Source organism: Musca domestica, unplaced genomic scaffold (genome assembly GCF_030504385.1).
Source record: "Musca domestica strain aabys unplaced genomic scaffold, Musca_domestica.polishedcontigs.V.1.1 42, whole genome shotgun sequence".
NCBI classification, from domain to species: Eukaryota; Metazoa; Arthropoda; class Insecta; order Diptera; family Muscidae; genus Musca; species Musca domestica.
The window spans coordinates 3813778-4102135 of NW_026712329.1; the positions used below are offsets into that span (position 1 = coordinate 3813778).

Genomic DNA, 288358 nt, shown 5'->3' on the forward strand with positions numbered 1-288358 from the left:
CGCCTGTCCATGCTAATTTGTAATCACGCTACAGTTCGCAATTATGCACCGATCGTCACGAAATTTAGAATGGTTGTGGGGTTATGGTCAGAATAGAAGCCTATTGTTTTTGGAGATGATCTGAAAAACTGAAAAATTCCCTGATTTTGCAGTTGCTCTACATGTCGCAATTATATACGTAATGTCACGGGATGGGACTAGAGCTTAGGGCTGGGCAGAAGCCTTCCGATTTGGATGGCTTTCGGGTAATATTAAGTGGGTGAAATAGACGATAGCATTTATGTTAAATAAAAGTCAAATTTTCCATTAAACCGCGAATATTTTTAGCCCCCCGAGAAATCACAAATATACGAAAAGGTCAATTCTGGTCAATTCTGTCAATTCGGATATATATAGCAAAATATATACAAAGGAAAGTGATGTTAGGTAGAATGTTTATATCTCAAGATTGGCTGGACCGATTTTGACAAATTTTGACAATTCAGAATGCCTAATTGGCATAAAAGTATTAAATCTAAAAAAAAAATCGCATAAATAGATGCAAAAATTATGTTAATATAGATTTTGTAGTATTTTGTGATTTTTTTTCTTTTTCATATTTTTTATCGTATGCGATTTTTCATTTTAACTTATAATATTGAAGTGTATATTTTGTAATATTTTTTCACCTTACAGCACAGGTTGGAGTTATTATATACGGATTACAATTATCGTCCGATCACCAGGAAAAATTTCACAAGGGTAGGATAACATAGATTTTGCAGTATTTTGTGACATTTTTATAGTATGCGATTTTTTAAATTTTTTCTTTTTGACATTTAATAAAAAAAGTGTACATTTAATATTTTTTCGCCTTACAACGAAGGTAGGGGTTACTACATATACACATTGCAATTATCGTCATGATCTCTAAGAAAATTTTCATAAAGGCAGGGTAAGGCTCAAAAGGGCTAGACCTCTTTTTAAAGATGTCCCCAATATATTTAGGGGCTGCAATGGACCAACCACTAAAAATGTTCCTAATTTTGCAGTCGTTATATAGGTCACAAATATAAACCAAAGGACACGAAATCTCGCTTGAAGTTGGAGTTTAGGACAGCGAGTAGAATGGACCACTTCTTTTTGTGTAAAAAAATACCAACATTTCCATTCTACCGAAACGATGGAAATAATTTACAGGCGAAATCCAAAATATACAAATGGCAAACTTCTGACTTTTTATACCCTCCACCATACTATATAGGGTATACTAACTTTGTCATTCCGTTTCGAAATACTCATGTCAGACCCAACAATGTATACATATTCTTGATCAGCGTGAAATTCTAAGTCGATTTAGCCATATCCGTCTGTCTGTTGTAATCACGCTATCTTTCGAACGAATTGAGATAGAAGGCTAAAATTTTGCACACGTGTTTATTTTTCCAGTAGGTTAAGTTCGTAAATGGGCCATGTAGGTCCACGTTTTTGCACACGTGTTTATTTTTCCAGTAGGTTAAGTTCGTAAATGGGCCATGTAGGTCCACGTTTTCATATAGCCCCCATAAAACGGTACCTCCCAATATTCGGTATTTTGATGATTTTAGCGTCATTATTCATCGGAATTGTTTCAAATTACGTATTTAGAGTTCGTAATGGGAACTACAGTCTGTGACAGAAAATTGCAGGTCCAGGTCTTCGTATAGGTCCCATATATCAGTGCCTCCCTATATTCGGTATTTTGACGAGTTTAGGTACAATACCCACCGAAAATGTTTGAGATATCGTATTTGACGTTAGTAATGGATGCTATAGCCTGTGACAGAAAATTGTCTATGCTGGTCCAGGTCTTCGCACAGCTCCAATTTAACGGTACGATATTTTGATGATTTTAGCTACATTATTCACCGTTTATTTCAAGTTTCGAATTTGAATATGGCAATGGCTAATGGCAAACAATGCCTATGTAGGTCCACGTCGTATAGACCCCAATATAACGGCTATATTCGGTATTTTTAAAATTTTAACAGAATTTTTTAAGGATTTTATTTTTTGAAAAACTCCAAATTCGTTCCAAATGTTGGAGGGTATTCAAAGTTCGGCCCGGCCGAACTTACTGCTTTTTAACTTGTTTATGCTGATTTCGTTGACGAATATAGCCAAATATCGTAGACAAGCAAATCATATAGATGAGTCTTAATTTGGAGATACAGAGGGGTCTCTTGCTTTTAGAGATGATCGCAAATATTTAGGGGTTCAAATGAACCAAAAATAGAAAAAAAATCCTGATCACACAATTGAAACCAATCGACACGGAATTTTGCATGAGAAGAAAGTTAAGGACAGGGAAGAAGTCTAGCATTTTGGATGACCATTGTATTATATTTAGCTGAGTGCAAACGTCCCTGGTCAAAAAGCTAAGGGTAATATTTGGGCAGGGTAATATGTGCTGCATTGGTTAAACATGTGAAATTTATATTATTTTTTTCTATTTATACCTTTAAGAACCGTTCCTAGAAAGATCGGAAAGTTGTTTATTAAAATCTTAGAATGTTTTCGTAGCAGGTTATTTGTTAAATTTTTTAAGTGTCTGGTATCTATTGATTTTGTATGTTTGCAATTTTAATTCTTTATTACAATAGCCAAAATTTTTCTCAAATAGAGGGGCAAAATTCTTAACGGTTTGCAAAATATGATCTTCACAAAATGATTCCTTTGGACATCAAGTTCAAATCAAAGTTCATGGATAGGGAAAAATAAAGAAACACATTTGTCCTCTTTTGGTCTATTATCATAAATTTTGTTAACAATTTTCCTGATGCATTGTGTAGTTTACTCTCACGTAGAACGTGAAATCAGTGTCACATTTTCTTTAAACGAATCACTTAAAAAAGTTCTGTAGCAGGATATAAAGGAATATATTTTTTATATCCTTTAACACTGTATATTGATTGGGCCAAAAATTATGTTACACCTCGAAATATTGGTCACGGACATAGGAAACTATATATGGATCTTCCTATCTCGCCGAGCTGACTCGATCTAGCTACGTATATCTGCCCGTATGTCCATCTGTCCATGTTAGTTTGTAATCACGGTAGAGGTCGTAATTATGGCCTGATCCTCACGAAATTGAAAATAGAGGTGGGATTAGGATTAGAATTGAAGTCTATTATTTTTTGAAGATGATCGCAATATATTTAGGGGTTGAAATGGAACAAAAACTGAAAAATTTCATGCTTTTGCTCTACAGGCTACAATTATAAACAAATAATTATAGCGTTTAGGGCTGGGCAGAAGCCTACAAATTTGGCTTTAGCGAGTAAAATAAACTATAACTTTAACTTATATAACTATAACTATAACTTATGTAAAAATTCACGAAAATTTCCACTAAACCGCAAATATTGTTTATTTCGGCAAAATTACTTTTGACCATTACAATGATGCTGATAGCCAAGATATCGGATATATAGCAAAATGTGTGCAATGTATTTGTAAAAAATAGATCCTAGTTATTCCGCTTAATGGTCAAGAATCGCTGGACTGTTTTTCATAATTCTCATCAATATGGAATGGTATCTTGCCTAAAAAGTATAAAATCTATGAAAATCGCATAAAAATAAACCAATAAAAAGCAAATATTTTTTCCATCTATGTCATTTTTTATTCGCATGCGATTTTTTCAAATTGACTTACAATTTTGAATTTTACATTTTCGAAAGTTATATATCGTCCAATCCTCACGAAATTTTGCATGGGGCTACGGTTAGGGCCAGAATTAAAGCCTATTGTTTCTGAATATGTACATTTAGGGGTTCTAATGGACGAAAGAATTAAATTTTCTGATTTTGCAGTCGCTGTACAGGTCACAATTGGCCGGTTTATTGGCCGTTTGAAGGCCATAATTCGTGCCAAAGGTGACCAATTCGAAAAATCTAAACTTATTCTAAAATTTGATGCTATTTCCAAAATTTTTTGATTTCAATCAAAAAAGTAAAAAAATGTAAAAATTATGGTGTTTAACTTTGTTGCAGTTTTTTATCTCGTCCTGTGTATCCTCCATAGTATAATGGAGGGTATAAAAAGGATGTGAATAGTGATTAAATGCGATTTATAGTCTAAACAAAATTCCTCCACAATTAAATAAAATTATGAAACTGTTTGCATTTCTATATATTATAATCTTTATTTATTCATTATTTTTTTTCATTTAAGAATTACATATGTATGTGTATTGTGTATATAGCAGGCCCAGTAATTATATTCATATAAATATACATCTAAGATAGATAGTCGATATAGATTTCATTTTTTTTTCTTTTTTTTCTTAGTTAAATTTACTTTGGTTTCTCTTTTGGATTATAGGTTTTTTATTTTATTTTGTTCTTTTTGTTGTGTTTTGGTTTTTGTTTTCATCTAATTCCTGAAATATGTCAATAGTTTTGTTCAGTTTGTTGTTGTTGTAGTTGTAAATGTATAGCAAAGTTTATATTCCTTGTTACGTTTTGCCGTATTTACTAAAATAAAAAAAAACTTGAACTCATAGATCGGTGAGAGAGTAGTCAAGGTCGTCTATTAGATGTTACTACCCTACATCTGGCATTGCGGCATAGGGTCTAAGGTGTAGAGTGTGTTGTTTGTTTGTTTGTTGAGTAGTAATAGCAGTAGTGTTAAAATATTTGTCGGTGGGTGTTTTTGTTGTTGTTTTTTTTTATTTAAAGTTTTTGTTTTCGTTTTTGTTTTTTTTAGTTTTAACTTTGGGTTTTTTTTTTAGATAATAGCATTTTATTTTTTTTTTTCTTTCTTTAGAAAATTAATTAATTTAATATTTAATAATATATGAATGCAACGTAACTACTTTTAAGTATGTTAACATATTTTTTGGAATTTTCATTTGATGCAGTGAACACTGTTCTACAGTTAATGAAATTGAATTTTTGATGGATATACGAAGGAATAGAATCAACAAATTCGATAGATTAAATGAGATTTATAGGAGAGATATAATTCTATTTGCTTCAAATTTTGAACATTCCAATATTATTTCAAACTGAGATCAACTTCAAAAAAAAAAATCTACTTTCTTAAACCAGTAAGGAAAGCTCAAAAGTCGGGCGGGGCCGACTATATGATACCCTATACCACAATGTATATTTAGTGGAGCTTTCGCAAAAGAAAGGTTTATATAGGGCATTTCTGAGCTCTATGAGATATCTGGTACACAATATGATTATGGTAGAGCGCATATTCCGAAAGTTGGAGATTAAAAAACCAAATCGGATGAAACATATATATGGAGCTGGGGATATATCTGAACCGATTTTCACCAAGTTTTAAATGTTGTTTCACTAACTTTGGGCTGAAATTTGGTTCACAAGATACATAAAATCGGAGGAATATATATAGGGGAGCTATATCCAAATCTGAACCGATCTTGATAAAATTTGAATCATATATTGCTGGACTGAAACTAATATCTGGTACTAAATATCATTTTTGTGGGGTGTATATTAAGAATGTGAGGGACTTCAACACCAAATCGGATGAAACATATACAGGGTTGCCCATATTCGACGAACCTTTGGGACCTTTGGGTCCATTCCAATCGACGAGGCTTGTCCGCAGGCAACATTCTTTGCGTCAATTGAATTTTGTACGGGAACAAATGCAAATCAATGCGAATAATCCGTTGTAAAGTGGACTGAGCCATGCCCAACTGCTGAGAACGGCGTTTTTGGATGTTCTTAGGGACCTCTCAACACTGGCTCGTACGGCAGCGATATTCTCGGCCGATCGCCTTGGTCGACTTTTATATGGCCTCTTCGGATTAGAAAGAGCCTTACCAGCCGAAAATTTTTCATATAAACGTTTAATGGTGTTCTTTGAAGGCGCACTTCTCACATTTTTTAATGTTTTAAAAGCACTTTGAGTTTTCACAAATGACTTCTTCTGTTGAATATAAATTTCAACTATTTCAGAGCGCTCGCGTGGCGTGTATTGGTTCATGGTAAAAATCTGCTTGGACTGACGCTTCAAACGCGGTATGTCATTAAGCGATGTGACATCTCTGTCCGTCGAATATGGACAACCCTGTCTGTGGGAGCTATAGCTATATCTGAACCTATTTCCACCAAATTTAAAGTACTTATTTCCATATAAAATTCGGTTGGAAGTGTCAAAATCCACACCATTTGGACTGATATTAGCCATAAGAAACCTAAAATCGGATGAGATATATATGACCTAAAATCGGATGAAGATATATATGACAGCTATATCTAAATTTGGACCGATTTTCACCAATTCGTCATTAAGCCAAGCAAATGTTAATTAGCAAATTTCATCTTAATCGAATAATAAATGTGACCTGCATTTTGTTTACAAAAACATGGACAGACGGGCAGACATGTGTAAATCGCCTCAAAATGTGATTCTATGCTGATCATCAACAGAGTTGGAAGCAAATCTCTAGAAAAGTGTTCAAAAATCACCCGAAATTTCGTTTTTGTATATAACCTAAATAAAATCAAGCAACAATTTATGAATATTTTTTTATTTTCAATTATTTTTAGATTTTATCATGGAAAGCTGTTTAATATTTGTTCTGTTCTGTTTTTTAAGGTAGGCTTACAAATAATTTTTGTTTTATTTAATATGTCATTTATGTAGTTTTTGATTAATTTATTTTTAGTTTATTTATTAAACACACGTTTACTTGTTTTATTCTTGTTTATAGATAATAATATTATTCTCTTTCAATTTGTATTGTTATTTTTTATAGTTTTATTTCTTTTTCGCTTTTATAGAAAAAACATCAATATCAAAATTTTATTTTTGTTGTTGTTGTTGTTTTTCAAGTTTATAATATGTAATTTTAAGCGTATTTTTATTACAAAAGTCATTTAGAATTGTTTTGTTTTATCTAATATAGGTATTTATTATTTTTTTCTTTTAATTATTATGTTTTGGTTAATACTGACTTTTTATTATACTCTATATGATTATACGATTTGTATTTATTACATATATGATATATGTATGTAGATACGTTTACGGTTTCCATTTGTTATGGTTTAATTTCATTAACTTCCAATTAAATTAGTAGTAGTAGGGCAACGAAGGAGTATAGAAATGTAGGTATATATGTGTATGTATTTTATTAAGCTCATATGTGTATAGTTTTTAAAATAAATAATTTGAAAAATAATTAAAAATAATTTGCGCAGGAATTTCGAACACCTCCAATCTACGCATAATTCAATATTTTAGATATTAATCAATATAGAATTTTACTGATGTTAATCAGTCTTTTGAATATTTTAAATGCTTATCATTGGCGTCTTGACAAAGTTCTCTATTCTTTCTTGGATCTTTGAGTGTTAGGGAAGACGCAATGTTCAAAATTAATTGAAATACTTCGGTCCAATTATATTAATATTTTAACCAGTAAGGAAAAGTCAAAAGTTGGGAGGGGCCCTACACCACTATGCATATTTAGAAGGGCTCCCGTAACAAAATAAATTATGTCAAGCTGATCATACCACCTATCCACATTTGGCTTTAAAGCAGTTATAGTTTGTTATGGAGGGCATGATATCAATTGTTTATAATACTTATATAAAAAAATATGGGAGCCGAGTTGCACCGAATGAAAACGTACGTCTCGAAATTCACTCCATTTGGGCTGATATTAGCCCTTATTTGCACAATAGGTTGCAATCGGTTGCAGATATATATGGGACCTACATCCAAATCTGAACCAATCTTGATAAAATTTGGCAGAGGTATTTCCGAGCTTTATAAAATATCTTGTACCAAATATCATTGTTTTCGAATGCATTTTACAAATTTGAGGGACTGAAATACCAAATCGGATGAAACATATATATGGGAGCTATAGCTATATCTGAACCGATTTTCTCCGAATTCGATGTACTTGCTTCTAGACTGAATTCGGTCCGATGTACCAAAATTCAGGACTTTTTGACAGATTTTGGCCATTTGGTGCACAATTAACCTGAAATCTGTTGAATATATATATATATATATATATATATATATATATATATGGAACCTATATCCAAATCTGACTTGATCTCGATAAAATTTGGCAAAATTATTTCCGAGCTTTATAAGATACGAATATGAAGGACTTAAACTCCAAATCCGATAAAACATATATGTGAGAAATATATCTATATCTGAACCGATTTACGCCAAATTTGAAGCACTGGTTAATAGGATGAATTCAGTCGTAAGAGCCAAAATTCAGTCCATTTGGGCTGATATTAACCATTTGGTGCACAATAAACCTGATATCGGATAAATATATAAACGGGAACTGTAGCTATATCTGAACCGATCTCGATAAAACTTGACAGAGGCATTTTCGAGCAGTATCTGATGTCCGGTACCAAATATCATTCTTCTGGAGTGCAAATTACGCACCTGAGGGACTTAAAACCCCAAATCAGATGAAACATATACTTGGGAGCGATAAATTCGGTGGCATGTATCAAAATATAGGTCATTTGGACTGATATTGGCCATATGGGACTTGTATCTAAATCTGAACAGATATTGATTAAATTTTGCTGAGTTATTTGGTATCAAATATCCTTCATATTATGCATGTGAAGGATTTAAAACCCTTAAATCTGATGAAATATATATGTGGAGCTATAAATTTGTTTTACTTGCTTCTATGTACCAATGTTCAGGTCAGTTGGACTGATATTGGCCATTTGGTGTACAATTAACCCGAAATCGGTTGAAGATATAAGGGAACTTTATCTAAATCTGATCCGATTATCACCAATTTCAAAAGGGTTCATCCTTGGGCCAAACAAATATTATTTGCAAAATTTCATCTCAATCGTATAATAAATGCGACCTGCATTTTTTTCACAAGAATATATGGACGGACAGACTGACTGACTGACATGCATAAATCGACTCAGAAAGTGTTTCTATGAAGATCCTCAAAAGTAATTATGGGTCTATCTCGCTTCCTTCTCCATGTTACAAACAAATGAACAAATACATAATACCCTTTCCACAATGTGGCGTAGAATATAACTACTTCCTTTTTAGCTTTCTTTCTTTCGAAGAAGGAAAAGAAAATCGGTAAAAAAATTACAATAAAAAAGTGAATTTAAATTTTTTTGTCACATTTTTATCGCATGCGTTTTTTATACCCTCCACCATACTATGGAGGGTATATTAATTTTGTCATTCCGTTTGTAACTCCTCGAAATACTCATGTCAGACCCAACAAAGTATATATATTCTTGATCAGCGTAAAATTCTAAGACGTTTTAGCCATGTCCGTCTGTCTGTCTGTGTGTCTGTCTGTCTGTCTGTCCGTCTGTCTCTCTGTCTGTTGTAATCATGCTATCTTTCGAACAAATTAAGACAGAAGGCTAAAATTTTGCACATATGTATATTTTGCCAGTAGGCAGGTTAAGTTCGTAAATGGGCCATGTAGGTCCATGTTATCATATAGCCCCCATATAACGGTACCTCCCGATATTCGGTATTTTGATGATTTTAACGACATTATTCACCGGAATTGTTTCAAATTTGGCATTTGAAGTTCGTAATAGATACTACAGCCTAAGACAGAAAATTATCTGTGCACGTCCACGTCTTCATATAGCCCCCATACAACGGTACCCCCCGATATTCGGTATTTTGATGATGTTAGCGACATTATTTAACGGAATCGTTTCAAATTTGGTATTTGAAGCATAAAACAGAAAATGGGCCATGTAGGTCCACGTCTTCGTATAGCCCCCATATACCGTACCCCCCGATATTCGGTATTTTGATGATTTTAGCGACATTATTTACTGGGATTGTTTCAAATTCTCATGTGAAAGTCGAAATGAATACTTCAGCCAATGCCAGCAAATTGTCTGTGCAGGTCCAGGTCTTCGTACAGCCCCCATATGACGGTACCCCCCATATTCGGTATTTTGATGATTTTAGCTACATTATAAACAGATTTTTCTTCAAGTTTCGCATTTAAATATTGTAATAACTTATGACAAAACTTGCCTATGAAGGTCCAGGTCGTCGTATAAGCATTCGGTATTTTTAAGATTTTAACAGAATTTTTAACGGATTTTTTTTTTTGGAAACTGCCAAATTTGTACCAAGTGGTGGAGGGTATTAAAAGTTCGGTCCGGCCGAACTTACTGCTTTTTTTACTTGTTTTTAATTTGAATTATAATTTTATACATTTTCTAAAGTTATTCTACACCCTGCAACACTATGTGTTTAGTGTATTTTATGCAGGTTGCAATTTCCGTCCTATCCTCACAAATTCGGCATGGGGCTAGTGTAAACCCTATTATTTTTGAACATGTGCATTTAGGGGTTCAAATCGACCAACAAAATTAAAATTTTCTGATTTTGCAGTCGCTTTACAGGTCACAATTGAAAACCAATTGACACGGAATTTTTCATGAGAAGAGAGTTAAGGACAGGGAAAAAGTCTGCCATTTTGAATGACCATTGGATTATATTTAGCTGTAAAATGGACCACAAATTTTGTGTGTGAAATTATTTGAATACCTAACAACACGACGGATTGCGTAGATATTGGCCAAATTCTTCAGGTCAAAGACCTAAGGGTAATACCTGGGCAGGGCCCTTTGACATTATTTCAAAAACGAAATCTTCCATAAGGGGACTTCGAATATATTGTAGTGTTGTAGAGTATCATGTGGTCGGCTCAACTCGACTATAGTCTTTGCTTACTTGATTTATTTGTTAGAATTAATGTTTCATTTTATGTGCAAGAAAGAACTTCTAGATCACTGCTGTCTACTCCATTATTTTGAAAAACTATCATAGATGGAATGTATGGTCAAATCCGTATGATTAAACATCCTCTAACCAAACAAAACAAATATGTTATGGTTTATTGCAGTGAATAATTACGATATTTGATAACCAATCTTTTCAGTTTAATATTACGTCACAAAGAAAGTGAAAAGCGTTGATTTTTACGAAATATGGAAGATTAAAAATTAATAAAAAATTTAAAATTAAAAAAAATAAGAGAGTTTAAATCTTAAAATTAAATTTGTTTTGGGATATGTTAAAAGTTCTTTGGAAGTTTTATATTGTTTTTTGTTTTAATTTATCTTCATATAGCTACGTACAAAGTATTGTGTTTATCTATATAAGTATCATATATGTATGTATATTGTTTTATCTAAATTCTTCAATATTATTATGGTTTTGAAAAAAAAAAAAAAACAATATTATCGTTATTCGAGTTGTAGTACAAAATAAATGCCTTTTCAACAACATAAATATATATGTATTTATTTCACTATGCTAATTTTTAATTTTTTATAATTATTTATTTAATGCTATATGATTTGTGGAGAGGAATGAAAAGTGACATAGGAGTTTCAACTCAAAAAATATTTGAAATTATTTTTGATTCTAAATACAAATAAGATGCTATTGTTAGGGCTATCAATATTGAAATGTCTTTCTGGGCTTGGTTTTTAATTTTGTCATTAAACTGTTAAAATAAGTGAAATGCCAACAAAGTTTTTTTTTTCGAAAGATGAGGAGAACACTTTACAAATCTCCAATTATTTTCTGAAAATCTCACGTCAGTTAGAACTTAAAATATTTCCAAAATTATTTGCCATGAAACCTCTTTTTGCCGCTTTGATGGGTGAAATGCTTAAAATTTTCTTAAAGAAATAACAACAGCAGCTGATTGTAAGCTATGGAAAATTATTTTTAATTCATGTATTTTTTTTATTTAGGAACACAGTTTTCACTCAATTTTTCCAATAATTATTTATTACTAATTGTTCTACAAGCTAGTATAAAATGGTAAAGAAAAATAACAAAAACAAAATAAGTTCTATAAAATCAATAAAAGAAAATCAAATATATTTATAGGTGTGTGCATGAAAAATATAATTATTTCTTTACCAAAAGCAATGTACGATTTCTTTTTTACCATCAAATTAAAACAAGCTGGATTAAATTGTGGGGTTTTTGGGGTTTTGTGAATATAGGTAGGTAGGTGGTGGTGGTGGTGTATGATTGATGATTAGCAAAATTAACTTTGTCCTGTCGTATTTAAAACCAATGGTATACTTATCTGCAAAGAAAACGATTTGTTAAAGAAAAAAGGAAAAAAAGGGGCAAACGGGTAATTAATTAATGAGAGTAGCATAATTTATCACATTCATAGAATACATATATGTATGTAGTATACAGTCACAAGCAACATATACACTTACACAAAATAAATATTACTTAATGTTCCTAAATACAGCAGGTTTAAAGGTGTGTGGGTTTAAAGAGAATTATCGATATTCAATAAAATTTTCGAGAACCATGAAATTGTTCTGAAAAACAAAACAACAAATTTGCCACGACGAGAACCGATCAGTAAAGAGAAGTAAAACCAGTAAAAAGTCGGACGGGGCCAACAAAATGTATTCTACACCGCTACGCTTATTTAGTAGAGCTCCCATAACAAAAGAATGACTGATATTATCCATTATTTGCACAATAAATATGAATTCGATTAAGGATATGTATGGGAGCTAAATCCAAATTCGAAGCTCCATACGAAATCGAGTACCAAATATCATTGCTGTCGAATGCATTTTACGAATGTGAGGGACGTAAACACCAAATCGTATGAAACATATGTATGGGAGCTATATCTATATCTGAACCAACTTTCACCATATTTGAAGTACTTAACTTCTAAACTGAATTCGATAGGTCGTGCCAAAATTCATGTAATTTGGACTGATATTAGCCATTTGGTGCACAATTAACCCGAAATCGGTTGAAGTTATATATAGGAGTTACATCCAAATTTGAACCGATCTTGATACAATTTGGTAGTGGTATTTCTGGGCTGCATTTGGTATCTGATACTTAACATCATTCTTGTGGGGTGCTAATTACGAATGTGGGGGACTTAAACACCAAATCGGATAAAACCTTTATATGGGAGCTATATCTAAACCGATTTTCATCGGATTCTATGTACTTGCTTCTAGATTGAATTCGCTTGGGTGTGCCACAATTCAGTCATTTGAACATAAATTGGCCATTTGATGCACAATTAACTTACAATCGGGTAATAATAGATATGGGAGGTATATCCAAATCTGAACCGATCTCAATATAATTTGTCAAAAGTTTTTATACCCTACAACACTATGTGTTGGGGGTATTACAAGTTTGATTGGGCCAAAAATTATGTAACACATCGAAATATTGATTTCCCACATAGGAAAGTATATATGGATCTTCCTATCTCGCCGAGCAGAATCGATCTAGGTATGTATGTCCGTCCGTCTGTCCGTCTGCCCATGTTAATTTGTAATCACTCTACAGGTCGCAATTATGGCCCGATCTTCACGAAATTCAGAATGGAGGTGGGGTTAAGGTCAGAATAGAACCTTATTTCTTTTGGAGATTATAGCATAATATTTAGGGGTCGAAATGGACCAAAAACTGAAAAAATTCCTGATTTTGCAGTTGTTCTACAGGTCGCAATTATGGACCTATCGACGAGGAAATTAGCATGGGGCTAGAGCTTAGACAGAAGCCTTCCAATTTTGATGGTCATCGGATAATATTTAGTGGGTGAAATAGACTATAACATTTGTGTTAAATAAAAGTCAAATTTTCCATTAAACCGCGAATATTTTTAGTCCCGGCGAAATCACAAATAGACGAAGAGATCAATTCTGACCGTTACGTAGATGCCGATAGTAAATATATCGGATATATATAGCGAAATATATACAATGTGTATTAACATAGGAAGGGGATGTTAGCTAAAATGCTTATATCTCAAGAATGGTTGGACCGATTTTGACAAATTTTGTCAATTTTGAATGCCCTCCTGGCATAAAAGAATAACATCTAAAAAAATCGCAGAAAAATATGCCAATAATGATGTTAATATAGATTTTGTAGTATTTTGAGACATATTATTTATTTTTTCATATTTTTTATCGCATGCGATTTTTTCAATTTGACTTATAATATTGAGGTGTACATTTTGTAATATTTTTTCACCTTACAACACAGGTTGTGGCTATTATATACAGATTGCAATTATCGTCCGATTATCACGAAAATTTTCTCAAGGGTAGGGTAAGGCGCAAAAGGGCTAGGCCTATTGTTTTCAAAGATTCGCGCAATATATTTAGGGGTTGAAATGGACCAACAACTAAAAATGTTAAGTTTTCACAAATTTAAAGGTCACAAATTTAAACCAAAGGACACGAAATCTCGCAGGAAGTTAGAGTTTAGGACGGCGGGTGGAATGGACCACTATTTTTGTGTGAAAAAATACCAACATTACTTACAGGCGATATATGAAGTACACAAAATGCGAACTTCTGGTTTTTTTATGCTGGTTTCGTTGACGAATATAGCCAAATATCGTAGACAAGCAAATCATATAGATGAGTGTAAATTTGGAATACAGAGAGGACTCTTACTTTTGGAGATGATCGCAAAATATTTAGGGGTTCAAATGAACCAAAAATAAAAAAAATTCCTGATCAAACAATTGAAGCCAATAAACACGCCTGAGAAGAGAGTTAAGGACAGGGAAGACGTCTAGCATTTTGGATGACCATTGGATTATATTTAGCTGTAAAATGGACCACAAGAACCAACAGCACGATGAAGTGCATAAATATTGGGCAAACATTCCTGGTCAAAATGCTAAGGGTAATATGTGGCCAGTGCTCCGTGACATAATTTCAAAAGCGAAATCTTCCAAAATGGATTTTGGACATATGGAAGCTTCTAATATATTGTAGTGTTGTAGGGTATCACATGGTCGGCCCCGCACGACTATAGCCTTTGCTTACTTGTTTTAAGCTGCATTTGATATATTTCCCCGAATATCGTTGTTACGGAGTGCATATTATGGCTGTGGAGAACAAGTATAACAAATCGGATGATCAATATATATTAGGCTTATTCGCGGAAACCATTGACTACAAATAACCCCAAAGAAAACAATCTGAAGGCGTTAAATCGCAATTCTGGTCTCTAAAACACGAAATAACACGCCCGGAAAATGACTGATACAGTAATTGAATCGTTTCTCTGGCACCGTCTTGTTGAAGTCACATGCCCACCACATCCCTTTCTTCAATTCTTGGCAAGAAAAACTGGTTATAAATTCACAATAATGCACTGACTGCATTGACTGTTTGTGCTTGACCTGCCTCCTTTTTATAAAAAAAAGTCTGATGATTGCTCCAGCCCCCCTTGGCTGGTTGAAGGCTCGTTATTATCTGCAGATCACTAATAGACCCAGTTTCAGCTAGTTTATCCATTATTATCTTTACAGTTGACTCTTTTGAAGCATTATTGTGACCTCAAATGGGTCGCAATTTGCGAACTGCAGCCTCAAAAATTTCACAATTTTTGTAAAACAATTTCACGTAGAGAATCATTGTTCGCAGCGCTCCATTTTTACTAAGCTTTTACTAAGAATCGTTCAAAAGTCAAACAAAAATGGACAGACAGGCAGGTCGGGCAGGAGGATGATAGACATCCATAAAACAACTCAGAAAGTGATTCTAGAAGGTTCCTCAAAAATGAGTCTCTCTTCTCCTTTTTATACCCTCCACCATAGTATGAGGGTATATTAAGTTTGTCATTCCGCTTGTAACAACTCGAAATATACATTTTGGACGCGACGAAGTATATATATTCTTTATCAGCATAAAATTCTATGTTGATGTCTGTTCGTCTATCCATCTGTAGAAGTCACTCTAGCTTCCGAACGAAATGAAGTAGGTTGATAAAAATTCACTCAAATGTGTATTATGTCTGCAGGACTTTTAGTATTGAAGGTCCACGTTTTGGTTTACCACCCATATAATGATACCTCCCTTTTTGTGGTATTTTGGTGATTTAAGTGACATTATTCACTGGAAATGTTTCAAATTTGGTATTTGAAATTCTTAATAGATACTACAGCCTATGGCAGAAAATTGTCTGTGCAGGTCCCCGTCTTCGTATAGCCCTAAACATTCGGTATTTTGATAATTTTAGCTACATTATTCACCAATTTTTTTCAAGTTTCGCATTTGAATATTATAATGGCTACATAATTTAACGGCTACATTCGGTATTTTAATATAATTTTTAACGAATTTTATTTTATTTTATTATTATTTTTTTTTTTTTTTTTTAAATTGTCAAATTCGTTCCAAATACTGGAGGACATTCAAAGATCGACCTGGCCAAACTTACATATTTTTTACTTCTTCATGTTACAAAAAATGTACAAAGACATAACACCTAATAGCACAGTGTGGTATTTCAGAACAAAAGTCCTCGCATACCTTGACTGGATTGAAATTTGAAACGGTAGCCTTAAATGTTATCACCCTATAACTCTATAAAAGGAAAATAGGATATAAAAGGAAAAGGATTTTATTTTCCGAGTCAATCCGGAGTCGAAGTCTGATCCATAAAGGATATAATCCGCCACCATAATTCTAGCTATATTTTCCAAGGAAAATGTCCGAGATTTGTATTTGAAGTTCGTAATGGATGGTAATGATCAATGCGGGCCCAAGTTTCAGCATTGCCCCCATATTAACTATAAATTTTTGGTATTTTTACAATATTAACGTGATTTCAATTTTGCACCCAGGCTTGAGATAATTCCAGAGGGTTATGGAATTATCTCAAATATCGACCATTAACTCCTGAAAAACAATATATCGTCTGAATACCGAATCTAGGCAAATAGGATTGCAGGGTAGTAAGCGTGTGGCATGGTCAAAATTAATTGCTGTTTTCTTTGTTAATTCGTTTCTTCTTTATATAAACACACATATGTGCTTCAAACAACAAATAATAGTAAAATGCATGCAAACATATAATACAGTACTGATGAAGGATATATATTCAATAAAGCAATTCTTATGTTGCTGCTGCTGTTACATATGTTAACAGTTATTAGTGTTTAAATGGTATGAGGACATGTAGGTATGATGGATATGTGGTGGTTTGATTTGACGATTATTCCCATTACAACGTTCATCAAATTTCATTATCATTACATTCTTAGATAGATTTTTTGAGGAGATTTCTTCATGCCGACCTGCAGAAGGTGGAGATATTGTTAGAGAGGTAGACATATGTACTTCTATGTCTGGAAATCTGTGCGTTTGATATGAGTACAAATTATTGTTATTCCTGGAATCATACCATAGTGCCATTCCTGTTGTTCCATAATGATAGAGATGGCGTTCATTTTTGTTTGGTTTTCTTTCCACAAAATTGCATTTTGCCATTGATAGAGGTTTTCCTTTTTTGCTTTTCTTTTTCGTTTACATTACTATTACACTAATACTACAAAACATTTATAAACCTTATGTTTCTTTCATATCTGGCGAATCATTTTTCGTATTTTCTTTTTCTTTTGACAAAACATGAAACTTCTTAAAAAAAACAAAACTCTTCAAATAATGCGAACACTTTACACTAACACAGATGAACATCGATTTTAATTGGTTATTTCATGACATACTTCCATATAGTCGGGATCGTGCATAATACCCTTAATCATATCCTTGAGCATGGTGTAACGCGGAAAGATGGGATAGAGTTTTGAACTTCCGTATTCCTCCTAAAAATAAATGGAATAAAATTCATTACTTCACATCGAGGAAAACTATTAACCCAAATGGGAAAGGGTTAGTAAAAAATGTCAATAGATAAATGTACGATGAATAAAATACTTGACTCATTTTTTTTCCTTCATCTCTGTAAACCCCCATTTGTGTATACTGTACTCACCTTCAGTACTCTAATTAAATGTCTAAGGCCTAAATATTTCTTTAGTAATCTATATAAATCATTTATGAGTTGATTATTTTCATGTTCAATTTGTGCGGTGGTCATATCTGAAATTGGAAAAAAAAAATAATATTTTACTCGTTATATAATAGTTTAATAGAATATTAATATAATTATGTTGTCAATAACGCTTCAAACTGTTAACATAGGTATAATGGGTTGTCATTTAAAATAAACTAGCTGGTCCGGTCCCCGTTACCGACCCGAACTTTTAGTCTTTAATGCATGATTTTTAAAGAATAATAAATCATAGATCTGACTCTTGTAAGAGGAACAATTTTCGTTATAAGTAATGACTCCATAGTAATTTCTAAATAGAAATAAACATTCATAGCAAAAATTATAAAAGATAATCACCTACTTTTGAATATTCGTAATTTTTTCATGTTTCTGTCACAATTTCGTTCCGAATGAGTCCCAGTTTGACATTTCAGGGTTTATTTAATATTGGCATACATCCCAAATGGTCGCTGCCTCTGGCCAAAATACAAAAAATGAAAGCCAGATATTTATTGTCGAATATGTACACATAAACTCTTAAGGGATTAAGCTTTTTAGAAAACATAATAATCACGGCTTCATTCTGACGGCCCACTTCGAGAATAGCATAAAAAAGAGAACATGTAGTTAGTTTCTTTATACCATACACCACAAGGTGGTCAGGATATTATGTCTTTGTGCATTTGTTTGTAACAGGCAAAAGGAATCGAGATAGACCCATAGTTCCTTTTGATGATCTGCATAGAATCACATTCTGAGTCGATGTCATAAATGTCATGCATGTCAGTCCGTCCGTCTGTCCGTGTATTTTTGTAAACAAAGTACAGTTCGTATTTATTGCCCTATCCAGATAAAATTTTGCACCATTCTTTTTTTTGGCCCAAGGGCGAACCCTATTGAAATTGGAGGTAATCGGTAAAAATTTAGATATAGCTCCCATATATATCTTCGTCCGATTTGCCTTTTATTGTGCACCAAACGTGTAATATCAGTCCGAATAGTATGGAATTTTGCACGTACGATCAGATTGGACCTGAAAATAAGTATGCCAAATTTGATCGAAATCGGTTCAGATATAGTTATAGCTCCCATATATATTGTTCATCCGATTTGTTATTTTTGTCCTCCGCAGCCGTAATATGCACTCTGTATATAATATTTGGGGTAATATATCAAATACAGCTCAGAAATACATTTGCTTAATTTTATCGAGATCGGTTCAGATTTGGATATAGCTCCCATATATAACTACGTCCGATTTACTTTTGATTGTGCACCAAACATCTTATATTTGCCCAAATTAGATGAAATTTGGCACTTACGACGAATTGAGTCTAGAAGCTAGTATCTCAAATTTGGTGAAGATCGGTTCAGATATAGCTATAGCTCCCATATATACTGTTCATCCGATTTGTCATATTTGTTGCCCACAGCCGTAATATGCACCCCGTAACAACGATATTCAGGGAAATATATCAAATACAGCTCAGAAATATCTTTGCCAAATTTTATCGAGATCGGTTCCGCTTTGGATATAGCTCCCATATATATTTTTATCCGATTTCAAATTAATTGTGCACCAAATGGGCAATACAAATCCGAATTTAAAAGACACAAATGCTTCGGCATATTTTGTCCTTTGAACTTTAAATTATAATTATAATCATAGCGTGTATGATTGAATTCTCTCCCCGCCCGACTTTAAGACTTTCTTTACTGGTTTTTCAGTTGGATCAGGGCAAAAGTGGAGAAAAATAGAACCCAAAAATATTGAAGTGATTTCGCTGCAGTTTTCTCAGTTTTATGGTGAACTTATCTGCGGAAATAACAGAAATTGACAGAGATGTAATTAAGAGGAGTTCAATGTTGTTACAAGCATTGTCTTCTGGGTACAATATTATAGTCGAAAAATTAAAGGCCTTTGCACTGGAAACTGCTAAAGAGTTAACAAATAGATATCCATGTTGCTACAAATAGATAACCATGTTGCTATCTTCGGAGGAGACCGCGGATTATAGAAACAAAGATATAAAAAAAGTTTCGACTAAACATACCCGAAAAAATCTTGTGTTTTACCGAATACCGATCTTATTAACCATCTTCTTCTGAGCTCTGACCCTTTTATAACGGGACAGCGAACGTTGCCAAACAATAAAAAAAATCTTTATTATTAAAACCTGTATTTAATTTACTTGAATAACACTGAAATTTACAAATATCCATTAATAACTTTGATTTAATTTTATATTTAATTGTTATTGTATTTTTTTTGTTTACAAAAAATTTAAAATAATAACATTTGGAATTGATTTGTAGAAAAAATACTTTTTGGAGGTACCTTTACAGGGGGACTGTACTTGAAGGCGGGCCGTTCCAAATAATTTTCAGTAAGATTATTCTTTAACTCTTTAGAACGTAAAATGTCAAATAACAGAACAATATGGTGTGGAAATGTGACAAGAATTGGGCAAATAACTCTTATTCGGGAGGTACGTTGTAAGGGGACCATGCCAAAACATGCACCGACCATATCCATTTTGTCACATTTTTTATTTTTATCCTATCAAGGTTCCATAACCAAAGATTCATATTGACATCTGCACTGAAAGTATTTGTGGCCGCTGTTCCCATACGACCTTGATCACTGTGCAATGTTCTCTTGAGGATTACAAATTCAATAGAATACAAAATTTTCTTTTCTGACGACACATTGGTGAGAAAGTGGACTTGGGGGTACACATAATGTGGGTACTATATTTAAACAAATGCCTATGTGGTCAATTATCTGTAAGACGGTTCTCTACACAAGAGTAGCCTAAATACAATTTTTTAGCCAAATCAATTGTTGAATGTGGTAAAGATCAAGATGGGCCCTACTTAAAAAAAATTAACATTTTATGCGAAGAGATTTTCTACATCATTAGTAAGGGTCAAAAAAATAAAAAAAGTGGCCAAGACACCAAAAAAAGCTTACATCATATGATAGTTATACCACAACGTGATCATTTTTTGCAAGGATGGTTTCTTCTCAAATTACCAACATCTGCCGAAATTAGTATCAAAAATATAGTAAAAATTGAAAATATACTTGAAATAGGGTTGTACCCTTATCCGGAGGTTATGACCCAGATCAAAAGCGACTTGAGGTCCTTTGACAGTGCAGTGGAAGGGTATAAATCATTTTTTTACTAAATGTCCATTTCGCCCTACCATTTTGCACCCTTTATATTCGGTATTTCACTTATTGCAGTCCCACTGAATTTTGAATTTTGAGTTCTCATTGGACGGATTATTGTTATATAAAAGAAGTAGGTACACGTAGATCATTTTGCCTGGATACTATTCCGAAATTTTTCCATTTCATTTTCATATTTACATCTTTCTTCCCCAGGAAATCAATCCATGTAGAGTTTAAATGAAATGGAAGGTCTATGAGGCTGTTTGTAGATCAGTACAAACTTATGCTGCACAAGTATGGGGATATTCGTATTTTGACGAGGTCGATAAGTTGCAGCGTTACTTTTTAAAGAAAATCCTCAAAGTACCAAGTTTTACACCTAACTACGCTCTTATGCTTGAGACCAATGTCGAAAATTGTCACTTATATACACTCAAACTAAATCTAAAGTATATACATCAAGTATTGTACAGATACCAAGAACATCGGTTACCGACAATATTAACCAATATATTGCTAGAAAAAGAAGGATTCTGGGTAGCAAATATTAAAAGTATGGCTCATCGGTTAAACGTTCAATGGCCAAATACCGCAAATGAAGATGAATGGACATTATTTAGCAAATGCATTATTGGTAAAGAAAAAACATATTTATTACAGGAAAACTTGAGGCTAAAACAACAAAGCCAAGATAGAATTTATAAACATTTAGACTATAGAATGGGAGAAATGTACTTTACTGACTCTTTTACTAGCGATCAGATTTCATGGATCTTTAAAGCACGATGTGGACTTATCAATTTGAATGCAACCAGATTTAACACTGAAAATGCAGAACGTAAATGTACGTTATGTAATCTGATTCGTGATGAAACATTGCAGCATTTCATTGGAGAGTGCCCTATCCTGGCAGAATTTAGGACGAGTTTTTTCCAATCCGCAATACTATCCGAAGAAGATGTGATTAACATTCTGGATGGTCGTGAAGCACATTATTGGAGACAGCTGGTCATATATTTAAAAATATGTTTAAATTATAGAGAATTTCTAATATTTGAATACAACTCAGTATAAACATAAATTAACTTGTAATCAGATACGACAGACGGTTTATTAAAAACCATTGTCTATTTAATAAAAAAAGTATATATTATATATATTATTTATATATTATATACATCCTAATAAAAAATAAAATTCCGAAATTTCGTCAAACAATCCTTTAGTTATAAGGGTAATACCTAACATAACTTTCTTTTATATTGTGAAAATAATTTTTTTATTTTGTTCACAAAAATGTACTACTATTTTGAAATTCGATTCCTTAAACTTATTTCGAATTTTTCTCGATTTCCCAAAAAAGTAATTATCCTTTATCTTTGGTGTGATCGCGTTAAATTATTTCGACAACATCTATCATCTTCAATGTTACCCGCCTGGAATTTAAGTTAAATTAAATAAATTGATATTAATATTAGAATTCAAAATTATAAACTACAAATGTACATACGGAAAAAATAAGTCAAAATGGAAACACACTTTGAATATCCTTGGTACGAATTTAGAAAATTTCAAAAAATAGAATCCTTAAAAAAATCTGTTAAAATTAAAAAACCGAATATAGCCGTTATATTGGGGTCTACACGACGTGGGCCTACATAGGCATTGCTTGTCATAAGTCATTACCATATTAAAATTCGAAACTTGAAATAAACGGACCTGGACCAGCATAGACAGTATTCTGTCATAGGGTGTAGCATCCATAACGAACTTCAAATACGACATCTCAAACAATTTCGGTGGGTATTGTACCTAAACTCGTCAAAATACCGAATATAGGAAGGTTCTGGTATATGGGTGCTATACGAAGTCATGGACCTGCATAGACAATTTTCCGTCACAGACTGTAGTTCCCATTACGAACTCTAAATAGGTAATTTGAAACAATTCCGGAGGCTAAAATCATCATAATACCGAATATTGGGAGGTACCGTTATATCGGGGCTATACGAAGACGTGGAACTGCACAGACAATTTTCTGTCTTAGGATGTAGTATCCATTTCGAACTTGAAATCCCTAATTTGAAACAATATCGGGAGGTACCGTTATATGGGCCTATATGAAAACGTAGACCTACATGGCCCATTTACGAAACATTACAAAACCATTAGAAAAGCAGTAACATGACATACATACACGAAGGATTTGTCTTTCGGATTTATTTATTTCATAGCAAATAGCAAGCGTGCAGTAAACTGCAATCTTTTGAAGTTGAGTGGCATTTCTATTGCTATTAGTGAATTTGAGATAGCAACATACTTCGCCGTAATAAGCGTATTTCAAATCAATTGTTGTGTTGTTTTTTAGTGTTAGCCCAAAGCGTTGTGGGTCAATGGTTCTTATTAAAATCATATCCCAATCTGATCCGATTTAAATATAATTTTAAAAAAATTACTTTTAACCCAAATTGTAACCAAATTCCGCCACACATTCTGAATTTCATTGGTACCGGTCATATATATCATGTTTGGTGCATAACATGTATGAAATCGTTACATATTCCAAATTTCTTTGGAATCGAACATACATATCGTGTATGGTGCATAAAATATATGAAATCGGTAAGAAATATATATGAGAGCTATATCCAAATCTGAACCGATTTTAATATAATTTGACAAATGTATATTTGTTTTAATTTCCGCTACACATTCCAAATTTCATTGAAATTAGAGATACATAGCGTGTTTTGTGCATCAAATACAAGAATTCGGTCGAAAATATATATGGGAGCTATATCCAAATCTGAACCGATTTCAATTTAATTTGACAAATTCATTCTGTCTCCCAATTCCGTTACTTATTTTAAATTTCATTACAATTGGAAATACATATCGTGTTTGGTCCACCAAATACATGAAATCGGCCGAAAATGTATGTGGGAGCTATATCCAAATCTACAGCGATTGCAATATAATTTGGGAAATCAATTTTTAAGATAAAATCTATCACACGTTTTAAATTTCATTGAAATTGGGGATACATAGCGCGTTTGGTGCATCAAATGCTTAAAATCGGCCGAAAATATATATGGGAGCTATATCCAAATCTGAACCGATTTTAATATAATTTGACAAATTTATTTTCGGATCAAATCCCGTCACACATTCCAAATTTCATTGGAATCTAACGTTCATATTGTGTTTGAGGCATCAAATAAAGGAAATCGGTCGAAAATATATATGGGAGCTATATCCAAATCTGAACCGATTACAATATAATTTGGCAAACTTATTTTTGTTCCAAATTCCGTTACGTATTCCAAATTTGAAGACTGTATCTTCAACCAATCAATAGATATGTGCATATAAAATCTAAACTTTTGGGAGGTACCTCCGATTCTGATGCTATATCTCCAGTTCCAAGTGGAAATTCAAAAATGTATATAGCCTATGTTACTTTCAGGCGATGTTGCAGTATATATGGAAATTTTCAGGAAAATCTATTCACCGGTTTTCGAGTCCATAAATTACGAACAAACAAACATACAAACATTTCCTCTTTTATAGATAAAGATAGTTCTTTCGAGTCTTTATATATATTCTTTTAAAAAATCAAGACAACTACTCTGTCGCTTATTTAAAAAATCCACGGCAAATGCCCTGTCGGTTCTTAAAAATATTCTTTAAAAAATACGTTTACATCCCTGTCGGTTCTTTAACAATATTCCTTAAAAATTCTCGCGCAAAGGTCTTCTCAATCACAAATTACATAAAATCTGAACGGAGTCAACGATTTACTCCAAACTTTGGGGTACAATTTCTCAACATGACCTAAATACTTTTGGGGTCACATGAAATACACGCTGTACGCCTTTTTGACTCCTAACACTTGTAGGATTTTCTTACTTTCCAATCGTTCCAAGCGTTCACGCTTTTCCGCTGCTTCTTCTGCTAATTTGGCGGAGGTTTTTACACCTTCTCCGGATTTCTGCGTCTTTTCCATAATCGAACAGGCACGCATCACATAGGTGGGTACCGTCTCTTGTTTCTCCTGGCGTGGTATATCGATCAGAGCCCAATATTGCGTTTCCAGTCGAATTACATCCTATGAATAAATACAAAAATATTTAAACGCTGAATGGGAAGTAAACACGACATTCGGTACCTTAATCATTATTTTCAGCATGGGATAACGTTGAAAAATATTACGCTGTGATTTCGAGTCACCATATTTATTCATGAGGGTTATTAAAGCTTGTTTGGCCGTATCGTAAGATTCTTCCAGACGTATGCGTAAATTTCGAAGGCGTTCGTTTGTCTCAATGACTTCCTCGCGGCTCATGCCACCTAAAAAATAGAAGGAACCGAATGAATATTTATTATTTACGGTGAGGGGTGTTTGTTTTTGGACTGATGTGTGTTGGTTTGTGTCTTACTAGGTGCACCTTCATCCTTGACGTCCTGGACGATTCGTCGAACGCTTTGAGTGAATTTGCCAACAAAATTTGTTGTAGCTGCAAAGAAATGAAAAAGTATGAATTATTAATTTTTAGTTGAAATGTTGCTATAGAAATTAAAAGTGATTAATATTATCGGAGATTTTAAATTTTTTATTCAATTAATGTGAAATAAACATTTTGAATTTTTTAAAAAAAATATATTGTTCGAAAGTTGCCTTAGACACTATCGTTTATTGGACAAACGTAGCAGAAATGAGGCAATAGCCGATTGTAAATGGTAATCTGCGATTTGCTAGGAAATATTCTGACTATCAAGAGTCGGAGCATTATGCCGTTAAAAATCGCATCTACGGATTTCCGATTTTAAAGTACAAATTGAACTATGTCGCGCGACAACGAAGCCGCTGAGATTTGAACTCACGTGCGCCCTTTTTTATTTAAAATCACAAGCAAACGCTTAGACAGTTTAACCAACGAGCATTGGTGGTTATTATGAGCTAGCTTCATGTTTTGTCTGCTGGCGCACACAGACCCAAAGTGTGCCACTAGTTTATTTATAGAACTTATTTTTGTTGTTGTTGCTGCTAAATAACACAAATAACACAACACAGCAATCTCTGGCCTAAGCTATTATCTTCTGTTTACCATTAGTAGTGAGAGTTTTTTTTTTGTAGTTTTTGATATTTTATTTAAGAGAATCATGTCTTCTAAGAGAAGATAGGAGAATAGTAAAAACAAATCGAATTTTATAAATAAAAATGACAAACAAATCTTGTGAGTAAAAAATTCGCTTCCAATAAAAAATTAAAACAATATTTGAAGCCTTTCTTATCTTAAATAATTTCTGTCGCAAAAGTTAAAACGCTTACTCTATTTAAATGAGGAAGCAAAACATTAAACCATTATGTTTAAATTATAAACAGCGCTGCTCAAGAACAAGAGCCTTGATTTCAGAAACCATCAAGAAATCAGTGCCAAAATATTATTTTTTTATTGTTAATTAAAAGCGGTCACTTTTGAGCAAACTTTAAATTTTAAAACAATTGAAATGAGTCGTGGAATACAAATAAAAGCAAAATTTAAATTTTCTTTTAAATGTTCTCAGCACACGGTTTTAAGCAGAGCTGTTTTAAATCAGAGCTGTGCAAGAACAAGTATACAATATAGGGTGAGATGAAAAAACTGCAATAAACTTCAGACTGCCGTCATTTTTAAGCCACTCGTCCGACAGTTGTAAAAATTATTTCATTGTTTACAAGCGTCGCAGTGGTCGAAGAATGGCTCGTGATCTGAACATATTACAATATTCCATTCGGCAAATATTGCAAAATGAGCACGGGGTAAAGCCATGGATATTCCAAAAAGTGGAAGAACTTATACCGCAACAGAAAGAAAATAGACTCAAAAGAGCTAGAGTTGCTTCGCTTGGCCAAAGTGGCGAACTGCCGAATTTGCCAGAACTCAAGCGGTGGCCAAGGTGATAGTGTGGGCCGCCATAACAGCCGATGATCGCTCTCCGCTCGTATTAATTGACCGTGGCATCAGAATAAATCCCGAATATTATCGCGAAAATATTCTGGAGGGTGTATTAAAGCCTTGGGCACGCAAACATTTTGGCAGCAGACTTTGGACATTCCATCAGGACTCAGCACCATGGCCCTCAGCTCACGAACCCAAGAATGGTAAAAGAATGAAGTTCGTCGCTTTATTTCCAGCCCACAATGGCCACCAAAATCTTCCGATACCAATCCGTTGGACTATTGCGTTTAGAGTAAAAAAAAAAATACCAAAGTGTCGATCACCTCAAGCAAGAACTTCGCCGGGAATGGGCCAAAATACCGCAGAGCAACATTCGGGCAGCGTGTAACGTCGTGTGAAATCTTCCGATATTAATCCCATTTCCGACATTTTTTGCATTTATTCAATATATTTTAGAAGAAAATGTACAAATTATGGCGTTTGACTTTGTTGCAGTTTTTTATCTCACCTTGTACACATATCTCTCAGACTACACATAAAAAGTGATCCTTACACTAAATTTCAGATTTCAAATTGTTTTCGTGTACTTGCATTAAACATTCCCAAAGCCACCTGTTTATCACAGAGATACCACCCACAGGGAACCCAATATACATTTCAATTTACCATTTCAATTTTCCGGAAATGTAACAAATTTAGTACTATTTAGCAAAGTTCTTACACTTAGAACTAATTTTTAAAGTCACTTCCTTACATTAATTCCATTTCCTATCAATATTTTGTATCTTTCGTATACTGGCTGAACGCATTTCCCAACCGAATTCTTTATCCTTACCATACCCCCCAGTAGAGACCACAATACCAACATTTTGAATTTCCAAATCGGTTCGTTCAACCAATACAATTTTTTTTTTTTAATTGAGTACCATTTGGTACAATTGTTACACTTAGTTTTTCCCAAACTTAACTTCTGTATTAAATGTCACAAAAAATGTCAGTTCATAAAATACCAAAATGTACAAAATATAATGTTTCTAAGTACTTTTGGTACAGCCGTTTCGCCTGGGCGTTGATGAATCAGTCAGTCAATCACTCCATTTTTACTTTTTTATATATAAATATAATCGATTTCCACTAAATTTGATATTATAAATAATTAATTTACTAATTCTATAATCAACATTTAGGCTACTTTAATACTGTTCTGATACGACACAATACCATTGAAACTATTAATGAAACTAAGGTCATAATACTTTGAAATACTTTGAAACTATTTATGAAACTAAGGTTATAATACTTTTGAATTCTGTTGAGTAATTCGATCTGGATGCGGGCACTGACAGATGCTCAGCTGCACCTATTTCTTTTTAAATATATTAAAAACAAAAATTTAATTAAAAAATCGAATCCACAAACAATTTACATTTAAAATTGCATCATTGTGTAGCAATAAATAAACTAATAAATAAATTCACCGGAGTAAATAAAAATCTATTTTTATTTTTTTTTTTCATTAGGAGAAACCCATTTATTATTTTTGTATTTATCTCAACGATAATGATGATGCTGTGGCCAGACACTCCCACTTTTTTCTTTGAATCATTATCTGCAATGGCAGAATCATGCATCAGCATCATTTTCATTTGCATCATTTCAGCAAAACAAAAAAGAAAACATTTAAGTAAAATGATCTCGAACAAAAAAAGGTTATTATTTTAAATTTTTCAATTGCACAGAATTCTTAGGAAGTTAAATACTCCTATGAATAATTTACAATTTTTCTCGGTTATTGTTTAAACAAATGAATGAAATATGAGCGGATATACCCACACGTGGCCCAAATGAAGCACGAGTGTGATTGTGATACACACAATAGATTTTCCCATGAAAAGGTCATACAAATGAAAGCTAAAGCGTAGAATCTTGAGACATGAATGCTAAATAGGTATTAATTAATTTAGTGAGGAATTGTTGTAAAGTCTCTGTGGTACGTAACAATAAACATACGATATTTGTAGTAATAGTCTTACAAAAAATTTTACTAAACAATTCACTATTATTGCTATAATATGCCAGCAAACACAATGTTTATCAAAACCAGTAAAGAAAGTCTAAAAGTCGGACGGGGCAGTGCGTAGGGTACCACACTGCTATGCATATTTAGTAGATATACTTGTTTCTATAAAATGTAGAATATATATTTCTATGCTGTATCTTATAGCTGGAAGCAAATATCGTTGTTAAGAGCATTTTACGGGTCTGAGGGACTTAAATGCAAAATAGGATGAATCATATATACAGGGTGAGATAAAAAAACTGCAACAAAGCCAAACACCATAATTTTTAATTTTTTTTTTAATTTTATTGAATGAAAGCAAACAAATTTCGGTAGTAACATCAAATTTTAGAATAAGTTTAGATTTGTTCGAATTGGTCACCTTTGACACGAATTATGGGCTTCAAACGGCCAATGAAACCGTCACACGCTGCCCGAATATTGTTCTGCGGTATTTTCGCCTATTCCCAGCGAAGCTCTTGCTTGAGGTGATCGAACTTTGGTATTTTTTAGTGCCAACCTTGCTTTCCAAAATACTCCAGACACAATAGTCCAACGGATTGGTATCAGGAGATTTGATGGAGAAAACCAAATTCTGCAGTTCACCACTTTCGGCCAAGCAAAGCAACTCTTTAGCTCTTTGAGTCTATTTTCTTTCTGTTGCGGTGTAATTTTTTGCACTTTTTTGAATTTCAATTGATTTGCCCCGAGCTCATTTTTAAATAATTACCAAATGGAATATTGCGATATGTTCAGCTCACGAGCCATTTTTCGGCCACTGCGACGCGGGTTTCGATCAAGTCGCTTCCTTACTTTTAGAACCATTTCTGCTGATGTTGCTGTTTTCTTCCGTCCACTTCCTTGACGTCGTGCTACACTGCCAATATCACGGTAATGAGCGATGTTACGAGACACAAAATATTTATTCACATTTAAATGCTGGAGTGCTCTAACGATAGCCACTTGTGGTTTTCCTGCCAAATACAAAGAAATCTCACTATCACGCTTGAATTCCACCACAAATAACTTTTTTCTGGAAAATTCTCACCAAAATGCTTTTGTACGCTTGCAAACAATATAATGAGCTATCACTGGAATAATTTTAAAAGCTGTCGGACTAGTGGCTTAGAAATGACAACAGTCTGAAGTTTGTTGCAGTTTTTTCATCTCACGTTTTGATTTCATCCACATTTTCTAACGTAATTGTTCACAATTAGTGATCGTAATGGGTTATATCTCCTGTGGCAGACCATAGTTTATATAAGGTCCCGTTCTTCTATTTAGAGATCTCCTAATTTTGGTATTCAGATTAAATTGTCTCATTTTATGCGAAATAGTTGAAAATTCGGTATATAGAGTTTGTTGTGAGTTCCACATTCTGTGTCAGAGAACTGCTCGAATAGGGCCATTATTTCTTTTATAACTCATTAGGCGGTGCCTCCCATAATTGGGATTTGGTAATTTCAGGGAAATTTTTCAACAAATCATTTTAATTTGTTGTTTTTTACTTTAAAACTTAACTTAACTTTTCGACACTTATATGACTTTTTCAAAAATTGAAGTGGTCCCAATATTTAATCCCGATCCTATTTTTTGCAAAGGGTTTCTTTACCTCACGGTGGAAGGTATTAAAAGTTCGGGCCGGCGTTCACGTTTATGGGTCGGAAAATCAATCAAAAACTATTGCTTAAAATCCGCCATTAAAAAAATATGCTTGATATGAACGACCAAAAAGCGTTGCCTTTAAAAATTTGCGAACATAAGTAGGACAGCCCATTAAAGAAAGTAATGTATGGATCGGATCAGTCCATCAGAAATATAATATAAAAATCTACTATGATGTGCAAGGCAGTCTATAAAAAATGCATGAAATTCACAAATATACGTCGGAAAATTGAACGAAAATATGTGCTTAAATTTCCATGAATATGAATCAGACAGTCCTTCAGTACATCTAAAGTTCGGTCAAAAGTTATTTAAAATAATGGTTCATACTTTTAAAAATTCTCTTAAAAAACCCCTATTATGTAGTTAATTTTTGTCCATTAAGTCTACAAATGAGTAAACAAATATTTTAGCATCCTCTTTTTTTCGTCCGATGGTTTTGAACTCGGAATTTATCTGATAATTACACTATATATTTTTATACCCTACGCCACAAGGTGGTCAGGGTTTTATGTTATTGTGCATTTGCTTGTAACAGGCAAAAGGAAACGAGAGAGACCCATCGTTTCTTTTGATGATCTGCATAGAATCACATTCTGAGTCGATTTATGCATGTCCGTCCGGCCCCGCCCCACTTTAAGACTTTCTTTACTGGTAACAATTTTATTTATTATTTCCTTATCTTTGACCGGTCATTGAGCATTGGATGTTAAAAATTTCTATGAGTCAGGAATTATTAGAAGCATAGATGTGCAAATTCATACATTGCACCGTCTTCAAATGAATATTTAAATAATTACAAAATGCAACAAAGTTCATTTCAATATTTTTGTACGTCATGGGAATTGTATAAATTCTAATGAAGTATTTTTCAATACTTTTATATACATGATGGCACGATGATATCACTTTTTGGGGGAGATTCAATGGACTTTGTTTTGTCCAGTCAGTCATCCAACCAACAACCAACCATACACGTTTGAATAAACAACGTAGTAGCAACATCGTGTGAATTGCTTGGTTTCAACTTCAAAATTTGTCTGTTTTCAAATGTCATTCATTGTGTGTTGGCAACACTCGGGATAAGTAATTTGTCTGACATTAACAAGACGAAGAAATACAATACAAACAAATGCAATTAACAGTGATGGGTAATAAGATGAATGTACCATTGAAGAGAATAATTGTGAAGTAAATAAAATCAATCATGATCGTTATTAAATGCATATTATTGCTTTGGAACGATAAGACTTGGTGCGGGCAAGACTTAGGCGTACGTAGGCGTGTAATAAGGCTAGGTTTTTGGAAATTCGTACTAAAAGGGTACGAAAAGTACTAAAAATTAAATACTTTGTGTTGGACAAAGATAATGAGGTAGAATCTTGAAATTTGGAATGAGAGTGCAGGGTAGATGTACCAAAGGGTTTTTGGGTTCTTGGTTAAGTGGATAAAGATAAAATTCTGAAATTTAATGTTTGGACTACCGATGAATCTGTTTTTGAGATTTGACGGTAGTTTGGAATTGCATACAAGGTCAAGGACTGCTGTCATTTCTAAGCCACTCGTCCGACAGCTCTTAAAAATTTTCCAATGACAGCTCATTATATTGTTTGCAAACGTACAAAAGCATTTTGGTGAGAATTTCCCAGAAAAAAATTATTCGTGATTGAATTCAAGTGTGATTTTGATAGTGTGATTTTTTTATATTTGGCTGGAAAACCACAAGTGGCTATCGTTAGAGCACTCCAGCATTTAAATATGAATAAGTCTTTTGTGTCTCGTACCATCGCTCGTTACCGTGATGCTGCTAACGTAGCCCGACGTCAAGGAAATGAACGGAAGAAAACATCAACATCAGCAAAAACAGTTCGAATCGTAAAGAAGAGACTTGATGGAAACCCGCGTCTCAATGGCCGAATATGACTCGTGAGCTGAACAATATTCCAATTGGCAAATATTGTAAAATGAGCTCAGGGTAAAGCTATTGAAATTTCAAAAAGTGCAAGAACTTACACCCCAACAGAAAGAAAATAGACTTAAAAGAGAAGTTGCTTCGCTTGACCGAAAGTGGTGAACTGCCGAATTTGGTTTTCTCCTATGAGAAAACATTTGTTGTCCAGCAGTTTGTAAACATACAAAATGTTCGTGTTTACTTGCCAAAGAGGTCAACTGAAAATGTGCACCTTCCACCAGAACTCAAGCGCCGACCTCGGTGATGTGGGCCGTCATAACAGCCGATGGTCGCTCTCCGTTCGTATTAATCGACCGTGGCATCAGAATAAATGCCTAATATTATCGCGAAAATATTCTGGAGGGTGTATTAAAGCCTTGGGCACGCAAACATTTTGGCCGCAGACCTTGGACATTCCAACAGGATTCAGCATTATCGCACTCACAACACGCCACCCAAGAATGGTTACAAAATGATGTTCCGCTCCGCTTCATTTCCAGCGAGTATTTTGGAAATCAAGGTTGAAACTAAAAAATACCAAAGTGTCGATCACCTCAAGCAAGCGCTTCGCCGGGAATGGGCCAAAATACCGAAGAGCAACATTCGGGCAGCGTTTGACGGTTTCATAGACCGTTTGAAAGCCACAATTCGTGCCAAAGGTGACTAATTGTTGCAGTTTTTTTTATCACATCCTGTATTTGTTCGAAAAGTACTAAATGGTATTCAATCTGGTATTGGGTGAAGTGATGGAGATGGAATTCTCAAATTTAAAATAGAAATCACTGTTGTTGTCTGTGGTTAAGGTATGGTGGTTAAGGTTTGGAAATATGAAATATCTGAGGTTGAGATTTGGCAGTGGGTTAGGAGATGCGTACTGTAGTTGTTCGAAAAGTTCTAAGTTGAACTATATTTTATATTGAGTGTAGGGTGAAATTTTATGTTGCGACAACTGTTGGTGTCTAGAATTAAGATAGGGAACAGTTTTGAAAATGAGTGCTAAAATTGTACGACAAGTATTAAATGTTACTAACTTGAACGAATATATAGAAGTAGAATCCCAAAATTGTATATCGAGGCCTCTGTCTGCATCTGGTAGTGTGTTTGTAAATGTATACTATTATTGTTCGAAAACTACCAAATTTGATATTTGGTGAAGGGATGGAATTGAAATTCCGAAATGCGATATTAGGGTCTCTGTTGTTATTTGGGATTAAGATATGGAGTTGGGTTTGGAAACGCGTCCTATAATTGAACGAAAAGTACTTGGTGGTACCAAAATAAGTTTTGGAAGAAGGGAGAGGCCAGAAATCCAGAAATTTGATGTGAATGTTACTCGGCGTTAAGAGAAGAAAGTGGTCTGGGGTTAAGAGAAGAAAGTGGTGTTGGAAATGAACACTATGAACGTACGAAATGTGCATAATGCCACAAAATGTGCCGTTGGGTGTTAGGATAGACATGGAATTCTGAAAAATTGGATGTGGGTCCATTGTGCAATGGCTTTGCCTACTCGGTAAACATCAAAATGAAAGATTTTGAAGTCTCATTGTTGAAAAAGAAAAACATTTTCTTATTACATTTTCCGAAATGGAAAAACTTGAATAATATATAAAACTTTGAAAGTCTGAAAATCTGGAGGTTTTTATTGCGTTTGTACTTAAAGCCTTAACCATACACAATAATATTTCACAAATTGTTGGATTTAACATTATGTTATTAGTAAGTACAAAATTGTATCAATATAGGTCCATGTTTTGGTACAGTCCTTATATTAAAATACCCCTTATTTTAGTTATTTCGAAGGTCTTGGTCAGAGTTTATTATTGATTTGGCTGAAACTTTTTAGTTTGGTTTCTTCGGGTTAGAAACCCTTATGATAGATGTTATCTATATGTGTAAAAGAAAGTGATGTTAGTTATTATATATAACTTATAACTCAAGGCTAGGCTGAATTTGAAAATATGTACTTCTTGGCTAAGAGTATAAATAAAATAGGTAGGCAACGGCTATAGTCGTACGGGGCTGACCATGCCCTACAACACCACAATATGTTGGAAGCCCCTTTATGTCCAAATTCAAAGATTCCGGAAAACTTTAAAATGCACAATTCAAAATTTCAAGTCAAATTGAAAAAATGGATACAAAATGTGATAAAAATTGAAAAAATGCGACAAAAAATATTCACCTTTTTATTGGCTTATTTTTACACGATTTTTGTAGATGTTATTGTTTTCTGGCAAGAGACCATTCCGAATTGATGAGCATTTTAAAAAATATGGTTTATTTTACCCGCTAAATAAGGTCCGATGATCATACAAATTGATACGCTTCTGCCCAGTACTAACTCTTACTCCATGCAGAACTTCATATTTTTGCCATTTTATCCCCTAATAATTTTGTGATTATTTCCAAAATTATAGGCTTTTAGTCTGACCCTAACTCTGGCCACATGCAACATTTTATGAGGATCGGGCCATAATTGCAACATGTAGTGTGATCGACACCTCTAGCTGGATCGATTCATCTGGTTGAATCAAACATATAATACTCTCACCAAATATTGTTATTTCGATTGATAACGCGTTAAGCAGCCATCTTATAGTTGTACCATAGACAAATAAATGTATAGACTAAAAAGTTTTAAAATTTACCCCTTCCAACAGATGTCACTACGGTTGATCTTGGGCCAGTAAAGTCACTCAGGGCTAGTGAAGTCACTCGACTTCGAAAACAATTTATTCTTTTTTCTGCTATTTAACCTCTATATATTTATATTTCACGGCATAGTTGGGTAATGTCAGTGTAAACAAAGTCAGTGTTTCGTTTTCAATTGATTAATAATAATAAATCATAAAAATATTCAATATTTTGTATTTTGAGAGAATTGAGTGAGTCTACTGAACCTCTCTCACAGCATGAACGACATCTATTGAATCACTTTTTTCGAAGATAACAGATGATACAACTTTTTAATCTATACCTAATTTGTTTATGGTTGTACCTTTCAATCCAATATATACAATTGTACAATCATATTTAGTGTTCCATCTCTATGGAAACAGATAAAAAGAGAGATGAGAAATGTGGAGAGAAATATTGTCTCTATCCGAAGATCCATCACAAGCAGAGATCCAAGCCCCCACAAAACAACAACATTCATGCAGTCATCTGTATACGAGTATGTATGGATCTGTCTGTAGTGCTCTCGTGTTTGATTTGTTTTGAATGAGTATTCAGCAGACGGAGACACAACTGCGAGAGTATTGAGATACATTTGTGTCGTGGTGAAAATTTTATTTATTTTTATGCTATAACATTGGCAATTTGCAAAACAAATTTTCAGTACGATTCTAAAAGTTACGAAGTTCGTAACAGTGGTTCGAAGAAGGCGGGCGCGTTCGATTATAACATTAGCACGTTGTCGCCGTAAAGCAACAACAAAAAAATCGGATAAATTAAGTGTGGGTAAACAAAACCAGCAAAAGATACCGAAAATAAAAACGCGAGCGTTGTTCAAAATATATTTAACAGAATATAAAAATAACAAAGAGAAAGATCAAAAATAAATAAAAGAAATTTAAGCAAAAAATTAAAAGTTTTCTTTAATATTATACATTTTAAGCTGTTTTAATAAAATTCAATAAATTGTGTGTTCGAATTAAAAAAAAACTTAATTAAACAATTCTTGGTTATTTTTCAGAGAATTCACGGCATTGCAGAAACCAAACGTGTTTTCTTTATTAAAATAATTTCTGTTTATTTATTCTTCTTGTCGTCAGCTTTAACTATTGTTTCCAGATACATAATCAGCGATTTGTTTATACCCAAAACTGTTAATTGTATTTTGAAGGTAAGCCACAATAAGAACTGGAAAATTCATTGTTATTAAACAAAAAGTTTGTTATCGATAAAACAGAAATATATGTATATATAAGTTTTGTTTGTGTAAATAAATAATGAATTTAGTTTGCAGTGTTTTGTTATTATAAAAAAGATGAATAGGTTTTTTTTTATATTTTAACATCACAATGGATTTGAAATTCTGTTAGCACTTGATCCAAAATAATCTCTTTGAACCCAAAGAATTTGATGTCTTGCTAATGACCTTATAATGAATGGTTATAATGAATAATAAAATAGCCGGTCGAAATAATGTCCATATATATTTTATCTCCAAATGTGGTGTGGAATGGAAAAATATTTGAAATGCTGCCACTAAAAATGTAGCAAAAATTAGAAATTTTTATATTAAAAATTAGTTTTTTAGTTAGTTAAGAAATTAGTAAGAAACAAATAAGTTAGTTAAGAAATGTGGGCAGTAATTGGTTGAGGCATAGAATGCTTAGGTATATTTTAAAAAATTTAGGGGAAGAAAAATTAGTGTATTTTCTATCAACTTTAATTTAAAGAGATCAAACTACATGCTCTCCGGCTGGAAAATGTGTCTATGACCGGTTAAAAGGATTTATATCCTTCCATAAATTCTTCCTAAACTTTAAAGATACCTTTTGATACCCTATTGCAGGTCATGATATGAACCATAACCCCCTTATATGGGTACAACCCGATTTCAAGTATATTTTACATTTTAACAATATTTTTCATACTAATTTCGGCATATGTTGGTAATTTGAGAAGAAATCATCCTTGCCTAAAATATGATATGATTTAAGAAATTTTCGGAACTTGGCCACTTTTTATACCCTACACCACAAGGTGGTCAGGGTATTATGTCTTTGTGCATTTGTTTGTAACAGGCAGAAGGAAACGAGATAGACCCATAGTTCCTTTTGATGATCTGCATAGAATCACTTTCTGAGTCGATTTATGCATGTCCGTCTGTCCGTCCGTCCGTCTGTCCGTCCGTCTGTCCGTCCGTCCGTCTGTCCATGTATTTTTGTAAACAAAGTACAGGTCGCATTTATTGCCCGATCCATATGAAATTTTGCAAAGTCCTTTTGTTTGGCCCAAGGACGAACCCTATTGAAATTGGAGATAATCGGTCAAAATTTAGATATAGCTCCCATATATATCTTTGTCCGATTTGCCTTTTATTGTGCACCAAACGTGTAATATCAGCCCGAATTTTATGGAATTTTGCATATACACCCAAATTAGGCCTGAAAATATGTATGTCAAATTTGATCGAAATCGGTTCAGATATAGCTATAGCTCCCATATATACTGTTCATCCGATTTGTTATTTTTGTCCACCGCCGCCGTAATATGCACTATGCAACAACAATATTTGGGGAAATATATCAAATACAGCTCAGAAATACATTTCCTAAATTTTGTCGAGATCGGTTCAGATTTGGATATAGCTCCCATATATAACTTCGTCCGATTTAACTTTTATTGTGCACCAAACGTCTAATATTTGTCCAAATGGGATGGAATTTCTCACTTACGACCGAATTGAGTCTAGAAGCTAGTATGTCAAATTTGGTGAAGATCGGTTCAGATATAGCTATAGCTTCCATATATATTATTCATCCGATTTGTTATATTTGTTACCCACAACCGTAATATGCACTCCGTAACAACGATATTCAGGGAAATATATCAAATAAAGCTCAGAAATATTTTTGCCAAATTTTATCAAGATCGGTTCAGATTTGGATATAGCTCCCATATATATCTTTATCCGATTTCAAATTAATTGTGCACCAAATGGGCAATACAATTCCGAATTTAAAGATACAAATGCTTCGGCATATTTAGTCCTTTGAACTTTAAATTATAATTATAATCATAGCGTGTATGATTGAATTCTCCCATAAAAACTTTTAATTGTTATGTGGAGCTCTACTTAATTAGCAAAGTGGTGTAGGGTATCATAAAGTCGGCCCCGCCCGACTTTAAGACTTTCTTTACTGGTTTCATCTTCGGGCAATGTTTGGCATCTTTGTTTCTAATAATATATTTCATAGTAGAACCCATCTTGGCCTTGACCACTTTCATGAATTGATTTGGCTAAAACCACTTTCCCAACTTATGTGTGGTCAGAAAAGAAAATTTTGTATTCTATTGAATTTGTAGGCCCAAGAGAACATTGGTTGGGAACGTAGATTTGGAATGAACGTCTACATGAAATAAACTCCGAAAAGTCAAACTGGAACTCATTCAGTCGGGATTAGTGGAATAAGATGAAAAAAATACAAATATTAGAAAGCAGCACGGGACCGAACATTTATTTTTATCGTCATTGCATCATACTTTGATAAAATATATGGCCCTTATGGGGTATCCAACGCACAATTTAAATTGCAAAAAAATTATACCATTTTTACGGTAATGGGTGTAAAAGAGTAATTATCTTTGACTATTCTGAAATCATTTTGCCCTTATTATGAGGTGGATAAAACTAAATACCAAGCAGCATCAACGTTGGAAATACAAATTCTAAATTACAGCTAATTTGAAAATGTTTGTAAGCTCTTTACTATTCCAAAAAATTAGCTGAGTTTTCACATGAGGCTATTATACAGGGTGGGATGAAAAAACTATTTCTATTTCCGACATTTTTTGCTTTCATTCCAAAAAAATTAAATATTATGACGTTTGACTTTGTTGCAGTTTTTCCTATCTCACCCTATAGCTATAGGTCCCACATATGCGTTTAATCCGATTTTGTATTTAAGTCCCTCACTCCCATAAAATTCACTCTAAAACAATGATATTTGGTGCTAGCAATCAGAGACCTCTGCTAATGTTTTTAGAGATTTGTTCAGATTTGCAATATGGTCCCCGATTTCACATTTATAGTGCAGCAAAAGTGTAATATCTGCTCCGATAAATGTACTGCTTTGTACGGTCAATGAGCTGGTGGAATCATAAGTCGTTATTTCATTGAAAATGAGGAATGAGTTACCTTGAATATAAATCGATACAGAACCATGATCAATACATTTTTATTGTCAATTCTTCTATGTGCAGATGTAAACGAAATGTGGTTTCAACAGGATGGTGCCACTTGTCATACTGCAGACGAAACAATGGACGTATTGAAAGAATATTTCAACGACTACATTATTTCGAGAAATTGATCACTTGAATATATTTCGTGGGAATACCTGAAGTCATTGGTTTACGTGGATATTCCAGCAACGATTGACGCTTTGGAAACGTGTGCTAAAATACGCCCTCAAATGCTTGAAAATCTGGTCGAAAATTGGACCTCCATAACGACCTTTGTGCAAAATAGTTGTAGTGGAAATTATATTTAAATGTTAAATGACGAGAGATTATTTGATTATTATTAATTTGGCATGTGTGCACATTTTGGTCGGCTCAACCTGTACCTCTAAGAATGTAAGGTTGAAGTTATTTAAATACATATATTGTTCAAAAATTCGCTAATATTGATTAATTGAATCATTCAAGCGATTAAGTTCTATTTATATACATAGATAGATTACGTACATATTATATATCTATATTATGTATATAAATATATAAAATAAAGCTGTTGAATGTGTATATGTAAACAACAATAAAAACACAAAAAATATATTCGAAGAAAAACTTGCCCACTGGATTAAGAGATTTTATGCTTCAGTAAATTTTAACGAATATGTAAATTCATTTGGACATACAATATACATATGGATGTATTATTTGAAAGTTTATATTACATTTCCATATGCCATGTATGTAAATATATGAGCCATGGTTCCGCTGATGGACACACTTTAAAGTAAACAACTATGACCACTTTTAAAGGGTTTAAGTAAATACATTTTATCATTTATTTTAAAGCGGCTACGCTTATGGAGATTCCCAAAATATTTCCTCCAACGTAATTTCACCTTTTCAAAAAATTAAAAAAATATCATGAGTCTTCTTTAAGCCTCATAATCTAATGATATTTTGGAAACACGTTTACCAGATTAAATTTGAATTTTTATATTTATTGAAAACTGGTTTAGTTCGTGTCAAAAATGTATTCTTATGTGCACAGGTTGGAAACAAATATATAAAAAGCTGTTTTTTTTTTTTGCAAATTTGGATATTTTAGAAGAAAGTAAATGGAGCAAAAAACATTGGTCCAGAAAACGCAACACGATACGATACAATACAAAGCGATATGAACTAGGCCTAGATTATATGATGTACATATGGTATTAATGGTAAGATAACACTATGCCACAAAATCTATTGTCTTCCATAATTGAAAAAATAATGAATGTAGAGCTAAAAAAGACACGTGTATCGGCAATCTAAAAGTTTACAGAGCCAAGTAACCCAAAATGGGATGGCAAGTTGCCCCTGCTTATTTGGAAACTTAGGGTAAAGATTTCTTGGAATCCTTGCATTTAACTTACTACTAACTTAAGAGCATTATTTTGACCGAACATTTTAAACCCCAAGCGGAGGGTATATGGAGGGTATATAACGTTCGTCATTCCGTTTGTAACTTAAATTAAAAAATAATTTCCGACACAACAAGGTCAGCGTAAAATTCTAAGACGATTTAACCCTGTCCGTCTGTTGTAATCAAGCTATAGTCAAAATGAACAAAGATAGAAGCTAAAATTTTGCACCGATCTGTCTTTTGTCTGCAGGCAGGTCAAATTCGTAGATGGGCTATGTGGTCCACGATATCCTATAGTCCCCTATATAAAGGTAAACCACCTTACTCGATATTTTGATGACCCATATTTTTTAAGGAAGTCTGAAATTCTACACGAGGGGTTCTTTATGAGTACTTACCCCCTGAAGGAGAATTGCCTATATAGGTCCATGATATCCCACATATAACTGTTCCTCCCGATATTAGGTATTTTGTTGATTTTTGTACACATTTTTTAATGAAATTGTCTAAAATTCTACACAAGGATATCGTATAGCCCCCATACAATGTTACTTCCGATATTCGGAATTTTTCAATGACATTACCCCCTGGAAGAGAATAGGTCCACGATATCATATAGCCCTCATACAACGGTACCTCCCGATATTCGGTATTTTCATGATTTTAGCCACATTTTTGACCAGAATTGTCTGAAAATCCACACGAGGAGTGCCTTCTGAGTATTTTACCCCATGGAGGAGAATTGTATATAGGTTCACGATATCGTGCAGCCCACATATAACGACACCTCCATTTATTCGGTACATGGTTGATTTCAGCGACATTTTTGACCGGAATTGTTTTGAATTTCGTATTTAAAGTTCGTAGTGGGTACTACAACCTATGACGTCTAGGTTGTTCCACGTCTTTATATAGCCCACATATAACAGCACCTTCATTTATTCGGTATTTTGGTGATATTAGTGACACTATTCACCGGAATTGTTTAAAATGTCGTATTAATAGTTCCTAATGGGTATTGCAGCCAAGGACAAAAAATTACTTATGCAGAGCCACGTATGGCCCCATATAACGGTTTTACTTTGAGCGGTATTTTTCGACGGTATTTTTTTGGAAAATTTTCAAGTCCTTTCAAAATTGTGGAGGGCCGGCCGAATTTAAAAATTGTTTTACTTGTTATATTCTACACCATATGTATCAGCGTTAAATTCTAAGCCGAGTAAGCCATGTCCCTGCGTCCGTCTGTTGTAATTGCGCTAGAGTCCAAACGGCATGTAATGAGAAGCTAAAATTTAGCATAGACTTGACTTTTGTTAGCAGTTAGGTCAAGTTCAAAGATCAGCTATATTGATCAACGTTTTCGTATTGGCCCCATATTGGGATTTTAGCCACACTTCCAAGCGGAATAATTTAAACTTCGGTATTTAGAGTTTTTAATGGGTTCTATCTTCTGTGGCAGAGCATAGTCTATTCGGTCCACGTATTATCAGTATTTTAGGAATATGTTAAGTTTTCGAAATTAGAATTATTTTTAAGGGCTATATCTCCGAAAAGTGTTTATTTAAATAAAACGGATTCATACTATTTTTCTCTATCCTTAGAAGTGCAAATAGATTGCATAAACTCGTCATACTAACATAAATTCATTTTTCACAGGAATTTTTTCAAATTATTTTTAATTAGAAAAAATCTGAAAAATCCATTTGTTTAAATTGATTAATTTGCCATGAACCCATAAATATAAACAAAACGATGTTTAATGCTAATTACCTATTTCAAATAAAAACAAAAAATCCCAAAATCGAAAATTTTAAATTCTTAGTCATAAGATGATTATGTTTTTCACAGTACATTGATCATACCGGCTAAAAAGATTGACCTTCCTAAGTATTTTCATATCTTTCCTATTCCACGCATGTGTTTTGTTATACACCGTTCTTTTTTTCGTTTTGTTTATTTCTTATGTGTTCTCTGTTTGTTTGGTGTTTACCTACTGTTTTTGTTTTATTATTTTTACTTTTTGTTTCTTATATTCCTCTTTGGTTTGGCATTTCTTTGATTAAAAAATTGGCACATGTCTGGTCGGTCAAACATCAGCCGACATAAATTTTGTGCTAATCCAACCAAAATTTCGGTATTAGCGTCAGCAGTGACAGAGACGACTGACGATCGAAAAAAAAAACACACACACACACACAAAATCGTATTGGTCATCACATTTTTTTGGTTTAATTCCCACACACACGGAAACATGGTCTATAAATGGTTGTACATAAGAGTGTCTCGTACCCCATATTTAACAAACATGTTTATTTATGACATGATAATGAGATTGTAGAGTCAATGTATTTTGTTTAAATTACTATGGTATAAGACTTTAATCAGGGGTGTGGCGTGGATAAGTCGAATCAGTCCATTCCGCAATAGAATGTATTTCCATATTCCAATCAACTATTTTAAAAGAATTGTAATAAGCTAGTACCATAGACAGTTGAAAATATAGACGAAGGAATACTCTCACTGCTTATCATCGAAAAAAAATATATAGAAGGCATAATAAAAAATAAGTGAAAATTACGTGATGATATCGAAAAATACAAGTGAAAATGATGAAATTTTTTTCGAAATCGAGTAGGTTGACTGCGTAAATCAGAATGTTGACTATGCAAAAGCGTGCTGAGAGCCACCTGCATTTTTATACCCTCCACCATAGTATGGAGGGTATATTAAGTTTGTCATTCCGTTTGTAACACCTCGAAATACACATTTTAGACCCCACAAAGTAATATATATATATATATATATATATATATATATATATATATATATATATATATATATATATTCTGTATTTTGATGATTTTAGTGAATTTATTCACCGGAATTGTTTCAAATTTGGCATTTGAAGTTCGTAATCGATACTACAGTCTAAGACAGAAAATTATCTGTGGAGGTCCACGTCTTCGTATAGCCCCATATAACGGCAGCTCTCGATATTTCGTATTTTGATGATTCAAGCGAATTTATTCATCAGAATTCTTTCAAATTTGGTATTTAAATTTCGTAATGGATACTACAGCCTTAGACAGAAAATCATCTGTGCAGGTCCACGTCTAACGGATCTTATTGTTTTTGAGAATGGCGAGTGCATATTACATACATGGGGGACATAAACAACAAATCGGGTGAAAATATATATGGGAGCGATAGCTATATCTGAGATTTATGTGGTACCTGGCACCAAAAATCATCATGGCGGAGTGCATATTACAAATATGGGAGACTTAAAACCCAAATCGGATGAAACACATCTATAGGAGCTATAGCTAGATCTGAACCATATTTGAAGTTCTTGTTTGTAGGATGAATTGGGTCATATGTGCCGAAATATTACATATTTTGGGGCACAATAAAATTGAAATCGGTGGAAACTATATATGTGGGAGCTGTATCTAAATTTGGACCGATTATCACAAACTTCGTTCTTGGGCCAAAGAATTAATGTATGGAAAATTTTGTTTCAATCGGACAATAAATGCGACCTGCATTTTGTTCATGACGCAAACGCATGAATGTTAGTGATGAGTCAGTATTCAATTTAATTCTCGTAAAGCTAGTACAGCTGTATGGCTCTACCCATGACAATGGTCTGGGGGTAAACCCTGCAAGGACAGAAATTGTACTATTCGTTGTGCACCAAATACTAGTAGTACTAAAAAGGACCTCATTGCACTCTCTTCATGCAGGATGGGACTCATTGTACTCTATTCAGGCAGGATATGAACGAACTTCAGGGTTAGACCTTAAGACGTACACTGGATGTATGTCCCAATGGTCGTACCTTTTCTGAAGTATGGGTACCTCGTCTGGTGGCATGCGTTTAAATCCAGGGCACTCATGTCCAAATTAACCACAGTGCAAGGAGCCGCTTCCTTACTGACAACAAGAGCTCTCAAAAGCACTTCTAAATCTGCATTGAATGTGCGGCCTAACTTCCAGCCACGGAATATTTTAGCTCAACCCCAAGCACCAAAAAATGCGCTGAGAATATGACAAGCTGATTATGACACTCCTCACGTTTTGGTCATGCTCGAATCCTGGACATACCAATTAGTCGGAATATCCAAGGTAAAAACTAATAAATAAGAGACTATGTGTCCACCTTTTTCGAATTGAATTACATTGCCGTTACGATACCTGAAAATTATGCCTTGACTGGTGGTGAATCTCCTTTGGTAGGTCTGGCCAAGATGAATAAAAGCTCCGACTCTGATGTATTCTGCCCTACCCAATAATTATACACTCATATAAACTCAATGACAATTACAGAGTTTTCCAGGCGAATATTCTTGCAATCAAGAAGACTAACGAAATGGTAAGAGAAACCTGCAGTTATGGTAAGAGAAACCAGTGATTATATATGTCAATAGACAAGCGGCCCACACTTGACTGAAAGAATTCGCTCTTTGTAAAACGTGGACTCATTAAGTTTTGTTGGGTTCCAGGACATCGCAATATAGTGGGGAATGAAGTGAATGTAGCTGATGAATTAGCTCCCGAAGGATCTCAGTTCTAATTGATGAGAAAGATAAACCACAAATAAGCTATTATCCCTCATTGAAGAGGCTGAAAGAATATGGAACTTGGAAATGGGTTGCAGAGAATCTTTTGTCATCTGGCCTATAATCTCGAGGAGAACAACAAGCTCCAATCTCTAATTTAGTAGGTCTAGTCTATAAATCGTGGTGGGCATACTGACTGGTCACTACAGTATCATAAATCTGACCTCAAGATGGGACAACAGGGTTCCTGACTTCTCAAGACTACTCTGAATATGTCCCATGTTATCCAACAAGAGTCATATGCTATTTGGAAAGTGAGAGATAGAACAACTTTGCCCAAGGTATTCCCTGGTATGGCATTCCATCCTGCCAACTATAATTCTCTCTATAAATCTTTTCTTCACCTTCTCGCTTCTATATGTATCCTATCCCATTTCTATTTCTTCCTATGATGAACACAATGAACCAAAGGTCGCCGAGTGAACCAGATGTCGAATTTCGAATTCCTTAAACAAAACAAACCATGGCTCCACATCTAAATGATTCCGCCAAATTTCCAATTCTCTTCAATTTAGTTTAAGTAGCTACTTTTCACTCAGAACCACTCTTTTTCAATGTTAAATATGTTTTCAATTTAAAAATTCTCCGAATAAAGGCAACAAAGAATGAACAGCATTTTTAAAGTGTTTTTTTTTTTTTGTTCACATCCACCCATCCGTCCATTCTTTAAAACTGTTGCTTTACTCTTTTCTCTTCATAGCCTTTTTGGGTGTTCATTAATTAGTTATGATTAATGATGGCAATAATGATCTTTTTCGTTTATTAACTGAAATAAATGTTGGGTTCGAAATTTTTGTGCAACAACATATGTGTGCTGGAAACGGAATAATTAACTGTTGGGAGAAATATTTTCCGAAAAAAAGAAATCATAAATAAAAATTTTGAGTGTTCTTTAATATATTTCAAGGTCGAGTATTTAAGAAATAAATTGGAATACATCAACACACACATTAGGGAAGAATTGTCAAATTATTTATTGTCCTAAGAAAATGTTGGATACTCTCAAGCGGTTTTTAAATGATATTCAAGCGGCAACATATGGATGTATGTACGAAATTGAGAAGGGTGGTTCAACACAAACGTTTTAAAAATTGGCCATATGTTGAAATGAGTAATAAATTCCAAAGCACTGATGATCTAAGATTAAAATCCAAAAGTCTTTGAATTTTTGGGTCAAAAATTACAAAATGTTATTGAAAATAATTCAATGTGAAAAGAAAAATATTTTTTTAATAACTAAAATATTGAGAACGAAAAGAGAACATTTTGAAACCAAGATTAAATAGCTAAAAATTAAAACCCAGATGTGCTGAGTTCAATTGAAAATAGTTATTCTTAAATATTTCGTCACTACATTCTTTTTTTTACAAAATGAAGTTCCCTCATCCCTTCTATTGTATAAGCGTGAATATTATTTATATTATTCACTAAATTAATTCCTTTTACTTTTTACTGATTTATCCCACATTTAGATATCAAATTTCGTGCCGACAAACAAACAGCATGAACTTAACGCCCTGCTGTATTGTTTTTTTTATTAATTGACTTTTAATGAATGCCGTAAAAAATTGTCATGAATTGTCATGAATAAATCTTCTTAACAATATCTTTGCTGAAAAAAACCATAAAATTCTAGCAATAATTGCTCATGTCTAAATAATCATGGGTGCAGCTTTTTTTTTTGTATTAAATTGCATTTAATACCGAAACAATTTTAAATGCTAATTTAATTTGGTATTTCTGCAATTATTTTTAAAAATAAATCTTTATTTATTAAACTTCAATTGTGCTGCCAAATAAAAAGTAATTATAAAACGAGTAAAAGCGGCATTAACGAATTTAAATATCCCCTACGAAGTGGATTGTTTAACAAAAAAACCGATTGTTCCAAAATCCATTAACATTTGTGGATCGCTTTAAAAGATCCGTCTCTCTCGCCTATATATACAGAATATTTTTATACCCTCCACCTTGGAAAGGAGGGTATATTAACTTTGTCATTCCGTTTGTAATATCCTTAAATATTCGTCGTAGACCCCATAAAGTATATATATAACGATGTCCGTCTGTCTGTCCGTCTGTTGAAATCACGATACAGCCCACATTATTTGACGTAGAGCGCCAAAATTTAGCAGAGCAATTTGTATTGTGTCTAGGATGGTTGGTATTGAAAATGAGATATATCGATCCACGTTCTGGTATAGTCCCCATATAACGGTACCTTCCGATATTTGGTATTTTGATGATTTATGTCACATTTTTCCATGGATTTGTCTGAAAATTGGTATTTGTAGGTCATAACGGGTCCCTGTGCGTGTGGCAAAACATTACATGTTTAGGTCCACGTTATGGTATAGCCCCCATATAAAGGTACCTCCCGATATTCGATATTTTATTTTTTTTTGCCACATTTTTTCACGGATTTGTCTAAAAATTGATATTTGTTGGTCATAATGGGTTCCAGCTCCGGTGGCGAGACATTGCATGTATGGGTCCATGATTTGGTATAGCCCCATATAACGGTAGCTCCCATTATTCGGTATTTTGATGATTTTTGACACATTTTTTCAAGAATTTCTCTGAAAATTGGTAGTTACAGATCATAATGGGTCCCAGTTCGTGTGGTGAGTCATTGTAATTATAGGTCCACGTTTTGGTATAGCCCCCATATAACGGTACCTCCCGATATTCGGTAATTTGATGATTTTTGCCACATTTCTTCACGGATTTGTCTGAAAATTGGTATTTGTAGGTCATAGTATGTAGGTCCAAGATTGTATGTAGGTCCACGTTTTGGTATAGCCTCCATATAACGGTACCTCCCGATATTCGGCAATTTAATGGTTTTTGCCACTTTTATTCTAATTTTTCCTTTACCCTTAGGTGGAGGGTATTAAAAGTTTGGCCCAGCCGAACTTAATGTTTTTTTACTTGTTTCATTATATTTTTTCGCGGTGATGCAGTCTGCAATTCAACGAGAGTCTTAATTAGAGAGTATTGAATTAACAATTTGGTCTGAAGTCTAAAACCCGGAAATCAATTATTGCCAAACATAAATAAAAATGTGTTTCCTATACTTTTTAATGGTAAATCTAGCTAAAGAGAAAAAAGTGAAATTCATTCTTTACGAACTATTTGGCCTCATTTCCAATATTTCGAAATTCTTTGAATTTTATCATTTTATTTAGATCACAGCAATTATAAACAAATGAAAGGTCGACGAAATCATAAAATTATTTTAAAAGCAAAATAGTTTTCAATGTCAATGACTTAAAAAAAATAATTCAGAGCACGCATAGAATAAATTAACCGAGTTTGCCATGCAATTGCATAATAAAAAATTGATTATATTTTAGCAAAATACAGAATTTTCATTAATTTTTTGCGTTTTTTGTTTATTTTTAAAATTAAAATATGTATAATGTTGCATGTAATTTTTATAATTTTTATTCATTCGGACAAGCAGAGACTCAGGGTTATATTCTATCAAATTTTGAAAACTCAATTATTTTGGTCCAACCTTGAACACAAGGTTGAAAAAAAAAAAACTTTAAGTTAAACGGAACAGAAGGTTAACCCAATATGCTTAATATACATGGTGGATTAATGATGTGTACTTGCATAAACCCAAAAGACACCCTCAGACGAAATGTGTTCTATACATCGTCATTGCATGCCTAAGTGTTCCATACGACATTGGTTTGTTTAAGGTAAAAATTTGCATTTCGAATCGTTTGGAGCTGATATCGGATAACTGGATTTTATCAGTTCACCATATATCTCAAATGACAAAAATGGCCTGTGGGATACTTAAGTATGGCACAGGCAATATGTGTCCTTATTTTGTATCCGTGTATTTTTTTTTTTTTGTATTTTTCATACGAATCATGCAAAAAATAATTTGATAAGTGTAACATTTAGCATTACAAGTAAAGACAACTAATTACCATCTGCATTATAGTAGGCAAATTAGTAGCAGATGATGAAAGCTATATTCTCTACACTTTACCAGTACGCATAATAATAATGACACATTTATATGCAATTTACATTGATAAAATAAGACCCAAGCTCAATCCCACCACAAGGCAAAAAAAAAAAAAAAAGAGTTCGCCCAGGCCTAACTCCACCATTTGGATGGAACTTGAAAATTTTAAAGATGTCGACAAAATCATCAAAATGCTGTTCGAAACATAGTTTGATTACAGACAGACCGCTAAATCGACTTTTACGCTGATCCAGAATATATATACCTTGTAGGGTCTATCATATGTACTTCGAGGAGTTGCAAATGGAATAACATGGCTAATATATCTTCCATAGAATGGTGGAGGGTATAAAAATGGAGTATGTTTTCTAAATATAAAATGACAGACTTTTTTGAGCTTATTAATAGCTCGTTGAGGAAGTTTTGTAAGCACTTACTTTCTATGAAATTTCTACGTTAAAGTAAGGGGTAAGGATACTGTGTTGTAAGTAGTTACTGGGGTCAAAATGTATTTTCATTTCATACTTATTATTTGGAAGTGAGATTGTTTGCGGAATAATATCTGCTATCACACTTAGACTCCTAGCAACCATCCTCAATACCAAATTATGCCGATTTTGGGAATCGCAACTACTTACAAATCGACCTACTAAGCCAATACTTTTAGGTACATAGTGTCTTATAATTTATTGGTCGAAAAAATTAACCCTCAAGAGAGACAGCTTATGTTCAAAAATAGCTAAAAACTCCTCCATAAGTCTCAGAATACATCAAAATTCTGCAAAATTATTCTACAACATACATTTTAGAAGGACGCGCTTTAAAATGTCAAAAACTGGAGCACAGATTTGCTCGTTTTCACTCAGGAATGAAACTTGCTAGCGAGCGGGATTGCTCGAAGATTGCAAGTTTTTTTCGCAGATTACTCTGCACTATTTTGTTTTGTGTGAAAGTGCACCTGAGGGGGAGCATGTTTTAAACAGCCCACTTACGTTTAGGCTTCTGTTTCACTATGAAACATCTTTAGTTTGGTCTATAATTGAACCATGAATCACTCTACAAATGAAAAATGCTTGTAGATAATTGAATTTTATTATCAAAATTCAAGGTGGGATACAATAAAAACTGCAACAAAGTCAAACGCCATAACTTTTAAATATCTTTTTAAATTTTGTTGAATGGAAGCAAAGAATGTCGGAAATAACATCAAAGTTTAGAATAAATTTAGATTATTTCGAATTGGTCACCTATGGCACGAATTATGGCCTTCAAACGGCCAATGAAACCGTTACACGCTGCCGAATGTTGCTCTACGGTATTTTGGCCCATTCCCGGCGAAACGCTTGCCTGAGGTAATCGCCACTATTTAGCGCCAACTTGCTTCCCAAAAAACTCCAGACACAAAATTCCAAAGGATTGGGATCCGGAGATTTTAGTGGCCATTGTGCGCTGGAAATGAAGCGAGGAAACTCATTTTGTAACCATTCTTGGTTGGAATGTCCAAGGTCTGCGGCCAAAATGTTTGCGTGCCCAAGGCTTTAATAAATTCTCCAGAATATTTTCGCGGTAATATTCGGCATTTATTCCATGGCCGGCGCTTGATTTCTGGTGGCCAACCAAATGTGCATATTTTCAGCTGACTACTTTGGCAAGTAAACACGATCATTTTTGTTTGTTTACAAACTGCTGGACAACGAATGTTTTCTCGTTAGAGAAAACCAAATTCGGCAGTTCATCACTTTCGGCAAAGCGAAGCAACCCTTTAGCACTTTTTAGTCTATTTTCTTTCTTTTGCGGCGTAAGTTCTTGCACTTTTTGGAATTTCAATGGCTTTACGCCGAGCTCAGTTTTCAATATTTGCCGCATGGAATATTGCGATATGTTCAGCTCACAAGCCATTTTTCGGCCACTGCTACGCGGTTTTAGATCAAGTCGCTTCTTTACTTTTCGAACCATTTCTGCTGACGTTGCTATTTTCTGCTGCTCTAACGATAGCCACTTTTGGTTTTCCAGTCAGAAGAAATCACACTATCACGCTTGAATTCCATCCCGAAAATATTTTTTCTGGAAATTTCTCAAAAATGCTTTTGTACGCTTGTAAACAATATAATGAGCTGTCGCTGGAATAATTGTAACAGCTCATTATAGCTCAAAGCATCCGGAAAAAGTCACAGTTTGAGGAGGTATATGGGCTGGTGGCATCAGTGGACAGTACTTCTTCAAAGATGCTGCGAATCGTAAAGTAACTGTGAATGGTGAACGCTACCGTGAGATGATATAAAACTTTTTTCAAAAAATGGAAGACTTTGACTTGCGTGACATGTGGTTTCAACAAGACGGTGGCACATGGCACCCGAAATGCGCAAAAATTGACGTATTGAGAGGCGAGTTGTGTGAATCTTATATTTCACGTTCAGGACCGGCCAATTGGCAGCCTAGATCGTGCGATTTAACGCCTTTATTATTATTGCTTAGATTTCTTTTTAATGGTTTATTAGCTAATTCGAATCATTGTTATTGCTTGGAATATTTAGAAATTGTCCTTAAAGTTTTCAAGACAATTTTTTTAATGGAGTTGGAAAATTAAAGAGTAATTTTTATAGCTGGCTTACTCCATATATACGTAGTTTTGTGACTATTATTTTGCAATAATTTTTTTCTCCCTGTACTGTCACATTTTCCTTTGATGTTGGTAGCCAATTGTTTAGCGTATCTGTATGAGTGTGTGTGTTTTTTTTTATTTTTAACAAAATTTGCGTAATACCTTTTATGTCAACAGTTGTTTTAACAATTGTTTAACTACTGCAAAAACAATTTGAACTATACGGGCCAGTATATATTTTCCGTCGTTTTATCTATTGCCCTTATATAGCAAGGGTTCGAAAACAACACGCAGGCATCGAAAGCGGAATGGGTTTACACAAATGTTTAGAACTTGAAGCGACAATATTTGTTATGTCAAGTATATCGCTGGCGTTCGGCGTTTCATGTGAATTACCTCTTTTGTGGCGTCATTGCAAAGTGTCATTCATTGACAAGTTCATTCATTCGAATGAATGTGTAAATTTTTATAAAGGTATCGACGACATTAGAGTACTGCCAATATGTGGCATACGCGTTTGCACATACATATATATGTAGGTACATACGTGTCTGACATAACGACTTTTTTCCGCTATGCTAATTGAACAAGATGTGATAAGTGTTGTTAATCAATTGGAAATTTCGCAAAATATTTCCATATGATTAAATTTCAAAGAACTTATCTAAGTGTAACAGGGCATATTTTTTCAAAATAAATTACGATGTACTTGTTTTTAAAACACGGGGAATTGTATAATGTTTTGAACTAATAAAATATTATAAGAATAAAATATTATAACTGCAACCAACTTCAGACTGCTGTCATTTCTAAGCCACTCATCCGACAGCTGTTAAAATTATTCCAGTGATAGTTCATTATGTTTTTAAAGCATTTTCAGAAATAAAGTTATTCGTGATGGAATTCAAGCGTGATAGTGTGATTTCTTTACGTTTGGCTTGAAAACCACATGTGGCTATCGTTAGAGCACTTCAGCATTTAAATGTGAATAAATAGTTTGTGTCTCGTACCATCGCTCGTTATTGTGATACTAGTGGCGTAGCCCGACGTCAGGGAAGTGGACGGAAGAAAACAGTAACATCAGCAGAAATGGTTCGAAAAGTAAAGAAGCGACTTGATCGAAACCCGCGTCGCAATGGCCAAAAAATGGTTCTTGAGCTGAACATTTCGCAATATTCTATTCGGCAAATAAAGAAAAATGAGCTCGGGGTAACGCCATTGAAATTCCAAAAAGTGCACAAACTTACACCACAACAGAAAGAAAATAGACTCAAAAGAGCTGAAGAGTTGCTTCGCTTGGTCGAAAGTGGTGAACTGCCGAATTTGGTTTTCTACGAGGAGAAAACATTCGTTGTCCAGCACTATAAATGAAATAATCATGTTTACTTACCAAAGAGGTCAGCTGAAAATGTGCACCTTCGATTGGCCACCATAACTCAAGCGCCGACCATGGCGATGGTGTGGGCCGCCATAACAGCCTATGGTCGCTCTCCGCTCGCATTAATAAATGCCGAATATTATGGCGAGAATATTCTGGAGGGTGTATTAGACTCGGACACGCAAACATTTTGGCCGCAGACCTTGGACATTCAAAAGGACTCAGCACCATCGCACTCTGCACGCGCCACCCAATAATGGTTACAAAATAAGGTTTCTCGCTTCATTTCCAGCGCACAATAGCCACCAAAATCTCCGGATACCAATCCGTTGGACTATTGTGTTTGGAGTATTTTGGAAAGCAAGTTTGGCATTACAAATACCAAAGTGTCGATCACCTCAAGCAAGCGCTTCGCCGGGATGGGCCAAAATACAGCAGAGCAACATTCAGGCAGCGTGAGACGGTTTCATTGGCCGTTTGAAGGCCATAATTTGTGCCAAAGGTGACCAATTCGAGCAAATCTAAACTTATTCTAAAATTTAATGCTATTCCCACATTATTTGCTTTCACTCAATAAAATTTAAAAAAATAAAAATTTTGGAGGTTGATTTTGTTGCAGTTTTTTATCTCGCCCTGTATTTCTGGTATAAGTATTAGAAAAAAAATATTGTTTATTTCTTTATATAAAACCAACATTTTCAACATAAGGGTAAGGGTATATAGAAGTGTTCTAATGTTCTCAACCATCTAAAGTCCCCTCCCCCATTTATCCGTTCTGCATAAATTAAGCCAAACAAAGTCCAGGAAAATATTAATTACAACGAAAGTAACAAAAATTCAAAATACAAATATAATTGAAACTTCACATGACCGAGCGAACAATCAACTGTTATGTCGTTATGGTGAAAAAAAAAAACAAACATTAAACACCATCATCGCCTATACGAACGTGTTAGCTGACAGCATTTACGCTGCTGGAGTCATTCCAGTTACTTTGTTCGAGTTCGAACAGCAGTATCCAGTAATTTATAATTTATGGTGATGGGTGTCAAAATGACTGACATGTTTGGTAATTTAATATGGCAAACTTTGTTGTTTTTCTACGCTTGCATGAAAAATTTAATTATTGACAATTATGGCAAGCAAAACAATTGAAAATTAGTTTTGAATCTCTCTCATATGCATATAGTACATGTTGTCATACGAAATGTACATGTACTCATCATGTGTGTGTGGAGAGAAATGGTAATAGCTGAACTAAATTGCCAAAAACAATGTGACGAATGGATTTGGAGTCATGTCATGTGGTTTATGGAAGGCTTGACAAAACCAAATAAATTATTTTGAATATGTTTAGGGGATAAGTTTTCATAGAACTTTAACCATAAAAATTAGTATGAATCATAATTTAAATTACACTATGCCTCAGGGATGCGAAAACCAAGGTAAAACAAGCTAAAAAGTATCAATCGGGTTTGCCGACATATGTATATCCTCAGCCATTGTTCGATTATTTAAATAAATTTTGACTAGTGTTATATTTATTCAAATTGTTGATCCTCTATGGAGTAGATTTCGAAGGAATGTACCAATATTGACCATTTCGCATCGGGCCTAAATAAATATGATATAAATACTGCGACGTGTCAGGCTTGGACTTTATCGACTACTTCCTTCACTTTATTTGAAATTTGTGATAATTTTTAGAAAATGCTCAAATGTGTGTCCACTTTCAGACTTTAAGGGTGCAAATACATAAAGAGCTTGAAGTCATGGCTTGGCATATTAATGCCAAATTATAATGGAAAACGACGGCAGGATTTTAGTGCGGCTCTCTAATTCTTTTGTGAAATGTCACAAAATAGGCCGTGCCATGACTTCAAGCTTCTTATATACTTAGCCCTTAACTAATACACATACAAATATTGATATGGGAAAAATTAGAAGAAAATCGAACATTTATATCCAATTTTATGCATTCCATATTCATCTCAGGTTTCTGGTTAAGAGCAATATTTAGATATAGCAACTTGTAAGAAATCGCCTACTTGTTTCTCAATTAATGACAGATAAAAGTATTGAAACCTATGTGGATGAGGTACCAGGTACGATATATTCTTTCTTCACAGCAGATTTTGTGTTATTACAAATAATGGGCTGCGTGAAATATGAAGAGTTCCGGATGCTTATTTCGGATTTTATGATCCTTTTGGTTATTAAAAACTGTGACCCTTTCTGTGGGGGAGGTACCAGAAGGAATAGTCCGATCTCTACCATCTTTATGACAGATTTTGTATTGATGGAAGTATTGAGATATACCAATTCTTAAATGGAATCGGATGTTAATTTCGCTTTTAATGAGCTTCATGGATATTCAAAACGTTGTCCCCTTGTGGGGGAGGTACCGGAAGGAGTGGACCTATATATTCTATCTTTACAACAGAACTTTTGTTAGTGGAAATAGAGGGATGCGTGAAATATGAAGAGATCCTGATGCGGATTTTATAAATGTTTCGGTTATTCAAAACTGTGGCCCTTTGTGGGGGAGGTACCAGAAGGAATGGTCCGATCTCTTCCGTTTTTATAACAGATCCTGTGTTGATAGAAATATTAAGATGTACCAAGTCTAAATGGAAGCGGATGTTTATTTCGTGTTGTATGAGTTTAATGGTTATTTAAAACCTTTTGTTCGAACTTTTGTGGGGGAGTCACCAGAATGAGTGATATATTCCATCTTAACAGCGGACCTTGAGTTGATAAAACTATTGCGATGTGTAAAATTTGAAGAAAATCGGACTCGTACATCACATTTTATAAAAGTTGTAATTATTATAAATTTTGACCGTTTGTGGGTGAGGTACTTGATGCAGTTGACCGATATTGCCCATTTTCGCAACTGACGTAGTACTGACGTAAATACTAGGATTTCTCTTTTCTGTGCAAAAAATTATTTTCTTTGAAAAATTCGAGCTTTTGTGGACAGGTACCAGAAGGAGTGGTACCATCATACTATGAAGAGTATATTAGCTTTCTCATTCCGTTTGTAACTCCTCGAAATACTCATGTCAGACCCAACAAAGTATATATATTCCTTATCAGCGTAAAATTCTAAGTCGATTTAGCGATGTCCGTCGGTCTGTCTGTCTGTCTGTTGAAGTCAAGCTACCTTTTGAACGAATCGAGATATAATTCTAAAATTTCCGTGTTTTCATATAGCCGGTACCTCTGGATATTCTTTTTTTTTTTGATGATTTTGGCGACATTATTCACCGGAAGTGTTTTAAAATTTGGCATTTTAAGTTCAAAATGGATACTACCGCCTAAGAAAGAAAATTGTCTGTGCAGGTCCATGTCTTCGTATAGCCCCCATATAGCGGTACCTCCCTATATTCGGCATTTTTATGATTTTAGCGTCATTATTCACCGGAGTAGTTTTAAATTACGTATTTAGAGTACGTATTGGGAACTACAGTCTGTGACAGAAAATTGTGTATGTAGGTCCTGGTCTTCTTATAGGCCCCATATATCAGTACCTCCCTACTTTAACGATTTTAGGTACAATACTCACCGAAATTGTTTGAGATGTAGTACTTGAAGTTCGTAATGGATGCTACAGCCTGTTAAAGAAAATTGTCTATGCAGGTCCAGGTCTTCGTATAGCTCCGATATAACTGTACCTTCCTATATACGGGTTTTTGATGCTTTTAGCTACATTATTCACCGTTTATTTCAAGTTTCGAATTTGAATATGGTAAAGGCTTATGACAAACAAAGCCTTTGTAGGTTCACGTCGTAGAGACCCCAATATAACGGCTATATTTGGTATTTTTAAGATTTTAACAGATTTTATTTTTGGAAAATTTCCCAATTCGTTCCAAATGGTGGAGGCTATTAAAAGTTCGGCCCGTTCGAACTTACTGCTTTTTAATTTAACGAGACGAGTATCCGACATACATCAACATCTTTGTTCAGAAGCGAACATGCCCTCTTCCACAATGGATAAACAATTTTAGTAAGCATAACTCTAGGTTGAAAATTTTCCAGATTTCTACAAATATTAAATCTTTATGGTATGTCCCACGGGTATGTACCGAGTGAAGCTTTCTAGCATGTTTCTCTTAAATATTGCCTATTTTTGAGAAAATTCAAGATGGGGATGATTGATTTTTCCCATATTAGAATGCAATTTAAATATTAATATAACAATGTTATAAGATTGCAGCAAATAAGAAACTCCGTTCGGAGTAACTGCACACGGAAATATAACGGACCATCAAAAATGTTTGAAATGTTTCTTCGAAATATTTACATTTAGTCCAGTGACTCAATATGTTAGTGTTTGAGGCAGACAAAAAACTTAATATTTTTGGAATTTGCTATAAATTTTAAATGAAATTAGTAATTATTAGTTTTTTTTAGGTATTTCTAATATGACACCAATATTTTCTTAAAAATCACACAATTGACTCCACCCCCAGTTATTTAAAATCTGTCTGTTAAGAATTCTTCATAATTTAACTTTTCTACTTTTCTTTAGCTACAATTTAAGAATCACGTTATATATGACGAAACATTAAATTGATAACACTAATTACCCGGTAATCCTTCGGATGAAGCATTGTTAACGAATTATCATCAGTACCTTACCTTCCCTGATTTGGTTTGATGAGTTCATAAATATTTAATGATTTGCAGATTATGTTCACACGACGCCAGGAATATTGTTAAGCTTAAGGACTTTATACAAACACGGTGAATTCGTGGCTCGTTTGTGTGGGTGTATGTGTGTGTGTGTGAACAAATGTGTCCCATTGGCACATATGTTGCGGATAGACCGTGAGTACAATGATGCGGCATTTACACAACCAACCAACCAGCCTTTGGAATGGAAATCTCTTACATTGATTAAAAAGAAAGCTGTTTAAATATTTAACAATGACATGGCTAAAGATTAATAATATTAACAATGTAGCAAGATTTCAACATACAATCGAGCTAAGAGTGTTTTTACCGCATGCACGGCGGTTGTGGTGGTTGGGGCAACACCAAAATGAAAGGATGTGGGTTTTGTATGCCTTACATCCGCCTTGATTACACATACCGTGAACCGTAAACATGTAAATATTTACGCCTAAAGATTTACTTGTGTATGTCAACAGTAACTCGCATACAACATGTGTAATTATATATATGTAGGAACGAAGTTCCTTGTTTGCCAGAGGATATTTTCCTCAAACTCAAAAAATTTATTAAAATTAATTTTCGGTTTTAACAATTTGATAGAAAGCTAGTACCTTGTTTTTAAAAATTTAAGATACAAAATATCGAGGTTACTGTTACCAAATAGTGGACTTGCATGCCCCATTTTCCTATTCAAACATAATATGGAAAAATATGTCCACCTAATTCATTTCGTTTGCAAGCTATACATTTTGAACTGAAGGCCAAACAGAGAGGCAGGCATGGCTAAATATACAAAAAAAAAAGGAAAAACTTTCCACAAAAAATTGCCGGCTGATCAGCATAAGGTTTTATGTATTGGTATAGAAAATAGGTCATGTATGTCCACGTTTTGGTATAGCCCCCCATATAACGGTACCCCCCGATATTCGGTATTTTTATGATTTTAGCGACATTATTTACCGGAACTATTTCAAATTTAGTATTTGAAGTTCGTAATGGATACTACAGCCTATGACAGAAAATTGTCTGTGAGAGTCCACGTCTTCGTATAGGCCCCATATACGGTACCTCCAGATATTCGGTATTTTGGTGATTTTAGCGACATTATTAACCGGAATCGTTTCAAATTTGGTGTTTGCAGTTCGTACAGGATAGTACAGCCTAAAACAGAAAATTGTCTGTGCAGGCCCACGTCTTCGTATAGACCCCATATAACGGTACCTCCCTTAATTCGGTATTTTGATGATTTTAACTACATTATTCACCGGAATTGTTTCAAATTTGGTATATGAAGTTCGTAATGGATACTACAGCCTATTACAGGAGATTCGTATAGTCCCCATATAATGGTACCTCCCTATTTTCGGTATTGTGATGATTTTAGCGACATTATTCACCGATTTTTATATATTTTTTTTGTTAAGTTTGAATATAACAAAAGTTACTTATGCAGGTTCATGTCGTCCTATAGACCCTAATATAACAGCTACATTTGGTATTTTTGAAATTTTATTGTTTTTGAGAATTGCCAAATCCGCTCCAAATGGTGGAGGGTATTCAAAGTTCGACCCGGCCGACCTTATAGCCTTTTTACTTGTTTTTGTTTTTAATCTTTTAGATAGTATGCGATTAAATGCCAAAATATACTAAAATCCCTTCATACTTGCTGGCCTGTATGCATGTAGAAATTTTTATATTTTATACTTTTCACTCCTTCAACAGTACTAACCAGTAAAGAAAGAATTAGATGCGCGTGGGCCGAGTTTATGGTACCCTACATCATTTTGCATATTTAGTAGAGCTACACATGACAAATAAAAGTTTTTATGGAGAATTTGTGAGAATTAAATCATACCAACTATGATTAGAGTTATTATTTAAAATCCAAAGGAACTAATATATGAGAGGAATATCCTTCTCCGAATCGATTTCTACCAAATTTGCCGAGGTATTTGTGCCTTTTCAATTCGGACATGTATTATCCAAATCTAAACCGATCTCGATACAATTCGGCAAAAATATTTCTGAGCTGTATTTGTGCATAGTGCATATTACGACTGTGGAAAACACATATAACAGATCGGATGAACTATATATGTGGGAGCTAAAGCTATATCTAAACAGTTTTTTTTACCAAATTTGACATACTTGTTTCTAGACTCAATTGGGTCATAAAAGCCAAATTCCATCCCATATGGATGAACAAATCGGATGAACAGTATATATGGGAGCTATAGCTATATCTGAACCAATTTCGATCAAATTTGGCATACTTATTTTCAGGCCCAATGTGCGAAATTCCATACAATTTGGGCTGATATTACACTTTTCATCTGGATCAGGCAATGAATGCGGTCTGTACTTTGTTTACAAAAATACATGGACAGACGGACGGACAGACATGCATAAATCGACTCAGAATATGATTCTATGCAGATCATCAAAACGAACTATGGGTCTATCTCGTTTGTTTTCACAAAGATATAATATCCTGACCACCCTGTGGTGTAGGTTATAAAAACTAATATTTGCTCACCCCCTTATTATTATTATTAACCACATCCATTATTTAATACCAGTAATATACTTATAATACTTTGCAATTATTTCCCATTTTATAATTATTTTATGATTCATATACCCAATAATATTTAACTTCTTATTACCTAAAATCTTCCGTGCCGATCTTTATAGAAACACCATTCGACACAATACAATTTAAATTGTGAAGGTCATGTTTTTGAGCAATTTAGCTTCATTATTTTTGCCAAACATTAGAAAACTAAACTTGCATTGTATTTAAAAGCTCCATTAGAATTTTAATAGCAATTCTAAAAAAAAAAAAACAAAAACTCTACACAATTATTGTCATATTTCCAAAGCAATTCACAAGAGAAGAGGAAAATTAAGTACTCTAATTACACTAAAAAAAAACAAAACAAAAACTACGAAAATAAAATAAGAAAATTTAGATGACATTAATTAATTATAATAACCTTCATTAAGTTGGCCTGTATACTGTATAAAACGCAGATATGCCTGGCCAGAACAAGTCAACAACGTTAGCGGAACACTTATTAATGATTTGAATTCTAATTGGGTTTTTGAAAAAAAAAAAAAACACGACACAACAACAAGGCAATAAGCAATAAATCCCATTGTAGTTTGTTAACACTGGACGACACAGTGGGGACATTAAATTCCTATTCATATTTATTGCATAATCCGATTGTAAACGGTATGGATGCGTGGAGTAAATGTGTTAGCCGTTTGATCCGCATTTCTCTTAAGTAATATTTGTAAATATTTGTAAACGTGGCAAGATTTTGACAATTTATACCATTTCGGAATGGTATCATGGCAGAAAAGGATACAATTAAAAAAAATCGAATAAAAATACATTTTAAATACATATTTTTAATTTTTCGTAATTTTTAAGTCTTTTTTTTTTTTTTTTGAATTCTGAATGGAGCATAACGATAATTGGCATCTAGCTTTCCAACCCCCAGGACCTACAACGAGTCTCAGCTTGAAAATGCGAACATATTTAAACAAAAATTGCCGACACGGCTGTATGAGGCTCTTAAGCAAAGCGTGGTTGACTTACTTCTTGCCTATGACAAAAATCCGTCCAATGACAATTCAAATACTAAATTCATTGGGACTGCAGTCAGTGAAGTACCAAATATAAAAAGTGGCACTGCAATATGCTGAATGTACAAAATGGTAGAGCGAATTAAAAATTTTCTTAAAAAAGATTCGTATCCCCGAAAATTCCTCCGAAAACTTAAAAATACAATAGCGAGTAATTATTTTTTTGGTTATAGGTTCCCAGGATACCATTTTTTATGGTCCATTATGTATATCCTTAAACATACACAAATGGCCATCTGCTCTATAATTCACAAAGTTTACGATAGAGTTTTAAATTTGACACAGCCTTATGGTTAAAATCATTTCTACAAAATATGTGTTAAGTCGGTCTAGGTTTTGGCATATATGGGGGTATATCCCGGTTTCAAGCATTTATATTATTGCCAAATTTTTCGAACTAATTTCGGCAAATAAATCGATTTAAACCATTAAAAAAGTCTTAAAGTCGGGCGGGCCGTCTTTATGATACCCTACACCACTTTGCTTATTTAGTAGAGCTCCACATAACAATTATAAGTTTTTATGGGAGAATTCAATCATATACGCTATGATTATAATTATAATTTAAAGTTCAAAAGACTAAATATGCCGAAGCATTTGTATCTTTTAAATTCGGATTGTATTGCTTATTTGGTGCACAAATAACTTGAAATCAGATAAAAATATGTATTGGAGCTTTATTCAAATCTGAACCGATCTTGATAAAATTTGGTAAATATATTTCTGAGCTGTATTTGATATATTTCTATGAATATCGTTGTTACGGAGTGCATATTACGGATGTGGGTAACAAATATAACAAATCGGATGAACAATATATATGGGAGCTATAGCTATATCTGAACTGATCTTCACCAAATTTTCGGTCGTAAATGCCAAATTCCATCCCATATTTGCCCAAATTAGACGTTTGGTGCACAATAAAAAGCAAATCGGATGAAGTTATATATGGGAGCTATATCTAAATCTTACCCGATCCCGATAAAATTTAGTAAAGGTATTTCTGAGCTGTATTTGATATATTTCCCCGAATATTGTTGTTACAGAGTACAAAAATAACAAATCGGATGAACAATATATATGAACCGATTTCGATCAAATTTGGCATACTTATTTTCATGCCTAAGTTAGTTGTATGTTCAAAATTCCATACTATTCGTAATTGCCAAATGCCATCCCATTTGGGCAAATATTACACGTTTGGTGCACAATAAAAGACAAATCGGACGAAGATATATATGGTAGCTATATCTAAACTTTTACCGATTGTCTCCAATTTCAATAGGGACTGTGAGCCAAACAAATGATTTGTGTAAAATTTCATTGGATCCGGCAGTAAATGCAACATGTAATTTGTTTACAAAAATACATGGACAGACGGACGGACGGACATGCATAAATTGAATCAGAATGTGATTCTATGAAGATCATCAAAAGGAACTATGGGTCTACCTCATTGCCTTTTGCCTGTTACAAACAAATGCACAAAGACCTAATATCCTGACCACCTTGTGGTGTAGGGTATAAATATGGGGGCCCCCACAAATATTTGAAGGTGTTACAAACGGAATGGCAAATTTAATATTCTGCTCCTTATGGGAAAGTCAATCTGCCTGCAACAATCTGTAACTTTAGGTTAATCTTCCGCTATAGCCCGGAAGCCAAATTTAAATATTGTAAAGACACATTTAACAAGTTACTTGTTGCCACCCTTGAGTGCCGAAAGGACTCTTGATTTTCAAAAAAAATTTCAAAAAAATTTTATTTGGTAACGGCTTAGGGTTAGTAATATTTTCTTGAAATATTCACGAAGCGTTCACTAACATCGTCTACTCTTTTTGAACTTATATGAAATAATATTAGGTTTTCAGAGTATTTTTATTCAAAAAACTAATAAATATACCTGTAATATCGCGCTAAGGAATGTATTCTAGCCCATAACAATCTATGATATTATATTATTAAGATATCAATATTATTACCACTTCTCTCATTAGCTTAAAACATAGTGTTAATCAAAAGGTGATGTCTTCTACAGAGGTCTTTAAACTTTAAAATTATTTATTTTATATTTTTCTTCAACAAAAAGAAACGCCAAAACGAAAATGATATGTAAATAAAAATGTATCGCTAGCGGTTTACAGCAACAACAAAAACACAACCGCAACGTAAATACCATTATAGTAAATTCAACTATTGCAGGGTTAACGGAGGGGGTAAGTGTGTACACGGGGCAGCAACGCAGAGGAAGACAAAAAAAAATAAGAAAAATGGTAATCTGCGCCAAGTAAGGTAAACAAAATAGATAAACATCGAAGTATTAGCTATTCACAGTGTTTAGAATGATCAGAAAATATAAAAAAATAAACTAAAATGAGAGTTGTTTACATGAGGTTCTTTTTGATAAAAACAAAAAAGTAAGTCTATAGTTTAATTCATGGTCACCATTAGGAAAATACACCAAATTCCCAATTTTGGGAATTATAGCAACAATGTTCAACCGTTCAGCCCAGGGCTGCCATTTTTGCCGATTTATCAACATTTTGACGATTTTTCATTCTAAAATTGAGAAATGCCGATTTTTGCCTCAAAAATTACGATATTTTAACGATCGTCGTCGATTTAAAATGTTGTTAAAGTCATTTTATTAATACACCTAAAATATGCCGAAACAAATAAAATATATCTGTCTTTTTTGACGAATATTCTCAATGCTATAAGTAACACCTACAAATTATACCGGAATTCATAATTTACTTAAACCAATGCAGTTACTTTTTAGAAGCGTTTTGAGTAATTTCATAAAGGAGGTTATAAGTGATAATATTCATTTAACTTTGTGGACAATTTCTATACCTTCAGTCATATGGCTAGATAGGGTATATATCATTGGATACGGCCAAATGTGCCTCATCTCTTTGGACCAAATCTGTTTCAGAACATTTTGAGTAGATCTAGCGATGTGCGTCAGTCCGACCGTCCGTCTGTCTGGCTGGCTATGCGCGTGATAACTCTCGAAGGCGGTATCTAGTTTGGTCCAAACTACTATCAAACTTAGATCGTGTTCGCAGATGAGCAATATCGGTCCACTTCTTCTGGTACCTCCCTCACAAAGGATCAAAATTTTGAATATTCATAAAGATCATAAAACACGAAATTAACATCCGATTCCATTCAGACTCGGTACATCTCAATATTTCCATCAACACAAGATCTGTTATAAAGATCGGACCACATCTTCTGGTACCTCCGCCACAAAAAGTAAACATTTTGAATTTCCTTGAACTCAAAACACGCTAAATTAACATCCGATTTTATTCAAACTTGGTGCATCTCAATATTACCATCAACACAAGATATTTTATAAAGATCGTAGAGATCGGACCATTTCTTCTGGTAACTCCCGTACATAGGGTTCAAGACAAAACGAACAATGAAATCAAAATAAGCATCCAACTCTCTTCAAATTTCAAAAATTTTGCTAACGCAAAATCTGTTGTGAATGATATATATCTGCGAACCCCTTCTGGTACCTCACCCACAAAGGGTCATAATTTTCAATACTGTTATCTTTCATAACTTGCGAAACAAGTCAGCGATTCTTTACAACTTGCTATATCTGAATATTTCTCTCAACCAAAAACCTGGGATGAACATGGAATTTGTGATTTCGGCCATACCAATATTTTTATCGGTATTAGATGAAGTATGAAAATGGAATACTTCGGTCGACTATATCTGCTACTTCACGCACATTTCAACATTTTAGAAAATTAACACATATCTCATATCCAGTGAAGGAAGTAACCAATATGGGCCAAAACTGTCACGTCGCAATATTTATATCAGATTTACTTAGGCGCTATACGAAATGGACAATATTGGCCTATTTCCTTCGGAACCTCCATAGAGAGAACAAATTTTTTTAGTCTATTTTTATTGAATGCATAGTTGTGCATATTTATTCTCGGTTTTTAGATGTAATAAACACTTGTATTTTGTTATAAACCAAAAAATATGTTTTAAGTTAATCATATATTCTTTTCCGATTTTCACAAATAAAAATGCCGTTGAACCTGATTTTTTTCTGAAAAATTGACGATTTTTCTTGAAATTTTGTTGGCAGCCCTGGATCAGCCGCAAATAATGGTCTTAGCCGCATTACAAAGGCAATCGGCTGTTTTTGGAATTGTCATGTTCTGCGATGGTGAAAAACTTCCTGAAAAATTGTTTCATTTTAATTAAAGTCCACCACATGTACATTCGAACCACCGGAACTTTTCTATTTTTTTAAATTTATTTATTATACTGTTAACTGTTGTACGGTTACCAAATACTGTGCCGCTTTTAACTTATTGTTAAACCAGTCACAAAACGCCGACATCATCATCGCACACACAATGACCTTGTCAACAATGTGCTTCTCTTTTTTCTGCCGTTTCGCCGAATCGATGTTGTCTATGACAGCCACTGCTTCGTCGTTGGATGTGAATGCGTTAGCCATTTGTTTGTTTGGCAGACAATTTCAACAATTTTTGGCCAGAGAGAAAGAGATATGGTATGCATACGTATGTATGTGTTACTGTGCCTGTTTGTCGTTTATTTATTTAAGAAATGGACTGTGAATGATCTGCCCAGTAAATTTACTTAGAGCCGAGTGTGAGGTGTGGTATAGTGATGCTGTTAGGCATTTTACCAATTTCGGCAAAACGAAACTGTGTAGGCTTTCTTTGTGGAGCAGTTATTTTTTGTAGCTGTTATCTTTTTTGGAAGAAAATGTGCTTCTTGTTTATGGTATTCAAGTCTCGTATGCGTACAGCTCATCACCAGCATTCGTCAGGTTCGGAACGAGTCATTGTTTTTTTTTGGCTATGCAGGAATGTATGTAGATTTTGACGAAAAGGTTGCCACCAAAGTGGTTTTATAAAACAAAATACTACAAAAATAAATAAAACAATGTAGAGGAACAATATCGCCACCCAAGAATATTCAATTGTTGTTGTTGTTGTTTTTCTTATTCATTGATTTGCGAAAGATGTTTTATATTTCATAGCAATATTTTGACAATATTTTTTTCTTATATTTATACGTGCGCAAGGTGTGTTTGAATGCGTAACCGCCAACGCATGAAGTGGGTATAAGTTCATATCTACAAGCCATTAAAGTTAAATTCGCCCGCCTGTCATAATCGAAATTTTGAAATTGTGCCAAGGTATTAAAATATGTACGTTTTTATGATGTCTGCTAGCATTTCACTTTTAGAGATGCTGTTGAATGATTCATTGTCTGAAACATGACGTCTGATGGGTATAAAATTAAATGACATGTATTTACTTTCTTTTTATAGCTGCAATATAATATAAGAAATCAATGAACTTTAAAATTTGCAGTTCTGCAGAATACGTTTTTAGAACAATCGATCTTTCTTTTAAAAGCTGGCATGCAACAAGTATGATTTTGACAACGATACATATTTTTGAGTCAGTATTTTTAAATACACACAAAAATGTATTATTTGCGCCTTTTATTATTTTGTATTTTGGGAGAAATATTTTATAAGATACCAGCAAGTGCCCGCTACTTCGTCATCGAAAAGTCCAGCCTTAAATTTTAGAATCGTTTTTTGTTCATTATTTTTTGAACAAAATTTACAAACAAACTTTATGCATCGTACTAAGTCTTCGGCTGTACTAGTTCGATAACACTTTATTAGTATTCAGGGTTTTCCTTTATCGAAGGGGATAATCGAAAAATGAATACTTTTTTCCACAAAAAGTCTTCAAAATAGTTTGTTTTGAAGTTTACCGAAAAGCACATTAGTTAAACTCCTTCTATCATTTCATAATAACAAATGACACCACCAAATTTAAATTTTAGAAAAAAAAAAACAGTGAACTCAATATTAAATTTCAGGATCTATCCATTTACTCAACGGCGAATTTAGTATAATTTTGTACTTTTCGAACAATAATAGTAGCATTCCCAAATCCAGCCAAACTATATTCCAACAGTTCCTTCCTTACCAAATGACAACAAAATCACAAATCACCAACCTTGCTTTCCAAAATACTCCAGACACAATAGTCCAACGGATTGGTATTCGGAGATTTTGATGGCCATTGTGCAATGAAGCGAGGAACTTCATTTTATAACCATTCTTGGGTGGCGAGTGCTGAGTCCTGTTGGAATATTCAAGGTCTGCGGCCAAAATATTTGCGTGCCCAAGATTTTAATAAACCCTCCAGAATATTTTCGCGATAATTTTGTTTGTTTACAAACTGCTGGACAACGACTTCACCACTTTCGGCCAAGCGAAGCAAGTCTTTAGCTCGAGTTCAATTTTTCATATTTGCCGAATGGAATATTGTGATGTGATGTTTAGCTCACGAGCCATTTTTCGGCCACTGTGACGCGGGCTTCGATCAAGTCGCTTCTTTACTTTTCAAACCTTTTCTATCACTATCACGCTTGAATTCCATCACGAATAACTTTTTTTCTGGAAAATTCTCATCAAAATGCTTTTGTACAATTGTAAAAAATATAATGCACTGTCACTGGAATAATTTTAACAGCTGTTGGACGAGTGGCTTAGAAATGACAGCAGTCAGAAGTTGGTTGCAGTTTTTTCATCTCACATATACACTTTGTTCTTTTCCTACAGTTTAAAAACCAATTTTCAAAATAATCTCTATTAACAGTGGCCTCAATATCAAATTTCAGGATTTCAACTCTTTAATTTCCAAATATTGTACTATTTAGTACAATTATATTATATATATTACGCATATTCAAGATCAGCTCCTTCTCTCAACCACAACTTTATAAACATCCAACAGTGACATCCATATCATTTCAGGATTTCAGGTTTTATTCCTTCACCCAATTTACTACCACTTAGTACTTTTCGAACAATTATAGTACCAAAACCACCTCCATACCACATAATCACAAATACCAACAGTGATATGAATATCACATAACAGGATTTTAGCTCTATTCCTTCATCCAATAACAAATTTAGTACTTTTCGTACAATTATAGTACACATTAGACCACAGACGAAAACATTAACATCTATGTCCAATTTAAGGATTTCTGTTGTACTCCTTAACCCAATTCCAATCTTAGTACCATATTACCACCGCCAAATCTCAAACAAAGACACTATCAGAAACCCAAATATTAAATTTAAGAATTTTATCTTTGTCCCTTCACTCAGTACCAAAAATAGTACCATTCGGCAATTTTCGTATATATGTAGTACGCATTTCCGAAACCACTTTCTTATGAACAGCTACCCTAATACCAAATTTCAGATTTCTATAATTATCTGTTCGCCCAATATAAAATGTTTCTAAAACCAGCTCTTTATAACAAACCTACTACCAACTGGGACCCCAATACAAAATTTCAAGATTCCTCAGTTTTTCCAAAAAATATTATAGTGGTACACGTTTCTGAAATCAGCTCTTTACCACAAACCTACTACCAACAGTGACCCCAATACAAAATTCTGTTCTAAATTTTCAAGATCTGTTCTAAAATTTAGTGCACAGTTACAACACATTTCACCTTACTTACTTGATTCTCACAAGAAAATTGTATAGTTCTACCCGTGAATATATTACCAAATGGTGCCATTTTAGAACTTATCGTAACCATTCGGATTTCCGAAACCCTTTGTTGCATCTTTACTGCACTTTATTTGTTACTCAGATTCCGAATTTCAGAATTCTAGACCAACGCAAAGTATTACATTTTTAGTACATTTTAATACGAATTCTCTATGAAATCCTATTCTAAATGTCTACTTATTCTTTGCAGAAAATGTACATTGGTCTTTTACGCAAAGCTAGACCACTTAATTCGTCAAGATAATGTTGTTACCACCATCTGAGCCAAAATATCAGATAATGTCAGGATTACACAATTTTTTCTAAAAACTATAATTACTTTTTAGTTTCGCCTATGTGTCGAACAAAAATATTACTAACTTTTCAAAAATTCAATCTTAAAATCTAATTATAATATTTTCTTCTTCTCTTGCAGAAAATACAGCGCTTTGATATAACGTTGTTAACAAGTGTAAGTATGAACTCTTATTGACTTATATTAATGTTACAGTAGGTATCTATTTTTAGATTTAATTCAAAGTCAATAATGAACAATGTTGTCATCAATATGGGAAGGTTTACATATATGTAAAGAAGGTCCAACATTTGTTGAAAATAGGGGGATTTTATGTACTAAAATAACCCCAACTATGTGCATATGAGCTATACTAAATTTATTATTAATTCGCTTCATAATCTCAGAATGGTCATGCACATACATATCATATAGAATTTCCATCGATGGTTTAGCTTGTCATAAAAATTCTCCTTTAATATAGCTTTCTTTCATGTTTTTATATCCGGAAGTTTGAACATCTTGCATACTCATATCGCCAAGAAAGTTTAATTTTAGAACAATTTTAACGCTTCGCCAGACAGTTATTTCTTCTCATGTATTAAGAAATTTATTCTCAGCCGCTTCTTTTCATTTCTCATATCTTGGGAGTTATCAATTGTGGTTTTGCGTTGTCGTTGTATTTTGATCTTGTTTCTGTACTTTTTAATGAAATACTCTTTATGGTGATGCCGCCATCCAATCATCAAAGGCCATATCTTAAATATAACAATTGCTCTACTCTTGAGAATCGTATGAAATAACCTTGGGTGCTGTGGGAAATCATTGCACTTGCACTTGTTTAAGTATTTAATTTAAGTTTCCTCGTTTTCATTTAATAATAGAAGGGATAACGATGGTTTTTTGAATTTTTTTTACAAGTCCGAACTATTGTAATGGACCCCCTATCTTTAGGATGAACTTATAATAATAATAATAATGTAATACAAAACACGAATAAAATCGTTTCCCTGTTTTTTGATGTATTTGTTTCATACATAAACCACTTTAACTTTGATATTTGTTAACCGAAAAATAAGAAACAAGCTAAAAAGCAGTAAGTTCGGCCGAGCCGAACTTTGAATACCCTCCACCATTAGAACAAATTTGGAAATTTTCAAAAAATAAAAACAGTTAAAAATTCTGTTAAAATCCTAAAAGTACCGAATATGACCGTTAAATTGGGGTTTATACGACGTGGACCTACATTGCTGTCATAAGCCATTGCCGTTTTCAAATTCGAAACTTGAATAAACGGTGAATAATTTAGCTAAAATCATCAAAACACCGTACATAGGGAGGTACCGTTATATCGGAGCTAAACGAAGACCTGGACTTGCATAAACAATTTTCTGTTATAGCCTGTAGCATCCATTACGAACTTCAAATACGACATCTCTTACAAATTCGGTGAGTATTGTACCTAAAATCGTCAAAATATCGAATATAGGGAGGCAGTTATATGTGGTATAGGCCCCCCACAAAGTCCTGGACCTGCATAGACAATTTTCTGTCATAGGCTGTAGTATCCCTTTTCGACTTCGAATACCAATTCAAAATACCGAATATCGGAAGGTACCGTTATATGGGGGCTATACAGGAACGTGGACCTGCACAGTCAATTTTCTGCCATAGACTGTAGTATCCACTAAGAACTTGAAATACCAAATTTGTATAATGTCGCTTAAATCATCAAAATACCGAATATCGGGAGGTACCGTTATATGGGGGCAATACGAAGACGTGGACCTGCATAGACAATTTTCTGTCGTAGGCTGTAGTATCCCTTTGGGACTTCGAATACCAATTCAAAATACCGAATATGGGGAGGTACCGTTATATGGGGGCTATGCGAAGACATAGATCTGCACAGACAATTTTCTGTCATAGGCTGTAGTATACATTACGAATTCCAAACACCAAATTTGAAATTATTCTGTTGAAAAATGTCGCTAAAATCATGAAAATACCGAATATCGGCGGGTACCGTTATATGGGGGCTATACGAAGATGTGGACCTGCACAGACAGTTTTCTGTCTTAGGCTGTAGTATCCATTACGAACTTCAAATACCAAATTGAAACAAACTCGGTGAATAATGTCGCTAAAACCATCAAAGTACCGAATATAGAGAGGTTCCGTTATATGGGGGACATACGAAGACGTGGACCTGCACAGACAATTTTCTGTCATAGGCTCTAGTATCCATTACGAGCTTCAAATGCGTAATTCGAAACAATTCCGGCAAATAATGTTATCATGTCTGCGGCCAAAATATTTGCGTGCCCAAGGCTTTAATACACCCTCCAGAATATTTTCGCTATAATATTCGGCATTTATTCTGATGCCACGGTCGATTAATATGAGCGGAGAATGACCATCGGCTGTTATGGCCGACCACACCATCACCATGGCCGGCGTAGAAATGACAGCAGTCTGAACATGGTTGCAGTTTTTTTCATCTCCCCTTGTATACATTTGCTCGAACACCGTCTAAAGCTCTCGAAATTGTTATTGTTTACGTTCGAACGAATATGGTTTCATTTTAAAATTTTACTTTTAACACATAAACCCCTCTTCTTATTGTCATTGACGACCTTAAAAGAAATAATAAATAAATAAAAACCAATAAAATGAAATTGAAACACAATTTGTTTATTTACCAATAAATAATGAAAATCATTCAGGTGTAACATGCGCCGCCGATAACTTACAACGGCATGCTACAAAAGATGGTGATATTGTGCCATCAAGCTGAAACACAAAGGAACTGATGGCTCGAATCTAAATTGGAAATAAGTAATGAATCTTTTATGGCTGGCTAATGGTGGTTACTTATGTTGCGACAGAGCCATAACGCAACAGAGTGTTCTCCTTCGTTTTAAAATGTCTCTTCAAAAGTGAAATTTGTTTTTATTTTTCTGCTTCTCGGAATATTCCTCATGCTTTGATGAGGTTCATGATTTTATTATTTACAATTGAATGCCTTTGAGTGCTGTTGAGGTAAATCGCAATAATATTTTATTTCTTTTTTCGTTCGGTTAATAAAGTTCAGTTCTTTTTGATATAAGAAACCAATATAATCATCAATATTTAATATTTCCAAACGATTGAACAAGTCGTTTTGAAGTGAGTGAATTGGAACGAAAGAAATACGTTATTTTTTTATAAAAATAAATATTTTTTTTCATTCCTCTGTGATTTAATTTTATAAATGATTGATTTTAAGTTTATTTCTAAAAAATTGGTATTTTATTTATTTTTAGTATGCGGATTTTCCAAAAAAAGAAGTGTAATGCCTTTACATGATTATTGTAGTTGCAATTTTAAGTGCGCAATATGCTAATAGCACCAGAACATATTCTAATGCTTATTTTAAAAATTACACAGATGTTATTGTAATTAGTTCGTATTTTGCATAGAAATTAGTTCATTACATCTACGAGCAGACACCGAAGCTTTTAAAAATGTAACGAAATTTCAGTAACAAGGGAACTTGTCAAAAATCTGTTTTGTAGCAGTGCAGGAGCTCATTGACACTGCATTACTCCTTTTTGGTATAATTGGTCTAACATAATTACTATGAGGCTACATCCTGCTCCCGATAGCCTTCTGTATGCCAGTGTTGAAGCAAAACTCTATTATGATGTGCAATTATATTTGTAAAGGTAGAATTGCAGACATTTGATGAAATTTTAGATATACCCCTGGTTTAGGAAGTCTGATAGCTCAACATATTCCAGAAATAAATGCAATGGTCATAGAATGGAGCAACACACATTCATTTGGTTTTCTCTCTACACTAGTTCATGTGATTTGATATGTGTGGTGCAAGTATTTTCTCATTTGTGGTCATTCATATGCAAAACGAGCAACCCAAAAAAAGCGTTTCATCAAAATGAAGCAAATTTGCTTGCATATGAATATGGCATTTCCAGAATTGTTATGGCCATTTGTTTTAGTTATGACCATAATGATGTTTGGTTTGCTTACACAATTTTGTTTACATAAATTCGGATTATATTTTGGTATTTGTGGAAATATCGTTAGTTGGTTGGTTATGGTAAATAGTTGGTAGTAGTAGAACTAATATAGCGGTGGCCTATATATGGAAGCAACCTATATAGAAATTTCGTAAAATCTCTAAGCATGGGTCCCAGACCACCTAAGAACACATTTATTATATTAAGTTCGTCATTCCATTTGTGACCTATCGAAATAATAATTTCAGACATAACAAAGTACATATATTGTTGATCAGTATATATTTTCTATATATTCTTGATCAGAATATTTAGCTCTGTCGGTCTGTAGAGTCACGGTAGTGTCAAACGAATAAAGATAGGAAGTTAAAATTTTGCTCCGATCAGTCTTTTGTCTGCAGGCAGGTCAAGTTCGAAGATGGCCAGTATCGGCCCACGATATCGTATGGCCTGCCCTACACCAAATGATGATTGCATTCAAATTTGTCAATGAAATTGCCTGAAAATCCACAAAAGGAGCTCCTTCTGAGTACCCTAGAAGAATATTGTCTATATAGGTGCACGATATCCCATATCCCCCCAATGATTCCTCCCTATATTCGGTATTTTGATGATTTTAACTACATTTTTCAATTGAATTGTCGAAAAATCCATACTAGAAGTTCTTTTAAGCACTTTACCACCTGGAAGAGAAATTTCTATATATATATAGTATAGCCCACATTTCGTTTTGAGTAATGGGAACTACTATGACAGTCTATGACAGAAAATTGTCTATGCAGGTCCATGTCTTCGCATAGACCCAAGTATCAGTACTTTCCTGTATTCGGTATTATGACGATTTTAGTGCAATATTCACCGAAATTGTTGGAAATTTCGTATTTGAAGTTCCTAGTAGGTACTACAGCCGGTGACAGAAAAAATATAACGGTACCTCCCTATATCCGGTATTTTGATGATTTTAGCTACATTATTTACCGGATTCGTACTTGAACATGGCTGGAACAATGGCTTATGACAAAAGTTGCCTATGCAGGTCCATGTCTTCGTATATACCCCAATAGGGTAAGTGTACCAGTAGTCGGCACTTTTAGGATTTTCGCGTTTTTAATCGCTCACCATTCTGAGTGGAACATTTCAATTATTACAAAGTTAATTTATTCAGATTCGAAATTTTGTATAGTTTTTACAATAATAAATAAAGTTTTAATAACTTTTTATTAAATTTCATAAATTTATAGTTTTATTAAAACAATGCTTTTTTGCCAGTAGTCGGCACCACTTGCCAATTGTCGGTATGGCATGTTCCAACAGTCGGCATACCAAATTTTTGTAAGCATAATTAATAATAATAATAAATTAATTCATTAAAATATAATATTTTTGTTTAGTTAAACTGATTCGACGTCTTTATTGTACTTTTCTTAAGAATATGAATTGTTGAGGACCTTCAAATTTAAATTTTATTTTTATTAGAATAAAGCTTCTTTTCTTAGCGAAATTGTACACAAAGATAGCTGACAATATATTTGAAGTAAACAAAATACATTTAGTTATAATAGTTTCACTTATATGGGCTTAAAAATAAAAAGTACCGACTACTGGGACATGCCGAACTTAGGCACACTTACCCTATAAGGTTTATTTATTTATTTATTTTTTTTTTTTTTTTAAATTTCCAAATTCGTTCTAAATGGTGGAGGGTATTCAAAGTTCGGCTCGGCTTTTTTACTTGTTCCTAATTATACTTTGTAATTTTTTTACTTTTGTGTGAAAAATACCAACATTTTCATTCTACCTCGAAATAAAATCAGAATTTTGTCTGAACAAGGTAATGCCAGTTGTGGGGTTCCCCAGGAATCTATTTTGTCACCCCATTTATACAACATTTTTATATACGTTTTGCCCCATATCGACATTGATTCTACAGGGATCCTATATGCTGATGATTCCTTGCTATATGCTCACGGTGAATCGCCACTTACTGCACTTACTAAAGTTAGGCACCATTTAGATAAAGTAAAGACTACATTCGGTACAAATTGATTTAGGTTGAACTGATTGATCTGGAAATTTCAAATTTTTTTTTATTGGGTATCTGCTGGTGGCTTGGATTAATATGAAGAAGTGGGTTTGAAAATGGGTGCAGCAAGCCTACGAAAGGTACTAAATGGTAATAAACTTTGTATTTCGGTAACGGATAGTGCTTGAAATGTGAAATTTGGCATTAGGGTCACTGTTAGTGTTTAGGGCTGAGATTTGGAGTAGATGGTACTAAATTAGGGTCTTTGGGACTTAAAGAAGTGGTTTCGAAAATGTATACTATAATTGTGCGAAAAGTACTGAATAGAATCCTCAAAATTAATATTGAAGTATTTTTTGGTATCTGGAATTGAAATATGGGTTGGTTTTGGGCATTGTACTAAATAGTACTAAATTTGGATTACAGTTAATGTCTAGGATGGAGAGATGTAGATTGTGTTGGATATGCAGATTAGATGTTATCAAATTTGGTTTCCAGTGAAGCGATAGAGCTGAAATTTTAAAATTTGATATTTAGGTCACTTTTTCTAGAGTTTAAAATACAATACAATTGAATGTGGTCCCTGTGTGCAATGGTTTTACTCATATCCTCCTCTATAAACTTCAAAATGAACGATATTTAGGCTTGTGGTGGATAGCATTGTACATCCAACCGATCTCACTGGTATTTGCAGTTTAAAGTAGAAAGCGTTCGAACATTAAATCCAGAAAATGTTATTTACAAATGTTTTCTTTACCTCATGGTGGAGAGTATTTAAAATTCAGCCCCTTCGAATATAACATTTTGTTACTTACTTATTTTTTTAATTTTAGGTAAAAAAATGTCTGTGAATTTCTATTCTGCGTTTCCATACATGTTCTTGGTTCTCATCATAGTGCATTTAATTCAGTATTTTTTTCTTTTGAACAAATATGTTTCAAAATTTCCGTTGGAAAAAAACACATTGCACTATTGAATTATGTGTGGAATTCACTTCATGGATATATGTGTATAAGGTTGGTTCTAATTTATTTCAAAGTTCTATTGAGAAAATTTTTTAAATAATCAATCCGCAAGAAATTTTCTTTTATAAAAATATCATTAATGAAAATCAACGTTAATATGAAAGGACAAAGATCGATGGTTACCATTGCAAAAAATCAATTTCAAATATTATTACTATTATGATGTAGTTTGTAGTTTGTCGACAAAAAGCACATGTTGATTTTAATTTATAATTCTAAATATCGTAGCAAATTGATTTCGGGTTTTTAAGGAGAACATCAACCCATACTAATACATAATAATTCAACCAAAAAATGCAATATTTATCTCCCTTTACATTGCGTTGTTGTTTTATGAAATATGATTTTTTATAGCAAGTCTCCGCAATGTTATAGAATTCTTGCACAAATGAAAACGTACAGATGCTTGCATTCATTTACTTATTTTAAATGCATGGCAGAAATTGAGTTTAATGTTATTTTTTCATTTTGCAAAATATTAAATCCAAAATTCTCCGAAACCTGCAGTTCGCATTCGATTAAAAAGAAAATGTTATCGGTGAAAATAACTATGTTCATATGTTTTTATACCCTCCACCAGACATAGTATTTAGGGAATAATAAGTTTTGCATTCCGTTTGTAACTCATCGAAATAATAATTTTAGACATTAAATAGTACATATATTCTTCATCAGCGTAAAATTCTAAGACGATTTAGCTCTGTCCGTTCGTCCGTCCGGAAGGCTAAAATTGTTCACAAATCAGTCGTTTGTCTGCAGACAGGTCAAGTTCGAAGATGGGCTATATCGGTGCACGATATCGTACTACTCCCATATAACGGTACCCTCCGATATTCAGCATTTTGATGATTGTACTCAAATTTTTCAATGCAATTGTCTGTAAATCCACAAAAGGAGTTCCTACTGAGTATTTTACCCCCTGGAGGAGTATTGTCTATATATAGGTCCACGATATCGTATATCCCCAATTTAACGGTACTTCCCTATATTCGGGTTTTTGATAATTTTACTTATATTTTTCAATTGAATTGTCTATATAGATCCACGATATCGTATGACCCTCCGATATTCGGTATTTTGATGATTGTAGTAAAATTTTTGAATTAAATTGTCCGAAAATCCACAAAAGGAGTTCCTTCTGAGTACTTTACCCCCTGGAAGAGGAATGTCTATATATGTCCTCGATATCGTATAGACTCCATTTAACGGTACCTCCCAAGATCCCGTATTTTTAAGATTTAGCGACATTATTCACCCGAGTTGTTTTATATTTCGTATTTAGAGTTCGTATTGGGAAGTGCAGTCTATGACAGAAAATTTTCTATGCAGGTCCCGGTCATTATATAGGCTCCATACATCGATACCTCCCTATATTCCGTATTTTGATGATTTTTAGAAGATATTTCGATGTTAGATTTTTAGATTTTAGAAAATTTTTCTCTTTTGCGACCATCTTCAAATATAAGAAGTCTCTCTGTATCTCCAAATCTAGATTCATCTATATTATTTGCTTGTCTATGATATTTGGCTACATTCTTCAACGAAATCATTTCGCCTGTAAGTTATTTTCAGCGTTTCGGTAGAATGGAAATGGAACATTTTTAGTTTTTGATCCATCGCATCCAAAAACCGCATGCGATAAAAAAATATGAAAAAAATATCACAAAATCTATGTCAAGAGGGCATTGAGAAAAATGGTCAAAATCGGTCCAGCCATTTCTGAGATATAAGCATTCTAGTTAACATCCCTTTCCTTTGTATATACACATTGTATATATTTCGCTATATATCCGATATATTTACTATCGGCATCAACGTAACAGTCAGAATTGAATTGTTCGTTTATTTGTGATTTTTTGGGATTAAAAATATTTTAATAGAAAATTTGACTTTTATTTAACACAAATACTATGGTCTATTTTACCCACTAAATATTACGCGATGACCTTCAAAATTGGAAGGCTTCTGCCCAGTCCTAAGCTCTAGCCCCATGCTAACTTCCACTTCGATTGGTCTATAACTTTTTGAAATAGTCTTCTGAGGATAATTTTTATAAATACTATCTAAAGATTAAAAACAGAAAACGCAACACAAAAATAAACTAATTTTAATAAAACTAAAACTAATCATAATAGATTGAAGTGTTGTCAACTTCCTTAATTTGTCTTATATTTGTATATTAAATTTGTTTAAAATTTCATATCTATGTTGTATATTAAATTTGTTTAAAATTTCATATCTATGGGAGAGATCATATTAACTTGCTCTTTTGTTAACCGCAATGTTTAATTATCTTCAAATACTTCATTAATAATGAAAGCAATTAATTTGCTTTCATTGGGAATTCCAATAAATCTATTCAATGATGATGTTATCGAGATCCCATAATACTTCCACATACATTAATCAAAATTCTTGATTGCCATCGAATGAATTAACTGTGGTCAGGTTGTAGGTTTTGTGGCTAAGGATATCCTTGTCGCAGAAACAGAAATGAAACATTTCGTCACATTCGAAAAGTTAATTTTAAATTCACTTAATTTCATTGGTCATGGTTGGAGGTAGTAAAATCAATTTAAATTATTGTTCTTTCTTTGAATTTTAAAAATTGTATTGTATATTTGGGTTGCATGAACAAAAAAATGTAATTGTTGAAAATTAAATAATATTTTTTATGCGTTAATAAACCAAATAAATTTTTCATTAGGGGTTTGAGTGCTCGCAAACATTTTGTTTGCTGTCCTTTCTTATGTACAGTGGAAATGTAGTCTTACTTACGATATAGCGGGTGACAAAAATGTACTTACCTAAAATGAAGAGAGAAAGGTGAAAATGTTTTTTATTAGTAAATTCAGTAATAAGAAGGAAAAGGCAACCAAGAATAATATTAAATTAATTTCACAAAAGTTTGTTTTGAAAAATCCCAACTTTCTGAGAGAATTCAAAAAAAGTCATTTTTAAAATACCAAATTTAACAAGTAAGCAAAGGCAATAGTCGTGCGGGGCCGACTATGTAATACCCTACAACACTAAAATATTTTAGAAGCCACCTTATGTCCAAATCCATATTGGAAATATAAATTAGGATTTTGACTAGGGAGATTTGCCCAATATATAGATTGCATAGATAGCACTCCGTCATACTGTTAGTTGTAGTGGTCCATTTTCCATCCAAAATGCTGGAATTTCTACCTTAACTCTCTTCTCAGGGGTGTAGATTGGCTTCAATTGTGTGATCAGAAAAACATTTCTGTTTTTGGTTAATTTGAACCCCTAAATATTTTGTAATCATCTCCCAAAGGAAGAAGCCCCTCTGTATCTCCAAATTTGGACTCATCTATATGATTTGCTTGTCTACGATATTTGGCTATATTCGTCAACGAAATCAGCAGAAAAAAGAAAGGTGTTCGCCTTTTGTGTATTTCGGATATCGCCTGTAAGTAATGCTGGTATTTTTTCACACAAAATTAGTGGTTTATTGCACCCGCTGTCCTGAACTCTAACTTTACGCGAGATTTCGTGTCCTCTGGTTTCTACTTGTTACCTTTATAACGGCTGCAAAATCAGAAAAAAATTTTAGTGTTTGGTCTGACCCACATTTTATACCCATGCAAAATTTCGTAAGGATCGGGCCATAAATGCGATCTGTATATGATATCCTGATATCCTAACAACTTAGTTTTGTTAGCTGTAGAAATATTACCAAATGTTTAATTCAAAATGAAAATATGCTAAAAATATGACAAAATGGAAAAACAATGATAAAATGTTACAAAATAAATATTTTCATCTTTAAAGAGATATTTGTATGCGTTTTTTAGACGTTTTTCCTTTCCTGCCAAGAGGCCATTCTGAATTAATGAGAACTGTCGAAATCAGTTCAGCCGTTCTCGACATATGTGAGATCTTTCAAGCATATCTTCTTTGATAGACATATATATCGCATATATTTGCTATATATTAGATTTTCTGGATCTTAACATCAATGTAAAGATCAGAAGTAACCTTGTCATGGCTTTGAGATTTCGCCGGGATTTAAAATATTCGCGGTTTAATGAAAAATTTTGAATTTTTTCAACAAAAAAGATATGGTCTATTTTACTCGCTAAATATTATCCGATGACCACCCAAACTGGTAGGCTTCTTCCCCGCCCTAAACTCTAGCTACATGCGAAATTCCGTCGATTGGTCTATAATTGTGACCTGTATAGCTACTGCAAAATTCTAAAATTTTTTCAGTAATTGGTCCATTTCAACCACTAAACATTTGGCGATCATCTGCAAAAGAAATAGGGTTCTATTCTGACCCTAGCCCCACCTTCGTGCAAAATTTCGTGAAGATCGGGCCATAATTGCGACCTGTAGAGTGATTACAAATTAACATGGACAGACGGACAGACGGACGGGTTCTATTCTATAGGGTTATATTTCGTGAAGATCGGGCCATAATTGCGACCTGTAGAGTGATTACAAATTAACATGGACAGACGGACGGACGGACATAAATAGCTAGATCGACTCAGCTCGGCGAGATAGGAAGATTCATATATACTTTCCTATGTGGGAAATCACTATATTGTGGTGTTACATAATTTTTGGCCCAATCAAACTTATAATACCCCCAACACATAGTGTTGTAGGGTATAATAAAAATATGTCACAAAATACTACAAAATCTATATTAACATCATTATTGATATATTTTTCTGAGATTTTTTTTTAGATTTTATACTTTCATGTTAAGAGGGCATTCTGAATTGACAAAATTTGTCAAAATCGGTCCTGATATTCTTGAGATATAAGCATTTTAACTAACATCCCCTTCCTTTGTGTATACACATTGTATATATTTCGCTATATATATCCGATATATTTACTATCGGCATCTACGTAACGGTGAGAATTGACCTGTTCACCTATTTGTGATTTCGCCGGGATTAAAAATATACGCGGTTTAATAGAAAATTTGACTTTTATTTAACACAAATATTGTGGCCTATTTCACCCACTAAATATTACCCGATGATCATCAAAATTGGGAGGCTTCTGCCCAGCCCTAAGCTCTAGCCCCATGCTAACTTCCGCTTTGATTGGTCTATAATTGCGACCTGTAGTGCAACTGAAAAATCAAGATTTTTTCAGTTTTTGGTCCATTACAACCCCTAAATATTATGCGACCATCTCCGAAAGAAATAGGGTTATATTCTGACCTTATCCCAATCTCCATTCTAAATTTCTTGAAGATCGGGCCATAATTGCGACCTGTAGAGTGATTACAAATTAACATGGACAGACGGACGGACGGACATACATAGCTAGATCGACTCAGCTCGACAAGCTAGGAAGATCTATATATACTTTCCTATATGGGAAACCAACATTTCGAGGTGTTACATAATTTTTGGCCCAATCAAACTTATAATACCCCCAACACATAGTGTTGTAGGGTATAAAAACATTTTGGCCTAAATAGCAAACGTGTATATTGAATATTTTGATAAGAGATTCTTTTTACTTTCCAAAGATTAATTGACCTAAACATTTTAATTTAGAAATTTCGGAAAAATTCCATTTCAGGATCCTAAAAAGACATCCATATATGAATGATATCTTTGATTAAGCATTTCATTGCAGAAATTTAAAAAAAAGAGTTTCCGTTTTTTAAGATACAAGTTTCGTCCGGTAGGCCGACCATTTGATACCCTACAACACTACAATTTGTGGTAAAATTTCTACAGATCTGAAACGCTTTTGACTAGAATGAAGATTCACCTAAGAAGCATCTCCGTATCTACTACATAATAAAAGCAAATGTTAAACGTAATTTTCTAATTGGAAGAATAGGAGGGTCTATACATAAAATCGTATGTGCAGGACCAATATTTCGAGGTTTTGCATATTTTCAGCCCAATCAAACTTATAATACCACTAACATATAGTGTTTCAGGGTATAAAACTATATTTCCTTTTAGTAGGCCGATATATTTGATTTTACACTTACTCTAACAAAGACCAAGAATGTCGGTTTTAGAATGGGTTAGAGTCGGTCGGTTAGAGAATTGTTATAATTCAATATATTTACCCTTTGTGGAAGAGATCCAAAAAGACTGCGCCAATATTGCTAATTTTTGCGCCTGAGATAATATGCCTTATCTAAATATTTAAGTTTACTATTTTTATACTCTCCGCCTAGCCAAAACGTCTCTCATCGAAATGACGGCTTTAGATCCTATGTCTCTTTGGACCAAATTCGTTTCAGGACATTTAGAGTCGATCTTGGGGTGTCCACGATAAATCTTGAAAGGGGTAGCCGATGGTAATATTATTATCAAACTTAGATCGACATCGGTGATGGGCAATATCGTTCCACACCTTCTGGTAATTCACCCACAAAAGGTCACATTTTCATAGAAAATAATGTACCCCATAAAAAGAAAGGATCATCCAATTTCGTCCAAACTTTGCAAATTCCAATTATTATTACCAGTGCTAGGTCAGGTAAGAAAATGGATAACATACTTATATTACATCAAGTACCTCCTCCACAAAGAGTCACAATTTTGAATACTAATACATCTCATAACTCACAAACAGGTCAGTGTTACTTTTCAAAAGTGATATATCTAAATTTTTCTTTCCACCAAAGATCTGATGTGAATATGGAATTTATCGGCCCACTTCGTCTCCAAAAGTTTAAAATTTGGATTAATGGAATTGGAAAGAAATGTAAGATTTTTCTTTTAATTCTGAATTAGAATACTTCGAGCCACCATATCTAAAAATTATCACATATCTCATATAAATTGAAGGAAGTTTTTGATATATAACAACCTGGTACGTCGCAATATTTATATCAGACTTAGGTCGTATAAGAAATGGAAAAAATTATTCTGTACTTTACAGAATAGAGCCCCTCCTCCATATATGGTCAATATTTTTTTTTATGTCATTTATCTATAAAACCGATGGACACTATTTGCTTGTTTTTTTTTTAACTTTTGTGGGAGAGGTACCAAAAGAAGTGCGGCAATATTGTCCATATCCAAACTCGATCTTAGGTTTTCAAAAATATTATAATGTACCACATTTAGATCGGTTTGGATACTCCCTTCGAGAGTTATCGTGTACACCAGCCGACTAGACCGACGGACGTAGGGACATGACTAAACCGACATCTAATGAAAATATTTTATCTTATATTCGTAATGAAGGCCCATGTCCAACACAGTTGCTACATCAACAACCAAAATTGTAGAATGTGTCTCGGAGACCCTAAGTGTTATTTTTGAAAATGGATGACAAAGATTTTTTTTGGTCGGAGTATAAAGATAATGTCATTAGCCTACCGTCCATGCAAGATTTCAAGAAATAAATTCATGAAGCTTTGAACTTTGCGATTTTTATGCAAAATTTCATATAAATAATGTAGTATTGGGGACCATTATTCATCTTTACTATGAAATAATCTTCAGTTCGTTTATCTCTTAACAAGTGACATTTTACTTTGAATAGCAAAATAAACTCTTTATATTTTAGTTAAAATATCAACAATAACAGACATCTTATGAAAATTTTTCCATGACCGAAAATTGCTTAAAAGTAACTCAAAGAAGTTAACAGTGGAAAACACAATGTACCAATCACTCCATAGCATGGACGTACAGGGTGCCTCCCTCGAATAACTATTTTATTTTAAAAATTTATCTTATTGATAGTTGGCCCACCAGAAATGCTTGTAAAAGCATTTACGTGAACGTCCAGAGTACAAAATTTTCATGTGTCGGCAAAGAAAAAAAGTCTTTGAGTTTCTTTGTCTTGAAGCTGAACGTTTCTTAAATAAATTATTTCTTTATCCATGGTTACAATTAAATACAACTTTTACTTCAAATTCCTCGGCAGTACCAACTTTTTTGTCATTTAAAGACAATACCTTTCTCAGGGCAAGAAAAAAAAAAAGAAACTGGGTATATATGCACAAGACAGTGTTGAAGCTTTGTTTAAAGATAATTGAGAGTGAGGTATAATGGACACGTTTTAATGTTTGTCGTTGGTCGTTATCTAAGTCGTGGTTGTTGTAAGTCTGACTGTTTTGTGGTGGTTGTTGCCGCCTTTAACATTGTTGGCGTTGTCATAGCCATCGTTGGCATTTAAGATCTAACCATTCATAATTGTTTACTGCTTTGCAAAATGTTGCTAAGACCAACAATGGTGGGGCAGCATCAACACCTTCTGCATCCATACTTCATCATCCATCCAGCCAAGCCATCTATCTCGGATGCGATGACAGCAACAAACAATAACCAAGGAATAATGTGGATAACATTTTTTTTTTTGTTATTTCTAATGCCGGTGCCGTCACCAGGATTTGTTGTTGTTATGTTTTCTACTGTCCGCGGTAGTGTTGTTGACAATGACAATACTGCAGCTTCAGGGGCAACAACACAAACAATAATATGCTTAGCATTGTTTGCTGATGCTGCTGTTGTTGCGGTGGCGTTGGTTGCTGATAATAATTTTTAATAAAATAAGCGGAAACCCCATTTCACTCACATGTTATGCATGCATTATTGTCTTCCTGTGTCCGTCACTGTTGCTGGTGACACAGATGTGAATGACGACCAGAAAGTGAATAGAATTATTAATCGTTGCCAGCAAAGATGTTAGATGTAAAGGATGTGTCAGGTTCCACAATTAACACAAAAGATCTGATTTGAATATTAATGTTTGAGTTTTATGGTATGTTTATATATATGAGGGTTAACCCACTGGATTTGGATTTAAATTGTCATACCCATTACTTTTACTTCAAATAAATCCTCTCAAAATAGGTTAACCCTTCTCTTAGCATTTTTTTTTTATTAAAAAAGGTCTTTCGAAAAATGGATAAAATTAGCCTTATTCGACCACAGCCAAAGATTCGGATGAGATTTGTGATTTTAATATTTTTTACGATTTGGTCTAAGTTGGTACGAATATTGTATAATCTTTTTTTATATACCGTAGATGTACAAAATGAAGTGGACGAAATATTCCATAAAAAATTGTATGAATGAAATATGCGTATAACCCGGATAAGCCTGTGAACTTTAAATTTATTTCATCCAAGCAGACTGTATAACTTAAATGAATTCAAAAGTGTTGTTTTTAAAAGGGTTCATTGGAGTTCACTGGTATAGTTTATCTCTTCTCCGGATCTTATTTGGGCAATAATATTCCGATTGACTTAGGTTGGCCACATCTAGTTTCCGTTAGTTTTTTCTCAGTTTTGTAAAATATGTGTATATATCTTTATTTTAATATGGAAGGACCTGAATAATATTTTTTAATAATAAAGATAACAAATGCAAAAGACAGATGGCCACTAAGAAAAATATTATAAAGAAAATATTTTTAATTTCATATTCTTTTGAAAATGTGTCTTAAATCGTGCAAATACCGAATATGGGGAGATACAGTATGGGGACAATACGAAAACCGATATGGCCCATTTTCAAACTTAACCTACCTATTGACAACATATATATCATATCTCACTTCGTTGGAAAGATAGTCTGATATCGCTAAATCTACATAGAATTTTACGCTGATCAAGATCGAGGAGCTGCAAGGTTAATAGTATAGAGGAGAAGGACAATCTCCCATATAAGAGCTCAAAATTTTGAATTAATATAACCCAATGCCTGATTTTTTACCCTACACCGCATAGTGGTAAGGATATTATGACTTGGGCAATTTTTTGTAACATGAAGAAGGAAGCGAGATAGATCCATAGTGACTTCTTCATAGAATCCCTTTCTGAGTCGATTTATGCATGTCAGTCCTTATATACGTCCGTCCGTCCGTCCCTCCGTCAGTCCATGTATTTTTGTGTACGAAATGCAGGTCACATTTATTATCCGACTGAGATAAAATTTTTCACACAATATTTTTTTGGCCCAAGGACGAACTCAATTGAAATTGGTGAGAATCGGTTCAAATTTATGCACCAAATGGCCAATATCAGTCCAAATGACCTGAATTTTGACACATCCGACCAAATTTATTCTAGAAGTAAGTACATCAAACCTGGAGAAAATCGGTTCAGATATAGCTATACCTCAGCATATATGTTTCATCCGATTTGGGATTTTAACTACCTCACATGCGTAATATACACTCCTCAAGAATGATATCTGGCGAAGCGCTTGCTTGATGTGATCGACACCATACTCCAGACACAATAGTCCAACGGATTGGTATCCGGAGATTTTGGTGGCCATTGTGCGCTGGAAATGAATCAGGAATATCATTTTGTAACCATTCTTGGGTGGCGCGTGCTGAGTGCGATGGGGTCTGCCCCATTCCTGTTGGAATGTCCATGGTCTACGGCAAAAATGTTTCCGTAACCAAGGCTTTAATACACCCTCCAGAATATTTTCGCAATAATATTTGGCATTTATTCTGATGCCACGGTCGATTAATACGAGCGGAGAACGACCATCGGCTGTTATGGCGGCACACACCATCACCATAGCCGGGGCTTGAGTTCTGGTGGCCAACCGAAGGGGCACATTTTCAGCTGACCTCTTTGCAAGCAAACACTATATTTTTGTTTGTTTACAAACTGCTGGACAACGAATGTTTTCTCATCAGAGGCAACAAAATTCGGCAGTTCACCACTTTCGGCCAAGCGAAGCAACTCTTTAGCTATTTTGAGTCTATTTTCTTAATGTTGCGGTGTAAGTTCTTTCACTTTTTGGAATTTAAATGGCTTTACCCCGAGCTCATTTTTCAATATTTGCCAAATGGAATATTGCGATGTGTTCAGCTCACGAGCCAGTTTTCGGCCACTGCGATGCGTGTTTCGACCAAGTCGCTTCTTTACTTTTCGAACCATTTCTGCTGATGTTGCTGTTTTCTTCCGTCCACTTCCTTGAGGTTGGGCTATGCTACCAGATCAACGGTAACGAGCGATGGTACGAGACACAAAATATTTATTCTCATTTGAATGCTGGAGTGGTCTAGTGATAGCCACTTGTGGGTTTCCAGCCAAATATAAAGAACTAACACTATCACGCTTGAACTCCATCACGAATAACTTTTTCTCTGGAAAATTCTCACCAAAATGCTTTTGTACCCTTGTAAGAAATATGATAAGCTATCACTGGAATCATTTTAACAGCTGTCGGACGAGTGGCTGAGAAGTTGGTTGCAGTTTTTATACCCTCCACCATACATAGCATGGGTATATTAGGGTATATTAAGTTTGTCATTCCGTTTGTAACTAATCGAAATAACAATTTTAAAACTTACGAAATTTACGAAAATTTAATTTTTTATTGTTTGTATCAAAATCTCCTAATGCATTTTGCCATTCAGACTGTAACCTAAAGCACTTGTCTGCGTCACAACAAAGCGAAATCAACATGACACACCCACCTACAATGCACTCTAATGTGCATTAATAATTTGAAATATCTGATTACTGTCATACAAATAATAAAAGAATGAAGGGAAAAACGATAACAAAGAAAAAGAATGTCCAGTGTTGCCGTATACGTTTAAAGTTTTATAATTTAATGGAAAGTTTATTGGAAAAACTACAGAAAGTCTTAATAAACCAATGAAAATATTACGATTTTTAGAAACTAGATCAAGAAACTAAAAGAATAAATAGGCTTTTTTTTTGCAATTATATCCTAATTCGGGACAAATAACAAATAGAATCACAGTGGATTTCAGGCAATTTGTCAATCTCTGCAGGTTATAGTTAAAATATTAAATGCTTTACCAAAACGAATAATATCATTGTGGCAATACTGCCAACGACAGTAAAACTAAAAATTACGAAAAAAAGAACTTCTGTAGCCACCAACTTTTTTATAGTAATACTCATTGGGGGAAAGACGTTCAGTGGCAAAACAAGAAGCAGAGATACAACACTGCAAGAAAACATTTGAAATCCATTTCTAAACAGCATTCACCAGAATATACTGATTGCAAAGCTAGGTGGGGTGTGGTAGAAATTGCAGCATGAATAAAGTAACGAATTGACACCATAACATCAACAACAGTAACAACAATGCCACCTCCAGATGTCTTGACATCAGCAAAATTTTTCGAAAAAAAAAAAAAGGAATTCCACTTCGATTCCCAGCGGAGGATGTGTGGAAACTAGATTTCTTTTTATGTACAAGCAAGTTAGTTCACTTGACATATGAATGTATCTATTCAACCATCCATCCTCCAACCTTTGCATTCTCAACCCTGCTTGAAACAAGTCACGACAATAATTCAGACATGTTGATATGAATGTTCCTCGACGACACATGTATGTATGTATGTACACTTGTATGCAGTTGTCTTTGTGCAACTGTCTGAGTATATTTGTTCCTTTGTATGATTGCAATAACAAAGTTTTCTTTTGAATTTCTTGAAAGAGTTTATCGAAGTTGGATGTTAGTTAAAAAACATTTTCTGCAAATACTTCGATAGTTGAAAGACTTTGTTCGTTTAGTTTAAACACCCATGTCTAGAGTAAGTATACTTTAAAAAAAAATTTATATTGTTGAAAAAATATTGTCAACCAGCGTTCATGTACAAATATATGTTTTATTTTAGTTGACTGAAACGCACAAACGCAATTGAGAAAGAAGCTTTAATTGGCCTGCGTTTCTATAGGGATATAATTCATTTTTGATTGTACTCACTTGCAAAGAACGCCTAATGATGCGTTCCTGGACCGCATTTGATATCAAAAATATACATATGAACAACTAAAACAGCAGCTAATCTCGGCCGGATCGAACTTTTAGTACCCTCCACCATTTTGAAGGAACTTGAAATTTTTTCAAAAAATTCCGTCGAAAAAAAACCACTCAAAGGAAAACCGTTATATAATGGGGCTGTAGGAAGACGTGGTTCTGCATAATTAATTTTTGTCATCGGCTGTAGTACCCATTGCTAACTTTAAATTCGTAATTTCAAACAATTCCTGTGAATAATGTCGCTAATATCATAAAAATACCGAATAAAGGGAGGTGTCGATCCGGACCCACAGTCGGCTATATGAAGACGTGGACTACATAGACAAATTTTTTTAGATTAAAGTACCCATTACGAGTTTCAAAAATAAGAAATTTGAAGCAATTCCGGTGAATAATGTCCCTAAAATGGGGGCTATACGAAAACATGAGTCTGCAAGCGTAATTTTTTCTAAAAGGCTGTAGTACCCATTACGAACTTTAAATATGAATTTTAAAATATTTTCGGTAAAATGTCGCTAAAACCATATAAATACCGAATATCTGGTGATACCGTCGTATGGGAGATATACGATATCGATATTCTCTTAAAGGGGATAAAGTGCTAAGAATGGAACTCCTTGTGTGGAATTTCAGAAAATTCCATTGAAAAATGTGCTTTGAATCATCAAAATATGAAATAATGGGAGGTACCGTTATATGGGGACCGATATAGCTTGAACTTAATCATTCTGCGTTGACTCTAGCGTGGAATTTTTGATTCCAACAGACGGACAGATGGTCAGAAGGACATGGCTAAATCGTCTTAGAATTTTACGATGATCAAGAATTTATATACTTTGTTAGGTCTAAAATTATTATTTCGATGAGTTACAAACAGAATGATGAACTTAATATACCCTCCATGTTATGTAAGGTGGAGGGTATAAAAAGTGAGTGGAAAAGTGACAACTTTTAGTAATGCATTTTTGATCATACTCTGAAAATGAAAACACAATATGAAAGGTATTGGATTCAATCGGCATACTTTTTGATTTGATCCGCACCCAATTTTGACAGAATAAATTTGGAAGTAAATAGCTTGAATATAGTAATAGTTTGGATATGAAATACCAAATTTTTTAATATTTAAGGGTTACCTTTGCCGCAAGTTTGAATGAAAGTTCATACAATCCGAACTTAACGTTCTTTTACTTCTTTTTACTAAACAGTCTACAATTTTTGCACTAAAATATCTTGAATAACATTAGACTCCCTTGAGCGATTTTTGAATTTTAAAGAATATTTTTCAGTTCCTCTCTTTCAAAGACTTCATTTCCACATTAATTTAAAAAAAGTGGAATTTTTGAAAAATATGTTTTTAAATCATAAATTCTTGACCAGAAAGTCACAACATTTCTTAGAAATGTAATTTTTTTACTTGTTAGTAACGTAGTAGATATAATATATATATAATGACCGAGTTCTATCAAATGTAGTTTTTGCTTGTGCCGAAACCCACTCCATTTGTGGTGCACAATAGACGTGAAATCGGATAAAGATATGTGTGGAAACTATATTCAAATCTGAATGATGTCGATAAAATTTGCAGAGCCATTTCTTAGTTGTATGAGAATATCTGAACCAATTTTCACCCAATTTGAAGAAAATGTTCAAAATCAATATTTTCATCTTTAGAGAGATATTTTTATGCGATTTTTTAGACGTTTTTTGTTTCCTGCCAAGAGGCCATTCTGAATTAATGTGAACTGTCGAAATCAGTTCAGCCGTTCTCGACATATAAGAGATCTTTCAAGCATATATTCTTTGATAGACATATATATCGCACATATTTTGCTATATATTCGATTTGTTGGATGTTAACATCAATGTAAAGGTCAGAAGTAACCTTGTCATGGCTTCGTGATTTCGCCGGGATTTAAAATATTCGCGGTTTAATGAAAAATTTTGAATTTTTTCAACACAAAATATATGGTCTATTTTACCCGCTAAATATTATCCGATGACCACCCAAATTGGTAGGCTTCTTCCCCGCCCTAAACTCTAGCTACATGCGCAATTCCGCGTCGATTGGTCCATAATTGCGACCTGTAGAGCAACTGCAAAATCAGGAATTTTTTCAGTTTTTGGTCCATTTCAACCCCTAAATATTATGCGATCATCTCCAAAAGAAATAGGGTTCTATTCTGACCTTAACCCCACCTACATTCTAAATTTCGTGAAGATCGGGCCATAATTGCGACCTGTAGAGTGATTACAATTTAACATGGACAGACGGACACACGGACGGACGGACATACATAGCTAGATCGACTCAGCTCGGCGAGCTAGGAAGATCCATATATACTTTCCTATATGGGAAACCAATATTTCGAGGTGTTACATAAATTCTGGCCCAATCAAACTTATAATACCCCCAACACATAGTGTTGTAGGGTATAAAAAATAAATAAATAAAATAAATAAATATATTGAAACAATGTATGCAAATCAAGCTGTATTTATTATGGTCTGTCGTTTTATATTTAAGACATTTTGATGTTAATTAAATGATGTCATTTGTCATTGTGCTCTACGGGTGGGTGTGTTTTTAACTGTTATCGCCTATGGTTCTTGATTCCCACTAATTAAATTGGAAATGAATAAAATTGTTTTTGGTGCTTTATGGGTGGTTTGCTCTGTTGTTTAAAAAAATATCATATTTCCATAATTGTCTTGGGAAAAAGATAAAGCCATTTAGCCACTTTTGTAAATTAGTAATTAAAATCCACTTAGGCAGATTTTTTAGACAGTGAAAACACAATAAGTAATGGGTAGGGTAACGCTGACTGAGGAGACTTCGGCAACGAAATGGAGAATGGTAATGCCGCAAAAGTTTCCTTAGTAATTTTTCATCCACCCAAATTATTATATGTGTTTGGATAGACCCTTCCTTTGATACATTTAAAGGAAATAAAAAAATTATAGCACAACGTGTTTAAGTAATACAATACCTGGCAAAGGAAATTTACTGATTATTATTTTTTTTAAATTTTCTTTTCAGACCATTTTTGACTGTCAACATTTGATTATATCATAGTAAGTAAAACTCTTATAAAATAAATATTTATATATATTTTTTTTTAATTGAGACACAACTTTACAGCTTTCTTTTATAAATAAATGCGAACAAGTAATTTTTGTTCAATGTTTCTTTACATGCTATATCTCCTCTACCTTTACTAAACCTGTCACAATTGTCAAGAAAAGTGAATCCTTTCATCTATCAGACCTCGACGTATGAGTGCTCAACACTTGAGTAAGATAATATTACTCATACGCTTATGGGTGTCGAAGTGTCAGGCGTGTTCTTGTTCAGTTATCAAAACAATAATTTCATGTGATTTGTTTGTCTTTTTGTTTACGTTATCCTTTCTTTATTTCTTTCTCTCAAGAAAAAAGAACAGAAGACAAACATAAGCTTATTTTCTCTCTACCTTTCTTCCGATGCAATATTTACGGGCACACTAGCTGTATATTCTTGAATATGTAAAATTACATGCACACACACTATCGGCGTATACATACAATGACGACGACAAACACAAAAAAATGATGACAACAAACAATGGCAGCAAAAGCAGCAGCGTTAAACGGATACAAATGTCAATAACTGTGCTCCGAATGTAAGGACATTGAGATTCAGAGACACATTGTGCGGCTATTTGTGAGAGAATACATAATGGTGCAAACACACAAAAACAACAAAAGCCTGTGTGTGACATTTTGACACATTGACGCATATCGAGCCAATTATGAAACGGCACAAAACGAAGTTGGCAACAAATTAGTCGCAAGTGTCTTTCTTTCTTGCTGAAAGATAGACAGACGGCTAGTGAGCGACAATTCAAAATTTGTCATTTATGTTGCACATTCGAGTTAAGTAGATATGAATGATAACCTCGTTATTGGAAAAAGTGTCCATTAGAAGATGGAATTCAAATGTGGGAATGAATTAAAGTATTAAGTATTTTCTTTATAAATGATTATTATTCCATGTACGCATTTGAAATCGAAAACAGAGAATCTCGGCAGTAGGTTCGGTTCTTATCTTTTAAAACTGTGACATGCTTAAAAGGTGATTTATGGTTACATGATCGACGTTTAAAAAATCTTTATGCCTGTATTCGAAAATAGGAGGACTCCTGTAATCCTTGTAGAAGTATATAATCTCTATTCAAGCTTTGTAGCAAAGACTACTGGACTACAAAATGTTCATAGAAGATGGAAAAATTATTTTAAAAATATTTCCCATATAGCAGTACTTCCTGTTTTCGTTATTTTTATTGTTTCCACCATAATTTCAAACCAGAATATGTGTTTTTGATACTTGTTGTGAGTAGGTAAATACTCTTCGTGTAAAAAAAAATCTAGATTAGGCAACTATTTCATATAGCCATATCATCCAACTCTCATTTTTTCATTCCCAAAGATCAACAAGCTGAATTTAGTTGTGTGTTCTATTCTTTTCGTTTGAAAATTGTTTACAAAATGTCCGAATTCATGTGTGGACCAATTTTATCCATTTTGAGACGAAATGGGTCTTTGAAGATGTATAGAACACAATTTTAAAAGGAAATCTTTTACTATCACTCAGATTTCGTTTATCTATACATATAAAAAGTAGTAAAATAACTGACTGACTGAGAACCAGCGTCCAGACGAAAATGCTAAAGCTAAAATTCTGGAATTTTGGGGGTCAGTCTTGGTAAGGGTAGGTAAAGTAAAAGTATAGTAATTGGGGATTTCTATTTGTAATTGGAATCATTCAAATTGTAATTCCAAAATTCTAGTTGCAATTCGAATTGTTTCGGTTAAAATTCGAGGATTCCAATTGTAATTCGAATTATTTCAGGTGTAATTCGAAAATTCCTGTTGTATTATTTAATTTTTAAATCGAATGATTCAAATTGTAATTCAAATTATTTAATTTGTAATGTGAATGGTGATTCGAATTAATACACTCGTAATTGGAATTTTTCTTACTGTAATTATGATGATTCAATTTGTTATTTCAAATGGTATAATTCGAATTACGTTCATTATTATTATCAATCCGTTTACAATTGGAATTTTACAAGTGGAATTCTCGAATTGCAAATGAAATATTACACAGAGCTAGAAGAAGAAGAAAATTTTGGTTTTTTTATACCCTCCACTATACATAATATGGAGGATTCGTCATTCCGTTTGTAATTTATCGAAATAATAATTTTAGGCCAAACAAAGCATATATATTCTTGATCAGCGCAAAATGCTAAGACGATTTAGCCCTGCCCGTGTAATCAGAAAGCTAAAATTTTGCACAAATCTGTCTTTTGTCTGCAGGTCAAGTTCGAAGATGAATCATATCTGTCCACGATATACGAATAGCCCCCATATAACAGTACCGATATTCGGTATTTTGATATTTTCAGTCACATTTTTTCAATGAAATTGACTGAAATTCTACACCAGGAGTTCTTTGTGAGAACTTTATCCCTTGACAGAGAATTGTCTATATAGGTCCACGATATCATATATCCCCCATACAAAGGTAACCCCCGATATTTGGTATTTTGATGATTTAAGTCACTTTTTTAAACAGAATTGTCTGAAAATCCACGTAAGGAGTTCCTTGGGAGTACTTTATACCCTAAAAGAGAATTATGTATATAGGTCCACGATATCGTATAGCCCCCATATATCGGTTCCCCCCATATCCGGTATTTTGATGACTTTAGATACATTTTCCAACGGAATTGTCTGAAAATTCACACAAAGAGTTCCTTGTGAGTATTTTATCCCCTAGAAGAGAATTGTCTATATAGGTTCACAATATCGTATAGCCACCATATATTCGGTATTTTGATTATTTTAGCCAAATTTTTCTATGAAATTGTTCTTTATGAGTACTTTATCCCCTGACAGAGAATAGTCTTTATAGGTCCACGATCTCCTATAGACCCGTATAACGGTACCCTCCAATATTCGGTATTTTGATGATTTTAGCCAAATTTTTCTATGAAATTGTCTGAAATTGTTCTTTATGAGTACTTTATCCCCTGACAGAGAATAGTCTTTATAGGTCCACGATCTCCTATAGACCCGTATAACGGTACCCTCCGATATTCGGTATTTTGATGATTTTAGCCACATGTTTCAATTAAATTGTCTGAAATTCTACCCAAGGTGTTCTTCGTGACTACTTTACCCCCTGGAACCGTTACTACAGCCTATGACACAAATTACTTATGCAGGACCACGTCTTCGTATAGCCCCCATATAGCGGTTATTTATTTATTTTTTTTTTTTTTTGGATATTTTTTAAGTTTCTTCCTTTTCTTTTTTATTGGTTAAGTTTAATATATTAGTAGTTGTTCTCATCAAAAGTCATCATTTCAAAATGAAAACATAGATTACAGGTTGTTATGAGTATTTTATATAAAGAATATCTTTAATAGTGCTTTAACAGTTTTTAAAAAAATTATATCAAAATATGTCCATACTTTCCCCATATTCGAAAAGTATATGGATAAGAAAAACCTAAAAATATTAAATTTTATTTTCACGTTTTTGTTTTATTTAAACATTGTGGAGATAGCCAACTGATTTTGCAGTGAATGTACTTTGATCTAGTTTTCTGTTTTTCTGTTACTTGAAACTAGGAAGTAGCCTCATCTTCACCAAATTTTGCAGAGAGAGACTCTATCCACTCAAAATACTATTTTGGTTCTATAAAAAATTCGACTAATTAGTCATAACTCGTAATTACTATGCTATATTTGCTATAAGTTTCCGATAACAATAAACGCAGCAACAACATTTCGATAATCATGATGTTATTATGTCAATACTATATATACTGTTAGTCCACATATGTCTATTTTTTTATCAATTGTCAAATTTATTTATTAAAACCAAACCATTTTGTTTATTAAAACTTCATTTTGCTAACAAAAACATTCACCGATTATATTTTTCTTCTTCCTTAGAATGGCATCCTTTCGACAATAACAAACTTCCTACAACTCGTCTTAAATGTTTTTCTTCAATTTACTGGAAATTAAAACTTAAATAGCTTTAAGATTATATAACAAAACTAGCTGGCCCGGTCCGCGTTGCCGGCCCGTAATTTTAGTCTTTAATGCTATTATATCATCCACCTTGGAAAGGAGGGTATATTAACTTTTCATTCCATTTGTAGCATCACTAAATGTTCGTCATAGACCCCATTAAATATGCATATATATTCATAATCAGCATAAAACTGTAAGTCGATTTGTTAGTCTGTATGTCTGTTTGTTTAAATAACGATACAGCCCTAATTTAGCTGAAAAATTTGTATTGTGTATAGGATGGTTGGTATTGAAAATGATCTATCGGTTCATGTTTTGGTATAGTCCTCATATAACGGTATCTCTCGAAATTCGGTATTTTGATGATTTTTGCTATATTGGGTATGTTGATAATCCACACATTTACGCGTATAATTGTTTCAAATTTGGTATTTTAGAAGGTTTGATAAATGACAATCCTTGAAGAATAAAATTGTCCACAGAGGTTCCCGTTTTGGTATGGCCCCATATAACGGCCTCATTCACTTTATGGTTTTTTGATAAGTTAACTGCATTATCCAAATAGTCTTACTGGTATATGAAGTTTAAAGTGGAACACGCTTGAATTTAGATACTTTTATATAAAAATGTTTCCTTTACCCTCAGATGGATGATAGTAATAATTCTGCCCGGCCGAACTTAATTTTTTTACTTGTTTTTAAAGTAATATGAATTATTTGTCATTGAAATTGCGCGTTGGAGACCTCATAATTTCCATATATTTTATCATAGCATAATTCAAAGACGATTAAACAAATGTCCGGTTCCTTAAATCATATGATGGTTATACAAAACGTGATCAGTTTTTGCATGGATGGTTTTTTTCCCAAATTACCAACATTTGCCGAAATTAGTATAAAAATATGAAATATAAAAATGTAAGATATACTTGAAATCGGGTTGTATCCTTATCCGGGGGTTTTGGCCCATATCATGAACTACAAAAGTGATTTAAGGTATCGTGAAAGTTTAGGAAGAATTTCTGAATGAATAGAAATCCTTTTCCCTTTATATTCGATATTTCACTGATTGCAGTCCCAATGAATTTTGCATATTAAGTTCTCATTGGACGGATTATTGTCATATGATAGAAGTAGGTAGGTCCACGTGTTGAAATGAGCCCCATAACGTTTTGTTTTCCATTCCGAAGTTGTATGAATTGTGAAAATCCGTCAAAACGTTCTTGAGTTATAAGCAACTAATAAAAAAATTGAAAAAAATCTTCAACTTGTTCGCTGGTTTTTTACAGCCAATATTTAAAGGTCCTTATGAAGTTTGGTCCTTATTATTATTTTGAAATTTGATTCCATTGAAAAAATATTCTCAGATTTTCCCTATTTTAGAGTTTTTGCAGTGCAATATGCTCTTTTTTGATTTTTTAGCAATTTAGGTTTGACCACGTTAAATTATTTTGACATCATCTATTCCATAATTTTCGTCGCTTTCTACTACCCAAAAAGACTACACATCATATTAGAATTCAAAAAAAAAAAAAAAAAAAAAAAAAAAAAAAAAAAAACACTACAAATGTACATTTCGAAATAGTAAGTCAAAATAAAAAAAAATCATGCAAAATAAAACATTACTATTGTACACTTCAAAAGTCAAAATGAAAATTTTAAAATTTCACATTTTTACGCGATTTTTTTGGATTTTATCCTTTTCTGCCAAAAGATAATTCCGAATTTGTGTAAATCGTTAAAATCAGATCAGCGGTTCTTGAGTTATAAGCGTAGTAACTAAAGATTTTAGATAAATCGTAATAGTGGGCGTAAAAGGAGGCGTAGTCCTCCTTTTACGCCCACTATTACGATTTATCTAAAATCTTTATATTTCCCAAAATAGTGAAGATATTGGTTTGAGAATTATTACACGAGATGCTGTTGCCGCGTTGCCGGCCCGTAGCTTTTGTCTATTATGCATATTTGTCAAAGCATAATTATTCACAGATATGACTGTTATAAGTATTTACGTACTGGTCCATTAATTTTAAATTTTTAGTCAAATGAGCAGTAATTTGGAATTTACTGTATTTTGTACACCTCATAATTGAGTGCTGAATTATTTAAGAATAGCCAAAGTTAATTACTTTTTTTAACCCATTAGCACCTCAGATTGTGCATTAGAGTCCTCATAAGTCCCTCTATCCATGTCGGTCTGTTTGTCCGCCAAAAGGTGGACTTGAGGGGGTTCTATTACATGGAGAAAATTCTAAAATTTGTAGACATGTTGAAATTTTTGTGTAAGATTTTCACCCCCCAAATACACATTTTTAGCCAAACCCTTTGAAATATGGTAAAATCAGGAAGTACCTTTATATGGGCACTACTCAGAAACATCGACCTACATTGAAAACTTTCTTCACCCCTTATAATCCAAGATGACAAATAGAGGCCAAATCAAAAATATAGCAGAGCATCATAGCATGTCAAACTAAAAAAAGTTCACGTGATTTAAATAAGTAAAAATAGTTTTATCCACCTCATAATTGAGGGCAGACTGATTTCAGAATAGTCTAATATAATTACAATTTTACATCCATTACCGTAAGATGGGAACTAATTTTATTTGTTATTTAAATTGTAAATTGGAGACCCTATAAAGTCCATATTTTTCTTCATTGTATAGTTCAATGACGATTCAACAAATATTCGGTCCCGTGCTACTTTCTTATATTTGTAATTTGTTCATGTTTTTACAATTTATTTCATATAGATGTACATCCCAAATCTACTTTCCCAACCAATATTCTCTTGGGGGTTACAAATTCAATAAAATACAAAATTTTCTTTTCTGACCACATATTAGATGTGAAAGTTGACTTGGGTATACTCCAATGTGTGGACTTTACTTAAATAAATTTCTATGTGGCCCTATTCTGAAAATTTCAAATTTTATGCGAAAAGGTTCTCTACCCCCTTAGAAACAAAGATGCCAAATAAGGGCCAAAAAATGAAAAAAGTATATCATGACCTGCAAAAGCGATTTAAGGTATCTTTAATGTTTGGGAAGAATTTCTGGAAGGATATAAATCCTTTTCTTACTAAAAGTTCCATTCGCTCTACTATTTTGCACCATTTATGTCTGGTATTGTCTTTTTCGGTCATTTTTGTTTGTTTAAATGTGTGCGCATCTTTCAGCTGAAGCACGATGTAGGCCCTGGAGTTGAAAGGTAGATGTCAGTTAACATCGTATTTCGCACTTATTTCATTTTTTTTTGGTGAAAATTTATGTATAGTGAAAAATTATTCTTTATTTTGTTCACAAAAAGTCCACAGAATTCAATGTGATAATACAAATTGACAAAAGAAGAATAACAAATTGAAAAAATCTTCAACTTGTTCACTGATTTTTTACAGCAACTGTTTAAAGATGCTTACAAAGTTTGTCAATAGATTGTACTTTTATTTTAAAATTCAATTCCATTGAAAATTTTTTTCGATATTTTCCCGATTTGAGAATTTTTGCAATGAGATCTCCTTTTTGTGATTTTTTAGCGATTTTGAAAAAGTAATTATCTTTTAACTTTGGTGTGAACGCGTTAAATTATTTCGATATCATCTATTCCGTTTCGCCACCATATAATTCGGTACTACACTTCAGTTGTCAAGAAATCAAGTCAATTAAATAAATTGGTATTAATATTCGAATTCAAAAATAAAATATAAAAAACACTACAAATGTACATTAGAAAAAAGTTAGTCAAAATGGAAAAAAATTATGCAAAATAAAACATTACTATTGTACACTTCAAAAGTCAAAATGAAAAATTTAAAATTTTACATTTTTACGCGATTTTTTTGCATTTCATCCTTTTCTGCCAAGAGACAATTCCGAATTTGTGTAAATCGTTAAAATCAGATCAGCGGTTCTTGAGTTATAAGCGTAGTAACTAACACAACTTCCTTATATATATAGATTAGAAGTATGCGTGGTCAGTTCCCTGGCGCCCAAATAAATTCCTAAGTTTGGAGGGAAAGTCAACAGTATCTCGTGTAATAATTTTCAAACCGATATCTTCATTATCTGGCAAATATAAAGATTTTAGATAAATCAAGATAGTGGGCGTAAAAGTAGGCGTGGTCAATATCTTTTTCTTTAAAAACCTAACTTGGGGTATGACGAACGTTTGTACAAAAAGTTATGCAAATCGGTCCAGCCGTTTTCAACTGATTCCGTTACCAACAAACAACAATTGATTTTTATATATATAGATTCACATTTTTTAATATCATAATAACTTTGATGTTAAACAAAAAAAGAACGGTGTAATTATTTTCACCAAATTTTATGTGTTGGTTTATTGTTTTTAATGTCATGCAAAGGTGTCAACTTAATTGGTTTTCAGAAATTTAATTTCGTAAACATTTTCACGTCAAAACAAACAAGCAACCTAAAGTTGTGAAATTCTGATGAAGTTCTCCGCAGGAATAAATTACCTCTTTGCATATTCGTTTTTGTGGTGGTGGTGAAAAAAGTTGCAACGGCAACAACATCAACCCAAAAAAAAAAAAAAAAAAAAACTGAAATAAATGTGTATTTTAATAGCCTGTATAGTTGTAGCAGTTGCCGCCGCTGTTGCTGCCTATGTTGTTGCTGTTGTGTAATTTGTTATTTTCATTTGTGAACACAATGTTGCGGTTTTCAATTCCTGGCATCCTTGCACAACTCATTCGTGTTTCTGTTATTTGATGTTGACTCTTTGTTACATTTTGTAGATAGGTTGATGTGTCGTCAGTCAATTCAAACGTTGACATATTTTCACTGAATTGCAAATGACTCGGGTGTTTTTTGTTTTGTTTCAATTTTATTAAAATTTAAATTTTTATTAAAGAAAACAACACAGATGAAATTATTATTTCATTTGTAGTAATCGAAAAATAAAACTCATCACTCGCTTCAAAATCCGTTCCCCAATATTTGCCACGTTTTTTACTTTGACATTTAACGAACATGTCACCGCATTCTTAGCCATAACCGTTCTGTGGTTTTACCTATGACTGAAAACATTTTACCGTTTTTTGGGATGCAAAACTAATTGTTATGGGCTACTAGATTTAATGTATTTACATCATTCTTACACATACATACATGAAATCTTGTAAGTGTGTGTTTGCATTTAACTGCCATTGGTGTTGGTAAATTGTAAACGGCAAGAATTTCCATTCCATTGCAATTTTGTTGCCGGCTAACGAAGCAGAGGTGTCCACGGCCAAGGGATATTTGGCAAAGAATATATGACAACATTTCTTGCTACTAAATAGGGCAGGAAAAGTACTAAAATTGTACTAAAAATTTAATACTTTGTATTGGACAAAAAAATTTGCTAGAATTCTGAAATTTGGAACGAGTCACTGACAAAGTGTAGGAAAAGTGTACCAACGAGTCTTTAGAAATTCGAACTTTAAAGTTACGAAAAGTTCGAAAATGGTACTAAACTTTTAAAATGGTAACAATTGGTATTACGTGAACGTTTGTAAAATAAGTTTGATATATGAAGGTGGTTTTGGAAATGTCTACTAAGTGTGCGAACTGTATTAAATGGTACTACATTTGCAACAGTTTAGTTTAGGGTGAACGGATAAAGCGAAAATTTTGAAATTGTATACTGGGGTCTCTTTTTGTGGTAGTTTTGAAAATTAAACTAGATTTTGGAAATGTGTACAAAAATTATTAAGTGATACTAAATTTGGTGCTATTTGGTATTGGGTGAAGGAGTAAATGTCCTATCCTTATTATACCCTCCACCATAGTGTGGAGGGTGTATTAAGTTTGTCATTTCGTTTGTAACACCTCGAAATATACATTTTAGACCACACAAAGTATATACACCTAAGTCTGTTTTTACACGGTAGATTGGTTCCAGAAGAAGCCGTGTAAAAAAAACTGTGTAAAAAAGACATTGGTCTTATACAAAAATGGGTGATTTGTTCCTAATCTCTAAAACATATTAAAATTAGTGAAAAACAAGAATTTTTAAGAACAAGAATTCATGAAATCACCGATTGCTTAATTGCAATTTCATTTTTCTTTATAGTTCTTATTGTGGCTTCATTTAAAGCGAACGTTTTACCAAGAGCAGTTGAGCCTTCTCCATTTCGCAGGCGATCTAAAATTTTAATCTTGGTTTCCAAAGAAATTGCCTTCTCTTTTAGTTTTTTATCTGACATTTCCTTTTAGGGATACATAAAATATTTAACAAAATTAAAAAACATAAATAACTGAATAAATACAAAATATTTTTTGGCTTACCTTTTATCTTAATGCGTTAAAATTAAATTTAAATTTAAAAATTTAAGTACATAACATTTCAAATCGTGCTAAATGGAATAAAATCGTCTAAAAAAATTAAAAATATTCAATTTTCAAACCGTGTTATATCAAAACCGTGTACAAAAGGACCGTGTAAAAACAGACTTAGGTGTATATATTCTTGATCAGCATAAGATTATATGTCCATCCGCCAGTCCGTCCGTCTGTGGAAATCACTCTAGCTTCCGAACGAATTGATGTAGATTGATAAAATTTTACTCAAATGTATATTATGTCTGCAGGACTTTTGGTATTAAAATGGGCCATGTAGGTCCACGTTTTGGTATAGCCCCCATATAATGGTACCTCCCGATATTCGGTATTTTGATGATTTTTTAATCTTTTAAGTTTGGTATTTGATGTTTGTAATGGACACTACAGCCTAAGACAGAAAATTGTCTGTGCAGGTACACGTCTTCGTAGAGCCCCCATATTACGGTACCTCCCAACATTCGGTATTTTGATGATTTTAGCGACATTAGTCATCGGAATAGTTTCAATTTTGGTTTGATGTTTCTAATGGATGCTACAGCTTGTGACAGTAGATTTTCTGTGCAGGTCCACGTCTTCGTATAGCCTCCATATAACAGTACCTCCCGATATTCGGTATTTTGATGATTTTAGCGACAATATTCACCGGAATTCTTTAAACTTTGGTATTTGATGTTCGTAATGGATGCTACAGCCTGGACAGTAGATTTTCTGTGCAGGACCACGTTCGTATAGGCCCCATATAACAGTATCTCCCAATATCGGTATTTTGATGATTTTAGCGACATTAGTCACCGGAGTTGTTTTAAATTTGGTATTTAAAGTTCGTAATGGATACTGCAGCCTAAAACAGAAAATTTTCTGTGGAGGTCCATGTATTCGTATAGCCCCCAATATTTGGTATTTTGGTGATATTAGCGATTTTTTTTAAGTTTCGCATTTGAATATTGTAATGGCTTATGACAAAAGTTACCTTTGCAGGTCCATGTCGTCGAATAGATATAACAGCTACATTCGGTATTGTTAAGATTTTGACAGAATTTTTAACAGATTTTATTGTTTTTGAGAATTGCCAAATTCGTTCCAAATGGTGGAGGGTATTCAAAGTTCGGCCCGGCCGAACTTACACCTTTTTTACTTGTTTTAATATAGGTGTCACTTTTGATGTCTGTGGTTAAGTTTTAGAAATGTGTACTATAATTGTACGAGAAGTTCTGAATGGTACTTTATTTGGAATTTGGTGAAAGGATTGGGCTGGAATCCTCAAATTTAATATTTAGATCACTGATGATATCTGTTTTAAAGATTTGTTGATGGTTTGAAAATGCGTCACATATTTGTACGAAAAGTACTAAATGATAATTAATTTGGAATTGGGATCCTGAAATTTGATATAGATGTTACTGTTGGTGTCTGTAACTGAGAAAAGGAACTTGTTTTGGAAATTCGTACTATAATTGTATTAAATGGTACTAAATTTAGCAATAGGTGAAATTACAGATCTAAAATCCTTAATTTTAATATTAAGGTCACTATGGCATCTGAGGTTGAGATGGAGATGAATTGTTCGAAATGAAATGCTGCAAAAATTTGGTATTGGTTAAGTGATAGAGGGGGATTTCTAAAATTTGTTATGGATGTCACTGTTAGTGTCTGCAGTTGAGAGAAAAAGCTGACGTTGGAAATGCAAATTCAAAATAGAGGCCACGGTTGGTGTATAGTTTTGAGAGATGGAGGTATATTTGAGAATGAGTACTATTATTGTTCTAAAAGTACTAAATAGTACTAAATTTGCGTTGAGTGAACGAATGGAGCTTGAATACTGAAATTGAGGTCACTGTTGGTTTCATGGAGTTAGATAAGGTGGTGGCCAAATTTTGTTATGAAAGGCGTTAAAATAATTTTGGACGTGGAACCGTGTGCAAGGCTTTAACTCATATGATCTTCTGTGAGCTTCAAAATGAACGATTTTGAAGAGTTCTTGGTGAAAAAATTGACCATTTTTCGATTAACCTTTTCGATTACGGAATAACTCAAATATGAGTAAAGTGTTATCGAACTGGTGCAGCTGAAAAATTAGTACGATGTATGAAGGCTGTATGGAAAATTTGTCCAAGAAATATGAACAAATTGGAACGAATTTAAAATTTTAAGATCTTCTTTTCGCTGACGAAGTAGCGGGCATTCCCTAGTCGCGCTTTACCTTGGATGTTCGACTCACAGCGAATCTGACCTTTGGGGTTCTTAATAAACTTTCTAGAGTTTTTCATCTTCGAAGGAATTTTCCGCAACCAAATTTTGTTCCACATTGTTACAACACTGTAGTCTACTCCTCCCCCACACAATCAAGAAATTCACCCGATATTGGCATCAAACAAAATTGCATTCTACACTAATCCATCCCATGCCACACCGCTCAATTAAACTCCCACCTTTTTTTTTGGAAACTGAGGAAAATTGTATGACAGTTTATAATCCATTAACTCATAAAAATCGCCTAAAGCATCTCTCTCCATTTTCATCTATGGCTTAGTCGCCGTTCATCAATGAAATGATGAAAATACATGTTTTTGTCGTCCAACGTCATCGTCGTCACCGGCACCGTCATCATCATCTTCATTCTTTCCTAGAAATTCATAGCTTTCTGGACGAAGAACGTTAACTGTATTATTGTGCGCTTTACCGATATTACTCAGAGCACTGGAAGCCACAACAATATAATCCAATGTACCTGTCATCCGTGACACCAAATGAAATTCTTCTTCTCCTGTTAGCTTGTTCTTCATTGATGGCACAGATGAGACCGTAAAAAAAGTAACAGCTATTCGAATGGGGTCTTGTGATGTTATAATTAGAGCGTAGAACTTTCATACTTCTTTAGGTGGGTTAGGGTGGTTTTGAGAACAGATGGTGATGGAAGTTAAATATTTTGTTTTCGTGTTTTTGCCAATGCTTTAAGAGGAAGTTACTGCAAAAGCTTTTGAACTGTTGCTGGGAATTAAAATGTTCTTGTTGGTTAAATTTATATAATAATAAATAGAAACGGATTGGAGCATAAGAAAAGAGAGTTTCTTCCTAAATAATAACACTACGATTCAGTATTCATGCAAAAACCCGCGAAATCGATATGGGCCAATTCTTCAAAGTGCTGAAAATTTTTTACAAGGATTATAGCGAAAACTTGATCTTAATATTTATTATGACATAAAGAGAGTTTCCTCATACTTCATTAAATTCGGAAGCTAGCGTGATTTCCACAGGCAGATATCGCTAAATCGACAAACAGTGAGGCAAGGACAAAAGTCTGGCTACTATGCACATTAAGCAGTCCCACAAACAAGTATATATCTATAAAAGAGGAAAATGTTTATATATTTGTTTTGTTGTTTGTAATTTTTGGACTTGAACAGATTTTCCTGAAAATTTCCAAGTATACTAAAATATCGCTTGAAAGTAGCATAGGCTATATAAATTTTTGAAATTTCACTTGGAGATATGTCATCAGAACCGGAGGAACCTCCCAAAAATTTAGATTTTATATGCACATATCTATTGATAGATTACAGAAACAGTCTCCAAATTTAGAATGCATAACAGAATTTGGAACAAAAATAAATTTGCCAAATTATTTTGAAATCGGTTTAGATTTGGATATACCTTTAATATATATTTTCGGACGATTTCATGTACAGGGTGAGATGAAAAAAACTGCAACCAACTTCAGATTGAAATAAAATTATTCCAGTGGCAGCTCATTATATTGTTTACAAGCGTACAAAACATTTTGGTGAGAATTTTCCAGAAAAAAAGTTATTCGTGATGGAATTCAAGCGTGATAGTGTGATTTATTTATATTTGGCTGGAAAACCACGAGTTGCTCTCGTCAGAGTACTCCTGCATTTAAATGTGAATAAATCTTTTGTGTCATATCCATCCATACCATCGCTCATTACCGTGATACTGGTAGCGTATCCCGACGTCAAGGAAGTGAACGGAAGAAAACAGCAATGTCAGCAGAAATGGTTCCAAAAGCAACGAAGCGACGAAAAATGGCTCGTGAGCTGAACATATCGCAATATTCCATTCGTCAAATATTGAAAAATGAGTTCGGGGTAAAGCCATTGAAATTCCAAAAAGTGCAAGAACTTACACCGCAACAGAAAGAAAATAGACTCAAAAGAGCTAAAGAGTTGCTTCGCTTGGCCGAAAGTGGTGAACTGCCGAATTTGGTTTTCTTCGATGAGAAAACATTCGTTGTCTAGCTGTTTGTAAAGAAAAAAATGAACGTGTTAACTTGCCAAAGAGGTCAGCTGAAAATGTGCACCTTCGGTTGGCCACCAGAACTCAAGCAATGGCCATGGTGATGGTGTGGGCCGCCATAACTGAATATGGTGGCTCTCCGCTCGTATTAATCGACAGAATAAATGCCGAATATTATCGCGAAAATATTTTGGAGGGTGTATTAAAGCCTTGAGCACGCAAACATTTTGGCCGCAGACCCTGAACATTCCAACATGACTCATCACCATCGCACTCAGCACGCGCCACCCAAAAATGGTTATAAAATGAGGTTCCTCGCTTCATTTCCAGGGCTCAATGGCCACCAAAATCTCCAGATATCATCCATTGGACTATTGTTTTTGAAGTATTTTGGAAAGCAAAGTTTTCACAAAAAATACCAAAGTGTCGATTACCTCAAGCAAGCGCTTCGCCGCGAATGGGTCAGAACACCAAGAGAAACATTCGGGCAGCGTGTGACGGTTTCATTGGCCGTTTGAAGGCCATAATTCGTACCAAAGGTGACCAATTCGGACACATCTAAATTTATTCTAAAATTTGATGATATTTCCGACATTTTTTGCTTTCATTCAATACTATTAAAAAAATGTAAAAATTATGGCGTTTGACTTGGTTGCGGTTTTTTTATGTCACCATGTAAAGTTAATACTGCGGCTTTGCTGGACACCAATGTCAAGTCTTTGATACATATGTATGAAACTTGTTGCTACATTTTTTAACCGATTATTACCAATTTTCGAACTTACTTCTAGGCTGAATTCGGACTTATTTGCAAACATATCTTTTATTTGGTCAGGTATTACGCATTTGGGAAGGATAAAATTGAATCGGACTATGATATATTTAGGATATTCACCTAAATCAAAATCAATTACATCATTTTTAATATGGTTCATCCTTGACCGAACAAATGAACTGTGCAATATTTTATTTCAATAGGACGAAAAATGTGACCTATAATTTGATTGCAAAAATATTTATTCAGGTGGACTGACTCATACCTCAGGGAATTCAAAATTCCCATTTAGTTGATAAATTGATAAAAAATAGCCCAAAAACTTTCAATCAGCCGGGAGCTATTTCGAAATAAGAATATAGTTTTACTCAATTAAAATTTATAATTCCAAATTGAACCCTTCCCTTGAAATATGTGCTAAAATACATTTACATATTTACTATTTACTTAAAATCAGTGGTACCAATTCATGGGGCAATATCAAAACGAGGACCGAATTCCCGAACAACGACCAATTTCGTTGAAAAATGTTGGTGATTCTCAATACTGGCGCTTATGTAATCAACTTTTTAGGCTTTCCAATGAGTTGAGACAATTAAAAATCTAAAATGTAAATCTTTAGCGTTTCCTTCTTTGGGAATTTCCGCAAAATCGCAACCTTTCCTTAAATCGGGAGAACATTTATATGGGGAGCTATATGTAAAGTGGATGAAAAAGTCCATTTTCGAAATTGACTTACTGCAAAAGATCGACCGGCTTGTGCTTCGATTCGATTCATTTAAATTCTATAGTGATGACAACATACGGCCGAATGGACATGACTAACCGGCACAGAATTTTGCATTGATCAAACAAGTCGCAAAGTTTAAGTCAATGTTCCGACAGTTATATACCCTCAACATTTAACCAGTTATATCTATCTATTTTGCGGGACTAGACGTATTTATTCCATTGCGCGAACTTTGAAGAGAACTTGATATAATTTTGTGATTACCAAAAATGTCGACTCTTTGTGGGAGAGAAGTGAACTGACATATGGGAGTTATTACTGTTATACACCCCACCATAGTATGGGGATATATTAAGTTTGTCATTCCGTTTGTAACACCTCGAAATATACATTTATGACTTCACAAGGCATATATATTCTTGATCATAAAAAAATTCTATTTCGATTTAACGATATCTGTCCGTCGGTGGAAAACTGTCTATCTTCCGAACGAAATGAAGAAGATTGATTAAATTTTACTCAGATGTGTGTTAGGTCTGTAGAACTGTTGGTATTGAAAATTTGCTATATATAACGCTACCGACTGAATTAAGGTATTTTGTGTGTATATGTAAGTTTAGTCACAATTTTAACCAGAATTTGTCATGTGTTCCCATTATGAAGAAACATCCTTGCAAAGAACTGTACACGTAGGTCCAAGTTTCGAATTCGGTATTTTGATTATTTGTGTCACAGTTTTCATCAAAATTGTTTCGAATGCAGTATTTAGAGTTAGTAATTACGACTAGCTCCTACGACAAAAAAAAATCCAGTGCAGGCCGACACTTTCGAATAACCTCCATATAAAGTTCCTATCAATATTCTGTATTTTGATTATATAAGCCACATTTTTTGACAGAATTATTCTTGGTATCTACAATTCGTAATAGACACTACATCCTATGGCAGATAATATAGAACCCCTCTAATTGTACCTCTATATATAACCTTCATTTTGATGAAGGTTATATATAAATGTTTCAAATTTGGTACTTGGATTTCTTTACCTTACCTTCATCTAACTGTACCTCCAGAAATTCTGCATTTTGATGACTTGTGTCAAACATTTGGCTGAAATTCTTTCAAATTTGGTATAAATTTACGCAAAGTTCACATGTAACTATAACTCCTATATTCGATATTTTGACGACTTGACGAAAGTCTAGAAAGTGCACACTTATTCTTTTGACGGAATTATTTCAATATCTCTTACCATTTTGGAATTATGCCACTTCAGATAAAAACATTTTTTAGAAAATTCGCTGTAATTTCTGTAAGCATACAAATGGATATTGGAAGGCTAGCTCATTTTCTCGTCCATACAACGTAAATGTTTATTTCCTATCGTTACTCTTTGAAAAAGAAAATGTACTTTTTATTAAACATTTGCAGTGATTCCTATAAAAATTCAAATATCGACTATTTTAAAACTGTTTCACATATAAATTATGTAATGTTTGTTTTTTTTAATTTAAATTGTATTATTATGCTTAGCCATTTGTAAATCGTAAATCGATAAAAGACAAATTACACGACAGATAATGTCTGATAATAGATAAATCTTGCATTCTTCAATATCGAAGCACCAACAGCTTTACACACTTTTCCCATTATTTGAGATTAATAAAGATTTAATTTAAAATATGGTCACTTTTATGTCCGTCATAAAATAAAACCAAAATATATAAAAAAGTAGATTTTCATTGGCATTATGTGATGGTGTGGTACTGCATAAATTATATTCTCCCCCGATGCGGATGTGTATGCGTTTTAACCACATTAAATATTAATCATACGCCCCTTTACAGCCGTATACTCGTACCCCATTTTTTTATAAACAAACAAAATCTGCAGTTGTTATGTTGACTGTTTGGCAAAAAATATGTTTGTTTGTTTGTATGTATTTTCAGCTAATGTTTTTCAAAATGTTCTGTGTGTATTTTTTTGAGATTTTATTGGCGTGGATTTTCTTCGTCTTCTTTCGTGCGCGGCACTTTTTTATTACTTGTTTTGTCGTTTAATATTTTTAAGTGAATGGATGGGATGTTTTTGTTTGGTTTATCAACGGCATTCCGCTCTCAAGCCTAAATACACTCTTCTACCATGTGTAAACACTATATTTACAAGCATATTCACCACACACAGGCACACATCGTTATGTAGCGCGTTATGTTGTCGCGGTAATGACGAAAGAAGTACGTTAAATATATACGCATATCTTTGAAGGATATATTCGCACATGTGGATAGGTCTAAGTTTGGTCCTGCAAACATCAGGGCCATAAACATTTATTGAGAATTTATGTTGATGAACCGGTATGTTTGTCATTTGGAATCTGTTTACATAAACTCATGCATCCGCCAACATCTTTAGCCCTCTTATTATGGAAACCCATATGCAAAAGAAAATTTAAAATTTTAAAATAAACATTTGAATTTTCTATGAGATGATGATTTATTTTAATGTTTAGTACATTAAAAGATATATACTTAACAAAAATTTAAACACCAGTAAAGAAAGTCCTAAAGTCGGGCGGGCCGATTTTTTGATACCCTACACCACTTTGCTAATTTAGTTGAGCTCCACATAACGACTAAAAGTTTTTATGGGAGAATTCAATCATACACCCTATGATTATAATTGTAATTTAAAATTCAAAGGACTAAATATGCCGAAGCATTTGTATCTTTTAAATTCGGACTTGTATTGCCCATTTGGTGCAAAATTAATTACGGAGTGCATATTATGGCTGTGGGTAACAATAAATTCTAGACTAAATTCGGTCGTATGTGACAAATTCCATCCCATTTGGACAAATATTAGACGTTTGGTGCACAATAAAACGTAAATCGGACGAAGTTATATATGGGAACTATATCCAAATCTGAACTGACCTCGATAAAATTTAGCAAAGGTATTTCTGAGCTGCATTTGATATATTTCCCCAAACATTGTTGTTACAGAGTGCATATTAAGGCTGCGGAGGACAAAAATAACAAATCGGATGAACAATATATATGGGAGCTATAGCTATATCTGAACAGACGGACGGACGGGCAGACGGACTGACATGCATAAATCAACTCAGAAAGTGATTCTATGCAGATCATCAAAAGGAACTATGGGTCTATCTCATAACCTTTTGCCTGTTACAAACAAATGCATAAAGACATAATACCCTGACCACCTTGTGGTGTAGGGTATAAAAATTAAGAATATAACAATTATAATTTAGGGGGACATTTTTACATCTTCACTTATCAGGTATTGTAGAATTTCACATTTTTGGCAGTAAATTTATCAGTACAACCATTCTACTTACCTAATAATCAAAATTGAATATAGTTATAGCTCCAATGGGTCAAGTTTTCACATGGCGGAGGATATTAAAGGTTAGGTCTACTCAAACTTAACGATTTTTTACTGGTATCAACTAAAAGATTGTCCGACTAGAAAAAAGGAGTATATTCTATATTTAAAACAAGTAAGCAAAGGATACAACACTACAATATGTTGGAAGCCCCCTTATGCTCAAATCTATGTTGGAAGATTTCGCTTTTGAAATGATGACCGGTGGCATATCCCCTATATTTACGCTCTCTGTCGTGTTGATAGGTATTCTAAACAATTTCACACGAAAGTTGTGGTCCATTTTACAGGTCAATATAATCCAATGGTCATCCACACTGCTAGAATTCTTCTCTGCCTTAATTCTCTTCATGCTGAATTCCGTGTCGATTGGTTTTAAATGGTGACTGCAAAGTCAAGATTTTTTTTGTGGTCGATTTGAACCCCTAAATGTACATATTCAAAAACAATAGATACTGACTCTTTGCAAAATTTCGTGAGGATCGCACGATAATTGCGACCTGTATATAAGGGCATTATATACAGGTCGTAATTATCATGTTGTATGGTTAAAAAAAAATACGAAATATAGCATTCAAAATTCTAAGTCAAATTTAAAAAATGGCATGCGACAAATAATATGACAACAATTGAAAAACATTTTACTGGCTTATTTTTACGCTATTGTCTTAGATTTTATCTTTTCTGGCAAAATACCATTCCGAATTGCTGAGAATTGTGAAAAGCAGTTCAGCGGTTCTTGACTTATAAGCAGAAATACCCGATAAATATTGTCGGATGACCCAATTGGTAGGCTTCAGCCCAGCCCTGAACCCTAACTCCATCCACAATTCGCGTCGATTGGTTTGTAATTATGAATTCTAGAGCAACAGCAAAATCACGAATACTATTCTGCTTCACTATGGCACATAGCTCCCATATAATCTGTCAATTTAGGATATTCTCAAGTTTTCAAAATCATGAGGATATAATCATGGAAGTTATACCAATTAGTGGACATCGATCGAACAGTCTTTGCAGAGAGAGAACATATATACCGATAACCCCAATTGACAAATTTCAACAACTTTGGTTGGAAACAATACCATTTTCAATACCAATCAGCCTGCCTGCGCCAAATTTCAGAGCTCTTGATTGAATAGTTTCAACAGACAGAGAAAGAGAGACGGACATCGCTAACTCGTCCTATAATTTTATTCTGATCAGGAATATATATACTTTTGGGGTCTACGATGAACATTTTGAGGTGTTGCAAACGGAATGAAAAAGCTAATATATCCTAAATTGTATTATGGAGGGTAGAAAAACAATAGAAATGTAAAATTCAATATGAAAAGTCAAATTTCATCCAATTCCCTAAGAAGCATCCCCATGTATACTACACAATGAAAGAAAATGTAGAACCTAGATATGAAACCAATATTTGACGAAGAAGATGGTCCTACTACGTCATACACCTAATTCGCTCTATCAGAAGAAAATTCATACTGAGGATTTTATTTTTCAAGTAATGCCATATGGTCCTGGAAACGTTTTACCTTGGCTTTTTACTAAAATGATTTCCTGTATCTCCGATATTTTCGAAAAATTAAAAAAAAAACAAGTAAGTAAAGGCTACAGTCGAGCGGGCCGACCGTTGAATACCCTACAACACTATAATAAATGATACAGTTTATATAGGCCATATACTCGAAAGAATTTCACAAGATATTGTGACAAATAATAAAAGAAAACCATCAGGTTTTGTTCTAATTTTCGAATACTAGAAACTTGAACTAATTTGCTCATTTCCATTTTATAGGTAGATGTTGCACGTAAATGGTCTTCCTAGATCTGGAACCAATATTTCCCAAAAACCTATAATCTCTCAGAAGTGGCAAAAAATTAATATTTATTATTGGTTTTTGACTTAAACGCATCTATGTGAGATACAGACATTTGACTATATTCTTCAACGAAATCAGCCTTAACGAAATAGTCAGAAGTGCGTCTTTTCTGTATTTGTGAATTCTCCAAAAAGATACTGGAATGGATATTTTCGTATTTTGTCTGCAAAAGTTGGCAAACTATTTCACACATTGAATATTTTTGGATGGCCATCCAAAACTATTTGGCTTTTGCAATGTCCGGTAACCCCCATTCAAATGCGATCGGGCGATAATTACGACTTGCTGACAATTTTGCAGTTTTTTTTGTCCATTTCAACCCCTAAATATATGGCGATTATCTCCAAAAAGAGTAGGCTTCTATTCTGACCTTCATCTTATCCCCATGCAAAATTTCATAAGGATCGGGCCATAAATGCGATCTGTATATGATATCCTGATATCCTAACTACTTAGTTTTGTTAGCTGTAGAAATATAACCAAATGTTTAATTCAAAATGAAAATATGCCAAAAATATGACAAAATTGAAAAAATATGAGAAAATATTACAAAATCAATATGTTCATCTTTAGAGAGATATTATTATGCGATTTTTTAGGCGTTTTTTCTTTCCTGCGAAGAGGCCATTCTGAATTAATGAGAACTGTCGAAATCAGTTCAGCCGTTCTCGACATATAAGAGATTTTTCAAGCATATCTTCTTTGATAAACATATATATCGCACATATTTTGCTATATATCCGATTTGATGGATGTTAACATCAATGTAAAGATCAGAAGGAATCTTGTCATGGCTTTTGATTTCGCCGGGATTTAAAATATTCGCGGTTTAATGAAAAATGTTGAATTTGTTCAACACAAAAGATATGGTCTATTTTATCTGCTAAATATTATCCGATGGCCACCCAAATCCGATGACCACCCAAAACTCTAGCTACATGCGCAATTCCGCGTCGATTGGTCTATAATTGCGACCTGTAGAGCAACTGCAAAATCAGGAATTTTTTCAGTTTTTGGTCCATTTCAACCCCTAAATAATATGCGATCATCTCCAAAAGAAATAGGGTTCTATTCTGACCTTAACCCCACCTACATTCTAAATTTCGTGAAGATCGGGCCATAATTGCGACCTGTAGAGTGATTACAAATTAACATGGACGGACGGACAGACGGACGGACGGACATACATAGCTAGATCGACTCAGCTCGGCGAGCTAGGAAGATCCATATATACTTTCCTATATGGGAAACCAATATTTCGAGGTTTTACATAAATTCTGGCCCAATCAAACTTATAATACCCCCAACACATAGTGTTGTGGGGTATAAATATCACAGAAATATATTCAAATTTTTGTTTCTGTCCAGCCGTTCTTGTAAGCGGTCTAACTAGCATCCCATTCATTGATATATAGAATTGTATATATTTTGCTATATATGGATATCATCAATGTAACGGTCAGAAGTGACCATTTCCTGTATTTGTGATTTTGCTAAATCAATTACTAAGTATTTATAGGAAGATCCATACATAAAATCCTCTGTGCAGGACCAACATTTCAAGGTGTTACATAATTTTTGTACCAATCAAACTAAATGTATTACAAACATATTTTTTCTTTATTTTAATTAGAATACACTTCTACGATGTTTTCAGATTTTATCCTTGTAAGCCATTCCGAAGTGGTGGGGATTGTCAAAATCAGTCCAATCGTTCTTGAATTATAACTTGTAACCAAAATCGCTTTTTATATTTACAGACAATATTTTCTTGAAAAGAAGACAAATAGTGTATTCAACTATCAATTCCATTCATTTAACCTCCTCCCTGCTCTGCAAAAGTATCATTTCATTTTCATCCGTCAATGTGTTTGCCACTTTAAGTAATTTAATACTTAAAAAGTGTTCTTCTTATTTCAAAACACTTCAATTTGAATTAATATTAAATAACAACAGATACGGTAAACTTTTATGTGTGAAAGTCCAAACAAATTTACAGCAGATGCAACTCGCAAGTACACTGAGAGAAAGGTGACTTTGGGTGGAAAATGCCATAACATCAATGAACTGCAATACAAAAAACTAAGAAGATTCTAAATTCACTCTAGGCCGATTCCTGAACGGAATGCAAACAATTATAATGAATTCAATTTTTTTCATAATTTTTTTTTTCAGTATATTTACATTTTTGTATATATCTTGTGGCCCCTGCACATTTTCAAGTAGAGCATTTTACAAATATGCTTTGTACAAACTATTTTATCCTCAGCAACAGTTTATGGTTATCGTCCGATCTGCTTTTTAGAGTGGCTTTGTAAAATCAAGGCAATTGTTGTAACGCCAAAGGGGTGAGAAAGAGAGGAAAAAGCCGTTTGTTTGGGGCAATATAACGTACTACCGCCATGCCTCCCGGCACTTAGTTTCATTGTAGCCAAGCGATTTCAACAGGAGGACGAACATGAAAATAAGACAATAAAATGCATGTTCCATCCGTGGAACATAGTGTGTTTTATGGACGCTGCCATAAATTAACAGAAATCCAAATGGAATTGTGTGTTTATAGCAGAGGCAAAGTCTATGCCATAGTACCACGCTATTGCACGATTTAGCCAACACCAACCGAATAAGTTCAATGTGCTAACCATACTTCTTATTAAATGGCTCCAATTAATAGCCTTTGAACATAATTTTATTACAAAGTTACCAACCAAAGCCTAAGCTTTACATGGGAGGATGTTTGAGCGGTAGTGTTGGTTTGCAAAAAACTTTTATGTTAATTTTGAAAAAAGCTACCGAACTTTGAAACGATTTATGTAAGTTTCTTTTTATGCGACTTAGCCAAAAGGGCTGTGGTTTTACTGGCTTCAATGTAAACAAGTCATTAAATTTTATAATAGTGTTAAAAGGGATCAGAGCAAGAGACCAGCGAAAAGCATTACGAGTAAATGTTGAAAAGTGTAATTAAAATTTACCCCCAGAAGAAGTTGTCGAAAGAAAGTTCAATTCAATTGTCTTATAATGAAAACTGTTACTCCAAAATTTCCCATAATTATCGTTGCCAATATTACACGATTGAGAGGTAAACCAGAACACAATGAGACTGCAACGAATACCAAATGGTAATTAAAGTTTGCAATAAAATTGTAAAACACCAAATGTCCAAAATAGAGGGAGGAAGAGGGGAAAAATAGTAAAACTTTCAATTAAATATGTACACATAAAAAATGTGTGTAATCAAATACTTTATTAAACCTCTATTTGAAAGTTAGCTTTAAATATTATTTAAATTAAATTACCGGCTAATTATTTTGAAAAAAACAAAAATAAAAATTGTGCGTTAACAAGTATTTTTATACCCTCCATCATAGTAGTAGTGGAGTAGTTAAGTTTGTCATTCCGTTTGTAACACTTCGAAATATACATTTTAGACCCCTCAAAGTATATATATTCTTGATCAGCATAAAATTCTATGTCAATGTCCGTCCGTCTGTCAGTCTGTGGAAATCACTCTAGCTTCCGAACGAAATGAAGTAGGTTGATAAAATTTTACTCAAATGTGTATAATGTCTGCAAGACTTTTCGTCTTCGTATAGCCCCCACATAACGGTACCCCCGATATTCGGTATTTTGATGATTTTAGCGACATTATTTACCGGAATTGTTTTAAGTTTCGCATTTGAAGTTCGTAATGGATACTACAGCACACAACAGAAAATTATTTGTGCGGGTCCGCGTCTTCGTATAGCCCCCATATGACGGAACCCCCGATATTCGGTATTTTGATTTTTTTAGCGACATTATTTATTGGAATTATTTCACATTTTGTAATTGAAATTCGTAATGGATACTACAGTCTATGCCAGAAAATTGTCTGTTCAGGTTCACGTTTTATAATCCCCATGGTACCTCCCTATATTCGGTATTTTGATGATTTTAGCTACATTATAAACAGATTTTTTTTTCAAGTTCCGCTTTTCAATATTGTAACAGCTTGTGATAAAAGTTGACTATGCAGGTCCACGTCGTCATATAGACCCTAATATACGGATACATTCGATATTTTTAAGATTTTAACAGAATTCTTAACGGATTTTATTTTTTTGAGAATTGCCAAATTTGTACCAAATGGTGGAGGGTATTTAAAGTTCGGCCCGGCCGAACTTACAGCTTTTTAATTGTTTTTATTTAGTTTTGGCCATTCCTAATTTCTTATGCTTCATTCAAACGTCATATTTCATTTTTTGGTGGGATATACCACATAGATAGGGACGATATTCTAAGTTACATACAAACATTAAGATGCGTAGCGTTACAGCAAATGATCATTCCATTGGATTCAAACAGGAGTGGTTAATAATTATACCCTTCAGCATGTACTTGTGTAAGACATTATAATAAAAGGTATATGCATGTATTACTACAACTAACTGGAAACAAAATATATTTTACGAATATCCTCTAAAATGTTCCTTAAAATCTGAAACCCTTTTGACAAAATTGATATAATTGAAATGCTAAAAATTACTTCAAAAATTAAACATTGTTCTTAGATGATAGATTGTTATTGCAAAGGTATTTTAATAGGGAGTCTGAATGTTGCCTTAAACGTCCTGTAATAGAGGGCCTAGTACCGGGTGATATAAAAAAACTGCAGCAAAGTCAAACGCCATAATTTTCAATTTTTTTTAATTTTAATTGAATGAAAGCAAAAAACGTCGGAAAAAGCATCAAATTTTAGATTAAGTTTATATTTGTTCGAATTGTTCACCTTTGGCATGAATTATGGCCTTCAAACGGCCAAGGCAACCGTCACACGCTGCCCGAATGTTGCTCTCTGATATTTTGGCCATTCCAGGCGAAGCGCTGGTTTAAGGTGATCGACACTTTGGTATTTTTTTAGTGCCAACCTTGCCTTCCAAAATACTCTAGACACAATAGTCCAACGGATTGGTATCCGGGGTTTGTGGTGGCCATTGTGCGCTGGAAATGAAGAGAAGAACCTCATTTTGTATCCACTCTCGGGTGGCGCGTGCTGAGTGCGATAGTGCTGAGTCCTATTGGAATACCCAGGGTCTGCGGTCAAAATGTTTGCGTGCCCAAGGCTTTAATTAACCCTACAGAATATTTTCGGGGTAATATTCGGCATGCATTCTGATGCCACTATCGATTAATACGCGTGGAGGGCGACCATCACCATGCCGGCGCTTGAGTTCAGGTAGCCAACCAAAGGGGCACATTTTCAGTTGAACTCTTTGGCAAGTAAACACGATCATTTTGTTTCTTTACGAACAAAATCATAGAAAACCAAATTCGGCTGTTCACCACTTTCAGCCAAGCGAAGCAACGCTTTAGCTCTTTTGAGTCTATTTTCTGTTTTTTTTTTTGTTGCGCTGTAAGTTCTTGCACTTTTTGGAATTTCAGTGGCGTTACCCCGAGCTCATTTTTCAATTTTTGCCAAATGGAATATTGCGATATGTTCAGCTCACGAGCCATTTTTCGGCCATCGCGACGCGTGTTTCTATCAAGTCGCTTCTTTATTTTTCGAACGATTTCTGCTGATGTTGTTGTTTTCCTTCGTCCATTTCCTTGACGTCGGGCTACGCTACTAGTTATGAATGGAATGTTACGAGACACAAAATTTATTCACATTTAAATGCTGGAGTGCTCTAACGATAGCCCCTTGTGGTTTTCCAGCCAAATATAAAGAAATCGAACTATCACGCTTGAATTACATCACGAATAACTCTTTTTCTGGAAAATTCTCACCAAAACGCTATTGTACGCTTGTGAAGAATATAATGAGTTGTCACTGGAATAATTTTAACAGCCTTCGGACGAGTTGCTTTGAAATTGGTTGCAGTTTTTTCGTCTCACCCTGTATGTTTATGTCTAAGAATTGTCTTGGTTTTCCGATTCCGAACAATTTTCCTACACTGTCAGTCCCATAAGCACGACTGACACCCTCCTCAAGACAATATTTTACAATATTGGTTCGTGTGAGCATACAGTGACGTAAATTTCATAAGTGACATTTCATGTTTATTGATTTGGTAGTGATTTGTCTTTCAATATTAAAAGGTTTCCCGATTGAAAGAAAAATTCTATATTTAAGGACTTTTGAGGATATACAAGTTTTCACAAGGCGGAAGATATAAAAAGTACTGCCCATTCATGTCTACAAATAAAACCATGTCTTACTCCTTTCACCATTACACCATGATCCCAATTATAATTTAAACAAGTAAAAAGCAGCAAATTAATTTGAATACCATCCCCTATTTGGAAAGAATTTGAAAAATTTCAAAATACTTGCGGAAACTACCACTTAAAAGAAAACTGTTATATAGAGGCTATACGAAAACGAGAACCTGCTTATGAAAATTTTATCATAGACTGTAGTACCCATTACGAACTTCAAATACCAAATTTGATATAATTCTGGTGAATAATGTCGCACAAATCATAAAAATACAGAATATCAGGAGCTAACGTTATATGCGGGCTATACGTAGACGTGGACCTACATATAAAAATGTTTGTCATAGGCTGTAACTCCCATTATGAACTTCAAATACGAAATTTGAAATCATGAAAATACCGAATATGGTTAGGTACCGTTATATTGGGGATATACGAAGACGTGGACCTTCATACGGAATTTTTTCCATAGGTTGTAGTAACCATTAGGATATCCCAATACGAAATTTGAAACGATTCCGGTGAATAATATTGCCGAAATCGTCATAATACCAAATATCGGGAGCCACCGTTATACGGGGGCTATACGAAGACGTAGATAAAAAAAATGTTTGTCATAGGCCGTAGTACCCATTACGAACTTCAAATAGCAAATTTAAAATAATTCCGGTAAATAATGTCGCTGAAATCATGTAAAACCGAATATGGGGAGGTACCGTAAACTATGTATGTATGCAAAATTTCTCAATTCGTTCGAAAGTTAGCGTGATTACAACAGACAGACTGACATAACTAGATCGTCTTAGAATTTAACACTGATTCAGAATATATATACTTTGTAGAGTCTATTATGAATATTTCGAGGAGTTACAAACTGAATGACAATGTTAATGTACCCTCCATATAGTGGTAGAGGGTATAAAAAAATAACTATTTATAGGTCCTAATAGTTCCATTTGATTATTTCGGAAAACCCCATATGTGTAGAATGTGCAAGTTCAAAATAAATAATGCAACACCCCTTCTTCAAAATCAATAATGCAACACCGTTACGAATTAAAAACAAAAAAAAAAAAACATTTAACTGTAATTTGACATGTGATTGTTGTTATGTTATCAAATAAATGACATACAGACAAATAGCGATTCTATTGCTTCGATAAGATAATAAAACGTTATCCATGGTCGGAAACCAACATGTATGAAGCGCGCATTCAAATGAAAGTTTTATTTGTTTTGTTTCTGATTACACTCAAACATCTGTTGTTTCGGTGGGCCAATGATTCATTGCCCTCTTGAGACAGTGTCATTCATTTATTTCAATTAAGAAAACGTTCGGCCGGTCCGTCGGTCATCTTGACGATGCCTTGGGAATTCCACTTTAGTATTGCATACGATTGCTGTGTGTTGTTGTTGCTGATTTTGTAGGGTAATGTATTTTTGAATGACTTTGGTATAAATCTCTATTTCAGCGATTTTATCGCAGCAAATAAATTTATATTTGCAACAATTAAATAAATTCCTTTAATTTGTTGAAGATGTGTTTAGAGAACGATTGTTGCTATAAATAATTAATATGGAGAGCTGTTGAAAGCTGCTGGCTTTAATTAAATATTAAATTGAAATATATATGGATGCATGGTGACAGTATAAATTATGTGTTGAATTGTTGATTTAGAAATAAAAATTAATAATGGTTTAATTGCTGCTATTAATTTTTTGTACCCCACATCATGAGATGAGGAGCAATTGAAAATTAATTAATATTTAGCTACCAAACATTCAGTTGATATAAATTGGGGTAAACAAAAACGGCGTTAAATAAATATTTTTGTGTTTTGGTATAACAAATAAAATAAAATTCCAAGACTAGAAGATTCTTGCAATTTACCAGAAAATTAAAAAAAAATAATTTTTTAATCGTTCAAAATAATTTTTTTGGCTAATCCATAAAAAAGCAACAAATTGAGTAACACAAAATACCAAAACCATGGCATTGAAAGCGTTTTTTATACCCTACAACACTATGTGTTGGAAATATTATAAGTTTGATTGTGCTAAAAATTATGTTATACCTCGAAATATTGGTCCGGCACATAGGAATGTATATGGGGATCTTCCTATATCGCCGAGCTGAGTCGATCTAGTTATGTATGTCCATCCACCCATCCGTCTGTCCATGTCAATTTGTAATCATTCTACAGGTCGCAATTATGGCCCGATCCTCATAAAATTTAGCATGGATAGGGTCAGATTAGAAGACTATTGTTTTTGGAGATTATCACAAAATATATAAGGGTTGGAATGGACCAAAAATAGAAAATTTTCTTAATTTTGCTCTACAGGTCGCAATTATATACCAATCGACGCGGAATTTAGCACGGGGCTAGAGTTTGGGGCTGGACTGAAGCCTACCATATTGTTTGGTCATCGAACAATATTTAACCTATAAAATAAACAGTTACTTTTATATAAAAAATAAGAAAATTTCCACTAAGCCCCGAATATATTGAATTCCGACGAAATCACAAATCCATGAAATGGTCACTTCTGACCGCTACATTGATGCTGATAGCCAAGATATTGGATATATAGCAATATAGGTACATTAAAGGGTGAGATGAAAAAACTGCAACAAACTTCAGACTGCTGTCATTTCTAAGCCACTTGTCAGCTGTTAAAATTATTCCAGTGACCACTCATTATATTGTTTACAAGCGTGCAAAAGCATTTTGGTGAGAATTTTCCAGAAAAAAGTTATCCGTGATGGAATTCAAGCGTGATTTCTTAATATTAGGGTGGAAAACCACAAGTGGCTATCGGTAGAGCACTCCAGCATTTAAATGTGAATAAATCCTTTGTGTTTCGTACCATCGCCCTTTAACGTGATACTGGTAGCGTAGCCCGACGTCAAGGAAGTGGACGGAAGAAAACAGCAACATCAGCAGAAATGGTTCGAAAAGTGGTAAGCGACTTGATCGAAACCCGCTTCGCAGTGGCAGAAAAATGTCTTGTTAGCTGAACATATCGCACTACTCCATTCGGCAAATATTAAAAAAATGTGCCATTGAAATTCCAAAAAGTGCAAGAGTTAACACCGCAACAGAAAGAAAATAGACTCAAAAGAGCTAAAGAGTTGCTTCGCTTGGCCGAAAGTGATAAACCTCCGAATTTGGTTTTCTCCGATAAGAAAACATTCGTTGTCTAGCAGTTTGTAAATAAACAAAATGATCGTGTTTACTTCCCAAAGAGGTCAGTTGAAAATGTGCACATTCGGTTAGCCACCAGAACTCAAGCTCTGACCATGGTGATGGTGTAGACCGCCATAACAGCCGATGGTCGCTCTCATCATCATCGGCATCAGAATAAATGCCGAATATTATCGCGAAAATGTTCTGGAGGGTGTATTATAGACTTGGGCACGCAAACATTTTGGGCGCAGACCTTGGACATTCCATGAGGGCTCAACACGCGCCACCCAAGAATGGTTACAAAATGAGGTTCGTCGCTTCATTTCCAGCGCGCAATGGCCACCAAAATCTCCGGATACCAATCCGTTGGACTATTGTGTCTGGAGTATTTTGGAAGGCATGGTTGGCAATAAAAAATACCAAAGTATCGATCGCCTCAAGCAAGCGCTTCGTCGGGAATGAACCAAAATACAGCAGAGCAACATTCGGGTAACGTGTGGCGGTTTCATTGGCCGTTTGAAGGCAATAATTCGTGCCAAAGGTGATCAATTCGAGCAAATCTAGTCTTATTCTAAATCGATTTGGGCATAAGAGCCTTCCAAAATATTGTAAGGTACCACATGGCCGGCTTACTTGTTCAATTCTATGGTTGGTTAATATTCAAGGACAGCCTTACTAACCTCCTCCTCTTCTTCACCATTTAATGGAGCCCTCCTCAGACTCAGAATTGTTCCTCGCAAAATATCTTGATTGCAGGTTCAGGATTTTTGGCATGAAGGTGTAATTTTCACTCTATTCATATTTTTACAAATCCAAAGAGGTAAGTTCGGATAACTAAATTAATATACCTTAAAATCGGAGCCGTTCGAAGTCTAGAAACGGATTTCATTCAAAATCAAAAGCCCTTATTCCAATAATGCAATAATTCTAAAACCTTTGTTATAGGCAATAGATTTGTTAAATATGTATCAAAGAATTGATGAACGGTCTCTATTAAATTCTTCTTTGCTTGTCATTACATGGCTGCAACGAATAAACATTTAATATTAATTCTTATCCTCCACTTATTTTTATTACGAGCTATATCATCAAAACTTTGTCAATTACCCACTTCATTGACACAATTTTATCAGTTTCCCATAAAAAGTACTCTTCAATGGGCTTTCAATTATGAATGAAACACAAATATAGAAATCGACTAGATATTTATTTTGATGACTGTTTCTAATTGCTATCACTTGGTATTTATGTTATTTGCTTTAAAATATGACAATGAATTACGAGGACAGCTGATTCATTTCAAGTTCAAGGTTATCAATGTTGTTATTCCATGAAAATAAAATATGATAAGACGTGGGTTATGTCCAATAAGGCATGAGCAAGAGTAATATCCGTTCAACATTTGTCAGGGAAGTAAAAAAGAAAATTAAAAACAAATAAGCAAAGGTAATAGTCGTGCGGCTGACAATGTAATACCCTACAATATTACGATATGTTAGAAGCCCCCTTATGTCCATGTCCATTTTGAAAGGTTTCGCTTTTGATATTATGTCATAGAGCACTACTTAATATGACCCTAAGCTTTTAGATATTTATGCCCAATATTTACCCACTCCGTCATGCTGTTAGTTGTTGTTGTCCATTTTAAAGCTAAGTATAATCCAATGGTCATCCAAAATGCTAGAATTCTCCCCTGTCTTCTCAGTCGTGTCGATTGGCTTCAATTGTGTGATCAGGAAATTTTTTATGTTTTTGGTACATTTGAACCCCTAAATATATTTTGCGATCATCTCCAAAAGCCTCCATATATACAATTTTAGACACGAAATCAGCATAAAAAGCCAGAAATTGTCCTTTTGTGTATTGCATTCTACCCGCTGTGGTAAACTCTAACTTCTGGCGAGATTTCGTGTCCTTTGGTTTCTATTTGTGACCTTTATAACGGCTGCAAAATCAAGAACATTTTTAGTTGTTGGTTCATTTCAACCCCTTAATATAATGCGGATATCTTTGAAAACAATAGCCCTAGCCCTTCTGTGCCTAACCCTACCCTTGTTGAAGTTTTCGTGAGGATCCAACGATAATTGCAATCTGTATATAATAACCCCAACCTGTGTTGTTAGGTGAAAAAAGATTACAAAATATATACTTCAATATTATAAGTCAAATTAAAAAAATCGCATGCGATAAAAATATAAACAAATAAAAAAATGTCACAAGATACTATAAAATCTATATTAACATCATTATTGGCAACTTTTCATGCGATTTTTTATACTTTTATGCCAATGGGCCATTCTGAATTGACAAAATTTGTCAAAATCGTCCCAGCCATTCTTGAGATATAAGGCATTCCAGCTAACATTCCCTTTCTTTGTATATATACATTGTATATATTTCGCTATATATACCCGATATATATGCTATCAGCATCTACGTAACGGTCCGGATTGACCTCTTCGTCTATTTGTGACTTCGCCGGGATTGAAAATATTCGCGGTTTAATGGAATATTTTACTTTTATTTAACATAAATGATATGGTCTATTTCACCCACTAAATATTACGCAATGACAAAAATTGGAAGGCCAGCCCTAAGCTCTAGCCCCATGCTAACATCCGCTTCGATTGAAAATCAGGAAATTTTTCAGTTTTTGGTCCATTTCAACCCCTTAATATTATGCGATCATCTCCAAAAGCAATAGGGTTCTATTCTGGTCCTAGCCCCACCTCCGTGAAGATCGCGAGCGACCAGTAGAGTGATTACAGATTAACATGGACGGACGGATATCCATAGCTAGCTCGACTCAGCTTGGCTAGATAGGAAGATCTATATATATTTTCCTATGTGGAAAACCAATATTTCGAAGTGTTACATAATTTTTGGCCCAATCAAACTCATATACCCCCAACACATAGTGTTGTAGGGTATAATTAGAAAAGCAGGTAATTATCACTTACACATTATATGCGTCCACAGTAAATGAACTTACCGCATATTTATTTAAGTTCAATTGGTACTTTCTTGCTTCCAAAAATCATATTTAAACCCTTACACTTAGAAGATCCCCTTACCAATGAACATTCAATGGCTGGTTAGAAAAAAAAGCGAAAATATATATGTTCTCAATTAAATTAACATCAAATTGTTCACTGAACCGCTTCATTGGAATTTTCCACACACACGCCTTTAAATATGGCCTAGAATATCATTGTTTGTTCTATTGAAAATAGAAAATGTTTTTCCACTGGTTCGATTTTGTTTTTCTTATTTGCAAACATTGCGTTGAAAAATACTGCAATTGTTTTGCAATTTTTCATTGACTCTGTTCACAAAAAAAAGTTTCCATTGAATTTCAAAACACATAAAATCTCTTGAGCCGTGCAATAATATTTGATTCGAAAATATAGCACTCCATTCTTTCTCAGTGAAAGAAAAAAACAGTGCCAAAAAAAAAAAAACAAAACATCCTTTAAAAAGTAAATATTTAAATAAAAAACTTTTTGAGGGGATTTTAATGTTAAGCAAACGTGAATTGTTGCAAAATTCTTGAAAATATGTTTATTCACTCATTCCCCTTAGGGGGAAAACATCTGCAAAAATCGTGTCTAGTATGTCAGTGCAAAACACCAGACAAACATATGTCTGGTGTTTCATTCATTGTTGCGGTATGCGTCAATTCTCAAGAATCTTATCAACATTTTAAGATGTTCTAGCCATTTCGTTTATGACGTAGTCACTTTTTTTGATTTTCCAATGCACGGATATACTACATAGGTGTGTGTCCGTGTAGTTGTGTGCAAATATGTACACACATTGCTCATTAGACTTTGACAGGTTTGATTTGGTACCAGGGTGGCTATGACTTTTCATATTGTACAATTAATTTAAAAAAACACATTCATTGGAATTTCGTTTAAAAAGCCTTCCAATGACTCAATAAAACATCAATTGTTGGTCATAGGCCGAAGAGTAAAGAAGTATTCGGAAAACTTGCTGTGGTATTTAAAGGAACTAGTTAAAGGATATTAAAGTGAAAAAATATTTAAAATAGAATAAATAAATAAATAAATAAATTAAACATAATAGTGACATTATAAAAAGTATTTAAGGTAAATATGATCTTCTGAAAATCATTAAATTGAAATTAGGAAATGCATTTTTAAAAGTAATGGAAAACTATAATTTAGAAAACTTACTAGTATTTCAAGTGAGGAAAGGTAAAACGAGTGAGGAAAAGGATAGTGTCTCGAAGAGACTCAGCTACATTGTCAGAGTGTTTTTTTCTAGTTTGTCCGTCTTAAGTCACTAGAATCATGGACATTTGTTGGCGAAGTAATTGATCCGAGTTTGAAGTAGTGTGTTCTCCATTGAAGGTGCTACATACGTGCCATTCAATTTTAGCCATAAAATATGGCGGTCAAACTGATTTTACCATTTCTGATGCCCAGTTGGTGCAACCAATACCCTCGAACTATATACAACAAAATGAGAACTAAATTGAAAGCAGTATACATTTTCAGGTCTGCTAAAATATTCACTATTGTAATAAGTTCACGCAATTTTATTGTATCGATGGAAGCACCAACTTCCCTCCGTAATGTAAATACAAGTATATGTTGTAATTTCCCATCTACCCCAAACCTAACTAAAATCAGAGGTTATAATTATATTACTGCTGCACCATAAGGGAGACTTAAATCGATATTTTTTGTAAATAGCAATCCTACATAATTAGAACTCGAAATGCCAAAATTTGACAAAATTAAATAGAAATCAGTATGGAAAGCTCAAAAGTCGGGCGGACCGACTATATGATACCCCACACCACTACGCATATTTAGTAGAGCTCTTGTAAAAGAAAGGTTTATATTGGGCATTTCTGAGCTCAATGAGATATCTGGTACAAAATATGATTATGGTAGAGCGCATATTCCGAAAGTTGGAGATTTAAACACCACATCGGATGAAACATATATATGGGAGATTTAGTTATATCTGAAGCAATTTTCACAAAAGTTTAAGTATTAACTTCTTGAATGAATTCGCTTGGAAGTGCAACATTTCATTCACTTTGGGCTGAAATTAGCCATTTGGTGCACAAGAAACCTAAAATCGGACGAATATATATAGGGTAGCTATATCCAAATCTGAACCGATCTTGATAAAATTTGAATCATATATTGCTGGTTGAATCTAATATCTGCTACTAAATATCATTTTTGTGGAGTGTATATTACGAATGTGAGGGACTTAAAAACCAAATCGGATGAAGAAAACTAAAATCGGACGAAGATATATATGGGAGCTATATCAAAATTTGTACCGATTTTACTTGAGCCAAACAAATGTTATTATGCAAATTTCATCTCAATCAAATAATAAATGCGACCTGAATTTTTTTTTTTACAAAAACACATGGACAGTCGGACGGACATGCATAAATCGACTCAAAATGTGATTCTATGCTGATCACCAAAAAGAACTATGGGTCTATCTCGTTTTCTTCTCCATGTTACAAACAAATGCAGAAAGACATAATACCCTTACCACTATGTGGTGTAGGGTATAAACAGTAAAGTGAAAATTATTAATTGTACCCTATAGTGGATACATTTTGAATATAATTTTCATAGAAAAAGTACAAGGTGAGGTAAAAACGGCAACAAAGTCAAACTTCACAATTTTTACATTATCTGTTTAAATATCATTGAATGAAAGCAAAAAATGTCGAAAAAAGCATCAAATTTTATAATAAGTTTAGATTTGTTTGAATTGATCACCTTTGGCACGAATTATGGCCCTCAAACGGCCAATGAAGCCGTCACACGCTGCCCGAATGTTGCTCTTGATGTGATCGACACTTTGGTATTTTTTAGTGCCAACCTTACTTTCTAAAATACTCCAGACACAATAGTCCAACGGATTGGTATCCGGAGATTTTGGTGGCCATTGTACGCTGCAAATGAAGCAATGAACCTCATTTTGTAACCATTCTTTAGAGGCGCTTGCTGAGTGCGATGGTGCTGAGTCCTGTTGGAATGTCGAAGGTCTGCGGCCAAAATGTTTGAGTGACCAAGTCTTTCATTAACCCTCTAGAATATTTTCGCGGTAATATTCGGCATTTATTCTGATGCCACGGTCGATTAATATGAGCGGAGAGCGACCATAGGCTGTTATGGCGGCCCACACCATCACCATGGCCAGCGCTTGAGTTCTAGTGGCCAACCGAAGGTGAACATCTTCAGCTGACCTCTTTGGCAAGTAAACACGATCATTTTGTTTGTTTACAAACTGCTGAACAACGAATGTTTTCTCATCTGAGAAAACCAAATTCGGCAGTTCATAACTGTCGCCCAATCGTAGCAACTCTTTAGCTCTTTTGAGTATATTTTTTCTTTTGCGGTTTTCTTCCTTTTTTCTTTCTGTTCCAAAGGCTTTACTCCGAGCTCATTTTTCAATATTTGCCGAATGGAATATTGCGATATGTTCAGCTCACGAGCCATTTTTTGGCCACTGCGACGCTGGTTTCGATCAAGTACCTTCTTTACTTTTCGAACCATTTCTTCTGATGTTGATGTTTTCTTTCGTCCACTTCCTCGACCTCGGGCTACGCTACCAGTGTCACCGTAACGAGCGATGGTACGAGACTCAAAAGATTTATTCACATTTAAATGCTGGAGTGCTCTAGCGATAGCCACTTGTGGTTTTCCAACCAAATATAAAGAAATCACACTATCGCGCTTGGTTTCCATCACGAATAACTTTTTCTGGAAAGTTCTCACCAAAATGCTATTGTACGCTTGTAAACAATAAAATGAGCTGTCACTGATATAATTTTAACAGCTGTTGGACGAGTGGCTTAGAAATGACAGCAGTCTGAATTTGGTTGCAGTTTTTTTAATCTCACCCTGTATATATATTCTTGATCAGCGTAAAATTCTAAGATGATTTTGCCCTGTCCGTCCGTTCGTCTGTTATAATTACGCTACAGTCAAAACGAACTAAGATAGGAAGCTAAAAATTTGCACAAATCTGTCTTTTGTCTGCAGGCAGGTCGAGTTCGATATCGTATAGCCCCTACACAAGCCGTTCTTTGTGTGTACTTTATCTCCTGGAAGAGAATTATCTATATGGGTACACGATATCGTATAGCTCCCATATAACGTGGGCTATACACAATGAAATTGAAATTGTCTGAAATTCCACACAAGGAGTTCCTTGCATATATAGTTCCTTGTATATAGATATAGCTCCACGATATCATATATCCCCACACTTTTCAATGGAATTGTCTGAACTTCTACACAAGAAGTTTTTTGTGAGCACTTTATACCTTGGAAGAAAATTATTTATATAGGTTATATAGGTTGTGAGTACATTATCACCTGGAAGAGTTATCTATAGAGCTCCACGATATCATATATCCCCTATATAGCGGTTACTCCCGACATTCGGTATTTTGATGATTTCAGCCACATTTTGCCATTTCAGCCAAATGTTTCAATTAAATTGTCTTAAAATCCACAAAAAAGGGTTCTTTCTGAGTACTTTACCCCCTAGAAGAGAATTGTCTACGTAGGTCCACGTTTTAGTATAGCGCCCATGTAACCGTACCCCCGGCATTTTCATGATTTTTGCGACATAATTCACCGTTCGGAACCGTTACTACAGCCTATGACTTATACATTACTTATGAAGCACCATGTCTTCATATAGCCATGTAACGGGTTTCATTTAGGCGGTATTTTTTGACAGATTTTTCTTTTCTAATTTTTCGTTTGGCATTGCTGCTTTATTATTTGCCTTTTTCTCTAAATGCAAAAAGGGGGTTTTCCTTCTAATACCATGTAATTTTGAAGACGTTAATTGGTTACGCGCCTGGATATAAATCAAGCAACATAATTGGCAACAAATTCTTTAGGGTCGGTTAATTAAAACAAAATTTCCCTCCTCAAATTGAAAATATTTGATCCGTGATAAAAAGGATTTTCTAATTTGTCTATGCTATGCCGCCTTTTATACCCATTTAAGGTCAATTTAACACGTCAATTAAAATAATTTGCCATTCACACTGTTTCGTAATTAGTCAATCGATAACGTTTTCATTTCGACTGATGCCCCAAACCATTGAATTGAATTTTAGTTGCAATATTGAAAATAGACTCACATTATAATACATTTGCATTTACATCCTCTGGCCGGTGGCAAACACTTAAATTCAATTTCCCCTTTTCTGTGAGAGAGGCGTGATTCGTGGCTGGCGGTTCATCAAATTCAATTCAATTAAAATTAACAAACTTAAAATACTATTTGTTTAGCGACGACCAACGTTTAGCATAATTTTCGTAATAAAATTGTATCGAACAAATGAATTTCGATACATCCGTTTATTGGTTATGGGTGGAAAATACAATTTACTGTCGATTCGATTGAATTCAATTAAAACAGAATTTAATGTAATCAAAGGTCAATAAACGTGCGTCATAAACGGGCCATGGAAAAACATTCGTATGTACGCCTAGAGGCAGGATGAACAGTAGCGTAATTAAAATTGAATTGGAACACAATTTCTTGTTATTTAATTATGAAAATAATGAGATACAAATAAACATTTTGACACATCTAAATAATTGCCAAGCAATTGTATAAACATTTATTTTAATTTAGCAATTTGTGTTGCATAGATTTAGGCGTATTTTCATAGAACCAATACCATTAACCAACCCGCTGTTTTTATTTGTTGTGTACATTTGATCTCATCTTTAGTGTATATTTGTTTGCAATTACTAAATTATTTTATCATTTCTTTTTTTTCGGACATAAGTTAAACAGCAACGTAACTGACATATCCTTAGACCTTTTTGCCCAATAATTACGAATGGTAATTTGAAGTAAACAATCAAAAATCAATATTTGTCGAAACCAAAAAGAACCCAGACTCCCAACCCCACAAAAAAAACAAACGAACGAAAAGAAAATTGAACCAATTTAAACAAAAGATAAAGAAAAAGGTCTATAAGTTTTAATTAAAACTAAATAAACATTTAAGTACTAATGAAGCTGGCTGCCTGTCGAACTTTTCTGGAAATACAGACAGGAAGCCAAAAACAGGGCAAGAAGAATAAAAAACATGATGTATTTTTACACACTCACACGCATACAGAGATAACTCATTGAAGCGAAAAAATCAATCAATTGTGTAGAATAGAAAATCCCCAGCTCAACATGCTGCAGGAGAATTTTCAATACTAGCTACCCGGTTTTCTTTCAAGTCTTTGGGTCTTTAATGATCTTAAATTAAAATTTGAAGAAGAATACAAGTTTTTTCTTCTCCCATCAACTTGTTTTTAGGGCTTCCTTGTGTAATTGTGAAGAAGACCAACTTTGTTATGTTTGAATGCCCTACACAGACTATTCCATGGTCTGTTGTAATCATGATATCTTTAAAGCAAAGCGGCATGGGATGCTATCTGCAAAACAGATTCTATTCCACGGAAGTTGGGTGGACCGTTCAATGCCCTATACCGCTAGGTTAGTTTGTAGCATATTAGTATTTGTAAAATACGGACACAGTGGCGCTACATTAACTTTCTATTATAGGTCAGATAAAAAAGCTGCAACGAAGCCAAACGCCATAGTTTTTACATTTTTTTTTAATTTTTTTGAATCAAAGCAAAAAATGTCGGAAATAGCATCAAATTTTAGAATAAGTTTAGATTTGTTCGAATTGGTCACCTTTGGCACAAATTGTGGTCTTCAAACGGCCAATGAAACCATCATACCCTGCCCAAATGTTGTTCTGCGGTATTTTGGCCCATTCCCGGTGAGGCGCTTGCTTGAGGTGATCGACATTTTTGTATTTTTTAGTGCCAACCCAGCTTTCCAAAATACTCCAGACACAATAGTCCAACGGATTGGTATCCGGAGATTTTGATGGCCATTGTGCGTTGGAAATGAAGCGAGGAACCTTATTTTTTAACCATTAATGGGTGGCGCGTGCTGATTGCGATGATACTGAGTCCTGTTGAAATGATCAAGGTCTGCGGCCAAAATATTGCGTGTAGTTCGTGTTTTAATATAGTCCCCATATAACGGTACCTCCCAATATTTGCTATTTTCATGATTTTTGACACATTTTTTCAAGAATTTCTCTGAAAATTGGTAGTTGTAGATTATAATGGGTCCCAGTTCGTGTGGCGAGTCATTGAAATTATAGGTCCACGTTTTGGTATAGCCCCCATAAAACGGTACGTCCCGATGTTCGGTAATTTGATGATTGTTGCCACATTTTTTCACGGATTTGTCTGAAAATTGGTATTTGTAGGTCATAATGGGTTCTAGGCTTTGGCTAAAGACATCAAGATATCGAATATCGGGAGGTGCCGTTATATGGGGGACATACGATATCATGGACGTATATAAACAATTCTCTGTCAGAGGCTAAAGTACTCATAAAGAACTCTTTATGTAGAATTTCAGACAACTCCATTTAAGAATGTGGCTAAAATCATCAAAATAAGGAATATAGGGGGGTACCGTTATATGGGGAGGGGACCGATATAGCATATCTTCGAACTTGAGCTGCCTACAGACAATAGACCGATATGTGCAAAATTTTAGCTTTCAATCCTTATTCGTTTTGACTCTAGCGTGATTACAACAGACGGACGGAAAGGGCTAAATCGTCTTAGAATTTAACGCCGATCAAGAATATATATACTTTGTTGGGTCTAAAATTATTATTTCGATGAGTTACAAACGGAATGACGATCTTAATATACCCTTCATAGTATATATGGTGGAGAGTATAAACATACCAGTCTAAAACACAGAATTATATGGGTATATGTGAGAAATGTTGAACCTAATCGGTCATTATATTAAAGAACCTTTCTGACGACACTATCCCTATATGGGTAATAACTCATAGCTAATGAAGTTAACTAACCATTATCTTATATTAGTACAACTCACTGTAATGAATTTCATATATAAGGAATTTCTGTAATGGCCATGCTCTCAGAAATAATGGACCTTACTATGATTGATTGAGAGAGGCAACCAAGCTTTCAGGTATTTATCTCAGAGATAATGAAACTAACCAACTATTATCTCAGAAATAAGGAACAGGCCGGTCTCAGAGATAATGATCTTAACTGGTCATTATTTGAAATACAATTGGGCTTCACTGATCACTATCTCAGAAACAATGGAACCGAAGCAATTTTCCCTGATTCAGTGGATATAATCGGTCATTAGCCTCATAATGAACCTAATTTGCTTTTTGTAGGGCATCGTCATGTCAGGCTCCTCTGACCATAACCTCCTTCACTTGCCCTTTATCTTTATGTTAAGTTTGAAAAAAAAAAAACAACTATGAATGAGTGAGTATTTTTACTACGTGTTGTGGGAAAGTTTGTTTTTAACTTTTTCCTTCGTTTTTTTTTCTCCAGAATTGTTCTTCTCCATTCTTTCTTTTTTCTTTGTTCTTCAGCAAATAACTTTTCGTTTTCGAAATTTTCTTCTTTTTTTACAGCAAAAATAAATTCGAGGGAGCAGAAAAAGCAAAAGCTTTACCGACAATTTGCTAAAAGTTAATACGTTTGCTGCCAACACAAATATTTCGTACAAAAGGGGTTCCAGCCAGTCAGCTTTCATTTGCTTTCAACCAAACAGTGGGGAGCAAAGAAGAGTCGTTTATAAATCAACAACAAAACGAACAGTAAAAAGTTTAAAATTTAAAAATTTTAAACATACAACTCCTAAGAAAGAATTCTCGAAGAAGAGAAAATTCCAGAGAGAAGCCATCATCGACAGCAGTAGTAGTAGCAACAAAAATAAGAAGAACAACAACTACAAGCAATTTCCACAATGCATAGACGAAATTATCGAACAACAACAACAGATGTTGTTGGTGGTGATATCCGGCCAAAAAGGAAATGTTTTCCATTTCACGGATGTTTATTTGCCCTCCTGCTGTTGATTGCCATAAACGCCCCGTGGGCTGAATGCCGTCCCAGCTCTGATGAGGATGAATGGTTGCCACAACATTTCAGCGTCGATGAGCAATTCAAGGATGTCGATAATTTGGAGGTAAATACATTTGGCTATAATGGGCATATCTATGTAACTGTCGTCATAGAAAATTAAAACTAAAAATAAAGTGTTTTGTATATTTCATTTTTGTTCTTTCTCTTTTTTGCTTAACCCCCCTCACGCACTTTTAGATACACCATGTGAAATATGTCGATGGCAAAATGGAAGAAGAACATCCGATTATAATGTACAAAGAGGATTTTGTTGACGAAGATTATGGTAAGTAATAATAAGGGAATATAATGTACGTATGTGTATGTACATATATATAATTATATATGTGTGTATACATATAAATGTAGATAAGTCCCAGGGAAGCTTGAATTGATTAATATAAGTTCTCCAAAATGTATTCTTTCTACAGATGGCACCTAAGTGGGTCCTTTTTGATGATATTCATTCAATACAATGTTTTAAAAGATCTGCCGTGAATATATTAATTTTTGTCTTAAGAAAAAAGTAAAAAAAAAACATTAAGTTCGGCCGGGCCGAACTTTCAATACCCTCCACCTTAGATTAAAGGAAACATTTAACCCACAAATACCAATTTTTGATATATTCTTGGGAAAATGTGGCAAAAATCATCAAAATACCGAATATCGGGAGGTACAGCTATATGGGGCTATCCAAAAACGTGGACCCAACGGAGCTATGACCCATCAGGACCCACAAATACCAATTTTTAGAAAAATGCTCTAAGAAATGTGCCAAAAATCATCAACATACCGAATATCAGGAGGTACCGTTATATGGGAGCAATACCAAAACTTGGATCTATACATGCAATGTTTCGACACCGCAGGTAGAACCTATTATGACCAACAAATGCCAATTTTTCGACAAGTCCGTAAAAAATGTGACAAAAACCAACGGAATGACATTTCATTGACATTTCGTTGTTAATATACCCTCCTTTCCAAGGCGGAGGGTATAAAAAAGAGTATTTCGCCTTAAAAAAACATCATTGGAAAATGACATATATTGGTGACTGTAGATTTCTAAAAAAAAGTGATTTTTTATGCAAATTTTACGAATATAAGAATTTCAGGGTGTTTTTTCTTTTTAAAAATAAAATGGTTTTCCTCAAACATTTCCTTTCAGTGCCCACAAAGAACACGACCAAACGTCAGCGCAAATACAAAGATATCACACATCGACGTCGTCACAGGACCACACCCAGCCCCGATGTTGAATCTGAGAAAATCTATTTTGATTTCTTGCCCGAAACACCGCTGCTCATAGAAGATGAAAATGGTAATGTGAGATCGCGTAAAACACAATTTAAATTGTTGCCAGCATCTCAAGAAGTGAAAGATGGTGACGAAAACTCAGCTACCAAAGATAAACTCTTAAAGAGACCCAAAAAATATCATCGTCGCATAAGACGTGACTTGGCTGCCGCTCGCGCATCGGCTGATGACCATGTTGTGCGTAGCAAACGTAATCCCTTTTTCAGACATCAAGCGCCACAAAACAACGCCGATGTTCAGCAGCAAGTTCAAACCCATTATGTTTATGTTAAGTGAGTTTAAATGCAGGACATTCAGAGGACGATTTTTTAAATTGTTTGTTTTTTTTTTATATTCAAGGCACGCTGTTCCCGGAAAGAAACACAATGCTCTAGACATTCCTGTTCCGAAAATGGAATTTGGCGTTCGCATTGCTGCCGATGAGAATGATCGCGTAATCTTTTCGAGTGGCCCAAGAAGTGACTACAAAATTAAATTACAATAGTTTTAAGTTGCTAAAATAAAAAATATTTTATTTTTTAGCTACAACTCGACCTACACCACGTCCCACCAGAAGGCCCCAGGAATCGATTTTCCGTGATCCCCGACCAGAAAACTTCGATTTTAGCTTCATGAGTAAGTGTTTTGAGTGATATAGGAATTATTATCATAGATGTAATTAATTTTAACGCTTAGGCAGTGTAACGTAGTAGGGCTAACAAAAGAAGACACGTGTATCGGCATTTAGAAAGTTTACATTGAAAAGTAACCAAAATAGAGGGGGTATGTTCCCCCCTCTTCCGCAAATTTAAAGATTAAGATTCCACGGAATCCGTGTACATCAGTTACATAGTCTCTTCACTAATATTTCGGATAACCAGTAAGGAAAGCTCAAAAGTCGGGCGGGGCCGACTATATGATACCCTACACCACTATGCATATTTAGTAGAGCTCTCGTAAAAAGGTTTATACAGTGCATTTCAGAGCTCTATGAGATATTTGGTACAAAATCAAAATCTATATAATTCTATCTAATTCTATAGCTATCTCTGATCCGGGGTTCTCCAAAATTTTACGTATTAGCTTCTAGACTGAATTCGGTCTTATGTACGAAAATTCAGGTGATTTGGGCTGATATTGACCATTTAGTGCACATTTAACCCTAAATCGGATGAAGATATATATGGGAGCTATATTCAAATCTGAACCGATTTCGATAAAATTTAAAACAGCTATTCCTGTGCTCCATCTAATACCTGGTACCAAATATCACGGTTGTGGAGTGAATGTTACGAATGTATGGGACTAAAACACTAAATCGGATGAAACATATATATGGTTGCTATATCTATATCTGAACCGATTTTCACTAAATTTGATATACTTGCTTTTAGGCTGAATTTGGTCCGATGTACTAAAATTCAGTCCATTTGGACTTATATCGGCCATTTGGTGCCCAATTAACCCGAAATCGGATGAAGATATATATGGGAGCTATATCCAAATCTGAACCGATTTCGATAAAATTACAAACAGCTACTTCTGGGCTGTATCTTATATCTGGTACCAAATATCATTCTTGTGGAGTGCATATTACGAATGTGAGAGGCTTAAACACCAAATCGGATAAAACATATATATGGGAGCTATAGCTGTTCCTGAACCGATTTTCTCCAAATTTGTTGTATTTGCTTTAAGGCTAATTTCGGTCACATGTGCCAAAATTCGGGCCATTTGGGCTGATATTGGCCATTTGGCGGTCAATTAACCCGAAATCGGATGAAGATATATATGGGAGCTATATCCAAATCTGAACCGATTTCGATAAAATTTAAAACAGCTATTTCAGTGCTCCATCTAATACCTGGTACCAAATATCACGGTTGTGGAGTGCATAGTAGGAATGTTAGGGACTTAAAGATCAAATCGGATGAAAGATATATATGGGAGCTATAGCTATATCTGAACCGATTTTCTCCAAATTTGATATACTTGCTTCTAGGCCGAACTCGGTTGGGTGTGCCAAAATTCAGGTAATTTGGACTGATAGTGGACATTTGGTGCACATTTAACCCGAAATCGGATGAAGATATATATGGGAGCTATGTCTAAATTTGATCTGATTCTCACCAATTTCAATAGGGTTCGTCCTTGGGCCAATATTGTTTGGAAAATTTCATCTCAATCGGATAATAAATGCGACCTGCATTTTGTTCACAAGAATACATGGACAGACGGACGGACGGACGGACAGACGGACGGACATGCATAAATCGACTCAGAAAGTGATTCTATGAAGGTTCTCAAAAGTAACTATGGGTCTAACTCGTTTCCTTCTCCATGTTACAAACAAATGCACAAAGACATAATACCCTTACCACTATGTGGTGTAGGGTATAAAAATATAGGGAATATTTTGGTAAAAGAGGTCCTTTTGGTACTTTTTTTTAATTTGCTCAAAAACGTCCTCTAAACGAAATCGCACCAAGTCATAATATTTCAAAAAATTATTTGTCATAAAATGCTAATATACATACAGGGTGAGATAAAAAAAACTGTAACAATGACAAACGCCATAATTTTTACATTTTTTTTAAATTTTATTGAATGAAAGGAAAAATGTCGGAAATAGCATCAAATTTTAGAACAAGTTTAGATTTGTTCGAATTGGTCACATTTGGCACGAATTGTGGCTTTCAAACGGCCAATGAAACAGTCACACGCTGCCCGAATGTTGCTCTGCGGTATTTTGGCCCATTCCCGGCGAAACGCCTGCTTTACACTTTGGTATTTTTTAGTGCCAACCTTGTTTTCCAAAATACTCCAGACACAATAGTCCAACGGATTGGTGTCCAGAGATTTTGGTGGCCATTGTGCGCTAGAAATGAAGCAAGGAACCTCATTTTGAAACCACTCTTGGATGGCGCGTGCTGAGTCCTGTTGGAATATCCGAGGTCTGAGGCCAAAATGTTTGCGTGCCCAAGGCTTTAATACACTCTCCAGAATATTTTCGCGATAATAAACGACATTTATTCTGATGCCACGGTCGATTAATACGAACAGAGAGCGACCATCGGCTGTTATGGCGGCCCATACCATCACCATGGCCGGCAGCTGACCTCTTTGTTACTTGCCGAAGATCACGATCATTTTGTGTGTTTACAAACTACTGGACAATGAATGTTTTCTCATCGGAGAAAACCAAATTCTTCACTTCACCACTTTCGGCCAAGTGAAGCAACTCTTTAGCTCTTTTGAGCCTATTTTCTTTCTGTTGCGGTGTAAGTTCATGCATATTTTGGTTTTACCCCGAGCTCATTTTTCAATATTTGCCGAAGAGAATATTGCGATATGTTCAGCTCACGAGCCATTTTTCGGCCACTGCGACGCGGATTTCAATCAAGTCGCTTCTTTACTTTTCGAACAATTTCAGCTGATGTTGCTGTTTGTTTTTCGTCCATTTCCTTGACGTCGGACTACGCTACCAGTATCACGGCAACGAGCGATGGTACGAGACACAAAAGATTTATTTACATTTAAATGCTGGGGTGCTCTAACGATAGCCACTTGTGTTTTTCCAGCCAAATATAAAGAAATCACACTATCACGCTTGAGTTCCATTACGAATAACTTTTTTTCCTGCCACTGGAATAATTTTAACAGCTGGCGGACGAATGGCTTCGAACTGACAGCTTAACTTAAAATTTTCTTAGGGATTTTGGAATATTATTCCAGATCAACTAATCGGTTGTCAATATACAAATACTGGACCTGATCTGCTGATAGGCCTAATTTCTCAAAGAGATAATTTAAGTAACTTTACACTAGAGGCAGCCAAGCAATTTAGCGATTACCTCAGAAATAATGGAACTTACCGACCACTAACTTAAAAATATTAGACCCAACTGTTCATTATCTTCTAAATTGAAAAACTTACCTGACATTATTTTTAAGGTAGAGGATGTAACTGGTCATCATTCTACCGCTAAACTTAAAAGTGAAAGACTCAGCCAGATATTATGTCAGATATTTTAGGTATATCAGGATATTATCTAAGATGTTCTCGGAAAAAAAGAACTTAGCTGAAAAGTGATCATAACGTTCCCTTATCTCATAGATAAAGTTCCTACAGGATCATAATTTTGCAAATTATTGACCGAGCCGTTCATTTTATCAGAGATACAATTTCTAAAATATCATTATAATAGAAATGTATATTTAACTTTATTTACTTTCAGACCCCCAATCACCCCCCACAACAGAAGCAGTACCATTATTCAATCGTCGTCCCATGGCCACCCGTCCACCAGAGTCCATTTTCCGTGATCCAAGACCCGAAAATTTTGATTTCAGCTTTTTAGACAGTAAGTACCTAATGTCCACCAATAAACAAATAAAACTCCAATAAAAAATCAATTACAATTCACTTCATTACAGATCGAGGACAATCGGCGGTATCGCAGCAGGCAACAAATGTGCGTACAACAACAGTAGCTCCACCAGCCGCTGCCCCTCCAGCCACCGAACCAGCTGGTATTTCACAATGCGTATGGGCAATTGTCAACTGCTGTTCAAATCGTAATTCGGAAATACGTTATTCGTGTTTTGAACAGAACGGTTGTCATGGAGCCTTCTGGGGTTTGAATCCCTGCGCTGAACCACTACGTGATAATTTTGTTAGCTTTGTGGCGGATTATTATAATTAAAGAAGAAAAAGAAACAAAAAGAACAATTATTGTATGAGAGAGTGTGAGTTTATCTCAATACAGGATTGAACGTGTGTTCGTTATTTCGTAGAATTTTAACAAACGGTTATAACTATTATTTGCATGTTATTCGTATTTAAGGTAGCATAGAATCTCTTTTTTTTTGTCAATTTTCCACTGAAACTCAAAATGTTGTTGTACTTAACCAAAGTATTTTTGTATTGGAATTTAAAATTGCCAATTTTGTGAGATTAATTTATGTGTGGTAATATATAATTTTGCAGCACACTAATTGTCTAAGAAGAAAATCCAAATATTCCTCGAAACTACTTTTTTTCTGATTTGTTCAATGAACCAAGTTGTGAAGTGCATTTAAGTTAATAATAATTTTTTCTTTAAACAATCACCATTCAAACACAAGTCACAAATAATAAACCAAATATATATTTTTGAAATGTTTTTTTTTAATAATTTATTTTGTTATTAGTATTTGGAGTTTGTAATGGGAACCACTACCTACGACTGAAAATGAACACATATTTACATTAGATCTAATATAAAGATGCAGAATGTAAGTCGAATTTTTTGGTTCGGCCCCAAAAAGGGTATATGTAAACATGTTTTTAATTAACTTGTAGTACTTATACCCTACAACACCATGTTTTGGGCCAAAAATTATGTAACACCTCGAAATATTGGTTTCCCACATAGGATAGTTGTAGTATATATGGATCTAGCAATGTATGTCCGTCAATCCGTCTGTCCGTGTTAAATTGTAGTCACTCTACAGGTCGCAATTATGGCTCGATCTTCATGAAATTTAGAATGAAGGTGGGGATAGAGCCAGAACAGAAACCTATTGCTTCTGAAGATGATCGCATAATATTTAGGGGTTGAAATGGATCAAAAGCTAAAAAAATATCCTGATCTGGGCAGAAGCCTTCCAATTTTGATGGTCATCGGATAATATTTAGTGGGTGAAATATACCATAACATTTATGTTAAATAAAAATCAAATTTTGCATTAAGCCGCGAATATTTTAAATGACGGCGAAATCTCAAATAGACGAACAGGTCAATTCTCACCGTTATATAAATACCGATAGTAAATATATGTGGTATATATTGCGAAATATATACAATGTATATGTAAAAAGGAAGAGGATGTTAGCTAGAATGCTTATATCTCAAGAATGGCTGGACCGATTTTGACCAAAAGCATAAAAAGATGCCAGTAATAATGTTAAAATAGATTTTGTAGTATTTTGTGGCATTTTTTATTTTTTTCATATAATTTATCGCATGCGATTTTTTCAATTTGAGTTATAATATTGAAGTGTATATTTTGTTATATTTTTTCACCTTCCAATACAGGTTGGGGTTATTATATATAGATTGCAATTATCGTCCGATCCTCACGGAAATTTTCACGAGGGTAGAGATAGACTCAGATGAGATTGGCCTATTGTTTTCAAAGATGTCCGCAATATATTTAGGGTTTGAAATGGACCAACAACTAAAAATGTTCCTGATTTTTGCAGCCGTTATTAAAGTCACAAAAAGAAACCAAAGGACACGAAATGTCGCATGAAGTTAGAGCTTAGGGTAACGGTTAGAATGGACCACTACTTGTGTGTGAAAAAATACCAACATTACTTACAGATTATATCCGATATACACAAAAGGCGAACTTATGGCTTTTTATGCTAATTTCGTTGACGAATATTACCAAATATCGTAGACAATCATGTTGATTTGTCTACATCATATCATATAGATGAGTCTAAAATTGGAGATACAGAGGGGTCTCTTAATTTTGTAGATGATCGCAAAATATTTAGAGGTTCAAGTTGACCAAAAACAGGAAAAAATTCCTGATCACACAATTGAAGCCAATCGACACGTCTGAGAAGAGTGATAAAGACAGGGAAGAATTCTAGCATTTTGGATGACCATTGGATTACATTTAGCTGTACAATGGACCACAATGGACCACAACAACTAACAGCACGACGGAGTGCGTACATATTGGGCAAATGTCCCTGGTCAAAATGCTAAGGGTAATATCTGGGCAGTGCTCCGTGAAATAATTTCAAAATCGAAATCTTCCAAAATTTATTTGGATATAAGGGGGCTTCTAACATTTTGTAGTGTTGTAGACTATATCCTCTGCTTACTTGTTTTCTATTTGTTTTTATAACCTCCACCTACTTTAACCCCTGAAAAAGAATTGTCTATATAGGTCTACGAACTCGTATATCCCCCATATAACTGAACCTCCCGATATTCGGTATTTTTCTGATTTTAGCCACATTTTTTATTCGAGTTGTCTGAAATTCTACACAAGGAGTTATCTATGAGTACTTTACCCCCTGGAAGAGAATTGTCCATATAGGTCTATGTTTTAGTATAGCAACCATATAACCAACCATATAAAGGTTTTTATTGAGCGGTATTTTTCGACAAATTTTTTTTAACAATTTTCATGCTCCTTCTTAGAACTTAGCTGCTTTTTTACTTGTTTTTTTTTTTTTTTTCTAATTTGAGAGTAAGTCATATTCCCTGACTTGATTGTTTAACCAAAAGCGAAAATGAATTTCATGAAATAATAATTCTTCCTAAAACGACAGTCAATTATATTTAAGTTATAAACAATGCCTTTTTCCAAATGTATCAGTCGGCAGAAGCCAAGTAAATTATCTAAACTAACAATCTCATGGGAAAATATCCAATGATATTTCTGTGGTGAATAATGTTGCCATACCGACATAGAAATTCATACATGCTTATTTGGAACAAAGGGAAATGATTTCCTATTTGTGGTCCATCACCTACCAAACAACCAATGCTTTTATCACCTGTACAATGTAAACGTACAACAAAATACACAATAACAGGATGCCGGATGGAAAATACTAATAATACAATAACGACAATAGAAGTCCATATAAAAACAGAAGACAGACTTAACCAAAAACAACAAAATATATGGAAATTTATACATTATTCCCCAAGGAGAAGCAGACCGAAAAACAGTTGGAAACAATACACCGTACCTGTTGAGGTACAATGTTGGCAAACTTTAGTGCATTGCTGGAAAAACCACAAATGTATGGTAATGAAGAAAACATACCAAACTAAATATACACTGGTGGCCAAAACTAAAGCAACTGAAATTACAAGGAGAATGAATGCCCTGTATCTCTTTTAAAAATTAAGAAAATGAGAAAGTTTTTCTTGTCTTAAATTAGGCACTTTATTCACTTTTTAAAAACCTAAAACAAAAAACCAATATCATTTTTATATAAAAAATAATGTATGGTAAAGTCAATTAACCCGATTTTGGCGTGGACAAAACAAAAGCAACTCTGTTGTATATTCATATAACCGCTGCAATTTCAGTTGTTTTTACTGTGATATTAATCGCTTTTTGCTTCCTTCGACAATTTCGCTTGTTATAAATCCATTTTGAGAAGTTTTTTACAACAGCATGTGTTTTTCTTTTCGTTTTTTAAGTACTGCCCAAAAAAATTTTAAAAATGGCTAGAAGCAAATACAGTACCTGAATAAAACAGCAAATTATCAGTGACTATGAAAACAACATATCACAGAAAATGATTTCCGATAAATATTTCATAAATATTTCTGTTATTTCATAATTATTTCTGTATACTAAGTCGTTTTTTTGAAACTGGATCAGTAGTAACAGTCTATAACGGATGAAGGCTGTGAAAAACTTCAGCCCGTACTGATCCACAAATTGTGAGAGAAATAAAAAAAAAACACCCATTTAAGAGTTCAACTGGATTGGTGAGAGAGCAATCATTGGATATCAGCTCGAGATCAGTGCGTAGACGAGTAGTGGCAGCTGGTCTGCATGCGCGTAAGACATCAAAAAAAAACCATTTATATCTGAAAAAATCAAAAAGGCTTTCGGAAACGATAATATTAAATGGAATCAAGCCCAATAGAAAAACATTATTTCTGGGATGAGTCTACGTTTAATATTAAAGGCTCAGACGTGAAAAAATTTCCGGTGAGAAGACCAAAAAATGAAGGACTCATGCCGCAGTGCTGCACAGGTACAGTGAAGCATAAGGGAGGGTCGAAAATGGCGTGGCGCTGTTTTTCTTTCTATGGACTTGGGCCAATTCATGAAATAAAGGAAGTTATGGATCGGTTTGTTTACAAAGATGTGTTGAACATCACGTTGTTCCCTTACACTCAGTAAAATATTCGGCTCATTTGGGTGTTTCAGCTTGACAATGATCCCAAACTTGCATCAAAACTTTTCTAATATTGGTTGCGGGAGTCAAAAATTGATGTTTTGTCATGGCCGGCACAATCACCTGACCTAAACTCCATAGAAAACCCTTGAAGTACCGTAGATAGGAAGATCAAGCGAGATTCGGAAATAAATAAGAACAACATTTTCTAAAGAATTCGGGGTGCCTGGGAAAGCATACCCATGGATCAAATTGAGGGTGTTATAGATTCAATGCCTCGTAGGTGTGCAGCTGCTATCAAAAATAATGGTTATGCTATCGACTACTAGCCAAAATTTGATTATTTTAAAATAAAAAATCAGAAGTTGCTATAGTTTTGACCAAGCAAAAATTGGGTCATTTTAGTTTTCTACATATTATTTTTCGTTCCGAATTATTTTTGAACTTTTATTTTTAGTTTCTTAAAAGTGAATTAAACCCCTCATTTAAAACTGGAAAAATAATTACGATTTGTTTATTTTTGTAAAAGTTACAGGACATTTATTGTCTTTGCGATTTTAGTTGCTTTAGTTTTGGCCACCAGTGTATATGTATGGGTAGAGAAATATACCTGACAGGATTCTTTGCTGCAATTAAAGTTTATTTATGTAAATATGGTTATTTATATATGTACGTACATAATATAAACACATACTAACACATATTTATGTGTCAGGTTAATGTATGTGGTGTAAAGAAGCACTGGCACATGATTCATTTCTTGGGAAATGCAGGACTGTGGAAATAATAAACTAGTAATGGTCAGCAGAACCAGAAAATATTAAGCATTATTTAAATGTTAAACAAATACATGTAGATATCTATGTATAAACAAACTCATTTGGGAGCTAACCATGTATTCCTTAAAAGTCTTTAAATTAGTGAACGAAAGAGCGCATAATGTATGCTCCTGTTCCGTGCGGAGGATGCTGAATGGCAAAAGGTGATTCAAAATTCAATTGAGAACTCCATTTCAGAATTTATATAAGTTTTGTGTATATTTTTAAAAAAGGAAGTGAACCATTTGACTTATACTTTCGAAAATGTTCTGTTCTTTATCACAATAAAATCGGGACCAAGTAGACGGTCGAAATTTATGACATGACAAAACATTTTGATACAAATGTGTGTCGCTAATTCCATATTTAACGTGAGTTAAAATTATTTCCTTCCATATTATTTGCAAATCAAACATGTAAAAAATCCGCTAAGTTCTAATAATACCCTCCACCATTTCGAAAAAAATAGAAAATTTAAAAAAAAAATCCGAAAACTACCACTTAACTGAAAACCGTTATATGGGGACTATACGAAGACGTGGACCAGCATACGAAATTTTTTGTCATAGGCTAGTGTGCCCATTACGAACCTCAAATACGAATTTTGTTACAAATTCGGTGAATAATGTCGAAAAAATCATGAAAATACGGAGTATCGGGAGGTACAGTCATATGGAGGCTATACGAAGACGTGGACCTGCAAACGATTTTTTTGCGATGAGTTGTAGTACCCATAAAGATCTTTCTATACGAAATTTGTAACGATTCCGGTGAATAATGTTTCTGAAATCTTCTAAATACCGAATATTGGGGGGTACCGTTATATGGGGGCTATACGAAAACGGCTACTGGTAAACTATGCATGTATGCTAAATTTTAGCCCTCTATCTCAATTCGTTCGAAAGATAACCTGATTACAACAGACAGACGCACATCCCTAGTTCGTCTTAGAATTTTACACTGATCCAGAATGTATGTACTTTGTACGGTCTTTTATGAATATTTCAAGGAGTTACAAACGGAATGACAAAGTTATTATTATATCGAATGATGAAAGGTGTAAAAATCACATCATACTAATTATAATAATGAGAAGGATTTTAGAATGTGCAAAATTTAAGAAAAAATCTGGAAATCATTTTTGTATTTTATAAAAGTTAAAAGAAAGTTTCAGGGAGTCCTGATCAGTATCCAATTTGGCGGCATAAGTCAAGTTCACCAAGTAAAAAAGCTGTAAGTTCGGCCAGGCCGAACCTTGAATACACTCCACCATTTGAAACGAATTTTGCAATATTCAAAAAATAAACCGTTATAAGCAACTTTAATCATAACATTCAAATGCGAAACTTGAAAAAATTGCTAAATAATGTAGCTAAAATTATCAAAATACTGGATATAGGGCTGTACCAATATATGGCGGCCATACCAAAACGTGGACTTGCACTGACAGTTTTCTGTCATAAACTGTAGTATCCATGACGGACTTCAAATACCAAATTTGAAAAAATTCCGGTGAATAATGACGCTAAAATCATCAAAATACCGAATATCGGGAGGTACCATTGTATGAGGGCTATACAAAGACCTGCACGGACAATTTTCTGTCACAGCCTGTAGTACCCGTTAGGAACTTCAAATACCAAATTTGAAACAATTCCTGTGCATAATGTCGCTAAAATAATCAAAATACCGAATATCGGGAGGTACCATTATATGGCGGCTACACCAAAACGTGGACCGATATATCATTTTTAATACGAACCATCCTAGGCATAATACAAATTGTTCTGCCAAATTTTGAAGCTCTGCGTCAAATAATGTGGGCTGTATCGTGATTTCAACAGAAAGATAGACGGATGGACAAACAGACGGACTTCGTTACATCGACTTTGAATTTTATGCTGATCCTGAATATATATTTTATGGGGTCTACGACGAATATTTATGGATGTTACAAACGGAATGACAAGGTTAATATACCCCCCTTTTCAAGGTGGAGGGTATAAGAATTAAGTATTTTTCGAAAAATTTGAATGTTGAAGACAACCGATATTTTCCATTTCCGAACTCGTTCTAGGCTTGATGGCGGTAATTGGGGGTTATATAAGGTGTTTTATTTTTATTATTATTATTATTATTATTATTATTATTATTATTATTATTATTATTATTATTATTATTATTATTATTATTATTATTATTATTATTATTATTATTATTATTATTATTATTATTATTATTATTATTATTATTATTATTATTATTATTATTATTATTATTATTATTATTATTTTAATATGAATCACTCTGTTGTCTGATAGCTGTTTTAAAAGTATAAAATGACGTCTCTATTCAGTATCTGGAAAATCAACGTGAACAAGTTAACTCCAGAACAAAGCTTCCAAATCGTTCTTAAATTAACAATGTTTATAGAATTCTCATAGTCGCCCGTAATAAAAGTAATTACCAAATTTTGCTTTACATACACTATTTTCGATGCCAAGCCAGGATACCAATGCATCCTGATATTTAGCGCAGTCTATCGGTTTTTGGAGTCATCGGTCCTTATTTCTTTAAAAATGTGGAAGGACGACACGTGGAAATCGATACAGAATTATGATCAATGAATTTTTGTTGCAAAACTTCAAGATAACGATGTAAAGGAAATGTGGCTTCAACAAGATGGTGCCACTTGTCATACTTCGGACGAACCAATAAACTTATTGAAAGAACCTATCAACGACAACATTGTTTCAAACAATAGAATGGTGAATTGGCCTCTGTGTTCGTGTGAATTAACGCCACTTGATAATTTGGAAACCAATATTCATCTTATCATTGCCGAAATACGCCCTAAATGCTTGAAAAAAATTGGACTTCCGGAATGATTTTTTGTGCAAAGTAGTTGTGTTGATCATATGCTCGAAATTGTATTAAAATGTAAAACTAGAAATTATCTATCAAATTAGTTTTCACCACTTCATAATTTGACATGTGCTTTTATTTAAATTTTAAATCAACAAGCTCTAAGACAAAACAACCTTTGGCAAGAAAGTTCATTCGTCCAATCGGCTGATAAGGTTATGGCAAAGGTCTTTTATTGTTTGACTGTCTGCAAAAGGTAAATTGCATTACAGTTTCAGAAGATTATATTAAAAAATAAAAATATTTTTGAAAAACTAACTATTCTCTTTCATTGATAGACTAAGACGTTTCCGAACCGCCCTCGTATATTCAGGGTTACAGATTTCCTGCTGCAGAACTTTTTATCTATAGCGAAAGTTCTGTTAAAACATTCAGCTAAAATATCAAGTATTCAAAGATAACGCTCGAAACTTTAGAATTAAATGCCTAAAAATACCGAATACAATGATTTGCCACAGGTAGTAGAACGCTTTACAAACTCTAGGTATGGAATTTAAAAAAATGCTGTGGAAAATGTTACCTAACTAGTCTAAATACTAAATAATTTCCATAGTTTTAGATCCAACTACATTAATCTTCGATCTCATTATTCCACACACCCCACATACTCACACGCCTGTGAGTACATTAATCAAATATCTCATAAGCTATCAATAGAAATGGACGTTTCCAATTACAATATCATCCAATTTACAATTTAATGTCATTCATTCATCTTCCTTTTTCATTCTGTGTGTATGTGTGTGCGTGTTTGTGTGAGTGCGTGTTCTCTGTGATATCCACTGGCATTATGACCTTTCATTCAACACTCCATAAGATGATTAATAAATTCCAAAGAAAATTACGAAACTGACTTAACACGAGATAACGCAACGCCAAAGGAAATCATATAAGACCAAGAGTGGCCATTCATTGCTTCACAAAGTGTGAGGTGGTAGGTTAATGTCAGTGATAATGCTGTCATTCAAATCGTTACTATGGAAAACTCATTAGAGAAAATTCAATAAACGTATGAGTGCGTGTTGGGTTGGTGTTCACAAAAGGATAACGGATTTTGTGTGAATACATGTGCTTCTGCATTCTACAAAAGATTGTAGCTATGTACATAGCTACAATAATCTACATCACCATTGACGTAACCACAAATTCTCGCTAAATCTTTTGTATGGGGATATGTAATTAACCATGTCAATAGATGTGTGCCTATTAGCGTGAATAATTACATGTTACGTATATGCCTGTCGCGGTGCTTTGAGTTTACCTATTTTTAAATACTTAAGTTAATAAGGGATTCGCGGAAGGAAGTTACATCAACGGTATTGGAAAGTGGACACCTTTAGGGCATCTTTAATTCCATGGCATAATATTTGTCTCCCTACTGTAAATGCAATTTGTTTAGTATAATGTAATTAAAGTATGGATTACGCTTTCTAAGTAAGGAATACATCGTACCGGACAATTCTTTCTAGTACCTCGCCCATAAAATTCAAAATTTTACAACGAATTGCGGGAATTCAGTTCAAACAAGGCATATCTTAATACTTTTATAAGACTGGCTTTTTTGTATGCATTCAAAATATTATATACGAAAATTTTGTTGTTTTTATATAAAAGTGAAATAATGTCAAGAATTTTGAAAACGTATTTACTGTAATGTTTAAGGATATACAATATTTCTTTGTTTATCCTTCAGGAGCGTAAACAAACAAATTGTTTGGCCTACCAACAAGTGAACATGCCACGTACTGCTGACCATGAGAGAAGAAGAAATAAGCTAAACTCAATCCGCATACACGAAAATATTATCCTTGGCAGTTATTAATGTTGTCCTTGGAAGTTATTTATATAGCTCCCACATGACGGTACCTCCGTTATTTTGATCATTTATGCCACATTTTCCACGTATTTGTCCAAAATTGCTATTTGAAGGTCATAATGGGTTCTAGCTCCTGTGGCGAAACATTGTACGTATTGGCCCACGTTTTCATATAGCCCCCATATAACGGTACCTCCCGATATTCGGTATATCGACGATTTTTGGCACATTTTCCACATATAACGATGCCCTCCGATATTCAGTATTTTGATAAACCTAGTCACATTTACCCACGAAAAAGTGTTTCAAATTTAGAGCACGGGCCATTAAAATTCCATTAAATTCCAAACAGTGCAAGATCTTACACCGCAACAGAAAGAAAATAGACTCAAAAGAGCTAAAGAGTTGCTTCGCTTGGCCGAAAGTGGTGAACTGCCGAATTTGGTTTTCTCCGATGAGAAAACATTCGTTATCCAGCACTTTGTAAATAAACAAAATGATCGTGTTTACTTGCAAAGAAGTCAGCTGAAATGTGCACCTTGGGTTGGCCACCAGAACTCAAGCGCCGGCCATGCTGATGGTGTGGGCCGCCATAACAGCCGATGGTCGCTCTCCGCATCATAATAAATGCCGAGGGTATATTAAAGCCTTGGACACGCAAACATTTTGGCCGCAGACCTTGGACATTCCAACAGGACTTAGCACCAAGTCCTTCGCCGGGAATAGGCCACAGAGCAACATTCGGGAAGCGTGTGACTGTTTCATTAGCCGTTTGAAGGCCATATTTCTAGCCAAAGGTGACCATTTCGAACAAATCTAAACTTATTCTAAAATTTGATTCTATTTCCGACATTTTTTGCTTTCATTCAATTAAATTAGAAAAAAGTAAAAAATATCGCGTATGACTTCGTTGAAGTTTTTTTTGTCCCACCCTGTATATTGACAAAATTTATTTTTAGACCAAATTCCGTCGCACATTCCAAACATTGAAATTGGAGATACATGGTGTGTTCGGTGCATTAAATACATGAAATCGGCCGCATATATATGTGGGTGCTATATCCAAATCTGAACCGATTACTATATAATTTGTCTAATTTATTTTAGTTCCGAATTCTGTTACACCGTTCTTACTTCATTGAAATCTTCCGAAAATATATATGATACCTATATAAAAATCTGAACCGATTTCAATATAATTTGACAATTTTATTTTTATACCAAATTCGTTACACATTTCCAATTTTATTGAAATCGGAGATATATAGCGTTTTTGGTAAATCAAATACATGGAATCGGACGAAAATATATATGGAAGCTATATCCAAATCTGAACCGAATTCAATACAATTTGACAAATTTATTTTTGTACCAAATTCCATTACTCTTTCCAAATTTGAAGACTGTATCTATAACCGATCTATAGATATGTGCATGCAAAATGCATGTTATATCTCCAGTTCCAAGTGGAATTTCAACCTTTTTGTAGCCTATGTTGCTGTCAAGCGATGTTGTAGTACTTTCTATTTTTTCGACTTTCAGGAAAATATGTTTAGCTGGTTTTAAGTTCATAAATTACAAACAAACGTACAAACAGGCTAAATGCACTTTTCAACTAAATCTGTTATACACACATACATAAGTGTGTTATTGTTTTATGTGTCTGTGAATGTGAAAAGATAATAAAATAATGGCTAGCTATCAATCAAAATGTTTTTCCATAGAAGAAAAACACATAAAAGTGATAGAGATTCTTGTGGGTGCATATGGATAGAAATATCGTCATATAACCATACCCTGCCCATATGGGCTTATGCGAAATGTCCACGCCACTCCTACTACACTTTTTCAGTTGTAACTCAATATATTCTGTCAAATTAGGAAATGTCATGCAATATGAAAAAATGGCAAAAAATTAACAAAATATATCACAAAAAGTAAGTTAAGTCTATAGTTCGTCTATTTGATACCCTACAGCACTACAATTTGCGGTAAAAATTCTGCAGATCTGAAACTCTTTTAACTAGAATGAAGATTTATTTGAGAAACATCACCATATCTACTATATAATAAACCAAATGTTGAACCTGATTTTTCCAATTTTATAGATCTGGATCGATATTTAAAAAAATCAGTAAGGAAAGTTGAAAAATTGGGCAGGGCCGACTACATGATACCCTACACCATTATCCGTATTTAAAAAGTTTGTATTGGGAATTTGTGTGAAGTAGATCATGCCAACTATGTACCTTATTTGATTGCGTATCATGGTTTTAGAGGAGTCACAATTTGGGAACTATATCCGACTTTGAATCGATTTTCAACAAATTTGAGATTTTGTACCTCTAAATTTGATCAAATTTGTTTCAATATGAAAAAATCTATTCAATTTGGTCTGATATTACATATACAGTGGACAACAATCGTAAAATCGTATGAAGATGTATATCCAAGATATGTAAAAATCTGAACTGATCTCGATAAAATTTGGCAGAGGTATTTTAAAGCTGTCTGGTGTCAAATATCCTTGTTGTGCAGTGCATATTACACATGTTAGGGACTTTTACGCCAAATCGAATGAAACATTTCCGATTTTCATCAAATTTGAAATACTTGGTTCTAAGATTATTCCGTCGGAATTGCCAAGATTCAGTTCATTTGGACTGATATTAGCCATTTGGTGCACAATAACCTAATATCAGATACAGATATATATGGGAGCTATATCCAAATCTGATTCGATCTCCATAAAATTTGATAGAAATATTTCTGGAAAGTGATTCTATGAAGATCCCCAAAAGTAACAATGGGTCTATCTTGATTCCTTCTCTCTGTTACAAACAAGGACAAAATACCCTTACCAATATGTGGTGTAGGGCATAAACATACGATCAAAAAGGCATCGTTATTTGACGAAGCAGATGTTCTTCCTACGAAATTCGCTCTTTGGCTTGCAATTGATTATATTTTCATTTAATTCTTGATATAATGTAACATAGTCTTTTTGAAGTTTTGTCTTGGCTTTTGACTGAAACACGAGGTCATGCAAATCTTCTTAGTATATTCAGGTCTATGTCATGTTAATTGGTATTCAAAAAAATAATTGAAAATTTTCCTCTGTATGATTTCCTGTATCTCCGTTAATTGCACCTATTCGTCAACGAAATACGCATCTGAGGTGCGACTTTCATGTATTTTTAATTTCGCTAATTTTGGTATTTCGTTACAAAAAATGGTGGTCCATTTCACCAATTAATTATTATCCGCCGACCACCCAAAATGTTAGGCGTCAGACTTGTCGTAAATTCCAATCTAACTAATTATTTCATATCTATTGGTCCTCAGGCCAGAACTGTAAGGCGACTTCAAAGTCTACACAATTTTTCTGTTTTTATTTTTCATTTCATATCAAACACTAAATATTTTGCGAATATCACCCAAAACCATTCTGATCCTAACCCTACCTATGACAGAAAATTATCCGTGTAGGTCCACCCCTTCGTATAGGCCCCATATAACGGCAACCCCCGATATTCGGTATTCTCATTATTTTAGCGACATTATTCACCGGAATTGTCTCAAATTTGCTATTTGAAGTTCGTAATGGATACAGTCTAAAACACAAAATTGTCTGTGCAGGTCCACGTTTTCGTATAGCCCCCATATAACGGTACCTCCCGATATTCGGTACTTTTATGATTTTGGCACTATTCACCGGAATTGTATCAAATTTGGTATTTGAAGTTCGTAATGGATACTACAGCCTATGACAGAAAATTGTCCGTGCAGGTCCACGCCTTCCATATAACGGTGCCTCCCGATATTTTGTACTTTGATGATTTTTAGGGACATTATTCACAGGAATTGTCTCAAATTTGCTATTTGAAGTTCGCAATGGATACTACAGTCTAAAACAGAAAATTGTCTGTGCAGGTCCACGTCTTCGTAAAACCCACATATACCCGGTACCTCCCGATATTCGGTATTTTGATGATTTTTGCTAGATTATTCACCGGAATCGTTTCATATTTAGTATTTGAAATTCGTAATTGATATTACAGCCTATGATAGAAAATTGTCTGTGCAGGTCCACGTCGTCGTAGAGACTCTAATACGAGTATAACGGTTACATACGGTATTTTTAAGATTTTAACTGCATTTTTAACGGATTTTTATTTTTTCGAAAATTTCCAAATTCTTTCCAAATGGTGGAGGGTATTCAAAGTTAGGCTCGGCGGAACATACAACTTTTTTACTTGTTCTAAATTTCTTTTCTATTTTGCTAAGAGACCCTTGTGAATTGTAAAACATTGTGGGAATCCGTCGTGACGCGTCTGAGTTATACGTGGTCTTACTTTAGAGTATTATGAAGATTTCAGGATTATTTTTTGACGATTCCCCTATACGTCTGTGATAATGAATATAACTTTTGAAGGGATCAACCCAAATGACTAAATCTTTTACCCTCCTCCGTATTATGGACGGTATATTAATTCCTGTATGATTCATTTTCCATTCCACAAAGCATATAATCTTGAAATTCTATTTAGATTCAGCTATGTCCGTTCATCTGTGCTCAGATGTGTTTTAGGTCAACAGGACTTTTGATATTGAAAATGGGCTATATAGGTCCCTTTTGCATATAGCCTCCAAATAACTGCACCAACAGATGCGAAGTGTTTTGGTTGCCGTAAAATGGCTGTTTCTGTTGCCAATATATAGAAAACATAAAACTGTCCTAGGTCCACATTTTGGTATATTCCCCATTTCCCCATCAGAATTGTTTCAAGTTTGATATTTGGAAGACTACCTCCTGTGACCGAAAATTCCTTGTAGAAATTTTTTACTCGATCGGTCACACCCTACTATAGCCATTTCTTATATGATTTATTTTAATAGCATACAATCTGAACACTTCAGCATAGCAACTCCAATGGGTTTTCACAATAATGACAGGTAATAAATTTACAACAATATATAGTTAGTTGCCAACATGACGTGGCATAAACACACATATGTACATACATATCTCGGTAAAGTTGAAAATGTGTCTGGATGAATCTGTACTTACCACTACCACTATCATATGATTTGGTGGTGGAGCTGCTTGTATTGGAGCGTTTAATCTCTCGACGACCCATGTTGCTGGTTGCAATAACTGGTGTTGTTGTTGTTGTTGCTGGTGGTGGCGAAGATACAACGTTATGCAATTGAGAGTGCTGTTGATTTAACGATAAATGTTGATGGTGATGTTGTTGGTGATGCTGCTGCTGTTGATGATGTTGTCGGTGGTGTTGGTGGTGGTGTTGTTGATGCTGTTGATGATGATGTTGATAATGATAAACACTTTTCGGTGAGTTATTAGCAGATGTACAGCCTGTTGCGCCAATGGCAGATGTTGGGGACTCGTTACTAGACGATGGCCAGGCGCTACTTGCCGCTGCTAATGCTACTGCTGTTGTTGTGGCCAGCGAGGGGGCTGATAGTGATGTTACCGTTATAGAATCGTCCAACAGCAAAGCTTTCGGTGGGAATTGAAAGTAATTTATTTGCAATTGATTGATATGGGAATTGTGGGGTAGAAGACCTTTAGCCTCGTTCTCTTTAGCTTTTGTATTGGGGGTGGAGTTGGCGTTAGTGGTGGTGGTGGTTGAGGTGGTATTGGTTGCTGCTGTTTCGGCGGCGGTTGCTTGGGGTGTTGATGGGGCTGTTGCGATGCTACAAATACAATGTGGTGTAGGTGGCGGTGCTGCTGGATAAGCGTTAATGTAAGTGCTGTTTGCTGTGTTCAAGGATGACGGCTTGCGTAGTGATGTGTGTCTCAACCCTTTGACAGGGTGTAATGGATACTATCGGCCGGCAATACGAACCCAATCACGATTTTCGCTGTTATACCAAATACCTGCAACGACAACAAAATAAACAAATCAAAATTAATTGGTTTCCTCTATAATAACATCACTGATGGCTAACCCAAATAAAACTAATGAAAGAATATTTCTCATTATAGTTGTTGTTGGTTTAGATGGTCGCATGTTATTGGTAGCGAGTTCTGTGTGTTTGTGTGGGTAAACGTATATTTAGTTTTACACAAAAACGAGGCAATTTGGCAAGTTATTTCATTCACATAGCTATATGATGTCAAAAATACAAACTATTATAAACGTATTAGGCATTCATTGCAATTGAATGTAATATTGAGAGATTACATGAATTTAGATTTTGAAATAATTGATAAAAATATTACATTGTGAAACATTTAATTATTCAAGGCTAGATTTGGTTTCGCAAAACCTTTCTAAACCATATGATAAAGCAATTAAATCAGCAATATTAAATATTTCATGTGCATATAGTAATTAAATATTTTCATGGAAAATCAAAGGCAATAGTTTTCAATAGAAGTTAATAACGTTCAATTGATTTCCGAGAAGCAAGGCAAAAATGTGTTAATATTGGCTCTTTGTGTCATACACAATTCCTATTTATTTACTTTTTTTAATTATTCTTAAAATTCTACCATTAGTTTTTATACCCTCCACCTTGAAAAGAAGGGTATATTTACTTTGTCATTCCGTTTGTAACATCCATAAATGATCGTCAAAGATCCGTAAATATTCGTCATAGATCCCTAAATATTCAGTATAAAATTCTAAGTCGATTTAACCATGCCCGTCTGTCTCTCTGTTGAAATCACGATAGAGCCCACATTATTTGACGTAGAGCACAACAATTTGTATTGTGTCTAGGATTGTATTTGGTATTTTGATTCAAATTTTTTTTCACGGATTTGTCTAAAAATTGCTATTTGCAGGTCACAATGGATTCTAACTCCGGTGGCGAAACATTATATGTATTGGTCTAGATTTTCGTATAGCCCCCATATAACGGTTCCTACCGATATTCGGCATTTTCATGATTTTTGCCATATCTTTCCACGTATTTGTCTATAATTTAGAATATGTAGGTCATAATGGCTTTTAGCTCCGGTAGCGGAACATTGTATGTATAAGTGAACGTTTTCGTATAGCCCCCAAATAACGGTTTCTCTCAAAATTCGACATTTTGACGATTTTTGCCACTTTTTTCCACCGATTTGTCTAAAAATTGGAATTTGTAGGTCATAATGGGATCTAGCTCCCGTGGCTAAACATTGAATATCTAGGTCCACATTTTCCTATAGCGCAGATTTAACGATACCCATATATATTTGGTATTTTGATAATCCTAGTCAAATTTACCCACGATTTTTTTCAAATTTGGCATTTAAGACTCGGCCGAACTTAATGTTTATACCCTGCACCACATGGTGGTAAGGGTATTATAACTTTATGCATTTGTTTGTAACATGGAATAGGAAGCGAGATAGACCCATAATTACTTTTAAGGACCTTCATAAAATCACTTTTTGAGTCGATTTATGCATGTCAGTCCGTCCGTCCGTCCATGTATTCTTGTGAACAAAATGCAGGTCGCATTTATTATCCGATTGAGATGAAATTTTCCAAACAACATTTGTTTGGTCCAAGGACGAACCCTATTGAAATTGGTGATAATCCGATCAGATTTGGATATAGCTCCCATATATTTTCGGGTTAGTTATGCACCAAATGGTCAATATAAGTCCAAATGGCCTGCATTTAGGCACATGCAACCGAATTTAGTCTAGAAGCAAGTACGTCAAATATCGGGTTAATTTGGCACCAAATTGACAATATCTGTCCAGAAGTCATTAATTTTAGTACATCCTGTCGAATTCAGTCTAGAAGCCAGTACATCAATTTTGGAGAAATTCGGTACAGATATAGCTATAGCGCCCATATGTACTTTTCATCCGATTTGGTTTTTAAGTCCCGCATATTCGTAGTATGCACCCCACGAGAATGATGTTTGGTATCAGATACAGCCCAGAAATACCTCTGCTAAGTTGTATCGCGATCGTTCAGATTGATGATATATATAGGAGCTATATATATCTTCAACCAATTTCAGGTTAAATGTGCACCAAATGCCCAATATCTGTCCTAATGATCTGAATTTTGGCACATCGGACCGAATTCAGTGTAGAAGAAAGTTCATCAAATTGGGTAAAAATCGGTTCAGATATAGCTATAGCTCCCATATATATGTTTCATCCGTTTTGAGGTTTAATTCCCTCACATACATAATATGCATTCGACAACAATTATATTTGATACCAGATATGCTCGGAGATACCTTTTCCAAAATTTATCGAGAACGACTAAGACTTGGATAAAGCTCCCATATATATTCTAAATCCGATATCAAGATTATTGTGCAAATAATGGCTAATATCAGCCCAAATAGAGTGAGTTTCGGGAGGTACGTTTCCGTTTTGTAGAACTCGCCTTCTCGAAGTGATATCATGCACTCTATAGGAATGTTATATGGTAAAAAAGATTAAAATTTCTCCGTCAAATTTAATGAAATCCGATTCAGAATTGGATATATTTCCTTTATATTAGTTTCCTCCGAAACCAAACTATAACTGCTCTAAAGCCATATGTTGATAGTTGGTATGATCTACATCAAATATATTCTTTTTTTACAGGAGCTCTACTAAATATGCATAGTGCCTGACTTTTGATTTTTCCTTACAGGTTTTCTGTACTCACACTCCTACCGAAGTCATCACTTTTCATACACTACTCGTATATAGCACGCATTTACAAGAACTGTGTCTTGTATAACCCACAGTTACCCTAATGTGAGAATTATATTCCTGCATATATAAAAATTTGGTTTCATTTCGGATTTTTTAAATGTTACGCCCGTTATTGGAATTTCTAAATTAGACTCCTCATCTAAATGCAACTCATTCACAGTTATATTAACATAAAAAAACATATTACCACATCTATACCCATGCTATTGCTAAATTTAGTACCATTTAGTACTTTTCGTAAACTTTTTATATACATTTCCAGAAAGACCTTTATCAAACTAAATTTTAACATTCCACCTATTTTAATTCACCCAAGTTTTGTACCATATAGTACAGTTATTACACATAATTCACATTTCCAAAACCACCTCCTTATATCAACCATACTTTATAAACTAAGTTCTGATAGTAAATTTTTTACCTTAACTTTATCCATAAAACGTTTGTGTCATCAATTCTATACAATATCAAAGATCCTCATCACAAATTTCAGATTTCCAACTCTATCCCTTCCTTAAATACCACATTTAATACCATTTAGTACTTTTTGGTACTTTTTTTTTTAATTTACTTCAATATATCAACCTCAACTTAGTACTTTTTAAACTGTTTATAACATATTTTCAAAACCAGATTCACATTTCAACCATACGCATTAACAGTCACACCAATATCAAAATTTCAAATTTCAAGCTCCATCCGTTCACTTAAATCCAAAATGTACCAAATTTAGCACTTCCTGCGTGTCTAGTGCAGTGGACATTAATACAAGTACATGGCTAGGGTATACATGAGTTATGCGGTTCACATGCAAAGATTAATTAATACACGCCCTTTACCTATGGAGAAGAAACATAAACGATCGAACATTTGTTGAACTAATATGACATAATGTTTTACAAAGGATTTAGGGTGAGCTCACATCCCATTCAGAGGTGGAATCGACTCTTATCCTCCAACTAACAAAAATCTTTAATGAACTCTTTCTAATTCAAATTAATAAAGATTCCTCTATAATCCTTAAATTTAAACAGAATTTTTTTTATCAATTTTAATGCATGTAAAGTAATTTCTCTAATGGCCAATAATCCGTATTTTACTCGCATAGTTCGATATGTATTAATAGAACAGTATACATGCATATTTAATTATATTTCCATGAACGGGAACTTTACTAAAATGAGAGGTATTTTAATTTTCTCAAATCTCATTCATGATGTGCTAGTGTGTCCATATGTTTATATAAGCCATGATGTCTTAGAATTCACCACAAATAAGATATCTTATAATTATCTTCACATGCACATATTTCAAAGAGTTTCGGCACATTATACTATCTGGCATTCGACAATGCCTTTGAAGAATTCATTAATTTGCTACTTCCTTTATGCATGACGGACATTTTCATATGGAAATTATTGACAAGCAATGGTCGGTTGGTTGGCTGGAAAGTAATAATTCATAATTCTTTTATGTGTGTGTGTATTCTTTCATATAAATATAACCATTCCCTGTATAGACATGCATGTATATATATTCATATGTATATTCACAGTATTAAATATTTTGACATTTATTAATGTTCAATGTCGTTATCGGAAATATGCACATTAATTAAATGTTGTAAAATCTCCATTTACATGGCATTAAATTTACATTCAATTTAACAATGTCTTGGGAATTAGTTGCTCTTTTCATTGTGTCACTTTGGAATTAGGTAATAAATTTTAATGTCGATCAATTTTTATTGAAATCATTTCCATTGTTTATCCTTTAATATATTGGATATTAGGATTGACAAGTGACGTTTGGTATTTCCACACATTATTTATTAAGCTAATTAGGAAATTTAAAGTACAGACAAATCTTGAGTATTTTACATGTGTAGACAAACACATATTCATACAAGAAGTTAAATATTCAGGTGAGTGGAAAAAATACATTTAAAATATATTGCAAATTATGAGTTCTAGAGCAAAACTATTTCTTAAAAGACACTAAAACTTATATATTGCCACGAAGTTTATTTATTTTTCTCGATTTAAAAAAATATAAAAAATCACACAAAAACTACGAAAAGATTATATATAAAACTAGCTGAACCCGGTGTGCTTCGCTACCCCTTCTGATTTGATATGCATTCAAAATTGTATATACCAATATCTGTTTTTTAAAAAGTAAGACCAATTTAAAAATTTTAAAAACGTCATTATTGTAATACTTTTTTAACAAACACACAGCTCGGCCTTGCAAATTGGAGGTACATTCCGTGTTTGGTGCATCAAATATGTGAAATCGGCCGATAATATATATGGGAGCTATATTCAAATCTTAACCAATTTCTAATTAATTGGTCAAATTTATTATTAGAACCAAACATTGTGAATTTCATTGGAACGGGACATAAATATCGAGTTTGATGCATAACATGCATGAAATCAGCCGAAATACAGCGTGAGATTAAAAAACTGCAACAATCTTCAGACTGCTGTCATTTCAAAATCACTCGTCCGACAGCTGTTAAAATTATCCCAGTGACAGCTCAAAAGTATTTTGGTGAGAATTTTCCAGAAAAAAGTTATTCGTGATGGTATTTAATCGTTATAGTGTGATTTCTTTATATTTGGCTGGAAAACCACAAGGGGCTATCGTTAGAGCACTCCAGCATTTAAATGTGAATAAATATTTTGTGTCTAGTTACCGTGATACTGGTAGCGTATGCCAACGTCAAGGAAGTGGATGGAAGGAAACAGCAACATAATCAGAAATGTTTCGAAAAGTAAAGAAGCCACTTGATCGAAACCCGAAGTAGCCGAAAAATGGCTCGTGAGCTGAACATATCGCAATATTCTATTCGGCAAATATTGAAAAATAAGCTCAATATAAAGCCATTGAGATTCCAAAAAGTGCAAGAACTTACACCGCAACAAAAAGGAAATAGACTTAAAGGAGCGAAAGAGTTGCTTCGCTTGGCCGAAAGTGGTGAACTGCCGAATTTGGTTTTCTCCCATGAGAAAATATTCGTTGTCCAGCAGTTTGTAAACAAACAAAATATCGAAAAAATGGAAAACTGATATATTCTTGCATGTTCTGGAGTGGAGCAACTATCAATTTTTATTGAAATTTGTTTAATATTTCCATATAAAACTGTATGTATTGCTTTGACGGAAGCTAATATGGGTGAATACATGTGAATAGTAGGTTGCCAATGCCAACTTGTTTGTTATTACAACAGTGTTACTACGCAATTTTCTATTCGAACCCTTTTTGTCTAAATATATCGGCTTACAGTAAAAAATGTGTAATATTTTGGGCTCCTCTAAAACAACTGGTTACATATTTCCCTCCAATGTCCATCACATCACACACATTACCAGAACGAACTCAGAAGCGTAACTGCCTGAAAGTATGCTATGGTTTACCAAAGTAATCACATTAAGTTCTATGTCGGTTGCATTGTTGTTTGTTGATTTTGTTTTGCCTCTTTATTTACTGACCAACTTCTCGCTAAGTACTTCGGCTCTCCATGGACACATACTCAATTTGATGAGTTGGTACTGTCGCCGGAGAGGTACAACATACAAACTGACATGCATATGTGCTTGACAATTCTGATATGTTCATAATTTTTGCTGTCAGTAACAGTTTGTGTAACTGGTAGGATTTTATGGAATAGAGATGCTCTACAGAAAAGTAGCAATAGCTTCTTTAATTGACGTTTTCAAACTGCGTTAACTAAACGAAAATGTTTGAAAATATCAAGCGTGTATTAATTCGAAAATTCAAACTGAATTTCATCAGTATGTATGCCACGCACTTAAAATTAAGCTATGTTTGGTTGACAGCAAAAAAAAAAAAAAAGAAAACAAATAAAAAACTTAAAAAAAAACCTGTTTACTGAAAAGATCAGAAAATTCGTATTCTGTGACATCATTTCGTTTCACTGGGATATTTTTGCTGCATGCAAGCTACAGTTGGTCCTGCAACATTCATCTGCTTAAGTGTTTATTTATTTATTCTAAATGTATCCGTTGCATTCTCACAACAAGCATTTGTCTTTTGTCTAAACAGTTTAGTTTTGCTGGCTCCGGGTGGGTCCACAATGTAAATGTGTTTTTAATATACTTGCTGACCACAAGGTACCAGACACGGTAGTAGTGTAGTGCCTCTGCCAGCCCCTAGTAGCTTCGACAACAACAAATCTCCGCCTTTTATTGCCACATTGTGGAAATGTTGTTGAATATTCTAGAGATGGTTTCTTGTTATTGTTGTCGTTACGATGCGATGCGATGCGATGTGACATGAGCATGGAAACTCGATTCAGGTAATTCCGAGATATTCTATTTTTGTTTGTCCTTTTTTTAGTTTTGTTGTTCTATTTTTTTTTATTAAAATGCAATCTCCATGGGAGGGTTAGTTGGACATTTAAACATTTATGCAAATTTATAGCTTTGGATGAATTTAATCGTTTGTAATATAACCGCAATACATATATTCTGAGGGGAATTTAAATAAGTAAATGCATAGTGTTGTACATTATTTATAATTGCATTCCTTGGATTCAGAGAGTATAATACTATAACAAACTATGAGCTTATATTTTGTTTTGAGATGATGAAATTGTAACTTTTGAAAATTCATGCCATTGTCTGAAAATACATGCCTTTGTCAAAACGTGCCTAGTCGAAATAACGGTTTTAGACCTTAGGTCTCTTTGGACCAAATACGTTTCAGGACATTTGAAGTCGATCTAGCGATGTCCGTCCGTCTGTCTGTCTGACTGGTTCTCTCTGGCTGGATTTGGTCCAAACTTGGTCCACTCCTTCTGGTTCCTCCCCCACAAAATGTCGAAATTTTCAAAGAAAATATTTTATTGCAAAGAAAGCGAAAGCGATTTTGCTTCAACTTTGCAAATCCTAATATTTGCGTCAGTGCTAAGTCAGGTGCGAAAATGGACAATATCGGCCCGCTTCTTCTGGTTCCTTCCCCAAATTTCATACATCCTAATATTTTTACAAACCCAAGGTCTGGTGTTAAAAATTAAAATTTTCAAAAAAAAAAAAAAAAAAAAAACAAATTTCCACAGAAAGAGAATCAATAATCCGATTTTGCTTCAACTTCTAATATTTTCCTCAATTGCAAAAATGGATAATATCGGTTCACTCCATCAAGTGCTTCCCTCACAAAGCGTCAATATTTTAAATAATTATAATCCTTATAAAATGTGAAGTGAGAATCCGATTGTCTTAATATCCCAACATCACATCACAATATTTTTATAAACTCAAGATCTGGTGTTAAGATAGAATATATCGGCCCACTCTTTCTGGTACCTCTCCCACAAAAGGTCGAAATTTTGAATATCCATTATGCTCATATAACGTGAAATTAACATCCGATTTCATTTGGACCAGACACATCTGAATATTTCCATCTACACAGGTTTTGTTATAAAAACGGTAGAGATCGGACCATTCCTTCCGGTACCTCCCCTACAAGATACAAGGTTCAAGATTTTGAAAAACAAAACGCTCAAGGAAAGCGATATAAGCATCCAACTCTCCTCAAATTTCAAACATACAAACATTTGTGCTAATACAAGATCTGTTGTGAAGATTATAGATATTTGTGAACATCTTCTGGTACCTCACCTATTAAGGGTCCCAATTTTCAATACTTTTATCTATCATAACTTGCGAAACAAGTCAGCGACTCTTTACAACTTCCCGTATCTAAATATTTCTCTCAATCAGAAACCTTATATGAGTATGAAATTTATGTTTTCGCATAAAATTGAATATAATTATTAGATTTTCTTTTTATACCCTACAACACTATGTGTTGGGGGTATTATAAGTTTGATTTGGCCAAAAATTATGTAACACCTCGAAATATTGATTTCCCACATAGGAAAGTATATATGGATCTTCCTATCTCGCCGAGTTGAGTCGTTCGTCCGTCTGTCCATGTTAATTTGTAATCACTCTACAGGTCGCAATTATGGCCCGATCTTCACGAAATTTAGAATGGAGGTGGGGCTAGGGTCAGAATAGAACCCTATTTCTTTTGGAGATGATCGCATAATATTTAGTGGTCGAAATGGACCAAAAACTGAAAAAATGTCCGATTTTGCAGTAGCTATACAGGTCGCAATTAAAGACCAATCGACGTGGAACTTCTCATGTAGCTAGAATTTAGGGCGGGGAAGAAGCCTACCAATTTGGGTGGTCATCGGATAATATTTAGCGGATAAAATAGACCATATCTTTTGTGTTGAAAAAATTCAAAATTTTTCATTAAACCGCGAATATTTTTAATCCCGGCAAAATCACAAAGCCATGACAAGGTTACTTCTGATCTTTACATTGATATTAACATCCAACAAAACGGATATATAGCAAAATATGTGCGATAAATATGTCTATCAAAGAAGATATGCTTGAAAGATCTCTTATATGTCGAGAACGGCTGAACTGATTTCGACAGTTCTCATTAATTCAGAATGGCCTCTTGGCAGGAAAGAAACAACGTCTAAAAAATCGCATAAAAATATCTCTCTAAAGATGAAAATATTGATTTTGTAAAATTTTCTCATATTTTTTTCAATTTTGTCACATTTTTGGCATATTTTCATTTTGAATTAAACATTTGGTAATATTTCTACAGCTAACAAAACTAAGTAGTTAGGATATCAGGATAGCATATACAGATCGCATTTATGGCCCGATCCTAACGAAATTTTGCATGGGGATCAGATGAGTGTCAGAATAGAAGCCTACTCTTTTTGGAGATGATCGCTATATATTTAGGGGTTGAAATGGACCAAAAAAAACTGCAAAATTGTCAGCAGGTCGTAATTATTGCCCGATCCTCACGCACATTTGAATGGGGGTTACCGGGCATTGCAAAACCAAGCAGTTTTGGATGGCCATCCAAAAATATTCAATGTGTGAAGTAGTTTGCCAAATTTTGTAGACAAAATACGAAAATGACCATTCCAGTGACTTTTTGGAGAATTCACAAATACAGGAAAGACGCAATTCTGACTATTTCGTTAACTCTGATTTCGTTGAAGAACATAGTCAAATGTCTGTATCTCATATAGATGCGTTTCAGTCAAAAACCAATAACAAATGTTAATCTTTTGCCACTTCTGAGAGATTTAGGTCTTTGGGAAATATTGGTTCCAGATCTATCTATTGGTTCCGTTTACGTGCAACATCTACCAATAAATTGGAAATGAGCAAATTAGTTTAAGTTGCTATTATTCGAAAATTAGAGAACGAAATCTTATGGTTTTCTTTTATTATTTGTCACAATATCTTGTGGAATTCTTTCGAGTATCTCGCCTATATAAACTGTGTCGTTTATTAAAGTGTTGTAGGGTATTCAACGGTCGGCCCCGCTCGACTGTAGCTATTGCTTACTTGTTTTTTTTTAATTTAGCCCATACCAATATTTTTATCTGTAGTAGATGAAGTATGAAATTGGAGTACTTGGGTCGACTATATCGACTCAATGTACGTTTTTTAATAATTATCACATATCTGATATAAATTAGAGAAATAGTCGAAAACTCCAAACATGAAACTTCGTAATATTTATGTCATATTTATTTATATCCGATATCGGTCCATTCCTTCGGAACCTTCTCTATATAGGGTCAAAAGTTCGAATAATCATAACCGAAGTCAAGTTATATTTAAATAATCGAACATTGGCTGAGAGAATACTTCTATCGGAAAAACCGACTGATTTTTTTAACTTGTTTTATTGACTATCACTTTAAATAAAATTCCCTTCTTCACACAATTTAAAATGTGTCCCCTTTTGTCTTCACAATAAAACATGACAATTATATACACACGAATATACATACACACATATTCATACACATATGCCATGCCTGTATCTCAAATATGTCCATACACGTTACAAAAATTTAATATGTAGCTTAAAAGTGTTCACACATTCAAACTAATGAAATGGAAGTGTACGTGTTTGGCGATGAGAATGTGGTATGCTGAACCCTTCATGAGTACACAGAGCGTGATTTCATTTAAAATTTCGAAGTAATGTTAAACGAAGGCTGTGGTGCTTTCGCACCTTTCTTTGAAAAAAAAAAAAAAACAAACACACACACCAAACATTCGAAAAGGGATGGCGATTACTTTTTTAAACAAATTGTTTAAATTCAAGTCCTTGTTTGTCGAGGAGCAACAATGTGTGTTTTGGAAAACGACTTACATAATATTTGTTGTGTAATTTAAGATTTTTGGGGCGATGCCAAAATTGTATGTCCGTACATTGTTTATTTAAGCCATATACGTAATTAAAAGCAGAACTTTGAACAGGACTTGCAAAATTTAATTTATGTACATAAAATGAGGTGTAAGGTTTGTGTTTCATCCATTATACAATTGTGATAAGAATAGGCAACCCCTCTCGCTACGTTCTCAAAAAGTTACAAATAGATTTCGAATTCATAATAATATACATAATAGAGTTAAACTCAAAAGGTGTCCAAGGCCTTCATTCTCAATTTTTAATTTTGTTTAGAAATTTAACCTTGTTTAGAAAGTCTGTGCAAAATGTTCAATCTGTGCATTGGTTAACATGTATCAAAGGCCTATTAATGGTTTTCTATCTCTAGAAGGCTTGTTCAAATCCAGCTAATATTAGTTTCGGTTTTTTATTTAATCTTGAAACATTGACTATAGCTAATTTATAATTAACACCCTTGTTCAAACATAGAGAAAAACAAAAATTCCATCATATTTCATATGCTTTATAATCATCCATAGCGTGGCTTTGTTTATTGTAGGCATACATTGCCAATGAGCGTTTCAATGCCATAAGAGTGTTATGCTTTTGCCGGCACCATCAAGTGGTTTGTTGTTTCATGCCAAAGGACTGTCAAGAATGAGAGTCATAAAAATGCATGAGCAGCATGAAAGCAAGTTTTGTGCCAAGTTCATTTGAAGTGTTTGGTTGGCGCTTTTAAAAAATAAGTGTTTTTATAGTTAAGTATTAACTAAGAGTGACACATGCTGTTGTTGTTAATGTAAGTTGTGCACTTTCCGGAAGGGTCTATGTTAGCTTTTGAAAAAAATATTGTGTTATATACGGAATTGATAGATAGTCGCGTTTTATTACTGTGGAAGAAAAACATATATGGGACCCAATTTTTTACCCTGCTATCACACGATTACATTTTTTATTTATTATTTATTATTATCATTGTCAAATTTATTTTTTGTAGTTTTCTTCCCTAAAAAAGGGGGTGTAGCTGGCAAGAATTTCGAATATATTTAAGATCAGGTTTTGATCTAGGGCCTACCTCTATTCGGACACCTTTGTTTTGCCCAAAATATATAATATTAATTTAAATTTCAATAGAATTTGAAAATTTTTAAAATATATGTTTTTAATATTTTACCTTGGAAATAATTGTACTATGGTTACCCTTATATGGGGGCTATGGGAAAACGTGGACATACATTGTTAGTTTACGATCTTAACCTGCCTTTTGACAGAATGTATATGTGTGGAAAATGTCAGCTATCTATGTCGTCGTTGGAAAGGTGACGTGATACAACAGACAGACAGTCAATCACATATATAGACGGATGTAGCGTAAACGACTGTATTTTATGCTGATGTTAAGTAGGGTCTATCATGAGTATTTCGAAAACTTAATATACCCTTCATGGTATGGTGGAGGTATGTATATAAATGCAACATTACGTACAAATTTAACTTTTCATTTAATAAATAGCAATGGAAACATATTTCCTTTTTTATAAAGAAGTGGACCGATATCTATTATTTTCACTTTATCTTATTAGTAAAAATATTGGAATTCGTCAAATTTGAGAATCGAATTTATCTTTTTTATATACGGAGCTGAGAGCGCTTCTTTTGTTCAATTTTCGCATATATTCTGCAACAGTAGTTGAAAAACAATTTTTGCATTGCGGACATTATATTACACAATCATCTTGAAATCGGGAAAGATTGATGTTGGAACTATATCTAAATCTGTACCGATTGTCTCCAATTTCATTGGTGTTCGTTAATGAACTGTACAAAATTTCTTTCCAATTCGGCAAAAAATTCGACTTGTACTTTGCTTACATAATTACATGGACAGACGGAGAGATAGAAAAAGTAACGGGCATGCATGAAATGACTCAGATGGACCACTAAAATGATCGTTTTTAATGCAAAAAAAGGATACCATGTACTTCAGTGTGTTGTAGGGCATAAAAAATTCATTTAGGAACCCCAAATTTTAAAAGGCGGTTCAAAATTGGAGCAAAAGCTTAAAAAATACTGATGTCAGGTGATACCGCTCGTTGCTATGTTATACTTATACAGTTCGAAGCGCTACCAATAGGTACTTTTATATTGGAGATATAACAAATAGTGGATATACTTTTATCCTGCACAGTGGTCAGTGTATTATGTTTTTGTGCATTTGTTTGTAACATGGATAAGGGAGCGAGATAGACTTATAGTTAGTTTTGAGGATCTTCATAGAATCACTTTCTGAGTCGATTTATGCATGTCAGTTCGTCCATATATTCTTGTGAACAAAATGCAGGAGGCATTTATTACCCGATTGAGATGAAATTTTGCAAACAATATTTGTTTGGTCAAGGACGAACCCCATTAAAATTGGTAATAATCGGATCACATTTAGATTTAGCTCCCATATATCTTCAACTCGGGATTTCGGGTTAATTGCGCACCAAATGGCTACCATAAGTCAGAATGACCTGAATTTTGGTACATCCTATCGAATTTTGTTTAGAAGCAAGTACATTAAATTCGATGAAAATCGGTTCAGATATAGCTATAGCTCCCATATATATGTTTCATCCGATTTTGAATTTAAGTCCTTCACACCCGTAAAATACACTCCACAACAACGATTATCTAATAGAGAATACAAATACCTGTGTCAAATGTCAGAAAGAAAGAGATTACATTCTCTATACAATTTTGAAATGCTTAATTATAGACTACGTACACCACATCACAATTAAAATAAATGATTTTTCACTTCATTTTGCATATCCCTTTCCCCGTTTGTTCAAATCTGTACTTAAAAAATTGTAAAAAGAATGACAAACGAAAATAAACGGAGTCTAAATAACAATTTACATTAATAGCGTCTATGAAAGGTGATTTTCATTTAATATTTTATTAAAAAACTTAACATTTTTAATTTGTTTCACACTAAATAAACATGCACTTTTAAGTTTCTATTTAAAGCACCACTACTGACAGACAGATGGACTAATGATGAAAACCATAGCAACATTTTTACAAACTCAGCACTTAACCTTAATTATATCAATATTTATACTGGGACCCACTACAGTACTGGGGCATGTTCATTACGTTGAATGTTTAAGGACGCTGGCATAGCTACAAAGATTTTCAATTCAAACAAATCCTGGGAGATGAAGTGGAACAAGTCATTGTATGGGTTAGTGTACCAAAGGATACGATTGTAACAATGCCAACTGGGACGCAATAGGGTTGAGCACAAATGCGTATGTGTGTCTGTGTGGGTGCGTGTCTCACAAAGGTTATGCTTTTAACTCCCTGTGGTATGCAATTAAAGCCAACAAGCATAGAAACGTCGACTTTGTAAATTGTAACAATTTCCAGGCAAACCTATTTATATATTTATTTCCCATTGTGGTTTGAAAAATCTTTGAAAAATAACATACTTACATACATCACTACTGTGGAATATTTTTGCAGGATGTGTAGTATTTATTTTTAGAAAAAAAGAGTTTTGTTGATAAAACATAAATATATTGTTCTACTAATGGTTTAGTAGCCCTGGGGTCTTGTGCAAATCATTTGATATTGAAACTTTTTTGAAACGTTTTACATACGTAAAATAAAAAAATAAAACAAAATGAAATATTTCGTAAACTTATTAGTGTTATTATACTTATCACATATAACTCCCAAATTCTAGATAACTGTAAAATACTATGTCGCACAAAATTTCAGATCAAATTCTGTTACATTTAAACATCGTTATATATTTCATAGTACTCATGTATTTTAGATATCACTGGGCATCGATTAAACGATGTACTCTACTTAAACTAAGATAAGAAAAAACAAGTAAGCAAAGGCTGTAGTGGTGCAGGCCGACCAAGTGATACCCTTTAACACAACAATATGTTGTAAGCCCCATCATGCTCAAATCTATTTTGGAAATTATCGTTTTTGAAATAATGTCATAGAGTCCTACCCAGATGTTACCCTTATTTACGCACTCCGCCGTGTTGTTATGTATTCGAAATAAATTCAACTAAAATTGTGGTCCATTTTACGGCTAAATGTCTTAAAAGCCAATAGGCTTTAATTGTGACCTAAGCCCTACTCCCATGCAAAATTTCATGAAAATCGGGCGATGATTACAATCTGTACATATAACCCTCAACGCGGCCTGTGGAAACAAATTTAGAAAATGTTTAATTTAAAATTGTAAAAAAAAATTGAAAAAATCGCACGCATAAAAAATTTGGAAAGAAATTGAAAAAAATTTCAAAAAAATAATCCGGAAACTACCACTTAAATGAAAACCGTTATATGGGGGATATACGAAGACGTGGGCATGCACACAAAAATATTTGGCATAAGCTGTAGTACCCATTACGAAACTTGAAATAATTCAGGTAAATAATGTCGCTAAAATCATGAAAATACCGAATATTGGGTGGTATCGTCATATGGCGGCTACACGAAAACGTGGACATGCATACGAAAAATGTTGCCATAGGTTGCAGTAGATCCCTTAGGATCTTCCAATACGAAATTTGAAATGATTCCGATGAATAGTGATGTTGAAATCATAAAAATAACAAATATCGGGAGGTACCGTTATAAGGGGGCTACATGAAGACGTGTCACTAAAATCAGGAAAATACGGAAAATTGGGAGGTACCGTTATATGGGGACTATACGAAGACGTGGACCTGCATACAAAAATTTTTGTCATAGGCTGTAGTACCCATTACGTACTACAAATACGAAATTTGAAATAATTCCAATAAAAAATTTCGCTAAAATAATGAAAATGTCGAATATCGGGAAGTACCGTTATGTGGGGGCTATAGGAAAATGTGGGCCGACTTTGCCCATTTACGAACTTAGCCTGCCTACTGGTAAACTATGCGCGTATGCAAAATTTTAGCATTCTATCTGAATTCGTTCGAACAGACGGACATCGCTAGACCGTCTTAGAATTTTACGCTGATCCAGAACATATGTACTTTGTACGGTCTATTATTAATATTTCGAGGACTTACAAACGGAATGACAATGCTAATATACCCTCCATAGAATGGTGGAGGGTATAAACATTTTTACACGATTTCCTTAGATTTTTTCCCTTTGTGGCAAGTTGATGAGAATTGTGAAAATCAGTCCAGCAGTTCTTGACTTTTAATCGGAATAACTAACATCAATTTCCTTTACATATAGATTTAACTATTTTGCTATATATCGAATGAACTAATTCCTTATCTAGTTCCGAGGACTCCAATTGTTTGTATGAAAACTTCGCGTATGATTGATATGAAATCACTCGTACTTTGAGGAGCTTGTGTACTGAACTATGAACTAGAACCGCTCTACTCAGAAATGACGTTTTACTGTATTTGTGATTGGGATTAACCATATTTGCGGTTTACTGGAAATTTTCTAATTTTTATACCCTACACGAACGACGAACCCTATTGAAATTGGAGATAATCGGTAAAAATTTAGATATAGCTCCCATATATATCTTCGTCCGATTTGCCTTTTATTGTGCACCAAACGTGTAATATCAGCCCGAATAGTATGGAATTTTGCACATACAAGCAAATTAGGCCTGAAAATAAGTATGCCACATTTTATCGAAATCAGTTCAGATATAGCTATAGCTCCCATATATATTGTTCATCCGATTTGTTATTTTTGTCCTCCGCAGCCGTAATATGCACTCTGTAACAACAATATTTGGGGAAATATATCAAATGCAGCTCAGAAATACCTTTGCTAAATTTTATCGAGATCGGTTCAGATTTGGATATAGCTCCCATATATAACTTCGTCCGATTTACCATTTATTGTGCACCAAACATCTAATATTTGTCCAAATGGGATGGAATTTGGCACATACGACCGAATTGAGTCTAGAAGGTAGTATAGCAAATTTGGTGAAGATCGGTTCAGATATAGTTATAGCTCCCATATATATTGTTCATCCGATTTATTGTATTTGTTACCCACAGCCGTAATATGCACTCCGTAACAACGATATTCAGGGAAATATATCAAATACAGCTCAGAAATATCTTTGCCAAATTTTAACGAGATCGGTTCAGATTTGGATATAGTTCCCATATATATTATTATCCGATTTCAAATTAATTTCGCACCAAATGGGCAATATAAGTCCGAATTTAAAAGATACAAATGCTTCGGCATATTTAGTCCTTTGAATTTTAAATTATAATTATAATCATAGCGCGTATGATTGAATTCTCCCATAAAAACTTTTAATTATTAAGTGGAGCTGGTTTATTTTAGCCGCTAAATATTGTCCGGTAACCGTCCATATTGGTAGGCTTCGGCCCAGCCCCAAACTCTTACTCCATGCAAAATTCCACGTTGATTGGTCTATAATTGTGGTCTGTAGAGCAACAGCAAAATCACGATTTTTTTTTTTTTTTGGTCCATTTTAGCTCCTTAATAATTTGCGACCATCTTCAAAAACAATAGACTTCAATTCTGACCCTAACTCCACCTCCATTTTCAATTTCGTGAGGATTGGACCATTATTGTAGTTTGATTACAGATTCCCATGAGCAGATGGATCGACTCAGCTTGGCTGGATAGGAAGATCCATATCTAGTTTCCTACGTCGGGGACCAATATTTCGAGGTGTTTAATAATTCTTGGTCCTATCAAACTTATAATACTTCCAACACACAGTGTTGTAGGGTAAAGAAATCGGTATAAATATCCATTGTATTTGCGGGCATTTTTGGATTTTTTTTTAACTTTATTTTACCAACAGAGAGTATTTCTGTACCATGCCCAAATAAAATATGCCATTTCACTTGCTTAGTTTCAATTTACACAAAAATTCCTTAAAGCAATCACTTTTCATTTGAATTTAGTAACAAATGTTCATGGCAGTTCTTAAAGAATAAATCTTTTTTATTTGTATTTTCATTTTCTTTGTTGTTAAGAGTTCACAACTCAAGACATTAAGTAATTAAAAAAAGACAATTCCAAAAGTTTTAAATTAAAAGAAATACTTGATAACCAACATCAGGACATTCTTTAGATACGCATAAATTTATGAATCTGACACATTTTATCCCTTTTACAATGAGAAATGTACGTATGTATGTTTGTTTGTAGATATTCATCACACATAATACACAAAGCAAAAATAGTATCTAACTTTTATTCCAGTGACCTGAAAACAAATCACAAAAGGGTTGCTTTATTTTTTTCTACATACATACATATGTACATAGATATTTATACAGTTTTATGCTAAACGGGTTTCTTTTAATTTTCCCAAATTTGAAAATTGAATTTTTAATCGTAATAGTTTAATTTTCTAAAAGGATATTTTTCTTTAATTTATGTTTGGAATGGTATTAAGGAAATTGTTGTACCAGCATATGATTTGACAAAATATTATTAATTAAGAAAACCTCATAGAAATTCGAATAAAAAACTAAATGCCAAATTTAAATGAGGTTATTAACATACAAAATTTTCAATCTACAAAAATATGGTAAGGTCAGGTCAGGATTTTTATACCCTACTCCACATAGTGGTAACGGTATTATGTCTTTGTGCATTTGTTTGGAAAAGGAAGTGAAATAGACCTATAGTTACTTTTGTCTGTCCGTCCCTGTATTTTTGTGATCAAAATGCTGGTCGCATTTATTATCCGATTGAGATTATATATTGCAAGCAATATTTGTTCGGCCCAAGAACGAACCCTATTGAAATTGTTGATAATCGGATCAGAGGTAGATATAGCTCCCAGGTATCTTCAACCAATTCCAGGTTAATTGTACACCAAATGGCCAATATAATTCCAAATGACCTGAATTTTGGTACATTCCACCGAATTCAGTCTAGAAGCAAGTACATACAAATTGTAGTAAATTGGTTCAAATATATATCTATAGCTCCCATATACATGTTTCATCCGATTTGGGATTTTAAAACCCTCACATGCGTAATATGCACTCCACGAGAATGTTATTTGGTACCGGACATAAGATACTGATCGAAAATACCTCTGTCAAATTTTATCGAGATCGGTTCAGATTAGGATGTAGCTCCCATATATATTTTAATACGATATCAGGTTTATTATGCACCAAATGGACAATATGAGCCCAAATGGCCCGATTTTTGGCAAATACGACTGAATTCACCAAAGGCACTAGTACTTCAAATTTGATGTAAATCGGTTCAGGTGTAGCTATAGCTCCCATATATATTTTTATCTGATTTTATCTTAGATTTGTTTGTTACGGGAGCTTTACTAAATATGCATTGTGGTTTAGGGCATTGTGGTATAGACGGCCCGGCCGACTTTTGACTTTTCCTTACTGGTTTTCATTTGCTAGAAGAAAGATTTACTTTCTCGAAAACAGATGAGAACAATTTATTGCCTCTAATTTTGAATATTTCTTATAGTTATATAATTTCCAAATATAATGGTTAATTTGTTACAGGTAGCTCTATAAAACAAAAGAGTCAATGTATATGTACCCTCCATCTAACGGTCTCCCTTTTTGGGTTTTGAAATGACTAGTAACTTAAGGTAAGGTTATACCTAATGTGCGCATAATCAAACAATCAAAATTGTTCAATAGATGATATATCCCTTACCTCTTCGTAATAATTACATAATTACCAAATAGCATAAATAATCGAAAAGAAAAGAACACAGATTTCAACATGAAAACAAGGTCAGACTGCTTATTAATCTGTTTATCTAAAATATTTATAGTTTAATAATTATGAAATATAAATGATTTGATATATGACTCTTCATCACTTATACACGATATACTTGAAATGAGATGTTAGTGTCATTATTTTTCCCAAGAAAAATATTTTTCACACATCAAAGATGATGTTTTTTTTTTATTATTTCTATAGAAATTTTCAATTTACAAGAATATCGTGTTATGCCTTATTATCAGGATTTTTTGGTATTTTGGAAATTAAATATTTGCCTTCGCGGAAAACTACTCATGAACACAAGAACATAAATGCTATTGCTTATTACAGGGAAAAAACGATTGCTGGAAATTTCGAAACAGCTGAAACCATAAAAAGGGAATTTCTCGGAAATTTTAACAATAATAGATGTTAGCTGAAAACAAGTAAAGCTGTAGGTTCGGCCGGGCCGAACTTTGAATACCCTCCACCATTTGGTACAAATTTAACAATTTTCAAAAAAATAAAATCCGTTAAAAATTATGTTAAAATCTTAAAAATACCCAATGTAACCGTATATTAGGGTCTATACGACGACGTGGACCTGCATAGGCTGTAGTATCCATTACGAACTTCAAATACAAAAATTGAAATAATTCCGGTAAATAAAGTCGCTAAAATCATAAAAATACCGAATATCGGGGGTTCCGTTATATGGTGGCTATACGAAGACCAGCACAGACAATTTTCTGTCATAGGTTGTAGTATTCATTATGAAATTCAAATACAAAATTTGAAATAGTTCCGGTAAATAATGTCGCTAAAATCATCAAAATACCGAATATCGGGGGTACCGTTATATGGGGGCTATACGAAGACGTGGACCTGCAAAGACAATTTTCTGTCATAGGCTGTAGTATTCATTACGAACTTAAAATACAAAATTTGAAATAGTTCCGGTAAATAATGTCTCTAAAATTATCAGAATACCCAATATCGGGAGGTACCGTTAAATGGGGGCTATACGAAGACGTGGACCTAGATGGCTCATTTTCTGTTTTAAGCTGTAGTATCTTCACGAACTTCAAATACCAAATTTGAAACAATTCCGGTAAATAATGTCGCTAAAATCATCAAAATACCGAATATCGGGAGGTACAGTTATATGGGGGCTATACGAAGACGTGGACCACCATTTTCTGTCTTTAGCCATAGTATCTATTACGAACTTTAAATACCAATTTTGAAACAATTCCGGTTAATAATGTCGCTAAAATCATCAAAATACCGCATATTGGGAGGTACCGATATATGGGGGTTATACCAAAACGTAGACCTACATGGCCAATTTTCAATACCAAAAGTCCTGCAGACATAATATACATTTGAGTAAAACTTTATCAATCTACTTCAATTCGTTCTGAAGCTAGAGTGATTTCCACAGACGGATAGACGGACATCGCTAAATCGACATAGAATTTTATGCTGATCAAGAATATATATACTTTGAGGGGTCTAAAATGCATATTTCGAGGTGTTACAAACGGAATGACAAACTTAATATACCCTCCATGCTGTGGTGGATGAATTATTTCAAGGAATTTTGTTGAATTTTCATTAAGTCAAAAAAAGAAAGTTGTTCAATGTTTTTATAATGAACTATTGTTCCAAATGACCAAAAGTCAATTTTCTGACTTCATAGGATTTTTCATTGAGTTAAAAAGCAACAATTTAGATTTGCTTTGGCATAATTTTGTTGTAACGGAATAGCAAACTGGATATAAAAGGTTTAAGACTCGAATATGGTTTAGAAATAATGTAGTAACTACTTTCAATTTTCGCACATATAAAAATAAGATCGATATAAAAAAAAGTAAGCAAAGGCTATAGTCGGGAGGGCCGACCATTTGATCTCCACAACACTACGATGTAAAGTTACATTTGTAAAGTAAAGTAAAGTTTCTATAGATATGGAACCCTTTTAACTAGAATGAAGATTTCCCTAAGAAACATCTACTACATAATGAAAGCAAATGTTAAAACTATTTTCTCCTCTTTTCGAATAATCATCACAGATATGAAACTAATATTTCCCAGAAACGTACGATCTCTAAAAAAGCAACGGTATTTGACTAAGCAAATGTTCATACTACAGCAAGTACGTAATTCGAGATTATTTTATCTTTTGACGAAACCGCGAGGTCATGCAAATCTTAGTAGCATATGCCCTGTTAATGGGTATTCAAAACAATATTTGAAAATTTAGATTTCTCTTTATGATTTCCTGTATCTCCGATATCTGGCTATATTCGTCAACGAAATCAGCATCAATATAAAAGTAGGAGGTGTGCTTTTCTTGTATTTGTGATTTCGTTAATTTTGGATTTTTTCCACACATAATTGTGGTCTGTTCCACTAGCTCAATATTATCCGATCTCCCACAACTGCAAAATCTAGACAATTTTTTGGTCTTTTGTAGATTTTTGGCTTTGGTAAATCTTCCAAAACAATAGGCAACTGTTCTGAGCCTAACTTTACCACCATGCAAAATTGCATAAAGATCGGGCTATAATTGCGACCTAAATATAATACCCCAACACAAAGCCGATTCGTCTATAACTGTTGTCTTTAGAGCAGCTGAAAAATCAGGACATTTTTCTGTTTTTCTTTCATTTCAATTCCTAAATATTTTGCGATAATCTCTGTTTCGATCTTAAACTTCTAGCGTGATTACAATTTAACTTGGACAGCCGGACAGACGGACAAACGTAGCAAGATCGAATTAGCTTGGTGATATGGACAGGTTCATATACAGGATGAGATGAAAAAATTGCAACAAAGTCGAACGCCATATTTTTTAATTTTCTTTCCTTTTTTTTAATTTAATTGAATGAAAGCAAAAAATGTCTGGAATACCATCAAATTATAGAATTAATTTAGATTTGTTCGAATTGGTCACCTTTGGCACGAATTATGGCCTTCAAACGGCCAATGAAACCGTCACACGCTGCCCGAATGTTGCTCTGCGGTATTTTGGTCCATTCCCGGCTAAGCGCTTGCTTGAGGTGATCGACACTTTGGTATTTTTTAGTGCCAACCTTGCTTTCCAAAATACTCCTGACACAATGATCCAACGGATTGGTTTCCGGAGATTTTGACGACCATTGTGCGCTGGAAATGAAGCGAGGAACCTCATTTTGTAACTATTCTTGGGTGGCGCGTGCTGAGTACGATGGTGTTGAGTCCTGTTGGAATGACCAAGGTCTGCGGCCCAAAATGTTTGCTTGCCCAAGGTTTTAATAAACCCTCCAGAATATTTTCGCGATAATAATCGGCATTTATTCTGATGCTACGGTCGATTAATACGAGCGGAGAGCGACCATCGACTGTTTTGGCGGCCCACACCATCACCATGTTCGGCGCTTGAGTTCTGGTGACCAACCGAAGGTGCACATTTTCAGCTGACCTCTTTGGCAAGTAAACACGATCATTTTGTTTGTTTACAAACTGCTGGACAACGAATGTTTTCTCATTGGAGAAATCCAAATTTGGCAGTTCACCACTTTCGGTCAAGCGAAGCAACTTTTTAGCTCTTTCGAGTCTATTTTCTTTCTGTTGTGGTATAAGTTATTGCACTGTTTGGACTTTCTATGGCTGTAAGCCGTGCTCATTTTTCAATATTTGCGAATGGAATATTACGATATGTTCAGCTCACGAGCCATTTTTCGGTCACTACGACGCGGGTTTCGATTAAGTCGCTTCTTCACTGTTTTCTTCCGTCCACTTCCTTGACGTCGGGCTACGCTACGAGTATCACGGTAACGAGCGATGGTACGAAACACAAAAGTTAAATTCTGGAGTGCTCTAACGATAGCCACTTGTGGTTTTCCAGCCAAATATAAAGAAATCACCTTATCATGCTGAAATTCCATGACGAATAACTTTTTTTTCTGGAAAATTCTCACCAAAATGCTTTTGTACGCTTGTTATATTGTTTAAAGGGCTGTCACTGAAATAATTTTAACAGCTGTCGGACGAGTGGTTTAGAAATGACAGCAGTCTGAACTTTGTTGCAGTTTTTTCATCTCACTCTGTATGTGGGATTTATATTTAAAGCAGAAACGAAATCCTTGGCTATAACTGATGTCCTCTACCGATATACCTATATCTTATCTGATTTTCACCAATTTTGATAAACAAGCTTCTAGTCTGGATTTCCGGCAGGGAATTGCTTTGATGTACATGTATGGAAAAACATCCATATGTACATGTAACACACACATATTACATGAAATAGTTCAGCAAACATTTGCATTTTTACACCCTCCACCATACTATGGAGGGTATATTAACTTTGTCATTCCGTTTGTAACTCCTCGAAATACTCATGTCAGATCCAACAAAGAATATATATTCCTGATCAGCGTAAAATTCTAAGTCGATTTAGCGATGTCCGTTTGCCTGTCTGTCTGTTGTAATCACGCACGAACGAATTTAGATAGAAGCTAAAAATTTTGCACACATGTTTATTTTTTTCTGTAGGCAGGTTAAGTTCGTAAATGAGCCATGTACGTCCACGTTTTCATATAGCCCCCATATAACGGTGTTCGGTATTTTGATGATTTTAACGACATTATTCACCGGAATTGTTTCACATGTGGTATTTGAAGTTCGAAATAGATACTACAGCCTAAGACAGAAAATTGTCTGTGCAGGTCCACGTCTTCGTATAGCCCCCATATAACGGTACCTCCCTATATTCGGTATTTTGGTGATTTTAGCGTCATTATTCACCGGAATTTTTTCAAATTATGCATTTAGAGTTCGTATTGGAATCTACAGTCTGTGACAGAAAATTGTCTATGCAAGTCCAAGTCTTCGTATAGGCACCATATACCATAACGGTATATAACGGTACCTCCCTATATACCATATTTTGATGATTTTAGCTACATTATTCACCGTTTATTTCAAGTTCCGAATTTAAATTTGCTAATGACTTATGACAAACAGTGCCTGTGTGGGTCCACGTCGTATAGACACCAATATACCGGCTATATTCGGATTTTTTAAAATTCTAACAGAATTTTTTAAGGATTTTATTTCAAATTCGTTGTAAATAGTGGAGGGTATTCAAAGTACTGCTTTTTAACTTGTTATATCCTACACCACAAAGTATTATTAGGGTATTATGTCTTTGTGCAAATGTTTGTAACAGGCAAAAGGAAACAAGATAGACCCATAGTTCCTTTTGAGGATCTGCATAGAATCACATTATGAGTCGATTTATGCATGTTCGTCCGTCCGTCCGTCCGTCCGTCCATCCGTCTGTACATGTATTTTTGTGAACAAGGTACAGTTCGCATTTATTGCCCTATCCAGATGAAATTTTGAACAAATCATTTGTTTGGCCCAAGGACGAATTCTATTGAAATTGGAGATAATCGGTTAAAATTTATATATGGCTCCCACATATATATCTTCGTCCGATTTGCCTTTTATTGTGCACCAAACGTGTAATATCAGTCCGAATAGTATGGAATTTTGCACATACGATCAGATTGGACCTGAAAAAAGGTATGCCAAATTTGATCGAAATCGGTTCAGATATAGCTATAGCTCCCATATATATTGTTCATCCGATTTGTTATTTTTGTCCTCCGCAGCCGTAATATGCACTCTGTAACAACAATATTTGGGGAAATATATCAAATACAGCTCAAAAATACATTTGCTAAATTTTATCATGATCGGTTCAGATTTGGATATAGCTCCCACATATAACTTCGTCCGATTTACCTTTTATTGTGCACCAAACGTCTAATATTTGCCTAAATTGGATGAAATTTGGCACTTACGATCGAATTGAGTCTGGAAGCCAGTATGTCAAATTTGGTGAAGATCGGTTCAGATATAGCTATAGCTCCCATATATACTGTTCATCCGATTTGTTATATTTGTTACCCGCAGCCGTAATATGCACTCCGTAACAACGATATTCAGGGAAATATATCAAATACAGCTCCGAAATATCTTTGCCAAATTTTATCGAAATCGGTTCTGATTTGGATATAGCTCCCATATATATCTTTATCCGATTTCAAATTAATTGTGAACCAAATGAGCAATACAAATCCGAATTTAAATATGCTTAGGCATATTTAGTCTTTTAAATTTTATAATTATAATCATAGCGTGCATGATTGAATTCTCCCATAAAAACTTTTAATTGTTATGTGGAGCTCTACTAAATTAGCAAAGTGGTGTAGGGTATCATAAAGTCGGCACCGCCCGACTTTAAGACTTTCTTTACTGTTTTTTTTTTTTTTTTTTTTTGGTTGCTTTGGCAGAAACATTCTACATAAAACACATATTTGTGTGTATATCTTCATGAGGAAAATAGACTACATATTTTAGTTTCCCGTTCGGAGTTTTTCGTTAAATTAAAATGTCTACACGTATGAAATGTGTAAACGTTGACAAACAGGGTGTACGCACCACGAGCCAATCACACGCCCACACACACACCGTGTAAAATATTTTCATTACCCCGAAAATATTTAAGCGAAAAACAATTCTCTGATAGTAACCAAAGCTTGTTATATTCCCAACATATTTTACTACAAAACGTGTCAGCTTCAGGTTAAATGTTGAAAAAAAAAAATAGAAATAAGCGAACACTAGTTGTAACACATATATGCGTCCATCCATCCAACCATCTATCAAACTACCCATCATGAACATGTTACAATTTCAAACATGGCTCTATAAAAGTTACCGAATGGTATTTTTCAACGTGTAAATGCCGCAGAGGAACTCCAACAAATTTTATTATTGCATGGCCAATGTTAAATTCCTGTTTTCGTAAACTATTAGAAAAAATGCCCTTGCATGTTATGTAACTTTACAACAGAAGAATGAATTTGAAAAATTTACACATTCCTTACTCAGCTATTTCCAATATTCAAGTTTTAGTTAATTTGTAAAGTATTCCTAGGCATAAGCATGTGAGAAAAATTGAACTGCGAGGAAAATTATTTAAAAATTCTATAGTTATTATCTGGAATGTCATACAAAAATGGTTGAAGCTAGCTTACAAATATACTTTAAAATTATATATATCATATGAAACTGCCATGGTGTGAAAACAAGCCTTAAAAAGGTATTAGATATTGTTTAAATGTATAAATCCGCAGCCTACGATTACTCAAGTATAGAGCTTAATCATTTATTTCGATGAAATGCATTTTTTCAGCTAATGCCATCTATAGTTATAACTCTGATCCTCGAATCGGGAATGAGATAAACAAGAATATAACAATGTATAATGTTTGGGGCCACACGGATATCTCTTTCGTTTTATGAGGGCCCGATTACACATGAGGTTAGAGTCATATGTAAATAACGTTTTCATAATTACGCTTCAAAGAATACTATACACTCCATCATAGTATGGAGGGTTTATTAAGTTTGTCATTCCGTTTGTAACACTTCGAAATATACACTTTAGACCCCACAAAGTAAAAGATTCTATTTCGATTTAACAGCATAAAATTCTATGTCGATTTAACGATGACCGTCGGTCTATCTGTCCGTCCGTCTGTGGGATAACTCTAGGTTCTGAACGAATTGAAGTTGGTTGATAAAATTTTACTCAAATGTGTATTTCGTCTGAAAGTCTTTTGGTATTGAAAATGGGCTATATAGGTCCACGTTTAGTTATAGCCCTCATATAACTGTACCTCCCTATGTTTGGTGTTTTGATGATTTTAGCAACACTGTTCACCGGAATCGTTTCAAATTTCTTAATTATAGTTCGTAATGGGTACTATAGTCTGTGACGGAAAATTGTCTATGTAGGTCCAGGTCTTCGTATAGCCCCCCTATAACGGTACCTCCCTATGTTCTGTAATTTGATTTTAGATTTTAAATACAATATACGCGGGGATTGTTTCAAATTTCGTATTTGAAGTTCATAATGGGTACTACAACATGATTCACCGCAATTATTTCAAATTTAGTATTTGGAGTTCCCAAACAGGTTTAGATCTTCGTTTATCCCCTAAGTATCGGTATCTCCCTATATTCGGTATTATGAAGATTTTAGCTACATTTTTCTCCAGAATTGTTTCAAATTTCATATTTACACTTCGTAAAGGGTACAGCAGCTTGTGACCCCAAAATAACAACAAATCTATAAATTTGGTATTTTTACGATTTTAACCTTCCATTTTTATACACTACACCACACATAGTATGGAGGGTATATTAAGTTCGTCATTCCGTTTGTAACTCATCGAAGTAATCATTTTAGAACCAACAAAGTATATATATTCTTGATCAGCATACAATTCTAAGACGATTTAGCCCTGTCCATTCGTCTGTCCGTCTGTTGTAATCACGCTACAGTCTAAACGAATTAAGATAGGAAGCTAAAATTTTGCACAGATCTCTCTTTTGTCTGCAGGCAGGTCAAGTTCGAAGATGGGTTAAACGGTCCATGATATCGTATAGCCCCCATATAACGGTACCCCACGACATTCGGTTTTTTGATGATTTTACCCACATTTTTTAAGAAAACTGTCTGAAAATCCACACAAGGTGTTCCTTGATAGTATTTCACACCCTGAAAAAGAAATGTCCACGATATCGTATATCCCCATATAACGGTACACAACGATATTCGGTATTTTGATGATTTTAGCCACATTTTTCAACGGAATTGTCTGGTAATTCACACAATGAGTTCTTTGTGAGTACTTTACTCCCTAAAAGAGAGTTGTCTATATAGGTCCACGATATCGTATATCCCATACCCATATAACGGTACCCTCCGATATTCGGCATTTTGATGATTTCAGCCACATTTTTCAATGGAATTGTCTGAAATGCCACACAAGGGGTTCTTTGTTAGCACTTTACCCCCTGACATAGTGGTTTCTATATAGGTCCACGATATCGTATATCACCCATATAGCGGTACCTCCCGATATTCATTATTTTTATGATTTTAGCGACATTTTGACCGAAAAATCATTAAAACTCGAAATATCTATATGTATCGTTATATGGGGGCTATACAATAACGTGGACTTTTGTATACTATGTTCCGCCACCGGAGTTAGAGCCCATTACGAGCTGCAAATATCAAATTTTAGATAAATCCTTGAAAAAAATGTGGCGAAAATCATCAAAATGCCAAATATCGGGAGGCACCGTTATATGACGACTATACCAAAACCGATATTTTCAATGCGAACCATCCTAGACACAATACAAACTGTTATGCCAGCATTCATGATCAGCATTTAACAATGTCCGTCTCTCTGTTGAAAACACGATACAGCCCACACTATTTGCCGTAGAGCGTCAAAATTTAGCAGAATAATTTGTATTGTGTCTAGGATGGTTGGTATTGAAAATGAGATATATCGATCCACGTTTTGGTATAGTACGGTACATCCCGATATTCGGTATTTTGGTGATTTTTGCCACACTTTTTCACGGATTTGTCTGAAAATTGGTATTTGTAGGTCATAATGGGTCCTAGTTCGTGCGCCGAAACATTGTATGTATGGGTCCACGCTTTCGTACAGCTTCCAAATAAAGGTATCTTCCGATATTCGGTATTTTGATGGTTTTTGTCTAAAAATTGGAATTTGTTGGTCATAATAGGTCCACGCTTTTGTATAGCCCTATGTAGCGGTACCTCCCGATATTAAGTATTTTAATGATTTTTGCCAAATTTTCCCACGAATATATCTAAAAATTGGTATTTGTGGGTCATAATTGGTTCTAGTGTTTCCATTACCCTAAGTGGACTGTATTAAAAGTTCAGCCCGGCCGAACTTAATGTTTTTTACTTGTTTAGTGCTAACCTTACTTTCTAAAATACCCCAGACACAATAGTCCAACGGATTGGTATCCGAAGATTTTGGTAGCCATTGTGCGCTGGAAATGAAGCGAGGAACCTCATTTTGTAACAATTCTTGGGTAGCGCATGCTGAGTGCGATGGTGCTGAGTCCTTTTGTTTGCCCAAGGCTTTAATACATCGACCAGAGTATATTCGCGATAGTATTCGGAATTTATTGTGATACCACGGTCGATTAATACGAGCGGAGAGCGACAATCGGCTGTTATGGCGGACCACACCATCACCATGGTCGGCGCTTGAGTTCACTTTTGAATTCCATCACGAATTACTTTTTTTCTGGAAAATTCTCACCAATATAACGAGCTGTCACTGGAATAATTTTAACAGCTGCCGGTAGAGTGGCTTAGAAATGACAGCACTCTGAAGTTTGTACCAGTTTTTTCATCTCACCCTGTATACTTTATGGCGTCTACGACGAATATTAATTGATGTTACAAATGGATTGGCAAAGTTAATAAACCCTCCTTTTCAAGTTGGGACAACAGGGTCGCCGTTAGGATGTGATATAATCACATATGTGCAATGCCTGACCTTAATTCAATAATAAAAAACATGTTCTTAGAACTTTATTGCTGAAATTGTACTCAATTTCCATGGGTTGGAAACCAGCAAGCGTATGATCGTAAGTTCTTGCCCTCTTCAGCAAACATTGAACATTATTACTTGTAAAATTTGAGTACGATTTTAGCAATACAGTTGTAAAAACGTGTGTGTTTATTATTAAAGTAAGCGGCTTAATAAGTACACATACCTTGTGGCTTTTCCGTGCTTAAATATGGTTTTTTGTAAGAAATACCGTATGGATTATTGAATAAACTTGTTATTTGCAAATAAAACTATTTTGACTTATAATGGGGGTTAAAAAGCGGAATCTTAATCAAGACCATGAATTAATGATAAAGCTTTTGTGAAATCTGTGGCTATGTTTTCTTCACTACCTAATGCCATTTTGTATATCTTGAATATTCAAACTATTAGTTATGGTACTAAATGCCTAGACTAGAATTCACTTCTATCGGGCTGAAGTACTTGTATTATTACAAATTGACCTCATTGAGCAATGTATATAGATGATATGTATGCATGTGTTTCATTCCTGATAATGCATATTGATTTTAATCGAAAGTGATGTACCCCATAGAAATTGTCTCACTCCCATAGAGCACATTCAAAAATTCGCTACGTTTGTGTCGGCATCCTTGCCACTGAATATCTTTATTTTATAGAATATTGTTATTCTACAAATTCACATAATCCCCAATTGGCTCTGACGATGTTTCTGCTGCTGCTGTTCCTTTTGGCTGATTTCATAAGAAATCAATTTCGAAAGGATTCAATTCGTTTGCATTCCCAGGGAAATGTTTGCATGTTTTGTATGACAAAGTGTGCTTGTGTGCTGTTTGTGAGTGTGTTCTCTGTGTGGTGTGACACAAAGTTGTTGTTGGTGCTGTCGTTGCTGACATTTTGTACGTGTTCATGCATATCTTTATGATTTTCCATTTCCTAGTTGTGAGTACAGAAATACAAAATTTTCCAAAGGAGTAAATGAACTGTTGGAATTAGAACTCTAAGGAGTAGGAAAGTGAAAATGATTGGCCAAATACTCAAGCATTGAATTCAATACTCTTAAAAGGATATTAATTATGAAGGATTCAATATGTATTGGCAATTCCACAAGCAACATGTTGTGAAGTTCATATATGTTCAATAAATGAGGATTTTAATTTTTATGAAGATAGAAACAATTAAATTTTAGCATAATTTTTTTTATTTTGTAAATTTTCAGATTATGAGTACTTACACAACTTGTGCAATATAACTAATAAGAGTTTATAGTTCGAGTATCATAAACACAAAGAGAGTTACTAAAGGGTTCCTTTCTTTAAATGGTAAAGCCTTCTTTAGAGATAGCTGGACCAGGGGACCGGTCTTTTAAAGTTGAACGGAACTTTTTTTGCTATTAGCAATACATATGAACCTACATAGTTCATAATAATTGTAGCCTTAATTACTTAAAATTTTTTACAATGATACTAGCCTAGTACCATTGCAAATGCGTGGTGGACATATGCTCCTTAATAAATAATATTTGAATCTGTACCGATTTCAATATAAATTGACGATATATCAAATACCATACATGAAATTGGCCGAAAACATATAATATGTGTCAACCGATTTCAATATAATTTGAAAATTAATTTCTGTACCGAATTCCGTTAAACAATAAAAATTTGGATGAAATTGGAGCGTGTTTGTTTATTTTTGTACCCAAGTCCGTTTCTCATTCAAAATTTTATTTGAATCGGGCATACATATCGTGTTTGATTTATCCAATACATGAAATCGGACGAAAATATATATGGCAGCTATGTAAACGAATCTGAACCGATTACAATATAATGTGGTAAATATATTTTTGTGTTAACTTCCGCCACTCATTCCAAGTTTCATTGATATTAGGTTCATATATTGATTGGTTTGTCAAATATATGAAATCGAGCGAAAACATATCTGGGAGCTATATCTAAATTTCTACGGATTTCAATATAATGTGGTAAACTTATTTTGGTACCATATTGTGTTATACATTCTGAATTTCATTGAAATAGGTGTTTAATGCATCAACTATACGAAATCGGCCGAAGATATGTATAGAAACGAGACACTCAACCGATTTCAATAAAATTTAACAGATTCAATTTTGTACCAAATTCCGTCACTCATTCCAATTTTTATTGGAATCAGATATTCATTTCGTGTGTGGTGCATCATATACATGGCAAATTTATTTTCGTATCCGCTAAGTCCGGCCGGGCCGAATTTTTAACACCCTCCACTATTTGGAAGAAAGTTAAACATTTTCAACAAAAAATCCGAAAACTACCACTTAATTGAAAATCGTTATATGGGCGCTATACGAAGACGTGGACCTGCTTACGAAAATTTTTGTCGCATGCTGTAGTTCCCATTACGATCATCAAATACAAAATATTAAACATTTCCATTGAATAATATAATAATATCGCGGGGATCGGGAAGTACCGTCATATGGGGGCAAAGACGTGGACCTGCATACGAAATTTTTTGCCATAGGTTGCGGTACACATTAAAATCTTCCAATACGAAATTTGAAACGATTACGGTAAATAATGTTACTGAAACCATCAAAATACCGACTATCGGCAGGTACCGTTATAAGACATGGACCTGCATACAAAATTTTTTTCAAAGGCTGTAGTACCCAATACGAACTTTAAATACGAAATTTGAAATAATTCCGGTAAATAATGTCGCTAAAATCCGGAAAATACCGAATATCGGGAAGTGCCGTTATATGGGGGCTATACGAAAACGTGGACTGACATGGCCCATTTACGAACTTAACCTGCCTACTGGTAGACTATGCATGTATGCACAGGCTTCTATCTCAATTCGTTCGAATGGTAGCGTGATTACCACAGACAGACGGACACCGCTAGATCATCTTAGAATGTTACGCTGATCCAGAATATATACTTTGTAGGGTCTATTCTGAATGTTTCGAGGAGTTACAAACCGATTGACAAAACTAATATACCCTCCATGGAATGGTGGAGGGTATAAAAACATAAATGCAAGAGCAGAACTTTCGTGACATGTTGTTTTATAAAATACGGTGCTAGATGACATACAGCATACAGTAACAATGGTCTTATAGAGAGGAGAGTTCCGTGAACATTTAACTTCAAATTCGGAATCGGATACGTGAATGCAAAGGTCGTGCGATTTTACGCCTGTAGACTATTTTTGGTTTGGCTATGTTAAATATCATGCCTATATAGACGAACTAGTTTAATTGACGCATTTGAAGACAACATTAAAGCTTTTATTCGTAAGATACCGGCCGAAATGTTGGAAAGAGTATGCCAAAATTGGACTAAACAGATAGACCTTTGAGGCGCAGTCGCTGTCATCACTTGCATGAAATAATCTTCAAACATTAAATTATATGGGCTATCAACTCAAATAAGAATTCATGAATTTTTCTGAATCTTGTTTTCTTATCTTTGAAAAACTTTAATATTCCTCTTAAAAAAGATTATGGAATGTTAAAAAAATCCGTAGAAAACTTTTAAAATTCGGAATTGAAAAATCGCCTAGCCGGTTACATGCTGAAGGTATAAATCTCAATCATACCTTGTTATTAGTTGTACATTAAACTGTTGGTAACGGACGCTTCTCACCTATTTACAATCGTTCTCCTAAAAAATTCCTTAAACATTCTTCGAAAAGTCCCTCTTATAAAGTGTCGCAAACCCTCAGAATAAGTTGTTTTCTTCAAGTGCGATTTCCCTCAAATGCCGTTACATTTTCTTTCCATTTTTTATTTTTTTTTATGCTTAACATTTTATGACAAATATCTTTATGCAAATCACAACAGAACAAAAAAGAACGCCTTAAAACACTTGTCAATTTCACAAGAATTGCCTTTCATTTGCAAATTATATACGTTTTACAAAAGTATTTGTTAGCCGTCTATTGAAATTTAAACTTTAATTCAACGTCAGATCTTTTCTGCTCCGCTCTTATGCAAAAATACTTTCGGGATGTTGTTGTGTGTCATTCGAGTTGTCTGGAAGTGAAAAGAAACTCAACATCATCACGCTAAACAAATAGACAATTCACGGCACATCACGACAATACACGAATTTTCTGTCACATGTATTAAGTTTCTGCTCACAATTTACATTGAAATTCGTTGTCGTCGTCGGTTCATGCTATCTTTGTTATCGGGACAATTTTTGGTGTACCGTATAAGCCTCCTGTAGCCCTTTTAAATGTGTTTTGGTTTTTTTGGTAGCAACATTTTGAAATGGCACGTTTTATGACATACAGTGGTATGACAAATTTTAAAATTCTATACTCTTCTGGAAGATTCTTTTCGAAGGGCAAGGTTGGTAACATTATACCGGTATTTCATAAGGAGCATGTATTAATATCTGTATGTATTTAGGAATACATAAATACAAGAAAATGTTTCACTATTTGCAGGTAGAAAGGTGATCTATACAGGGTGAGATGAAAACACTGCAACAAACTTCAGACAAAACAAAAGCATTTTGGTGAGAATTTTCTAAAAAAAGTTATTCGTGATGGAATTCAAGCGTGATAGTGTGATTTCTTTATATTTGATATTGTGTCTCGTAGCATCGCTCGTTACCGTGATAATGGTAGCGTAGCCCGACTTCAAGGAAGTGGACAGAAGAAAGCAACAACATCAGCAGAAATGGTTTGAAAAGTAAAGAAGCGACTTGATCGACGCGACTTGATCGACTTGAACGACCCGCGTCGCAGTGGTCGAAACATGGCTTGTGAGCTGAACATATCGTAATATTGCATTCAGCAAATATTGAAAAATAGACTCAAAAGAGCTAAAAAGTTTCTTCGCTTGGCCGAAAGTGGTGAACTGCCGAATTTGGTTTTCTCCGATGCGAAAACATTCGTTGTAAAAAAAAAAAAACAAAAAAACTTGCCAAAGAGGTCAGCTGAAAATGTGCACCTTCGGTTGGCCATCAGAACTCAAGCGCCGGCCATGGTGATGTGTATGAGCCGCCATAACAGCCGATGGTCGCTCTCCGCTCGATTAATCGACCGTGACATCTGAATAAATCTCGAATATTATCGTGAAAATATTCTGGAGACATTGGACATTCCAACCAACATTCCAATGGCCACTAAAATCTCAGGATACCAATCCGTTAGACTATTGTGTCTGGAGTATTTTGGAAAGCAAGGTTGGCACTAAAAAATACCAAAGTGTCGATCACCTCAAGCAAACGCTTCGCCGGGAATGGGCCAAAATCCCGCAGAGCAACATTCGGGCAGTGTGTGACGATTTCATTGGCCGCTTGAGGCCATAATTCGTGCCAAATGGTGACAAATTCGAACAAATCTAAACTTATTCTAAAATATGATGCTATTTCCGACATTTTTTGCTTTCACTCAATAAAATTAAGAAACAAGTTAAGAAACAGTAATTTCGGCCGGCTCAAACTTTGAATACCCTCCACCATTTGGAACGAATTTGGAAATTTTCAGAAAATGAAATCCGTTAAAGATTCTGTTAAAATCTTAAAAATACCGAATATAGCCGTTATATTTCGGTCTATACGACGTGGACCTACATAGGCATTGTTTGTCATAAACCATTGCCATATTCAAATTCGAAACTTGAAATAAACGGTGAATAATGTAGCTAAAATTATGAAAATACCGAATTTAGGGAGGTACCAAGGTACAGTTATACCGGAGCTATATGAAGACCTGGACCTGCATGGACAATTTTCTGTCACAGCCTGTAGTATCCATTTCGAACAATTTCGGTGAGTATTGTACTTAAAATTGTCAAAATACCGAATATAGGGAGGTACTGATATATGGGGCCTATATGAAGACCTGGAACTGCATTGACAATTTTCTGTCACAAACTGTAGTTTCCATTGCGAACTCTAAATACGTAATTTGAAACTACTCCGGTGAATAATGACGCTAAAATCATCAAAATACCGAATATTTGGAGGTACCGTTATATGGGGGCTATACGAAGACGTGGACCTGCACAGACAATTTTCTGTCTTGGGCTGTAGTATCCATTACGAACTTCAAATACCAAATTCGAAACTATTCCGGTGAATAACGTCGCTAAAGTTATCAAAATACCGAATATCGGGAGGTATCGTTATATGGGGGCTACGAACTGGGGGTTTTCGAACTTAATCTACCTACTTGCAAAATAAACGTGTGTACAAATAAATAGCCTTCTATATCAATTCGTTCGAAATATAGCGTGATTACAACAGACGGACAGACAGACGGTCATCGCTAAGTCGACTTAGAATTTTACGCCGATCAAGAATATATATACTTTGTTGGGTCTGACATGAGTATTTCGAGGAGTTACAAACGGAATGATAAAGTTAATATTCTCTCCATAGTATGGTGGAGGGTATAAAAACACGTAAAAATTAAGGCGTTTGACTTTGTCGCAGTTTTTTTATCCCTGTATATGAATTCCTGGCCTTAACATACGATATGGACTCTTGACGACTTCTTGGAACTATTGTAGAATATGATGGCAACTGAATTTTTAGGATGTTATGACTTTCTGCGATTACCTTTAAATGTTTTTACCATGTATTAAAAAAAGACCAAAAAGACTCCCTTGAGGGTTAAAATCTGTTAAAAAAATGTTTCCTGTATTTTTGTCTGCAATATTGCCAAAGCCACAATGCACAAATTTAGTAAGAAGCTAGTATGATAGCTTTGGTGAAAATTGGTAAAGATGTGGCTCAGGGAACTAAGTTTAGTGTAGTTCGATTAAAATGCACAATTTAAATATGAACTGTCAATATAGAGGTTTATTTCTTACAGATGGCTTTACTAAATTTTCATAGCCGTGTTGGGTATTATAAAGTCGACATCGCCAGACTTTTGTCGTTCCTTACTGGTTTTTATGTGATTTTTTCTTTAGTTTAATCTTCAAAAATTACGGTCGACGAAGGGGTTTTTGTTGTAACAGACAAAACCAACTTACATGGTTATGCTACTTTGTTCAGGCTGAACGAAAGCATAACAAGTGGAGAAAGATGTAAATGTTTATAAGTGCGGTTGTAAGATTTAGAAGACTTTCCAAGAGAATTGTAGTTTTATTTAATTCTTTGGTTCCTCTTCTATTGAGCTTACGATCTCGTCACTTGGGTAAAAAATGTTTTTTGTCATAGAAGTTATTTTTAAAATAACTTCTGGGGAGAATATCCCAGGCAAAAACAAGGGTACTGATGAGGATTGGTGGCTCTTTCCGAAACCTAGGTATTCCCTGCCTTACCCCCTGGTAAACATTACCATCGTTCTCCACTAATAAACAAACGTTGTTTTTATAAAAACAACAATAAAGGGATAAAGCCAGACCATTTTGCAAAATCAAAAATTACTTTAAATTCGCCAAAGTTAAAAAGCTAACAAAGCCACAGTCTTCTACTGCCATTTTCCTTTTCCTCAAACCAACAAAAACATTCTCTTCAACCACAAACTTCCCACATCCCCCTTCTTTCTTCGATTTTGTTGCTTTTCCATTTTCATGTTTCCACATTCTTTTCCTTGTGAATTTTTCGTCGTCTGGTAACCGGATATGCGATTTCTTTCATTTTTTCAATTTTAAAGCGTATGCTAAGAATTTCCGGTTTTGTTTTATTAGACGTTAGGCGTTGCGTTGTGACTTCCTCCCTCTCCCATTTCAATGGTGGAAGTTCTTTTGTACGCCTAAGAATTCAATAATGTTGACAATGTTGATGTGACATCAACGACAAGTACAAGTGCCTACTTCTCGTCTTGAAAGTGAACGAAATTCCTGGTCGTATTTCGTTTGTCGTTCGTTCTTCATCAGTAAATAATTGCAGGGGAAAATGGAGGCAGTACTGGGGTTTGGGGAATGAAAGAAAGGCAAACTAAACTAAAGAGCGAGACTCCATTTGTCTGCCTGCCTGCCAGCCAGCCTTCTTGCTTGCCTGCCTATGACACGTAAAGGAAGCAACAAATGTCTCGTATAGACATGTCAGCAAACTAAAGCTCTGTGTTTTATGTGCAACAATGTCCCTGTGACTTTCGAAAATTGCAATTTAATATGAAGAAGAATCCCAATATGGGGAAAAGGAGGCAATAAGAGAGTGAGTCGTTCCTGGCGAAAGGATAAGATGGTTTGATGTGGTGGATGGTTAGATGGATGAGTGGGTGGTTGTTTCAAATGAAACGTGCAAATCATAGACTCTTTTCTCGACAATTTTATTATCTATGGCCCAGTTGTTGTTGTTGTTGCTGCTGCTGCTGTTACTGGAGCTACCAACTTCCGTTACAGTGCCACAGCCAGAGAATAGCGACAATTAGTTTAGCTTTAGGGCTCTGTAATTACGAATTCTTCCCTCTGTATAAATTACACGTTCTATGCTTGACTGAATTAATCGATATTTTGTTGCTTTTTTCTGTCTTTCTTTTTTTGAATGAGCATTATTCATTCATTCATTTGTCTCCGCATCTATCTGTGTGTCTGTCTGTCTTTTAGTGAAATGAAAAATGTCAATAACGAAATGAAATGTAACTCATGCTTAATGGCAGAAACAGGCATGAAAATGGAAATTACAAATACAGAAAAAGAAGTCAAAATTGAAATTAATTATTTTCCAAAAAAAAAAAAAAAAAAATTGTGTGAATATGCTGAGATAATTAAGTCTGCAATAAGCTAAGGAGGAGAATATAATAGTCTTAAATTTGATAAATAAATTCAAAAGTAAAACATTTTTTTTCTTTTTGAAATGTTGAAAATTTCCGCAGAACTTTATATATCAAATCATAGATAAAGACTCGACGTCAGCAAATGAAAATGCAACAATACTAACAATGTTCATAACCGTGGCAGTGTGTTAAACTACAAAATATAAAATTGTGAGTTCAATACCAGTAGCAAACAAAGTAGAAAAATGAGGATTATTATCTCTTCCGCACCTCGCAGAATGTTCTCAAACCATGACAAACCTGAATAGAACAAATTTTAACTTTAGCGCTGCTAATATTATCTTAACATGTCAAATCATTCCAACAATATTTTTTACCTTCAAAACCGCATTTGGCAACCCAAAACAGAGAGTGCGGAATTATTTGTTTATGATTTTAGAGAAACCTTAAGTACTCATTGCAGTATAGTCAGTTCAAACATTAAATTATATCAAATGTTAGTGTTTTATCTATCATTTTTAGATTGAATGCTATGTCTAATAGTCCTAGCGATATTTTTTACTAAAAGACAAAAAGAAAAGAACTCTTAGAGTTGTCCATTTTTATGATTTCTTTCGCATTATACTACTAAAAGAGGTTAAGTTCTACTTACTAAGGCATTCCTTGGCAGTTTCAAATATTTTCCCCTAATCAGCATATATCTACATCTGTGGATACAACTCGTGTTTCAAAATTTCACTTTAACCTTTCAAATACTGCAAATGTGGAGGTACTTTCATATAGGAAATATACCAAAATCGAAATTTTGTTGACAATTTTTTTCGAGAATGTATATATTGTATTCAGAATCCAAAATCCACAATCAAAATCTTTTAAAAAATGTTGCCAAAATCTTGAAAATTCCTCAAATAGGGTTCTATGAAAGCGACATCAAATATGTTCAATGTTGACAATTTTGGCACATCAATTTGTTACACTATTCAAAACAAAAATCTTACATTTCTGCTATATCAAATTGTAGACCTACAGTAATATTAGATTGAAAGACACCAGGTATGCTTTAAGAGCACCAGTAGTGGGATTCTCTAACTCATTTTTTGAGTTACCGACAAAAATCGGTAACTTTGTAACCCGAAATTTTGATATAAAAAATAAGTTAAAATTGACAACACTGGTATTTGTCGGTAGGTCTACTTTGATTTCGTCGCTAACTTACCGACAAATTTCGTAAATTACCGAAATTATAAGCATTTTGATTTAACCGACTTTTGTCGGTAACTCAAAAAGTGGGTTAGAGAATTGCACTACAGATGTCAAATTTCAATTAAAAATGTACTTAAAATCTTCAAATTTTCCTAAATTGTAGGGGGGAATGTGCCTTGATGCGTTGACAATTTTTTTTGTAAATTTTTTGATTACAATTTTTTTCGTTACGTTTTTTGTTCCGCCACCTATGCTAGAACCCATTACGAACTATAAATGACAATTTTTCGACAAATCCGTAACAAAAAGCAACTAAAACCGTTAAGATACCGAATATATACGGAGGTGCCGTTGTATGGGGCTAAAATAAATGTGGACCTATATGTAAAATGTTCCACCATCGGAGGTGGAACCCAATACGAAAAAAAAACCGCGAAAAATGTGAATGAAAAATGAAAAATCATCAAAACACCGAAAATCTGTAGCCTCATCTCAATGTAGTAATTCGTGTAAGCAAAATGAGGGGAACGATTCAAATATATCTCCCATATGTGTTTCATCCGATTTGATATTTCAGTTTTCCACAGCCATAACATATACAGGGTGAGATAAAAAACTGCAACGAAGTCAAACGCCATAATTTTGACATCTTTTTAAATTTTATTGAATCGAAGCAAAAAATGTCGGAATAAGTTTAGATTTGTTCGAATTGGTCACCTTTGGCACGAATTATGACCTTCAAACGGAGGTGCCTATTTTCAGCTGACCTTTTTGGCAACTAAACACGATTATTTTGTTTGTTTACAAACTGCTGGACAATGAATGTTTTCTCATAGGAGAAAACAAAATTCGGCAGTTTACCACCTTCGGCCAAGCGAAGCAACTCTTTAGCTCTTTTGAGTCTATTTTCTTTCAGTTGCGGTGTAAGTTCTTGCACTTTTTGGAATTTCAATGGCTTCATCCCGAGCTCATTTTTCAATATTTGCCGAATGGAATATTGCAATGTGTTCAGATAACGAGCCATTTTTCGACCACGGCGATGCAGGTTTCGATCAAGTCGCTTCTTTACTTTTCGAACCATTTCTTCTGATGTTGCTGTTTTCTTTCCTATCGCGGTAACGAGCGATGGTACGAGACACAAAAGATTTATTCACATTTAAATGCTGGAGTGCTTTAACGATACTCATTTGTGGTTTCCCAGCAAAATATAAAGAAATCATACTATCACGCTTGAATTCCATCACGAACAACTTTATTCAGCAAGATTCTCACCAAAATGCTTTTCTACGCTTGTAAACAATATAATGAGCTGTTACTGGCATACTATTAACAGCTGTCGGACGAGTGGCTTAGAAATGACAGCAATCTGAAGTTGGTTGCAGTTTATCCATCTCACCCTGTAGATTGCAGCTATAGCTATATTTCAACCGATTTCCACCAAAATTGATACAATTGTTTCTTTGGTTATACGTGCCATATCTTATCTTATTTGGTCCAATATTACACAGTTGGTGCTCAATATAAGGCAAATCGGGCGAAGATATGTATGGAAGCTATATCTAAATTTTGACCGATTATCTCCGTAATAGTATGTAGTATAATTATACTTAAAATTTTTGGATAGCATTTTCGAGAATACAGTTTTATTCGTTTTCATCAGAACTACAAATGTTTCGTTTTCATCAGAACAAATGAAAACGAAAACCAGTAAAGAAAGTCGGGCGGGGCCGACTTTATGATACCCTACACCACTTTGGTAATTTACTAGAGCTCCACATAACAATTAAAAGTTTTTATGGGAGAATTCAATTATAACTTAACGTTCAAAGGACTAAATATACCGAAGCATTTGTATCTTTTAAATTCGGAATTGTATTGCCCATTTGGTGCACAATTAATTTGAAATCGGATAAAGATATATATTGGAACTATATCCAAATCTGAACCGATCTCGATAAAATTTGGCAAAGATATTTCTGAGTTGTATTTGATATATTTCCCTGAATATCGTTGTTACGGAGTGCATATTACGGTTGTGGGTAACAAATATAAAATATATATATGGAAGCTACTGAATAATATATATGGAAGCTATAGCTATATTTGAACCGATCTTCACCAAATTTGACATACTAGCTTCTAAACTCAATTCAGTCGTAAGTGACAAATTCCATCGCATTTGGGCAAATATTAGACGTTTGGTGCACAATAAAAGGTAAATCGGACGAAGTTATATATGGGAGCTATATCCAAATCTGAACCGATCTCGATAAAATTTAGCAAATGTATTTCTGAGCTGCATTTGATATATTTCCCCAAATATTGTTGTTGCAGAGTGCATATTACGGCGGCGGTGGACAAAAGTAACAAATCGGATGAACAATATATATGGGAGCTATAGCTATATCTGAACCGATTTCGATCAAATTTGGCATACATAGTTTCAGGCCTAATTTGGGTGTATATGCAAAATCGGGCAATAAATGCGACCTGTACATTGTTTACAAAAATACATGGACAGACGGACGGACAGACAGACATGCATAAATCGACTCAGAATGGGTCTATCTCGTTTCCTTTTGCCTGTTACAAACAAATGTACAAAGACATAATACCCTGACCACCTTGTGATGTAGGGTATAAAAATTGTATTCTCGAAAATGAAAGACTTTTTGTTATGGATGGAACTACTAAAATGGAAACCGTATAACTTATATATTCAAAATGTGAACAGGATGAACTGTAGTCTAAAATTTGGTCAATTATTAAAGATGTTTAAAAACTAAATTGGGATTTAGTTATCGATTTTCCTGGCCAAACCCCGTTTATGTCATCATCGGTATACGAATTGTATTACAGAATCCGCACAGTATATTAAAAAGATTTACAAATATTTGTAAAAGTATTTATCTATAACCCATTAGTTTTTTTTTGTGTATTAGCAACATATGCTGGCTTTTGCATTGCTTCTAGAAAATCAAACGTGTTCTTATTGGATTAATGATTATATATTTACACAACAGATTATTAAACCCTTTGAAAATTGTTCATGTCTTCATAAAAGAATACGCGATTTTAACTTCGCTTTCTATTGCTTAGCTTTTTAATATTTCACAAATACAACCTCTGTTAAAAAAACGAAACAACATTTTGCTCTGCAAACTAGGACAATGGATGTTCTTTTTCAAAACATTTTCAGGCCGTTTAATGGGGGTCATTGTGGGCAATTATCTTTAGATATTTCCTGTGATAATACCAACAACAGCCATGTTCGTCTGATTCCCTATTATCATTTTGCTTCTTCTTGTTCGTCTTTTGTGTTTGGATGCGTGTAAACCTGTAAGTGAACAACCTCTGTCATCTGTCGTTTTCTGCTGCTGCTGATGATGATGACAGTGATTATAAGCAGCAGGACTTCAATAGAAAATCATTATGACGGCTAAGACATAGATAGAACATTTGTGCAAATGATGACATCTTTTCGTTTGTGCGGGTGTGTGTGTGGCTTTCTGTCTGTGTGCTTGTATGTATCTCATTTTAAATGGTTATGAGTTTTTAATGATTTGGTATTTGTTTTTCCGTAAACGCAAACAATCATCACGTTGACCTCGATTTTTTAATGACAGTAATTTCAAAGTCTAAGATATCAGCTAAGAAATTATAATGATGATGTTGTTGTTGTTCTTCTTCTTTGTTAGGTTCGCTTTTCTTGTAACAATGGTATAGCCAGCTGGGGGAACAATGTAGTTATAAAACAAAAGCACAAATGTATATTAATGGCAACGACATTATTGTTTAATTAGTTGTAAATATTTTTAAAGACAATTCAGATATATAGTTTTAATGACATTTTCATTAATATTTCCGGTGAAAAACAAAAATATGTGGAAAAAACTCAATCGTTAAACAAAACGGAAAAAACGATTAAGAGGTAAATTTTAGATATATATTAACGTTTACTTGCAAAATATCAAATTATTACTCATTCGGTTAGAAATTATGTCTTAAACCGAAATCCGACACAGTGAATATGTTGAGGTAACCGGGTATAGCCTGCATATACCCAAGTGGGCCGATAAAATCTACTGTCTACTACCCTCCATCATAGTATGGAGTGTATATTAAGTTTGTCATTCCGTTGTAGACCCAACAAAGTATATATATTCTTGATCAGCATAAAATTCTATGTTGATGTCCGTCTGTGGAAATCACTCTATCTTCCGAACGAAATGAAGTAGGTTGATAAAGTTTTACTCAAATGTATATCATGCATTCAGGACTTTTGAAAATGGGCCATGTAGGTCCACGTCTGCGTATAGCCCTCATATAACGGTACCTTCCGATATTCGGTATTTTGATGATTTTAGCGACATAATTCACCGGAATTGATTTGGTATTTGAAGTTTGTGGTGGATACTACAGCCTATGACAGAAAATTGTTTGTGCAGGTCCACGTTCTTGTACAGCCCCCATATAATGGTACCTCCATATACTCAGCATTTTGATGATTTTAGTTACAGTATTCACCGAATTTCTTTTTTCAAGTTGCGTATTTGAATATTGTAGTGGCTTATGACAAAAGTTGCTTAGGCAGGTCCACGTCATCGTATGACCCTAATATAACGGCCACATTCGGTATTTTCGATATTTTCATAGAATTTTTAACTAATTTTATTTATTTTTTTTTTTTTTTTTGAAAATTACCAAATTCGTTCTAAAAGTTCGGCCTGGCCTGATCTTACAGCTTTTTACTTGTTTATTATAACCGATGGTAATGGAGAAAACTAACAAAATAGGTCTATTCCTGGCATCAACTCTGTAAATGTCGAGCTACAAACGTGAAACTTCGATTATGGTGATATTTTAGGTCAGATGCGAATATCCATAGAATCAGCATCTCTTCCACAAAGGTTAAATATTTTCAATAATCATAGCTCTTATAAAATCAAATTTTCCTATCAAGAGTTACGAGAGTATATAGGTGCACCGATGTAGTCAGATCGCCCTACCACCCCTTAGAGAAATATATCTAAATACCCCTCAAAGTATTTGGGTCCCTCTGCACATGGTCTAAACTATATAAAAAAAAAACTCAAAAAAGTTTGAACTGAGAAAACGAAACTCTTGTGGGTTCTACCTCTTTTGGCAGAACATTGTATACATAGATCCACGTTTTCGTATAGCACCCCGTGTAATGTCTTACACGATATTCGGTATTCTGTTCATTTATCCAATACCCAAGTAGAAGCCTATTTTGGGGATGTTTGGAATGGACTGAAAATTTATGTTTTTGTTCGAGGGATATTTTGCGTGGGATTAGAGTTTAGGACAGGGCAAAAGTCTGTCTCTTTGGATGGTCGTCATGTTAAAATGGACCATATTTTTGTGTGAAATTTTCGTAAACTTCTCTTCAACCGCTAGTATTTTTCATACTAAAAGTCACTTTCCGACCAAATAACTAGTATATAATATTGGCACTCCTGACCTCTATACTGATGCAGATTTTGTAAATTTGTACAGCCTGAAATTTGCCAATACATTTTATATTGTCTTGTGGATCTGGTCATGTTCGAACTAACTAATATAATAATGATAAAAAATATCTTAACAAAGGTATTTGACTTAATTAAAAGCATATTTTCACCACAGAATATGTGGTATAATAATTATAAGTTCCTAATAGAGCTGAAAACGGCTGGACCTATTTTCCTGACATTTTTACTGAACATTCCGGAATTTGATGGTGATCATAGGCTATTAATTTTTTGTAATTTGAAGGTGCGTGGTGACCCCCATACGCTATTCATTATAAACTCTTTATCATCTGAACTAATGAACGTATCAATTCAAGAGCCAGCTACGCGGAGTAGAGTTGTTAGTTTCTACGCATATACCCCAAGAACCGCTGAACTGCTGCAAATAATTTGCCCCAATTCGAAGCGATCTCTTGGCAGAAAAGAATAAAATCTAAAAAAAGCGTAATAAAAATTTGAGAAAAATATATTTTTTTTTCATTTTGACTGATTAAACGGAAATTTAAGTTGATCGGTTAATATTTAGATATGGCTCCCGTATATATCTTCGTCCAATTTGTGTTTGGTGAAAATCGATTTATACACAAGAGCCTCCCTTAATTTAATAGGAATCGATTGAAGGTAGAATATATCACCCACATAAAAGTTCCAATCGATATCAAAATGATAGTGTGCTGAAGTCCATATCGCGTTCAAAAGCAAATATAGTTGGTAGGATCTGCTTCACATAAATTCCCTAAAAGTTTATTTCTTATAGGAATCTCTACTAAATATGCATAGTATCTTGCAGTTAGCCTCACCCGAATTTCAACCTTTCTTTAAAGGATAAAATATGAAAAAATGTGAACATTTCTGTTTTTTGTGAAGAATTTCTACTCTAATTTTGACCGTTTGACTTTTTAGTAATACATCACTAAGGCGAATATTTTGATTTGTTCCAAATGTTAATTTTTAGTTTATTTGGGCTTAAGTCAAGATTCGTATCGATATTAAAATAAAATTGCAGGATGAATTTTAATAGTCATTCAATATTACTGTAATAAGGAATATATATCTTATGGGTTAAATATGCATCCTCCTATCATTGTATGAAAGCAATAGTAAATTGTAGAGCTATATTGAATAATTGTTGGTACGGAGTTTTCTACTGTTTTAGACCTAAAATATCAATTTACACATATGAAAATACATAAAATCGATCGGTATGTTGCTTAATAGACCAATTGGGAACAATAAATATGAAATTACAGCTTCCCTACAAAAAATGCGTCACAGACATTGACCTATATTGGATTTTTTACGGAAGGGTCTCTTAAATAGGACAATTTTCTCTTAGGCATGCTTCAAGTATATTCTGCCTTTCAGAGAAATAAAATTAAATAAATTTTATCATAAAAAAAAACAGTAAAGAAAGTCTTAAAGTCGGGCGGGGCCGCTTTGCTAATTTAGTAGAGCTTCGCATAACAATTAAAAGTTTTTATGGGAGAATTCAATCATACACGCTATGATTATAATTAGAACTTAAAGTTCAAAGGACTCAATATGCCGAAGCATTTTTATCTTTTAAATTCGGACTTGTGTTAGCCATTTGATGCACAATTAATTTGAAATCGGATAAAAATATATATGGGAGCTATATCCAAATCGGAACCGATCTCGATAAAATTTGGCAAAGATATTTCTGAGCTATATTTGATATATTTCCCTGAATATCGTTGTTACGGAGTGCATATTACGGCTGTGGGTAACAAATATAACAAATCGGATGAACAGTATATATCGGAGCTATAGCTATATCTGAACCGATCTTCACCAAATTTGACATACTAGGTTCTAGATTCAATTCGGTCCTAAGTGCCAAATTTCATCCATTTTGGTCAAATATTAGACGTTTGGTGCACAATCAAAAGTAAATCGGACGAACTTATTTATGGGAGCTATATCCAAATCTGAACCGATCTCGATAAAATTTAGCAAATGTATTTCTGGGCTGTATTTGATATATTTTCCCAAATATTGTTGTTACAGAGTGCATATTACGGCTGCAGAGGACAAAAATAACAAATGGGATGAACAATATACATGGGAGCTATAGCTATATCTCAACTGATTTTTACGTCCAATCTGATCGTACGTGCAAAATTCCATATTATTCGGACTGATTTTACAGGTTTGGTGCACAATAAAAGGCAAATCGGAGGAAGATATATTATTATCTCCAATTTCAATAGAGTTCGTCCTTGGGCCAAACAAATGATTTGGGCAAAATTTCATCTGGATCGGGCAATAAATGCGAACTGTACTTTGTTTACAAAAATATGTGGACAGACGGACGGACAGACGGAGGAAATGCATAAATTGACTCAAAATGTGATTCTATGCAGATCATCAAAAGGAACTATGGGTCTATCTCGTTTCCTTTTGCCTGTTACAAACAAATGCACAAAGACATAATACCCTCTATGTGGTGTAGGGTATAATGGATTTTCAGACCATTACAATGGAAAATGTGTATATATCGTGAAAATACCGAATATCGGGGGTACCGTTATATGGGGGCTATACGATATTGTGGACCTATATAGATAATTAGCTGAACCCGGTGCGCTTCGCTACCCCTTTTGATTTTATATGCATTCAAAATTTTATTTACGAATATATGTTGGTTAAAAAAAAACAAATTTAAAAATTAAAAAAAAAAATTTTCACTACATTAATGCGTAAATAACCAAAACTATTAGAAAAGCAGTAACATGACATACATACACGAAGGGTTTGTCTTTCGGATTTATTTATTTCATAGCAAATACCAAGCGTGCAGTAAACTGCATTCTTTTGAAGTTGAGTGGCATTTCTATTGCAATTAGTGAATTCGAGATAGCAACATACTTCACCGTAATAAGCGTATTTCAAATCAACTGTTGTGTTGTTTTTTAGTGTTAGCCTAAGCCGGTGTGGGTCAATGGTTCTTTTTAAAATCATATCCCAATCTGATCCGATTTAAATATAATTTCAAAAAAAATACTTTTACACTAAACTCAGCCACACCTTTCATATTTCATTGAAATTGGTGCGTCAAATATGTGAAATCGGCCGATAATATATATATGGGAGCTATATCCAAATCTTAACTAATTTCCAATTAATTTGTCACATTTATTATTGTAACCAAATTCCGCCACACATTCTGAATTTCATTGGTATCGGTCATATATCATGTTTGGTGCATAACATATATGAAATCGGCCGAAATATATATGTTAGCTATATCCAAACCTCAACTGATTTCAATATAATTTGGCAATTTTTTCTGGTGCCAGATTTTGTCTCTCTCGCTTTGGGTGCATCAAATATGTGAAATCGGCAGAGTATATATATGGGAGCTATAATCAAATCTGAGCGTATTTGAATATAATTTGTCAAATTTATTTTTGTACCAAATGCCGAATTTCATTGGAATCGGAAATACGTATCGTGTTTTGTGCATCAAATATGTGAAATCGGCGGAAAATATATATGGGAGCTATTTCCAAATCTGAACCGATTTTAATATAATTTGGCTAATTTATTTTCTAATCAAAATCCCGTTACATATTCCAAATTTCTTTGGAATCGAACATACATATCGTGTATGGTGCATAAAATACATGAAATCGGTCGAAAATATATATGGGAGCTATATCCAAATCTGAACCGATTTCAATTTAATTTGAGAAATTCATTTTGGCTCCCAATTCCGTTACTTATTTTAAATTTCATTACAATTGGAAATACATATCGTGTTTGGTCCACCAAATACATGAAATCGGCCGAAAATGTATATGGGAGCTATATCCAAATCTGAACCGATTTCAATATAATTTTGGAAATCAATTTTTTAAATAAAATCTATCACACGTTTCAAATTTCATTGAAATTGGGGATATATAGCGTGTTTGGCGCATCAAATGCTTGAAATCGGCCGAAAATATATATGGGAGCTATATCCAAATCTGAACCGATTTCAATATAATTTGACAAATTTATTTTCGGATTAAATTCCGTCACACATTCCAAATTTCATTGGAATCGAACATTTATATTGTGTTTGAGGCATCAAATGAACGAAATCGGTCGAAAATATATATGGGAGCTATATCCAAATCTGAGCCGATTACAATATAATTTGGCACACTTATTTTTGTTCCAAATTCCGTTACGTATTCCAAATTTGGAGACTGTATCTTCAACCAATCAATAGATATGTGCATATAAAATCTAAATTTTTGGGAGGTACCTCCGATTCTGATGATATATCTCCAGTTCCAAGTGGAAATTCAAAAATGTATATAGCCTATGTTACTTTCAGGCGATGTTGCAGTATATATGGAAATTTTCAGGAAAATCTATTCAGCGGTTTTCGAGTCTATAAATTACAAACAAACAAACATACAAACATTTTCCTCTTTTATAGATATAGATTCTCTTCAAAGGAATAAAGTACCCACAAGGAACTCCTTGTGTGGATTTCAGACAATTCCATTGAAAAGTGTGACTAAAATCATATATATACCGAATATCGGGGGGTACCGTTATATGGGGGCTATACGATATCTTCGAACTTGACCTGCCTGCAGAGAGTTCTGTGCAAATTTTTAGCTTCCTATCTTAATTCGTTTTGACTGTAGAGTGATTACAACAGACGGACAGATGAACGGACGGAAAGGGCTAGATTGTCTTGGAATTTTACGTTAATCAAGAATTACAAACGGAATGACAAACTTAATATACCCTCCATAGAATGTATGGTGGATTGTATGAAAAACATAAATTACTATATAACGGACCACCAACCTGGATCGAGTTGACTTGTTGAATGTAATTTAAAATTTCATTTATTGGTACCAAAAAATTGGGTCAAAGAATTCAAATTAAAAAATTACATATAAAACAATGTTGTTTTCCTCTTTGAAACATAGTCGAGTTGTGTACTATCCGCTATAATTATGCTTCCAACATTTGTTTATTCATTTTTGATGCGTATACGTGTGCATAACGTATTCGCCCGTCTTCAAGTTTGCAACAATAACCTCACAAAATACAAATATATCCGAATTTGTTCAATCTCATTGAAAATTTAATTATTTCCTTTTAACTCAATCAAAATGAAACTAAAAAAACATAAACATAAATTACGAAATAACGGACCATCAACATGGATCTAGTTCACTTGTTAAATTTCATGAAAAGGACATTAATTGGTACAAAAAAATTGGGTCAAAAAATCCAATTCCTCTTTGAAATGGAGTCGATTTTTGTGCTCTCCATAATAATTATGATTTCAATATTTATACATTCACTAGCTGAACCCGGTGCGCTTCGCTACCCCTTTTGATTTTATATGCATTCAAAATTTTATTTACGAATATATGTTGGTTAAAAAAAAAAAAACAAATTTAAAAATTAAAAAAAAATATGTTGCACTACTTTAATGCGTAAATAACCAAAACCATTAGAATAGCAGTAACATGACATACATACACGAAGGGTTTGTCCTTCGGATTTATTTATTTCATAGTAAATACCAAGCATGCAGTAAACTGCAATCTTTTGAAGTTGAGTGGCATTTCTATTGCAATTAGTGAATTCGAGATAGCAACATACTTCGCCGTAATAAGCGTATTTCAAATCAATTGTTGTGTTGTTTTTTAGTGTTAGCCTAAGGCGTTGTGGGTCAATGGTTCTTATTAAAATCATATCCCAATCTGATCCGATTTAAATATAATTTAAAAAAAATACATTTACACCAAACTCCGCCACACCTTTCATATTTCATTGAAGTTGGTGCGTCAAATATGTGAAATCGGCCGATAATATATATATGGGAGCTATATCCAAATCTTAACTAATTTCCAATTAATTTGTCACATTTATTATTGTAACCAAATTCCGCCACACATTCTGAATTTCATTGGTATCGGTCATATATATCATGTTTGGTGCATAACATATATGAAATCGGCCGAAATATATATGTTAGCTATATCCAAGCCTCAACTGATTTCAATATAATTTGGCAATTTTTTCTGGTGCCAGATTTTGTCTCTCCCGCTTTGGGTGCATCAAATATGTGAAATCGGCTGAGAATATATATGAGAGCTATAATCAAATCTGAGCGTATTTGAATATAATCTGTCAAATTTATTTTTGTACCAAATTCAGCCACTCATGCCGAATTTCATTGGAATCGGAAATACGTATCGTGTTTTGTGCATCAAATATGTGAAATCGGCGGAAAATATATATGGGAGCTATATCCAAATCTGAACCGATTTTAATATAATTTGACTAATTTATTTTCTAATCAAAATCCCGTTACATATTCCAAATTTCTTTGGAATCGGTCGAAAATATATATAGGAGCTATATCCAAATCTGAACCGATTTCAATATAATTTGACAAATTTATTTTCGGATTAAATCCCGTCACACATTCCAAATTTCACTGGAATCGTACATTCATATTGTCATTGAAATTAGAGATACATAGCGTGTTTGGTGCATCAAATACATGAAATCGGTCGAAAATATATATGGGAGCTATATCCATATCTGAACCGATTTCAATTTAATTTGACAAATTCATTTTGGCTCCTTAAATTTCTTTAAATTTCATTACAATTGGAAATACATATCGTGGAATTTCCACCAAATACATGAAATCGGCCGAAAATGTATATGGGAGCTATATCCAAATCTGAGCCGATTTCAATATAATTTGGGAAATCAATTTTTTAAATAAAATCTATCACACGTTTCAAATTTCCTTGAAATTGGGGATACATAGCGTGTTTGGTGCATCAAATACTTGAAATCGGCCGAAAATATATATGGGAGCTATATCCAAATCTGAACCGATTTCAATATAATTTGACAAATTTATTTTCGGATTAAATCCCGTCACACATTCCAAATTTCATTGGAATCTAACGTTCATATTGTGTTTGAGGCATCAAATAAAGGAAATCGGTCGAAAATATATATGGGAGCTATATCCAAATCTGAACCGATTACAATATAATTTGGCAAACTTATTTTTGTTCCAAATTCCGTTACGTATTCCAAATTTGAAGACTGTATCTTCAACCAATCAATAGATATGTGCATATAAAATCTAAATTTTTGGGAGGTACCTCCGATTCTGATGCTATATCTCCATTTCCAAGTGGAAATTCAAAAATGTATATAGCCTATGTTATTTTCAGGCGATGTTGCAGTATATACGGACATTTTCAGGAAAATCTATTCAGCGGTTTTCGAGTCCATAAATTACAAACAAACAAACAAACAAACAAACATACAAACATTTTCCTCTTTTATAGATATAGAAGATTTGTGATGCGTATACGTGTGCATAACGTATTCGCCTGCCTTCAAGTTTGCAACAAGTGCCTTACAAAAATACAAATATATTCGAATTTGTTCAATCTTATTGAAAATTTAATTATTTGATTCGATATCCAAGGCTATATAATTAACATTCAGAACTGACTGATGTTATATTTTTTTCTTTTTCGCATAATGGCAGCCTTAACCAGTAAGGAAAGCTCAAAAGTCGGACGGGGCCGACTATATGATACCCTACACCACTATGCATATTTAGTAGAGCTCTCGTAAAAAGGTTTATACAGGGCATTTCAGAGCTCTATGAGATATTTGGTACAAAATCAAAATCTATCTAATCCTATCGTGCATTTTACGAACTATAGCTATCTCCGAACCGGGTTTCTCTAAATTTGACGTATTAGCTTCTAGACTGAATTCGGTCTTATGTACGAAAATTAAGGTGATTTGGGCTGATATTGGCCATTTGGTGCACAATTAACACGAAATCGGATGAAGATATATATGGGAGGCATATCCAAATCGGAACAGATTTTAATAGAATTAAAATCAACTGTTTTTGGGCTTTATCTGATATCTGGTACCAAATATCATTTCTGTGGAGTGCATATTACGAATGTGAGAGACTTAAAGACCAAATCGGATGAAAGATATATATGGGAGCTATAGCTATATCTGCACCGATTTTTACTAAAATTGGTGTACTTGCTTCTAAGCTGGTTTCGGTCGGATTTGCCAAAATTGATGCTATTACGGCCATTTGGTGGTCAATCACCCGAAATCGGATGAAGATATATATGGGAGCTATATCCAAATCTGAACCGATTTCGATAAAATTTAAAACAGCTATTCCTGTGCTCCATCTAATACCTGGTACCAAATATCACGGTTGTGGAGTGAATATTACGAATGTAAGGGACCAAAACACTAAATCGGATGAAACATATATATGGGAGCTATAGCTGTTTCTGAACCGATTTTCTCCAAATTTGTTGTATTTGCTTTAAGGCTAATCTCGGTCATATGTGCCAAAATTCGGGCCATTTGGGCTGATATTGGCCATTTGGTGGTCAATTAACCCGAAATCGGATGAAGATATATATGGGAGCTATATCCAAATCTGAACCGATTTCGATAAAATTTAAAACAGCTATTTCTGTGCTCCATCTAATACCTGGTACCAAATATCACGGTTGTGGAGTGCATAGTAGGAATGTGAGGGACTTAAAGATCAAATCGGATGAAAGATATATATGGGAGCTATAGCTATATCTGAACCGATTTTCTCCAAATTTGTTGTATTTGCTTTAAGGCTAATCTCGGTCACATGTGCCAAAATTCGGGCCATTTGGGCTGATATTGGCCATTTGGTGGTCAATTAACGCGAAATCGGATGAAGATATATATGGGAGCTATATCCAAATCTGAACCGATTTCGATAAAATTTAAAACAGCTATTTCTGTGCTCCATCTAATACCTGGTACCAAATATCACGGTTGTGGAGTGCATAGTAGGAATGTGAGGGACTTAAAGATCAAATCAGATGAAAGATATATATGGGAGCTATAGCTATATCTGAACCGATTTTCTCCAAATTTGATATACTTGCTTCTAGGCCGAACTCGGTTGGGTGTGCCAAAATTCAGGTAATTTGGACTGATAGAGGACATTTGGTGCACATTTAACCCGAAATCGGATGAAGATATATATGGGAGCTATATCCAAATCTGAACCGATTTCGATAAAATTTAAAACAGCTATTTCTGTGCTCCATCTAATACCTGGTACCAAATATCACGGTTGTGGAGTGCATAGTAGGAATGTGAGGGACTTAAAGATCAAATCGGATGAAAGATATATATGGGAGCTATAGCTATATCTGAACCGATTTTATCCAAATTTGATATACTTGCTTCTAGGCCGAACTCGGTTGGGTGTGCCAAAATTCAGGTAATTTGGACTGATAGTGGACATTTGGTGCACATTTAACCCGAAATCGGATGAAGATATATATGGGAGCTATATCTAAATTTGATCCGATTCTCACCAATTTCAATAGGGTTCGTCCTTGGGCCAAAAAAATATTGTTTGGAAAATTTCATCTCAATCGGATAATAAATGCGACCTGCATTTTGTTCACAAGAATACATGGACAGACGGACGGACGGACGGACGGACGGACAGACGGACGGACATGCATAAATCGACTCAGAAAGTGATTCTATGAAGGTTCTCAAAAGTAACTATGGGTCTATCTCGTTTCCTTCTCCATGTTACAAACAAATGCACAAAGACATAATACCCTTACCACTATGTGGTGTAGGGTATAAAAAGTATGAATATATTTCGATATTGCTCTTGCTGTTGTATTTTTTGTTCGTTTTCTTGTGCCTCATATTTCTGCATTAATGTTGTGACCATCTGTTGGCCAATTGGGTTTGTTGGTTGCTTTGGTTGCAACATCCTTTGCATCCTGTACAACTGGGACTTAATTTATGGGCATGACAATTTTTCTCAGCCTCAAGCGTCTGATGTGCTGCAAACAAAGCAGGCTAGTTCTTCTGTCTTTTACGGTGCTCGTATTGGATTCTATGGAATTTTACTGGCATGTGACACAGTTGGCACGATGGTCAGAATAGTATCATGGTCGTCGGTCGGTGTGCCTTTGAATTTGTTTCTAATTCTTAGAATTGCATTGCATTCACTGCTTGTGGGTGTAAATGTAATTGCATGTTAATAAAGTTATTTGAAAAATAAAATACATAGAAAATTCAGTCATGTTCACACACCAACTGACTCAGTGACTGACAGACTGGCCCGGCAACGAAGCAGTGTTGCATTAATTATTCGAAAAAATAATGTGCAACATTATGTGCTTCACATATTGTGAATAGAATTTGTGGTAACGAGTTTTTGTTGTTGCTGGTTTTATTTTTTCATTATTTTCACAATCTTGTTTTGTGAAAATTATTACATTAGAAAAACATGTTCGAAATAATAATGAAGTGAAAAATATGTGTTTTGGAATTTTAAATGAGATTTTACCACCGAACAAGTAATGTTCATTACATTGTGTAGTGTTAGTTGTCAGAGTCATTGGGTATGTTCCTGGCAAGAATATAGATTTTTAATATTTCAGAACAGGCGTTATGTATATATAGACAAATATTTAAAAAATAATTGTCGTTGTGTGATTCCAACCAAGGGCAAAATCGTTGTCAAACGAAAATGGGCATTTATCATTTTCTTCACAAAAAAAAAAAAATAAATAAATAAAATAAATAAATAAAATAAAAATAAATAATATGATACCCTACATCACTATGCCTAAAGAACTAAATTTAAGTAGATCATACCAATCAATATCAATATTTGCTTTAGAGCAGTTATAGTTTACTTTCTGAGGGAACTAATATATGGGAGGCATATCCAATTCTGAATCGATTTTCACTAAATTTGGCTTAGATATTTTATATACCAAATAACATTACCATATAGTAAATCTGAAATCTAAATCTGATTAAGTTCTCGATACAATTTGGCAAGGTATAAGATATCTGGTACCAAATATCATTGTTGTCGAATACATACTACGAATTTGAGGAACTTAAACACCAAATCGGATGAAACATATATGTGAGAGCTATAGCTATATCTGAACCGATTTTCACCAAATTTAACGTTCTTGCTTCTAGACTAAATTTAGTCTGATGTACCAAAATGCAGGTCATTTGGACTGATATTGGATATTTGGTGCACAATTAAGCCTAAATTTGTTGAAGATATATATGGGAGTTATATCCAAATCTGAACCGATCTTGACAAAATTTTATACACTTACTAGCTGGCCCGGTCCGCGTTGCCGGCCCGTAGTTTTTGTCTATTATGCATATTTGCCAAAGCATAATTAATAACAGATATGACTGTTATAAGTGTATACGTACTAGTCGATTAATTTTTAATTTTTAGTCAAATGAGCAGTAATTTGGAATTTACTGTTTTTAAACCCATTAGCACCTCAGATTGTGCATTGGAGTCCTCTTAAGTCCCCTAACCATGTCGGTCTGTTTGTCTGCCAAAAGGTGGACTTGAGGGGGTACGATTACATGGAGAAAATTCTAAAATTTGTAGATATGTTGAATTTTTTGTGTAAGATTTTGTTGTTTCAATTGTAAATTGGAGACCCCATAAAGTCCATATTTTTCATCATAGTTTAATTCGATGACGATTCAACAAATATTCGATCCCGTGCTACTTTCTTATATTTGTAATTTGTTCATGTTTTTACAATTTATTTTATATAGATGTACATCCCAAATCTACGTTCCCAACCAATATTCTCTTGGGGGTTACAAATTCAATAGAATACAAAATTTTCTTTTCTGACCACACATTAGATGTGAAAGTGGAGTTGGGGATACTCCAATGTGGGGACTTTACTTAAATAAATTCCTATGTGACAATTATCTGTATGATGGTTCCTTACCCCAGGGTAGCATAAATAAAATTTTTCAGCCAAATCAATTGATGAATGTGGTCAAGACCAATATGGACCCTACTCCGAACATTTTATGCGAAGAGGTTCTTCACCACCTTAGAAACACAGATGCGAAATAAGGGCCAAAAACAGAAGAAAGTGGCGAAGACCCCAAAAATAGCTTAAATCATACGATGTTTATATATGATCGATATCATGACCTGCAAAAGCGATTTAAGGTATCTTTAATGTTCGGGAAGAATTTCTGGAAGGATACAAATCCTTTTCTTACTAAAAGTCCCATTCGCTCTACTATTTTGCACCCTTTTTATTTCGTATTTTACTGATTGAACTCCCAAAAATTTTGCATTTTGAGCTCCCATTGGACGGATTATTGTCACATGAAAGAAGTAGGTCCACGCTTTTGAAATGAGTCCCATTAGTCTTTTTCGGTCATTTTTGTTTGTTTAAATGTGTGCGCATCTTCCAGCTGAAGCACGATGTAGGCCCTGGAGTTGAAATTTAGATGTCAGTTAACATCCTATTTCGCACTTATTTCATTTTTTTGGTGAAAATTGTATATAGTGAAAAATTATTCTTTACTTTGTTCACAAAAAAGCCACTGAATTCAATATGATAATACAAATTAAATAAAATGACAAAAGAAGAATAACAAATTGACAAAATCTTCAACTTGTTCGCTGATTTTTTACAGCAAATGTTTAAAGATCCTTACAAAGTTGATCAATAGAATGTACTATTATTTTAAAATTCGATTCCATTGAATTTTTTTTTTTTTTTTGATTTTTTTTCCCCGATTTGAGAATTTTTGCAATAAAATCTCTTTTTTGTGATTTTTTAGGGATTTTGAAAAAGTAATTATCTTTTAACTTTGGTGTGATCGCGTTAAATTATATCGATATCATCTATTCCGTTTCGCCACCACATAATTCGGTACTACACTTCCATGCAACCCACCATAAATTTCAGTTCTCAAGAAATCAAGTCAATTAAATAAATTGGTATTAATATTCGAATTCAAAAATAAAATATAAAAAACGCTACAAATGTACATTGGAAAAAAAAGTAATTCAAAATGGAAAAAAAATCATGCAAAATAAAACATTACTATTGTACATTTCAAAAGGCAAAATGAAAATTTTAATATATTACATTTGTACGCGATTTTTTTGGATACGCGATTTTTTTGGACTATAATAAACCATACAGTTTATATATTCGAGATACTCGAAGGAACTCCATAAGATATTGTGACAAAAAATAAAAGAAAACCATCATGTTTCGTTCTCTAATTTTCGAATAATAGCAACTTAAACGAATTTGCTCATTTCCAATTTATTGGTAGATGTTGCACTTAAATGGTCTTCCTAGATCTGGAACCAATATTTCCCAAAGACCTATAATCTCTCAGAAGTGGCAAAAGATTAACATTTATTTTTGGTTTTTGACTGCAACGCATCTATATGAGATACAGACATTTGACTATATTCTTCCAGTTGGCAAACTCCTTCACACATTGAATATTTTTGGATGGCCATCCGAAACTGCTTGGCTTTTGCAATGTGCGGTAACCCCCATTCAAATGTGCATGAGGATCGGGCGATAATTACGACCTGCTGACAATTTTGCAGTTTTGTTGGTCCATTTCAACCCCTAAATATACGGCGATCATCTCCAAAAAGTAGTCTTCTATTCTGACCCTCATCTGATCCCCATGCAAAATTTCATAAGGATCGGGCCATAAATGCGATCTGTATATGATATCCTGATATCCGATCTACTTAGTTTTGTTAGCTGTAGAAATATTACCAAATGTTTAATTCAAAATGAAAATATGCCAAAAATATGACAAAATTGAAAAAATATGAGAAAATGTTAGAAAATCAATATTTTCATCATTAGAGAGATATTTTTATGCGATTTTTTAGATGTTTTTTCTTTCCTACCAAGAGGCCATTCTGAATTAATGAGAACTTTCGAAATCAGTTTAGCCGTTCTCGACATATAAGAGATCTTTCAAGCATATCTTCTTTGATAGACATATATATCGCACATATTTTGCTATATATCCCATTTGTTGGATGTTAACATCAATGTGAAGGTCAGAAGTAACCTTGTCATGGCTTTGTGATTTCGCCGGGATTTAAAATATTCGCGGTTTAATGGAAAATTTTGAATTTTTTCAACACAAAAGATATGGTCTATTTTACCCGCTAAATATTATCCGATGATCAACCAAATTGGTAGGCTTCTTCCCCGCCCTAAACTCTAGCTACATGCGAAATTCCGCGTCGATTGGTCTATAATTGCGACCTGTATAGCTACTGCAAAATCAGGAATTTTTTCAGTTTTTGGTCCATTTCGACCCCTAAATATTATGCGATCATCTCCAAAAGAAATAGGGTTCTATTCTGACCCTAGCCCCACCTCCATTCTAAATTTCGTGAAGATCGGGCCATAATTGCGACCTGTAGCGTGATTACAAATTAACATGGACAGACGGACAGACGGACGGACGGACATACATAGCTAGATCGACTCAACTCGGCGAGATAGGAAGATCCATATGTACTTTCCTATGTGGGAAATCAATATTTCGAGGTGTTACATAATTTTTGGCCCAATCAAACTTATAATACCCCCAACACATAGTGTTGTAGGGTATAAAAATAAAAATACCAATTTGGATGGGTATTGAAGAATGAAATAGACCATAACTTTTATAAAAAAGTATGAACATTTCCATTAAACTACCAATATTTTTATTTCCAGCGAAATCACAAATACATGAAGAGGTAACTTCTGATGCAAATGATCAAGATATCGCTTATGTAGCAAAATATATACATATAGACCGCTTCCAACTAAAGAACGGCTGGACGGATTTTGGCAACTCTCACCAATTAAGAATTGCCTTTTTATATGTTTTTTTTAATGAAAATATTTTGCGGTAAAGAATTGCGATATTTTTGTCATATTTTTTATCGCGTGAGTTTTTTTTATTAAATTTGGCTTATAATATTAAATTGTACATTTTGTAATATTTTTTAACACTATGTGTTGGTCATTCAAGTCCCAGTTATCGTCCTATCTTCACGAAATTTTGTATAAGGATGGGGTTAGAATCGGAATAGAAGCCAATGTTGGAAAATGTTCGAAAAATATTAAGAGGTTAAAATGGACCAAAAACCTTGGATTTTGCAATCGTCCTACACTTCTCATCTTATGTCTAAGGACATGTACTTTTTATGAGATTAGAGCCTAGTATTTTGAATGGTCATCGGGTAATATTTAGCTGGTGAATTGGATAACAATTTTGTGTGAAAAAATACCAAAGTTAGCGAAATCACAAATTTAAATTTTTTCTTTACATATATGGCTATAATTTATCACATATACGTGTTGAGAAGGAATGGTGGATGACAACAAAAGTGAGGTGTAAAGACTCTTACTTTTGTCCAATTTGTCTATAAATTTTGCAAATTACCTTTGTAAAAATGGCGAGAGTGTATACCCTGTGGAGAATACCATACGTAATTTGTTTTTTGGCTGTATTTTATGACTGATTTAAATGGAATTTGATGTCTGGACCTCTTTGAATAGAGAAAACCTTTGTAGGAAAATTTTTAAAAACTTTGTTTAAAGATATTTTAGTGAAAGTGGACGACTACAATGCACAACTAATAGTATACAAATTATTGGCAAATATTTAGTTATTTCAAAACAACACGAAAAAAGTTTTGGCCAGGTCTCCGAATCCAGCATTATTTTCATACCCTCCTCATGGTAAAATGGCCAATCGATTTGCAACAACTCCAAAAATTTACAAATCACCAACAGATACTCGCATAAAAAATTTAATATTCTGGCTCTTTCCACTAACAACGAGCGAGTACGAATTTTTCAAAAAGTATGTTTCTTCTCACCCTTCATCCCACATTTTAAAATTGTAGCTTAACTCTTTAAGTACTATTAGAACCTTGTAAGTACCCGAAATGCGAGCTTTGCGCATTTTGAAAAATATTGTCGGGTAATGTATATTCCAACTATCACAATTTTACCTCTAACATCATAATACATTTTACTTTTTAGAACTAAATTCCAAACACTAATTCCAAACGCTAAAAGTAAAGATTCCAAATATTTATTACAATTTGGTTTTACATTTAGTATTTTTTTGAGTTACAAATTTACTTATACACTTCTGTTTATCAACCCTTTACGGTATAAAAGTTCTAACTGCTTCATTCACCTTAAGTACATTTTTGTACTTACACAATAACGCAATATTTTATTTCTAGCACCAATGGTGACCTTCTTGCAATTTTTTTAATATTCCAGTGTAAAAACAATAGAATTAAAGAAGAAAACACATTTTTTAGTACGTTTTAGTCCATATTATAGAATTCTATATGTATGGGTTTCATTGAAAATCAATTTGAAATACAAATTTCAAATAATATTGTATATTAGGATACACTAAATATAACCGCCCACATTTTCAATATAATTAGCGATTTTCAATTTGTGCTTGTCAGTTTCCGATTTCACAGAACTTCTTTGCTGGCGAAAAATTGGCAAAATTGTTTAATACCAGGTGTACTTCCAGTTTTCGCGTAATCCCATAAACTTTTGCAAATGAATGCAACATTTTCAATTTTCTACTAAGTACGATTTCATGACATAGATTTAGCTTATAAGCTTTTCAATATCGAAAGATCATTGGATTTTTGTCATTGTTTTTGTTTAAATTATTGCCAAGAAATGCCATTGTAATCTTACAATATTCTCATGGATTTGTTCGTTCTTCCTTCCTCTTCAACATCTTTCTTAACATAATACAACATGGCATTGCCCCAACTTATTTTACTTCAATCTTTAGCCCACACCCTACTATTGAGGATTTCATTCCTTTTTGTTCTATATTCATTTTGTTTTCACCACTTACAATTGTTGGCTGTTCTTTTATATTATTTTATTATGTTTGTTTTTTTTTTTGTCTTTCCAAAATCATTTCATGTATCCTCCGGTTCTCTATACAACAACATTAACAACAAAAACGTTAACACAGCGTTGATGGCGAAATTTACATTTTCTTCAGCAAGCCATTTCAATCAATATTTTGTTTGGTCTTGCTCGTCGAGCTATTCACTTCTAGGAAAATATCATTTATTTGAAGTTAAGGGTCAATGGAAGGATAACACATTTTTTCCTCGGTAGTTTCATTCTTTTAAATATCACTGGACAAGGAAAAAACTGCAGATGAAGAAAATAAAGAAATAATTGCATATTTCAAATTTTTGAATTCATGCGTGACTGTAACGAAAATATTTGAAAATTTTATGGCGAACTGTGTGTAGTGGACAGATGTAGAGGTTAACTATTTTTGTTCACTATATGCTAACAAAACTTTAAGGCGAACACGTAAAAATGCATATAATTTCGGCCGGGCCAAACTTTTAATACCCTTCACCATTTTTAAGGAACTTGAAAAATGTCAAAAAAAAAATTCCGTCGAAAAATACAGCTCCAAGAAAAACCGTTACATGGGGGCTATAAGAAGACGACGTTCTGCCTATACAATTTAGTACTCATTACGAAATTCAAATACGAAATTTAAGACAATTCCGGTAAAAAGAAGTCGCTAAAATCATCAAAAAAGCTAATATCGGGGTTACTGTTGTATGTGGGCTATATCATACCTTGGACCTATGTAGACAATTCTCTTCCAGGGGTTAAAGTACAATTTAGTACTCATTGCGAACTTCAAATACGAAATTTAAAACAATTCCGGTAAAAAGAAATCGTTAAAATCATCCAAAAAGCTAATATCGGGGTTACCGTTGTATGTGGGCTATGTCATACCGTGGACCTATGTAGACAAAACTCTTCCAGGGGTTAAAATACAAAAAAAAAATCCTTGTGAAGGATTTCAGACAATTCCATTGAAAAATGTGGCTGAAATCGTTAAAATACCGAATATAGGGTGGTACCGTTATAAGAGGCTATACGATGTCGTAGACGTATATAGACAACATTTTTTCTGGGTGTAAGTTACTCATTCCATTGGAATTCCATTGGAAAATATGGCTAAAATCATCAAAATACCGAATATCGGGGGTAAAGTTATAAGGGGCCGATACTATATCGTTAACTTATATAGAAAAATTCTGTTTCAGGGTGTAAAGTTCTCATTAGAAACTTCTTGTTCATAATTTCAGACAATTCCATTGAAAAATGTGGCAATAATCATCAAAATACCGAATATGGGGGACGATACCGTGGACTGAAATATCCCATCTTTGAACTTGACCTGCCTGCAGACAAAATACTGATCTGTGCAAAATTTTAGCTTCCTATCTTTTTTCGTTTTGACTCTAGTGTGATTACAACAGACGAACGGAAAGCTCTAAATCGCCTTAAAATTTTACGCTGATCAAAAATATTTTATGATAAGTTACAAACGGAATGACGAACTTAATACAGGGTTGTCCATATTCGACGGACCCATCTGGCAACGCCATAACTTTTGACAGAGATGTCACATCGCTTAATGACATACCGCGCTAGAAGCGTCAGTCCAAACAGATTTTTACCATGACCCAATTCTAAATCAGATAAAGATATATATGGGAGCTAAATCCAAATCTGAACCGATCTCGATAAAATTTAGCAATGGTATTTCTGAGCTGCATTTGATATATTTCCCCAAATATTGTTGTTACAGAGTGTATATTACGGCTGCGGAGGACAAAAATAACAAATCGGATGAACAATATATATGGGAGCTATAGCTATATCTGAACCGATTTTCATGAAATTTGGCATGCTTATTTTTAGGCCTAATTTGGTTGCATGTGCAAAATTCCATACTATTCGGGCTGATATTACACGTTTGGTGCACAATAAAAGGCAAATCGGACGAAGATATATATGGGAGCTATATCTAAATTTTTACCGATTATCTCCAATTTCAATAGGGTTCGTCCTTGGGCCAAACAAATGTTGTTTGGAAAATTTCATCTCAATCGGATAATAAATGCGACCTGCATTTTGTTCACAAGAATACATGAACAGACGGACGGACAGACGGACGGACGGACAGACGGACTGACATGCATAAATCAACTCAGAAAGTGATTCTATGCAGATCATCAAAAGGAACTATGGGTCTATCTCGTTTCCTTTTGCCTGTTACAAACAAATGCACAAATACATAATACCCTGACCACCTTGTTATGTAGGGTATAAATACATACCTTATTGTTCACGTTCTTCATATTCTGCAGGAAAAATAAATAGATTTGTATGTGTCCTTCAGTGTATTTAATGTACTCGATTAACCCCCAAAGAAATTATTCAACCCCAGGGATAAAGCTCCATTTTGCTGCATTTTCTAAATTGTCTAACTATGTATATGGAATATACAAACTCACGTAGGGACAGATGAGCACATGTTGTTCTGCCAATAGCATACATTAGTATAAGTCAATTTGTATACCAAATGAAGACAACGTTTCTTGTTTCACTAACTATTGATGCAAAGCAACATTTAATAAGCTCTTCACAGTGGTGGTTTAAGTCAAATTGCAAACCATTTGTCATTGAAACACTCTACAAGTTAATTATAGCACTCAAGTATATTCTCGTATTATTTTTTCCTTCCAATTGGCGCATCCAGCAGAGTCTCCAGAACAAATGTTAACTGCGACGAATTACTAACAAAATCAATTTATTTTATTGATTTTTAATTCAACCACCGCGCACTACCCAATACCAATGTGCACATCGGTGAATTGACGCCGATACACAGGGCATCGAAGCATGGCAATGGTCATTGTATTGTCGTTGTTTTCTTTTCTTCTCGTTTTTGGTTGCCATGTCAATTGGGCGTACAAAAGCCGTTTTGTATTAAAAAAGGACGTATTCCTAGATGAGGCTGAAATGGACGAGGATAAATTTGTTTGGCTATAAGCGTATGGTGATATATACACACATGCATGCATAGCCTGTGTGTGTAGAACAGAGAGCATACGACAATATGGGTTACTGTAATATCGACAGAGATTATTTTGTGCACTGTTGTATTGATGTTGTTGTTATTTTTTGCTTTGTTTGTATTTTGCTCTGTTGAAATTTTATTATATTTTTTGTTCATCTATGTATTCTGTTTGTTTATTCCTTGGGCAAAGAAATGGGATCAAAATGGAGCAATAACTGGTTAACCGCTGTACCCCCACCAATATCAATCGTTTGTTCAATTCTTTTGCAAGGGTCGGTCGATCAAACATATACACACGCGCAAACATACATGTGTTGTTTTCAATAATCACAATATTCAATTTTAAATACACGAACGAAACAAGCTGTTATTTCGGTAAAAAAAAAAAAAAATAACAAGAGTGTGTGTTTCTGGGAGGGTATTAAAAATTCCAAAATGATTGAACTGTAAGCTGGAATGGACAATGACAACGTATTGCCAAGGACATTTGTCGATCAATGCTGTCATGCCTCCGTATTTGGAAGAGGAACGTAAATTTTAGATGATTTAACTTAATCATATATGGGATTAGTATTTTGAAAGGTCTCAAAGAACTTGTAATCCGATTGCGGAAGAAGATTAGATTTAGGTTTGTCTCAAAAATTTAGTTTGGATAAAGGTTCAACTTAAGAATAATTATTTTAAATGTTTTTCAATCCACAAGATGAAAAAAGCAGTTTGATAACAAATTTAATTAACGAAAAATAAACGCAATTGATCCACCGCTACAAAATGATTTTTGTTTGCAAAGAATTATGTATATGAGTGTGGTGAAAACTATAAAAATACCGAAATATATTCGTTATTCCCATTGCGAACTTTTAATACAATTCTAGACAGTTAAGTGAAAAATCTGACTTTATTGAGTGCCGTTAATTGAGGTTATATAAAATCTCGGTCCTATAAGTCAATTTTTTGACAAATATATCGAAATTAAATATGAATTTCTAATACCAAATATCACAAATTACCCTTATATTAAAACTTGGTTCCATATAGTCAAATTTCTGAAAACTTGGTACCTACTATTAATTTCTAAATTTAAGACAATGCAATTCAACAAAATAATCATAATAGCGAATAGCCTAAGAAACGCTAATATAAGGGCTTAAAACATCTACCAGAGGGGTTGTAACCTATTACTACCGTGATGCTGGTAGCGTAGCCCGACATCAAGGAAGTGGACGAAAGAAAACAGCAACATCAGCAGAAATGGTTCGTAAAGTAAAGAAGCGACTTGATCGAAACGCGCGTCGCAGTGGCCGAAAAATGGCTCGTAAGCTGAACATATCGCAATATTCCATTCTGCAAATATTGAAAAATAAGCTCGGGGTAAAGCCATTGAAATTCCAAAAAGTGCAAGAACTTACACCGCAGAGTTTGTAAACAAACAAAATGATCGTGTTTACTTGCCAAAGAGGTCAGCTGAAAATGTGCACCTTCGCACAGTGGGGTGAGATGCCCAAAAACGGAGATTAATTCAGGGAAGCATTCTATCGCTCTGAAACTTTGCTCAGACATTCATTTTACCTCTAATATATTTGGCATTAAAAATGGAACATATCGGCCCACGTTTCGGTAAGGCCTCCATATAGCTTTACTTCCTGATTTTTGGTATTTTGAAGGTTTCTGCAACAATTTCAAACGCAATCATGAGAATCTTGACATTTTGAGTTCTGAGCGGACAAAATCTCTCCCTCCTAAATTTTGTGAAGATAAATCCACTATTAAGTATTGATCGTATATAACGGCACTTCCAAATTTTATGTATTTTGGGAATTTCTCCCTGCAAAATATATAATGGTACTTCCTAATATTAGGTATTTTGAAGGTTATTTCAGTAACAAAAAAAAAACAAAAACAACAGTATATGTTTTTGGGAGAGTATTAAAAATTCCAAAATGATTGAACTGTAAGCTGGAATGGACAATGACAACGTATTGCCAAGGACATATGTCGATCAATGCTGTCATGCCTCCGTATTTGGAAGAGGAACTTAAATTTTAGATGATTTAACTTAATCATATATGGGATTAGTATTTTGAAAGGTCTAAAAGAACTTGTAATCCGATTGCGGAAGAAGATTAGATTAAGCTTTGTCTCAAAAATATAGTTTGGACAAAGGTTCAACTAAAGAATAATTATTTTAAATGTTTTTCAATCCACAAGATGAAAAAAGCATTTTCACAACATATTTAATTAACGAAAAATAAACGCAATTGATCCACCGCTACAAAATGATTTTTGTTTGCAAAGAATTATGTATAAAAGTGTAGTGAAAACTATAAAAATACCGAAATATATTCGTTATTCCCATTGCGTACTTTTAATACAATTCTAGACAGTTAAGTGAAAAATCTGACTTTAATGAGTGCCGTTAATTGAGGTTATATAAAATCTCGGTCCTATATGTCAATTTTTTGACAAATATATCGAAATTAAATATGAATTTCCAATACCAAATATCACAAATTACCCTTATATTAAAACTTGGTTCTATATAGTCAAATTTCTGAAAACTTGGTACCTACTATTAAATTCTAAATTTAAGACAATTCAATTCAACAAAATAACCATAATGGCGAATAGCCTAAGAAAGGCTGATATAAGGGCTTAAAAATCTGCCAGAGGGGTTGTAACCTATTACTACCGTGATGCTGGTAGCGTAGCCCGACGTGAAGGAAGTGGACAGAAGAAAACAGTAATATCAGCAGAAATGGTTCGAAAAGTAAAGAAGCGACTTGATCGAAACCCGCGTTGCAGTGGCCGAAAAATGTCTCGTGAGCTGAACATATCGCAATATTCCAATCGGCAAATATTGAAAAATGAGCTCGGTGTAAAGCCATTGAAATTCCAAAAAGTGCAAGAACTTACACCGCAACAGAAAGAAAGTTAAGTCAAAAGAGCTAAAGAGTTGCTTCGCTTGGCTGAAAGTGGTAAACTGCCGCATTTGGTTTTCTCCGATGAGAAAACATTCCTTGTCCAGCAGTTTGTTAACAAACAAAATGATCGTGTTTACTTGCCAAAGAGGTCAGCTGAAAATGTGCACCTTCGCACAGTGGGGTGAGATGCCCAAAAACGGACATTAATTTAGGGAAGCATTCTATCGCTCTGAAACTTTGCTGAGACATTCGTATTACCTCTAATATGTTTGGCATTAAAAATGGAACATATCGGGCCACGTTTCGGTAGGGCCTCCATATAGCGAACTTCCTGATTTTTGGTATTTTTAAGGTTTCGACCACAATTTCAAACGCAATCATGAGTATCTTGACATTTTGAGTTCTGAGCGGACAAAATCTCTCCCTGCTAAATTTTGTGAAGATAAATCCACTATTATGTATTGACCGCATCTAACGGCACTTCCAAATTTTATGTATTTTGGGAATTTCTCCCTGCAAAATATATAATGGTACTTCCTAATATTAGGTATTTTGAAGGTTTCAGACAGAGTTTTTTACAAACTTATTATTTGGTATTTTGTTTTCCAATGGATGGATCGAAATATTACAAAATTGCCTATATAAATCCAAAATTTGAGTTAAGCCAGATAAAAATAATTTATGCTTTGTAAAACCTTCTAAATCTAAAGACAAATATGCTACATATTTTTATGAGGAAAGGAATAATTATAAAAAAATATATACAAAATTGACTGGCAATTAAGCCTCCCTTCTGAAATAGACTAAAACCTTATAATATATTTCGAAAAAAATATATGTGACTGACATTTAAAAAATCATCCTTATCATCCTCCCTTACATCTCTCTTATTGTCTTAAATGTGATCATCGGTCAAAATTGAGGATGAAATAAGTAACCTCACCACTGATTTTTAAATAGGCTGAAATACTTTTATGTATAGTTTTATATATAGTTTAGAATTCCAGTTAATAACAGTATAAAAACCCAAGAGAAACTTCTTTAGAAAGACCAAAAAACAAATAAAACAGAGAACAAGATCAAAGTACATTCACCGCAAAATCAGTTGACTTTTTTCACCATTTTTTAAATTAAACAAAAACGACACGAGTTTTTTGTTGATTATGAAACACATTCCATACTAAAATACAAAATTAAAATTTTAAGATCTTCTCGATAAATATAATTAATATATAATTAAAACTCCACATACTTTTCGGATATGGCGAAAATATGGTAATATTTTGAATTAATTATACCCTACAACACTATGTGTTGGAGGTATTATAAGTTTGATTGGGCCAGAATTTATGTAACACCTCGAAATATTGGTTTCCCATATAGGAAAGTATATATGGATCTTCCTAGCTCGCCGAGCTGAGTCGATCTAGCTATGTATGTCCGTCCGTCCGTCTGTCCGTCTGTCCGTCTGTCCGTCTGTCCATGTTAATTTGTAATCACTCTACAGGTCACAATTATGGCCCGATCTTCACGAAATTTAGAATGTAGGTGGGGTTAAGGTCAGAATAGAACCCTATTTCTTTTGGAGATGATCGCATAATATTTAGGGGTTGAAATGGACCAAAAACTGAAAAAATTCCTGATTTTGCAGTTGCTCTACAGGTTGCAATTATAGACCAATCGACGCGGAATTGCGCATGTAGCTAGATATTGGGCGGGGAAGAAGCCTACCTATTTGGGTGGTCATCGGATAATATTTAGCGGGTAAAATAGACCATATCTTTTGTGTTGAAAAAAAATCAAAATTTTTCATTAAACTGCGAATATTTTAAATCCCGGCGTAATCAAAAGCCATGACAAGGTTACCTCTGATCTTTATATTGATGTTAACATCCACCAAATCGGTTGTATAGCAAAATATTTGCGATATATATGTCTATCAAAGAAGATATGCTTGAAAGATCTCTTATATGTCGAGAACGGCTGAACTGATTTCGACAGTTCTCATTAATTCAGAATGGCCTCTTCGCAGGAAAGAAAAAACGCTTAAAAAGTCGCATAAAAATATCTCTCTGAGGATGAAAATATTGATTTTGTAATATTTTCTCATATTTTTTCAATTTTGTCATATTTTTGGCATATTTTCATTTTGAATTAAACATTTGGTAATATTTCTACAGCTAACAAAACTAAGTAGTAAGGATATCATATACAGATCGCATTTATGTCCCGATCCTTATGAAATTTTGCACGGGGATAAGATGAGGATCAGAATAGAAGACTACTGTTTTTGGAGATGATCGCCATATATTTAAGGGTTGAAATGGACCAAAAAACTGCAAAATTTTCAGCAAGTCGTAATTATCGCCCGATCGCATTTGAATGGAGGTTACCGGACATTGCAAAAGCCAAATAGTTTTGGATGGCCATCCAAAAATATTCAATGTGTGAAATAGTTTGCCAACTTTTGTAGACAAAATACGAAAATATCCATTCCAGTGTCTTTTTGGAGAATTCACAAATACAGGAAAGACGCACTTCTGACTATTTCGGTAAGGCTGATTTCGTTGAAGAATATAGTCAAATGTCTGTATCTCACATAGATGCGTTTAAGTCAAAAACCAATAATAAATGTTAATCTTTTGCCACTTCTGAGAGATTATAGGTCTTTGGGAAATATTGGTTCCAGATCTAGGAAGACCATTTACGTGCAACATCTACCAATAAAAACCTGATGGTTTTCTTTTATTATTTGTCACAATATCTTCGAGTATATGGCCTATATAAACTGTATCATTTATTATAGTGTTGTAGGGTATTCAACGGTCGGCCCCGCTCGACTGTAGCCTTTGCTTACTTGTTTTTAAAATATTTTTACATCATTATTTTAAAACTTTTTTATTCTAAAACACTGATAACTACCTGTATTCGATGTTTCAATTTTAAGATAATAACTTTTGATGAAAAAAACTAAATTATTGTCCTTCAAAAAACCAAAGACAAATTTTTTCCTTCTTCTTGCGAAAAAGTGAAATATTTCTTAACTTTGCCGATGTGTAATTAAAAAAACTAAGCAACGTATGACTTTGAAATTTTCGGTACTGAAGTAGAATTTAGTGTTCTATAATAGTTTAAAAACATTTATTCCAAAAGATAAATTTTATTTTTCAATTAATCAATTTCAATAAATGCCGAATATTATCGCAAAAATATTCTGGAGGGTGTATTAAAGCCTTGGGCACCCAAACATTTTGGCCGCAGATCTTGGAAATTCCAACAGGACTCAGCACCATCGCACTCAGAACGCGCCACCCAAGAATGGTAACAAAATGAGGTTCCTCGCTTCATTTCCAGCGCACAATGGCCACCAAAATCTCCGGATACCAATCTGTTGGACTATTGTGTCTGGAGTATTTTGGAAAGCAAGGTTGGCACTGAAAAATACCAAAGTATCGATGAATTCTCCAAAAAGTCGCTGGAATGGACAGTTTCGTATTTTGTCTACAAAAGTTGGCAAACTCCTTCACACATTGAATATTTTTGGATGGCCATCCAAAACTGCTTGGCTTTTGCAATGTCCGGTAACCCCCTTTCAAATGTGCGTGAGGATCGGGCGATAATTACGACCTGCCGACAATTTTGCAGTTTTTTGGTCCATTTCAACCTCTAAATATATGGCGATCATCTCCAAAAAGAGTAGGCTTCTATTCTGACCCTCATCTTATCCCCATGCAAAATTTCGTAAGGATCGGACCATAAATGCGATCTGTATATGATATCCTGATATCCTAACTACTTAGTTTTGTTAGCTGTAGAAATATTACCAAATGTTTAATTCAAAATGAAAATATGCCAAAAATATGACAAAATTGAAAAAATATGAGAAAATGTTACAAAATCAATATTTTCATCTTTAGAGAGATATTTTTATGCGATTTTTTAGACGTTTTTTCTTTCCTGCCAAGAGGCCATTCTGAATTAATGAGAACTGTCGAAGTCAGTTCAGCCGTTCTCGACATATAAGAGATTTTTCAAGCATATCTTCTTTGATAAACATATATATCGCACATATTTTGCTATATATCTGATTTCTTGGATGTTAACATCAATGTAAAGATCAGAAGTAACCTTGTCATGGCTTCGTGATTTCGCCGGGATTTAAAATATTCGCGGTTTAATGAAAAATGTTGAATTTTTTCAACACAAAAGATATGGTCTATTTTACCCTCTAAATATTATCCGATGACCACCCAAATTGGTAGGCTTCTTCCCCGCCCTTAACTCTAGCTACATGCGAAATTCCGCGTCGATTGGTCTATAATTGCGACCTGTATAGCTACTGCAAATTCCGACATTTTTTCAGTATTTGGTCCATTTCAACACCTAAACATTTGGCGATCATCTCAAAAAGAAATAGGGTTCTATTCTGGCCCGACCCCGACCTCCATTCCAAATTTCGTGAAGATCGGGCCATAATTGCGACCTGTAGAGTGATTACAAATTAACATGGACAGACGGACAGACGGACGGACGGACATACATAGCTAGATCGACTCAGCTCGGCGAGCTAGGATGATCCATATATACTTTCCTATGTGGGAAACCAATATTTCGTGGTGTTACATAATTTTTGGCCCAATCAAACTTATAATACCCCCAACACATAGTGTTGTAGGGTATAAATATTCATATAATTTTCAAATCAAAATAAATTATATATTTGTTTATATACCTTCTGAAATCTGCAACACTGCAGCGAGATCCAATCCGCTTGTGGGGTTGGGTCTCTTAATATCGAAAAACATAAAAAAATAATAATTATATTAATTGTCCCTTTGCAAAGGCCCTTAATTATCATTATAATAAATTTGCATTTCCTTTGCTATCATCTATCAACACCAGTACAAAACGTAAATACCCACATTCATAATTACTGTGGAATTGTCCACTTTTTTAAATTTAATTTTTGCTCCATTCAAATGAATGCAAAGCGATAATTGTTATGCAAAATATTTTTTAATTAAGTTTACAACACTTACTTATCATCTTATGCCGCCTCAAGTAAAGTTAATCCTTTCGTGTTGTTTTTTTCTTTTCGCACGTTCCTTTCACTCTCGCACTGGTACAGATCTCCAAAGAGGATTTTATGCGTTGATGACAATGATGAGGGCGGCCTGTTGTATGAATGGATTTGCGTATGTGGCTGTGTGTGTGTGAGCGCGCGGTTAAGTGCGTACAAGTGAAGGAATGACTTGAATGGCTGGTGTGAAAACGGCTGAACTGAATTATGTATGTATATATCCTTTTTGGTTTTGATTTGCTATTGTTGTTCCTGTATACTGTTCCGTTCGTAATTCACTTTCTTTTCTTGCTTTGCTTGTTGGTTTATATTGCTCCCGTTTTGTTTTCTACAGGATATTCATTAATAAAAACACAAATTAAATTCTCTTTGGCGGTTATCCTTTTCTTTTCTATTGTAATGGAATTATTTGTGATTTTCCTTTTTTGAGTTTCCACTAATTAGCACATCACTGCGTTTTGCTGATTGAGGATTTTTGCTTTGTGGCCTTTAATTATCCTTGTTATCCTGGAGATTTGGGTTGTAAACTTTTTTCGAAACTTTTTCACAATCTTTGTTACTTTTTGTTATGTATGTTTGTTTCAAGTTCAAAAATTGTTTATAAAACTTTTTTTTAAAGATATTTCTATTGAGTTTTGTTATTTCTAAGCGCAGTTCTTTTACTTTTCCCCTACTATGGAATTGTTATAATTTTATTTTTAAGTTTAATCCACACATATAATCAAAATGAAAATGGATTTTCTTTTAAATTTAATAATGACCATTCAGACACCAGCAACAGCAAGTGAAATATGCCCTCTTCCGATATTCTAAACTGGATGAAAAAATTCACTTTTCGCTTTTGCAACACTCTTTTTTGACTACTTTACAAATTCGCGCCGTTGTGTAAGAGCATTTGATTAAAGGTACTTTTTGTGCTGCAAATCAATTGGCTTTTCTTTGCAAAATTTCCTTTCCCTCGGTCAAGACTTGCTCTAGGTCTTCAGTGGAGATTTTTTCCGCGTTACCGTTGTAAACAAGTCGTTGCCTTCAATCAAACTGTGTTGCGTACTTTTGCAAATGCTCGATACGGTTGGTGTTGATACTTGTCAGTTCCTATGGAAAACTGTTATACATCGACATTTGCTCACGCAAATCCATGTGTAGAGATAGAGAGAGAGAGAAAAAAAGAGCGCACCAGGAATATTCCTGTATACATCGAGAGGAAAATGGTGTAAAGAGATTGTGAAATAAAATGAGAATTTTTTTTCAGTCTGTATGCGTTAAGCATCCCTAAACGAGACATTGAAAAATGAATTAAAGTCGGTGTTTATTTAAGGAACAGTGTTTCGAAATGTTCTTCAAATGTAATACTGAATAAAACAGCAATTATTACACACACACTACCTGAATGGACACTTCAATAGATTTAAATGAATAAAAAATTCAATCATACTTTCTCCTGCATACGAACAAAACGAATTAGGCTAATAAAATTTTACTCGAATATGTTAAGTCTGTACAACTTTTGGCACTGAAAATAGGTCATATATGTCCACAATCAAGTTGATGCCACCACATATAACGATACAAGCTAAAGTATTTTTGTGACTTCAGCTATATTTTCTACCGAATTTGCTGCAAATCTACAATCTTAAGTGAAAAATATGTTTTTTTCTTAACGTTTATATTTTAGTTCGTAATAAGTAACATCTTCACTGTACAGGTCCAGATTTTCGTTTATCCCCATGTTAATAGTAACAACTTCAGCATTACGAGATGGCGGATATTTAGAGGTGTTACCAAGAGAATGATATTATTATAGCCTGTTTTTATACCCTACAACACTATGTGTTGGGGGTATTATAAGTTTGATTGGGACAAAAATTATGTAACACCACGAAATATTGATTTCCCACATAGGAAAGTATATATGGATCTTCCTATCTCGCCGAGTTGAGTCGATCTAGCTATGTATGTCCGTCCGTCCGTCTGTCCGTCTGTCCATGTTAATTTGTAATCACTCTACAGGTCGCAATTATGGCCCGATCTTCACGAAATTTAGAATGGAGGTCAGAATAGAACCCTATTTCTTTTGGAGATGATCGCATAATATTTAGGGGTCGAAATGGACCAAAAACTGAAAAAATGTCGGATTTTGCAGTAGCTATACAGGTCGCAATTATAGACCAATCGACGCGGAACTTCGCATATAGCTAGAGTTTAGGGCGGGGAAGAAGCCTACCAATTTCGGTGGTCATCGGATAATATTTAGCGGGTAAAATAAACCATATCTTTTGTGTTGAAAAAATTCAAAATTTTTCATTAAACCGCGAATATTTTAAATCCCGGCAAAATCACAAAGCCATGACAAGGTTACTTCTGATCTTTACATTGATGTTTGCATCCAACAAATCGGATATATAGCAAAATATGTACGATATGTATGTCTATCAAAGAAGATCTCTTATATGTCGAGAACGGCTGAACTGATTTCGACAGTTCTCATTAATTCAGAATGGCCTCTTGGCAGGAAAGAAAAAACGTCTAAAAAATCGCATAAAAATATCTCTCTAAAGATGAAAATATTGATTTTGTAAAATTTTCTCATATTTTTTCAATTTTGTCATATTTTTGGCATATTTTCATTTAGAATTAAACATTTGGTAATATTTCTACAGCTAACAAAACTAAGTAGTTAGGATATCAGGATATCATATACAGATCGCATTTATGGCCCGGTCCTTACGAAATTTTGCATGGGGATAAGATGAGGGTCAGAATAGAAGCCTACTCTTTTTGTAAATGATCGCCATATATTTAGGGGTGGAAATGACCAAAAACCTTATCGCCCGATCCTCACTCGCATTTGAATGGGGGTTACCGGACATTGCAAACGCCAAGCAGTTTTGGATGGCCATTCAAAAATATTCAATGTGTGAAATAGTTTGCCAACTTATGTAGACAAAATACGAAAATATCCATTCCAGTGACTTTTTGGAGAAATCGCAAATACAGGAAATACGCACTTCTGACCATTTCGTTAACGCTGATTTCGTTGAAGAATATCAAAAATCTGTATCTCATATAGATGCGTTTCAGTCAAAAACCAATAATAAATGTTAATCTTTTGCCACTTCTGAGAGATTATAGGTCTTTGGAAAATATTGGTTCCAGATCTAGGAAGACCATTTACGTGCAACATCTACCAATAAATTGGAAATGAGCAAATTAGTTTAAGGTGCTTTTATTCGAAAATTAGAGAACGAAACCTGATTGTTTTATTTTATTATTTGTCACAATATCTTGTAGAATTCTTTCGTTTATTATAGTGTTGTAGGGTATTCAACGGTCGGCCCCGCTCGACTGTAGCCTTTGCTTACTTGTTGTAACTATATTTTTGCCAAAGTTTGTCGACTGAAAAAATTATTTCAGATTTTTGAAGCAAAGCAATTTTGGTCTTATGCTCCTTCGTTCTTTTCCGAAGAAGCCAGCCTATGACTAAAGCCAGTCAAAAGAACGTTTTATGTATTCTTAGGAGGGTATATAACATTTGATTGGCCAAAACGTGCCTCATCAAAATGTCGGTTTTAGACCCTAGACCAAATCCGTTTCAGGACATTTGGAGTCGATCAAGCGATGTCTGTCTGTCTGGCTGGTATACGATTTGGTTCAAACTTGGTACATCATAATATTATTATTTTAGATCGAGTTCGGAGATGGCAATATCAGTCAAGTCATTCTTGTACCTCCCCAACAAAAGGTCGAAATGTTTAGCTACTCAGAAATAGGAAAGATTATCCGATCTTGCTGCAGCTTTGCAAATGCTAATATTAGTACCTCCCCCGCAATGAGTCAACATTTTGAAAATCAAAGCTCATATAACTGAAATTAACCTCCGATTCCATTCCAGACTTGGTCAACTCTCTTACAAATTTAGACATGCAAACATTTTGCTAACACAAGATTTGTCGTGAAGATCATATATGTCTGCGAACCCCTTCTGGTACCTCACCCACAAAAAGTCATAATTTTCAACATTTTTATCCGTCTTAACTTGCGAAACAAGTCAGCGATTCTTCAAACCTTGCTTTATCTAAATATTTATCTCAACACGAAACCTAAGATGAATATGGAATTTATGATTTCGCTTAATATTGGATATATAACATTTTCATATTAAATGAAACCTTTTGCAATTGAAATGAAACTTTTTGCAAATCAAATGAAACTTTTAGATTTATGGAAGGAAAAATGACAATACATTGTTATTTTTAGTAGGTTTAAAATTAAATCAACTAATTATAACTAAAATATAGTTAAAGAGGAATTTTTATTGATTATTAATGTATACATTTTTATAATATTATTTCTTAAATGCAAGTGTAAATGCAGAGAAATTAAAACAATATTTTTCAAGGTCTTTTCTCCAAATCGACATTTTAGTTCTTAGTATCTTACGTTAACCTTCTTAAATGATGATTTGTATGAGTATATTGCATAAACACAAATAAAGTAAGGCTTTAAGCCAAACATGTATTTATACCCTACACAACATAGTGTTAGGGTATTATGTCTTTGTTTGTAACTGGGAGAAGGAAGCGAGATAGACCCTAACTATGGGTCTGAGGATATTCATAGAATCACTTTTTGAGTCGATTTATGCATGTCAGCCAGTCCGTCCGTCCATGTATTCTTGTGAGCAAAGTGCAGGTCGCATTCATTATCCTATTGAGATGAAATTTTGCAAAAAATATTTCTCTGGCCCAATGACGAACACTATTTACATTGATGATAATCAGTTCAGATATAGCTATAGCTCCCATATACATATTTCATCCGATTTGGTTTTTAAGTCCCTCATATTTTTAATATGCATTCGATAACAATGACATTTGGTAGCAGATATATTTTAGAGCCCGGAAATACCTCTGACAATTTTTATCAAGATTGGATCAGATTTGGATGTAGCTGATATATATTTTCAACCGATTTCGGGTGCGCCAATTGGCCAATATCAGTCCTAATGACCTGAAATTTGGTACATTCGACCGAATTCAGTCTAGAAGCAAGTACATCAAATTTGGATAAAATCGGTTCAAATATAGCTTTAGCTCCCATATTTACGTTTCATCAGATTTGGTGTTTAAGTCCCTCATACTCGTAATATGCACTCGAAAACAACGATATTTGGTATAAGATATCTTATAGAGCTCAGAAATACTTTTGCAAAATTTCATCGAGAACGACTAAGGTTTGGATATAGCTCCCATATATATCCTTAATCCGATTTCTGTTTTGTTGCGCAAATAATGACTAATATCAGCCAAAATGGAGTGAATTTCGGGACGTACGTTTCCATTTTGTGGAACTCGGCTCCGATATATATATATTTTTTTAATATAATCTTTCTCGAAATGATATCATGCACTCTGTAGCAATGTTATTTGATATAAAAGATTAAAATGTATCCGTCAAATTTGGTGAAAGTCGATTCAGAATTGGATATGCCTCCTATATATTAGTTCCCTCTGAAATCAAACTATAACTACCCTAAAGCCAAATATTGATAGCTGGTATGATCTACTTCAAATAAATTCTTTTGAATTCTTTTACTTTCTTAGGTTTAATAGGCGTTTAGACTTTTGATGTTTTCGGGGCCTATTTTTATGCCAAATATTTATGTAGACTATGTTGACAACCTATGACCCCGCTTAAAAAGAGTTTTTAAGAGACTAAAGTGGGGGTTACAAATATTGACCAACAAATTGTAATTTGCTATGTAAGCTTTTAAAACGTCGATGCACTTGTCATCCATTATTCGTTCCACTTTCATAATCTCTTAATCTCTTTATATTATAAAAAATCGAATTTTGTCGCACAGTGTGATACATTTTAGGCTGCGCAATAATGAAGTTATTAATAATCATAATCTCTATCCTTGGGGTTAGGTTAGGTAAAAGGTTGCGTGGTTGCCTAAAATCACAACCACACCACTCGGAGACCTGTATTCATCCTGTTTAGAGAAGAAGAAAAAGAAGTTCAATGTAGAAAGAAAAATGTAGCAGAAGGGAATGAAAGTGTATCCACGTTGTGATCAGCGCGTTGTCTTTAGCCATTTAATTGCTAATTGTTTCAAAAAAAGAGGTCAAGTCGGGCAGAATTTGCTAGTGACAGAGTAATTGCTCCACCGTCTCGGTTTCCTCTTCGGTCTGACAGAGCCTGCAGTATTCGGTGTCGTCGCCCCCCTCACCCATTTTGAAGTTATGGCTCTTATATTACATTGTCCCGTAATTAGGCCTACCATAAGCATTAGGTCGAATTTCGACAAGGAGATGAGTGACATTGATCTCCGTTCAGAGATCACTGGCCATATTTTTTTTTGGAGATATTACATCCGCTTTCCAATTAGTCAGTTCTGATTGAATCTCCCAAGATAGTGCTTATGTAATACTTGGAAGAAGTGATATAACTACTGACTCAGATCCGTCTCTGGCCAATTCATTGCCGGATATGTTGCAATGACCCGAGACCCAACAAAGTTTGACAGGCGTCTTAAACTTTTCCAGATCATTTCTGCATTGCAGAATAGCCATAGATTTGATTGTAACAGAATTAAGAGCCTTCAAGGACGCCTGACTCTCGACATATGAAGGTCTGTTCAGTTCGTCCATAGATTTGATTGTAACACAATTAAGAGCCTTCAAGGCCGCTGACTCTCGACATATGTAGTCACGGGTCTATTCAGTCCGTTGATTCTATTTTCCAACAGCTCAATGGCTTTCCTGATAGCAAAGATTTCTGTCTGAAAAATTCTGGAGTCGTTGTTTAGGTTAAAGGATCTTTGGATATTCAAGCTTTCCCTGCAATTAGATATTCTTCCAACTAAAAAATCTTCGAGCAGTTTCTGTTGTATTTCTCTTATCAGTTTGCACCAGAAAATAATTTAACCTAATATAAAATATTAAAGAAACTAAAAACGTAAACTTAAAAATTTTACCCCTTAATGTATAAATAAACAAGTAAGCAAAGGCTACAGTCGAGCGGGGCCGACCGTTGAATACCCTACAACACTACAATAAACGATACAGTTTATATAGCGAGATACTCGAAAGAATTCCACAAGATATTGTGACAAATAATAAAAGAAAACCATCAGGTTTCGTTCTCTAATTAGATGTTGCACGTAAATGGTCTTCCTAGATCTGGAACCAATATTTCCCAAAGACCCATAATCTCTCAGAAGTGGCAAAAGATTAACATTTATTATTGACATATATTATTTATATTATATGAGATACAGACATTTGACTATATTCTTCAACGAAATCAGCGTTAACGAAATAGTCAGAAGTGCGTCTTTCCTGTATTTGTGAATTCTCCAAAAATTCACTGGAATGGACATTTTCGTATTTTGTCTACAAAAGTTGGCAAACTATTTCACACATTGAATATTTTTGGATGGCCATTTAAAACTGCTTGGCTTTTGCAATGTCCGGTAACCCCCATTCAAATGTGCCTGAGAATCGGGCGATAATTACGACCTGCTGACAATTTTGCAGTTTTTTTGGTACATTTCAACCCCTAAATATATGGCGATCATCTCCAAAAAGAGTAGGCTTCTATTCTGACCCTCATTTTATCCCCATGCAAAATTTCGTAAGGATCGGGCCATAAATGCGATCTGTATATGATATCCTGATATCCTAACTACTTAGTTTTGTTAGCTGTAGAAATATTACCAAATGTTTAATTCAAAATGAAAATATGCCAAAAATATGACAAAATTGAAAAAATATGAGAAAATTTTACAAAATCAATATTTTCATCTTTAGAGAGATATTTTTATGCGATTTTTTTAGACGTTTTTTCTTTCCTGCCAAGAGGCCATTCTGAATTAATGAGAACTGTCGAAATCAGTTCAGCCGTTCTCGACATAAAATAGATCTTTCAAGCATATCTTCTTTGATAGACATATATATCGCACATATTTTGCTATATATCCGATTTGTTGGATGTTAACATCAATGTAAAGATCAGAAGTAACCCTGTCATCGCTTTGTGATTTCGCCGGGATTTAAAATATTCGCGGTTTAATGAAAAATTTCGAATTTTTTCAATACAAAAGATAGTGTATATTTTACCCGCTAAATATAATCCGATGACCACCCAAATTGGTAGGCTTCTTCCCCGCCCTAAACTCTAGCTACATGCGAAATTAAGCGTCGATTGGTCCATAATTGCGACCAGTATAGCTACTGCAAAATCCGACATTTTTTCAGTATTTGGTCCATTTCAACCCCTAAACATTTGGCGATCATCTCCAAAAGAAATAGGGTTCTATTCTGACATTAACCCCACATTTTAAATTTCGTGAAGATCGGGCCATAATTGCGACCTGTAGAGTGATTACAAATTAACATGGACAGACGGACAGACGGACGGACGGACATACATAGCTAGAACGACTCAGCTCGGCGAGCTAGGAAGATCCATATATACTTTCCTATATGGGAAACCAATATTTCGAGGTGTTACATAAATTCTGGCCCAATCAAACTTATAATACCCCCAACACATAGTGTTGTAGGGTATAACTAATAAACTATCTAATCATTATTGCAAAAATTTTGAAAATTTTAGTTTAAAGCAATTTTTTAAAAATATTTGTACGATTAAATGTTTAAAGTATTTTAAGTTGTTTTTCAAATATCATGGTAAAGGACACAAATATTGTCTTACGTTAGCCATAAAGCATGACAATGCTTATTATTTTAAAATAATTATTTTTTATGGTATATACCTATGTGTCAATGTGCTTCTATTATAACCATTTTATTTATGATGAAATATCCTAAATACGATACTCATGAACATCCAACTGTATATAGCTTTAAAAAATAAACATAACAAATTTACAACATTTTTATAACCCACGAACATATAGAAAATATAAAAATATTAACTTCAATCTTTGGGGGCTTAATAAAACAATCTTCTTTAATGTTGTCATTCTGAAATGAAATATGTGAAACAAACGATATAAACCTCACAACAAAACCAAAAAACACACACAATGCCAATGAATTATGCAAAAATCTTTCAACGTCTAGCAGCTAAAGCTGAGGCCGAAGCAACAGCCAGCCATCGAAAACAGAAATAAACAGCAACAGCGGCAAGGGGAAAAAATACCAGCAAAAAAATAACAGCTCTTCAGATTAGTCTTAAAAACTAAATGCGAACTCAAATCCATTGGGAAAAATTACCACTCATATTCACGTGCCAACAAAGCGGCGAAGGCATTCTCACGCATTATTAAAATTGCTACCATGTTTAAGAACCCATACACACGCACAGGAATTCCGAGGATATAAAAGAGAATTACTTTTATGAACAAGTCAAACTGTTATAAACTCACACAACTACAGATGCAACTCCAGATTTCCACTTGCACACACACACACTGCATACATCTTTATATAAGTAGCCACATAAAATTTTCAACGCAACATAACAAAAGCAACAAATTGTTGCTTCTCTTGCAACAGTTTGCTGTTATACTTCAACTTTGCAACCTCCAACTTCGTTGGCTTTGTTCAACACCAATACACTCCCAAAGCTCTTGCGCTATAGAGAGAATGTTGAAAGTTAACACTTGCCACCACACGCACACACACACGCCTATTCACTCAATGTAATACCAACTTCCTCCAACTTGCATATATACCGAGTGTGTTCCATTGGTATATCGGATTTGTTCTCTCATACCCTGTTTAATCTCTCCTATGTGTATGAGTTTGCATAAGTGTCTGTTGCTGTTGTTGTTTCAACAGCCATCTGTAGTAGCGGCTTGATAAAGAATAATGAAGAAGTATTTGAAAGTTATCCGTTGTCGTTGTTGTGCTTCACAGATGTCTCCACGCGCTCCAACTGAGAAACAAACACTGCATCCCTCGTATGTGTGGAAGTAGTCAAATTTATGGTGATCAATTTACGTAACGTCAAAGCGAAACCAAGTCTAACGACAATTATGGCGTACACACATGCATATCTCATCCAAATGGAATGACAACGAAAAAACAAACTCTTTTTTCTGGTGAAAATATTATACTTTAATCAAGTAAATACGGTGTTAAATTTAGCACCCTATAACATGGAATCTGAAATATATCCAAGAAATAGATATATGGGAATCGAGTTTCATCAAATGGAAAAACTCGGTTAAATGTGCAAAAATTCATTCAATTTGGGCTGATATTACATATTTGGTGCACCGTTCTTAATAAGATTTGTAATTTTTAAGCTGTATTTGATGTCTGGTACCAACTATCACTGTTGTAGAGTGCATATTACAAAGGTGATGGACTTAAACACTAAATCGGATGGAAAATATACTGGATCCGTAGCCATATATAATCCGCTTTTCCCAAATTTGAAGTACTTGCTAGGCTTAATTCTGTCATATGTGCCAAAATCCATTCCATTTTGGTCGATATAGCTCATTTGGTGCACACTACACTTAAACTTGAAAAATTATATTTATGGGATATATATGCAAATTGTTATTATTTTGCTTACTTGCATAAATTGACTCAGAATGTGATTCCATGGTGATCATCAAAAGGAACTATGAATCTAGCCGCAAGCACCCCAATTAACTTAATTTCGTCAGTCCGTTACTAGTTATAAGCCGTGCCCTTAAATAATCCAATGGGATTAGATGCAAAGATTGACACTTTTTTGTCCCTAAGTAAACGAAAATGCGACAGTTGCGAATAAATAAAAAACCACTGTCAAACACCAACCAACAAACAATTTGAAAAAGGGGTACACTATGGACTAGGTAGGGGTTAGTCTTTGGTCACTTGTTATACCCTACACCACAAGGTGGTCAGGGTATTATGTCTTTGTACATTTGTTTGTAACAGGCAAAAGGAAACGAGATAGACCCTTAGTTCCTTTTGATGATCTGCATAGAATCACTTTCTGAGTTGATTTATTCATGTCCGTCCTTCTGTCCATGTATTCTTGTGAACAAAATGCAGATCGCATTTATTATCCGATTGAGATGCAATTTTGCAAACAATATTTGTTTGGCCCAAGGACGAACCCTATTGAAATTGGAGATAATCGGTAAAAATTTAGATATAGCTCCCATATATATCTTCGTCCGATTTGCCTTTTATTGTGCACCAAACGTGTAATATCAGCCCGAATAGTATGGAATTTTGCACATACAACCATATTAGGCCTGAAAATAAGTGTGCCAAATTTGATCGAAATCGGTTCTGATATAGCTATAGCTCCCATATATATTGTTCATCCGATTTGTTATTTTTGTCCTCCGCAGCCGTAATATACACTCTGTAACAACAATATTTGGAGAAATATATCAAATGCAGCTCAGAAATACCCTTGCTAAATTTTATCGAGATCGGTTCATATTTGGATATAGCTCCCATATATAACTTCGTCCGATTTACCTTTTATTGTGCACCAAAAGTCTAATATTTGTCCAACTGGGATGGAATTTGGCACATACGACCGAATTTAGCCTAGAAGGTAGTATGCCAAATTTGGTGATGATCGGTTCAGATATAGCTATAGTTCCTATATATATTGTTCATCCGATTTGTTGTATTTGTTACCTACAGCCGTAATATGCACTCCGTAACAACGATATTCAGGGAAATATATCAAATACAGCTCAGAAATATCTTTGCCAAATTTTATCGTGATCGGTTCAGATTTGGATATAGTTCCCATATATATCTTTATCTGATTTCAAATTAATTTTGCTCCAAAAAAAAGATACAAATGCTTTGGCATATTCAGTCCTTTGAATTTTAAATTATAATTATAATTATAGCGTGTAGGATTGAATTCTCCCATAAAAAAAACTTTTAATTATTAAGTGGAGCTCAACTAAATTAGCAAAGTGGTGTAGGGTATCATAAAATCGGCCCCGCCCGACTTTAGGACTTTCTTTACTGGTATATGACTGTAAATTTGGAACTTGTATAGTACAATCTACAGGTAAGCAAAGGTAGTTAATTGGTTACCTCGTATGATATAGCCATGTAAATGTTTACAGTTATTTGCACTGTGAGGGGTATTAAATGGAACTAGTTACTGTAACCCTGGGGATAGACTAGTTTTCCGTACCGTACTAGCCCATGTTGCTAGCGGGTATTTCGTTTCTCTCTGCATATTGCAAATAAATGCACAAAGACATAATACACTGTACCACAGTGGGGCATGCAAAATTGCCAAAAAGAATAGGGTGTACCTTAAGTACCATATTTGAACAATTATATCCTGATATTTGAAACGAATATCCTGCGGTACCGTAATATGGTGCTACAGGCAAATATGAATCTGTATAGACAATGTTATGCTACAGGAGGTAGAACACGATGCTAAATACCACATTTAGAATAATTCCCTTGAATAACGTGGTTTAAATGGGAACATAGAAAAACCTCCACCTATGTAGACGAAATTCTGCCACCAGGGATAATTTCTATTATAAACTATAAAACAGATTTGTCTCATATCCGTTAGAAAATAGGACCTATATCATCAAAATGGGGAATATCCCGAGTCACCGATATAAGAGGGGTAGGGGAAACAAACGTAGACCTATAGGACGATGTTCTGCAATCAAAGGTACATCCCACTTTGAATGCCGAATTTAAAACAATTATGTTTGAAAAAAAATTATGTTAAAAATACAAATTACCGAATATAGGGTGGTACCGATATATGGGGGCTATACGATATCGTAGACCGATATAGCCCATCTTCGAACATGGCCTGCCTGCATAAAAAAAAAACACTTCTGTGAACAATCTTTGATTCTAAAGTCGTTTGAACTCTAGCGGCATTACAACAGATGGACGGATGGACATTGCTCTGCGGGTCTTAATAATAACCCTCGATACTATGTATGGTGTGGGGGTATAAAAATCAAATTACGGGCCATCTTTGGTTTGGTTGTTATTTTAACCTGGGTGTGTTAGATGAAGTAAGTGGCAATTTTTTGGTCATTTAGAGTCGATTAAATTAGTATTTATTAAACGATCTTTAAATGCCCGAAAATAATTGCTTATTTATATTAGTAAAAACAATGCACAATGGACCCACATCCAATTTTTCTGTTCAAAACTGTATATGTAAACACTAGAAACCAACAGTGGCCTCAATATGAAATTTCAGTATTTCAGCTGTATCCATTTACTCAAAGGCAAATATAGAACCATTTAGTACTTTTCGAACAACTTCAGCATGTATTCCCAAGTCCACCTCCTTATCTCAATACTATGTATATACCTAGAGTGGCCTCCACATAAAATTTCAGAATTCCAGCCCTATTCTAAGAACCGATCCCAATTAATGACCATACTTTTCGTACAATTATACTACGCATGTGCAAATCCACCTTCTTTTCTCCACATTAGACACCAACAGTGATGTTAAACCAAATTTCACAATTCCATCTCTATCCCAATACCCAACGGCACAGTAAATGTTGTTGTCAAGTTGTTTGCTTTACCGTTCAAACCGATCACTTCTATATATATAAAAGAAAGTTGTGTTAGTTACGACGCATATAACTCAGGAAGCACTGGTCGGATTTTAACGATTCAAACAAATTCGCAATTGTCTCTTGGCAGATGTGTATTACTGAATTATGTGGTGGCGAAAGTAAGTAGATAATGTCGAATTAATTTACGGCGGTCACACAAAAGTTAAATGATAAATACTATTACTATAATAATTAGACCATTCAATTGGCAAACTTCGTAAGGATCATTAAACATTTGCTGTTCAAGATTTGTTATACCCTCAGCCATATGGCTAGAGGGGGCGTACAAGATGGGGATGAAAAAACTGCAACCAACTTCAGATTGCTGTCATTTCTAAGCCACTCGTCCGACAGCGTTAAAGCTCATTATATTGTTTAAAATCGTACAAAAGCATTTTGGTGACAATTTCCCAGAAAAAAGTTATTCGTGATGGAATTAAAGCGTGATAGTGTGATTTCTTTATATTTGGCTGGAAAACCACAAGTGGCTATCGTTAGAGCACTCCAGAATTTAAATGTGAATAAATCTTTTGTGTCTTGTACCATCGCTCGTTACCGTAATACAGGTAGCGTAGCCCGACGTCAAGGAAGTGGACGGAGGAAAACAGCAACATCAGCAGGAATGGTTCGAAAAGTAAAGATGCGACTTGATCGAAACCCGCGCCCGGTCGAAAAATGACTCGTGAACCGAACATATCGCAATATTCCATTCGGACATTCCAACAGGACTCAGAACCAACGCACTCAACACGCGCCACCCAATAATGGTTACAAAATGAGGTTCTTCGCTTCATTTCCAGCGCACAATGAACACCAAAATCTCCGGATCCCAATCCGTTGGACTATTGTGTCTGGAGTTTTTTGGAAGCCAAAAAAGGCAATAAAAAGTACTCACCCTGTATGTGTATAACCCTCATATGTTATGAGCGGTTGCTCTAGATATTAAAGCCACAAATCATTTTCTCAGAAAAAATTTTGTCTAGCCTTTACCATTTTATTTCTTTGTTTAAACTTGATTCTTATACTAAATTTCACTTTTTTTTGCTCTATGTGTTCACATAGTACAAAATTGTACCATTTAGTACCATTCCAAATAGCCCTTGGTACATGTATCCTTCACTCCATCATTTCAAATTCAGAATTCTAGCTCAGCCCGGTCCGGCCCATCTAAACTCCTTTGTTACAAGTTTTTTGGCTATCATATCAAATTTGCAGGGAACATCGCATCGTTTTCATTCCGTTTTCATCTGGAATCTGGAAATATTCGTCAGAAACCCCAAAAAAAGTACATATATTTGTGATCAGCCTAATCATCTTTATAACACTATCCGTTCATTAAATTCAAGCAGAGGTTACAATTTGGCAGATAAATCGCTGCGGAACTCTAAATCGTTTTTAGAAATTATTTGTGAAAAGCAAAACCAGAAAAAAATACAAAAAAAAAAAATTACATTCTCCGAAACCTAATCCGCTTCAGCTGATGCCATTAAGAAAGCCAAGAATGTATACCCAGATGCGATGCGTATATACTTATTTGAAATAAAATTAGAAACACATTTACGCTGTAAACGTTAATGGAGTTTTGTAATAAACAAATAACATTCGCTGAGATTATTTAGATTTAAAACAAAAGTCGAACAAATAAAGACACCAAATCACCAGACAAATATTTGAAAAAAAAGTTAATAAACTTTCATATTATTCGCCAGAGTACTTGTGCCAGAGAGTGCCAGAGTAATTGTGACAGTAATAATCTGTGAGACACTGAGTTTGGTTTTAGCCGAGTTCGAGTTCCTTAAATAGATATCATTGATGTGGTAGTTGTTGCTGTTTGTTGTGTCACTGTGCAGTGTTGTGTGAATTTGGTTTAATTGTTGTTGCTATTATTGTTCTTGTGTTTTATTTTCAGGAACTTCTCTTAAGCTTTCACTTGGCTGAATATGAAGATGAAGCAGAACTTTTTCATGGTATAGCTGATGTTGTTGATTCTTTTGCATCTGGTAGTGCTGCTGCTACTGATGATGTTCTTGTGTTTGTTGTTGTTGTTTTTATTATGCTACTCCTTGTTGAGTTGGCTTAGTTGTTCCCCAAATAGGATAAAGGAAACGTATTAGTAGCAAAATCAGCAGCAGAAGCATCAGCTGCTTTCTATTTGCCATTCTCAGCAATGTGAATCCAGTAGAACATCACTGTAGTGTGTCCACCCATCCCAGTGGGTGGATGGCTAGGTGATTGAGTTTGTGTGTGTGTGTGTGTGTGTATGTTTGGGTAGTTTCCCAACACCCTAGACACTTTCCGACAACACAAGGATATGACAAGTTAGTCTACTCTACAAAACAAACCGCACATTAACCACAGCAACAGTTTGGCGGCGTTTTACTAAAATACATCAGCATCCTATCGTCTTCATCTCAAGTGTTTTACATGAGCAACGATGCGATGCCTGGTATTACTCGACCACCTCTCGCCCCCTCTTTGAATAAAAACTGGCATAGGATGTTGGTCTACTGTTGCTCATCTTTTCTATGGTTCTTTTTGTTTGTTCTTAGCAAGTCTGGCAAATGAATGTTGTGCTCCTTGGCAAAAAGAAAAAAAAAAAACAATAAATTCCAATACAAAGCCTCAGTTTGTCCTGGCACATTCTTAACTACCCACCCACACCTTAAGCATCATCATCATCGCCACTCTACATCGTTGTTTGGTTATAAGCCAGGAAAAGTTGAATAGAAGGTTAACTCAATACCTAACACATAAAAAGACAGACAGACAGACACCACCAGACTATGAACTTTGGGCGTGGAGTAAAAAATGTTAGATGAAAACCAAAGAAAGTTTTTCGGGGCTTTAATAAAACGAAATTTAATATTAACATTCATAAACAGTTGGAATCTGAGGTAGAAAGGAAGTTTTTGAAATTACTAGCGAGAGACTTTGGAATGGTAGCATGCAACACGTGGCAAGGACGTTAAGTTCCGTTGTACTAATAAATCAATTTGTAAAAAAATTAGAATTATGTTAAAAGGAATTTTTGTGAATTGAAAGTACGTATCAGCGAAAAACCATGCTGTAATTGATAAACTTAGTTATATATGTTGGTTAGAATAGATGCATAAAGGACAAAAGCTTATTTAATAAAAGATCTTCAAGGTAAGCAAAAATCTGGCGGGTCCATGTGATATTTTACATTGGCCCATAGTTTTAGTGCACAATGAAATTTTTTTATAAACTAACATTTCCTTATATAATTGCACTTTTGTTTTAGCTATAACCGCTTTTGCTGGTTTAAGACTTTTAAAAATGTCCTTCTCCTTTTTTTGGTTATTGCTGTAGTCTTTCAAACCACTTCTAGAAGGGACTCACTATAAATGATAAATGAATGAAGTTTAGTGTTCTACCTGCGATATTCTATAAAGTTTCCGTATTTGTACGCTTTTATACCCTCCACCATAGTATGAAGGGTATATTAAGTTTGTCATTCCGTTTTTAAAACTAAAGTAAATAAAGTATATATACAGGGTGAGATAAAAAACTGCAACAAAGTCAAACACCATAATTTTTAATTTTTTTTAATTTTATTGAATGAAAGCAAGAAATGTCGGAAATAGCACCAAGTTTTACAATAAGTTTAGATTTGTTCGAAATGGTCACTTTTGGCACGAATTGTAGCCTTCAAACGGCAACTTAAACCGTCACACGTTACCCGAATGTTGATTTGCGGTATTTGGCCCATACCCGGCGAATCGCTTGCTTGAGGTGATCGACACGTTGGTATTTTGTAGTGCCAACCTTGCTTTCCAAAATACTCCAGACACAATAGTGCAACGGATTGGTATCCGTAGATTCTTCTGGCCATTGTGCCATACCTCATTTTGTAAACATTCTTGGGTGGCGCGTGCTGAGTGCGATGGTACTGAGTTCAGTTTGAATGCTCAAGGTCTGCGGCCAAAATGTTTGCGTGCCCAAGACTTTAATACACCCTCCAGAATATTTTCGTGATAAAATTCGACATTTATTTTGATGTCACGGTCGATTAATACGGCCGGAGAGCGACCATCGGCTGTTATGGCGGCCTACACTATCACCATGGCCGACGCTTGAGTTTTGGTGGTCAACCGAAGGTGCACATTTCCAGCTAACCTCTTTGGCAAGTAAACACGATCATTTTGTTTGTTTACAAACTGCTGGACAACGAATGTTTTCTCATCGGGGAAAACCAAATTCGGCAGTTCACCACTTTCGGACAAGCGAAGCAACTCTTTAACTCTTTTGAGTCTATTTTCTTTCTGTTGCGGTATAAGTTCTTGCACTTTTTGGAATTTCAATGGCTTTACCCCGAGCTCATTTTTCAATATTTGCCGATTGTAATATTGCGATATGTTCAGCTCACGAGCCATTTTTCGGCTACTGCGACGCGGATTTCGATCAAGTCGCTTCTTTACTTTTCGAGCCATTTCTATTGATGTTGCTGTTTTCTTTCGACCACTTCCTTGATCTCACCCTGTATTCTGGATCAGAATAAATACTATATCGATTAAATTTGGTATTTGGAGTTAGTAATGGATATTACAGTCTATGACAGAAAGTTGTCTGTGCAGGTCCACATTTTGGTATTCACAGAATTTATTTTTCAAGTTTCGCATTTGAATACTGTTATGGCTTATGACAAAAGTTGCCTATGCAGGTCCGTCGTCGTACAGACCGTAATATAACGTGTACGTTCCAAATTTTTAAGATTTTTTAACGTATTTTACTTTTTTTGAATATTTTCAAATTCGTTCCAAATGGTGGAGGGTATTCAAAGTTCGGCCCGGCCGAACTTACCGCTCACTTACTTCTTTCTTTATTAGTATTAGCTTAAAGGATTCGTTCTCCGAATCAGTAGCAATTAAATAGAAATAAACATCTACGGCATAGAAATATGTTACCAGCCTAATTTAATAAATACAAAGAACCTTATCACATTGTACGACATAAATCATGTAAAGGTCACAAGTGTGATATTTTATGTACTCGCAGTAATGGTAATTTTGGATATATTTTTTTTAAATGAAAGTCTTAGTTTTTTCACACGCTAAATAGTATTCGAGGACCATCCAGAATACTACACTCCGTCACCTAACAATGTGCAAAATTACACGTACATTGGTCCATAATTGTGACCTGTAGACCTACTGCCGGTCAGTAAAATATATTTTTGGTCGTCCCCTAAGTATTGTGAAATTATATCCAAAAATTATAAACTTATATTCTGACTATCGGACTATGACTATGAAGGTTCGGCTCGTCGATATATGATGGTGTTACTAACTTTTTGGCCCAATTAAAAAAACCTCCCGATATGCGGTATTTTGATGATTTTAGCGTCATTATTTACCATTATTTATTTAGGTATTTGAAGTTCATAATGGATATTACAGCCTATGACAGAAAATAGGCCATGCAGGTCCACGACTTCGTATAGCCCCTATATGTCGGTACCTCCCGATATTCGGTATCCAAATGGTGGAGGTTATTCAAACTTCTGACCAGCCGAACTTACAGCTTTTTTACTTGCTCTTTACTGGTTTTTATTTAATTTATTTGCAGTTTAAAAATTATTTACTACCAATGACACTCCCAAGTTAAAATAAGGAATTAGGATGCAGTTTTGCATATGGTGCCACATCGTATTCAATAAACCCATTACGTAGTAATGATATTTTTTGATGGGAGAGCATATATTTCATGTTTATTGGATACCTCAACTGGCTGAGAATGTAATCCGCCTATCTAGCATTTTAACATAATTAACAATTTAAAGCCAATTTACACTGAATCGCATATTTTTTCGCTCTGACGTTCCATCGGTCTACATGGGGAGTGTATAAAGGACATTACATTAATATAATACTTGCATTCAAATATCTTCTTTTTTCGAGTGTACCCTCTTGGAAAGTCATAATCATCATCATCATCATTGCCGGCATTCTCAACAAGTGGTATTAACATAATCAAGAAAGATTGAAGAGACTTTTCGAATTCATTTTCATTTCTAAAGGCAGGAAACGACTTGTGTTTAAATGCAAATGAAAAATGGCAACAGAAGTACTCCCAGGGTGTGGCCATGTAAATCGATTTAAATGTGTTTGAAGAAAGCAAAATGCAAAATTTTGAAAATCACATGAATTTTAAAGCCAGCAATTTTTCGCAAAAAGATGCCTAGTATGTTTGGATTTTATCAAAATCTTAAAGGTAAAATACAGTTTTTCTTACAAAAAAAAAAAAAACAAAAAAAGAGAAAACAAACACACAAAAAACCAGTAAAGAAAGTCTTCAAGTCGGGCGGGGCCGACTTTATGATACCCTACACCACTTTGCTAATTAAGTAGAGCTCCACATAACAATTAAAAGTTTATATGGGAGAATTCAATCATACACGCTATGATTATAATTATAATTTAAAGTTCAAAGGACTAAATATGCCGAAGCATTTGTATCTTTTATATTCGGAATTGTATTGCCCATTTGGTGCACAATTAATTAGAAATCGGATAAAGATATATATGGGAGCTATATCCAAATCTGAACCGATCTCGATAAAATTTGGCAAAGATATTTCTGAGCTGTATTTGATATATTTCCCTGAATATCATTGTTACGGAGTGCATATTACGGTTGTGGGTAACAAATATAAAAAATCGGATGAATAATATATATGGAAGCTATAGCTATATCTAAACCAATCTTCACCAAATTTGACATACTAGCTTCTGGACTCAATTCGGTCGTAAGTGCCAAATTCCATCCCATTTGGACAAATATTAGACGTTTGGTGCACAATAAAATGTAAATCGGACGAAGTTATATATGGGAACTATATCCAAATCTGAACCGATCTCGATAAAATTTAGCAAAGGTATTTCTGAGCTGCATTTGATATATTTCCCCAAATATTGTTGTTACAGAGTGCATATTACGGCGGCGGTGGACAAAAATAACAAATCGGATGAAAAATATATATGGGAGCTATAGCTATATCTGAACCGATTTCGATCAAATTTGGCATACTTATTTTCAGGTCCAATCTGATCGTACGTGCAAAATTCCATACAATTCGGGCTGATATTACACGTTTGGTGCACAATAAAAGGCAAATCGGACGAAGATATATATGGGAGCTATATCTAAATTTTTACCGATTATCTCCAATTTCAATAGGGTTCGTCCTTGGGCCAAACAAAAGATCTTTGCAAAATTTCATCTGGATCGGGCAATAAATGCGACCTGTACTTTGTTTACAAAAATACATGGACAGACGGACGGACGGACGGACGGACGGACAGACGGACGGACGGACGGACAGACGGACGGACGGACATGCATAAATCGACTTAGAATGTGATTCTATGCAGATCATCAAAAGGAACTATGGGTCTATTTCGTTTCCTTCTGCCTGTTACAAACAAATGCACAAAGACATAATACCCTAACCACCTTGTGGTGTAGGGTATAAAAAGTTGAAACACCGAATTGTGGATTCATCTGAAATCATGTTTAAAATATATATAGATTTCATTATTTATTCTCAGTGCAAAATCGAATCCCTATTTATTTTTACTAGATATTTCCATCTGTTCACTATAATGCAAGCACAAAGTATCTCACTGCCTTATTTGAAAGTTAAAACAGTGTCAGATTGTTTTCCACCGGTTAATTAGATGTCTCTCTTTCGCATAGGAAATGAGAAACTTTTCCATTTCCAACATTTATAACAGAGAAATTATTTGTGTATAGTAGCATTGAGAAATACAATTTGTGGCATTTTCCAAAAGCTTTATTGAATAACTAAATTATCTATACTTAACATTTGAAGGTATCAAGTTACGTTAGAGATACACTGAAGTGGCAGGTAAATTGCATTTATAAACACATACTGTTTCTGTTCTCAATGCGGGAATATTAAAAAATCACATTGAAGTTTTAATTAAATATTTTCTTAGTTCATAGCATTGAGCACAACGTATTGATGAATAGTTCAACATTTTTATTTACACAGAATGGAAAAATATTTGTTCCTTTTCCAGCAGACCTAAAACTGTTGAACGATTTTGTTTGAAATTTATCATTTGAATTCGTTAAACATGTTACAATTGCCATTATAGCCTAAGATTGCTGAAAAAATGTAACGAATAAAGACAAAACAAGTTAAAAAGTATCAGTCGGTATTGCCGGCAGATATATACCCTCAGCCTTTGTTCGATTAAATAATTGAAATATATTTGACTAGTGTTACAATTATTCAAATGTTTGAAGGAATGGGCCAATATTGTCCATTTCGTATCAGACTCAAAAATATGATATAAATGTTCCAACGTTTCTGGTATGTATTATATATATTATGATGTACCATATAGAGTCTACCGAAATATTCCATTTTTATACTTCATCTGATACAAATAAACAATATTGAGCCAAATATGGGCAAAATTATAAGAAAATATATTTATGTCAAATTTTATGCGAAATCATAAATTCCGATAAATTTCATATTCATATCAGGCTTTTTATTGAGAGAAATATTTGAGCATAGCAAGAGGTAAAGAATTGCTAAATTGTTTCGAAAGTTAGACAGATAAAATTATTGAAAATTGTGACCCTTTGTGGATGAGGTACCAGAAGGGGTTCGCAGATATATATAAACTTCACAACAGATTTTGTGTTAGCAAAAATATTTGTGTGTGTGAAATTTGAAAAGAGTTGGATACTTATTTAGCTTTATTTGTGCGTTTTGTTTTTCAAAATCTTGAACCCTATGTATAGGGGAGGTACCAGAAGAAATGGTTCGATCTATACCACCTTTATAACAGATCTTGTGTTGATAGAAATATTGAAATGTGCCAAGTCTAAATGGAATTGGATCTTAATTTGGCGTTTTATGATCTTCATGGGTATTCAAAATTTCGACACTTTGTAGGAGAGGTACCAGAAGGAGTGGACCGATACATTCCATTTGCTCACCAGACCTTGTGCTAATAAAATTATTGCGATGTGTGAAATTTGAAGACTATCGGACTCTTACATCACATTTCATAAGAGTTGTAATTATTCAAAATTTTGACCCTTTGTGGGGGAGGTCCCTGATGGATGGGACCGATATTGTCCATTTTCGCACCTGACCTAGAACTGATATTAGGATTCGCAAAGTTCGAGGAATATCGGACAAACCTTTCTCTTTCGGTGCAATACATTATTTTCTTTGAAAATTTTGACATTTTGTGGGGGAGGTACCAGAAGGAGTGGATCGATATTGCCCATCGCCGAACTCGATCTAAGTTTGACAAAAATATTGCGATGTACCAAGTTTGGGTCAAATCAGGCACTCCCTTCGAGAGTTATCGTGCGCACCAGCCAGCCAGACAGACGGACGGACGGACGGATATCGGTAGATCGACTCCAAATGTTCTGAAACGGATTTGGTCCAAAGAGACCTAGGGTCTGGCTATCGTTAAATCGTTAAATGTAGCAAAAATTATCATCAAATATTAAAACGTGAACCTCTTTTACCATATTGCACCACCGGAGCTAGACCCATTTCGAACTACAAATACCAATTTTTAGACAAATCCTTGGAAAAATTTTGTAAAAATCGTCATAATACTCAATATCGGGAGGTACCCGCCTATACATAAAAGTGGACCTATACACACAAATACCAAATATCGGGAGGTACCGTTATATGGGGGCTATACGAAGGCGTGGACCTGCACAGACAATTTTCTGTCTTAGGCTATAGTATATGTTACCAACTTCAAATACCAAATTTGAAACAATTCCGGTGAATAATGCCGCTAAAATCATCAAAATTCTGAATATCGGGGCCGGGTCTAAAATGTATATTTCGAGGTGTTGCAAACGGAATGACAAATAAAAACACATTAAAATAATCGATAGATTGACAAGTAAGAAAATATATGCTTACAGGCGAACCAGAATATGTGATACCCTACACCACTACAATTTGCCGTAATTTTTCTGCCCTTCAGACTGAAATGAAAAAATAATTTAATTTAATTTATAATTTTTGGATACATAATTTAACTACTTAAAAATTTTTCCAAACGTGTAATATGTATATGTTTTTGGTAAAAGCCACGTGACCATACAAAATTCGATGGCGATTGTTCTATAATTGTGACCTGTAAAGTGACTGCAAAACCATGCCTAAATATTTTGAGATGATTTGCAAAAATTTGCAGCTTCAGATTACCCTAAACCTAGGTCGATATCGGACCATATTGACGATAGGGTGAACCTTGAAATTTGACACGAGGGTCAGCCTTGGTGCGAAGGCGTGTGATAAGGCTGGGTTTTTGAAAGTACATACTAAATGGGTACGAAAAATGTTATGACAATTTAATACTTTATACTGTAATAAGCTACAATTCTGAAATTTGGAATGAGAATTGCCGATGGAGTGCAGGATAGATGTAGCAAAGGGTTTATAGAAATTCAAACTTCAAGGTCACCAAAAGATTTAAAATGGTAATAAACATCCGGTAATAAACTTTGGTATTATGTGAACAAACAAAGCATGAAATGAGAATCAAGATTGGAAATTAAGTTTGATATATAAAGGTGGTTTTGGAGTTGGAACAGTTTGGTTTAGGATGTACGTATAAAGCTGGACTTTTGAAATTTTGTATTAAGGTCCCTGTTGGTGATATGTTTGTGATAAAGAGATGGTTTTGGAAATGTGTATATTTGGTATTAGGTGAAGGGATAACAATAAAATTTTGAAATTTGATATGAGAAATACTGTGGCATCTATGTTTGTGATTTGCGTCCTCTAAATACTTGTTCGAATATTTTAGATCACTGTTGGTGTCTAGCATGGAGAGATGTAAATTGTTTCGGATATGCGCAATAAATGTTACTAAATTTAGTATTGGATGAAGGGATATAACTGATATTCTGAAACTTTATACTGAAGTCACTGTTGGTTTCTAGGGTTTACAGGAGGAGACGTTGAAATAAATTAGGACGGGATCATTTGGTGTGGATCCAGTGGGCAATGGTTTTACTAATATCATCCTCGATAGATTTCATTCGTTCCGAAAAAGGAAAAACTTGAATAATAAGTGAAGAAGTTTTGATTAAATATGTTTGTCAAACCGTGTATATAGGTATAAAGGCGGGCGGGGCCGACTTTATGATACCTTACACCACTATGCATATTTACATTGGGAAGTTATGTGAAGTAGATCATACCACTTATGAACCTTTTTTGAATGCGTTTATGGTGTTTATTAGAGCAGTTATAACTGGAATCAGAGCGAGGTAATATACAAGATGTATATCCAACTCCGAATCGACTTCAACCAAATTTTACAGAGGCATTTGTTCTTTTTGCACCACATAACGTTGCTATAGAGGTCACAAAATGACTACCAGAAGGATTGTATTAAAAAATGTATATCTGAGCAATAGATAGATGGGAACCGAGTTTCAACGAATGTCGTATTTGCTTCCAGGATAAATTCATAAAATTTGGCATAGGTATTTCTGCGCCCATATCTGATATCTTGTACCAAATATGTTATGATTTAAAGAACTTTTTTAGCTCAATTCGGCCGGATGTGTCGAGATACATGCCATTTGGAAGAATATTTCACATATGGCGTTCAATAAAATTGAAATCGAAAGAAAATACATATGGAGTTATATTTCAATCTGAACCGATATTTACAAATATTGCCAGACATACAGGGTGAGATGAAAAAACTGTAACCAACTTCAGACTGCTGTCATTTCTAATCCACTCTTCCAACAGTGCACTGAAAGAAAAATGCTTGTAAACAAATGATCGTGTTTACTTGCCAAAGAGGTCAGCTGAAAAAGTGCACCCTCGGTTGGCCACCATAACCTAAGCGCCGGCCATGGTGATGGTGTGGGCCGCCATAACAGTCGATGGTCGCTCTCCGCTCGTATTAATCGATCGTGTCATCAGAATAAATGCCTTGGACACGCAAACATTTTGACCGCAGACCTTGGACATTCCAACAGGACTCAGCACCATCGCACTCAGCACGCGCCAACCAAGAATGGTTGCAAAATAAGGTTCCTCGTTTCATTTCCAGTGCACAATGGCCACTAAAATCTCCGGATACCAATCCGTTGGACTATTGTGTCTGGAGTATTTTGGAAAGCAAGGTTGGCACTAAACAATACCAAAGTGTCAATCATCTCAAGCAAGCGCTTCACCGGGAAGCGTGTGACGGTTTAATTTGCCGTTTGAAGGCTATAATTCGTGCCAAAGGTGACCAATTCGAACAAATCTTAACTTATTCTAAAATTTGACGCTATTTCCGATATTTTTGGTTTCATTCAATATAATTGAAAAAATGTAAAAATATAACGTTTGACTTTGTTGCAGTTTTTTATCTCACCCTGTACAGGTATTTTTGAATTAAGGCAGAGTCATATACATATTTTAACGAGTATGGAAAAAATAAAAGTCAGGCTGGGCCGACAATATGATACATTAATTTAATCTTGACGGAATTTCATCGAATGATCCAAGACAAAACCTAATTAGACAAAAATATCACGGTTGATGTATCATCTCCAAAAAAAACAAAAAAAAAAAAAATGAGGGGAATATATAGGGAAGCCATATCTATATTCTTGCCGATTCGGATGAAATTTGGTAGATATATTGTTTTCATCATGACCAGCATCGAAAAATTAACTTTGGAAAGTCTACCTCGTTCCTGTGACTTATTGCCTCAAAAACATACCATTGTCCCCATAGTAAAATGTATAAATTCTTGATCAGCGTAGAACTAGCTCTCATATAATCTTATCACCGATATTAGGTATTTGGATGATTTATGGCAACAAGAACCTATGGAAGTAGTTTTTACTACAAAAACTAACAGTCTACAGTTACAATTTTTTAATTTAAAACTAAATGAAGATGAACAATGCAAAAGTAAAAAGGATATACGAATTATAAACGAATCATTTTTATTTTCACTAAAAACACAACAAAGCCTAAATATAAAATAATATATATATGTTTACATTTCTTAAACCTAAGCAACACGTTCTCTCAAACCCAACTGCATGCCATTCTCAGATCGAATAACAATTGTTACAATGGGTCGTATTGGTTCACCCAATGGTAAAAATTCATATTTGTGAATTAGTTTTACCATGGTAATTTTCATGACATACAAAGCAAATTTCTGACCAATACAATTTCTAGCGCCAGCACTGAAAGCACTTGCTCCCAAATTGTTGCGTCCATCGGAATTCTCATGACGTTCGGGTATAAAATCATGGGGATTATCAAAACGTTCTGGATTCCGCAAGGTAGCAATCAAAGATACTATCAACTCTGTTCCCTTGGGTATAACACCTTCGCCATATTTCGAGTGTTCTAAACACAAAGAAAATTCCAGAAAAAAGGGTAAGAAGATATTGAAAATGAAAAACCAAATTATCACTACTTACTGTATTTAAAATCTTCCTTAATGGAACGTCCGATAATGGGAACAGATGGAAACAGCCGCAGACCCTCCTTGATAACGCAATCCAAATATTTCAGTTCATTCAAATTCATCAGTGTAAAAGGTTCTGTGATTTCTTTATATCCATAGGCCTCACGAACTTCAGCTAATAGTTTATTCTGAACTCGTTCGTCTCTGGAGAGAAGATGCAATAAGAAACTCAATGCTGAGGCCGTCGTATCATGTCCCTCAAACATAAATGTATCGACTTCCTCACGAATGTCTTCATCAGACAATGGTTGACCCTCCACCGTCGATTGTAGCAAAACATCTAGAAGGCCACATCGTTTTTTCGAGCCCACATCATTTATATCCATCAGGTTGTCCGAATCGTGTTTTAACTTTTTCTCCAAAAAGGCGCGCCTTTCTTCAATGACATTCTTGGTGAAATTATGCAAAATTTTTATTAGCTGATTTTGACGCATCTTCTTAAATGGATGTAGAATTGTGAAAAGCAAGTCGCTGTTCAGATGCAGACGTAGCACGCGCCAACTCACCAGATCTGTCATTCTAATGGAATAATATAGATTAGATATAAATTAGATACATTTATCAACAGACACAAAAAGATTTGTATTGAAGTTATGTACCCATTGAGACTAAATGTGAATTCCCTCAATTTTCAAACATCGTAATATCTTTATCGAATTACGTTATATTCAAATGGAAGACTGTATTCCCATTTCTTCTACTGTTTCCCCCACAAAGGATCAATCAATTTTGCGAATCTGAATATATTGACTCACTGTCTTTGTATCTCCATTACACCCACCTACAAAAATTAAACAAGTAAGTAAGCCTATAGTCGTGAAATGCTCGACATCTACCCTGTCCCTAATTCTAACCTCATGTAAATTTTTTTGTCGATTGGTTTTTAATTGTGAACTGTACAGCGACTGCAAAATTAGGACAATTTTTTTTGGTCCATTTGAACACCTAAATATACATCTTCACAACAATAGGCTACTATTCTTATCGCGAAACTTTGCATCGAGGTAGGGTAACTGGCGATCGGGCGACAATTGGGACCATAATATACATAATGTTGTAGGGTGTAAAAAAACTTTAGAAAATGAAAATTGTAAGTTAAATTGAAAAAATGGTATGCGATAACAAGTAAGAACAAGTAAAAAAGCAGTAAGTTTGGCCGGGCCAAACTCCATTTGGAACGAATTTGGAAATAAAATGCTTAACAAATTCTTTGTTTCTGCTAAAATTTTAAAAATACCGAATATAACCTTTATATTGGTGTCAAATTCAAATTCGGAATAATGTAGCTAAAATCTTCAAAATATCGTAAATAGGGAGGTACTGTTATATCGGAGCTGTGCGAAAACCTGGACCAGCATAGACAATTTTCTGTCATAGGCTGTAGCATCCATTACGAACTTCAAATACGACATTTCAATCAATTTCGAGGAGTATTATACCTTAATTCATCAAAATACCGAATATAGGGAGGTACCGTTATACGGGGGCTATACGCAGACGTGGACCTGCATAGACAATTTTCTGTCTTAGGCTGTAGTATCCATTTCGAACTTCAAATACCAAATTTGAAACAATTCCGTTGAATAATGTCGCTAAAATCATCAAAAAACCGAATATCGAGAGGTACCGTTATATGGGGGCTGCACAGACAATTTTCTGTCTTAGGTTGTGGTATCAATTTCGAACTTCAAATACGAAATTGAAAAAAAAAATCCGGTGATTAATGTCGCTAACATCATCAAAATACCGAATATTCGGAGGTACCGTTATATGGGGGCTATATGATTTCTTGGACCTACATGGCCCATTTACGAACTTAACCTGCCAACTGAAAAAATAAACATGTGTGCAAAATTTTAGCCTTCTATCTCAATTCGTTCGAAAGATAGCGTGATTACAACAGACAGACAGACAGACGGACATCGCTAAATCGACTTAGAATTTTACGCTGATCAAGAATATATATACTTTGTTGGGCCTGACATGAGTATTTCGAGTAGTTACAAACGGAATGACAAAGATAATATACCCTCCATAGTATGGTGGAGGGTATAAAAAGCTATGGTCGTGCGGGTCCGACCATGTGATACCCTACAACACTACAATATGGCCAAATCCATTTTAGAAGATATTTAGTTGTTGATGTGATGTCGTAGAGCCCCACCCAGAATATTTACGCACTCCATTGTGTTGTTAGGTATTCAAAACAAATATTAATTGTGACCTGTAGAGCGACTGGAAAATCAGGAATTTTTTTAATTTTTTGCTCATTTGAACTCCTTAAGGTACCCTAATGTACCCTCCTTAATGTAACCCTGGCCCCATGCAAAATTTCGTGAGCATCGCACGATAATTTGAAATCGGATAAAAATATATATAGGAACTACATCCAAATCTGAACCGATCTCGATAAAATTTGGCAAATATATTTCTGAGCTGTATTTGATATATTTCCCTGAATATCGTTGTTACGGAGTGCATATTACGGCTGTGGGCAACAAATATAACAAATCGGATGAACAGTATATATGGGAGCTATAACTATATCTGAACCGATCTTCAAATTTGGCTGAATTCGGTCGTATATGCCAAATTCCATCCCATTTGAACAAATATTAGACGTTTGGTGCACAATAAATGGTAAATCGGACGAAGTTATATATGGGAGCTACATCCAAATCTGAACCGATCTTGATAAAATTTAGCAAAGGTATTTCTGAGCTGCATTTGATATATTTCCCCAAATATTGTTGTTACAGAGTGCAAATTACAGCTGCGGAGGACAAAAATAACAAATCGGATGAACAATATATATGGGAGCTATAGCTATATCTGACCCGATTTCGATAAAATTTGGCATACTTATTTTCAGGCCTAATTTGGTTGTATGTGCAAAATTCTATACTATATTACACGTTTGGTGCACAATAAAAGGCAAATCGGACAAAGATATATATGGGAGCTATATCTAAATTTTTACCGATTATCTCCAATTTCAATAGGGTTTGTCCTTGGATATGTGCAAAATTTCATCTCAATCGGATAATAAATGCGACCTGCATTTTGTTCACAAGAATACATGGACAGACGGACGGATTGACGTGCATAAATCAACTCAGAAATTGATTCTATGGAGATCCTCAAAAGTAACTATGGGTCTATCTCGCTTCCTTCTTCATGTTACAAACAAATGCACAAAGACATAATACCCTTACCACTATGTGGTGTAGGGTATAAAAATCGTATGCGATAACAAGTAAGCATGCGGGTCCGACCATGTGATACCCTACAACACTACAATATGTTGATAGGCCTCTTATGTCCAAATCCATTTTGGAAGATATTTAGTTGTTGATATGATGTCGTAGAGCCCCACCCAGAATATTTACGCACTCCTTCGTGTTGTTAGGTATTCAAAACAAATATTAATTGTGACCTATAGAACGACTGGAAAATCAGGATTTTTTTAATTTTTTGCTCCATTTGAACTCCTACATCTTCAACCCTGGCCCATGCAAAATTTCGTGAGCATCGCACGATAATTGCGACCTGTATATAATACCCTCAACAAATTGTGTTGCAGGTTGTAGAAAAACCTTAGAAAAATTACAATTCAAAATTGTAAGTTAAATTAAATCTCATGCGATAAAAAATATGACAAAAAATGAAAAAAAAAGTAACAAATAATATTCACATTTTTATTGGCGCATTTTTATGCGATTTTCTTAGATGTTATCCATATCTGGCAAGAGACCATTCCCAATTGACGAGAGTTATGAAAATCTGTCCAACGGATCTTGACTTATAAGGAGAATAACTAAGATCAATTTCTTTTACATATATATTGTAAATAATTTGCTACATACCCGATATCTTGGTTGTTAGCATCACTGTAATGGTCAGAAGTGACCTTTTAATGTATTTGTGATTTGGCCTTTATCAAAAATATTCGCAGTTTCGTGGAAATGTTCGTATTTTTTTTTTTGACAAAAAGTTATGGTTTATTTTAACCGCTAAATATTGTCCGATTAACATCCAAATTGGTTAGCTTCTGCCCAGCGCTGAACTTTAACTCCATGCGTCGATTGGTTCATAATTGTGGCCTATAGAGAAAAGTCGGAAATATTTTCTTTTTTTGGCCCAATTCAACCCAAATATCTTGCCACCATCTCCAAAAACAATAGGCTTCTATTCTGACCCCCACCCCACTTCCATGCAAAATTTCGTGAGGATCGGACCATAATTTCGACCTGTAATGTTATTACAAATTAACATGAACAGAAGGACGGACGGACATACATAGCTAGATCGATTCAGCTCGGCGAGATAGGAAGATCCATAGTATAGTTTCCTATTTTGGAGACCAATATTTCGAGGTGTTACATAATTTTTGGCCCAATCAAACTTATAATACCCCAACACATAGTGCTGTAGGGTATAAAAACTCAAATTTCGTCCAAGGAGACAACGTTAAAATCAGCGAGAAGAAAGCCTTTCTCTTATATCCTCCACCACTATGTTTATCAAAGTAAAGGAGATACCATTATATGGGGGCTATACCAATTTGTGGACCCTAATCAAACTTTTTTTGCAAAGAGAGAACAGACCTACCGAGAACTCTAATAGTAAAATTTCATCTAATTTTGTTGGAAATTTTGGTAGAAACCTTCAAAATTCCGAAAGTTGGCAGGTACCGTTATATGGGGCTATAGCAATTAGTGGATGTGTAGCGAACATTTGTTTTTAAAAAGAGAACAGACCTACCAAGAACCCCAAATGTAACGTTTCAGTTGATTTGGTTGGAAATTGTGGCAGAACCCTTCAAAATACCGAAAATCGAAATAATAATTTTAGACATAACAAAGTATATATATTCTTGATCAGCTTAAAATTCTAAGACGATTTAACCCTGTCCGTCGGTTGTAATCAAGCTAGAGTCAAAATGAATAAAGATAGGAAGCTAAAATTTGGCACAGATCAGTCTTTTGTCTGCAGGCAGATAAAGTTCGAAAATGGGTTATATCGGTCTACGATATCGTATAACCCCCATATAACGGTTCCCGCGATATTCGGCATTTTGATGATTGTAGCCACACTTTTCAATGACATTTAGTCTATGACAGGAAATTGTCTATGCAGGTCCAAGTCTTCGTATAGACCCCATATATCAGTATTTCCCTATATTCAGTATTTTGACGATTTTTTTTATTTGAAGTTCCCAATAGTTACTACAATCTGTGATAGAAAATTGTCAGTGAAGGTCCAGGTCTTCGCATAGTCCCGATTTAACGGTAACTTTCATATATTCGGCTTTTGATGATTTTAGCTTCATTATTTACAGGATTTTTATTCAAGGTTGCATATTTTAATATTGTAATGGCTTATGACGAAAGTTGCCTATGCATGTCCAAGTCTTCGCATAGACTCCAATATAACGGCTATATTCAGCATATTTTCGATTTTAACAGAGATGTTGTTGCGAAATGGTCAGGCTTAATCCCATTATTGTATAAAAACAACGTTTGTTTATTAGCGGAGAACGATCGTAATGTCTACCAAGGGGTAAGGCAGGGAATACCTAGTTTTCGGAAAGAGCCTCCAATCTTCATCAGTTCCCTTGTTTTTTGTCTGGGATATTCTCCCCAGGAGTTATTTTAAAAATATTTCCTATTTCAAAAAACTTTTTTATCCAAGTGACGAGATCTTAAGCTCAAAATATGCGGTGTAAGTTCTTGCACTTTTTGGAATTTCAATGGCCCGAGCTCATTTTTCAATATTTGCCGAATGGAATATTGCAATATGTTTAGCGAACGCGCCATTTCTCGGCCACTGCGACGCGGGTTTCGATCAAGTCGCTTCTTTACTTTTCGATCCATTTCTGCTGGTGTTGCCGTTTTCTTCCGTCCACCTCCTTGACGTCGGGCTACGCTACCAGTAATATGGTAACGAGCGATGGTACGAGACACAAAAGATTTATTCACATTTAAATGCTGGAGTGCTCTACTCATAGCTACTTGTGGCTTTTCAGACAAATATAAAGAAATCACACTATCACGCTTGACTTCCATCACGAATAACTTTTTTCCGGAAAATTCTCACCAAAATGCTTTTGAACTCTTGTAAACAATATAATGAGCAGTCACTGGAATAATTTTAATAGCTGTCGGACGAGTGGCTTAGAAATGACAGCAGTCTGAAGCTGGTTGAAGTTTTATCTTCTCACTCTGTAGCTGAGGCTATAAAAAAATACATTGGCAGATGGACGTACAGTATTCTTGGGAAAAGTGAGATCGTTATTCAGAATTAATTTAAATGGTCAAATCAATATATTCTGCCTCACATAAATTTCAAAACTCTTTTCAAATGTTTTTTATTTTTGTGAATAAAAAAATTATTGAGGAATAAGTTTTAAATTATGCAATCGTTAAAAAGTTTAAGCTAACGTTCTTGACCACGTGCTCAACTTGCAAATTGGCTTTTAAATGAGTTATTTGAAATGTTGCGTAAAATAAAATCCATATTTAAATGGTATGCCATTGGTATTAAAATACATTTAACTTTGTTGTTCCATCGCATACCATGCGAAATGGTTTTTGGTTGGTATCAAATTTGGAACACCATTTTATTTAATTTGTTATTTGAATTAATTGAGTAGGCATAAATTAGTATGTTAAAAGAGGCATAGAAACGGGTCAGATATGAATATTTTATAACAAAAACTTTCTGAACTTACTGAGCGTTTGTTGGAATATTAGACGATTTAAAATTTAAATATTCTATATTGTGTCATAGATGGAATGTTTGTATATAGAATCATCAGTAAAATTAGTTTGTAAAAAAATTAAAGGTAGTGATAAATTGTTTCTATTAATAGATGCCGGGAAAAATATTGCTATATTGGGTCAAATATAGACCCTGTGTTGTTTATACCCTACGCTATTGGTCACACATGCAAATGAGTATGACCTGTAGTGCTCTTTGTATTCCATGTATTATTTACGTGACTGTGCAACGTTTGTCTTAATCGGACAATAAACACAACTTTTAAGGTTCATCGTCCGATTGAGACTGGGATGGCCCAGAGACGAACCAAATTGAAATTGGTGGAAGTTCTTTTTACTTATTTCGCATTAACATTTGAACAAACATAATAGTTACAGTTCCTGCATAAGTGCTTAATGCTATTTGATATTTAATTCTCACAAAGCCATAATTCTGTACAAGATTTCCGGTACTAATAACATTTTGTGGAAATCGGTTCAAATTTTTATATAGTTTCTATATATGTTTTTGAAAAGATAGGAGGTCTAGATAGGATATTCAATAAATCGGTAATCAGAACGTTCCTTTATAAGGAGTTATACAAAACAGTGGACCACTGTACAGGGTGAGATGAAAAACCTGCAACCTTCAGACTGCGGTCATTTCTAACCACTCGTCCGACAGCTGTTAAAATTATTCCAGTGACAGCTCATTATATTGTTTACAAGCTTTCAAAAGCATTTTGATGAGAATTTTCCAGAAAAAAAGTTATTCATGATGGAATTCAAGTGTGCGATTTATTAAAAATATTCCGGCTGAAAAAACACAAGTGGCTATCGTTAGAGCTCTCCATAATTTAAATGTGCATAAATCTTTAGTGTCTCGTACCATCGCTCGATACTGGTAGCGTAGCCCGACGTCAAGGAAGTGGACGGAAGAAAACAGCAATATCAGCAGAAATGGTTCTAAAAGAAGCGACTTGATCGAAACCCGCGTCGCAATGACCGAAAAATGGCTCGTGAGCCGGACATATCGCAATATTCCATTCGGAAAATATTTAAAAATAAGCTGGGGTGGAGCAATTCAAATTCCAAAAAGTGAAGGAACTTACACCGCAACAGAAAGAAAATAGACTCCAAAGAGCTAAAGAGTTGCTTCACTTGGCCGAGAGTGGTGAACTGCCGAACTTGGTTTCCTCCGATGAGAAATCATTCGTTTTCCAGCAGTTTGTAAACAATCAAAATTATCGCGTTTACTTGCCAAAGAGGTCAGCTGAAAATGTGCACCTTCGGTTGACCACCAGAACTCAAGCGCCAGCCATGGTGATAGTGTGGGCCGCCATAACAGCCGATGGTCATTCTCCGCTAGTATTAATCGGTCGTGGAATCAGAATAAATGCCGAATATTATCGTGAAAATATTAAACCCTTTGGCACGCAAACCTTGGACATTCCAACAGGACTCAGGACCATCGCACTCAGCACGCGCCACCCAAGAATGGTTACAAAATCTCCGGATACCAATACGTAGGACTATTGTGTCTGGAGAATTTAGGAAAGCAATGTTGACACAAAAAATTACCAAAGTGTCGATCGCCTCAAGCAAACGCTTCGCCGGGAATGGGCCAAAACACCGCATAGCAACATTTAGGCAGCGTGTGACGGTTTCATTGGTCGTTTGAAGACCATAATTCGTGCCAAAGGTGACCAATTCAAACGAATGTAAACGTATTCCAAAATTTGATGCTATTTCCGACATTGTTTGCTTTCATTCAATAAAATTTAAAAAGAAACAAGTAAGCAAAAGCTATAGACGCGCGGGGCCGACCATGAGATACCCTACAACACTACAATATGTTAAAAGCCCTTTTATGTCCAAATCCATTTTGAAAGATTTCGTTTTTGAAATTATTTAGCGGAGCACTGCCCAGATATTACCCTTAGCATTTTCAACAGGGACATTTGCCCCATATTTACGCACTCCGTCGTGTTGTTAGTTGTTGTGGTCCATTTCACAGCTAAATATAATCCAATGCTCATCCAATATGCTAGAATTCTTCCCTGTCCTTAACTCTCTTCTCAGGTATGTATGTTGATTGGCTTCAATTGTGTGATCAGGAAATTTTTTCTGTTTTTGGTCTATTTCAACCCCTATATATTATGCGATCATCTCCAAAGGCAATAGAATTCTATTATATTTCGCTTGCAAAATCCGCGAAAGCATTCCGTTCATCACCACATAACTATAACTTTATCACTTTCACTTAAATCTGCACAACAATTTCATACTCACTCTTTTACGGCCGTCGTATAATCCATAGTCTTATTCGTCTGGGCATGGACTTTGGTACCCATTGCCGTCTCAGCAATTATATCCAAAGTATACAAACTGATATATTGATAAACATCCACGACACTTTTGCCATCGGCCTTTTCGGCCAAACAATCCAGCAGGACAGTTGATTGACTATCGAAGACCTCCAAAAATTGTTCCAAAATCTTAAAATGGAATGTTGGTGTAATGATCTTGCGTCTTGAGTGCCACTTCTTGCCATCACTCAAAAGAAGACCCAGCCCCAACCAGTTCTGGAGAACACCATATATTTGCACTTTGGAAATGTGAACATTACTGGCAAATACCTGCTCATTAAATTCAACGTCGGAGCTGCAAATGAGCAGGCGGTTAAAGGCCCATATTTTCAAGAGACGACCGTATTTATCAAATATTTCTTCACCCTTCTCTTTGATATCTAAAGAGAAAACACATATAAGAATTGTGTTTATCAAACTTTTAATTTATTCCTTTTTCTTACTCTGAGGGTTTATTTCCGCTAATAGGTGTATGCATCCCAGTATGGGTACTGCAAAAGGACCGCCTATATTTTTTACAGCATCCCTCATGCTTTTCTTTGAGCGATAACTTTGAATAGCCCATATAACAATGGTTAGCAAAATTACCAAATAAATTAACAAAGCCATTCCGCTTTTTTTTTAAACTAAACTTCTTTACTTCTCAACGTCTTAGCAAATTCTAATCGATTTGAAACATTCTAACTTGGTTCTAACATTCTTTGCTGTTGTAAAAATTCTTGTTTCCAAACTTAAAACTAGTTTCTCCAGAATAGCTCCAAATAATTTGTAGGCATTTCGCCTAGGTTGTTGTTGTGCTAATAAAAACTATCTCGCCCATCGTCTGTTCTTCTTCTATGCTGTTTTTGCATAATTAACACCTTCCATTTCATTACAATTTCATGAATGTAGTATACGTCACAAACTCTTCCTCAAAAGATAAAGAGGGGAACAAAGTCTGATAAACTTATTAATAACTAAGTATGGTAAATCGGAAATATTTTTAATTTGAATCTTTTTTGACAGACTAGACTACGTTAACGACAGCCAAATACAAGTAGCCAGATACAAAAGTTGACCTACCACATTTAATTTCAAGAGTAGAAGGGGAACTCTTTGTCGCTGGGACACATCTGTCAGTCAAACATCATCATTGGAAATATTTCGACTACGTAGAAGATCTTTTTTGCCTGAAACACTGAAAGTTTTGAAGTTTACTCAAATAGTGTCACATCTCACAAAATTATATTTCGAGAATACCGCATTTTAAGTTATCAGTAAATTTTTTACTTCCCGAATTAAAAAGATTATTACACAAAGTCTAATATTATTAATTAATTAAGATATTATTTGAATTAAGATATTATTTGAATTAAGAAAGTAAAAAGCTGAAACTACTTGAATTTTGCAGATATCTATGTAAACAAGTAAGTAAAAGATATATTCGTGCGGGGCCGACCAATACAATATACAATAGGGTAGAAGTCCCCTTATATCGAAATGCATTTCGGAAGATTTCGCTTTTGAAATTATTTCATAGAGCACTGTCCAGATATTAACCTTAGCTTTTTGACCAGGGACATTTGCCCAATATTTACGCACTCCGTTGTGCTGTTAGTTAAAGCGAAATATAATTCAATTGTCATCCAGAATGGCAGACTTCTTCCCTGCCCTTAACTTCTCATGCAAAATTCCGTGTCGTGTTTTCAATTGTGTGATCAGGAAAATTGTTCTGTTATTGGTTCATTTGATCCCGTAAATAATTTCGATTATCTCCAAATGCAAGAGGCCCCTCTGTATCTCAAAACATAGACTCATCTATATGATTTGCTTGTCTTCGATATTTGGCTACATTCGTCAACGAAATCAGCATAAACAAGTATAAAAGCTGTAAGTTCGACCGGGGCGAACTTTGAAAACGAATTTGGCAATTTTCCAAAAAATAAAATCCGTTAAAAATTCTGTTATAATCTTAAAAATACCAAATGTAGCGGTCATAATAGGGTCTAAACGACGACGTGGACCTGCATAGACAATTTTTGTCATAGGCCATTACAATATTCAAATGCGAGACTTGAAAAAATCAATGAATAATGTAGTTAAAATCATTAATATAGGGAGATACCTATTATATGGGGGCTATACCAAAACGTGAACCTGAACAGACAATTTTCTGTCTTAGGATGCAATATCCATTACTAACTTCAAATTCCAAATTTGAAACAATTCCGGTGAATACGGAATATCGGGCGGTAACGTTATATAGGGACTATACGAAAACATGGATCTGCACAAACAATCTCCTCTTATGTGCTATAGTACTTCAAATACCAAATTTGAAACAATTCCGGTGAATAATGTCGCTAAAATCAACATAGTCAAAAAGTGGACCTATGTGGCACATTTTCAATACCGAAAGTCCTGTAGACATAATATACATTTGAGTAAAATTTTCTCAATCTACTTCATTTCGTTCGGAAGCAGAGTGATTTCCGCGGACGGACAGACATCGCTAAATCGATATATGCTGATATTATGCTGATCATGAATATATTTACTTTGTAGGGTCTAAAATGTATACTTCGTGGTGTTACACACGTAATGACAAACTTAATCTCCCTCCACACTATGGTGGAGGATATAAAAAACTGACAAAGGCTATAGGGTGAGATGAAAAAACACCAACCCACTTTAGACTGCTGTCATTTCAAAGCCGCAGCTGTTTAAATTATTTCAGTGACAGCCAATTATAATCTCCCAGAAAAGAAGTTATTCGTGATAGAATTCAAGCGTGATAGTGTGATTTCTTTATATTTGGCTGGAAAACCACTAGTAGCTATGGTTAGAGCACTCCAGCATTTAAATGTGAATAAAACTTTTATGTCTCGTACCATAGCTCGTTACCGTGATACTCGTAGCCAAGCCCTACGTCAAGGAAGTGGACGGAAGAAAATAGCAATATCAGCAGAAATGGTTCGAAAAGTAAAGAAGCGACTTAATAGAAACCCGCGTCGCAGTGGCCGAAAAATGGCTCGTGAGCTGAACATATCGCAATATTCCATTGAAATTTCAAAAAGTGCAAGAATTTACACCGCAACAAAAAGAAAATAGACCCAAAAGAGCTAAAGAGTTGCTCCGCTTGGCTGAAAGTGGTGAACTGTCGAATTTGGTTTTCTCCGATGAGAAAAGTTTCGTTGTCCAGCAGTTTGTAAATAAAACAAAATGATCGTGTTTACTTGCCAAAGAGGTCAGCTGAAAATGTGCACATTCGGTTGGCCCCCAGAACTCAAGCGCCGGTCATGGTGACAACGTGGGCCGCCATAACACCCGATGGTCGCTCTCCGCTCATTTTAATCAACCGTGGCATCAGAATAAATACCGAATATTATCACTAAAATATTCTGGAGGGTATATTAAAACTTTGGGCACGCAAACATATTGGCCACAGACCTTGGACATTCCAACAGGACTCAGCACCATCGCACCCAAGAATGGTTACAAAATGAGGTTTCTCGCTTCATTTCCAGCGCACAGTGGCCACCAAAATCTCCTGATACCAATCCGTTGGACTATTGTGTCTAAAAAATACCACCTCAGATGGTGATTGCCGGGAATGGGGCAATACATCGCAGAGCAACATTTGGGCAACGTGTGACCGTTTCATTGGCCGTTTGAAGGCCAAAATTCGTGCCAAAGGTGACAAATTCGAATAAATCTAAACTTCTTCTAACATTTAATGTTATTTCCGACATTTTTTTGCTTTCATTCAATAAAATTTAAAAAAAAATGTAAAAATTATGGCGTTTGACTTTGTTGCAGTTTTTTGTTTATCTCACCCTCTACTTATTGGCAAGGAGAAGCAGTCTCGCAAAGAACAGATTGTTTTAAGAAAAGCATCCATCGGTGACTAACATTTGTGCTAAGTTCCATTTATGTGAATGTACCATGGTACCAATTTGTTGCGTGACTATAACGTCCTTCTTTAAAAATTTAAAAGATTTTGTATAAATTACTAAAACAGGTCGTCCTAATAGAATTGCGTATGAATTTAATTTCTTTCTTCAAAATCAACGCCTGTAAAATAAAAGTTATTTCTTGATATTTTTAATTAATTTTAATAAATTGGACCTGCTGAAATGTTTTGATCATTGTCCCAGACTGGTTTTTATAGATAAGATAGAGAGCCAAACATTTAAAAATCTTGATCATAATGGATACCACCTGTCTCTGTCCGGATCACGTAACTAAAGTTATTCATTCATTTTTACTTTGTTTTAGTTTTTCCAAAAAGTTTTATGTAAATATTTAAATGAATCAATCAAAGTCCATTTATGACTCAAAGAGCCGCGTGTGTGATTTAGTTTTATTGGAAACTATGGTACATTGAACCCTATGTGACGTAGTCGTTTCGTTAAATTAAATATGCATATGTACCTGTCTACCCGCTCACTGTCTGCGACAGAAATGTGGATTAATGCTTTTGCTCTCGCTATCTCCCTCTCTTTTGTTGTTAAAACATAAACAGGTTTAAATTTAAAGTAAACATTGAACACTTTACTAAAACATTCTCCATTTTTATTACAACGCGTTTAATTTAAATTTTATTGTAACGTAATCAGATGATGATGAAATATAAAATAATTCGTTAGGGGATAGGCAAAAAGTTACTTTAAACTAATTAATATTTAAATTTTATGTTATTAAAACTGAAATAATTGTTGAATATTCGTTTTAGATACAACCTCATCATATAGAGTTAATTCAACTTACAAGTTGACAGATTTAAACAGTTTGTAATAATTTATTCCTGATATGAAATTCGTTTTTAAATGTTTGAACAATGTTTAAGTTGTACAAAGATGTCTAAGAGGTGAAAAAATACAATTTAACAGGAACCGTATATCAATTTGTTATTGAAGTAAATATCAATATATCATTCTTATTTTAAAAATTAAATAAATATATTATTTATATTTGATTAAATAAATTAACAACTTGAGTGAAAATGCGTTAAATAGTTTAATTGTAAGGTTTTCCAAATGAATATTTGCCAACTATGGCCAGAAATAGGAAAAATTGAAAATAAATGTAAAGTGAAAATATATTTCAAATTGAAATCAAACAAATAAAAAATCAGTAAGTTCGGCTAAGCTGATCCTTGAATACCTCCCTCCATTTGGAATGAATTTGGAAATTTTCAAAATAAATAATATCCGCTAAAAATTCTGTTAAAATCTTAAAAATTCCGAATATAGTCGTTATATATTCAAATATCGAATATCGGGCTGTACCGTTGTAAGTGGGCTATGCGATATCATGGACCTATATAGACATTTCTATTCCATGGAGTAAAGTGCTTGAAAAGAATTTCTAGTATGGATTTTTTGACAATTCCACTGAAAAATTTAGCTAAAATCATCAAAATACTGAATATAGGAAGCTACCGTTATATGGGGCATATACGATATCGGGGACCTTTATAAACAATTCACTTTCCGAGGGTAAAGTACTCAGAAAAAACTCCTTGTGTGGATTTTTCGACAGTTCCATTGGAAATGTGGCTAAAATCATTAAAATACCAAATGTAGGAGGGTACCATTGTATGGTGGCAACACGATATAAATCTTCCAGGGGGTAAAGTACATAAATGAAAATCCTTTCGTAGAATTTCAGACAATTTCATTGCAAAATTTGCTACAATCATCAAAATACAGATTATCAGGGTGTACTGTTGTATAGGGGCTAAAGGATATCGTGGACTTATATAAACAATTCACTTCCAGAGGGTAAAGTACTCAGAAAAAAACTCCTTGTGTGGATTTTCAGACAATTCCGTTGGAAAATGTGTCTAAAATCATCAAAAAATGGGACTTTACGATATCTCGGACCTTTATAAGCCCTCTAAAAGAGTCTAGAGGGCAAAGTACACAAAGGGAACTACTTGTGTATATTTTCAGACAATTTCATTGAAAAATGTGGCTAAAATCATCAAAATACCGAATATCGGGGGACGGTTATATGGGGGCTACACGATCGGTCTTGACCCACCTGCACACACAGACTGATCTGTGCAAAATTATAGCTTCCTATCTTTATTCGTTTTGACTCAAGCGTGATTACAACAGACGGACGGACGGACAGGGCAAAATCATCTTAGAATTTTACGCTGATCCAGAATGTTCTTTGTTATATGATTTAGTTATCGTTGTTACGGAGTGCATATTACGGCTGTGGGTAACAAATACTACAAATCGGATGAACAGTATATATGGGAGCTATAGCTATATCTGAACCGATCTTCATCTTCAATTCGGTCGTAAGTTCCAAATTTCATCCCATTTGGCCATATATTAAAATGTAAATCGGACGAAATAATATATGGAAGATATATCCAAATCCGAACCGATCTCGATAACATTTAGCAAATGTATTTCAGAGTGCATATTACGGCTGCGGAGGACAAAAATAACAAATCGGATATATGGGAGCTATAGCTATATCTGAACCGATTTCGGCATACTTATTTTCAGGCCTAATTTGGTTGTATGTGCAAAATTCCATACAATTCGGGCTGGTATTACACGCTTGAGGCACAATAAAAGGCAAATCAGACGATGATATATATGGGAGCTATATCTAAATCTTTACCGATTATCTCCAATTTCAATAGGGTTCGTCCTTGGGCCAAACAAATGTTGTTTGGAAAATTTCATCTCAATCGGATAATAAATGCGACCTGCATCTTGTTCACAAGAATACATGGACAGACGGACGGACGGACAGACGGACTGACATGCATAAATCAACTCAGAAAGTGATTCTATGCAGATCATCAAAGGGAACTATGGGTCTATCTCGTTTCCTTTTGCCTGTTACAAACAAATGCACAAAGACATAATACCCTGACCACCTTGTGGTGTAGGGTATAAAAATACCGAAATTAAAGAGCTTACATTATTTGAGGGCTACATTGAATACAAATGCGAGGTGTTGATTTGGTTTGAGCAAAAAATCTTTGAAATGTCGAAAATCAGAAGGTTCTGTTATATAGAAACGATACCGAAAAGTGGACTTACATTGATTATTTGTTATTAAGTACTCAATGTGAAACCAACATATATCGTGTTTAGTTGCCAAAAAGGTCAGCTGAAAATTGCACCTTCGGTTGGCCACCAGAACTCAAGCGCCGGCAATGGTGATAGTGTGGGCCGCCATAACAGCCGATGGTCGCTCTTCGCGACAATATTATCGCGAAAAAATTGTATTAAAGGCTTGGGCACGAAAACGTTATGCCCGCAGACCTTGGACATTCCAACAGGACTCAGCACCATCGCACTCCGCACGCGCCACCCAAGAATGTTTACAAAATGAGGTTCCTCGCTTCATTTCCAGCGCACAATGGCCACCGCCACCCAAGAATGTTTACAAAATGAGGTTCCTCGCTTCATTTCCAGCGCACAATGGACACCGAAATCTCCGGATACCAATCCATTGGACTATTGTGTCTGGAGTATTTTGGAAAGCAAGGTTGGCACTAAGAAATACCAAAGTTGTCGATCACCTCAAGCAAGAGCTTCGCCGGGAATGCGCCAAAATATCGCAGCGCAACATTCGGGCAGCGTGTGATGGTTTCATTAGCCCTGTATATTTTCTATTTTCGAAGTTTTTAATGTTTTAGCCATATATTATAAACTAGTTGGCCCGGTCCGCGTTGCCGGCCTGTAGTTTTTGTCTATGATGCATATTTGTCAAAGCATAATTATTATTACTTTTTTAAACCCGTTAGCACCTCAGATTGTGCATTAGAGTACTCATAAGTCCCCCTAACCATGTCGGTCTGTTTTTCCGCCAAAAGGTGAACTTGAGGGGGTACTATTACATGGAGAAAATTCTAAAATTTCTAGATATGTTGAAATTTTTGTGTAAGATTTTACCCCCAAATACACATTTTTAGCCAAATCCTTTGAAATATGGTAAAATGCGAAACATCGACCTACATTGAAAACTTTCTTCACCATAATCCAAGATGACAAATAGAGGCCAAATCGAAAATATAGCAGAACAACATAGCATGTCAAACTGAAAAAAAAAAAATCACGTGATTAAAATAAGTAAAAACAGTTTTATCCACCTCATAATTGAGGTCAGACTGATTTCAGAATAGTCAAATATAATTACTATTTAACACCCATTACCGTAATATGGGAACTAATTTTATTTGTCATTTAAATTGTAAATTGGAGACCCCATAAAGTCCATATTTTTCATCATAGTACAATTCAATGACGATTCAACACATATTCGGTCCCGTGCTACTTCCTTATATTTGTAATTTGTTCATGTTTTCACAATTTATTTCATATAGATGTATACCCCAAATCTACGTTCCCAACCAATATTCTCTTGGGGGTTACAAATTCAATAGAATACAAATTTTTCTTTTCTGACCACACATTAGATATGAAAGTGGACTTAGGGATACTCCAATGTGGGGACTTTACACGATTTGTACGATGATTCCTTACCCCAGGGTAGCATAAATACAATTTTTTAGTGGTCAAGACCAATATGGGCCCTACTCCGAAAATTTTATGCGAAGAGGTTATCTACCCCCTTAGAAACAAAGATGCCAAATAAGGGCCAAAAATAGAAGAAAGTGGCGAAGACTCCAAAAATAGCTTATATCATGCGATGGTTATTTATGATCGATATCTGCATAAGAGATTTAAGGTATCTTAAATGTTCAGGAAGAATTTTTGGAAGGATAGAAATCCTTTTCCTACTAAAAGTCCCATTCGCTCTACTATTTTGCACCCTTTATAGTTGGTATTTTACTGATTGTGCTCCCAAAGAATTTTGCATTTTGAGCTCTCATTGGACGGATTATTGTCACATGAAAGAAGTAGGTCCACGCTTTGAAATGAGCCCTATTAGCCTTTTTCGGTCATTTTTGTTTGTTTAAATGTGTTCGCATCTTCCAGCTGTATCACGATGTAGGCCCTGGAGTTGAAAGGTAGATGTCAGTTAACATCCTATTTCGCACTTATTTCATTTTTTTGGTGAAAAATTTTATATAGTGAAAAATTTTCTTTGTTTTGTTCACAAAAAAAATCCACTGAATTCAACATGATAATACAAATTGAAAAAATTTGTAATTTGTAATTTGTAAAAGAATAACAAATTGAAAAAATTTTCAACTTGTTCGCTGATTTTTTACAGCAAATGTTTAAAGACCCTTACAAAGTTTGTCAATAAAATGTACTATTATTTTAAAATTCGATTCCATTGGAAATTTTTTTTCGATATTTTCCCGTTTTGAGAATTTTTGCAATGAGATCTCTTTTTTCGTGATTTTTTTTAACGATTTTGAAAAAGTAATTATCTTTTAACTTTGGTGTGACCGCATTAAATTATTTCGGTATCATCTATTCCGTTTCGCCACCACATAATTCGGTACTACACTTCCATGTAACCCGTCATCAATTTCAGTTCTCAAGAAATCAAGTCAATTAAATAAATTGATATTAATGTTGGAATTCAAAAATAAAATATAAAAAACACTACAAATGTACATTAGAAAAAAGTAAGTCAAAATGGAAAAAAACACGCAAAATAAAACATTACTATTGTACATTTCAAAAGTCAAAATAAAAATGTTAATATATCACATTTTTACGCGATTTTTTTGGATATTATCCTTTTCGGATAGGAGACAATTCCGAATTTGTATGAATCATTAAAATCAATTCAGCGGTTCTTAAGTTATAAGCGTAGTAACTAACACAACTTTCTTTTATATATATAGATGTGTTTTATCACATATATTAAGCTCTTACCTATTTTAGTTATATATACATTAAAAAAAAAGTAATAAATAATTATTAAAATATATTTTGACAGGCATTATTATTATTCAGACGCTATACGTTGATGCGTTACACCTTAAATTCCCGAGTCCAGTCAATCACGTATTCTGATTGACACCACGGACATGTCCTCGACAACTTCCCTCACCGGAGAACGTAGATCACAGATGCCAACGGACGGTTGGTTGTTGAGTTTGCTCTCCTTGTTTTACTTTTCTCTTATTGGAATATATAGTTGTAGTAGTAATCGACAAAGATCCTCGGCGTTCACTTATTGTTCTGCACTCGAAGCGTACACATGTCGCACCTAACCTTCGTTTGCGGTTATACTAACCTGGCCTCTGACGCCACCCCAAATTATTAAACCAATTTTGTTGCATCATAAAAAATAATATAAAAGTATAACTACTTGTCATTTAATTTCTTTGTATTTTCTAGCCTTCACCTCTGTGGAGTTTTTCTTCTTACCGCTGTCGAAGCCTGTCCTCCACATTTCTAAGCTAAACACAAACTATTAACCGTTTATGGAGGATGTTCCGCGGGAGTGGTCCAATATAGTCCATTTCGTATATGACCTAAGTCAGACAAAAAAAAAATGGTATAATATCGACTACTTTCTTAACTTTATTTAAGATGTGTTTTATGTTTGGGAAATGTACATGAGGTACCAGATAAAGTGGACCGAAGTATTTCACTTTATCTTATACTGATTGGGATGTACTTTTTCGCAATGGGATTTATTTTTTCGCAATTTCTGAGCGTTTTGCTATTCAAAATGTTGACCTTTTGTGGGGGAGGTACCAGAAGAAAATGAACCGCTATGTTCCATCTTCACACCAGATATTGCATTGATAAAAGTTTGTGATCTGCCGATTTCTAAAAGCATTATTTCGGGTTTCTATGAGCATAATGGTTATTCAAAATGTTAGTTCGTTCTTCATACCAGATCTTGTTTGGATTCCGTACTCTGAAGGCATTGTCCCCAGTTTCTAAAAAAATCATTTTAATTCGGTTCTCAAAGGGAAAGAAATATTCATTGTACGTCCACAGTTTGGTATAGCCTCCATAATGCGTACCTTCTGATTTTCGGTATTTTTTTTTAATTTCGACATCATAAATGAATGGTAAAATTTCGGTCCTTCTTTGTTTTTACAATGTCATCATATACATTAATCTTATGTAACTAATAGATATCTACCCTTTTGGCAAACCCCAAGATATGTGGGTGTGTGTGTGTGTGTTTAAAGGAAATTGAACTTAAAAAGGTTACTCCATCCGTCTATCATTCGCCACAACACATCAAATATTAAAACCAGAAGATTGAGTAAATAATAAATGTGCTGATGTCAACCAAAAGAAATTTTAAATTTAATTTTTAAGGTAACAAGGCCACACCTACCCTTTTTCGGACTTTTTCTTTTAATGCCTCTAGCCTCAAATATTAACCATCGTTCCTTTTACCGCACCTTTCCAGTTCGCACTTCCTTTGATAGAAATATGTATGAATTGAATATATTTTAAATCAAATTTTAACAAATGGCACAAATTTTCTGTATAAAGCCGTTTTCGTTTTTTTTCTTCCCCTCTCTCTCTCCCTCTCTAACATTTTATTCATTCAATTTTTCCACGGAAAGTCAACAAGTAAAACCGGGGTGAGTGGGTGAAAGTGTTACTGGGCTGTGGCAGAGGCTGAATGTCACAGAGTTCGGTTGTGATGACAGTGTGGAATTGTAGAAAATGTGATTACTACTCAATTTCCATAAATTGAAGCAATTACTCCGGCATTGTGTTCTACTGGGTCTCAACGTACGAAATGCGAAAACTCCAGTAGAAAGTGTGGCATCAGGTCGGTTGGTTGGTCGGTCCACTCACGTTGTCGTCTGAATGCATTAACATAAATTACCATGTAAAGGCAAGCCATTGGCAGCCCTGAAATGGTAATACAAATGATTCGTGGTGTCAAAATGCCTATGGAGCCAAATGTTGTGATGACATAAATTATGCCCGCGAGATATAGAACATTGACCTCACTGTTTGCTGAGCAGAGATAGTGATGTCAAGCCATAGAGTGGGGGAGAGAGTAAATCTATACCAATGTCTGATGAGGTATTTAATTTGATAACAATGAAAATCAATAAAATGTTCAGAATTTGGGCATTTTGGCGCTTGCCCTAATCAGTATAATTAGTAATACTATATGCTTACAAAAGGCCACAACAAACACTCATATACATATCGATGTAAATTAGTTTTTTGTTACGAATACATATACTTATTTGTCCCTCCCAACCCAAAGTCTACGTCTCTCTTCTAAATGTAAATTTATAAGCAGAGGGGAAATATTTTTTGGCTGTAAAAGGTTCAGCTTATTACACCTTCAGCTATATAGCTACAGAGGGTATATATCATTTGATACGGCAAAAACGTGTCTCATAGAAATAACGATGGAGTCAATCTAGGAGTGTCCGTCCGTCAATTTGTCTGTCTGGCTGATGCACACGATAACTCTCGAAAGCAGTATCCGATTTGATCCAAGCTTAATACATCGTAATATTGTTGTCAAACTTCAATCGATTTTGGGAGATTGGTAATATCGGTCCACACCTTCTGGTACTTCCACCACATAAGGTCAACATTTTCACAGAAAATAATTTACCGTAGAGAACATGAAAGGATCATCCAATTTTGTGCAAATCCTAATATCGTAATACATGTATCAGTGCTATGTTATGTCCGAAAATTGACAATATCGGCCCCTCCACCAACTTACAGCTATAGATTTTATAAAATGTGAAATAAGGTCTGAATGTCTTCAAATTTCGCACATCCTAATATTTCTATTAAAACTAGATCCGGCGTGAAAATGGAATATGTCGAACCTCTTTTTTTAAAAAAAAATAATTATTTTTTCATTAAAATGCGTCCGACTCTTTTAACAAGATCTGGTGTAAAGATTGGATATATCGGTCCTATCCATCTGTTACTTAGTACACAAAAAATCAACATATAGTATAAGTCAGACATTTCGGCATATCTAATGACAACCAGAGATCAGATGTAAATATGGAATTTATCGGCTCAATCCTTCTGGTACCAAACTCAAAAATATACAATTACTTCCATAAAATGGGAACTGAATGTTATATTTTGTTAACAATTTTCAAATTCAAAATTTTTTATCAATATTAGATCAAGTGGAACCCTTAGGTTCACTATATCTGATACCGCAAACACAATTCAACATTTTCCAAAAAGTTATAAAATATCTCGTATAAACTGAATGAACTATTCGATATGGTCGAAATCTGGCACGTTGTAATATCTACATCAGTCTTATTTCAAATACGAAATATAGGCCAGTTTTCTCAGAGTGGCCAACTTTTTTGGGGAGGCATATATGTCAAGTCAAGTCAAAATATAGGGTGAGATAAAAAAAACTTCAAAAAAGTCAAACGCCATAATTTTTACTTTTGTTTTTAAATTTTATTGAATGAAAGCAAAAAATGTCGGAAATAGCATCAAATTTTAGAATAAGTTTAGATTTGTTCGAATTGGACACCTTCGGCACGAATTATAGCCTTCAAACGGCCAATAAAACCGTCAAACGCTGCCCGAATGTTGCTCTGTGGTTTTTGGCGCATTCCCGGCGAAGCGCTTGCTTGAGACGATCGACACTTTGGTATTTTTTAATGCCTACCTTGCTTTCCAAAATACTCCAGACACAATAGTCCACCGGATTGGTATACGGAGATTATGGTGGTCATTGTGCGCTGAAAATGAAGCGATGAACCTCATTTTGTAACCATTCTTGGGTGGCGCGTGCTGAGTGCGGTGGTGCTGAGTCCTGTTGGAATGTCCAAGCTCTGCGGGCATAATATTTGCGTGCCCAGGCTTTAATACACCCTCAAGAATGTGTTCGCGATAATATTCGGCATTTATTTTGATGTCACGGTCGATTAATACGAGCGGAGAGTGACCATCGGCTGTTATGACGATCACCATAGCCAACTTACCTCTTTGGCAAGCAAACACGATCATTTTGTTTTTTTACAAACTGCTGGACAACGAAACTTTTCTCATCGGAGAAAACCAAATTCGGCAGTTCACCCCTTTCGGCCAATCGAAGCATCTTTTTAGCTCTTTTGAGTCTATTTCCTTCCCATCGCGGTGTAAGTTCTTGTACTTTTTTTGGAGTTTCAATGGCTTTACCCCTAGATCATTTTTCAATATTCGCCGAATGGAATATTGCGATATGTTCAGCTCACGAGCCATTTTTTGGCCACTGCGACGGGGGTTTCGATCAAGTCTCTTCTTTACTTTTCGAACCATTTCTGCTGATGTTGCTGTTTTCTTCCGTCCACTTCCTTGACGTCGAGCTACACTGTCAGTACCACGGCAACGAGCGATGGTACGAGACACAAAAGATTTATTTACACATAGATGCTGGAGTGCTTTATCGATAGCCACTTGTAGTTTTCCAGCGAATATAAAAAATGACTCTATCACGCTTGAATTCCATCACGAATTACTTTTTTCTTGGACAATTCTCACCAAAATGCTTTTGAACGCTTGTAAACAATATAATGAGCTGTCACTGGAATAATTTTAACAGCTGTCGGATTAGTGACTTAGACATGACAGAAGTCTGAAGTTGGCTGCAGTTTTTTCATATCACCCTGTATATTTAAACAAGTTAAAAAGCAGTAAGTTCGGCCGGGCCGAACTTTTAATACCCTCCACCATTTGCAACGAATTTGGAAATTTTCAAAAAATAAAATCCTTAAAAAATTGTGTTAAAATTTTAAAAATACCGAATATAGCCGTTATATTGGGGTCTATACGACGTGGACATACATATGCATTGTTTGTCATAAGCCATTACCATATTCAAATTCGAAACTGGACCCGCACCGACAGTTTTCTGTCACAGACTGTAGTTCCCATAACGAACTTCAAATACCAAATTTTAAACAATTCCGGTTAATAATGTCGCTAAAATCATCAAAATACCGAACATAGCGAGGTGCCCTTATATGGGGGCTATACGAAGACGTGGACCTGCACAGACAATTTTCAGTCTTAGGGTGTAGTATCCATTTGAAACTTCAAATACCAATTTTGAAACAATTCCGGTGAATAACGTCGCTAAAAACATCAAAATACCGAATATAGGGAGGTACCGTTATATTGGGGCTATACGAAGGCGTGGACCTGCAAAGACAATTTTCTGTCTTAGGGTGTAGTATCCATTTGGAACTTCAAATACCAGATTTGAAACAATTCCCGTGAATAATGTCGCTAAAATCATCAAAATGCCGAATATCGGGAGGTACCGTTATATGGGGCTATACGAAGACATAGACTTGCACAGACAATTTTCTATCTTAGGGTGTAGTATACATTTGGAACTTCAAATACTAAATTTGAAACAATTCCGGTGAATAACGTCGCTAAAATCATCAAAATACCGAATATAGGGGGTTACCGTTATATGGGAGCTATATGAAAATGTGGACCTACATTTACGAACTTCACCTGCCTACTGGAAAAATAAACATGTGTGCAAAATTTTAGCTATCTATCTCAATTCATTCGAAAGATAGCGTGATTACAACAGACAGACGGACAGACAGACAGACGGACATCGCTAAATCGACTTAGAATTTTACGCTGATCAAGAATATATATACTTTGTTGGGTCTGACATGAGTATTTCGAGGAGTTACAAACGGAATGACAAAGTTAATATACCCTCCATAGTATGGTGGAGGGTATAAAAAACGAAATTTGGCTGAGGGTATACATCTGTCGGCAAAACCTGATGATTTAAATTGTTGCGTTTTATTTTCTTAGCTTTTTAAAAAATAAACAACTCGGATAGGCTGTTGATCCCCACTTATTTTCTTGTGTTCTATACAAAATTCCTTAAATTAATAATTTGAAGTTATATCATTGTCCAACAATAATACAATGTAATACACCACCCCATTCCCTCACTTCCCATGACAATAACATTTTTATTACTAGGTTTATATATTTATATGTAGGAGTAGATACATGTGTGTATGTTTTTCATTTTGTACTTAGCTTCCCTATACAATGTAGAAATTCCGCCCATTTCATTTCCCCCACCTAGAACAATCAACTATTGTTGTTGTTTTTGCCATTGTCAACAACATCATCATGTTTTCCTCTTTTTAAATGATTAACTTTAATTTAGGACATGTGCTTTTATTAAAGGATACAAAACGGCGTTGAACGTCGTTGTTCATAACAACATAAGTGTACGATTTTGGAAAAACGTGTGTTCCATTATCCATTAACCGAGGGTACACACCGGGAATACATAGTTACAAGACAGGGAGAATGTGTGCGGGGGGAACTAGTAATGGCTGTGGTACCACCTCATCTAACCGACCATGGTATGTGACCAATGGATATTAAGAGGATAAGCAGAGAAAACATTAAAAATATTGTCCTATGGACGATGCGTATGATGGCGATGCTGTGGATGGTGCCGAGGATGATCGGAAGGACTAAGTAAATAAGAATGACAGTGACAATCACCATTATGAAGATTATGATGATGATGATAGTGAAGCTGATGTTGATAATGATGTAGTTATTGTGCCTGCGGTGTAGTTATCACTAGCTATGCTTATTTCTGTAGATATTGTGGTTTGGAACATCCTGTGCTTTCGCAAACTTTGTTGTACTGTTTTAATCTGCTCGCAGTAATGATGGACACTGACAGAGTAGTGTGTAACATGGACATCTCTTTTGCCAACATGTATTTTTTGAAAAATTCGGTTAAGTCACTCCTAATCTAAAATCTAGATATTCCGGAAAACAAATTGCATTTAAGCTGAATGAGTCGCTACCCCATCAAAAGGTAATGTAAATTTGAATATAATAGATAATTTCGTAAAAAATCGAAATTTCGTTACAAAGAAAAAGAATGAAGAATGTAACCCCACTACCTAGTAATGAGAAAAGTCGACAAATAGTGTGTGCGTCCTATTACAAAACCGAAGGTATCGTGTTTGAAAATCATGTGATTAACTAAGAATCATAAGGTTGCTACTTCAATACCATTAGTGGCCGACTTTATAATACCCTATACCACAAACAAAGTTTATATTGAAAATTTATGTAAAATTGATCTTAGCAATTATGAACCATTTTTGAATGCGTGTTGAAGTTCGGGAGCTGTTATAATTTGATATTTGATATCAGTTGCATACAGGGGGAGATAAAAAACTGCAACCAACTTCAGATTGCTGTCATTTCTAAGCCACTCGTCCGGTAGTTAAAATTATCCCAGTGACAGCTCATAATATTGTTTAAAAGCGTACAAAATCATTTTGGTGAGAAATTCAGAAAAAAAAAAGTTATTCGTGTAGGAATTCAAGCGTGATAGTGTGATTTCTTTATATTTGGCTGGAAAATCACAAGTGGCTATCGTTAGAGCACTCCAGCATTTAAGTGTGAATAAATCTCTTGAGTCTCGTCCCTTGGCTCGTTACCGTGATACTGGTTGCGTAACCCGAAGTCAAGGAAGTGGACGGAAGAAAACAGCAATGTCAGCAGAAATGGTTCCAAAAGCAACGAAGCGACTTGATCGAAGCCCCCGTCGCAGTGGCCGAAAAATGGCTCGTGAGCTGAACATATCGCAATATTCCATTCGGAAAATATTGAAAAATGAGTTCGGGGTAAAGCCATTGAAATTCCAAAAAGTTCAAGAACTCACACCGCAACAGAATGAAAATAGACTCAAAACAGCTAAAGAGTTGCTTCGCTTGGCCGAAAGTGGTGAACTGCCGAATTTGGTTTTCTTCGATGAGAAAACATTCGTTGTCTAGCAGTTTGTAAAGAAAGAAAATAATCTTGTTAACTTGCCAAAGAGGTCAGCTGAAAATGTGCACGGTTGGCCACCAGAACTAAAGCGCCGGCCATGGTGATAGTGGACCGCCATAATAGCCGATGGTCGATCGTCGCTAAATAATGCCGAATATTATCGCGAAAATATTCTGGAGGGTGTATTGAAGCATTGGGCACGCAAACATTTTGGCCGCAGACCTTGGACATTCCAACAGGTCTCAGCATCATCTCAGCACGCGCCACCCATGGATGGTTACAAAATAAGGTTCCTCGCTTCATTTCCAACCACAGTGGCCACCAAAATCTCCGGATACCCATCCGTTGGACTATTGTGTCTGAAGTATTTTGGAAAGCAAGGTTGGCACTAAAAAATACCAAGGTGTCGATAACCTCAAACAAGCGCTTCGCCAGGAATGGGCCAAAATACCGCAGAGCAACATTCGGGCAGCGTGTGACGGTTTCATTGGCCATTTGAAGACCTTAATTCGTTCCAAAGGTGACCAATTCGAACAAATCTAAACTTATTCTAAAATTTTGATGCTATTTCCGACATTTTTTGCTTTCATTCAATGAAATTAAAAAAAAATGTACAAATTATGGCGTTTGAATTTGGTGCATTTTTTTATCTCACCCTGTATAATTTTGAATAATTCTGCCAGGAAGCGGGCATAACATCAGTGCTGTATTTCTGTTGTTCTACCTTATTATTATACCGTGGTTGTTAGTAGAAGTGCAAAGAAAATTATCGGAACTATAATATTTGAGTTTAAAAAAATGTTCAAATATCTATATGAGCTACAATCACGAATTTTTAATGTACTTTTTATGTCTATTAAATAGCTAATTACTTTCACTCCCTTGGCAAATTATTTCATAATTTTACGTCCAACCCACTGTTCACACATTAACTGAAGTCCACAAGTGTACGCATACATACAGACACAAACAAATGTAAAGGATCCACACACAAGCAAACTAACAAATACGTGAACTGAATACAAAGGATACCACACTAACTATGAAAATGTGAACCTACAACGGCATTCTGTATCGGCTGTCAAACAACATGTCAAAATAAAAGCCTGGAAAATAACCGAAAAACTAAGTCACAACAAAACATTTGGAACATTTGGACACTAAAACCCGTGACCATTACAAGCCATTTTTCTTGATTTCTTTTCATTTTTTCTGGACATTTACAATGAATAAACTTAGCCATGAATTGAATATTTAAAGCTTGTCCATTCTCGGACCCATTTCTTGGCTATCATCAACCGGAAATGAAAATAAAATGATGCCATAGCCTAGGCAAGAGGTCAATCATGGTAAAAGTGGTATAGAAAATGGTTACATGTACATGTGTTCGCATTTCGTTATTTATTTAACATAAAATGTAAATCATTTTTTTGGCGGAAGCAACAGAAACTGAATGTTTTATGTTGTCTCATTAGTTACAACTTTATTGACCCGGAAAGATTTAGGGTCGATTGTATTATTACTTACATACATAAATGTGTATCTGTTGTTATGGCATTGCCCTTTGTGATTTTGCTACAGAAAGAAAGAGAGATTTCTGGACAAATGCCAACAAAAAACCTGTTGATACAATTTTATTGTCTCTTTGTGTTGTAGCAACAGTTTTTATTGTTAAGCTTTATCGATGGGTAATAAACTTACATTCAATTTCTATATTAAATGACCACAGTTATGGGAAGAATGATTTGGGCTGATTTTTCTATTAATGTCGAGCTTCGAGTTTGTTTTTCTTTAAATTTTCAAATATTTATACCCTACAACACTATGTGTTGGGGATATTATAAGTTTGATTGGGCCAAAAATTATGTAACACCTCGAAATATTGGTTTCCCACATAGGAAAGTATATATGGATCTTCCTAGCTCGCCGAGCTGAGTCGATCTAGCTATGTATGTCCGTCCGTCCGTCCGTCCGTCCGTCTGTCCGTCTGTCCATGTTAATTTGTAATCACTCTACAGGTCGCAATTATGGCCCGATCTTCACGAAATTTAGAATGGAGGTGGGGCTAGGGTCAGAATAGAACCCTATTTCTTTTGGAGATGATCGCATAATATTTAGGGGTCAAAATGGACCAAAAACTTAAAAAGTTTCGAATTTTGCAGTAGCTATACAGGTCGCAATTATAGACCAATCGACGCGGAACTTCGCATGTTGCTAGAGTTTAGGGCGGGGAAGAAGCCTACCAATTTGGATGGTCATAGGATAATATTTAGCGGGTAAAATAGACCATATATTTTGTGTTGAAAAAATTCAAAATTTTTCAGTAAACCGCGAATATTTTAAATCGCGGCGAAATCACAAAGTCATGACAAGGTTACTCCTGATCTTTACATTGATGTTAACATCCAACAAAACGGATATATAGCAAAATATGTGCGATATATATGTCTATCAAAGAAGATATGCTTGAAAGATCTCTTATATGTCGAGAACGGCTGATCTGATTTCGACAATTCTCATTAAATCAGAATGGCCTCTTGGCAGGAAAGAAACAACGTCTATAAAATCGCATAAAAATATCTCTCTAAAGATGAAAATATTGATTTTGTAACATTTTCATATATTTTTTTCAATTTTGTCACATTTTTGGCATATTTTCATTTTGAATTAAACATTTGGTAATATTTCTGCAGCTAACAAAACTAAGTAGTTAGGATATCAGGATATCATACACAGATCGCATTTATGGCCCGATCCTAACGATCCATGGGGATCAGATGAGGGTCAGAATAGAAGCCTACTCTTTTTGGAGATGATCGCCATATATTTAGGGGTTGAAATGGACCAAAAAACTGCAAAATTGTCAGCAGGTCGTAATTATTGCCCGCTCCTCATGCACATTTGAATGGGGGTTACGGGCATTGTAAAAAGCCAAGCAGCTTTGGATAGCCATCCAAAAATATTCAATATGTGAAATAGTTTGCCAACTTTTGTAGACAAAATACGAAAATGTCCATTCCAGTGACTTTTTGGAGAATTCACAAATACAGGAAAGACACACTTCTGACTATGTCGTTAACGCTGATTTCGTTGAAGAATATAATCAAATGTCTGTATCTCATATAGATGCGTTTCAGTCAAAAACCAATAATAAATGTTAATCTTTTTCCACTTCTGAGAGATTATAGGTGTTTGGAAAATATTGGTTCCAGATCTAGGAAGACCATTTACTTGCAACATCTACCAATAAATTGGAAATGAGCAAATAAGTTAAAGTTGCTATTATTCGAAAATTAGAGAACGAAACCTGATGGTTTTCTTTTATTATTTGTCACAATATCTTGTGGAATTCTTCCGAGTATCTCGCCTATATAAACTGTATCGTTTATTATAGTGTTGTAAGGTATTCAACGGTCGGCTCCGCTCGACTGTAGCCTTTGCTTACTTGTTTTAAAAATAAAATAGAAAAGATATTTAGAAAAAATAAGATATTTAGAAAAATGAGATAGGTCACCAATACGAACAAAATCAGCAGACGAGCTGAGAGTC

General features: G+C 34.4%; 4 protein-coding genes across 6 annotated transcripts; 1 reads left to right on the top strand and 3 right to left on the bottom strand.

Moving 5' to 3' along the window:
- Nucleotides 1–12061: 12061 nt before the first annotated feature.
- Nucleotides 12062–25624, bottom strand: LOC131804328 (uncharacterized). The gene is made up of 6 exons (XM_059127065.1): nucleotides 25510–25624; nucleotides 25239–25420; nucleotides 24980–25178; nucleotides 17833–17939; nucleotides 17564–17662; nucleotides 12062–12121 (listed from the first exon to the last, which is right to left on the bottom strand). The coding sequence occupies exons 2-6, from the start codon at nucleotides 25413–25415 to the stop codon at nucleotides 12080–12082; spliced, it is 624 nt and encodes a 207-aa protein (XP_058983048.1). The 5' UTR covers nucleotides 25416–25420; nucleotides 25510–25624; the 3' UTR covers nucleotides 12062–12079.
- A 10829-nt stretch (nucleotides 25625–36453) lies between these two features.
- Nucleotides 36454–142042, top strand: LOC131804330 (uncharacterized). Of its 3 annotated transcripts, XM_059127070.1 has the most exons (10): nucleotides 36454–36534; nucleotides 69978–70013; nucleotides 92693–92727; nucleotides 135076–135632; nucleotides 135767–135854; nucleotides 136737–137157; nucleotides 137225–137343; nucleotides 137408–137500; nucleotides 141103–141228; nucleotides 141302–142042. In XM_059127070.1, exons 4-10 carry the CDS (start codon nucleotides 135411–135413, stop codon nucleotides 141568–141570), a joined length of 1338 nt encoding a protein of 445 aa, XP_058983053.1. In that variant the 5' UTR covers nucleotides 36454–36534; nucleotides 69978–70013; nucleotides 92693–92727; nucleotides 135076–135410; the 3' UTR covers nucleotides 141571–142042. The 3 variants fall into 3 exon arrangements, with proteins under 3 accessions (XP_058983053.1, XP_058983055.1, XP_058983054.1); XM_059127072.1 differs by lacking the exon at nucleotides 69978–70013; XM_059127071.1 differs by lacking the exons at nucleotides 36454–36534; nucleotides 69978–70013; nucleotides 92693–92727 and adding an exon at nucleotides 127500–127648.
- Nucleotides 142043–149670: 7628 nt separating this feature from the next.
- Nucleotides 149671–161739, bottom strand: LOC109612365 (uncharacterized). The gene is made up of 4 exons (XM_059126991.1): nucleotides 161682–161739; nucleotides 156701–157182; nucleotides 156427–156625; nucleotides 149671–149726 (listed from the first exon to the last, which is right to left on the bottom strand). The coding sequence occupies exons 1-4, from the start codon at nucleotides 161737–161739 to the stop codon at nucleotides 149671–149673; spliced, it is 795 nt and encodes a 264-aa protein (XP_058982974.1).
- A 95749-nt stretch (nucleotides 161740–257488) lies between these two features.
- LOC101895863 (cytochrome P450 4d8-like) lies at nucleotides 257489–267638 on the bottom strand. The gene is made up of 4 exons (XM_059126992.1): nucleotides 267551–267638; nucleotides 267031–267487; nucleotides 257931–258496; nucleotides 257489–257856 (listed from the first exon to the last, which is right to left on the bottom strand). Exons 1-4 carry the CDS (start codon nucleotides 267636–267638, stop codon nucleotides 257510–257512), a joined length of 1458 nt encoding a protein of 485 aa, XP_058982975.1. The 3' UTR covers nucleotides 257489–257509.
- Nucleotides 267639–288358: the final 20720 nt, after the last annotated feature.

Excerpts from the sequence above, each read along its gene's own strand:
- LOC109612365 (XM_059126991.1), bottom strand. The coding sequence starts at position 161,739 with ATGAAAAGAGCAACTAATTCCCAAGACATTGTTAAATTGAATGTAAAT. Across the intron at positions 156,626-156,700 it reads CTAATAACTCACCGAAAAGT|CAGCAGCATCACCAACAACA; the intron begins GTTTATCATTAT and ends CATCATCAACAG. Across the intron at positions 149,727-156,426 it reads ATCATATGATAGTGGTAGTG|ACAGTCAAACAATAAAAGAC; the intron begins GTAAGTACAGAT and ends TACCTTTTGCAG.
- LOC131804328 (XM_059127065.1), bottom strand. The coding sequence starts at position 25,415 with ATGAGCCGCGAGGAAGTCATTGAGACAAACGAACGCCTTCGAAATTTA. Across the intron at positions 25,179-25,238 it reads TGCTGAAAATAATGATTAAG|GATGTAATTCGACTGGAAAC; the intron begins GTACCGAATGTC and ends ATTTATTCATAG. Across the intron at positions 17,940-24,979 it reads ACGCTTGGAACGATTGGAAA|ATATGACCACCGCACAAATT; the intron begins GTAAGAAAATCC and ends TTCCAATTTCAG.
- LOC131804330 (XM_059127070.1), top strand. The coding sequence starts at position 135,411 with ATGCATAGACGAAATTATCGAACAACAACAACAGATGTTGTTGGTGGT. Across the intron at positions 135,633-135,766 it reads AGGATGTCGATAATTTGGAG|ATACACCATGTGAAATATGT; the intron begins GTAAATACATTT and ends ACGCACTTTTAG. Across the intron at positions 137,158-137,224 it reads ACCCATTATGTTTATGTTAA|GCACGCTGTTCCCGGAAAGA; the intron begins GTGAGTTTAAAT and ends TTTATATTCAAG.
- LOC101895863 (XM_059126992.1), bottom strand. The coding sequence starts at position 267,638 with ATGAGGGATGCTGTAAAAAATATAGGCGGTCCTTTTGCAGTACCCATA. Across the intron at positions 258,497-267,030 it reads TATACGACGGCCGTAAAAGA|AATGACAGATCTGGTGAGTT; the intron begins GTGAGTATGAAA and ends TTATTCCATTAG. Across the intron at positions 257,857-257,930 it reads TAAGGAAGATTTTAAATACA|AACACTCGAAATATGGCGAA; the intron begins GTAAGTAGTGAT and ends CTTTGTGTTTAG.